Source organism: Hoplias malabaricus, chromosome Y, assembly GCF_029633855.1.
Source record: "Hoplias malabaricus isolate fHopMal1 chromosome Y, fHopMal1.hap1, whole genome shotgun sequence".
NCBI classification, from domain to species: Eukaryota; Metazoa; Chordata; class Actinopteri; order Characiformes; family Erythrinidae; genus Hoplias; species Hoplias malabaricus.
Genome location: NC_089820.1, coordinates 39,931,547 through 40,219,904, shown reverse-complemented (window position 1 = coordinate 40,219,904; position 288,358 = coordinate 39,931,547). Strand labels below are relative to the sequence as shown.

General features: G+C 38.8%; 9 protein-coding genes, 2 long non-coding RNA genes, 1 other non-coding gene and 1 pseudogene across 25 annotated transcripts; 6 read left to right on the top strand and 7 right to left on the bottom strand.

The window, feature by feature from the left end:
* Positions 1-21,013: 21,013 nt before the first annotated feature.
* LOC136678285 (heme oxygenase 2-like) lies at positions 21,014-27,659 on the top strand. 3 transcript variants are annotated; one of them, XM_066656276.1, is made up of 6 exons: positions 21,014-21,125; positions 21,821-21,881; positions 22,913-23,030; positions 24,234-24,725; positions 25,508-25,631; positions 26,245-27,659. In XM_066656276.1, exons 1-6 carry the CDS (start codon positions 21,020-21,022, stop codon positions 26,370-26,372), a joined length of 1,029 nt encoding a protein of 342 aa, XP_066512373.1. In that variant the 5' UTR covers positions 21,014-21,019; the 3' UTR covers positions 26,373-27,659. The 3 variants fall into 3 exon arrangements, with proteins under 3 accessions (XP_066512373.1, XP_066512375.1, XP_066512374.1); XM_066656278.1 differs by having other exon boundaries at positions 21,070-21,125; positions 21,793-21,881; XM_066656277.1 differs by lacking the exon at positions 21,014-21,125 and adding an exon at positions 21,330-21,415.
* A 2,449-nt stretch (positions 27,660-30,108) lies between these two features.
* Positions 30,109-34,418, bottom strand: LOC136679492 (transmembrane protein 186-like). Of its 3 annotated transcripts, none has more exons than XM_066658035.1 (2): positions 34,287-34,418; positions 30,109-31,295 (listed from the first exon to the last, which is right to left on the bottom strand). In XM_066658035.1, exons 1-2 carry the CDS (start codon positions 34,293-34,295, stop codon positions 30,585-30,587), a joined length of 720 nt encoding a protein of 239 aa, XP_066514132.1. In that variant the 5' UTR covers positions 34,296-34,418; the 3' UTR covers positions 30,109-30,584. The 3 variants fall into 3 exon arrangements, with proteins under 3 accessions (XP_066514132.1, XP_066514133.1, XP_066514134.1); XM_066658036.1 differs by lacking the exon at positions 34,287-34,418 and adding an exon at positions 32,861-32,924 and having other exon boundaries at positions 30,109-31,298; XM_066658037.1 differs by lacking the exon at positions 34,287-34,418 and adding an exon at positions 32,861-32,922.
* A 1,609-nt stretch (positions 34,419-36,027) lies between these two features.
* LOC136679768 (uncharacterized) lies at positions 36,028-38,824 on the bottom strand. Its single transcript, XR_010796580.1, has 4 exons — positions 37,670-38,824; positions 36,907-37,017; positions 36,750-36,826; positions 36,028-36,307 (listed from the first exon to the last, which is right to left on the bottom strand). It is a non-coding gene; the product is annotated as an uncharacterized lncRNA (long non-coding RNA).
* Positions 38,825-40,007: 1,183 nt separating this feature from the next.
* LOC136678838 (glycerophosphodiester phosphodiesterase 1-like) lies at positions 40,008-47,082 on the top strand. 2 transcript variants are annotated; one of them, XM_066656995.1, is made up of 7 exons: positions 40,027-40,078; positions 40,204-40,332; positions 42,573-42,748; positions 43,272-43,377; positions 43,565-43,657; positions 43,987-44,198; positions 44,795-47,082. In XM_066656995.1, the coding sequence occupies exons 3-7, from the start codon at positions 42,642-42,644 to the stop codon at positions 44,940-44,942; spliced, it is 666 nt and encodes a 221-aa protein (XP_066513092.1). In that variant the 5' UTR covers positions 40,027-40,078; positions 40,204-40,332; positions 42,573-42,641; the 3' UTR covers positions 44,943-47,082. The 2 variants fall into 2 exon arrangements, with proteins under 2 accessions (XP_066513091.1, XP_066513092.1); XM_066656994.1 differs by having other exon boundaries at positions 40,008-40,332.
* Positions 47,083-48,133: 1,051 nt separating this feature from the next.
* Positions 48,134-54,309, top strand: LOC136678663 (MAPK regulated corepressor interacting protein 2-like). 2 transcript variants are annotated; one of them, XM_066656750.1, is made up of 5 exons: positions 48,134-48,660; positions 48,829-48,898; positions 50,445-50,578; positions 52,081-52,182; positions 53,905-54,309. In XM_066656750.1, exons 1-5 carry the CDS (start codon positions 48,606-48,608, stop codon positions 53,910-53,912), a joined length of 369 nt encoding a protein of 122 aa, XP_066512847.1. In that variant the 5' UTR covers positions 48,134-48,605; the 3' UTR covers positions 53,913-54,309. The 2 variants fall into 2 exon arrangements, with proteins under 2 accessions (XP_066512847.1, XP_066512846.1); XM_066656749.1 differs by having other exon boundaries at positions 48,138-48,660; positions 53,831-54,309.
* Positions 54,310-54,439: 130 nt separating this feature from the next.
* LOC136679519 (structure-specific endonuclease subunit SLX4-like) lies at positions 54,440-74,578 on the bottom strand. The gene is made up of 15 exons (XM_066658102.1): positions 74,517-74,578; positions 73,263-73,693; positions 72,669-72,843; positions 71,148-71,378; positions 69,709-69,947; positions 68,741-69,036; positions 63,607-63,850; positions 63,120-63,202; positions 62,580-62,726; positions 61,999-62,168; positions 59,504-61,374; positions 58,196-58,753; positions 56,918-57,020; positions 56,396-56,686; positions 54,440-55,709 (listed from the first exon to the last, which is right to left on the bottom strand). Exons 2-15 carry the CDS (start codon positions 73,573-73,575, stop codon positions 55,328-55,330), a joined length of 5,103 nt encoding a protein of 1,700 aa, XP_066514199.1. The 5' UTR covers positions 73,576-73,693; positions 74,517-74,578; the 3' UTR covers positions 54,440-55,327.
* A 13,821-nt stretch (positions 74,579-88,399) lies between these two features.
* On the bottom strand, positions 88,400-149,541 carry LOC136677635 (CREB-binding protein-like). Its single transcript, XM_066655212.1, has 31 exons — positions 148,463-149,541; positions 125,295-125,962; positions 114,323-114,493; positions 113,354-113,594; positions 112,546-112,659; positions 109,016-109,279; positions 107,959-108,064; positions 107,441-107,578; positions 107,229-107,346; positions 106,823-106,994; positions 106,024-106,086; positions 105,552-105,673; positions 105,217-105,384; positions 104,532-104,783; positions 103,853-104,017; positions 103,430-103,610; positions 101,840-101,958; positions 100,291-100,530; positions 99,413-99,501; positions 98,560-98,640; positions 98,224-98,280; positions 97,761-97,838; positions 97,603-97,670; positions 97,287-97,437; positions 95,099-95,245; positions 94,899-95,012; positions 94,230-94,395; positions 93,934-94,101; positions 93,559-93,720; positions 92,162-92,443; positions 88,400-91,722 (listed from the first exon to the last, which is right to left on the bottom strand). The coding sequence occupies exons 1-31, from the start codon at positions 148,551-148,553 to the stop codon at positions 89,539-89,541; spliced, it is 7,140 nt and encodes a 2,379-aa protein (XP_066511309.1). The 5' UTR covers positions 148,554-149,541; the 3' UTR covers positions 88,400-89,538.
* A 2,825-nt stretch (positions 149,542-152,366) lies between these two features.
* Positions 152,367-206,011, bottom strand: LOC136678869 (adenylate cyclase type 9-like). 2 transcript variants are annotated; one of them, XM_066657037.1, is made up of 11 exons: positions 205,750-206,011; positions 202,314-204,579; positions 169,981-170,135; positions 168,971-169,069; positions 167,853-168,103; positions 161,255-161,357; positions 160,865-161,070; positions 160,173-160,332; positions 158,192-158,343; positions 157,329-157,355; positions 152,367-156,441 (listed from the first exon to the last, which is right to left on the bottom strand). In XM_066657037.1, exons 2-11 carry the CDS (start codon positions 204,076-204,078, stop codon positions 155,166-155,168), a joined length of 4,194 nt encoding a protein of 1,397 aa, XP_066513134.1. In that variant the 5' UTR covers positions 204,079-204,579; positions 205,750-206,011; the 3' UTR covers positions 152,367-155,165. The 2 variants fall into 2 exon arrangements, with proteins under 2 accessions (XP_066513134.1, XP_066513133.1); XM_066657036.1 differs by lacking the exon at positions 205,750-206,011 and having other exon boundaries at positions 202,314-204,883.
* On the top strand, positions 205,326-213,055 carry LOC136678873 (uncharacterized). The gene is made up of 3 exons (XR_010796502.1): positions 205,326-205,463; positions 205,547-205,740; positions 212,922-213,055. It is a non-coding gene; the product is annotated as an uncharacterized lncRNA (long non-coding RNA).
* Positions 209,743-247,385, bottom strand: LOC136678870 (sarcalumenin-like). 4 transcript variants are annotated; one of them, XM_066657038.1, is made up of 10 exons: positions 229,442-229,673; positions 228,693-228,773; positions 226,480-226,572; positions 218,372-219,139; positions 215,608-215,706; positions 214,573-214,668; positions 213,839-213,955; positions 212,886-213,119; positions 211,655-212,486; positions 209,743-210,291 (listed from the first exon to the last, which is right to left on the bottom strand). In XM_066657038.1, exons 1-9 carry the CDS (start codon positions 229,479-229,481, stop codon positions 211,663-211,665), a joined length of 2,352 nt encoding a protein of 783 aa, XP_066513135.1. In that variant the 5' UTR covers positions 229,482-229,673; the 3' UTR covers positions 209,743-210,291; positions 211,655-211,662. The 4 variants fall into 4 exon arrangements, with proteins under 4 accessions (XP_066513135.1, XP_066513136.1, XP_066513138.1 ...); XM_066657039.1 differs by having other exon boundaries at positions 209,743-212,486; positions 226,480-226,583; positions 229,442-229,488; XM_066657041.1 differs by lacking the exons at positions 228,693-228,773; positions 229,442-229,673 and adding an exon at positions 246,940-247,385 and having other exon boundaries at positions 209,743-212,486; positions 226,480-226,583.
* On the top strand, positions 228,812-259,462 carry LOC136678871 (zinc finger protein GLIS2-like). 4 transcript variants are annotated; one of them, XR_010796501.1, is made up of 9 exons: positions 228,812-229,325; positions 239,968-240,034; positions 243,391-243,547; positions 244,421-244,551; positions 249,420-249,599; positions 250,303-250,436; positions 252,865-252,983; positions 254,379-256,258; positions 257,608-259,462. XR_010796501.1 is itself a non-coding variant. In XM_066657042.1 (8 exons), the coding sequence occupies exons 3-8, from the start codon at positions 243,415-243,417 to the stop codon at positions 254,981-254,983; spliced, it is 1,302 nt and encodes a 433-aa protein (XP_066513139.1). In that variant the 5' UTR covers positions 228,812-229,325; positions 239,968-240,034; positions 243,391-243,414; the 3' UTR covers positions 254,984-259,462. The 4 variants fall into 4 exon arrangements, 3 of the variants coding, with proteins under 3 accessions (XP_066513139.1, XP_066513140.1, XP_066513141.1); XM_066657042.1 differs by having other exon boundaries at positions 254,379-259,462; XM_066657043.1 differs by lacking the exon at positions 239,968-240,034 and having other exon boundaries at positions 254,379-259,462.
* Positions 259,463-264,701: 5,239 nt separating this feature from the next.
* Positions 264,702-264,884, bottom strand: LOC136679845 (U2 spliceosomal RNA). Its single transcript, XR_010796626.1, has one exon. It is a non-coding gene; the product is annotated as a U2 spliceosomal RNA (small nuclear RNA).
* Positions 264,885-276,364: 11,480 nt separating this feature from the next.
* On the top strand, positions 276,365-277,482 carry LOC136679764 (beta-1,3-galactosyltransferase 2-like; annotated as a pseudogene).
* Positions 277,483-288,358: the final 10,876 nt, after the last annotated feature.

Sequence of the window (288,358 nt, the reverse complement as noted above, 5' to 3'; positions counted from 1 at the left end):
TGACAACCTGGGAAAGCAGCTGGGTACCTCTCTGGTTAGGTAGGCTGGCCTCTTCTCCCATCGCTGAATGTCATGCTACTGGGTTTTGTTTTGTTTTGTTTGCTAATAAATAATATATGGACAACACCCTTCCAAGCTTGCTGAGGTCCAGTGACATTGTGCTAGTGACACTTCAGAAAGGTATTTTTTCCAATATGTTGAACTCCAAAGCCATAAAAAAGCCATAAAGCAGTGTGTTCCAAGCAGTGAATGTGTTAAAAATATTTTTGACCCATGGTGTACAAACATTTACACATGACTGTATATATTCACAAGAAGACATGTAGCAGGACACAGCGCCGTTAAATAAGGCATTCATCATAATTACACCCAAATGGGACACCCACAGAGGCCTCTCATCGGGCCATATATATTCCAGGTGTGGAAAATGGACAGATCTAGTTTGCGTAAGTCTGATTTTGATACTTAACAGTGTTTGCAAGAGTGGACAAAAGTCAGGGAACTAAGACAGATATTTTTGAATATGTTTTTTCAAGTACAGCAAGAAAGCGAGGAAAATACAAGAACATGGAACAAAATTGTAAACACTCTGTTGCTGACAATATAGTCAAAAATTCAGCAGTCTGTGTGAATTTGCCAAAACTAATACAAGATCACCCTATACAGTCTGAAATTTTGGGAGTCCACAAGGGAGTGCTCATTGAACCACTAAAAAGCTACATAAAGTCCTATGCAGTACCAAAAATGGCTTTTTGATTCATAACAATATGGTTCTTTTTCATTGCATGGTACCAGCTCAGCTTGGCTTTTTTGCTTTCCATTAGTCAAATCTGGTACCTGGTGTGTGGAAACAGTAATTTTTTAATTATAAGCATTGTTACTATTCTATGGTGCAGAAATAGAGCAATATCCTCATCTCGGTTTGTGCTTTTCAATGTTTGGAGTTCTTGTTGTCTAAAAAAACTCCAGATGATAGCTGACAGAGAGAGAAAAAGCCTAAAATTCCGGACCAAGAAACTATGTTTTTGCCCATTTACTGACACAGGTGCTCTGTAAAACATTTTGTTTCAAACATGCAAACAGACTGGAGAGCTAGCAAATGGTGAGAAAACTATTTTATAGAAAGTAATGTTTTTTCTTTTTTAAATCGTGAACATCACCTTTAAAGACTAACATCATCGGCTACGTTTCGAGGGAAGCTGTGCTAATTGAAAAGCCAGCAGGGATCAGGAACTGAAAATCACGTTGAACAGTGCAGAGTTGAGTAGGTTCCATACTATGGAAAAGCACCATTAGCGGCACTATTTTTGGTGGTATTTACAAACATTCTAAGTTCTTTAAAGACACTTGTACAACCGTTGGCCCTGATATTGCCTTGATCCAGCCCCTGCCCATATGCATCCTGTTTGATAACTTGGCCTAGTCTATCCTACAGCATCTTGTATGAGACGGGGACGGCTTTAGCCCAGATGGACCAGTTTTTACTCTGTCACAGAATAACTAACTGCCTCCTGCTCCCACTTACAGCTCCATAGCTTATGGTTAACCTTCACATTACTTCAAATTACACATTAATTATCTGTCACTTTATTTTCACTGCTGTTTCATTATTTGTTTTGCCCAGTGCCAACCAGGCATTATGAATCATAGTTCCTGTGCGCTGAGGGAGTTTGTCCTTGCCATTGTTGCCCTTGGTTTGCTCATAAATGGCTTGGACCCAGATCTCTGTAAAGTTGCTTTGTGACGATTTTTTATTTATTTTTTTTGTGAAAAATGCTATAAATAAAGTTTTGTTGATTGATTGATTTACTGTGATTGGGTGATTGCAAGTTTGCGTTCTGATGATGCCAGGGACATTACAGTACAGTTCTTCACTCAATAGTTCTGTTCTCCTGCTTCCCCATCACACAGTATGATGCTAGCAAATTTGGGCATGTTAGCTGACATATTATTCTCCTCCAAGCGTGTTGGTCTCAAATGATGTTGTGTTAGCTGCAGTTGAAATATACACGGTGGAGCTTCACGTGTGCTTTCTTCCACATAGCACTGTACAATTAAAGGAACTACTAAATAGTGAAAATCACATGCGAAATAATGAGCAAATAATGCATATAAAACCCACTGAATACCAGGGTTTAATCAATGGATTCTTAATTAAATAATGACTTGATTCTTTCTGTTTTCTACTCTGTTAATTTTGTGTTTGTGATAATGTGGGTATGTGCTGTTTACCTATGTGGCTGTTTATCAAGGAAAGGCACTGCTCCTCTGAGACTCTGCCATCATTCCAGCTTTGTTTTGGGAAATGGGACTTGCACAATGAAATACACTGTGTGTGTGTGTGTGTGTGTGTGTGTGTGTATGCTGTACTGAGGGTATCATATTGTGTATGTGTGTGTTTGTACCCCAAAGCCAGAGCAGACTGGAACACAATCATGTCACTACAGAAACAACAGCAACAGTATATTGGTGACAGCAGGAGACCGGAACACACACACAAACACAGAAGTTTCAATATGTCCTTCTACAAATTCAAAGAAAAGCAGAAACATACATAAGCTCTTTTTTATAAACACTCTCTGTCCCTCAGTCAGACATTTATACATATAGAGACTGGTTACAAATTAAAGGATAAACCATGTGTCCCAGAAGCCACAGAAAAGTTTCATTGTGTGCCTTGGCAATAATTTCCCACTTGTGAAGAAGGTATATTACGCGTACACCATGAAAGTGAAGAACATATTATAGTGATTTTACCAGATCACTTGTATCCATATCACCATATAGGTTACTGACTTTGATTTTTTACATATATTTGTCTTTGTAATAAAGAGCTTATGCAGTCAAACTAAACATAATTTTTTTTTCATACCAGTAACCCTTCCTTGACCTTTGTGTGCTTTTTACAATATAGTTTTCAAGACTACAGAATGATATTAGACAGAATTTTAACAAATTAGTATACACATCTGTCTCAATCACTTGTGTGTGAGAAAATGTGTGAAAGAACAAAAAATGTGATGTCATTGGGGTGTAGACCCAATTTTTTCACACTAACCTCCCTCCACCCCACCAATACGTACATTCCTAGGCTATATGCGTATAGTATTTCCAAACACTCAATATTATTGGAAGCTCTTCAGATCTCAGGCCTTTTTTACAGCAGTAGACTGGGTCGCTAACACAATAGGCCTAGTAACGTATACATATCAGCTGTATGCAGCAAACATGTGCAGTGTAAACAAAAATTACTGCTGGGTATTGTATTGTGCACTATAGGACCTCAGAGGTGGGTTTATGAATACATAAATACACAATAATACTCTAGTCCAGAGGTTTTCTGGCTTTACCTCAGGTAGCATTACATTTGACTTCTATTATTAAGTTATGGTTTAGGTGGCAAAAATAAAATATGACACTTGCTACTAAAAATATGCAACATATTTAGTTTTTCTGAGGTATGATTAGTTGGTTCTCATTAAAATCTGAGCCCCACAGCAATAATAAATTTAGATACCACCACAATAGTGTTGCTTGCAGTAAAATGGATTGCAGTAAAATGGAACTAACTAAATAGAATTGTTTCAAAATTGTGCTTTTTTGTGAGCTGACATATTTTCCATCACTGCATAAAATATGCATTGTGACTTTAAGATTGCTGTGTTTAATAAAATATCTTTTTAAAAGACTATGAAATATACTATATATTTCGTTTCAAGATCTAAATGATCACTTAAGACAATCTAAATAAAAAAAACCCTTTACATATCAAATGCATGCTATAACTGTTCGCATTATTAGCACAAAAAGACACGTTTTGCATTAAGTTAATGATTACAATTTTTATGCCAGTGTGTCAATTACCCAATATAATTGTTGCTGTTAAATATAGAATAGAGCTTTCTATATTGTTGGATGAACTGACATCTATTTGATTAATTGTGATTATTGCATTTAGACTGTGTGATTTATTATGAAAATGTTTCAATCTAAATTTATTGCCATTTCCTATCAATTTCTTCATATAGCTGGTTAAGATTAATTTCAGTTTAATTCCATTTATTTCCAAAGCTAGGTCTTTAGATTTAAATTTCACAATTGTTGATGTAGATGTCACACCAGATGGAAAACTGTTCCACGGTCAAAGGGCAGGTACAGAAAATGCATGTGTATGGACTGATCAAATCACTGATACACTGTTGTGCCAGACAAACTACACATAGCTAATGAGGTTTCTCATTTTTGTGTATCAGTAAGAAGTCTGGCTGTGGCGTTTTGCACAAATTCAAGAAGGGTATTTCATGAATGGTTATCCTCTGGTGTCAAAGGTAAATACAGCTGGGTATCATCTGTGTAACCATGATGGGATATTTTATTCTATATAATTTTTTTTTCTCAGTGGGAGCAGATATTTAGAAAAATAGAGGTCTCAAAAGAGAACCTTGGGATAAACTATAAGAAAAGCTGAAGATAAAGTTCATTCAGCCATCTGAACTACAAACATACATTGATTTATTTTTATTTTTATTTTTATTTATTTATTTTTTCTGTCTTGTTTTTTTAGGCAGGATGTGAACTAATGTACCTGCCACAAAATAAATGCACTTTCAAAAAATATGGTGATCAATTGTATTGAACACAGTTGAGAATAAATACAATCCATTTGTTTGTGTTAAAGGTTAAAAACAGAACATTTGGACTCCTGCACTGATGTAAAGTGTTGTGTTGAGAGAATGATGGGTTTTTTTTTTAAGTGGAATTCAGTATCTGAGTATAGGCTCAATTGTGTGTGTGTGTGTGTGTGTGTGTGTGGGGTGTGAGATTGTATTGTTGATTGTACATTATCAGCAGGGGGCTGGGACACTGGGAAAACCCCATTAACTTCACCCAGCGACCTGCAGTCTGCTCCAAACACTAAACAAAGCATCACAAATCACACAAATCACCTGCCAGCCGCCTCACTGCTGCCTACTACCAGCCAGCGGCAGGGCAAGGAAGCCAGTGAGAAAGACACACACACAGCAAGAGAGAGAGAGAGAGAGGGAGAGAGAGAGAGAGAGAGAGAGATGACTAAAGGGGAAATAAGGAAATTATGGGAAAGGTTTAATGGCAGGAACAGATTTGGCAGTTGTTTACCATTATGTATGTGATGTGTGTGTGTTTGTTTGCTCTTAGCGCCAAGTTGGGTGGACTGAGTTTGAACCCCCACTGTGACAGAAGAAGGGCCAAAGCCTTCCTCAGACAGAACACATTCTTTCATTCTTTCAGTGCTGTGGCCTAAATACAGCACTGTAAATAAGTATTTGCCTCCTCCTGATTCTTTTTATTTCTGCATATTTATACTGTATTGCCAGACTTGGTTGAGCCAACTTTGGAACAAATTAAATCTTTTTAAAAGGTCATGTTTTTTATTAAAGAAAATGTAACAATTGATCAAATTTAATAAGAAAATAAAAAGACCACTGTGATGTTGTGGAAAGGTCATAAATTCTGCTCTGTATCCAAAGGTCCTGTGAATTATCCTTTCTTAATATGGAATTCAAGTGCATTTATGCAGCAAGCAAATTACCTAAAGCAGAAGACTGAAAACAAGGGCTTTGGAGTGTCTGGAGTGTTTGGAGTGTTAAAGTTCTGCCCTTGAAACCCACTGAGAAGCTATGGCAGGAGTTTCAGTAAAAAAGGTTTAAGACATGAATAATATAGCCTTTATCAATCAATCAGTACAATTTTCAAAACTTGTTTTCATTTTTTCCTCGCATTGTATGAGAAACTGAATCAGTTTAGCTTGACAAATGTGCAAAAACAAAGGAAAATAAGTTACTTTTTAAATAAAAAAAAATTCTCAGTGCTGTTGTACACATAGTCCTATTTATCTATACAACCATCTCCAACACAACAAGAAAAATCATGAGACTGCTATGAGAGGTGAATAGGAACATAGATCATATTGATGTCTGTGGTTATAAAAATGTGCATAAATCAAAAAAAAAAAAGAACCACAGCTTCTCAAGCTTCCAAATAAAGCCATCTACAGTTTCCCAGTGACTACTTATGTAGGACTTAAGCTGGTATTTATGACCTTGCTTTAGGGTCTTACTGACAATCCCTTCAGATATATGTAGGGTAGTTAATTGGCCATATAAGGATGGATTAAAAATGGAATTATATATAAACTGCTCCCAGTTTTGAGTTCTCAAGAGATAAATATTCCACAAAGGGAATTTTAAGATTTGGGGGGTGGGGGAGTGTGTGTGTTTACAGGTTCAAACCATTTGTAATAATTTTGATTCTTTACAGTTGGAATTTTCTATAACAAATGTCTAGAAATTTTTGGGTGAAGCCCAAAGAGGACACTATTTGGATTCCACAAAATGATATGATTAAACTTTTGACGTGCAAGACAATAGATCTGATGTTCAGGTGAATGCAGTCCATTGTCTGAAGCTTCAGAGCCTCACCCTCTTGAATAAAGACTCAAAGATGAGAGTACTATTGCTGGAAAAAACACAAAATTGTGAAGTGGACAAGCAGGTGCTTTTAGTCTCAAACAAATCTTCCCCGCTTCTGAGATTCTGATACTTGCTGTCAGTTTTCAGAACTCAGATTAGGGCAAAAAAGATATTTAAAATCATCAAAGCTTTTTTAAAATGTATCAGATTCTAGATATATCAGAGTCTCTACGCCAATGAGTAAGACCCACTTGATGGAGCATAATATTGTAATATTCAGGGACTACGATATCCCTAAGGTAATTTATAAAGGTAATTTTCTTCCAAAAAGGTGATTTTTTTAAAATCCTTTTCTGCAAGATCAACGTCTTATATAATATAAACATCTATATGAAAAAAACAAAATTAGGCAAGTTTAACTGGATTTAGTACAGTGTACTATAAGCTGACTTAATACTATAGTGTAACTGTACTTACACTATAGTGTGGTGTACTATAGTGTCCCATGGGCAGCGCCCAGTGACCACTGATGAAGGACTAGAGGATGACCAACACAAACTGCAGCAACAATTGAGCTACTGTCTCTCACTATACAGGTGGACCAACAAGGTAGGGCTTCTGGAGTTTATAACCTCTCAGTGTCATTGCTGGACTGAGAATATTCCACCAACCAAAACTATCCAACGAACAGTGTCTTGTGTGTGTAGTTTCCATAAGATGGACTAACAAAGCAGGTGTGTCTAACAGAGTGGACAGTGAGTGGACACAGTGGATAAAAACTCCAGTAGCACTGCTGTGTCTGATCCACTCATAACAGCACAACACACATTAACACACCACCACCACATCAGTGTCAGTGCAGAAGAATGAGCATGAATAATGGGGTGAAAGGGGGCAAGCAAATTATGCAGGGCAACCAATGGGCATCAGTTTGTAATTGCAGAAGAACAAAGTCCTGTGTGGTCAATGGAGCTGAGAGAATGCACAGTGAGGGTAGAAATAAAGAGCTGGTCAAAATATTATGGTTGATTGATTTAGGATTAAGAGACCTTGAGCAAGACTCTTAACACTACACTCACCAATGTCTGCAACGTGGATAAGAACATTTACCAAATTGAATAAATATAAATTATGCAATATAAATAAATATCACATTTCTAGGGAGACACTAGAACCAGCTTATCAAAATGAAAAACTTAGATATGTATCGTGAAATTATATTGTAATATAAAAATTGTGATTTATCGTTCACCTTTTCGTAGGTGTGATATTTCTAATTCTTTCTAATATGGTCCAGGTCATCCTTGATGTGGGTCATTTGAAGTAAAATGTCTTTTCCCTTCCAGACCAGTACAATCTGACTCCCCCCTAGAGAATGATTTGTTGAACCAGTACACTCCACTGTGATGAGGGCTCTATATCTCAGTTTTAATCTCACGATGTATCTTTGATAGCAGTCAGCTGAAGAAATGTGATCAGAACATCAATCACAATAAAAGTCCCAGAACAGAGGCTTTAGTTCCCATGCCATGTTTCCAAATGTTCCACATTTACTACTTTATTCCAGCTCCCCTGAGCCAGGCAATAGAACAGCTGAACAAAGTACAGGATTCAGTTTACAGCATCTGCTACACAGAGAAATCTGTAATCTCTAAAAAGAAGAATAAGGTAATTTTAAAGGTCCCTTGTGATTGAAAGAAGACTGAAAACGTTCATACAGAAGCCAACTAAATCAAATTGTTACAGTTTCACAAATTCAAAAAGAAGAGATTGTTGAAGACAATAGAGTTATTCAATTGAGAGCAGCATTTCAATATATTTTAAATGACAATCACTCAATACAGTTAATTGCTTTGAACTTTAGGGATTAAACGTGTATCTTTAATACTACATTACTATAACTAGATACTCCAATCAACATAATAACAAACTCCTTGTTTCCACATTCACTCTTAATTCTCTCAGTTCCTCTGACCACACAGGAATATGTTGTAATTCAACTATTAAAAACTGTAGTTCATTTGTTGCTCTGCATACCTTGTTTACCCCTTTTCAACCTTTTGACTCTGAAGTGTTGATGGTGGACACAGCAGGGCTGCTGGAGTTTTTTAACCCCTCAGTGTCATTGCTGGACTGAGAATAGTCCACCATCTAAAACTATCCAAGCAACAGTGTCCTGTGTGCGGCCTGTACAAGATGGACCAACAAAGCAGGTGTGTCTAACAGAGTGGACAGTGAGTGGGCACAGTGTTCAAAAACTCCAGCTGGACTGCTGTGCCTGATCCACTCGTAACAGCACAACACACTTTAACACACCATTTCATTGTCACTGCAGCGCTGGGAATGATTGACTTAAATTTTAGAACTACAAAGTGCTCCTGTGTTTGTGGTCAGTGGAGCTGAGAAAATGGACAGTGAGTGTAGAAACAAGGAGGTTGTTTGATCGGTGTAAAATTCATAGCGATTTTGGACCTTCTCTCTTGGTTAATTAATTTAGAAGATTTGATATGACTGATATGATCAATTAAAGCTCCCATCATATGGAAAACTGAAACTTTCATTCATTCATTTTCTGTGCTTCCATCTGTCACTCCAGCTCTGTACTGAATGAAACTAAAGTGTAAATGCATGATCTGTAGGCTTGGGTTCAGTTTATTATATGTAAATTCTTCCATTATTTTCAGACTCATTTTAAAATGAGTTTCATAGCCTCTGCCAAACTTTGTGTAACATGTGTTGTATGTGTAAGGCTGTAGTAGGAGTCAAAAGCAGGACTTCAAGTACTTGATTTGATCAATGTCATCTAAAAGCATAGACATAAAAGCATAGTGCCTGCCTGTTTAAAACAGCCACTCTGCTACTGAGACATAACAGAAAGCATGACAAAGCACATACCTTTTGTGATGTCCCCATTTTGTTGGTTTTACTCTCAGTACACAAGAGCCACTTGGCCAGTCCTGCTTTAGAGTGAGGTTAGGAATGCCCACCCAGTTAACCTAAATATTAAATATAAAAATGCATAAATAACTCAACTTATTTGTTAGGACAGGGCTATTTTGGAAGGTTCTTGTTAGTTGGGCTATTTTAAGTAGGTGAGGTAACGAATTGACTGCTGCAGTTGTAGTCTAGTTTTTTTTTTTTTTTTTAAGTCGCGCCTGACGAGCCATTGTAGGACCAGATCTACTGGGACACGTATCTCCACAGTCCTGCAGGCACCAGTGAGTCTGCTTTTACACTATTGTTTTCTCTCCATTAGCCCTAGTGATGGATGCGGTCACTTTCCCGTGCTCTCTGCCCACCTGTACTTGGTAACGAGGGCCGCCAGAGTTCAATCATCCAGCATAATACCAACACGTTCCTCTCTTTGTTATCACAGCGGCACTCGGAGAACTGCAGCATTTCCTCAGCACCACGCCAGGCATGTTTCACATTATACAGCCAGGGAGTGAGCCCACAGGATTTGCATTTTACAGACCAAATACCAACAACACTTCCCTCCTGGATTCCTTAGAGATCATTAATCCGATGATTAATCAGCGCCTATTGGGAAGCCTAAACTATATTTTGGGCCATTGCTGTGATGATTTGATTGCATTCAAACACAAAAGCACAAGTTACTGATGAGATATGCTTACTTTTGGAACTCTGTCTCTCACAGGAACTCTGTCGACAAAGTTCCACTGCTCCACCTCACAGTGTATGTAGGCCTTCAGAAGTGGCCATTCAGGTCTAGAAATTAAAAAATGAAGTGATTAAATCCAGAAGGGCGTGTCTGAGGTCAGACACTAATGTTGGTTAAGGAGAGACTGGCTTGAAATTTCCACACACTCAGAAAAAATAGACAGTCATTATTGGTCACTAAATGTACAGTGTATGTGTACATGTAAAAGGTAAAACTGTTGGTTTTAATGTCCATTTGTGTCCCCTAAAGTTATATTACGTTCTCTTCTCCAGAGGTAGAAGTGAATATTTGTAGGATTTCATTATAGAACTATGCAAACTAAAATAACAAAATATAAGCCCTGGAGATTAAATGTGACGTATGAAGTCAACAAAATTTTAAAATCTACATTTATGTCCCCTAACTAATGGTACTGAATATGTACCCTTGAGGGTACCACCACAGTGACAGTTTTTCTGACAGTACTATAGTTAATTTGACAGGTGTTCAATGAGACTGAGGCCAGGTTTCTGTGTGGGCTAGTCATGTTCTTCTACACCAAACTCACCCAGACATGCCTTTATGGATCTTGCTTTATGCACTGGGGCATAGTCATGCTGGAAACAAACAGTGTCAACCCCCAACTGTTTTCACAAGGTTGCAAGCATACAATTGTCTAAAATGTTTTGCTATGCTGAAACATTAATATTTCCCTTTACTGGATATAAGGGGCCTAGCCCAACCCCTGAAATTACCCCATAGCATTATCCCTCCTCCATTATGCTCTCCAGTTGGCATAGTGCAGTCTAGCAAGCAATGTTTTCCTGGCATTTGCGAAAAACCCAGATTTGTCCATCAGAATGCCAAGTAGAGAAGTGTGATTAGCCCTTCACTGAAAATGCTTCCACTGCTCCAGAGTTGTGGCAATGTGTTTTACACCTTTCCATCTGATGCTGATACTTGCATGCAGCTGCTCATCTATGGAAACTCAGGCAATGAAGCTCCTGGCATACAGTTTTTGTGCTCATATTAACACCGATAATTTCATTTTATACACCTGTATCAGTAGGACTGAATGAAACACCTGAACCAATGATTAGGAGGTGTGTGTATACTTAAGTACATATAGTGTATTTAGAATGAAATCCTGGAGAGAGGCTTTATGCTGCCTTCAAGTCCTGTCAGATATATAGTAATTACAAGCTGAGTATACATGAACACTATCACAATGTCATATTTAGAAGGAAACATGGATTTTTCAATAAACATTTAGAGTCAATAACAAAACCATACAATGAGAAGAGGAAATCATAATAAACATGGGGTAATAGGTGGGAAACATGTTAATCATTTTTAACTCCAAGCAGTCACATTAAAAATTTCAGTTGTCAACCACATTTTCCATGATATCCATTCTTCCCTGATCAAATCATGTTGTAAATGTAACCTCCAAACTTGTAAATAGGAACCTCTGTGGAGAACTTGAAGGCAGTAATATACCCCTTGGCTTTAGCCTCATTTGCAGCTACTCCACCTTGCCTTATTTCCGTTCATGGTTCTGTTGAGATGGGCATAACTTATAATAGCTGTACTTTTTATTATATTTGTCAAAATTTTGAACATACATTGCAAAATATATTGGAATTTATGGGGGAAACAGCACAATTGTAAAGTGACTGCCTGCAAAAAGTTACAAAATCTGATTTTGTTTTGTCATTGTCTGGATGTAGTCCAGGGATACCAGGGATAGCAAGACAATTACACACACACACACACACACGGTGGATTATTTTAGCCAAATTGTTTGTTCAAGAGAACAAGAGGAAATCCTAAGAGACGGGAAGGTTTTTTCCTCCCTTCTGTAAAACAAGACTCATTAAATTTTTGTGCTAAAAATAATAAGAGCACAAACAATACAGGGATCAAAATACCTGTCCATAAGCGGAAATAAACTCATCTATTTAGGCATGCTTTTCCTACACATGCTTTTCAACAGGACTCACTTCTTGCACTGCGAAAACTAACTAACTGGCTAATCCTAGAACATGATTCAAAATTTAACTTATGGACACCTCTGCTTTCATGACAGGGCTTGTTGGAAAACAAGTAGACAATAAATAATGCCTCTATTGGCACCAGATGTCTCAGTTAAATGCCTTTCTCTCTTTCTTCCTCTGTATTTCTGTGTAAATAAGTCACATCATGTACTTTGCCGTTCATATTTGGGCCCACAGTCACATAGGCATATAACTAATCACTGTGAAAAAATGCAGAAACGCCTAAACACGGGAAACTGCATTCAATATAAACCAGTGCGGCAGGGGAGTCAAGGTCAATGTAATATTGTTGATGAAAGGAAGCTCTTCCTCCATACACAAGTAAAAGTGGCCTCCCTATTGCACAGAGGGGGGGTCAGCAGCACTCACAAACATAAAAAGGTGTAGGCAAGCACCAGAGTGTTGCTATTCAATACTCGGACGTTTTGAAAGAAGTAGAAAAAAAAACTCTGCTTTGTTCCTTTGTGAAAGGTGAAGCCCAGTCTGAAAGTACCTTTAGACATTTTACAGTGGATGCACGTAGGCTATGTTTTCTTGAAAACAATATTAATTTGCGCAATTGTTTTCTTGTTTTGTTTTTGTAAGCAACAAATATTTACACAAAATCAAGAAAGAATACAAATGTTTTTAAAGTATTGTTAATGCTTGGCATATCAAATACATTTTTATACAATTAATTAGCTATTAAGAATCATACATTTCATGCCTGGGAAACAAGGACATTATGTCCAAATGTTTATAGCATTTATTTGCAGTCACCCTTTGTATAACCTTAATAGAAAAACATGAAGTCAAATGGTACAGCCTGGAGCGTCTGAATCAAAGGTCACCATGCCCAATGCCATGTGTCGCCTGGAGGGGTATGTAGCCCTTTATTATTATTACATAATATTATAATATTTTATAATACCCATAGGTATACTCAACCATGGTGTCTTGCTTATTATATTATACACCTATTTCTGCTAATTACAGGATTAATTTGGAAAGAAATCTTATTTATACCATTTATTTACTTAAAGGAACATTAGGTAAGACTCTGTATTTTTGCTCCTGGGTTCCTCCTACAATTCCAGAGTGTCCTCAAAACAAGAGGATGAGGGGAAGGAGGCAGAATGTTCCTTACCTTCATACAAAAGTTACGTAGTGCAGCTTCTGCATTGCTGAGTCTAGAGTAGCAGTGACAGAAGCCCTATTACAGGTCAGTGTAGAATCACAATTATTTTGAAGCTGTAATTTTATGGTAAATTTACCATTTAGTGTCCCTTTAAGCAAAAAGTAGCCCATTAGCCAGTTTTTAGAGTCTTATATTCGGTTCTTTAATTTAGTGGTGGAGCTATTAGAGTTAATGTTGGTAGCAAACACTGCAACACCTAGAAAATTTTATATCAAGTGACCAAAACACAAAAGCCTCAACCTGCTCAAAGCCGTCATTAGTAATGACTTGTCAATGTGGATTAGGATAATGCCAGATTTGAACTGTGAACTATGAAAATGAAAGGATTTCACATGTATCCTAAAAGAAAGAAAGCACACCTGTTATCTAAAATGGCTGACTGCAGCATTCAACTACAGTGTTAATTAGCTTATTTTAAAAGTTCACATTAGATCATACTGCCTTCTAAAGCATATCTACAAGTCTTCACAAACTTTGCTGAGATGTTTATATTTTTTAAAAGGGTGATAGTAGTTCTGGACATGTATTTTAAAGAAAGAATTTGAGTGATTGTTGACTTGTTAGTAACGCTAATGAGTTCCATCAAAGGTGAGAATCCAAAGCATTACAGTAAGCTGAATGGTGCAAGAGTAGGAATTTCAAACAATTTTAATAAATCATCATACCTTTAATGGATAATGTTAATGGACGTCCTGAGACCATTTCATCCACAGTGCACTATGTTCCTACCTCCAAAATCTCGACAAGCTGGTTAAGAGGTCTAGCTCTGCCCTGCGATGGTGGGAGACAGGAGTGTGATGGCCAGGTTTTCATCCCTGATGTAAAACGTGTCACACTCCATGCCGAACACTATGAGTTCACTGGGCAGGATCTTTAGTGATGAGGACATTCATGTGCAGTGGTGTACATTTCATTTTGTAATACTTTTTCTTATTATTATAACTTTTTATTTATATATTTCGCATTTAATTATTACATTGAATGCTTCTGATGCTATTGTACTATCAGCCCAGCTGCTGTGACACTACAAACATCCAGATGTGAGGTTAATAAGCTACAAACAAGTCAGATACTGAGATCTGTAGATGATCACAGTGTTTACTGCCATCCGCTGGTCGAAACCTGAAACTGCACACATTTAGACATTCATTTTGCAGGGTTGTGTAGTTTTGTCACACTTTAAAGGAGCAATATGCTATTTTTACCAACAAACATATAAAAAACTATATTTAAGTATTATTTTTACATTATTTTATCTCATATGGGAATAAAATTGCTTTGCATTGTATGAATGAACCCGTTTATAATCCCTAAAGTGACAAGAACAGAATTTCTGATTCAGTGAGACCACTGGGTGCCAGTACGACTGTGAAGATGACTAACAGCAGTTTTATATTTTTTTCAGATGTTTTTTATATAATTTATAACTTCTTATATTTGTCTCACTTCAAAATGAATTAAGTGCTACTTTATATTAACTCAAGATAACTTCTAAGAATATAAAAAAGGACAAAGTGCAAAACACAAAAGGAGATGACTGAAAAAAAGCATTTATTTTATATTAAAATGCTTATTAAGAAACAAACTAGTGTGGACCTACTTTCGGCTTCATCTGAACTAGCATGGCCTTGGTTCATGAGACTGCAAACTTTGTTCTGAGTATACATCAACATAAGCATAGCAAAGACACAAAAAATAGTGGCATATATCAAGTAATACAGAATATATTTTGTATCATGATTAAACAAAGTGAAATGGCAAGTTTTACAAATTACCATAAAACAAAGATGGGAGCTCAGTTTTCAGTGAATGGGCTGAGAAAATGCACCCAAAACAGCATAGGCATCAAGGAAAGGCGTGAAAAGGGGACAAACAAAACAAACAAACAAAATTCAAATAAAGTCCTATGAGTAAACTTCTGTTTTCCTAGATTGCAAACTGTGAAATTTTTTAGCCAGCATACGTTGCTGATGTTATAGTCTATCGTTCTGTTTTTTTACCCCATGTCACTCTAAAGGCAGCATGTACCTGTACCTCTGTTCATATTTAGAAATCATCTTTGTGGCTTTCGTATTCTGATTAAAAAAATACTGAGGTGAGGGCTGAGGTGACTGAGGCAGAAGGGTATCTGGGACTTTGGCAAGGGTTGTCAGAGACACAGAAGCATTGTGTCATATGGAAGACTTATCTCTGTGAATTTCTTCAGCAGTGTGTTGGACTTGCCACTTTCCAGAGATTGGTAGCATGCCACAGAGTGCCATCACTGAGAAGATAGGTAGCTAAGCCCTGTTTACGAGTAACTTGGAGTGGGAAGACCAATACGGACATTTTGTGACCCCAGTCTAAGGGTGCTGAGGTTGGTACCATGACCCGTTTAGTCTGGTCAAAGTGCTGCTTAATCAACTGCTGCTGGCGGCGTACTGAGGCACTGACCTCAGGAGAAGGCGCTGGAGGCATGATGGAGCAGAGGCTATCAAGGGGTAGGAACTATCCCTGCCAAGAATAACGGAGGCTGGAGATACACCTGTAGTTGAGTGTTGTTTGGCCCTGTAATATAGCAGTGTGACTTGGGGGGAATGTTTAAACAAGCATAGGTGTGTTCTGATTCTTCAGCGACTGGTGAAATCGTTCAATGCTATTTGCCTGTGGATTGTAGAGAGCAGTGTGCACATGGCAGATTCCTTTATTTGCAAGATAGGCAGCAAATTATGCAAACAACATCTGGGGGCTGTTGTCGGTGGTGATTGTCTTTGGGAGACCACGGCATGCAAAGAGAGCGTCCAAAAAGTCCATAATTACACTGGAGTTCACTGAACTTGTTGCAGTGAGCTCAGGCCATTTGAAGTGCATATCGTAAGCGACCGCCAAAAAGAGTTGGTGATGGGGGACTCCATGGATCTCGCCACATATATCCAGCTGCAGATGCTCCCAAGGCTGGGATGGCCAGGTCAGTGGTTGCAAAGGAGGTGGAGCCTGGATAATAATAATAATAATAATACATTTTATTTTTGGCACCTTTCAAGACTCTCAAGGTCACCGTACATAATAAAATCAAAGCAAAACAACAGGTATATAAACAAAGCTAGTTAGCTAAACTGGCTAATTAAAGAGATACATAAAATCAAAAATCAAAGGACTAGGCTAAAGACTGTATGCTGTCCTGAACAGGTCGGTCTTGAGGCGTGATTTAAAAATGTCCAGGCAGTCAATATTACGAATGTCCGGTGGGAGGGAATTCCAAAGACGGGGGGCGGTGCGGCTAAAAGCTCTAGACCCCATGGTGGTCAGACGGGCTGGAGGGACAGTGAGACTGATGGATGAGGAGGATCTAAGAGTCCAGCAGGGTCTGTTTATGTGGAGGAGCTCTGTGAGGTATGGTGGGGCAAGGTGATGGATGGCCTTAAAAGTAAGCAATATGAGTTTAAAGTCAATGCGAGATTTAACAGGGAGCCAGTGGAGCTGTTGAAGAACAGGGGTGATGTGATCAATGGATGGAGTTCTAGAGATAATACGGGCTGCAGCATTCTGAACCAATTGCAACTTATGAAGGGTCTTGAAGGGGAGACCAGATAAAAGAGAATTGCAATAGTCCAGACGGGATGTGACCATGGAGTGGACCAGGATGGCAGTATTATCAGGAGTGAGGGATGGACGGAGGAGGTTGATATGACGAAGATGGAAGTATGCAGAGCGAGTGATGTTATTTATATGGGTTTGGAAAGACAGAGTGCTATCAAGGACGACACCCAGACTCCTTACCTGAGGGGAGGGGGAAATAAAAGTATTGTCAATGGGGATGGAGAAACTGTTTACTTTTGCAAGAGTGGATTTTGAACCGATGAGGAGAACCTCTGTTTTATCACTGTTGAGTTTGAGAAAATTGGAGGAGAACCAAGACTTGACATCCTCTAAGCAATTGCATAGGGAGGTGGGAGGGAGAGAGGAAGTGGGTTTGCTAGAAAGGTAGAGCTGGGTGTCGTCAGCATAGCAATGAAACTGGATGTTGTGTTTACGGAAGATATGACCAAGGGGGAGAAGATAGATTATGAAGAGAATTGGACCAAGGACAGAGCCTTGAGGAACACCGGAAGTGAGAGGAGATGGCTGGGATGTGAATGTCTTTAACTGAATAAACTGAGTGCGGTCAGAAAGATATGAGGTGAACCAGTCCAGTGGTGTGTTGGAAAAACCGATGGCTGATAGTCTATGGAGGAGGATAGAATGGGAGATGGTGTCAAATGCTGCACTCAGGTCAAGAAGAATGAGTATAGATAAAACACCCGAGTCTGCTGCAGTCAGAAGGTCATTTGTTATTTTGAGGAGAGCTGTTTCTGTACTGTGATGGGGACGAAACCCAGATTGAAACTGTTCATAGAGGTGGTTATTAGAGAGATGGGAATGAATCTGAGAGGCAACTGTCTTCTCTAGGATTTTTGAAAGAAAAGGTAGGTTAGAGATGGGACGAAGGTTATTGAAGTTGTTAGGATCTAGACCGGGTTTCTTAAGAATAGGGGTGACTGCAGCAGACTTTAAAGACGAAGGGACAGATCCAGAAGTGAGGGAGGAGTGAATAATGGCAGTTATCAGAGGCAATAGTAAATATATAAATAAATAAAAAATAAATAAATAAAAATAAATATAAATATAATAAATAGATAAACATGTTTTAACCAGGGGTGTTGGGAGAGGGTCAAGTTGAGAAGTGGAAGGTTTAGATTTATGGATGAGATCAGAGATATTGGAGATAGTTGGAAGTTGAAATGTAGTAAATGGGTGAATATAAGGGGCTGGAACTGGAGAAAATAATGTACAGAGAGTGTCAGGAAGCAATTGTTGGTGTATCAGATCTATTTTGGTATTGAAGAATGACATTAGTAAGTTGCAATGGTCGGCAGAGTAGAAATGAGAAGGTAAAGAGTCTGGTGGGCGGAGAGTGGAGGTGACCAAAGAAAACAGGGCCCGTGTGTTTCCATCACCAGCTCTAATTAGTTGGGAGAAGTACTGGGATTTTGCTGTGCGAAGGTTGTCTTTGTATAGAAGGGGATGGTTATGATACAGATCCTTATGGATTGTGAGTCCAGTTTTCTTGAAGAGGCGCTCCAGCTGGCGTCCAGTAGCTTTGAGCTGACGTAGGTAAGTTGTGAACCAAGGAGCGGAATGGGTGAAAAAGACAGGTTTATAAAGGAGCGAGTGAGTCCAGTAGAGAGTGAAGTCCAGTGTTATAGAGATGAACCAAATCATCAGTAGTGGCTGAATTACTCGGATTTGGAAGACTGTCAATACCTGATAAAAGTGAGGTTAGATTAACATTTTTGATATTACGATATGTAATGGTACGTGGTGGTCTATTTTTAGATTGCCCGTCTTGCCACTCACCAGGCAGATTGAACAATCCTTAAAAAGAGTCTCAATGTTTTTTTCTATCCTCGGCCATCAAACCCATTCTCTACAACATTGCTTGAACTTCACAATGCCCAGGTGGCCCTAATGTGCCATTGACCAATCATGTGCACGTAGGGCACCTGGGACCACTGAGCAAATCCCACGTGCCACACAGGTTCCATTCCAGCAGAACAGTTCCTGTCTGACTCGGGAGAATGTCACCAGCTCCTGTGGGACTGTGTGAGGCCATCCTTCTCGGATGAAAGTGAATAGCTGAGCGAGAACTGGATTCTGTTCTGAGGCATCCTTCCGCTCCTGCAGTGAGACAGTGGCTTGGAGGGATGTATGCAACAGTTGTATAAGGTCCTGTTCCCCATTGTCAGCCTCCCCAAAGCCAATGCCTCACTCTCACTCACAGAGTACCGCTGTTCAATCGAGCTGAGGGCTCGGGAGGCAAAGACCACAGGCTTCTCAATGCCATTCTTCGTCTGTGAAAGCACAGCTCCAAGTGACATTGCTGACACATCGCGGGTAACAAGACTGGGGCTGGAAATGTCAAAGTGAGCCAACTCTTAGGTTGCAGAAGTAACACAGCTACCCGCACACCGATTTTCAGCCGTTCTCCAGAAAACAATAAAGAGACCCCACCCTGCTCGGTACTGATTGTTAACACCTGGGAGCAGGATGCCATTTAAGCTTGGACTTTTAAATCATAACATACATAAGGTCTCTTCAAATTCTGTATTTAAAAATAACTTACAGTCTCAGGAAATGAGCCGCACTGGGAAGGTTTTACGCGAAGTCTTTGTGAATTCAAGGCTGGGGCGTTCCTTCTTAAGCCCTGGAGACACTATGAGCCTTTTAAAGTCAGGGCAGATTATAAATTGACGGGGTATTAAAATGTCTGTTTACCAGCATGTCTTATACATTTTCTGTCTCTCTCCTGAAAAGTTTATTTTTAAATATATATTTTGTTATTTATTTTAATTTTAATTTTCATGTATTAATTTTATTATTTATTCGTTTTTTCAATAACTATTTATTTTTTACATTCATTTACTTCCCGAATTTTTTTTTTTCGTTTTTCCTTGCTCTTATATGATAACATGATACAGATCAAAACAAGCTGCAAATGTGCAAAAAGCACTGCCAAAGACATGTTTGATTCCTTTTAAGTTAAAATTAGTCTTTTTTTTCTGAACTCCTGAACTGAAATCACATAATTGATTAAAGTATTTAGCTTTATTCAAACAGTAAACACATTTACGTATGTATGACACAGGACTAAAAGCATCAGGAGTAGCATCGCTCTTAACAAGCGGATACATACATTGCTCTACTTCATGCCAAACTTTCCCCCACATTTGTGCTCTGGGACACGTCTATTAGAATCAATTGCTCTGCTCCGGACTTGATTGCTAAGCCTGAATGTGAAAAAAACGCCCCATTCATTAGCATATATTGAGGAAATACATAAATAAATAAATGAATAAATTTTAAAAAATTATAAATAAATGAATGAGTAAATCGAACAAAAGTTGCCGGGCGGACTGACTGTGCTGCTCCGTGAAGCCGCGCCAAGGGTGTCTCACCCGCGCTGGTCTATCTCTGAGACATTTTAATTTATGTAACGTTTTATTTTTTTATTTTAGCTGGGGTTTTTTAATGTTATTTTATATCAATTATCTTTATTATGGAGTAAATTAATTTTATTGAGTCTTTTTTTATCAGGTTTGGTCCTTCATAATTTCCGACACGTCCCTTATTTTTTACAGCATCTACATGTCAAACCAATGGAACTCTGGGCGATACTCAACCATACTGAATTAGGTAAAAACAAGCGGTAAGGTACGGAAAAACGTGCACTGAATGCAGGCACAGAAAATAATCATTAAAAATTGCTTTCTTTTTTGGTTTGAACTAGATATGATACATTATTCCCTATGGCGGATAAATACAATTTGTTAACTCCGTTCACTGTAGAGGGTACTTACAAATATGATATCTATTTTCACCAGCAGAGGACAGTAGTGTGAATTCCATGATCAGACATGTGATCCTGTTTTTTCCACCTGTTTTCCGGTATGGCCACCCCCACTGTGCTCTGATTGGATAATAGTACATAGCTCTGCTAGTGCTCATCGCAGGGTTTCGCCCACAGCGCTTTTGAAATATTTTTACATTTATTTAATTTAAGTGTTGGAATGCAAACGCAAATGCTTTAATAATAATAATAACAATAATAATAATAATAATAACAACAATCCCATTGTGACTTAGCCAATTATCGCGCATGCGCAGAAAGGCAGTGGGAATACGGGTGGGAAAACGAACTCAAAACATACAGAAAGCGGTAGCACTTAATCGCGAAGACGACTTCAACCCAGCAACAGAACGAGGTAAACATTAAAAGTAATTTTATTGCTCTAAATTAATTTATGTTTTTGAAACTGAGGACTGTTGTCTAGTACAATATCAAGTGACAACTGCTCTTAAAAATCTCTAATATTATTTCTAACCCTAAGAGGTTTTTTTAGATTGTTTTTTGTTTATTACAACTAACATTATATCCTTATCCTTATAGTGCCAAGCATAAGTATGCCTCGGATTGTACAGTAAATTAAATTTCTAAAAACCCCTGCACTGTCCTCGTTTGTGAACGTTTATGAAATTCACTGTATGTCCAAAGGTTTGTGAACTTATTAATTTAGTTGTCCATACTTTGAAGCCGAAATAACAGCTTTTATTACTTTGAGACGACTTCAGACTAGACACTGGAACATTGCTGTGAGGATATGATGGCATTCAGCCACAAGAATATTACTCACGTCAGATATTGGTTTTTGGATGATTAGCTGTGGCACTTAAGGTCAACCTGTAGATGTAGTTATGATTTAGTAAATGGGTCACTTCTATTTTTTTTACCAAGTTGACAGCAGCTGTGAATAAAGACCCCTGGAATGCCATCAGTGAAATGTTATGAAATATCTGTGACCTTGACATTGCAGTATGTTGTTAGATTGCTCTGCTTTTATATCTTCTTTTGTTTGTTATTTTATTCTATGGACTCTTAACATACGGACTGCCACTTTAGACAACAATATGGCTACTGAAGAAATACTGAAATATGAGGACAACGATGATGACATTTTCAGGTGATATTTATAACCCATTTCCAGATTAAAACTGACATTATAGTAGTGCCACAAGGAATCTGTGAAGTGCATAGTATCATAAAATGAGAACAGCAATAATTATTACCAAACAAAAATAGCAAAGAAAAAAAATGTATTTGATTATTAATTTATATTATATTCTATGAAGTGCAACTCACATTACAGGAATGTTTGGCCCAAATGTAGCATATCTGCAGTTCTCTTATGGCACTTTTCCACTGCATGGAACTTACTTAACGCGACTTGGCACTTTTGCTTTTCCATTAGCCAAATCATTTATTGTCTGTAACCTCTTATCCCACTCATGGTTGCGGTGGGTCTAGAGCCTGCCCGGAATCAATGGGCACAAGGCAGGAGCACACCCTGGAGGGGTGCCAGTCCTTCACAGCGTGACACACACTCACAGATTCACTCACAGATTCACTCACACATATGGACAATTTTAAATAACCAATCCAACAACCAATGTGTGTCTTTGGACAGTGGGAGGAAACCCACGTGGACACGGGGAGAAAACACCAAACTCCTTCCAGACAGTCACCTGGAGGGGGACTTGAACCCAAAATCCCAAGATCCTGGAGCTGTGTGACTGCGACACTACCTGCTGTACCACCATACAGCCCGCTTGTAAAATCCGTTCCAAAATATATTACAGCAGCAGTCAGATGGGTGCTAATACGATATCTGGTCGATCACTGGCACGCAACGAGGAAAACATGCCTTAACCCATGTCCAGCTTGGCTTATTATATTGGCCTACGTCACAACACATCACTTACCGGTGCAGTAAATGAGCCGTTCAAAAGTGAGACAGATTTGGCCCAAATGTATCTGCTATCTGGGTTGTAGTGAATCACAGAATAAGTTTTGCATCATAGACCAACCCCCTCTTGTTTAAAATATGTTTCACACAGAACAAGTGCTCCAATAGATATGATTTACTGTTGTATTACACACAAATCCTGCTCAATGGATGTGAAATTTCTAATATCGCTTTTCTTTCTGCCTTAGGCCTGATGACCTGTCTGAGTATTTGACAGCAGGGACAAAGGAGGCTCACGACAGAGCTGAAAACTCTCCTTTTGCCAAAGACTTCCTCAGAGGCAGAATAAAGAGAGAACTCTTTAAGGTTTGTAAAAAATACTGTTACACTTGATGTCAGAGGGATGAGAGTTTGGGATAACCCTTACTGAAATTTCATCAGTATTGAATCACAGCAACTAATCTTTTCATTATTTGATGAACTACAAATTCATCTGAAAAACTTTTATGTTTATGTGAAATTAAATATAAGACATATTCTGAAGAGAACTTCACTAGGGCAATTTTCTAACATTTGTACAATTGACATTTTTCGTGAGTAAGCAGTTACAGACAATGAAAGAATGCAAGAGCGTAGAATTAGCATGGACAGAAGTGACATGTCCCCACCAATATACAGAGATTATTGAAATGTCCCCACCAATCATTTGATCCCCTCCAAAAAAAAAACATTCTGTCAATGTCTCTTTAGAATTGCAGAAAGGGTTAAATCACGTTCTCTACTCGAGTCCTACCTCCACATGCATTTCCCTGCTGTCACGTAGCTACGTGACTCTGTAGCTACGTTTGGTTGTTAGCAGCACCAAAACTGGGGGAAAACTTTCCAGTCATATGTGACACTTACTGTGCAAGACTCAGGCGCAACAGCAAAAATGAGTGGGGATGGCAGCAAAAAAGGTGTACATAAGCAGCTCACTTAAATTCTCTAATGAAATGGGTCCTTCATCATAATGTTAATGGCAATGCTAGGTTTTGCCGCACAGCATATAGCAGGCTAAATTGTCTTTGTTGGTTTTGTGAACATTATGCAGTGCTCCATCTACTTTTATTATTGCTGCTGTATGAGACCTGTTTCATTTGCATTATGGCTGAAGTAAACTGAAGTCTAAACTACTTCTTTAATTTAGTTTAGTTTAGTTCAACATTATATAATATTATATAATTCATTAATCAACTTATGAATTGTTATTCAGAATAGTTTAAAAGCATGTAAAATAACATATGTAGTATATCAGTCCTTTATCAAGCAAAGAGGAAAAAAAAAAGTGGGGGTCCCCACCAATGTCAAGAGTAAATCTACTCCCTTGAAAGAATGAATGAACTTGCTGGATATTTGTCCAACTGTGTTCTTTTTTTGTAAAATTAATTTTAATTTGTACATTAATTTAAAGTTTGTAGTCTATAAAATGTGTGCTTAAATATTTTCACATAGAAAATCAAAATGTCTCTCAAAATTTGCATACCACTGTACATGAAATTCTATAATTTGCTCTCTTTTACTCTCCTGTAGCTGGGCACAGTTGCTTTGTACTATGTCTACTCTGCTCTAGAGGAAGAAATAGAGAGGAACAAAGACCACCCTACGTTCGTAGCAGTTTATTTCCCGTCAGAGCTCCATAGAAGGGAAGCTTTGGTCAGGGATCTGGAATATCTGTACGGTCCTGATTGGAGGAACCATATCCAATGTTCAGCAGCTACAAAGCCCTATGTAGAGCGTCTCCATCACGTGGGTCGCCATGAGCCAGAGTTGTTGGTGGCCCATTCTTGGAACCGTTATATGGGTGACCTATCCGGTGGTCAGATCCTGAAGAAAGTGGCCCAGAGGGCACTGAAACTGCCTCCAACTGGAGAGGGTGTTCAATTTTATCACTTTGAAAGCATCCACAACCCCACAGCCTTTAAGAGGCTCTACCGCAGCCGTATGAACGAGTTGGAGGTGGACGCTGAAACCAAAGACAGGCTGCTGGCTGAAGCCAACCTGGCTTTCAAGTTCAACTTGGAGGTGGGGAGGCTTTTTCGATTTAGGAAATCATCACTCCATAGAACAAGTCCCAAGTTTTAAATAGGTTTACTACAAAATTGCTAAGCCATTATATGTCAGTATAAAGGTTGTTTCTTAATGAGAATAAATATCACTGGAGAAATGCCCGAATGCCGTGCACTTGTTCTGGATATTTTGGTGGTGCTGCCCACACACCAGATACATCAGCTTATTGACCAGCCCTTCCTGAGCTTTAGTGGAGGTGTTCATGCTGGAAAACCCAAGCGTATACAGGACAAGGATTACTCCAGGACCATGGTTGGAAGCCTGTTATTTAAGCAATAGATCAAGACATCAGTTAGCATTTTACAACCATGAAAATCATTTTTATTCACTATAAAAGCATTAGAAGTATCCCTTTATCAACAAAACTTTGCATTGACCATCATCTGTTAACTTCCTCAATCAAGGGAAAGAAAGTCCTCATAACAAACCTGAAATGAGAATGGCAGTGGTGGTAAATCAGTCAAAATTGTAGTGTGCTAGATTTTTAAGCCTGTTTGCACAATTGCTACAGATTCTATCAGGCATGCTAAGCTGAAGGTTTGATGGATATGACAGTAATAATTAAGGGACATGGCAGAATTTTGCAAAAGGTCAGTAAAAATAACTTTCTTAATTTATCCCAAAAACGGCCTGTTCTGTTACTTTCTTTAGTTCTGCACTGTGTCTGCTGTATATACTGGCAACTATGAACTGTCCCTTTTATGTCATTCGTTTAATGTCATTACTGGTGTGTGAAGGTGTTTGAGGAGCTGCAGGAGATTGGGAAAAGCATTAAAGAAGATGTGCAAGACATCAGCTTTCCAGCTCATGGTGGAATGGGCGGAGACATTAGTAAATGTCCATACTATGCTGCTAAGATGGGTAAGAAGAAATAGTTAATTTCTTGATTAATAATACTGACTGTCAGTTAGCATTATACGTCCACTCTAATCAGGTATTATTCACTAAAAAACAGTAGAAGTGTTACTTGTTTCTGCGCTGACTGTTTAAAAAATTATGAAATTGGCTTCTCAGCCAATCACAGTAATGTTTTAAAGAAAGTCTAAAGAAAGAAGTGCTCTACTGAAGTGAGCAGTAAATTAGTCTGAAATTTAGTCTGACTTTTTAGTCTGTTACCACATGTGCTATGGATCCTACCAGGTATCCTTAAAACCTATTCAGACAGGATTTGTTTTACATGAGGAGCTGGGGTAATGACATTTATACAAAGGATGTCAATAATGTTTATCCTAGATTTGCTCTGGATGAGAAATGGGCTTTAGCTGAAGGATTGTTAGACATTTATTTATTTATTTATTTTTAGCAGCTTTTCTCATTTAGGCCAAACCTTGAAAGTATCTGTTGTTCACAGCTTTACTGCCCTTAATCGACTATGGTAATTTATCCTTGCAGATCATGCTAATATCTGGCAGTGATGTATATTAATTGGGCTTTTCATGGCTTTAATAAAACTATAATCTCCCTGTTTGTCCAGCGGTGAGTGGAAACACGATGTTCATCTGTCAGTTCGCCAGGACTCTGCTCAGAGATCATACTGCTCAAGTGCTGCTGGCTGCCTGGCTGGCAGTGATCACTGGATTGGCTGCTTGGTACTTCATATGATTACCAGAGGGTTTCAACTAATAGGATGTGACAATGCCAATGCCCCAAATGTGACCATTCATTTCATTACTGTTTTTAACAAGCCCTCATCCACTTGACCTTCCAATTTAAGAAGAGCCATTCCATTACTGTATTAGCTCAAATTAAATGTATTAGATTAGGGGTAAGGGATCAAATGAATATAAGGTTAAAATTTGTAAAACTGGTCCAGATATTAGTGCATGTGCCAATTCTTTTCCCAATTTACACATGTTAGGGTTGAAGGTATGTAAAATGTAAATGTAAAACCAACAATTGATTTGATTTGGACTGCTAACACAAAGACCCTGAGCAGCTCAAATCTTGGAGAACCAGCTAACAGACACAGCTAACAGACACCCAACAGCTAACAGCCAGCTAACAGACACCCGAGCCATCTAGCACTGTGTTTGTGATGAGGAGAGAGGGAGAATTGCCAAGAGTGCATGAGACCAACTTAGGAATCTGCAAGATAAAGGTTACAAGGCGTACAACAACAAACACAACACAGTTATAAGTCCAAATTTAAAGTCGTTAAGAGAAAAAAAAAAACTAAACACACCTGAAGTTAGAGCTGCACAATTTTAGTCTAAGAGAACTCATAGTCATTATCACAAGTACTGCAGAAGTCTTCAGATTTGATTAACTAAATGTTTATTATATGTAAAACAAGCTAATAATTTCTAAACACATTTCACTTGTCAGCTCTGACTAGGTGATGGTAACTTATTACTGCAGAACAAGGCATCATATGTACATCATATTTATCACGTTAACTTTGCAAAAAAGTTTTGCATTGCAAAATTTGAATGTATTGTTAATTAGTTCACCAAAGTCAACTTAGCTGGACGAACGTGTTCATCACTGTTCCGTACTCCACTTTAATCATGAGCGCTACATTGTGATACACAAAAATAATGTATTGAGATAAGATCATTGATCTGTACTTTTACTGATTCAGTCCTTAACTATTACTTGTGTTGTTTATGATTTCACTCATTTTACATATGTAATGAAATGGTGTAATACACATGAAAGGGAAAGTGCTTTATTCTAATTGCTCAGGAAAATGGAATTCTATATTAGTGTACAATCAGACATTTTTTCCCATGATTTCTCTTTATGCTGTGAAACAGCAGATTAAAGGCAACATCTATGATTGTGGGCAAACACTGTTGTCTCTTGTTTGTCTACGTTCAGCAGCTCAGCATCTTTTAAAGTGGAACGCCATTTGGGGGGTTATGGGGGGACTGTTGTTTGTACAAATCGGATTCCAAAAAAGTTGGGACACTAAACAAATTGTGAATAAAAACTGAATGCAATGATGTGGAGATGGCAAATGTCAATATTTTATTCGTAATAGAACATAGATGACAGATCAAAAGTTTAATCTGAGTAAATGTAAAATCTTAAAGGAAAAATATGTTGATTCAAAATTTAACAGTGTCAACAAATCCCAAAAATGTTGGGACAAGTAGCAATAAGTGGCTGGAAAAAGGAAATTGAGCATATAATGAACAGCTAGAAGACCAATTAACACTAATTAGGTCAACTGACAACATGATTGGGTATAAAAAGAGCTTCTCAGAGTGTCAGTGTCTCTCTGAAGCCAAGATGGTAAGTGGATCACCAATTCCACCATTGTTGCGCAGAAAGATAGTGCAGCAATACCAGAATGGTGTTACCCATCGTAAAATAGCATAGACTTTTAAGTTATCATCATCAACCGTGCATAACATCATCAAAAGATTCAGAGAATCTGGAACAATTGCTGTGCGTAAGGGTCAAGGCCGTAAAACTCTACTGGATGCTCGTGATCTCCAGGTACTTAAACATCACTGCACCTCAAACAGGAATGCCACTGTCAAGGAAATAACAGAATGGGCTCAGGAATACTTCCAGAAATCATTGTCATTGAACACAATCCACCGTGCCATCCGCTGTTGCCAGCTGAAACTCTACAGTGCAAAGATGAAGCCATTTCTAAGCAAGCTCCACAAGCTCAGACGTTTGCACTGGGCCAGGGGTCTTTTAAAATGGAGTGAGGCAAAATGGAAAACTGTTCTGTGGTCAGATGAATCATGATTTGAAGTTCTTTATAGAACACTGGGACGCCATGTCCGGACCAGAGAGGACAAGGATAACCCAAGTTGTTATCAACACTCCGTTCAGAAGCCTGCATCACTGATGGTATGGGGTTGCATGAGTGCTTGTGGCACATGTCTGGAAAGGCATCATTAATGCAGAGAACTATGTTCAGGTTCTAGAACAACATATGCTCCCATCTAGACGTCATCTCTTTCAGGGAAGACCCTGCATTTTTCAACAAAATAATGCCAGACCACATTCTGCAGCAATCACAACATCATGGCTATGTAGGAGAAGGATCCGGGTACTGAAATGGCCAGCCTGCAGTCCAGATCTTTCACCTATAGAGAACATTTGGCGCATCATAAAGAGGAAGGTGCAACAAAGAAGGCCCAAGACTATTGAACAGTTAGAGGCCTGTATTAGACATGAATGGAAGAGCATTCCTATTTCTAAACTTGAGAAGAAGGAGGAGAGTTGTAAGAAAAAGGGGGGATGCCACACAGTGGAAAAAATGGCCTTGTCCCAACTTTTTTGGGATTTGTTGATGCCATGAAATTTTGAAACAACATATTTTTCCCATAAAATGATACATTCTCTCAGTTTAAACTTTTGATCTGTGATTTGTGTTCTATTATGAATATAATATTAGATGTTGGCATCTCCACATCATTGCATTCAGTTTTATTCACAATTTGTTTAGTGTCCCAACTTTTTTGGAATCCGGTTTGTACATGGTTGAAGTTTAACTTGCCTGAAAGTTTTATTCACTGTTTGAATTACCACAGAAACTCATTTATTACTTGAGTTCTTTAGTTTTGTAGCACTTCCGGTCCGTGTTTACTTCATGCAGGTAGTGCTGTCTCACATTTAGGGTCAGTTCCACAACAAAAATCAATGTTATCCACCTATGGGGCAGGAATAGAGCAATATCCTCATCTTGGTTCATGATTTTTAAAGTTTGGAGTTCCCTTCATTGTGTAAAAACTTTCAAAATGCAGTTTTTATATCATGAGGAGAGAGAGTGGCTTAAATGTATCAAAGATCCTGTATAAAACTTGTATATATATTCTATGGAGCTTACGCTGATTCATTGAAGGATGACAAATTAACTCAAACTTTGTCTTATGTGAGTTAGTAAATGTAACTGGTTGCCCCTTGTAGGTTGTGTAAAAATGAAGTCTAGAAATAAAATGAAATGACATTTTTATGCACTTTCCTCTTCAGACAGGTTCTGTAATACTCAGATTTAATGTGCTTACTTTTCAAGTAAGAAATAAAACATGATAAATGGCTCGCTGGAAAGAGGGTGCATCTTTAATCTCTTGAATTCTTGGTTTTATGATGGTGCTGTATTGTTGAAAAGAACAGATATGCTATTGTTGTACTACAACTCTATTTTCTGCCCTTAGTCCCTTATGTGTTGCAAAGTTTTATAATATAAAGTAATGTTTATGTACAGTTGTACATACATTATTTTATGCATATTTGATACGTTCTATAATGTATACTTGGCATATTTTAAAATTACTTTCTTTTTGTAAATGACTTTCTTCATATACCTTTAAAATTTGTGCTAATATTCAGAAAGAAATAATAAATAACATTCAGATTTAAATGTTACTCACAGGATGTTATTTGTTTGTTTATTGCTTATCCTCAGGCAAATAAACTCAGTAAAGTTTAAGCTAATTATAAACCTAATTTTAAAATATGCACCTGTTTAGACTTGTGCAGAAAAACTCTTTTCCAAATGAATTAAACATTTTGTGATCAATTTCATGGCCCACATGGCTAGAGGCATTATGGCGCATTCACACATGAACTCCAGAGAATTTCTAGAGACACTGGAGTGTAAATGCTCCAGGAGGAAAACACTATACAATAAATCTTTTACATCTACTGTATTAAGACTTTTCCATAAGCCTAAAATGGAGATTAATCTAGTCATGGCTAAAGCATTTTCTGAACAAATGAAATACAGCAGAATGGTTTTTGCTATTACATTTAAAGAAACAACTTACTTTAATTCAACACAACTGACAATTAATACATATGACATGGTTTAGATATAATTTAAAGGGTTATGGATTAACACCTTATCATTTATTGAGGCAAAGTCCCAAACACTTTCTCAAAGCTGTGTTTGTCGACCACCAATCCTAATCGTGGGGAGAAATAGAAAGTGTCTGAGCAGCTGTATCTCTTCAGCTGGAGGATTGATTCACCTGGAGAGTCGCCTGTATCTCCCAAGGTCATGACGTCAGACACAGGCAGATAAATGTCCCTCCTGTGTCCCCAGAATGACAGATGAGACACCTTTAATTTGGTGTGGGTGGAGTCCAGGTACATCATCCCCACCACTCTCCTGATGTAGTAGCTAATGACATAAAGCATTACGGCAGCAAATGTAGCTATACCTGTGGTATAGGTCAGGAGAGTGATTGAGGCCTGGCCCTGCAGGTAGAAAAAAAAAACAGTGGGCAGGAGAGCAGCAGTGATGCCTGTCTGCATCAGCTTGAGTCTGGAGAGGGCCCTCAATCCTTTGATGGCTGGGAAGGCATATATTAATGAGTAGTTCTGTGAGGCCAGATCAGAACTGGATGATTGAGCATGATACTGCAGCAAGCCATGGGACCAGTTCTTTGGTGTGCTGGAAGATGTCAGAAATGTGATGTGCTTTAGTTTGATGGAAGACTTGGAAGTTAGACATTTGGTCCCAAAGTACTGGAATCGGTGGACACCCTGACATGGATGGGGACATTGCGGTCCTGAAGCTACTAAGGAATAGGTCAGCTTGAGAAAACGTTGTGACCTCTGCTGTAAAGAGACCACATTTATTAACACAATACAAACACCAGTACCAACAATGATACAGACCTTCAAGTGTTCAAATTCTATAAAATAATATTATTAGCAATAGTAATATAACATGAGATCAGATAATATTTTGTGCCAAATTGATAAATACATTTTTATTATGTGAATATTTTCCTAAGCGTTTGTGGATATTGTAAGTACTTAATGAACATGGACCAGCATCATACATACAAGTAACTATTACTTTTTGTTTTATTTATGCCATCACAAAAACAATGACTTTAAAATGGGCATACATTTTTGGCATAGTATCCATTAATGGAATAGGGAGTGAATTTTATACTTTTAAAGTTTCACAATGTTTTTGTACTTCATCAAAATCTTTGTCTGAAATAAAGTGAGTAAAAGAGCTAATGCTAAACTGGTATAGGCTTTTAAATTTGAATCAAGGGCAGCAAAAATGGTAGTGTTACTGCCACACAGTTCCAGGCTCCTGGGGTTTTGAGTTTGAGCCCCACCTCAGGTCACTCTCTGTGAAGATTTTGTTTACTCCAAAATACATAGTGTTCAAAAATGCCATTAGATATTTGTGTGAAGAAGAATGTGTAAATGTCTAAAGGACTGGTGCCCTGTGCTGTGTGTGTTCCTGCCTTGCACCCTATAATTCTGGGTTGGCTCTGAACCCACAACGAACCTGAACAGAATTAACTGGTTACAGATCATGAATTAATGTATACAGAAACAGCAATTTAACAGAATGAAGTTTTCATATTGCAAGATCTGCTATTTTAATTATAGTATGCACTGGCAATGTCTTATTGACATATTTAATTTGTGTGTAGCAGTATGTTAGACAGCCAAATCCTGTGCTGTGTACATGACAACAACCAGAACTAAATGACAGTATGTCACTCTGCATTCAGTATTCAAAATTAAAGTGAGGTCTGCTTTGTTATGAAATCAGGTTTGGTCCTTAATTGTTGAAAATAACTGCAGTTTAAATCGCAATCGCAATATTGGTCAGTAAAATCACAAATATGTTCACAAAATTATTCTGCTATTAATTGGTAGTAAAAATATCTAGTGCTCATTAAAATGTTCTGGTGCTCTCCAGTTTACTGTTATATTCCATATTTTTTAGGTTTAGGATCTGCAATTGTGGAGAGTAATGCTATATTTATGATATATAAATTGTGATCTCCAGTTCCTATTACAACATATAAAGAAACAGCATTGTATGATGAGGTCAACGAGAAAACTTAAATTTACAGCATAATAGAACATAAGACAGGTATATCCCATTTAATTTGAGGCTATTTCAGATTAACACGTACAATAATACGTTTAAATAATATATATATATTTTTAAAAGTTTAACCATTAAAAACATTTTACGTAATAGATATCTAGACATCTAGAGACATCATAGCTATAGCGCGTTAGATATTAAACCCTGTTTACCCCCACGATTAGATACGTTACTCGTTTGAGTGTTTGATTTAACTCTATTAAAAAAAAATTAACCGTCCTCGATTTTATTTATATTTCTATAAACCACTCACCATTTCAGCTCAGTTCTGCGAGAGCCAGTAGGTGAAACACGATGTGAAATGTTTTTTGTTTTGTTTTTTCAAAATAAGAGTCTTAGAATATTACACAACCAATCCTCTTTCTAACCCTGTCAATTTTTAATTGAAGAATTTATTTAAATTTTATTTTTAAAACATCAGCCCAGAGCCATGTTTCTACACCACTCTGGTAAAAACCTTGCTCTGATGAATTTGGCCCAGGTCCACGGGGTTTTCAGGGAAATAAAGCTCACATTTGAGTAACAAAAAGCAGTTGGCATAAGTTTTGTTATGAAAAAATTGTACCAATATAATAGAATGTCTGAGTATGTTTGTAACTGAAATTTTACAATTTACATGTTAAAGATTTCGGGTGATGGTTCTTATCCTCACTGGTGATTACCTACCCAGTAAACAAGGAACGTCCCTGAACGTTCAAAATAGGTCTAAAAGTAGTCTGTCCGTCAAGGACATATTTTAAACGTCAATGGACGTCCAAAATCCATCTTAATAAGTTAGTTTGGTCAATAAGTGGTGACCAATCGATAACGTCAGTGGACGTCCAAAATGCGTTTTATACAAGTAATTTATTTCGAGACCAATTATTAACGTTAATGGACGTCCAAAATACGTCTAATAGTCGTCTTTTCAATGTCTGTGTTTGGACGTCTTTTCAACTTGCATTTTCAACCTTAAGAGTACGTTGATTAGACGGCAGTCATTACGTTATTTCAACGTTAAATAAACGGCTTAATGTTTATTGGGTAACAGCTTAATTTATTTATTTTGTCGGAATGTGTAATCTACACATCTTCTGCATCGAACATTTACTGAAGAATATGATTTCAGGGTCAGCGAGATAATGAACGTGTTCTGCTTTTCAAGTGGTCTCGAGAAAGACCTTTACTCACATAAGTGGACGGCGTAAATCATGAAACTCTTATTTAATCTTGTAAGTGTGTGCTTTCTTTATTAAAATTAATTTGTTCGGGATAGGAGTAAACAAGGATAGCCTCATATTATACATGAATGCACTCTTGATTCGTGTGGCCTACTTAGTGCACTACTTAGGTAAGTAGGAGTTATTTGAGAGAGACCGCTGTCCGACCTAACGTCACGTGACCTGGTGGGGTCGGGTGTTTGACAGTTTCGGTTGTGAAAAAGGACTTTCACAATTTCATTGCAGTTTGACTCAGAAATTAAATGTCCATTCTTTGCTGAAGTGGCGTTTTTAAAAGAATTTAATACCGCGCAAAACACAAAAACCAAATTTTAGCGTCTGTTCTCGTCTTTCGACACCATAGCAACTGCAACTGAAACCCCACTTTAACCGTCAGTTTTTCAGGATATGAGTAAACAAGGATAGCTTCATATTATACAGGAATGCACTTTTGATTCATTAAAAAAAGTGAAACTTTACCAAAATCATACAGTTGATAGCCAAGCGGCCCTTCTGTTTGATTCGTTACATGAGTGTAGAGCGGCTGTTTTAATAACCCCCACTTTAACTGTCAGTGTTTCACTGGGGTCAAGCTATTCGCGCTTTGGAAATTGACGGTCAAGCCATCCGCGCTTCAAATCCGAATGCACGTATAGGCGCGTCATTACGGTTTTTCATTGCTGAGAACGCCACATCCTCTTCGGGACAGGGAATCAGAAACCCACGTCTAAGCACCGATGTCAGTTACTACATCACTAAATGCATGTAATACTAAAACTAATAAGTCATTATGAATATTTTTCGTTTTAAAACACTTTAAAGAGGCATTGATTATTTAATACATTTACGTACATTGTACTATTATATAAACAATTGGCTTTAAATGGTAAAACCGATGTACATGTAGAAATGCAGATTACATTTTGCTGTACAAAATGTAAATATTGTACCAAATGTAAATAAAATAATACCTACTTTGTTATGTTTGATGCCAAAGCAATTTCTCTGTAATTAAACAACTGTATGATTTTGGCACAATCAAAATTTCACTGTATAATTTTCTCATAAATTCATACTGAATTCTTACTTATATGGATTTCCCATATAAAATTCCCACAGTGCCTAAATCATTCCACTCTCTTTAAACAGAGGAGCCTCTTGGCTACCAACAGTATGATTTTGGTAAAGTTTCGCTTTGTTTCTTCCTATTTACTTTATTCATTAATTGTTCTTCTCAGAATAGGAGCCTGTTGAATTTTAATATCCTCGTATAACATTAATATTTATTTAACATTAATTTTGTCTCAACTATTCATATCAATATATTGATATATGATATATATATATCATATCATATCCTTCACAATATTCTGCAGAAGAGGCTGCCCTTTTCTACAATCAAAGCAAAGAATAAAAACATTTACTATTCCATTTTTCTTTAAAGTACCACATTTAAATCATGCAATATTGCAATATAAATATTGCAGTAAAAAAATAATGAATATGGTTACATATTTAACATAGTTTTCCTAAAATTTCAACAATTTAAGTGTCATCCACAAGTGGCACACTTTGTCAATTACTAGTACAGGTTTGGAGGATTTTACTTTACTTTTACTTGCTGATTCTAAAACATAATAAATATTGTTGTCTACGGTTTATTGCTCATCATGCATCATTGTAGGGGAAATATTATTCACTAAATGTTTCCCTATTCTCATATGAGACTACTGCCAGAATGTTATATACAAAACAGGTATAGAAATCCAAATAAACATTTTTTTACATTTTATTGAGTATTTACTGAGGTTTCATCATAACAGTTCCTAAGATCAAATATTTTTAATATATGAGAAATGCCCTTTACAATTGTGCAATTGTGGGTACCTTTTAAATTGTAGTTTTCTTTGACACAGCAACACCATTTAAAATGAATATAATTTTATTTTATTATATTTATTTACAACATGCACAATTAAGTAGACACCCAGTTGTCACTTACACTTGTGTTTGTTGAAGATGTTCTTATTGTAATGTAAAGTCTACCCCTGTAATTTTCACTATTCAGACAGGAATTTACCTTACATATTTGAACCTTGTTGCAGGTAATGGTGTTAAAATAATTACACTTTATAATGAATGAGCCCATTAAACATTCTTCCAAATAATTATTGTTTATTGTACATAATTAGTTACCAAAAAAGAGAAATATTCAGCTAACATTTTGGATGTTTGGAACTAATTTATAAACAAATATACATGCATAGACATTAACCAAACAAATATGAAAATTTTGCCTTCATCCTGGTGATGAAACAGGTAGTGTCGCAGTCACATAGTTCCAGGGATCATGGTCCAAAAACACACATTGGTAGGTGGATTGGTGACTCAAAAGTGTCCGTAGATGAGCGTGTCTCGCCCTGTAAAGGACTTGTGCCCCCTCCAGGGTGTGTTTTTTTTTTCTTCTGACTAGGCTGGGCTGCTTCCTTTGCAAAAGGTTGCTGTTAAAATCAATAAATTAATGCTACAATTAAATTCAGCTATACAAAAGGAAAGATAAAAGAAAGGAAAAGAGAATGACTTTGTTTTCATAAGGAAATACAGAAAACCTAAAACATTGTTGATTTGTTTCATGTGAGTTTTTTCTAAAATGTAAATTTATAGCTAACTATAACATGTAAACTCAGAATTTAAGGGAAATTAGGTCACGTGTATGTGCATTAGAAAAGAATTCAGATTACAAAAATATAACTTGTAATAATATAGAAATGCATTAATGAATTCATACACCATGTGTTCCCATAGAAATGTCCTCTCTTTGTCTGCATGATTTGGTATGTGGTGAAACAGCAGTCTAGTACAATACATTAATTTGTAAATGATAAAATTTGCAATACTATATATATATATATAATTATTTTTTTAAATTATATGTATAGGTACCTCAGCAGCAGCAGTATCGTTTGGTTTGATGATGTCACCACATCCGAGTCCACAGTTATTGAATGTTTTTGTTTTTTCTTAAAGGAAAAGACAATTAAATATATTGCACTTTTGAATGAAAATCAAAACATAAATGGCAAATAAAACAATTGGTTACCTTTTATGAAGATGGACTCGGAAATTGGAATGGTCTTTTTATAGGTTCCACTTATACTCCCCACCGTGGTTGTTTCTTCTGTTTCCACTTCTCAGTCTCAATTCCATATAACTGTAATCATACATTTGGAAATAAATGTAATATCTTGACACTCTTCAGTCTTTGGATTACTGAGTCAGACAGTAATAAGGAAATTCAAATGCACTATTAGTAGTAGAATACCATTCTGATGTATCTTTTGCAGTCTTCATACTCCCTCAATAGGGCTATGTGAGTGGCTTGATAGGTGTTGACAAAGTCATCAAGCCTAGTCAGCCTATGTCTTTGAAAGCAAAGTTGCTTAAGATCCCTCTGACATTTCTCCTTGATGCCTTGAGTATTTTTTGGTTGTGTAGTTCTAATAAAAACTAAATCCGAGTTATATACTGTCCTTAAAATGTATTACTAAGAGCAATAAAATCTAGGTTAGATAGGGGTAATGAAAAAAATACATCAAAGCTTGATGTCTTTTGACTGTACATTAATGGGCTGCATTAAAGGTGAAAAGTAGAACTGTGACGGGAAAATGATGTAGTACAATCTACAAAGAGTTTCTCTCTTCTTTCTTCTCTTAAGAATATATCAACGTTTACCAATGTCTTATAATTAATATTTTAAGTTAAATTATTTGTTTTGTTTATTTCTTCCATCAAAGTTCCAAGTAGATAACTTAATTATAATTCCCATAAACATTGTAATATCTGTACATTTTGTTTAACTGTACCTGTGTTTTCTTTTTGACGAAATCTATGAAACATCTTGGAAAGTCTTTGATATGCGTTACCTTTACCATGTCTTCCAAGATCCCCTGAGGAAAAATAATGTTTGAAGCAGCTATATAACAGAGTTTCCATAGCCCAGTGTAACCGTAGCCCATCTGTTACTTTGTATACTTTGCTATCCTTCTTTCACCTTGTTTGTCAGTGGTCAGGACCCCCACAGAGCAGGTATGACACTGGTATTTTCACTCCTGCAATGAAACTGAGTTATTTAAAAACATCAACAGCACTGCTGTGTCTGATCCACTTGTACCAGCAAAACACACTAACACACTTAGATGACTTTCCTTTCTTCATTATGCTGCCTGTTGCATCAAGATATACAATGTCTTCTTCACATCTACTGTGGGAGATTTCCAGGCTCCTTTGTGACCATAACATAACACCTCTGGGATAAAGGATGACTTTCTGCAACACTTCCACAAGAGAATCTGTCTTATTCTCAACCATCATGCTAAGGCTGAGGACTTCAATTGAATGGTGGCTCCATGATGTAGTTTTCAGAACAGATGGCCTTGGACACTCATCCCGGTTTACAGACTCAGTGACTTCACTGCTCAGTTTTCCAAGGTTCTCCAAGTAAAGAGCTCCTGGGAGCTTGGTCTCTAGACCTTTGTTCATTTTTTCCCTTTCATCTGCTTTAATGTATCTTTGTCGCAGTTCCTTCCTGCAGTGTCGAGCAACCCCACCATAAAACTGCACTGTAGCCTTCAAATCAGTTTCATTCGGCAGAACCACCTTGCAAGTTATTGTGCAGTTACTGAATGTACAGTAACCTTCACACTTGAGCAATGGTGCTTTCCTTTGTGAATTTTGTCTTTTCACACTCTGACATATGAAACCAAAGCTGCAATGTGAGTAGAATGAACGAATGCCCTTAGTGATCACATTTGTCCACTCCAGGCTTTTGAAGCTACTTCTGTTCAGTTTTTTTTCGTAGACTGTTCCATTTTTCATGTGGGATATAGAAAAAAGCTGAGTCAGGTACATTGTGAACATAGAACTTCCACTATGAATTTGGATCTTTCACTGCTGATTTGAGTGAAAAAAGGTTAAAAAAATAGTTTGGAAATAGTTTGGAAATAACTTCAAGTACTTCTCGCTAGTATAAATGGAGTTAGGACTTGTATTGCTAGTGTCATTTTGGGTTAAAAAAGCTTGCCATATCCGCTTGTTAATTGGGCCCGTCGTTCAAGTGAATTTGTGCTTTCTGAAGATTGTGACTGCTTTCTGGTTCTCTAAACATAAATCATAACAATTTTAATAACAACAAATTGGCAAACATAATTTCAACTAGATGCTTTACTCATATGACACCCGACTATTTAAAGTTATCACAATAACTGGATATATTATTAGTCTTTGTTCCTCCATGGAGCACTGAGTGCTTGTATATCCAGCCTAGAATATATACTTTTTTTCATAAACTTTATGCAGTCTTCTATGGCATAATATGACCACTGACACTTTAAATCATATAAAACACACTTTAAATATACATTTAAATACTGAAGATGTGATTTAAGCATTATGGGAATTTTTTGAGACATCCATATCAGAATGTATTCAGTATAAATTTATGAGAAAATTATACAGTCAAATTTTGCCCAAATCATACAGTTCATGGCCAAGAGGACAGTTGATTTAGGCATTATGGGAATGTTATGAGATATCCATATACATATATATCACAATAGTAGGTATTTAATATGACTTAATCCTACAGTGAAACCTTTCCAAATTCATACAGTTGATAGACAAGAAGTCCCTCTGTTTAATGACAGTGGAATGGTTTAGGCATTATGGGAGTTTTTGAGAAATCCATATGAGTAAGTATTTAGTATGAATTTATGAGAGAATTATACAGTGAAATCTTGCTAAAATCATAGTTGCTTACTAAAGGGTCCCTCTGTTTAATTACAGTGGAATTGCTTTGGCATCAAACTTATCAAAGTAGGTATTAATGTATTTACATTTGGTACAGTAAAATGTAACCTGCATTTCTACATGTACATCAGTTTTACCATTCAAAGCCAATTGTTTACATAATAATGCCATATACGTAAATGTATTAAATAATTAATGCCTCTTTAAAGTGTTTTAAAACGAAAAATATTCATAATGACTTATTAGTTTTAGTATTACATGCATTTAGTGATGTAGTAACTGACATCGCTGCTCAAACGTGGGTTTCTGATTCCCTGTCCCGAAGCGGATGTGGCGTTGTCTGCAATGAAAACCCGTAATGACGCGCCTATACGTGCATTCGGATTCGAAGCGCGGATGGCTTGACCGTCAATTTCCAAAGTGCGGATAGCTTGACCCCTGTTGTATTTCCGCTATGCTGCAGTTAGGTGATGGATTGCCGTGTTTCTCGGCTTTGTTCATGGTGTTTCTGCTCGGTACCCGGAGTCCCTTATGGTCCACGGTTCTCACAGCCTCTATGTATATGTTTTTGGTAATGTTCCGTTTCCCCCAGCTACCGCAGGCTCGGGCGAGGCAGGTTCTGCGGCAAGGCTCCAGGCTCGCCCCCGGCGGGGTGTCGGAGGTGGCTCATCGTGGCGGAGGACACGACGCCCCGGAAAACACAATAGCAGCTATCCGAGCAGTGAGTTTTCGATTTAATACTCTCAACAGTCAAGAAGTCAGACCTACGTGGTGTGTATTCAATGAAATAACGACTTGTGGTTTTCAGGTGAACAACAATATACATTAATGCATTTACGTTATGAAGTTTGACAACTAGGAAGAAGCTGAAAAATTGGCATTAGGATAACATTTCATTTTAAAAATGTCCATACAACCTTCGAGACACACTATAAGAAGGGAATTCCGTAGTATTTAAACCATAACAATCCTACTCTCCAAATAATTGTGTCAGTGTGGCAGGAGTCAAATAGCTATCGCTAGGTGTATTTAAAGTTTTTGTATCAATACTCACAATTTTCTTTTCAGCCGGTGTGTACTTTTTAAAAGGGAAATGCCACCGTTTTTGCATAGTGCATATGTTAATATGTAAAGCAAAAAAATTAAAGAAGCTACCCATGATTTTACAGTGGTGAGCCAAATACAACTTTACGTGTCCTGTTGAAATCCAAATGTCAATTACCTGCATGTAAGTTTCTGACATGCATGTATTTTAAAATTATATGCCAAAACTATGTCTCAAAACTGTCAAAAAACAGTGACCAAATCACGTGATCGGTTCAATAAACGTTGAACCCTGGGGTTCTGTTGAAAGTGCAGGTTTTGAGCTCTGTGTTTGTTTCATATGGATAGCCCAAGTAGAAGCGGAGATATCATTTAGGTTTCGCTTAAAATAGCACGCTTACGCACTAGTAAAAATGTAATTCTTGATATCGGAAATAACATTTTCACTATTAAAAAATTGAAATCTTACTGGTGATAATTCAAGAGTTTCTTCGTTCATTTTACTAGTGAAAATTAAAATTTGATATCAAGAATTAAATTATTACTAGTAAAAATATTTTCCCCATTAAAATGAATGGAGAAACTCTTGAAATATCAGTAGCAAGAATTACCATTTTACTATTAAAAATGTAATTTTTGTTGTCTGAAATTAAATTTTCACAAGTAAAAATTCAAGTTTTGATACCAGAAATTTTATTTTTATTAGGGAAAATTTAATTCCTGATATCAGAAATTTAATTTTCAGTAGTGACAATTGAAATCTTACTAGTAAGATTTAGATTTTTACTAGCAAAAATAGCTTTTTTACTAGTAACAATTGAATTTTCACATGGGTAAATTGAATTCTTGCCATACTAATATTTTTTCTATTAAAAATGTAATTAGAGAGATCTTGAATTAGCATTTTTACTAGTCAGAATTCAATTATGGATATGTGAGCCAGGGCTTTTTACTAGTCAGAATTGCATTGTAGATATCTGAAATTACATCTGTACTAGTGAAAATATAATTGCAGATATATCAAATTGGAGTTACTAGTAAAAATGCAATTATGGATATGAGAGGGTGATATTCAATGTATGTCAATTATGATTAGTCATAATTTCATTAATGATATGTCCTCTGGAATTGTGACTTGTTGGAATTTCATTATGGATATGTAGATCTGTATTCTTACTAGTAAAAATGTCATAGTTGATATATGAAATGGGAGTTGTTACTAGTAAAAACTACTTTAGAGAGATCTTTAGATTGGAGTTCTCGCTAGTATAAATGGAGTTAGGACATATATTGCTAGTGTCATTTTGGGTTAAAACAGCTTGCCATATCCGCTTGTTAATTGGGCCCGTCATTTCCGGGTCCAGTCGCACCTTTGGTCCCTTGTCATACATTCATAAGACTTGTGCTTACTGTCTGATTGAGCTGAATGTCTCAATCAATTGTGTGATCTCAGTTCAGGAGTTCAGAAAAAAGGAATACATTAAACCTAAAAGCAAACATGTGTCTTTTGCAGCAAAATGTGTACATTTGTAGCTCATTCTAATGTGTGTGAGCTGATGTGCAGATTGAGGCTGCTTTGTCTCTGGGAGCAGAAGTGCCAGAGAGAGAGAACTCCTGCAGCTCTGTCTCTGAGAGCAAAGGAACCGCAGAGAGAGAACTCTGTTCTGCAGTTCTGTCTCTGGGAGCCAAGGAACCACGTATATAGGGCGAGCTGTGTCTTCCGCTGCTCCGTCTTTGAGTGCAGAGAAGCCGTATAGGGAGCCGTGTCTCACCCTCACGGTCAGTCCCAGTTTTTCAAGACAAGAAAATCTGACGTCCTCACACCAAATGATCGAGACGATGGGAGCCTGATGCAACTTGATGATTTTGTATCTGAAACTTGTATTTACTTCCAAATGTGCTTTTGTGGCCTCCCAGGCTAGTGTGAATGGGGCAACAGGAGTGGAGTTGGATTTGGAATTCACTGCTGATGGCGTTCCTATTTTGATGCATGATGAAACAGTGGACCGGACCACCAATGGATCAGGACCCCTCAGCAAACTGCATTTCTCAGATATTGGAAAACTGGACGCAGCAGCCAAGCACAGACTAAGGTAACACAGTTGAGGCCTAATGAACAGTGTTCTCTAACAAATGTTTAATTGCTCTGCCTGTACACAACGAGAAAGACAGTAAGCTGCAGCAAACTATTTTTTTTCTGGAAATATGAATGGATACTTATTTTTGATTAACATTTTAGGACAAATGGAAGTAGTAATTTTGAAATGTGAATAGCCTGGTTAAGGTAGTTCAAGATTTAAGAGTTGTTGTCTTTTGAATACCAGAGTGTAAAATATTATGCTAACACACAACAATGATGGGCTTCTCTAAGCAGCTGGATGAAAATCTGAAAATAATGCTGAATAATGACCAAAGGCACAGGCTATGTAAAATTCCATGTTTTTTAGCTCACATTTTTTGCTGTCACATACTTTCACCTGTGACATGTATTTGCATTTATGCTCAAAGTTTCAAAAGCATTGAATACTTAATGTTAGACAACCATTGTCTACCTCCAGTGATGTAATAATGTCTAATGAAGCCAGCAATGAGTGTGATTATGTTGGTGGCCCATAGTGACCGTTTCAAAGGAGAGAAGATCCCGACTCTGCAGGAGGCCGTGGAGGAATGCATCAAACACCAGCTGACCATCTACTTCGATGTCAAAGGTCATGCAGATGAGGTAGGATGTGCAGCGAGGTTTGATTCTGCTGTTACCATTTCTGGGTCTATTTTATACTCTCTCATTAATAGACTATATGCATCTTTTGCAGTATTTTTGCATAAATATTTCATTGGCTTATTCACATGCATGGTCAGAAGCTTTGGAAGCAAACTGTGTTGAAAAATATTGTTATTATTCTGTCTAGGCAGCTGCAGCTCTAAAGAAGCTATATCAGAAGCACTCAGTGCTCTACAATTCCAGTGTGGTCTGCTCCTTCGAACCCAAAGTCATCTACAGAGTAACTATTTTGTGTAGTTACAGATATGTTGCGTAACTACATAAAGATATATGCACATACTGCTTTACATCAACCAACTGTTGTGTTACCCTTCAGCTTGATAAATATATTTTATTATGTATTCTTAAGGAAGGTGGTACAGGATAAATTTGCCACTTCTCTCATCTTGCCATCTTGCTTAAAAAATGATAACTAATTACTAATAAGTTGTAACAGAAATTCATTTATACATTTCTATTGAACATTTCAGTTAAAAAGCATTTGTAACAGCCTATGTGTTAGACCTAAATGCACAATCTCACTGTGTCTTGATGTTTCCCATGCTCCAGATGCGGCAGACAGATCCAGATGTTGTTACAGCATTGACACACCGCCCCTGGAGCCTGAGTCACTATGGTGATGGTTCACCTCGCTTCACATCAGCATGGAAACACCAGTGGATGCAGATGCTGGATGTGCTGCTGGACTGGGCTCATCATCACCTGCTGTGGAACCTGTGTGGTGTGTCTGCTTTCCTACTGCAGAAAAATTACATCTCAACGTAAGTCACAATAACAAATAAAGATAATCACTACAGGCATTAGTTTCAGCAGAAAAAATGATATTTTTTGGTTATTCAGCCCCACTCCGGGTTGCTGTCTGTGAGGAGTTTGGTCTGTTCTCCCTGTGTCCATGTGGGTTTCCTCCCACAGTCCAAAAACACAAACTGGTAGGTGGATTGACGGCTCAAATATTGTCCATATGTGTGAATGAATATGTGAGTGTGTGTTGTCCTGTGAAGGACAGGTGCCCCCTCTAGGGTGTGTTCCCACCATGCGTCCAGTGATTCCAGGTAGGCCCCGGACCCACTGCGACCCTGAACTGGATAAGCAGTTACAGACTATTAATTATTAACATAAATATTGTTAAATAAGTCCAGTGTGTATGAAGAAGCAGTGGTGAAGCTAATGTAGAATGGGCCCAGTATGATTTGTAATGAAGAGTTCACTCAGTACATATGTGTATAATTTTCAAGGTATGAAGAGCTTCATTGTAAGTGGTTTCATAATGAATATGTGTATAAAATATAGAAAACTCAGGTCAGCACTTTCACTGTGGAGTTTAATTATAACCTGAATATTTGTGTGTGTGTGTCAGGGACGTTGTGCGGTACTGGGCTGATAGAGGTGTGGAGGTTGTGGCCTGGACAGTGAACACAGCTGTGGAAAAGCAGTATTACCAGCAGCACTTGAACATCAACTACATCACAGACAGTCTAACAGAAGACTGTGAGCCACACTACTGAACACTGCAGTGCCAAAATGACCTTTTCATTGTAGTTGTACTTACTCAGCTGAGGAAATGATTTTGTTTAAAATTAGTGCAATATACTGATATATAATAAACCGTTTTTGGCAAATTAAAACGGTACTGTAAAAATGTTAAGGGTATTGATTACTGTAAATTATAAGGTACACAGGTGACTGAAAAAAGGAAGATAAACACATGTGTGAATTTACAGTTTATTCACCAAATAAGCCTAATGTCCTATTGAACACAGTTGGCTAATGTGGAAGGATGATTTTTTTTTTTGTCTTACCTCTTTTGCAGTCACAGCAACTGCATGATAAATGTTCTCGTTGAAATTAAGTTTGTTTTTAAAAGTAAAAGACAGGCATCATGTGCATCCTACAATTGCTCTGATTAATGGTGCTGAGGTGTCTAATGTATTTATGTTCATGCAGGTGACCCTAGTTCACTTTGAGTTGATGAAGTATAGGTTATAAAATACATAGGTTAATATATAATTAGTATTTGTACTTAGCATAATTTTTTTCTGTTCAAATGTACTGCAAATACTGACTCAGGTGAGCAGATATATATAGGTTTGGTAAATTATGGCATCTTTCTGACAGTTACATCAAGATAAAACCTTAAGGATTTTCTTAGTATTTCATTTCACATCATGCTTTTTCCAGTAAAAGAAAATCTGTTTACTGATATATTGTGGCCATGTGTAGAACAGATTTCATTTTTGGGTTTAGTACTGATTCCAAGGTGAAGCTTGGTTATCACCATTATTTTGTTAGATGTTAGGCTTTAAAATTTAAGAAATTAATTAGCTCATTACTGCAACTTTCTACCTCTCAGGCAGTTATCTAAATATCACTTTGTCAAAAGAGATCACATTATTGTTTTTCATAATGAACAGGATCTCAGTGAATCTACCTTGAATTCTGTTACTGCTATGGTAATGTACTGTAAAGAAATGCATGGAATCATGATAGCTGTGATTTATTGTGCCTAAAAGAACACTCGCCAGGAGCCCTGCACTTGCTCCTAAAATTCTACCTAGCTCTAATCAAAGCATACCCGGCTACATGTTCAAATGTTTGTAGACACATCAATATAATTATGAATTTAGCCATTTTAAGCTTTACAAATTGTGAACACATGCATTCATACAGTTTTTTTATAATCTCCATTGTCAGATGGAATGCTATGTAGTAGCAGCATGTGAGCTTAAGCTCTTCATGCTTAATAAAGCCTCTAAGCACTGGACTGTGGAGCAGTGTTCACTGTGGAACTGTGTTCTCTGAAGTGATGGAGCACTATTAAGGACCTGTGGGATAAGCTGGAGAGGCTAACATCATTACCTGACCATTAATGCCCTCATGGCTAAATGCTGTAAAATCATCACAGCCATGTGAAACAACATCTAGTTTAGAGCCTTCCAAGAAGCTATTACTGCAGCAAACTGCCTCTTAATACCCTTCAGAAGAATAATGGATTAGCAGGTGTCCACAAACCTTTGGACAAATAGCATACTAACCTTAAACTATAGCCTGACAGCCTTAAGAGCTGCATTTGACTGCAAGGTGGCAGGATTAGGCCTGCTCCACATAAAACAAACAAACAAAACAAAATCAATCAATCCTCATTATCAGACTGAAGTATCAGCAATAACACTAGTATCCTCAGACTATAACCTGAGGTCAGCAGTTAGCCCAGTGGAATCAGCAGCTCATGACTTCAAAGTGAGTGCTATCTCCAGACTTTTAATAAATTACATGACTGCAAAGTCCTTTATGAGTTCAGACACATTAACTTACAATAGGAGAAAACTTTCAGTTTCAGATGATCACATCGGTGCATCTGGAAAGTGTTCTTTTGGTAAAAAGCTCATGAGGGTGAGTGCATTGTCAAATTGTCTGGGGTTGTTTTTCAGACACAGACAGTGTAGATGTAGCTCTAAAAAGGATTTGTAGTAACCCTATTAGTAATGTAGTCTGTTAAAGACCAGACGCAATCTGTGTAGAACATTAGCTTCTACTTTATTGAATTTAGGATTAAAACACATTTAAATAATGAGACATTTTGATGCACATATTTATAAAAAAAATCTGTTTCACTATGTTTGAACTGAAATAATCTGAAAAAAATAAAAGACGTTATATAATATTATATACCTACTGTTTCTGTTTTGTCGTTATTATTATTATTAAAATCAGTTACAGACAAGGACAAATACTGACTACATGTCAGTCTTTCTAAAGACCTGATGGTATATAGCTGTCCTAGTGTTAATACATTACATTTTTTATACATGGTTCATTTTTGATAAATGAATTAAACATTTATTTTGTCTTGTGTAAGTGGTCTTTCCCAAAAAAAGGATTCACCATAAAACTGACAGAAGTGATGCAGCAATTCAAAGCAATAATCACATATTTAACTCAATATTAAACCTTCACAAAACTGTTCATAGTAGTAACATAAAAATACATGATCTAGATTTTCTGGACATTTTGTGCAACAATCTGTAAGCTTAAACAAATTAGTTACATTATAATCTTATCTTTTACATTGTGTATAATTATAAGCAACTGTGTAAGGTTTTGGTATGCTGTGTATGCAATGTAACACCTATAATGCCTTTATTAAACATTATGAATACAGGATTCATAGGCACAGAGTTACAAATGTAACATACAACCCACATGAACCCACCCTATCTCAAAAAGTCCAGTAAGAGTCACATTACTGGACTCTTTCTCTAGTGGAGGGAACTTGAGGCAGTGACGTGATGATGCAACAGTTGCATCATGTTCATTTTCACGGGTCTCCGCTATCGGGGTCCAGCGGGTGTGCGGTTCAGAATAAACCTGTTAATTTTGCCCCACATAGAGCACACCGAGTTCCACACGCGGTTAAATAGCCTCACATTAGCTCCCGATCCGTGTCATGCTCTTGCGGCTGCACGCTTTTTGCGCAGGCTTTGAGTGAGCAGGATGTTTTTCATTCTCCTCAGTACATGTCCTGCTTCACAGATTTACCACAGTAACTAAATACATAATAAAATATACATGTCTAATGCTGATGAGCAGAGATGATTTTGAGGGATGGGGGTAATCAATCACATGCGGAGAGCATAAATATACGCGTTGTGGCGGTGAAATGGTTAATTAATGGCTCAGTCGGAGGGGCGTGTTCGTTGCGTCAGCGTGAAATGGGCGGGGTTTGGCTCTGAGCGGCGTGAGATAAACAGGGGTCACCTGCAACGGAGAGTCCTCCAGCTCTGAGCAGTGTGTCCTTCACAGTAACATTGGACAAGAGATATTTAACAGCTATCTCACCGCCCTTTGTACACCGAGAGACCTTCAGAGATCATCGGAGATCGAGGATATACAGAAAGGGGATTTTAGCTACAGGAGCCGGAGCTGGAGGGCTTGAATAAGGCACAGACGAACAGCGTTAAGTAACTTATCGGAGAAACATACACTGACTCAGGACCAACTAACATAAGCTCTGTGTGCTGTGGTAAAGCCGTTACAGTGCTTCATTTGGAAAAGCAGGGGATAGGTGACTGCGTCTACTGCTTTCTCTGTCTCTCTGACACACACACACCGGAATACTGTGAACGGTGGACTGGGTCTGCAAATTTTTTAAGGACCTCAGCTGCTCTCACATGATGTACACAATCACTAGAGGTCCCAGCAAACTAGTTACACAACGGAGGACAGGTATGTGTCACCTCAATTCATGAGACTTGCTTGTAAACTTAGGACGTGTTATAGTTCGCATTATTGATTTTCAGTTTAGCTTATACCTATGCATTGGATACTGTACATTTGTGGCACATACCTGCTCTGGATCATATTGTGTTATAGTTATGTTTTCCTAATTTCCAGGCCCCACGCAGCAGATTGACAGCAAAGCAAACGACTTGAAGCACAAACAGAGCCACTGGCTGGACTCAAGGTGAGTAAAAATAAAGTGGTGCTTAATGTGACTAAATATACTAAAACATTCTCCACATGTCCCTCACTGGATTACACCACTGTAGCAAAGACAAAGCTGTAAACTAAACATAATATGAACAACTTTTGTTCTCCCAATTCATTAAGAAGGTTCAACGTATAAAACTGTACTAATGTTTCTCTCATGTTAAATATCGCATATGACCAAAGTGAACACGTAACCTCAGCAAGATGGTACACAAGGAACTTAATGAAGAAAACAAGCAGGCTTAATGAAATAAAAGAACTTTAATTACGCAGAACACCGTTAATGGGAGAGAAATATATAGTGGGTCTCACGTTTACATTATGCTCTACAATGTGTATACCCTGTAATGTATAACGTGTTGTAGACTACAGGTGTTTGGAAGTAGTATTCAAGTTGGCTGTGAACAGGGAAAAGTTTGGTCATTGTTTAAGAACATCAAGGTTCTTAACCTCATACCCTCAGTTCCATGTGGACACCATGACGTCCTTTAAACCTTCCAACTCCTGATGTTTAACACCGCAGGCTAACGTCAAAAACAAACCTCAAGTACTGAATAGGTAGCACTGTCGCTTCGTGTAGACGTCTGCATATCTGAGGACGCTTGATTCAATGTGCGGAGAGACTATTTTGTGAAGTTTTGCTTTGTTTGTTGTAGTCTGAGGGAGTTTGACCTTGTCGGTGTTGCGCATGTGCGCGGACGGTTGCGAACACGAGCGTCCAACTCTGAAAAACGGTCGCCTTTGCAGTTCGTTTTAGAAACCTAATGACAATAAATACAAACGAGTTTTGAATAAACAGTGTAACATTAGTGAGCGCAACTACAGCACTTCAAACTCCGGAGCTTTTTGATTTTTGTCAATGTGTGTGTTATAACTTACCTAACCGTTAACGTTTGTGTTTACTAAAGATATAATCGCTAAAATCTAAAATACACAGATGTTTTAAGCATTATAGCGATATATGAACCCTAACGCCCGTAAAACCATTTATATACGCTGTAAACACGCTAACGTATATGTAGACGTTTACGCACTTTATTAAACATATGTATATGTCCTACACACTTTTTTATATAAGTTACCGTTTATAAAATACTATATTACTTTCTGCCCATATAACGAAAGCTGAAAGTATAATTTCATAACACGCTGCTGTGCTAATCTCCACAGAGACGACATTGTGTAAGGAAGTTAACTGAATCACAGCGCATGCGCAGAGCCGAAGACATGGCTTCTCTGTATAAAGGTCTTAAAGGGGAATTTCTCCTTTTCTTTTTTTCTATCCTGAACGACTGTTTGAGCGATAAACACAGTCGTGCAGCGAGAACTGACGTGGAATGATGCTCTGCGCGTAAAAAAAAAAAAAACCGCACAAAAAAAACAACACAGTGGTTTGAAACCAGTGCTGCTGTTTATAAAGCTATAAGGGAAACTCACAGATTTTTCTAACGTTATGCATAAACAAACTGTCAATCATAAGGCTTTTATGTATGTTTTTATTTCAATGTTCTTGTTTTTAGCTCACCGGCACCTAAAATCGTGTTTCAGCGCCTGAATGGGAAGCGCTATCACAGATCAACTTCGCCGAAGGAGGACAGCACAGCAGAGGGCTTCACTCCAGCACACGAAGAGAATGTCAGATTTGTATATGAAGGTGAGGCAGATTTAAGTATCATTATGCTATAGAATTTTTTCAAGTCGGAGATGAAGTCTAAAATAATTTCCCACTCATTAAAACGGTCAAACTTTCTGTTTTTTATAATTATATATTCAGCTACGTAAAAGTCGCTTCTTTTAACATATTTGCAAAGCAAATTAGCATGTGGCTAGCATGGTTTACAGATTAGGCTAAAAAAAAAAAAGCAGTGGATTGCTCAATAATTCAGAGAATTCTAGCATACCCAGTGCCATGTTGGATAGAGTGGTATAAAACCTGGGCTGTGGGGCAGTAGAACCAAGTACTCTCGAGTGATGGAGCTCTGATACCTCCAAGATGAAATGTGACATTTATGATCTGAAACCAATCATCAAAAACTGAGCCAGTTCTGAATCCCATAGTATTATGAAAAGTTCCCAGTTAAAATGTAGTCCATGACTAGGTTTAATTCCAAGCCTGACAACCATTACAAAATGTACCTGGGTTTGTTAAACTGTAACTTAGATTCTCAAACTCCATGCTCCATAGAAAAAGGGCCAAGGCTGGGACAAAACTCAGACCATGACACTTATGATGAAAGGGAAAGATTAATTCTAGTCAAGCTGCCACAGGTTCATGGTCTTCCCAAGTATTCCTTGAGCTTGCTTGGAGTTAAGGTCATTTGTGCACTGTAAAAAAAAAATAAATAAATAAAAAGCCAGTTTTGAAGTAATATTTTACAGGGTTCATTTTGTGCTCATGAGAGTATATATTAAACATTACTGTTAAGCTAAACAAATACATGGAGCACTCCTATCCCATTTTTGTAGTTTGGAAAACATTTTGTTTACTCAAAGAAAGTACAGTAGGGTTCACATTGTTTCAAACACTGCCACTTTCAACCCAAAAATAGAATTGGTGCTACCATGCTCTTTTTTAGGGAGCGGGGGAGGCCCAAAACCCTTATCTTCATATAACTGGCTTGCTTCAGGCCAGCCTCCTCCTAATGGCTGATGCAACTTCACATGTAAAGCATGTGAAGCTAGCAAGGATAGTCAGAACATAATCACATGTTGTGCAATAAATAGACATGATTTGTTTGATTAGAAAAATCATGGAAATGACTAGGTTTCAGGTTTTGTTTAGTTGGCAGCATTTGTTTGGCAGCAGTTGTTTCTCACCCTTGCAAATCTAGACTGTCAAAACTGAATACTGTAAGCACTTTGAGGTCACCTGCTGTCTAGAAGTAATCTCTGGACATGTGCCAAGCTAAGTAGCCTTTCTTACAAACGTTTCTTCTAGTTTATCTGATTAGTACCAACCCATGAGTCTGGAGGGTCTGTGAAGTATTTAAGTCTTAACAGAGGTCTGTGAACCTGGATTCAAAGGTCAATTAGGACAGTTTGTATTTAGACTGTAATCAAATGAGTAAAATACAGACAAGCACTCATTTGGATAACCAGTAATCCAGCTTCAACCCCTAGAGTTCTTTACTAATTTTGCGTTATCTGTGTTTGAAGCTTGGCAGGAGGTTGAACAGAAGCTTGGGGATGGAGCCCAGCCAGAGCATGGGAAAGGCCCAGTGCAGTATGCGGAGAGGAGTCCTAGCCCCAGCATGAAAAGTCAGTGTCTATTTGTATGTGGTTTTACCCATCAACATCAGCCATTATTTCCCATGGATACTTGATACCTGAAGTCCCAAACAATTAGGTTCAGAACACCTTAACCCAACCAAAAATAAGTAGTCCCCACTTTACCTAAAAAAAATCTACTGTCTTGCAGAGGTGAAAGTTTAAAAAAGGATGATAGTCTTATGGACTTTTATTTAAGCCAAAAAGTAATGTACAGATAACTTGTAGTGGTACCCTCAAAAGTACATATTCAGTATTTTAGAGAATTGTACCGTCTTCTATTAGAAATTCTGGAGAAGGTAATGTACCTTTAGGGAACACAATTGGATTTTAAAACAACTGTTGTATCTTTTTAAAGGTACATTTACACTGTTTGACCATGTGCATTCATACATGAAGATTGGTGACCACAAAAGCTAAAGAGAACTTTGTCTACAGGATGTTTATACTTGCTTTTCTATACCACACATGAGTTGGTCTGCCTCTGTAACTCTATTCTTTTGCTGATGGGACTGTTACTGCACAAGGCAGGATTTCTCAGTTAGCCTGAAACATTTCAAAATATTGTGCAATAAAAGCACCTTTTTCTCTATTTGCTTCTTGGACAGGCTTCAGTTTAGGGTTAGGTTATTTGGCAAAACTAATGAGTCTGATTAAAAATAAATGTGAATTCTCTGCTGGATTTGATTGAGCATTTCCTGGTGATTGACATGGCTCTGGCCAATCAGCACTCTGTAGGGTTTACACATCACCATTTAGTACCTACTCGGCACGGTTGGAACCCGAAGTGAGCTGGGAACAAAAACCTACCTGGTTCCAGGGACCTGATTTGGCCAGTAGAACATCAAAAGAGCCGTGCCAAGTCGAGTAGGTTCCATGCAGTGGAAAATCGCCATATTATGAATGCACAATTATGGCTCATGTTTGACAAATCTCAAACAAGATGCTTACATCACAAAGTAATGGGTTAGATTTGTCTGCCTACTGTGAATTTCTGTTACAGCAGCAGTATAAAGGTGATGCCAATAATGCATCTCACATGGGTGAACATTAAATAGCTGAACAACTTAACCCCATCCACCCCACTGCCCCCCCCCCCTCGCCTGGTGTTACTGAAACACTTCCACTTCAGTCTGTGGTACAGTCCAAGTGTAAATCTGCTGCAGCCAAAGCGACAGCTGAGTGCTCTAGCTCCACAAATGAGGTCTTTCTGTAGGCGCAGGCATCTGATCAGGTTTCAAAACATGACTTTTGAAAGCCTTTAGATTGCACTTTAACCCTCTCTAACATGTAGCTTTTGTAATTTTAATAACCAAGGCTGTGTTTGGTGCATACTGCAGCTGGGTTACCTTAACTATTAATGTTTGACTGTTCTTTTCGCAATAAAATGAAGTCAAAAGTGTGCCCAGGCACAAAACGGTACAGATGTCATTGACTGAATGGAATAAAATAAATGTAATGAGTAAAAAGCTAACTTTGATTTCTAAAGCTTATTAGTAACTAAAACATTACAATATTTACAAAAATATCCTACTTATAAATATTTTACTTAATATAACCAGAGGTAATATTAAGTTACACTATCAACTCTATATGGTTTATTCTATGCTGAATTGTTCTTCTATTATCCTTTCTGCAGACTTTGTGCCTATTGACCTGGAGGAGTGGTGGGCCCAGCGATTCCTAGCTAACATTGCTAACTTGTCGTGACAGGTGTATGACTGGTGCAGGAGTAGGGGCATGTGGTCTGGATTGAGGATGGGGCACTGGGGTGTGTGTGGGGTGGTGGAGGATGACTCAGGCTGACCCACCAAGTGAACTTAACAGAGCTCCTCATCGCCTCCACAGGACAGTGTTCAGAATCCAAAGGGCCAAACTGTACTGTATATAGAGAAGCAGGAGTCGTCTTCAGCCTGAACATGTGCTCTTCTTCTTCTGTAATTCTGCCTCTGCCTGATTGGCCAGTCAGTCTTACCCTCTCACAGAAAACACAGAGATAATGGTGAACTGACATTTTTCTTCTGGTTTTGTGTCTTTCTAACAGCGTGCCGAAAATGAGACGTCCGTTTTTCGTGGCTGTTCTTTGCATAAAAACAATGGAACAAAAAAAAAAAAAAAAAAAAATTAAAAACAGTAAATTGTTTTTTCAAGCGGTGGTGTCCTGTGAGTTTTCTTTCATCTAATCAAATAACATTATTAAAAAATGTTAATAATTATGTACTTGGCGCATCATTTTAAAAAGGTTCTCGTTTAATCATATACAACATTGAGTTCAGTTAAATGTAGCGTTACACAAATTTAAAAACAATAACAAGACAGATTTTTTCTTTCCCCTTTGTCCTTGGTCCTTGGGTAGCCCTTTCTCTGATTCATCAGGCAGAATTACAATCGGTACAACTTTACTGACATTTCTGCTGTACCATAACACTGTACATTGTAGTGTTTTCTCTGGTCTCCAGTGCTTCATTTAACTCAGCACATTGATTACCAGTTTTTTTTAAATACTGTAACTGGTTACCACTGCAATGGACAGATTGGGTTCAACATATGAACAAATTACTAAACTATAAGATGTTAAATGAATTTTTGGAGCACAAAGGTGCTAAACTGTGCAGTGCAAATGTGCTTCTGGATCTAGATCAGGAAGCTCTGGTAAGGAGAGTGAAGAACAAAATTTTACAACCTCAAATTCATTATTTAGTCTATTACTGACTCCCTCTCCCCAACTTTACTTACTACAATATATCTCTTACAGTTCCTTTGCAGGGCTCATCCTTGTCTCTCATGCAGCTCAACCAGCAGGCTGGAGTTTTCTCTCATTGAGCTCATCCAGAGAGCTCTTCTATAGTCCCACACAGTCCATACTGAGGATGCTTCAGTAGTTCATCTTGTGTAGCAGAGCTAATCCAGGGTGCTTTTCAATAGCCCCTTTTATGTAGCTCAACCAGGGCCTCTTACACAGCCACTTTTATGCTGCCTATCCAAAGGGCACTTGTATATGGAGACTCTCATACAGCTTACAGAGAGGGCGCTTCAGTGGTCCCCCTCATGCAGCTCATCCAGTGGGCTTTTCTACAGTGCATGCAATCTCATCCAGCTCCCTCAGAAAACAATTCCATAGGTCTTGTAATGCAGCTCAATCAGCAGGTTTAGCCTTACGCTTCCTCCCACGACTCCCTGCACACCCTGTTCCTGCAGCAGGGGCTCTGACCCGTTTTCTCCTGCGTGAGGGCGCTGAATGCCCAGACTTAGCTGTGGTGACGGTAATGCACTGTGAATCAAGGAAATCCAGCAGCTTGGCAGTGCCCAGCCTTACGCCAGCTGCCCGGAGCTTGGCCTTTAGGTCAGAAAGGGAGAGAGGTTGGTATTGCAGCAAACGCCCATACAGCACAGGATCTGAAAGGATGAAGGCGCGAACTGCCAGGAGTTTGTCCTTCTCGCGTACAGCTGCCTGAGATGCTGTGATGCCCTCACTGTCTGAACCATCATCATCAGATTCACACAGTTCAGGGTTTGACCTGTAGATGAGCATTCATACTTAGGCACTGTTTTCATGGTCAAGACAATAAAAAAATAGCAGAATAGGATCACATGCACACAGAGAGAATTTTAATATTATACAGGATAACATGTAAAGTATCCTATGTCAATCCATTAGAGCTTGACATAGGGCCCACCCCACTCTCTCTCTACCTGCTGCCACAACATTTCTGTTATCACCCATTGTTTAAATCCTACACCTACCTAGTAAGTTTACTGTTGCTGTTTATGATCCAATCAGCAACCAGCTACATCTAGTAACGTTTACATGAAATAGTACCCTACACTTACCCACTAAGATTGCTTTGACCATTTATGATCCTATCAGCAGCCAGCTAAACTTAACAACTAAGGTTACACATTGAGCCCAGCAACATGAGTACCCAAACCACCCACTGCATCTCTAGCTCTTCATAGGGTCTTCAGGTAGGCACCAAAATTTAAAACCTTAAAATATCTTTTCAGGTCTACTCTATTTATGTCTAAATCATAAAATTATTATGTGTAAATGTGTTGTGTGTAATATATTATTAAGTGTAAACTAGCATAGTAAAACAAATTTAAATGAATGTGTTTGCTTTTCACAAAAAAAATTGATCTTAATATTAGAAATGTATTTGCGAGCCTGAACATTTGTGCGTTAATAAAGGTGCAGGTATTTTACCTCTCTGACTCTGTGGAGGATGTGTTTGATTCCTGAGAAGCAGGTAGAACGTCATCCTCCTCTTTCCCAAACTGCAGTTTCCTGGGAGACACAGGAGGGGGCGCTGTAGGCTGTTTAAATGAGAGCAGCGCAGGGTGGAGGTTTTGCACTGCCAGGGGAAGCCCTGCTCTCTGTTGGCCCACAGGAGAAGCTTCCTCCTCAGACTCAGAACTTATCAGCTGGTGGGTGTACTGGTGGATCTCCTTCAGCTTCAAAACCATTTGTTTTTTAGGAAGAGGGCGCACCCCATACCTGAAGGAATGTAAATAATAAAAATATATAATAACCATCAGCCACTTTCAAAAATGTACACTGTCCAGACTTATGCATTTTATGTTATTATAAACCTCATTGTTATAAGCACAATTATTGGACTAAAATATATCCTGGTACTAAATCTGAGACTAATTTTCTGTTTATATTCAGTCATTGATATTGCTTATATTCAGCAAGGATTACTGGATCAGTGGGACAAAGCATCACCTGTCCAGCCTTTTCTTGAGCTCAGGTGTGTCCATGTCTGAAAAGCCAGGCATTGGAGTGATGGGCACCATGGGGACTTGATTGTTCTTCTTCATGCGAGCCACTGGAAGGAATTGATAGTATATTTGTTTTCCAAACATACAGACTATTCAGGAACATAGGTTTGTAGACACCCCATGAAATTAGTGATGTTATTTAACATAAGTTGTACTTATAAACTCACCACATGTATAATTGCCATAGAAAACATAAAATTAATAGGATTAACAAATTAATCTTCATTAAAATAAAAATGTCATGATAATTTTTTTCTATATTGGTTGATACTATTTTTTTTAAACTGTAAGAATTTTAAAAGAAAATAATTCTAAAAATCACAATTTCTTCTCCACTAGCTGTAAATAAACAGATATGTTAAAGCTGTATATCCATATTTATGTTGTTGTTGTTAGCTGATACTAACAAGTTAAACTTTACTAGTTTCAAACATTTAAACACTTTACTACATTATTTAGCATGTATGGTACCAGACTGTCATTTTTGTAATACTGCTAACCGCTAAATAAGCTTGCAAGCTAAAAGAGCAGTACTATAATATCCCGCTCAGTAAACTGCATACACGTCATAAACTACAGTTTATATTCCTATAAAAGCTATCCCACGGGTGAGCTCATTGTTCCTTCTATCCAGCACTCTTACTCATTTTACACAGTTCAAAAGACAGCAGAATGCAACAAGTATTTGGCTGTTTACATGTCACTCATAGCACAATCCATTATTAAGCAACTTGATATGGTGTCTCAGTGCCAATGTGGGAGCAAGCATGGGGTGTGTTCATAAAGTCAAACTCTGCATATTCCTTGTGTGTTTTCCTGGTGGTTCACATTAATGCAGATAAGTGAAACTATCCAATGTTTTGCTGAACATTTTAATGTTACTGATGACATGACTATCATGATATATACTGATATCTTTTTATTGCTCCGGCCTACAAGAATCTACTTGAAATTCAACACAGCCAGGCATGTTAACCCCTGTATTGTGCCTGAACCTTTCATCAAACATCTGTCCTGATCTTACTTGTCTTATTGCTGAATATCATCAAACATTTCAGAAGAAATGCCACTAGAGTATGTGTCCAAAAACATATATAGTTCAGCAATTTTGGAAATATTCGTATATTGCAGACTACTGCATTTTCAGTATTGAGTAGGCCCTAATTATGATTGCCTTACAGACAAAATGCTATGAAATTGTACCATAATATTCACTACCAACCTGGGGTCTTAAGCTGAGCCACTCGCTTTGGGGGAGCTGCTGTACCCACACGCTGAGAAAGAGGAAGAGCAAGTTCCTCTCCATCTTCTTCATTTTCCTCCCAGCTGTCCCACGCCACAGGATCTGGCAAGCTCTGGTTAACAGAAGCTGCAGATTTATTTGCTTGGTGCACAGGAGGAGAAACAGAGTTTCGGGCTGACATCTCTCCCTGTACCCTGTGATCTGGAAGACTGCCTTGATCTTCACTGCTCTCCAGCCTCAGACTAAAGCAAGGATTCTGATCCCCCAATGCTTCACTACCAAGACCCCATGAGTCATTGAATGCAATTGGTGGCTCATCATAAGCACAGAAACTGGCTTCCTCAATCATCTCTACTTCATTCATGCTTCTGTTTTTGCCCTCCTCAATTCCATTTTTCTCCTTTTCTCTCGTGCTTCTCTCATCCCCAGTCTCATAATGGTCCACAGAAAGACACACGGATGTCTTTTCAAATGGTTCAAAAGTTGTGTGTGGGGGTCGCAATTTGTCAGACTGGTCATGATGCAAGCACTCAAGTCCTAAAAAAGAAAAATAAATAAAAATCATAAACCTTCTGCTAAATTTACACAACTCTACTGATCATGTTTTTTGTCTAACCCATGTCTAACCCAATACCTTAATTATTATATAACATAGCTCTTGTGGGAAAATACAGTGGAATATGTACAAACATTTACATTTGCATGATGTAACTCTAGCCATACCACATATTTGTTTAATTTTAGCATAATTCCATTGAAAGTTAAATTCTATTTGTTTTAACTAGGGTCTTATAGTATATATCTGCAATATACATAGTTCTTCTTTTCTGACACTAGAAATAGCAGAGCGATTTTTGTCCAGTATGAATCTGCTGCAGATTGTGCAGTTTTTTTTATTCTAACAGTAATAAAATTAAAATGATAATAATCCAGTATCGCCTTCTCAAGGGTGCCCAAGCATAGGCTAAATGGGCTTTATCCTGGCTAGCACTACTGCTCCCCTACTGATGCCACTTTGACAGTGGCATTGCTATGACAAAGTAATTCTCAGATTTGGCAGGTTAGAGCTGGCAGTAAATATCAATTTTTGCATCTTTTAAACTTCTTAAAACTGCATTACTGTATAAATATATATGTTGAATTTAGTATCAGTAATTTCATAGTTAGTGGCATAGCTTTAAGATTTACATACATTTTTATGTATTTAAACATGAGGGAGTGGCTTTTAACTTTGGCCTAGATAAAGATTCCAAAAACACAGTCAAAATAACACTTTTGCTTACTTACCTATGATTGTACGCTGAGATGTGGTCTTTGCAGGGCCAACTTGAAGAGAGAGGGCACAAGCAGCTCGCTCCTCATATTCTTCATCATAATCCTCAAAGACTCCTCTATTCTGCACTCTGAGTTTGCAGTGCTTCAGCAGGGGAGATCCCAAAGGCTCTGGAGGCTGTGGGCAGGGGGCAGAATGCAGGGGAGTGCTGCTGGTGGGCATGGAGCTAAGAAGAAGCCCGTTTTCAGAAGAAGCTGGCTTCTGAAAAACTGGAGAATGTTCAGGAACATCAATAATGGAATGGACTCTAGAGGACATCTGATCTGGACTTAGTCTTGGGGAAGCTGGTTTATCTCTGAGCAAACTAGAAGGGTGCGTTCTTGAATATCGAGATTTTTGAGAGATGTCAGGGACAGAGGAGGAGGATGAAGAGTCAGATTTAGGAAAGAGCTGAGTGCGCCGCATGCTGCTGTGGGTCTGTGTAGAGCTGGAGCATGTGGACACTTCTGGAGTGGCAGGGATAAGCCAGGAAAGCTCTGCAGAGCCATCCAACATGTTTTGACCTTCTGCCCCCCTACACAGACCATGCTCTGACTGATTAAGTTTAGAGCTTTCAATCTCTTCTGTTTCTTTAGGAGAGAGCCTAACTTCAATGCTTTCTTTAGCTCTAAGCGGAATGTACCTCTGACTGAGTTTTGGAGGAGATGAACATGGGGAAGGAGAGGACGCAACCCCTTGAGATGAACTCATGTCAACAAGAGGATCTACATCTATGTCATCGCTGCAGTCAGAGAGGACAATAAGTTCTGGCTGCTTACAAGAAGATCCTAGAGTGGATATGTCAGGCTGAGCTTTATTTGGCACTGGAGGTAGAAGCTTAGGATTCATGCTACTGACTAAAGGGACCAAACCAAATTTTATTTTACTGGACTGTGGAGGTGAGTGTTCTGAAGATGAGAGTTTAATCTGAATGCTTTTTAATTTTGAGGTAAAAGGAGGAGGAACAGGGTCTTGGGCTGGTATACTTGGTTCTCCTTCATCAGGAGACATGCCAGCCACTGGAAAGGATAGCTCACCTGGCTCTCCTGAACCTGGAGGAGGGCTGATGGACAGGTCAATCACCTCACTGACTGAGGATATTTGATGTGGAGCAGGTGTATTCTTCTGGTCAGCTGGAACTTGAGATGGCTCCAGATATTCTCCCCATGACTCGGAAAACAAACGGTTATAGCTCTTGTCCAGACTGGCATTGGGGTTGTTGTTTAGATCCTCTTGTGTGTCAGAAGTGTATAAACAAACATCTGCATGGGAATCCGGGATGTGGTGCATGTTCGTTGCACTAGTTACCATGGCAGCTGCATCCTTATCCTCTCCAAGCCTGTAACTATGGTGACTGGTATTGGCCTCCTTAAAAGAGGCTGCATTTACCTCTTTCTTTTGTCCTGCTTCAGTGTTTTGTTTTTCATGTTCCCCATTTACTGTGCCAGTGCTCTCCTTTTCTTCTTCATCCTCCTCTTCTTCCTCATCGCTTGTGGTAAATGATCTAGTTGCCTCCATCTTCCTCTGTGTGGCAACAAACTCATAAATCTCATCCAGCTCTTCCTCATTGACTCTATCTTCTTTCTTCTCTCCATCAACATTCCCACCTCTTTCCTCCTCCTCATCCATCCCTCTCTCAGCTTCTCCAGGTTCTGTTTCTCCAAATTCATCACTGTCATTCTCTTCGTGTTGCCACAAGGAGCAAAGGAGCTCCAGAAACTGTGTGTCAGCAAGGGTTTGTTGAGGCCCAAGATCAGGCTCCTGAGCTAGGCATTCCTCTTCATTTGAGCCCTCTGGATCTTCATTGTACTGCTCACACTGCTGGCACAGCTCAGGCAGGTCAAACCTAGTGTTAAAACACAACCATATATATATATATATATATATAATTCTAACAACAAATTGAAGAACCTATGTGTAAACTGAACTTATTCCAGTTTTCGTATGTTACTTAATTTCACCTTTTTAAACATTAAGCATTATGTCAAAATAATCTGTTCAAATTATGGTGACGTTTAAGTTTTGTAATGCACCAAAATGTCTCCATTAAAATAAAAACATTAAAGTGAGATTCACAGTCACAGCTCTCAAAGATTCCCAGTTATTTTCCTTACAAACTGAAACTTGCCTGAATATACACACTATTAAAATTAAAATATTCAATAATGTATCCCAGGGTTACTTCCTCCAGCCTCTTGGGAGTTATTCTTTGACAGTGTTGTCTTCAGCTTGCTCGCATGGAGCTTCCTGATCCTTATTTTCTGTTCGGATATACATTTTCTAAAGCTGCTTTGTGACAACATCAGTTATAAAAAGTGCTATATAAATTTTTATTATTTTGATTATTATATACATTTTGACTAATTTGATTGAATACCATTCTAATGGTTATTATTGTTGTCCTTTCCACAGCATTGTGACAGCAGTCAGAAATATGTCAAATGTATCAGTTCTTGGACAGTGTACTAACCTGATGGCAAGTTGATGTATGTGGTGCAGCAGGGTCTTTGTGAGTGGACAAAAGGCAGTGTAGAGATACTGCAACAGCGAGTACACTGCTTCACATGGCACATCACTCAGCAACAGCCTCTGAGCCCTAGGCATGCCATCTTCTTCCACCCCAAAACCTGCATCATGGACCTCAGGGCCCACACAGACACAAAATAAAGAGTCAACCAATATATTTCTTACAGAAATTTAGCAGAATATAACACAATATAACCCTTAGTGTGGAGTTAGTATATGCGATATATATATATATATATATATATATATATATATATATATATATATATATATATATATATATATATATGTTTGTTTGTTTTTCAAAGCAAGAGTGGAACTTTGGATTTTCTCTTAAAGATGGAAGATAACTTTTTGCACTTTGCTTCCTATGACTTTCCCTTGCCCAGCACATCACTGTACAAAAGTAAACATTTTGAACAATAATATGTTAAAAACACAAAGACGAATACATTCTGAATACAATGAGAAAAAATGAACTGGTTACTAGTTACATATGCAGATCAAATTCATGGACGTGTTTACCATGCTGGCCAGCAGGGGGCAGCGTGTGTAGAGCATGAATGAGTGAGCGAAGTAGACGTCTCCACTGTCCACCTGCAGCTGTATATCACTGAGCTGAGGGTTGTTCACCATGCTGGACAGATCTGAACACAGCTTGGATACACTCACCTGCAACACACAAATAAAAACTCCTTAAAATATTCAAATAATTTATACATTACTGTCTGTCTTCAGAGAATTCTTAGGGACTGTCCTGTTTAGGATTTTCTAATATATGTCCCATATTTGTTATGGTGGAAAGGATGGATACATAGCAGTAAAGCAACAGTGACCTAGAATTTAACAAAACAAGCATATTCAATAATCATTATCCAAAGCAGATATTATGAACCAAGCACACCTATTATAAACTTCATAAAATAGCCAAAATTTCTGCAGTATCTTTTAAATGTAAACATTTTGCTCTTACAAGCTAAACAAGTTTGCAAATGACATATAAACAAGAAAAACTGGTTACAGTAAATGAACGAATCAGTGAATAAATGTGAAAATAACTGTTACCGAGCTCACAGGAGGCTTTGTGATTTTAGTTGTTTCAGGGACAAAGCCACTTAGTTGAAGCTCAGACCCAGCTGGCTCTTTATCTGTAGAGCAGAAGCAACGTTAGTTATGTGCCATGTTGTCATTATAGACATGACTGATGCAAGATTGTTTTTTGCTTTTCAATGTGAACATGATTGTATTAATGAAAGGTGCTGAAAGTGTTTTGAGAAAGAACTGCTTTAATATGTTTTTACATCAATAGTTTTCTTGGAAACGTTTAGATAAATAAGACTTCAAAAATCATAAGTTTAAAAAACATGTTTATAATTTTTGTAAATTTATGACCAACTCACACCCGCCTAATAGCTGTCAAAAGTTGATAATTTAAGCCCCTGTAACTTGTAATGATTCACACAATAAAATGGATATAAAGAAAAAATCTACAAAGGCCCATCATATTCAGACACAACATATTCCACGCCTGTGTAAGAGCCTACTGTCAAACCTTTGTGTCCGTACTGGGTGAGAGTCATGCCCTCCTCTGCCAGCTCCACAAGGTCACGAAGGGCCTGTGAACCTGGAGTGCTCATGGCTGGGGTCAGAAAAATTGGAGTGGTAGGATGCTCTGATGGATTCTGATCCAGAGACGGTGAAGCATTGCTGGGCTGTTGTGAATCTGCAGTAGATTTTGAGGTAGCTGAGGAATGTTGCTTCATAGGCGTAACCTCTGAGGAAAGAGGAGGCATTTTCTGCAAAGTGAAGATTGGTGTAAGAAAACGAGTGATTTATAAAGTTAGCTGTGGATATTCTAAAATGTTTCTGAAATTAATCACAATTATTTGCATTGTCCCTTCTTAAGACAAAATATCTATTTAAACAAACTAGTTAATGTAAGATCAACACATTGGAATAATATTTATGAGCGTTGTCTATTGATTAAAAAATTTAATCAAAACATCCATCCATCCATCCATTATCCACTGCTTATCCAGGTCGCGGGGGAAGCAGTCGGAGCAAAGAAACCCAGACCTCCCTCTCCCCAGCCACCGCCTCCAGCTCCTCCGGGGGTATACCGAGGCGTTCCCAGGCCAGTCGAGACATATAGTCTCTCCAGCGTGTTCTTGGTCTGCCCCGGGGCCTCCTCCCCGTTGGACATGCCTGGAACACCTCTCCAGGAAGGCGTCCAGGAGGCATCCGAACCAGATGCCCGAACCACCTCAACTGGCTCCTCTCGACGTGGAGGAGCAGCGGCTCCACTCCGAGTCTCTCCCAGATGTCCGAGCTCCTAACCCTGTCTATAGGGAGAAGCCAAGCAATCCTGCGGAGAAAACTCATTTCATTCTGTCCATAAAAATTGTGAACAGAACCGGTGACAACGGGCAGCCCTGACAGAGTCCAACTCCGACTGGAAACCAGTCGGACTTACTGCCAGCCATACGAATCAGACTCCTGCTTTGTTTGTACAGGGACTGGATAGCTCGTAACAAAGAGCCCAGTACCCCATACTCCCTGAGCACCCCCCACAGAATACCCCGAGGGACACGGTCGAATGCCTCCTCCAGATCCACAAAACACATGTAGACTGGTTGAGCAAACTCCCATGCACCCCCCAGGATCCTAGCGAGGGTAAAGAGCTGTTCCTGTGTTCCACGACCGGGGCGGAATCCGCATTGTTCCTCCTGGATCCGAGGTTCAACTATCAGTCGGACTCTCTTCTCCAGTCCCCCCGCATAGACCTTAGCGGAGAGGCTGAGGAGTGTGACCCCCCTATAGTTGGAACACACCCTCCGATCCCCCTTTTTAAAAAGGGGAACCACCACCCCAGTCTGCCAGTCCAGAGGCACTGCCCCCGATGTCTATGCGATGTTGCAAAGACGTGTCAACCAGGACAGCCCCACAACATCCAGAGCCTTGAGGAACCCGGGGTGAACCTCATCCACCCCCGGGGCCCTACCGCCAAGGAGTTTCCCTACCACCTTGGCCACTTCAGCCCCAGTGATAGACGAGCCATATACAGTGTTGGTGGAAAACTGCTTTGCCCTCCTGAGTCGCCTGACGGTTTGCCAGAAACTTCTCGGAGCCAACCGAAAGTCGTTTTCCATGTTCTCACCAAACTCCTCCCACACCCGAGTTTTAGCCTCAGCGACTGCCGAGGCCGCGAGCCGCTTGGCTCCTCGGTACCTGTCGGCTGCCTCCGGAGTCCCCTGAGCCAACCAGGCTCGATAGGACTCTTTCTTCAGCTTGACAGTCCCCCTCACCCGGGGTGTCCACCACCGAGTGCGGGGATTGCCACCCCGACAGGCACCGACAACCTTGCAGCCACAGCTCCGTTCAGCCGCCTCAACAATGGAGGTCCGGAACATGGACCACTCGGACTCAATGTCACCAGCCTCCCCCGGGATGCAGTTGAAGCTCTGCCGGATGTGGGAGTTGAAGATCTTTCTGACAGGTTCCTCTGCCAAACGTTCCCAGGAAACCCTCAGCACACGTTTGGGCCTGCCAAGTCTGTCTGGCATCCTCCCCTGCCATCTGATCCAACTCACCACAAGGTGGTGATCAGTTGACAGCTCAGCGCCTCTCTTCACCCGAGTGTCCAGAACATATGGCCGCAGGTCAGATGATACGACTATAAAGTCGATCATCAAAATGCGGCCTAGGGTATCCTGATGCCAGGTGTACTTGTGGACACCCTTATGCTGGAACATGGTGTTCGTAATGGACAAACTGTGACGAGCACAGAAATCCAATAACTGAACACCACTCGGGTTCAGATCAGCGGGGCCGTTCCTCCCAATCACACCCCTCCAGGTCTCACTGTCATTACCCACGTGAGCGTTGAAGTCCCCCAGCAGAACAATGGAGTCCCCAGAATGAGTGTTCTCCAGCACTCCCTCTAGGGTCCCCAAGAAGGCATGGTACTCTGAACTGCTGTTTGGTGCATAAGCACAAACAACAGTCAGAGCCCTTTCCCCAACCTGAAGGCGCAGGGAAATTACCCTCTCGTCCACTGGGGTAAACCCCAACGTACAGGCGCTAAGCCGGGGGGCTATGAGTAAGCCCACACCTGCCTTACGCCTCTCACCCTGGGCAACTCCAGAGTGAAAGAGCATCCAGCCCCTCTCAAGGAGATTTCCAGATGTTCCAGAGCCCATACTGTGTGTCGAGGTGAGCCCAACTATATCTAGCCGGTACCTCTCAACCTCGCGCACCAGCTCAGGCTCTTTTCCCACCAGAGAGGTTACGTTCCATGTTCCAAAAGCCAGTTTCAGTAACCGAGGATTAGAACGCCAGGGCCCCCGACCCCCACCCGATCCACAATACACCAGAATCGGATTACTACCTCTCCCACAGGTGGTGGGCCCATGGGAGAGTGGACCCATGTATCTCCTTCGAGCTAAGCCCGGCCGGACCCCATAGGTGAAAGTCCGGCCACCAGGTGCTCGCCAAGGAGCCCCTCCTCCAGGCCTGGCTCCAGGGTGAGGCCCCGGTAACCCTGCTCCGGGCAAGGGAGGCTGTGTCCACGTTATTATCTTTTTCATCCGTGTCTTTATGGATCACTCTTTGTCTGGCCCATCACCTAGGATCAATTTGCCTTGGGAGACCCTACCAGGGGCTATTGCCCCCGACAACGTAGCGCCTAGGCTCACGCAGGCACACAAACCCCTCCACCACGTTAAGGTGGTGATCCAAGGAGGAGTTAATCAAAACAACAATGTTAAAATATTAGTACTTCCTTTTTTTGGGAGGGAGATCAGTGTGTAGTGAGATAAGCATGACAAACAATCTACAAGAATCTGCTCTTTTTACTTTATTATAATACCTCAGTGTAGTATAAATTAGAATCTCAATTTGCTGAGTAAAACTTTCAAAGCTTTAAAGGAATTATTAAATTCTTATTTAATTACAGTGTCATAATAATTGTGATGCTTCACTGACCTGTAAAACTCAGAGCCTCTGTTTTTGCTACTCTGAGCTCAGTACTGCAGAAACTGCATTATGTAACTTTTCAGGGAGGGTGGGAAACTACTCCACCTCCTTCCCCTCCTTATGGGTTTCAGTACAGTGCTTTAAAATTAATTACACTAGGGGAAGCCCCATGAGCAAAAAACCCTAATCTTACCCAGTGTTTGTATATTTATTGAGGAAATTAATGCTACAGGGCAGCTTGTGGCTCAAACACAGATATAAGTGATATTTATTTTCTAGTCCTCGATAACAGATGAGCGAGATGATGCCAAAAAACTTTAATAATCCTTCACACAATTATTATTCCTGATACTATGAACTGTTAAATTGTAAACTGAATAGGATGCATATTTATAACACATACGTAGACTGCTACTGTTCACAAACACTGCCAGAAGTTTCACTTCTCTGAGTGATTCTTTTGGTCGTTTTGTTGATTTAAGTAAGGTTAACACCTGAGCCTAACCTCATTGTTGAACTACATATTACAACACCAAACATACCTTTACCAGGAGATATGACAGAATATTCTCCCACATGTCAACTGGGACAGAATGAATATAACCTGGGGTTATTTTTAACTGCGTTTTAGACCAGTCAGCGTATATCAAACGTCTGATTTTTTTTAAATCTCGTAATATAAACTTACATACATGTCTGAATGTTTCCCATAAACAGACAATGAAAACAGCCATGTACACAACAAGCTGCCACTACAGAACACTCAAACCATAGAAATCTATAATACATTACACAGCGCTAGAAACACATCTAAATAAATGTATGAAAATAAAGCGTATTATCTGTAACAGATACTGCACACTGGACCACATAACAAGCTATTACAACTTTTATTAGAACTATATCATTATTTTTTATTGAACTTTAAAGGGAACATCTTTGATTTTAGGGAACTCCAGTTCTTTCTGGTTTGTTTACATTCCGAAATATGTGCTATTCAACCCACCTCCAACGCCATTGGTGTTATGCATACAAGACCACTTTGACCATCCATAAATTAAAGATTTTTTATTTTTTAACTGATTCTGCAAAAATATCTGTGCAGATATTTCTGCCCAGACGTTTATCGTACGACTGACATTTTTCCAGTATGGAATCGTGCACCCATCCATCCTCTCTATACACTGTTCTGAACAACTGATTTAAATGCTTTTTATTTAATAGTAATGGGCCACTGCTCACCTCACCCAGAGTGTGTAGCAGCTTTTTGCTTGATTCTCTTATTTTGACAGTTTTTCCTTAGATATGTAACTGCTTCACTCTCGTGTCTGTTATATGTGGTTTAACTTTGCCTTTCCACTTTCAAAGAATAGCAGGTACAGTACTGTAAGCAGAGATACTCAAATGTAGGGCAGTACAATTTCAAGGGGAACTGACATCACAAATGGAGCCAAATCTGAACAATTCATTAAATCCCATGTTTTCTCACTTAGGCAGCCCTTATTGTCTTATTTCAATATTTGTAGGTTTGCAGGTAATGCCACATACTAAATCTGTGTGTATAAGCACTGATAAAAGTCAGTTTTTCATGCCCACTTTAATACAGCTATACTGATCCATTCAAATATGACTTGGTTAGATACAATGTTGATCTTTAAGTGCATATAATGTAACTGTGTATGAGTAAGCATATATGTAAAAGCATCCCTCACCTCTGGTCTCACCCATGGCTGTATAAATGCTCCAAGTTCTACAGTGTAAAACTCTGAGATTGAGTGTGGTCCTCCTCCAGGCAGCGCACTCTTGAGCCAGAGGGGGGTACTGTGTGCCCACATGGGAAGTTTGGAGGGGAGGAGTTTGGGAGTGGGGGGTGTTGGCGGTCTTGGGCAGAGCAGCAGGGAGGAAACACGTTCCTGGATTCGATTCTGGGCAGTTTGAGGGTCCTGAATAAGTAGGAGTGAAGGGGAAGCAGCAGATGCACCCTTCCTCCTCCTCCCCCGAATCTTACCTGAAAGACAGTAGCAAGTTATGCACGTTAAAGTTTACATGCCTGGTTTATAATTGATCTATTACTAAAATTAGCCCCAAGGCTCAAATCATCAGTTAAACTGCAAAAGTCACAGAATCCTGCTTCTGAATCTATCTTTAATGGATAAGGTCTCTTATTCACTGGAAAGGCTGTCAATTTCTTGTCCTTTCTTCCTCACCTGATAGCTATAGGGTCCAGAGTTAACTTATGTTTATGAGTTTTTGAATTTATTAATCTATATATGAGTTTATCTTCACCAGAGGTTTTCATTTGTTGTGGGTGGTGGGGACAATCCTGCACATAGACAACTTAAGCAATGAAGCAACTTTTAAATTGTTTTTGATGAGTATAAAATAATGGGCCACATGTGCAAAGCCCTGAGTAAACTATGTTATAATTGTCTTTCCTGTGCTGATCAAGTGGGCCAATTAATATAGAACATGGTGCTATTTTGAACCACATTTGCTATTGTTTGATATTTACACTTTTGGCCTGCTCATAAATAAAAACAAAATTCTGCAAGCAAAGCTGACAGCTATAATGCTGTTTTGGCTTCGCAATAAAGACCTGCATAGCTAGATTTTTTAAATAAATGTAATGTGAACTAGTAAGGAGAAGAGATTTGCAATATTGAGACCTTTACATAATTACCCGCTCTAGGCTTCAACTGTAGCATAGGAGCTGCAGCTGTGGGAGGACTTGACAGCTGTGCCTGTATCTGCCTCTCGTCTTCAATTTTTCTCTCTCGTTCTTTCTCTTGCTCCAGCAGAGAACGAGACAAGGCCAGAGCCACCATCGTATCCTCATCCAAGCGTGGTGCTTTTTTTCTGGCTTTCTTCTTAGCTGGTATGCTGGACTCTGGTGGCCTCCTACTGCCCTCAGTCCGCTGCCTTAGAAGATGTTAAAGTTCAGAGACAATTCATATTTCCACAAATTTCCCTATATGCATATATAAGAGATTATGTAACTATGTGACTTTTTTTTTTATAACAAATGTGTTAAAGTCTAAAAACCCCCTATTTCTTAGCTACTTTAGAAATCCCGACCTGGCAAACTTTTAAAAAACTTTTTAAAGCAGTCGATAATTTTTACCACCAAAAAGTAGCCAACATTTATGTGAGTGATTATTATTTTTGTCTTACCTTTTTTTTCCAAGTAATGGGTAACACACGCAGAGCTGATAGTGGAAAAAAATTCCTAAGCCTGAACATTTTTCCATGCCCAGAAGGTGGTCAGGGGTGGGGGTGCTATGTATACGACACACTTTTAACACATAACTTGTTGGCCCCTGGGCCCAGATGTAAACAGCTTGTGTATAAACTTGACCATAATTATTTTCAAGTGGGGTCCAGGGGTATGCTCCCCTGGGAGAATTTTATTTTTCTTTTAAATAGTGCCTTAAATGGTTCTGGTTAATTTTGTGGAAATATATAGACAACATTCAGACATGAGATAAAAAAAAAACAATATAAGCCTGTACTACCACGTTTATACTTCTGCGTTTGTGTTAAACCGGGACAGCGGGAGTGTGTGGGAGGGAAAATGAGGCTCAGTGGACCAATCACAGCTGCTGTGGTGCGTGTCAGGCTGTGGTGTTTGGTCGGCAGCTATGCGACTTCAATCAATCAACTGGGCTTCAATCTGTTTGGCCAAGACCCAAGGCCCTCCCCGACCCTATTTCAGATTGGCTTATTGGTATTATTAGTAGGCCTATTGTTGGTGTGGTTGACAGTGAAAGAAGTGCCTCTCAGATCCAGAGATCTGTCAGATCACTAGGCGAACCTGACTTTTTTTTTTTTTTTTTGCAGCCACATCAGTACAATGGAGATCCAGCACGTTGCCCAAATGCTATCAACCCTGCACACGAGGTGAAGAGTCAAATAATTAAACCAGTATAAACCAGTACATGGCTCTATAAGGTGCATCCCCATAAAGTGGTTGCCATGCTTAAAATAGGTTTATCGAAAATTCCAGATCCTGTCTGTCGCAGCATAACTTCAACACTCACAGGAGAAAATGTCTGAATGCACCTTTAAATTTCAAGCATTGTCTACATTTTTTAATGGTTATATGTATACTGAGCTGCTTACAGGTGGTCAGATGCGTTGTCTCTCTCACTTTCGTCCGCCTGTCTCTGAAGAGCCTGTAGCAATTCGGCAGGAGATACACCCATGCTCGCAGAGCAGCGCTTCAAATGGGCAGAGCGACTCTTCTCAGACTTAAAGCTACGACCACAGATAGGGCACTCTGGCACTCGAGGTCGAGGAAGAGGACGAGGAAGAAGAGCTTCAGAGGCACTGTCCTCACTCTGATCTAGACACCTGAAACCAAGTAGATGAGAGCATGTATTAACCTAATGTGATACAGTTGTCATTAAAGCTGCATGACTTTTCATGAAAAACTGAGCAATTTGCCCGCAACAATTTAATAGAAATCACAGTCATGTTCATATGATTAGGCTATTCCAGTCCAGTGATTATTTTTCATGTTCATATCAGTCCTGTCCCCTGATAGTACAAGCGCAAGGAGCAATGGCAACACCCACAAAGAGCGTACAGTGTAGTATCCTACATCAACTTATTTCCAAAAGTTGATCCGTGTTTGTTTTTGGAGAAAAATAAATGTCTGTAAGAACAGCACAAATGCTCACAGGTCATCTACATGCTCTGCCAAATGCTCACTTCTGTTTACTCCCACTGTGCAATGCCCTCTGTTGATTCTAACCCTAACCTTCTGATTTTAAATAAAAGGATTCTGATGTGGCATTGTTAAGGTTGTATAACCAAATAGAAGGTATGCATCATATTTTGAGGCATTTATGAAAGTTACAAAAACTTTGGAATCTAGATGTCTGATATTAGATATATAACAATGTTCTGCTGCTCAAGTTAAAAATGTTTTTACTTGGTTGTAGCAAGGTTTCCATCCAATTTACATTTACACTGACTTTGTATAAGTGTACAAATATGTTTTAAAAGCATTTTGAGTATCATATCATTTTAATTAAATATTTAAACATTCTCCTGCCCTTTATTCAAAAGAAAAATAACATATAACATAAAATTATGTATTTTGGCAAATGAGATTAATTTATTCATCAGTGCATTTTTTATGAGCTGCATCAAGGAAAAAGCGCTGCAAAAGCATGTCCGTTCCTTTTTGGGGATAGTATTGTATTCAAAAACGTGTTTTGGTTTAGAATATTAAATTATGATGCTTCTAATGTTAGTGGCAATAACTGTAGCCTATTAATGCTTAATTTTTAGGTTACTTTTTTTTTTTTTTTATAAAATGAAAACTGTCATTTTTAATACTACACAACAACGTAAAATGGCAAAAGACTGGGATAAAGAATGTTTGGAGTTTAAATCATATCTTAGGGAAAAAAACTTAAATTATTTGTCCACCTAATACAAGAGAATACTTGAAACTTGTTCCTTTATAACTGAAGATAATTTTGTTAAAACCAAACAACAAGGACATTAATATTTTGGTTTTTGATGTTTTCATTTTGTTACACAAAATACATAAGTGGAAACCCAGCTACTAGCAGCTAGATACAGATGATGTAGAGGTATTTCAATACTATTAGTTAAAGCTGGGTGTAACACCTGTTGATGTGTTGGGTGCGAAGCTGAGGACTCATGGATGAAAGGTCTTTATGGCAGAGCTGGCAGAAGAACAGGTCTCCATCATCCATAGGCACCACGGTCTCAGCCTCACGGTCCAACTGCTGCTGCAGCCTCAAGGCCAGTACCTCATCACTTTCAGATTCCTCCATGGGCTCTGTTAGAGACAAATAAGTCCAAGGAATTCAAAAAGAAAGAAAAAAAAATACAACATCCATGGAGATTGATGCTTGGTAAAAGCTCTAGAGCATGGTTTCTCAACCATTTTTCAATCACAGCACACTTTAAAAGTATGCAAAATTTAAGTCACCCCAATATAATATGTTATAATATTAATTCTTCAAATTAATAAAAATATTTTTCGGTGTTTTGTCATATCACCAAAAATATAGTTATCGCCAAAATACCCTGAAATATCACCCACCCCTAACACACACACACGAAATGCTAAGCTAGTAACTACTTTTTTTCTGTATGCTTCTAATCAATATAAATTACAGATAAAGACTGCAGTTGTAAAATATACATAAATTGTGACAAAATAATTCCAAACCTATGAACGGAAGAGGTTATCACCTTGTATTTGAGACGATGCTGTGTTACACTGGCCTTTTTCTTTCTCTTCATGGAAGAGTCGAGGAGGACTCTCTCTCTTAAAGCGCTCCATCCTGCGGAGCACATTCTCCTTCAGGCCCAAAGAGGAGGTTCCCTCTGTGTGGCAGTTAGCCTGTGTCTGAACAACCTTCTCACTCTGAGGCTGACTGTTTTTCTGATCCCTCCTTCTCCTAGAAGGAACTGCAGTCCTTTTCTTCTCATCTGATTCTTTCCTTTTTACTCTCTTCAGGAGTCGAGAGCAGAGGTCAGAGAATTCCTCGTCCGAATCATCCATGGCATGGCAACATCTAAAGAAAGGACTTGTTGCAGTCGTGTACTAAATTGACAAGGTTTTGCAGTATTTTGTTGCTGCAGATGTTAACTTGGAGCCCCTTTTCAGTCAGTTTGCATAGCTGCAGAAAATAAAGCATAGATCATGGTAAATAAGACATAATTACATTTATACCTGCTTCCTCCAGCAAGCCAAACAGAGAAATGTGAACATATTATAATATAGAAAATCAAATAACATGTCCTCTGACTAGGGGTGTTATATCTTTTGTATTTAAAATGCACAGAGGTTACATTCTGGTGCCTGAGACCCTGATGTAATTACAACAAGGCTAAAAATAAAATATATGTATATAGCGCTTTTTCTACACTTCTACACTTACATATTTCAAAACACAGGAGACAAAAACAGCTTCATATTCAAAAACATGACAGAACTTGTTACAAGGCTGGTATATGGTTGATGATTATAAACGAGAGAAATTGTTGATTTCAATTTAATATTTATATGTGGTTGTTTGGCATAACGTTAATTGCCACATTGTTTAATGTGGACTGGACAGCCCGAATAAACAGCTGGTGAATACGGAATAACGTAAATCGTTGTAGCTACCATTTAAAGTGTAAGAGGAATTTCGTGTAGGAAACTAGGAACCTCTATGTTGCACGAATGTAACCGCTGAACGTATTTTACGTTGACCCGATAAATCGACTGATTTAGAAAGAGACTGGCGAATATGTAGGCTAGTCTACTTCAGTTTGTTATTGTGTATACAAAAAGAACTCAAATATAGCTATATTTCCAAACACCCAATATATAACAGACCAGTAAACGCCGACACATTTACAATAAATTATGTCATTCGTATCGAATTACCTCCTATAAAACATATTATCATATAAAACAGTACGCTTAGTGGTTAGCTGATGTTTAAAATGCTTCACCTCAACCGCCTCGGCTCCTTGCTGTGACGTATCAGCACCGCGGTGCATTTTGGGAATGGTAGTTCATGGCTTCGCAAAAAGATGAGATGGCAAAGCCTTTTTATCATTTAATTATTTTTTTTTTTTGATGATGATGAGATGCATGGGCACCTCAGGCAGTTAATATTTATTCAGAACTGCTGCTCAAAACACTTTTTAGATTTAAGCAATTTGCTTAAGTATTGAAATATACAGTCTGTGTGGGTTTCCTCCCAAGGACCAAAAACACATATTGGTAGATGGACTGGCTACTCAAAAGTATCTTTAGGAGTTAGTGTGAGAGTGAATGTGAGTGTGTGTCACCCTGTAAAGTACTGGCCCACCCTGTAGGGCGTATTCCTGCCTAGCACCAAGTGATTCTGTGTAGACAGCGGACACACTGCGACTCTTTACTGGATAAGTGGTTACAGGCAATGAATGAATGAATGATTATATAATTTCTGATACTGCAGTGTATGCTAATAAATGACAGTACAGTGCATGCTTAAAACTCATACAAACTAGCAATCCAGTATTATGTGTAGAGCAGATGGCATTCATGCTTTTTCACTATAACAGGGTTGAGACATCTCAATGTGGAGACTCTCAATGAGAGACTTGAGAATTTAAATGGACTCTGGGGTGCTTTCCCCCATGGTATTCTGACCCAGGTATTTTTACAAACATTTAATTAAGGCCCCAAGGAAATGCTATTTTTTTCTAAAGTTTTTTAATACATTAACTTTAAGACTAGATACCTGCTTTCGATGGTATCCATGTTTAGGGTTCAGATCTCTACACTTTTAACTATTGTCGTTTCAGAATACCCTGCATTCCTTTAACCGGAGCACTCATTTGAAAGAGAAAACAAACTTCAAAGAATGTTGTTCAAAAAATGATGGTAAAAAGGCATGAAAATGAACTTTATTGACCTCCAAAACAATATTTGGATATTAGAACCAAGAAGAAAGTTAATGACAAACACTGAGGCTTAAAGCTAAAACACACCATGACAGAATACTAAATAACATGCTCTATGCCCAACAGCGCCACAATTTAAAAAGTTACAAGCAATGCAGAACCATTTGATTTATAGCAAATGTAGCATACAATTTGCAAGTCAGCATCCCAGATAGTAACATTCTTGCTTTGCTAAAGACTGTTAATAAATTCAATTAACTACCAACATTCAAAATCAGTAATGGTCCATCCAAAATCTTTAGCAAAATTGCAGAAAAAGGAAGGCTACATCTTGTCCATAATTGTACAAACTTTATACTTTCATTACAGCATTTACAAGCATGCTCTTCAATTGATCAAGCATTCAAAGGCTGGAAAGAAGGTTTAGGCTACGTTCACACTGCAGAGCAGATTCTGAAAACAATCTTCACAGAAACCACGAGAAATCTAATAATGACAACTTTTGCCATGTATTTAAAAAACAGAAAAGGAAGAAAACAGAAGAGGATTTTTTTAATGGGCAGAAATTACGGGCCTTTCCATTCAAAATACATTTTTTCTCAATCTGTAGAAAAAAATACTCTCCATGATGGCACAAGCAGAGCCAGCAGAATCCATGTCCTTCCATAGTATATATTGCCATTTTTTAGTGTAATCCACTCCACTTGAACACCGTCTTACACATCATATGGAACTGCCTTCATAGGAAGTGGCAATTGATCAGTCAATTTAGATTTAGAATTGGCTAAACCAATTTTGTGAATAACTCTTGGACTTCTCAAATTTCCAAATACAAAACACTATTTTTTATATTTTTAATTTATTGATTGGTGGTTGGGTAGTTGTGGGGTGTAGTTTTGACATTTTAGCTTGATTTAAAGGTCTACTTTTAATCACTGCCTTATCTTCTTGTCTGCTCATTCTATTTCAGTGTCGCAGTGGAAACAGGGTAGGCAAAGAAGTTCATGCATCTCTGTCACCCACAGCATTTTCTAGGATTTTTTTGTGGGGAGATCCAGACAAACCTAGCCCAGCTCAGAGATCACTTCAGCAAGTCCTGGGTCTGTCCTGGGGACTCCTTCTAGTTGGCTATGCCTCTAGCGGGGGGTGTCCAAGGGGCATCCTTATCAGATACCTAAAAAACCATATAGCTTTATATGAAGGTGACTTGTTTTTTAAATAAAATTTAATCTACATTATATGAAGATTCAGTCTGCTTTGTACTCCCTGAACAAGCCAATACATAAAGCCGGTTTCCCACATGGGGGAAGCCATGTTCAAAATAGGACAATTGTGAGGGTGTGAGGTACCCCGCAGGGGTTTACCCATGGCTTCCTGGCCAGGTCTGTGAGGGTGGAAAGATCCAAAAGTAGAGTGCTCAACTGGTGGACTTTTATTTACACAACGGAAAATACACAGCCCATGAGTGAAACAACGAAAAAATAAAAATATTTATAATATTTAAACCCACCTAGACAACAGGCTTGGGTTATTTTACATTTACCCCACCCAGTTACTCTAACACTAAGGGGAGCTAGTGTCCTTCTCTGCAAAAATCTTGGGAACAACAACAAAAAAAAACCTCCATCCCTGGGAATCTTTGGAACATTTAAGCCTAAAGCCCTGCCCTCAGAATTTTCCATCTCATCATTGAGGTTGGGTCAACATGTTCTAAACATAACACATTTTAATACCATATACACAGTCAGCCTAGGACAATTATTCGATTACCAGTAAATATTTTATCATTATGGCCATTTAAATTATAACAACTTGTTTTATCTTTTCAGGTTACTCAAAGAATGGACCCCCCTTCCTTTCCCCAACGGTGGATCCTCCCGACAAGGATAAGTTGAGTAGGGCTCTGTGTTGCCCCCTTTGGCTATTTCTGCTTCACAGGTGAAGCCAGATAAGTACATTCACAACACATATATACACTTCATAGTCCTTGAATCAGTGAATTGGTGATGGGATAGGTCTCGCCACACGACAATAGTATAGCACCTTTTTTACGTCCAAGACACTGGGTGTCTGTGTAATCATTGTTTCATAATATTAAGGTGAACGTTCTGGAAAAAAGAGACTGCATATGCTGATTGTTTATATACTACTAAATGTTAATATATATGACAATAGGATACCAGGGGCAGTGTAGCAAGAAAGACTGCAACCATAACCTTATTGGTATTAAAAGTAGATGGTGTGCTTCTGTGTTCTCCCCGTGTCCACGTGGGTTTCCTCTGGGTGTTCCGGTTTCCTCCCACAGTCCAACACAGGTGGATTGGCAACTCAAAAGTGTCTGTAGGTGTGAGTGTGTACCTGAATGTGTGAGTGTGTGTTGCCCTGTGAAGGACTGGCACCCCCTCCAACTGGGATTCATGGAGGTTGACGAATTCAGGGCCTGTGCCATGGGCTGGCCTGAGACTTAAAGACTCATTGTGGTCTGCAAAGAGAGTACCATGAATCTGAAATGACAAATTTGCTAAAATGAATATTGCACTTCAACTGTGAAATATATTGAACTGTCAAGTTGCATAGAAATAACAGTAATTAATTTTTATTTCGATAACCAGTTTAAAACAAGCAAAGTTTAATAGTGTTTCCCACAAAAAACATCCTTCCACATCACATATGACACCATAACAGTACCATAAAATTCACATTGCATAAAAATCAGTTACTTGTTAAAGCGAACCGATAGGATGCATGTAGATTTTACCAGCTGAGAAAATAATTTTCACTCTCATACTCACATACAAGCATTGTATGGAGTTGTTTCCTTAGTAGCCACCTGGGACACTTATTCTTCATATTTTTTTGCCGGACCATCTGCCAGGCCGGTCTAGAAGAAACATTTACGCTTACTGACTGACACCTAATGTTGAAACACACATGCACAAGTAGGAACTTTTCATTCAACCATATTTCACAGGGAGAATTTTAGATGGCGCCACAATTATATCTGTTGTTAGTTCAGCCATATTTCACATTCCAGTTCGTGAACTAAATTTGGAACTCTACCTAGGCCGAAAAAACGTACTCTTTTCCCCGGACAAGTACTTTTTGGGACCTAAACAAAGTGTCTGGGATTTTGCTGTCTGCAGGCTTTCGTCCCGTTTCTTGCCATAAGCTCTAAATCCTTTATTGAAATGTTAACTTTGATGACATTGTCGAAAGGTGAGCAGAAGGTGAGAGGGCTGAAGTGTTCAAGGGGTCATAGAATTGAGAGCTGAATTGGGACACCCTCGTGCTGCTTCAGCACTGTAGGTCCACCATTCACCACGGTGAGCAGTGGCGTTTTACTGGAGCCTTGAACAGAAATGTGTTGAACGTTGTTGAGGTAATATTTATCTTAGTTTCTTCTTTATGTTTGAAGAATATAAACTTTTTTCTTTTCTTCTGTATATATAACAGACAGAAAGTCATCTTCTCTGTCCCTATAATGATGCAAATACATGGACACATCTCACTGTTACTGACTTTCTGACGAGTAAATTACATCTGCACACTCGTTTCATGCCTTCCGTACGACTTCGGAACGGAGACAGTTTCCACATGTGAGCGGCAGAAATGCAATCCGTGTGAGGACCCACCAACGGACATCATCCTGGAGGCTTCGGTTAGGCAAAGGTGGATTACATTTAATCAAGTTTAGTAACGTTAATATATAATGTAGCTACAGGTTGGGTACTTTATACATTTATACTGGATAATGCCAGTTGGCATTTTTGTATCTTATGAGTTTTGTAAGCAAAGAGGTTAATTAATAGTGCCAGCTAGCTAACATTAGCAACCGAGCTTAAAAAAAATGTGAGCTTAAACAGTGACCTTTAACTCGTTTTCTTTGTTTATACACTGCTACGTAAATTATTTTGTAAAATAAAATGTTAGTTTGTCATATACACAAAAATTTGTATTTGCGGTTCGGCAGCACAGTTTTAACATTTGGGAGCATATGATAAGCATAAACAGGGCATTTTTGATAGCCTAAATAGCACAAAACTCAAGTTAATTCCTAGTGTGAAATTTCCTGTTCCACCTTAAATGGTGCAGTAGTTGCATACTGGTGTCTCTGGGTGATGAGGGACTTTTTTTTTTTTTTTAATGAACCCTTTAAGGTGGAATGGGACAATTTGAAGAAATGCTGCCAGCATTAAAACAGCTTCAAAATCAGCTTCTTATTCTTCAGCTTCTTGTTAAAATTTACCATTCCAAAAATTTACTGGTTACAGAGCTGGCAAATGTCATTATTAGGAAAGTTTGATAGCACAAATGGACTTATCAGGGTGCTAGGGGTACTAAGATTAATTTGGGTCTGTTCTGAATTAAAATTAAAACACAATAAAACATTTAATATGTTAAGTTATACTATACTATATTATACTAATATGCACATGCCTGTAGGATTGCTGTGTAGGTGAAGCACATTGTTAGAACAACCAGACATCAGCTCTCTTTCTCAGATTCAGACAACGTTTCTATTACTTCAACTAATATATGTTTAGCTTCAGACTCACCTAATGTATTTTAGGTTGCATAAAAAAAACATGTTTGTATTTTATAGGTTATAACAAGCTTGTGTGAGTTTAGTTACAAAAATTAAATTGATAAAAAAAAAATAGATTTTACAATAAAATTGATAAAAATGTTAGTTCTGTACATGGCCATTTACTAATCTTATTATCACATGTATGTATTATTCAGCTCGGTTTTAATCTTACTCCCTTTGCTGTCTACAGGTTCACTTGCTGTGTCAGTCCTCCCAAGGTCACTATGGATAGAAGAGAATATGCTCAGCATTGCCACCATACCTACAGGAGTTAAAGTATATACGTTTTTTTTTCTTTATAGAGCATTTGACTTGTTACATAATTAAATTTGGGGTGTGCTCATCTTACCGCGGTCACGCCATCTGCACTTCGCGAAAACGCAGTCACGCCATCTACACTAGGATTTCTAGTGCGCGTCCACATCACGGTTTACGGTAGAACGTGTGCGAGCGAGTGGTGGGACTCGCAGAAAAGAGCAGATATTGAAAATTCGTAAGAAATGCAATTTAAAATATAATTCAATACAGTTAATATTAAAAAACAAGCCTGATTGGCTAAAAGAACGGTTTGCAACCCTTAAAAAGTCCATAAAGATCCATAAAATGGAGGGAATACAGTTTCACAATTATAATCAAATTGTTATATGGACAATTTTGTGTTCTATTAAAGGGTTAAATCAAACTGTTACCAAACCACTCCACTGTAGCCTTAAAGAACATGTTCTAGAGTACCCAGATTATAATGTTCATACATTTGTACTGTAAGAATGTGGAGTAATAGCATTACAAACTTCATTAGAATAACAACACAATTCCACAAATTGCAGAATGCTGAAGGCCATAAAATGGTTAAATCAAACTGTTACCAGACCACACCACTGCAGCCTTGAAGAACATGTTCTAGAGTACCCAGGGTACAATTGTCATACATGTTTACTGTAGGAATTTGGAGTAATAGCATTTCAAAATTCAGTAAAAATTGTTTAATTTGCAAATATTGCAAAATTCTGAGAGCTATTAAAGGGTTAAATCAAACTGTTACCAAACCACTCAACTGCAGCCTTGAAGAACATGTTCTAGAGTACCCAGGGTACAATCGTCATACATTTTTACTGTAGGAATTTGGAGTAATAGCATTGCAAAATTCACTAAATATTATGTTTAATTTGCACATATTGCAAAATTGAGTGCTAATAATGGGTTAAATCAAACTGTTACCAGATAATTTACCAGAAACTGTCCACTGCAGTCTTGAAGTACATATTTTCAGTTTCCCTGGGTATAATTCTCAAAACGTTTTACTCTAGGAATTTGGAGGAATAGTATGGTAAAATTCAGAAAAAATTATAATTTAATTTTATGAATCTCGTAATGTTTAAGACCATAAAACGTTTATAGTACTAGGTACTAATTACCAGGGATATGTACTGCATTTACGAAGAGCATGATCTCAGGTAAAAAGTATATGTTTTTTTTGTGTGTGTGTGTGTGTGTTCGGAATAGTAATATTTCAGATTTCCCTAAAAATTATGGTTAAATACAATTGCAGTGTTACCAGGGAGCCAATTGCAGTCTTTAAAACCTTTTTTCTTAGGTACAATGTGCATAAGATTTAATTATCGTTTATTTTTGATATTGTGGGTAAAAGCAGTTAATGATTATCTCCTGCTAGTAATTCATATTTCCTGAAAATGACAGTTATAATAAAATTTAAAAAATGTTTAAAAATGTTAAATTCAAAAGATGCTAGAGATCATGTCTGTAGTCTTGAAAACAATAAGACAATAACTTTCAAACTTTAAAAACTGTTTTCAAAACTACAGACATGATCTCTGATGATCATGAAATAATGAAATCTTATGCACATTGTACCTAAGAAAAAAAAGGATTTAAATACTGCAATTGGCTCCCTGGTAACACTGCATTTGTATTTAACCATAACTTTTAGGGAAATCTGAAATATTACTATTCCGAATACACACACACACACACACACACACACAAAAAACATAAACTTTTTACCTGAGACCATGTTCTTCGTAAATGCAGTACATATCCCTGGTAATTAGTACCTAGTACTATAAACGTTTTATGGTCTTAAACATTAAATTATAATTTTTTCTGAATTTTACCATACTATTCCACCAAATTCCTAGAGTAAAAAGTTATGAGAATTATACCCAGGGAAACTGAAAATATGTACTTCAAGACTGCAGTGGACAGTTTCTGGTAAATTATCTGGTAACAGTTTGATTTAACCCATTATTAGCACTCAATTTTGCAATATGTGCAAATTAAACATAATATTTTAGTGAATTACTCCAAATTCCTACAGTAAAAATGTATGACGATTGTACCCTGGGTACTCTAGAACATGTTCTTCAAGGCGGTCCGGGGACTAGGTGGTGAGCACGTTCGCCTCCCAGCGCTGGGATCTTGGGTTCAAGTGAGAGTTTCCATGTTCTCCCCGTGTCTGCGTGGGTTTCCTCCGGGGGCTCCGGTTTCCTTCCACAGTCCAAAAAAAACATGGAGGGTAGGTGAATTGGCTTCTCTAATAACTGTCCTGGTGTGTGAGTGAATGTCTGTATGTGTGAGCCCAGATATGGATTGGTGCTCTATCCTGGGTTAAACCCTAGTGCCCGATGCAGTCCTCCAGGTGGTCGTTCCTGGTCGAGAGTACGCTGTGCGCGTTTGGCTGCCGCTTCTCACCAGTGTGTGTGTGTGGATTGAGCGTTCTGAGCAGTGTGGATTGTAAAGCGTCCTTGAGTGTCTAGAAAGGCGCTATATAAGTGCAAAGATACATACATACAAGGCTGCAGTTGAGTGGTTTGGTAACAGTTTGATTTAACCCTTTAATAGCTCTCAGAATTTTGCAATATTTGCAAATTAAACATTTTTACTGAATTTTGAAATGCTATTACTCCAAATTCCTACAGTAAAAATGTATGACAATTGTACCCTGGGTACTCTAGAACATGTTCTTTAAGGCTGCAGTTGAGTGGTTTGGTAACAGTTTGATTTAACCATTTTATGGAATTTAATATCTGAGTTTTTTTCAAGCCTATTACTTCTAATTCTTACAGTAAATAGGCATAAATATTATACCCTGTGTACCTGAGGACATGTTTTTCAATAGAACAGTGAGATTTTCTGGTAACAATTTGATTTTTAATTTTAATTTCAGTGAAACTGTATTCCCTCCATTTTATGGATCTTTATGGACTTTTTAAGGGTTGCAAACCGTTCTTTTAGCCAATCAGGCCTGTTTTTAATATTAACTGTATTGAATTATATTTTAAATTGCATTTCTTATGAATTTTCAATATCTGCGCTTTTCTGCGAGTCCCACCACTCGCTCGCACACGTTCTACCGTAAACCGTGATGTAGACGCGCACTAGAAACCCACTTTGAGAAGCGATGTCTGTTACATCACAAAATGCGTGCAATACTAAAATAGACTAGTCATTATATATTTTTAATTGCAAAGAACTTTAATGAGGCAAAACACGCATTGCTTCTTTTTAAAATTAAAACTTTATTGGCTTTGAATTGTCAAACTGATGTACGTGTAGAAATACAGGTACAATTTTACTTTACTATATATATATATATAAATTAATACCCATTTGATGAGTTTGATGCTAAAAACCATTCCACCCTCATTAAACAGAATGACCCCTTGGCTGTATAATTTTGGCAATATTTCACTAAAGTAATACTGAATATCTACTGATATGGATTTTTTCAAAAAATTCCCATAATGACTACACCATTCCACTGTCGTTAAACAGAGCAACCCCTTGGCTGTCAACTGTATCATTTTGGCAGTTTCACTTTGTTTCCTCCTGTTCACTTTATTCATTATTTTTGGAATAATTACTTCTCAGAATAGATTCATATTGAATTTTAATAGCTTTGTATAACATTAAGATACATTTACATTTGGCTTAATTATTCATATGAATCCCTCACAATATTCTGCAAAAGAGGCTGCCCTTTTCTACAATCAAAGCAAAGAATGGGAACATTCAATTTTTATGTGCTACATTTAAATTATAAAATATTCCTACATAATTATTACAATGGTTACATATTTAACTGGATTTCTATACCTGTTTATAATGTAGAGATATTCTAGAAGTAGTCTCATAGGAGAATGGGAAATCATTTGTATTTAATTCTAACACCCCTACAATGATGCATGATGAGCAATATACCATAAACAGCAGTATTTATTGTGGACTGTTTTAGAATCAGCAAGTAAAAGTAAAGTAAAATCCTCCAAAGCTGTATTAGTAATTGACAAAGTGTATGACATTTAAATTGTTGTAGTATTAGGAAAAATGTTAAATATGCAATCACATTCCATATCCTTGACTTTAATAATTATGTTGCAATATTTTATGATTTAAATATGGCACTTTAAAGAAAAAATGTATGTATTTGTATGCATTCTTTTCATAACATGCATATGTAATTCATTCATTCATTATCTGTAAGCGCTTATCCAGTTCAGGGTCACGGTGGGCCCAGAGCCTACCTGGAATCATTGGGCGCAAGGCGGGAATACACCCTGGAGGGGGCTACATATGTAATTAATTCAAATAATTTAATCTTTAAAAGCTAAATTAACATCCTCTCAGTGAGGTGATTTCATATTTTTTTCCAGGTTGACAGAATCTGTTGTCAGTACACCATTGTTATTAGAGCCAGAGATTACAGCATCATCATCATCATCATCATCATCATCACAGTCTATTTAAATGATATGCAAAAGTTTGTTCATGTTTTTAAAATCTTTTTTAAAGGTTCTGATTTACAATAGGTAGGACCAATATTTTCAGGGAAAAAGATCCTTTATTCTATCTAGGCCTCCTCAAATTTCTAATTGTATTAAAAAGCCTGGCCTATCTATCTATATACTATAAATACATACTATATATACTTTTATATATACATACTGTATATACTTTTTAACTTCAGTATATCGTGTTACACATGCCCAAAATATGCAAGTGTTACTTTACAGCTTCAGAGTATTTACAATCTTATAGGACCACTACATTGTAATATATTGTTTTTATTCAAATTTGACACACAGGAGCAGTGAGTACACACACAACCAGAGCAGTGAGCTGCCAACCACCACTGTGACCAAGAAGCATTTTGGGGGTTGGGTTCCTTGCAAAAGGTCACTTCAGCCATGAATGAGAGGCAGCTCATCCAAAGATGTATGGCCTGGTCTGTCCATGTCTTTGGTCCCTTCAGGCAACTAACTTAAACTTGTATCATTTTAGTTCATATATAAATAACACATTAACTATTCAGCCCTAGATGGAATGATGAAAAGATTAAAACATCTTTCTAGGCTTTAGGAAAGTGTTAATGAGTTGAGTTCAGAGTTTATGCAGAGAATAGAAGAATGATTATGTATTGCAGAGAGATAATCTACTTGGATATCGGTGAAGGTGGTTTTACGTAGATGAGAGAGTTAGAGGATGTAAACTTTCCCAGTATATCGGCTGTTTCTCAAGAGAGATGGATGATTTCAGCGTGAGCCAAAGGCCCTGGAGGGCTTAGCGGAGCGCTGGCGCATCATCTGAGCTTGCTGAAGCCTGTGTTGCAGCTGATGCTGGCGGAGTTTGTGCTTGACGTTGAGGCAGAAGAGCACAGGGCACTTATTCTCCTGGCAGTGCTTGGCATGGTAGCAGCAGAGAGTGATAAGCTGCTTGCAGACAGGGCAGCTGCCGTTGGTCATCTTCTTCATCTTCTGGCAGGATGGCAGCGAGCAGTTGGCGCAGCGACATTGGCATGCACGCACAAAAGACTGAATGCAGCGTTGGATGCTCAGACGACGGCTCTCCTGAGGACTCTTGGATGGTTTATTGCAGTCACTGCACAAACTAGAGCCCTAAAAAGGGAGAATTAAGAGTGAGTAAAGGTGACTGAAGTCAAGTAATTTACTTTATTAGTAGCCTCTGCCATGGACAGTGAGCAACCAACCTTCATGTAAATAACTTTCAGTAAAATGAACCATTAAATACAATTAATTAATTTGTTACCAGGTATTTCTGAGACTGTTTATAAGATAACCAAATTTTAAGAGGGCAGAAAGTCAAACGGAAATAAGTTAGTGAGTTAAAAATATTGTCGCTGTCCAAAGAAAAACGTCTCCATTTTTGTTGATTTTAAGTTGGCTACATTTGAACACTGCAGTAGTCTTTCATTCATTGATTGTCTGTAACCACTTATCCAGTTCAGGGTCCGGAGCCCACCCAGAATCACTGGGAGCAAAGCAGGAACACACACTGGAGGGGGTGCCAGTTCTTCACAGGGCGACAAACACTCACACGTTCACTCACACTTATGGACACATTTAAGTATCCAATCCACCTACCAGCATGTGTTTTTGGACCGTGCGAAGAAACCGAAGCACCCGGAGGAAACCCACAAGGACACGGGGAGAACACAGCAAACATCTCACAGACAGTGACCCAGATCCTTATATATCCTTAACAAAATTAAAGTTTACAACGACTTATTTAACATTTATAAACCTCTAGTCTCTCCATATCGAGTGTATTACATGTATTTATGTAACTATTATATCTGTATTAATAATGTAATATAACACAATTGCCAGATCAAGAGCTCTTAGTATCGTGCGTTATTAACTCTCAGTCATGAGAAAAGAAATGAGACTGTTCTCTGTGTTGATACAAAGGGTTAATCATGCTGTCTTACTGGCTGTGAAGACATTATGGAGTATCTGCGGATGAAATTAACAACAGAACTATCAACTCTGCCCGAGATAGACTTATCACTCAGAGTGAGTAAGAGAGAAAGGGAGCGCGAGAGAGTTGGGGGGAGGGGGGGCTTAATCCTAAGCCCTTAAGATTTATTTTATAAATGTACACCTTCATGACATTGTTAGTCTGTATGAAGTCTTCAAGGCGGCAGAAGCTTAGTAAAATGACTGGGACTCGCTCAGCCCCAGCCTTGGCTAAATGAGGGTGTCTTGACTAACTAGTGCACTGGTCAGTGGCTAGATAGGGAAACAATAACACTCACAGGCACATGGATGAAAATGACTAGTGCAACTTTAAGAAAATACAATTGAGGTAAGATGATTACTGATTTGTGCTGTTCATAACTTCAGCATTTAAGTACACAACATTCAAAAATTCTACTCAATGGTTGGTGCATTTTATGGTGTTCAGAATTGGCATGTGTGGGGCAATAGCACCTGACCCAAAATTCTTTTTTTTCTAAGCTATTTCACTGAAAAGAACAAGGTTCCAGCTGCATTGAAAGCAGAAAGGAATGGTAGCAAAACTCATCAAATCACATCCATTTCGTTTCCTGTTGTGGACATGTTAATGAGCAGTGGCTAGAGAGGTAGGTTCAGTTATGTGCTTTTGGTCTCTCAGCCTCTAATGCCAGGCTTACCCCAAATGATGGAAGTGATCAATAAATGTGACTTTCAGTTACAAAATTGAGGCATTTCCTCACCATTTACTAGCTCTAGTTTGTTTGTGTGCTCAAAACTGGTCTAACATGTTTACAAAACATAGGTGTCTAAATGGTCGGGTATGCTAGGCATTCTCTCTGCTCGATGCAGAGGCATCTGGAGGGTTTTTTTTTTTTGGGACAAGGGAGAGAACTCCAAAGGTTGAAAAGCAGGAATCAAAATTAAGACATTGTTCTATTCCTCCTCCATAAGTGGGTAATTTTACTTACTTATTTTTCTGTTTTGGATCAATTAAGGTAGAAATGTCTCGATTTGTGTGACTGCTAACTGCATTCCCAAAATTGCTACAAAACTAAAAATTGAGTTACAAATGAATGTTGCAATTCAAACAGTAAATAAAAACTGAGACAAGTTAAAATTAAGCCACACACAAGTAGTTTTTTTTTTCTCCTCAAACACATTATCCACATTAAAAAGACAGCTTCTGAATGTAAACAAACCAGAGAACTGCTTTTACCCACAATTCCTTTTAAAAAGAATATATATATTTAAACTAATAGACATTGCATTTAATATTGAAAAAAAAATGATGAGTTGCGCTTTAGTTAAATTATACTATTCTTAACTCATTAGTTTGTTCTAATTTTGCTAGAACAACTGTTTGAAGTGAGCCTTTTTCATATCTTTGGGAGGGAAAAAAAAGTCTATTCGGATTCCAGTGTATGGTTTGTAGAAGACATCAACAAGGATCGAACTCTCATCTCTCGAACCTGTAAAATATTGCATGTAAAAATCTCAGGAATGTTAGCTATTTATTAATGCCAGAACTTTTCAAGTAGAATATGGAACATCATTACAAATAAATAACACATAGGTTTGATCTGTTGCACACAGTTTATTTAACAATATGGTATATAAGTAAGAAATAAGTTTTTTTTAACCAGTTTATACAGTGATTCCATTCTCTCTTCCTTATATTTATAGTATTTTGCTTAATAACTTGCATGATTTACATTAAGAGGAAAAGTGGAGCCCCAGTTCAAGTTTTTGTGTGAGAGGAATGAGGGTCGATGGCAGAACTCTCATGCGTTCCAAAAAGCAGTCAACCAGTGATCGCCCATTCCAAACCCATTCAGCTCAGGGGCACCCTCTTTCTCACTTTATACTTATAGATTCTGTATCACAAAATTAGGACAAAAAGCAACAATTTTCTACATCTGCAAGACAGAAAATCTGGATCCAGGCCATTGAGATGTTGTCCGTTTGCACATCCTCATGTGGTTTGTTGCCATGTTTTGTTTCTGACGTGTGTGTGTGTGTATGCCCAGTTGCTATCAACACAAACAAATAGTTCTCCTCAAAAAGACTTCACAATGAGGAAAGTGGGTTTCCTCCAAAATGCATGTCAGAAAACAAAAAAGAAAACAGTACAACACTAGAATACAATCGCCAGGTAAGATAAGAGCAGAGAGAAACATGCCCAAATCCCCAGACAAATTATTTTACAGTTTTTAAACACAAATGCTTTAAAGTTAGACAGGGTACAAAATAAAAATGTATGAATAATATAATGAAATTTTGTAATTTTTTTTCCTTAAAAAAAGACCAGGCATGTAACCATATCGCACAAAAAAGAAAAAAGAAATAAAGAAAAACAAAACAAAACAAAAAACCCTGAACACATAAAAATTTAAAACAAAACAATGACCACATTTTGGTCTGAACCAAAAATATATTCTTTGTGATTTAAATTTCTTTTTTTTCTTCTTTAAACAGCAATTTTCTAATTCCTCAACTCAAAGGAACAAATATCAGTCTTGCTTTAGGAAAACCAATTTCCTAGCACTGTTGCCTTTTTTTCTGTTCTTTTCGTATTTTTCCTTACGCATTTCTTGGAACTTTTTACATGTCAGTACAAAAAAAAAAATTCTTTATAGAGGGAGAGGGAAGTGGTGGGGGGGTGGGGGGGGGGGGGTCACAAAAAAAAATGTTGTTGGAGGAATAGGAAGTCTTGGAGAAAACGCTACAAGTCCTCCACAAATTTCAGCAGCGTGTCTCCTGTGGTGTCTCCCACCATGCCTAAGTCACTGGGCAACCCTCCGCGGTTGGGTGTATTGAGCTGTGGAAGCATGGCGCTCTGTTCTGGTGTGCCCATGTGTCCCTGCTCCAAGGAGCCAGGCATTGAGGCAGCAAGGCCTGGGTGTGGAGATCCAGAGTGTGGCGGAGGTGGGGCGTGTTGCGGTGAAGGCTGGGGCTGGATCTGTGGACTTGGGCTGGAATGCGGTGGCGGTTGCTGAGATGGTGGTCGTGGGGACTGCACAGGGGCAGGCGAGCGCACTTGGTTTCCAAGTGCACTGGCCATAGGCTGAGCAGCCAAATGAGAACCCTGCGTTTGCGTGGGCAGCAGGTGAGCCTGTGGGCTCATGGGACTGGGCTGGGCGGGAGAACCGATGGGTGGCTTGAGGACGGCCTGCTGCTGCTGCTGCATGCGCTGCAGAAGGCTTTGTGTATTGGTGTCCATGCCAAGCCCTGGCTGCCCCATTTGAGCCATGGGAGGCAGCTGGCCCTGCATGGCCATTTGCTGCTGCTGCTGCTGCATGCGGAGCTGAGAGTAGCTGGCTGCAGCCCCCTGAGCCTGGGGGAACTGACCAAGTGCTTGGGGCATCACGGCTTGCTGTTGCTGCTGCTGCTGCCGCAAAAGCTGCCGCCGATACATTTCCTGCAGCTGAGTGTTGTTTGCGTGGGCCGGGTTCATAATCTGTGTTCCGAGAGCTGCTATGCCCTGTGTGGTCTGCTGTTGGGGCTGCTGAGGGGGCATGCCAGGCCTCTGAACGCCCTGCATGGCTGTCATGGCCTGCATTGCAGGCTGCATGGCTTGCTGCTGTTGCTGCTGCGGCTGGCTGGCGTGATACTTGGCTGTTCTCTGCTTGATGAAGGCTGCCATGAGCTGTGGGTTGGACTTGAGAATGTTGAGGACTTGCTGCTGCTGCTGCGGTGAGCTGGGTGACTTCAGCGTGCGCAGCAGATCCTGCAAGGCATTAGGGGCAATGGTTCCGGTTCTCTGAGGTGTCGGTGGACGCTGGCCCTGTGCGGGCACCATCATGCGTTGCTGTTGTGGCTGCTGAGGCATCATGGGCCTTTGCATGGGTGTTGGCTGCTGGGGAGCCACCTGCTGTTGCTGCGGTGGAGCTGCCTGCATTCCGGGTTGTGGCGGTCCAGGCCACTGCCCTGGAGCCATGGGCTGCATGACCTGTGGTCCTCTTGGCCCCATCTGCATGGGAGGCGGCTGCATGGGGCCTGGCATGCGCTGCTGCGGTTGCTGCTGTGGCTGCTGGTGGTTCATGGGAATGCCATTTATTGCCATGCGGTAGTTCTGGTTCTGTTGAGCCTGAGCCACCATCTCTATCTGACGTGCCACTTTGACAGCTGCCAATGGGGGGTGCTGCTGCTGCTGAGAAGGCTGCTGTTGCTGCAACTGCTGCGGTTGTTGCTGTGGTTGCTGCGGCTGGGGGAGAGGAGATTGCTGCTGGTGCAGAGGTGAGGCCTGGGGGCCAGGTTTGCCTTGTGGTGCCTGTGAGGTGGGCTGGCTATTTCTGGGAGCATTGGGATAAGTTGGGGACATGACCCCAGCGCTGGGTGTGGCAGGCTGGTTGGAGAGGGGCTGTGGAGTCTGAGGAGTGTTGGGCTGCTGGTGGGCAGTGGGCGTGCTCGGGGCTGTAGAAGGTGGTGGTGACGGGAGGCTTTGGGGCATGGCCCTACCCTGCATTGTTGCCATGCGCCGCCGCATCATCTGAGCTTGCTGAAGCCTGTGTTGCAGCTGCTGCTGGCGGAGTTTGTGCTTGATGTTGAGGCAGAAGGGCACAGGGCACTTGTTCTCCTGGCAGTGCTTGGCATGGTAGCAGCAGAGAGCGATAAGCTGCTTGCAGACAGGGCAGCCGCCGTTGGTCTTGCGCTTGCAGCCCTTTGTGTGCTGGACCACACGCTTCATCTTCTGGCAGGATGGCAGCGAGCAGTTGGCGTTGCGACATTGGCATGCATGCACCAGAGACTGAATGCAGCGCTGGATGCTCAGACGACGGCTCTCCTGAGGACTCTTGGAGGCTTCTCCACTCTGACTATTACTGTCATCGTCCAGACCCAGACCCCACTTAACCATCTGGTGCTCATGGCCCTTAGTGTTATAGCAGTTGATGCACAAATCAAAGTCCTAAAAAAAAGGGGAAGCAAAAAGTTATTCAACTTCAAAATAAACAAAGCCAAAATTTAGATGCTACCCCCCTCTTGCAACAGCCTAGAAATATTGTTTACTGGATTTATTATATTCAACGTAACACATGGCCACTGTCAAATAAAAACACTTTGCTTTTGATCTCGTCAAGTGTATAAACACCTGTATATTTTATAGGTGTAATAATGTTTATTTATGCAGTTATATTTATGTATTTACTACTAGGAGGGACAATGCACCTTTTCACTTTTAAACCTGTGCTAATGTGATAAATGGATATTCTGCTTCTAGTTTAAACAAAACTAATATTAGCTAGAACAGGTAATGTTTTGCTTTATTGCACAGCTGCAGTAGCTAACTCTGACCCAGATTATACCACTATGTTCATATCTGCTATAGGGAATGTTTTGATTCTGACCTCGCAAACGGTGCAATGCCAGCGTGTCTCAACGTGGTGTTTGCACTCATTGCAGGTGTAGACGAAGCGGTCCTGGCCTTGGTTATGAAGCTCCACCAGCATGCACATGGTGCTCCACTTGCAGCGGCGAAGAGAGCTGAATTCCCAATGCTTGTCCCGTGCCAACGTAAGGAAAGCATCACGCCCATCCATCAGGTCACAGGTCAGCAGAGGATCAGGGTCCATTATGGGTGGCAATGTGTTGACCATGGGACCAGAATGCAAGTGGATTACAAAAAACACCTGGAGAGAGACAGTATTAAAGCAATCAGTCATTTTCTCCAATTGTTCCTCTTCATGTTAAACGCCTGTCCTACTGACACCCTGTGACTTGTGGCTGTGTCAGAGTTAAAAGGAGAGAAAGAAAGAAAGAAAAAAAAAAAAAAAGGACCTTCCAATGGGTGGGGAGACCCATTCTATCAAAAACAGGTTAATTCAAATATTAATTCAAATATAATATATCAATTGCATGCAATTTGCACTTTTAGGAGAGCATTGTAAAAAGAAACATTGTCACCAAAAATTAGCAAGCAATGATTATGAAATAAGCAACTTAATCCTTGAAGAAACTTCATGACTTTAAAGTAAGGACAGACAATAAACAGACTGGGTATCTCACTACACAACTGTTTGTTTGTACAAAGGCAGGAAAAATAAGACAAAGAAAGAAAAAAAAATGTCTTTGGGTCATGGATGTGAAGACTTGGTCAACGCAGTCTCTACACACTGTAGAGAAAGCTGGATATTAGTATAATAATTGAGGCTATATTCCACATTCAATTGTTCAGAAACTTTAGCGGTAGCAGTAGCGCACACCACAGTGCTGCGTCATTTATGGTGGAATGGAAAATTTTAACAGCAAATTTTGTGGCTCATTGTTCTTTCTCTTACAAGTAATGATCATTATTTAGGGACATGGGGAAATGTATTGTCTTGTAGTTTTTACATTTACCATTTAAGCATTCCTTCACCAGAGAGCTCCACTGCACCCACCTGTGTTTACTTTCTGTGCTCTGTTCTCACTGGGACACATTCAGCCTTGAGTTGAAGAGTTTACACTATGCGACTATGTCCAAATTAAGATCAAAATAAAAATCAAACATGTTTGATATGCTGTGTCTGGTCTGCAACACAATTTGGAAGGAAAAATATTGGAGTCAGGGCCCCTTGCTTACTAAATGACGTTCCCCCCACCTGGCAACTGTACCCGAGTCTGTAGACTAGATCCAACTAACAGAATCTGCCCAACTTACAATCGGGGTTAAAACCTAGCTTAAATCATGTAGTGTAAACTCAACTTAAGAAAACCAAATAGAGTTCATTTAATAGCACTACATAAAACAATGATTATGCTGCACCTCTTTGTGTTTCTCCATTGTGGCGTAGAGTTTCTGGGATAAATCATTAGCTACATTCGGCATCCCGGGTTTCTTCTTATTGGCTCGGCTCACACTGCTCTTATTCTTGTTGGTCTTTTTGTTGTTCTTCTTCTTGGCATTCTTGCTGTCACTGGGTGTGCCCTGAGGGAGACAAGGATCAAGGGTTGTACCACTGGAGACAAATGAAAAACTATTGTAATTAGATATTCCTCCCAAATTGTTCAATCCTTTGTAGGGGTAGATTCCACAGCAACTACACTGGGTCAAAATTTGTCTACCTGTTTTCTAGATAAAGACAATAAAAAGATCACTGTGTGAGATGCTTTAATAACGGTTGTTAAAAGGTAAACTCACCTCTGGGGTTTCACAGGCTGCTGTGTTCTCCTCTTTTTTCCTCTCCTCCTCCTCTTGCTCCAGCTCTTTAATGCTCTCTTCCAGCACATTGGGCCAGAAGTCACCCTCAAAGTATGGCAGCTCATAAGCACTCGTCAAACGATCCTCTGTTGCTTGCTTGAAGATGTCCTTTAAAAACACATGCCATATGCATACTTCCTATTACACAAATGTAAAGTGCACAGCCTGCACTGCTGATTAATAAATAGTGGGTCTTACTCCATAGAGATTCACTATAAATTCACTATGAACATTACCTTGTAATCGTGCAGTATCCTCTCTGCAAAGGCTTTGTCTAACATTTTGCGGTACCATTCCTGCAGGCGCTTGGGTTTGGGGATCTTCTGGTCAGCAGGGTGACAGTGGAATATGTAATCATCACCTTCACTAGGAGGGCAAGCCCAAATATGCCCTGTCACATAGCTGCAGAGCAGGATTAAAGAAGTTGGTTTTAGAAAACAAATTTCATAATGTCCATTTTATCCATATAAATGAATTTTCCTCTTTGGAAAGTCATGAAGAGAAAATAAACACTCTACACGTAAAATTAAAAACATTTTTATATCAGCAAACATAACAGCTTTATTTCTAGTAATTTCTGACCATTTGATTTGGTAAATTTTTCTTGAGATTCACAAACTGTGAAAGACAGCCACATAAGCATTTGTAAGGTCAGTGGCTGAAGGTATTGTAAAAACAGTCAAAAACATGACTTCAGAGACTTTTTCCACAGCTGTGAAGCCAAGATGATCTTAGGCTCATGTTGGGCTACTCCAGAGCATCCCATTTTCAATGAAGATTACACAACTGAACATGTTTGCAAAATGGTGACAGGGTATGCAGCTAACCACTAATTATAGTAGTGTTTAAAGAGAGGGAAGAGAGAGGGGGAAGGGTGTCAGTGACATAATTAATAAAGAACATACCCAAGTTTCTTGACATACTCCAAGTAGCCAATGAGAATTTCATGATAAACAGCTGTCCTTAGCATGCGAGGTCGAAAGAAATGAATACTGTCAAGGTATGATATGTATACCCGCCTGTTAAGAGAAACATCAGCTTCACATCAGCGTCATATGAACATGTACACATAATGTATCTGTAGTATATTTGAATAGATGTTGACCTGGTGTTAGGGAAAGGGCAGTCTGAGCCATATTCCTGCACATGCATTCCAAAGAAACACACGTCCACTCCATCAATCTCCTCAAAGGCAAAAAGTGCTTTGGTTCTGTAGGGGAAGCTCTCTGCCATCTCACCTGTATCAACAAACCTGACAGGAGAGCTAGGGGTTAAACAATCTGTTCTTCAAGCAATCCACCCCCTCCCCCCGTAATAAAAAATACTTCATATCTAGAATTGTCATGTTTTGGAGCTAAATGTTTAGCAAAATATTTCATGTTACAGAACTACAAACCCCATATACAACACAGAAACACAGCAACACAGAAATGCAATTATGTGTAAAACCTTTAAACCCTATACTTGTCCATTGTGAATTTCATGCCAGGGACAGGGGCATATTTATCACTGTGTTGCATTACTTTTACTTTTAACAACACTCTGCAAACATCTGAAAACTGTGGAGCCAGTTGTTGAAGTTTTCAAAGTGTAATGGTTTCCCCAATCTTTCATGTTATAGATTACTTCTGCTTAACAGATCGGGGGCTCCATTACAGTTATGAATTTTTCATTTTATACTGTGCCAATAGTTTTCAATGGATCTGGACTACTTTAGAATGTGGACTGGATTTGTCTTTCTGAAATAAGCAGGTTTTTACCATAAAAGACCTTGCCTGGATGGCAACATGTTGCTGAAAAACCTGTATATATTCTTCAGCATTAACAGTGCCTTCACAGATGTGTAACTCACCCATGTCATGTGCACTAATGCATTTCGGATGCTGGCGTTTGAACTGTGCTTTTATAACAAATCAGATGATCATCCTCATTTTTAACCTGGCAGCATCCATAATCCCCCTCCATTTCAACATTTGAAATATTGTTTTTTGTACTTCAATTAAATAGTGTTCAAAGAAATTGTATATAATTTATTTTCATTTACATTTTGCACAGAGTCCCACATTTCTGGAAATAGGATTTTTACTGACACCCTCTCTCAGATCATGATTTATTATAAAAAATAATTATAATAAAACAAATAAATAATAATAATTCTCTCTAGCTTCCTAATTTACCCTCCAACTCTAAAATGATTAGCTCAAAAGAACAAAAGTAAACTTGCACGGCAAATAAAGATGTTATCAGCAATAAGTCATTATTGCTTGGGGGAGGGGGTGAAGTATAATGAACTGTGTTTCTATCGTTCTGTCTTGAAATAGCACTCTCACTGGGTATGTTGGCCTTATTTGCTTTTTTTTTTAGAGCAGTGTTTAAGTGTTTTCAGCATAATGGTCTAAGTTTAGGTGTTCATCTTAAAGGCTAAGCACCAGCTATATGAAAGTGTCAAACAAATAAATACAGTGGAATTTGAGTTCCTAACTTGTGTTTATTGATATATATTGGTCCACCCCCCAACGGTGTTTGGAAACTCTAATAGGCGTTTTGCATGTGACGTAGATGGTGGACAACTCTAGGAGTTGCACTTAATTTAATGCAAAATGACGAAAAGGTGTGTTGTTTTTGGCTGCAATAATTCAATGTACAGTGGGACATATGTGCACAAATGGCCCAAAGATCCCAAAATATCCAGAAAATGGACTAAATTTGTCAACTTTAAACGGGCACTTTGGAAAGGACCATCCACTCACTCCATTATCTGTAGTGCTCATTTCACTGGCGCTTTTCCAACAATATGGGCATGTAAGGAAACCAACGAGAGGTATTCAAGAGCCTCTGTATACATGGAGGTAAACAGGGTAAGTATACTTACTTCGCCTGTTTTAGTTGGTGTTAGTTAACGTTAGCTTGACTTGCTAAACTTGGTGGCTCATTATACTCAGCTACGTAGTTACATTATGGAGGTTTATAGTGTCGGATGAATTCGAGTTCGATCACATTTACAAGAATAACGGTAGCTCTAAATTTGAGTTTGGCTTATTGCTAGGCTATTGTCATGAATAATGGTTGTTATTTAGCTAGCTAGATACTGTCAGTCAGTCATAACGGGTGTTTTACCATGGCGTTGTTCAGCTGTTGTCCACCAGTGACGTCACAGTTGAGTTCAAGAATTTCCGTAGCGAGCTCAGGTTTTTCAATCAATTGAATCAAATTGTCAGTTTTAAAGCAAATTAAGCATGCTATTTTCATTTTAATTCATACTTATATATGTTAGTAACAGCTCATTTGTTTACCTGGCCTTCATGCCCGGTTTGACCTCCACTGTTTTGTCTGAACTGGCCACCACTCGCACAAACACCTCGCCAGCTTCTGGATGGTTCTGCCTCTTCAAGTATTTGTTCACTCGGTCCTCAATGTATGTGCCCAACCGTGTGGACTGCAACCCTGCAACAAATGCATATAAAACACATCAAAACAGAAAACACAAAATTTTGTAAATTTTCACCCATAAGACTTCACAGAAGTCAACTAACACTGAAGGCAGTTGGTTGTAAGGAACAATACAAAGAGTAACTGAGGCACCTTTGGCATAATATTAATTTAACTTACTTTTTGCAGTAAACTTGTTTTCCTTCCTTGTCTTCCCACTCTTCTTCAAACAGTTATCACAAATAAACCTGTAGAGAAAAAACAATTGCTAGTCCCTAATGCACAAAAGGTAAGTTTACTCAGAGTGGATAGAACCCAGTCTTTATGATAAGACTCACCCAGCAGGCCAGATGACTTCATAATGTAGTACACATATCTGGTGCATCTTGCGCCCACAATCTTTACATTCAACAAACCTAAGAGAAAAAGTGGAAACAAAACAATTAATAAATAATTGGATCAAATATTGCATGACTAATAACAAAAAGATTTATCAAGACATGTCCATATGGTCATTGTTAGGCTTAGTGTTTAATGGGAAATGTTTATAATGTTTTTAGTTCTATGATGACCTACATCTATGGGTGACCTCAAGGAAAATGGCCTTTGAAGTTGCTAGAGAGGGAGTGTCATTAAAATCAGAGTACCACAGCAGGTGGTGCCATTGAGTAGAATTAGTATTATGTGAAAAGGCTTGAAGTGATTTTTTTTTAACAAATCAGGCATACATTTAAAAAGTTCACTAACTTAAAATTGCATAACACAAAAGCAGTATCTGCAGCTGAATGATGATAAACTTACGGCTCAGGGTCTAGTGTATCATTCTTCTTTCTCTCAAACTGGTCCTTAGATATCTTACTGCAGGCAGAGAAATAGACATAATAAAAATAGGCTGCAATTGCATACACAGGAAGAAAATACAGCATCATGTACACACATGCTTTTTATTATTTTTTACATTGCTTTACTATCACTGAAGGTGTAGTATTGTTACACAAAAGAGTTCAACTTAGTGCTTAAATTATCTCTACTAAATATCAGCTATAAATTAAACTTAATGAAATTTGCAATATGTTTACACTTGTTCAAACTGAACAGAATAGCAACTGAACGTATTAACAACAAAAACATGCTCACGTTTGTGGCTGTGCGGGATCATCTCCAAGGGTCACGCTGTCCCCTTGAATCTCATTGAAGCACTTCTCACAGAAATGATACCTGGTATGAAAATAAATAAATAAATAATCAATTCCTCAATCTTCTTATTTCTATAAGATTTTATGTTTTTACAAGAAAAGGTGTCCATTTTAAATTGTGTTCATTAAACCAGTACTCAAATCTAAGACAGATTTACCCTGTGCCAAGGGTAGCTGTTTATATACTGGTGATGTTGAGTGCATGCATGCATACACACTAAATTATTTTCTGCTCTTAACTGGTAGTTTAACTTGTGTTTTCAGTCCATACTGCAGGGGGTGCTATGGAGTACATTATGCATAATCAGGTATTTTCAGGGGAGGGGGAAAAAAGTGTGCTGTCATGGGCCAGCTTGAGTATTGCAACAGTCTATCAATTAAACTGCAAAAAGAGCCAGAGACTGTATCTGTATTTTTACAGAAAAATATTTGTTTATTTCTGTAGAAATTCAGCAGCTCTATATAATAAATGAAAACAAAAATGTAGATCAACAATGAATAGACAGATAGTACCACTCAAATGAAAACTAATGCAAATTTACTTCACAATTTCTTTATAATAAAGAAACAATTATGCCCCTTTAGAATTGCTGAGCCTTTCAGGATTGATGTAAAGACTACATAAATGACTTGAATTCAGACCCGAAGTACAGACAGTCAGAAAGAACATTAAAAAGAACTGAACTTTCCGTGGAGTTTTCTTGCTGACCATGTAAGTAAGTAATGACTCATCTTACTATGGGGTGCTATTTACATGCATCAGTTCAGTTTGTCTTAGTCTGAGAGGCTCTCACCTGTTTTGGTAGCTGTAGTAAGTTCCATCTCTGGGAATGGTGCAGAGCTGCTTTCCATAGCAGCATAGTGTCTGAGGGGAGAACTCGTACTGCAGAGTTGAAGAAGTAAAAAAAAGATTAACTTTACATATATACACAAAAAATGTCAACCATTTAAGCTCAGTAAAGCCTGCGTATTAGAAGGGTTCTCTGTAACAAAAAGTAATAAAACACCAGATCTATATTCTGTAAAACACCTGAATTAGTAGGGCTCCAGAATAAGTTTGTGAACTTTGTGAAGGATTTTTCCAACCTTTCATATGACAGTATTTCAAACAAACAGCTCTGCTGCACAAATTTTCCACATATGGGAGCCTAATAAGTGAAATCAGATGTTTTGGAGGGAGACTGCAGATACATTTAGGATTGTAGTTTTGTATTCCATCACAATGCACATTCTCTTGATGCTTTAACTTTTCAGCCATTGTAAGATGTTTTGATCACTTTTCACTTCAATGACTTATACACAGTCACATTTCTGTGGGCAATTTCAAAGTAAAAACAAAAAGAGCGATTACGTTTTCTCCCCCTGAAGAACAAGTCAACAACAAATTACACAAAGAAATATGTAACTCTGGTTTCTAAAGTAATTTCTGTGAAGGATCAAGAACAGAAAGTCTTTAAAATATAAATTAGTCATATTCTACAAATGATTAATTTGATTTATTACATTATGAAGCAGCCATTAAACGGACACCTAGTTGCCTGGATGTATCAGAGGTTCTTCATTAAACCTATTTTAAAAACATGGCCAACAACAAGGTTCATTCAGGGACTAAAAAGTCCCTTTGACTTTAAAGTGGAGAGAGGCAGTAGTCTACTGCAGACTGAACACCCACCTTCCTTCCGCAGCAGTAGCCCAGTACCTGCATGACCGGGTCAATCTCCTGTTCAAACACTTCTGCCAGTTTGGAACAGTACTTGTACACTCTGGATGTCTTCCTGTTGTACAGCCAGGCATTGTTGAACATGAGCCACACATCATCCACATACTGCCATGGCTCCTGGTATTGTCCTGTGTCCAGCTTACGCTTTATTGTGGACAGGTCTATTGGGTTCTTCACAATGTCAAAATAGTCCTAAAGACAGAAAACAGACTAGTGTATTACTTAACGAAAAGCTACTTGATTATTCCTAAGGTCACCGCTGATTTAAATCAAGCAGAATATCAATCCAGAGTAATGACAATTTAAATATATATATATATATATATATATATATATATATATATATATATATATATATATATATATATTATGAATATTAATTATAATTAACCAAAGATGGAAACAAATTTGGCCAATGAGTTCACTAACCACTTATAGGAAATTTCTGTTTTCTGTCAAATCTCTTGTTTATATATTTTAAATGATAAGAATACTAGAATGTCCAATTTGGGCAAATCAAGCCAAAAAAGACAATTTCATGTGACCTTCTGTGAATATTTGTCATCAAGTCAGCTTTCAGTTTTTGCCTTGATAAAAGATAACTATGCTGAAATGTTGACATTTTGACCTATCAGTTAACATGGCTTAATAAATATGCAGTGCATTAAGATGTATGGTCTGTGCCTTAATTTCAACCTAATGTGAGTGCTCCCCTCTTTCACCAAAACTGAATAGTTAGAATAAGCAGAAATCAGTTCAATCAATAACATACATACAATACTCAACCCTTTAAGACCAAATGTGTTGAAGCAAACGGGCAGTGCATGCAAGAGATGCATTGAATTCTGTTCACACATGCACTGATTCACTTTACATAGAGCTTTTACTAGGGCGCTAGGAGGATAATCCGCATACATTCAGGGACACATACTGCAGGTGTTAACAACTCTTCTGTGTTAACTCCAGAATATTTCTGTGTTACCATGCATTTGTAAAAAAGGGCTATATTAACAAATGCTAAGATTAAACTTATATAATTTTAACATCTTAAAAAAAGGCTCTGAGTTCCAGATATTCCTCTGAAACACACATTGAGACTCACTACTGTACATGTGTTAAAACTTAACAAAATGTAATCTACTCTAAGGCTATATAATAACATATAGATCCTGACATCTAGACATCAAAATGTTCCAGCTAATATGAATGATGATATGCAGCGTACCATTATTACACTCTCATTTGAATTAGTTTAAATATTAGGGGTACATATGGAATCCATGACCAGGAAAGTGATTCTAAGTGATTCCTTGTGATATTTGAGCACTGTCAGAATTTGACAAAGATGTAAGTAAAACCATTTGCGATTTACATACTGGATCAGATGAATATTGCTGATGTGTTAGAGTCTACCTGACTAAAATAACAATAAGGGGCATATCCTTCCATACATCCCAGTGGAGATTGTGTTGACTAGCTGTTTGAGATGTCTGTTACTTACTGGAATGCCCAGCAGTATGGGGTCTACTGGCTGACGGAATGGCAGAGACTCTGGATCCTGTCTGTACAAGGACTCCAGCGTGGGCATCAGAGCCTGACGCAGCTCCTCTGGCTTGAAAACTGGAAAGATGGCAGAGAAAAATATTCAAAGTGGTTATGTTAATAATAGGAATAAATCAAATTTGACTACACTCAGTTTATGAGCAAAAACAAAAATAAAATTACCTAAAAGCGATAAAAAGTGCAAAACACAAAAGTGTTATATATAAAACATATAAACATATAAAATATATACATATAAAATATAATGTATGGTATAAAAACATGTAAAAGCACGTCAACAAATTTCTGTACAATAGCATCAATAAAAATGTACAAATGTATTAAAAACTCAGCAAAAATGTAGAAATAGTAAGAGACTTGTTGGATTTGTGCCGTTATGAGCAATGACGGCATAGTTACCTTGAAAAAGTTATCTGATTACTCCTTTTAAATGTAACTTAGTTTCTTTCAAAATCAAGTAATCAATAAAGTAACTAAGTTAGATTAAAAGTTATTTTATTAGTTACATTCAAGCAGCTGAACGGAAAACACCCCCTGCCGCCTCAACATAAAAATGAAAACCAGATTTGTCAATATTCACATTATTGGAAGTGCATTTTTAACAGTAAGAATGTATCTCCTGACATTTAAATTTGAACTTAAAAGCCATTCCTTGCGATCTTGTTTATTATGGCACGAAACGAGAGTGAGTCAACTGTGTTTAAGGGCAGCATGTCCTTTACTACATACTGCCTGACCAACTTCAACTCTCCCAATTTACTGGTTTTACACCGAAGTCCAGCTTTTGTTATTTGGGTGGTGGGGGACCTCCTGCATTAGTCATAGCTCTTTGCTTCGCACCACCTGGGGGGACTTGTTCTGTAAGTTTGACTGAACTGTGCTGCGATTACAAATTTGACTTAGTGTTTTTAAAGCTAGACAGCACTTTGTCGCCAGCACAGAGTGTACAACAAACCTTGATATTCACATCTTTAGCTGACACAATCTCAAAATATTGCCTGTATTTCACGCTAGAAAATGCGCATCTCTCTAATCCCTCCATTGTTTACGTTTGTGTCACTGTGCCATATTACATGCGAGTTGTCCTCATGCTGAAAACGTAACTTAATTTGAGAAAAACAGTAACGCACATTGACTTGGATAAGTAACTTAACTTTAATCTGATTACTGGATTGGAAAGAGTAAGTTAGAGATGACTCGTTATTGAAAAAAGTGCTTAGAGTAACACGTTACCAAGTAAAACATTACTAACATCACTGGTTATGTGTTACTTACAACTTAGTGTCTAGGTCATTTTACTTGGATTATGTTGAGAGTTTTGAAACCTATTAATGACGTAAGGGGAGTTGTTTCTGTATACGTAAATGCATAAACTGATATATAAAAAGAGAAGGAATACTAGGATTCGGATATAATGAGGCAATTTCTTCTTGCAGGTAAAACATAAAATTAGTTTTGAAAAATAAATTCAGAAATATAATACTGCAACAGTTAATATCTTCCAGCATTCAGCAAATTTAACACTCACTTTTGCGTCGAGACTGGGTGGCAAATGAGGATGTTGTGCCATTTGTCCTCCCTTCTTCCTCTTCTTTTGGCTCTACCTTCACATCGGCCTTCTTTTCTTCAGTTTCCATTGGCTCCTGCTTGGTCTCTGACCCTTCTGGCTCCTCCTTCTTGACCATTAAGGAACTGGAATCATCTTCTGCCTGGAGGAGGTAAAAGTAATAGCTGGGAATCAACATAATAGAAAAGAGATGGTGGGAGCAGTGCTGTAGATCATCTTGTAACACATTTATTTTACAAAGTGTAATCCACTGTGCCCTCTTTCCAGGAATTACTGAGTTTTTTAAATTAGAATTTAAATTTGATTTGACATCAAGCCAAACATAAATTCACACTTGTCAGTGGCAATAAAAATGCTTTGAGGGTGGACAAAACAGATGCTGACCTCCATCTTGGGCTCTGTCTCTGTAGTGCTGGACTCAAAGTCCTGCTCTTCCTGTTTGGGCTCTGGTTTGGGCTCAGCCACAGTGGTCAGCTCAGAAACAGCATGCTGAGCATGCAGATCTGCACTTGCCGTAGATGCTGGAGTGGGCACACAGTTATCACCGCTCTAAACAAGAGAGGGACAGGGAGAGTGATTCAAACCATGTTTTTCCTGTAGCATCACAAAGACCCAAAACATTTCAAAGAGAAATTATGAAGGTTATAAAGAAAATAATAACTGAATAATAATAAAAATTGAAATAATAAAGCAATTTTTCAGAGAATTTGGACATGTCTACAATTTAGTCTTAAATACAGTTAACAAATGATGCCACTGCAGCTCTTCTGTTGAATGTCAACATATGTAAATCTGGACGGTCTTTAAGGTCAGTGTTCTATGGTCTTCCAGGATCTAGTGGAAGCCTTCAGTAACACATGAGGCAGCCAGTCATCTATGCGAATGCATGGCCAATAAGAAAGTGTCTCTGTGTAAGATACAAGCGCAATTATTAATAAGAATATATGATATTCAGATTTATGCTTTGTTTAAAGTGTGTTTATTTTACTTTATCCAGAAAAAGCCTTTAATTATTTGCCAGAAATTCTGACTCATTTTAAAGCATTAGATGCTGTGTTCTCACCGGTGTGTTGGGGAGCTGGGGAGCTGGGGCAGGGACCTCAGTTTGGGGCTGAGTGTGGGGTGGGGTGGCCGGTACTGGAGCAGGAGTGGGGGTGGGAGTGCTAGTCTGGTTGGGCTGCAGAACTGGAAGGTTGGCTGCTGATGCCACACCAACATTGGGAGGAGGAGTGGCACGGAGAGGTGGCTGAGGAGGGGCAGGGCAATTCATTTGGGGGCCTAATGGGCCAAGTGCATTCATAGGGTGGTTCTGTGGCTGTGGGAGAAGGAACAACAGAAATACACATTTAGATACCATATAATACAGCTTTAGACAAAAGTGCAAAACTGTTTGCTGTAAAATAATAATACTTTACTGAAATAATAGTCATCCCTATAGTCAAATGCTATGGTTTAAATTCTCCTGACCTTTTTTTAATAATATTCTCTAAAATAGTTGAAGCATTTGTATTTATATTCTGAATTTAATATATTAGGTGGAAAGCTAAACACAATATGAAAACAGGTGACATTTTTTGATTTATATTTCTCGTTGTGACGAGGCAAATTTTTCAAATTTCAAATTAAATATATCCAACTGTGCCATCTGCAGCTACATGTCCATTCTCTTCAACAAATTAACAAAATATTTGATGTATAGCTAAGATACGCATACAATCATTTTGTGCAGGTGCATAGGTCTCACTTACCTGTGTTACAGTTGCTTGTGTGTTAGGCTGCCCCATGTTGACGTTCATAGTGTTGGTGTTGGTGGGAAATGGCTGCATAAACTGTGTCTGATTTGGAGCCTGAGCCACCATGTTCCCGCTGTGACCTCCCATCATGCCCTGTGCCATCCGCGTGGGGGACACACCCATCTGGAACAAAGTAAAATTATCAATATACACACACATTTCTTTTGTCATTGTTAAAAGCAAATGGTAATGCGTTTCTCTTTGGGGGACTTAGAAACTAACAAGACATTTAATCTGACCAGGGCACACAGTTTTGCACACTAATATATGTAGCCATCACCATCACTGACCTGGGGAACAGAGCTCATGTTCATCTGCTGTGCGTGACTCATTGGGGAAGCAGCTCGAGCTACCATTGGAGCCTGAGACATGGGCACATTCTGCATGGGCATTGGGTTGAACTGGTTCATCCCTAAAACACAGCAGAACATTAAGAGTGTTTTTATATTTGTAGTTTGGTGTCCTTGTACACTTACATTTTATTAACAGCAAGTAGCAAAATGGATTTAAAAAGCAACAGAAGAGGCTCCAATTTGTTCCTCTGCACATTGTTTTGAACAAAGCAGTTTTGCAACGCATCAAGTATTACATTTTGTAACTGTTTGCTTTATATTTTGTTTATGCTTGAAATAAGCAGCATGACAATTAGTTTACAAACCTGCTCAGGTGGTGTTGGTCCACTTATTTGGTGCAGATAAGTATTTGAAAGGAAGCGTGGTTCTAATAAATCACAATAACCAAAAAAATAGTGAAAAGTAGTACCTTGGGCAACCTGCATGCGGTTAATCATTTGGTTTGGCACATTGGGCATAGGCATAGGTCCATCTGAAAAGAGAGAGAGGGAGGAGAGAAAGAGGGAATTAGAGAGGTTGATAGTATGGGTGCATTTTTTTTTTTTAAATTAACATTTCTCAGCACTTTAGTCATTGCCAGTTCCACCTAAAGACCGATTTATACTACTACACTGACAAAATATATTTCTGCGTTGGTCTGGGTTGCTCTGCAATTACACTTCCTCACCACTAAGACTGAATCTCAAACATCTTCATGTACACTATGTAGTGGTGTAGTAGAATTACTTTTATAAATATTTAAAGTGCACTATTCAGGGAATATGTCTTTGTTTGGGACAGAGCAGAGTTTACATGAGGTGCCAGGAAAGTAATACAAAGCCAGGTCTTTTCCCATGGGTTATCACTTCTTGTTTAGTTTTCTACATGGAGGCCTCCGTATTTTTCCTTTGTTCAACATTTTTATTCATCCCTGAAGCCCACACCATTTCTGAGGAAATCTCTCGCTATGAATGTGCTGCTGTCTGCATCTCTGTGTGTGGAGAGGAGTTGAGTTCATGTTCCTGTACTACTTCAGTTCTGCATAAATAAATGTCCATCCGACTTCTGACCAATCACTGTCGTTGCGGTCTGCGTCGAAGCAACGCATAGTTATATTTCTGGAGAGGTGAGCATCAGGCTACGTGTCAACGTGTTACCTACGGCACAGGTTCAATGCAGAAGAAAAAAAATCTCATTGGTTGGTTTAGACATATGCATATAAGACTCACTCTGGGGCCGGGGTCCCAGGGCATTGGGCTGATTCAGAGCTGTTTGCGGTGTCCCAGCTGCAGTCATTGGTGGCTGGTTAATAATCTGCTTCTGCAGCCGAGAACGTCTCTTCTCTTCCAGCTCCTTCTGAATCTTGTATATCTTCTCTGCCAGGAAATGATAGTACTCATCCTATAATCACACACAGAAAATATGCAACAAAACATTGAAAAGTACTGATTTTACGTCCATCACAAAAACGGGCAAGGTGTACCTGTGGTTGTCATGCCACAGAACATGACTCACCTCCAAGCATTACATGAGCAGTGTTTTACTAAGTTAACTATTCCTATATTTCCTATACATAGCTGATAAAAACTATAACTCTTGCAAATTTTCAGCACTATGGAAGTGTGATCATCTTACCCTGCTGTTGGCAGACTCGTACATGTCGCCTTCAACTTTTCGTGCGTATGCAACCAGGTTCTCCATCCGCCGATCTTTCAGAGCTGCAGGATCCGGAGTGGGGAAAATGGCCTGCACTCTGTACAAGACACAACAACGTTTTACACCCAATCAATAATAAAGGCACAGAAAGAGGAGTATAGATTCTTGGAAGAGTAGCTTTGTGTACTAACAGTTTGTGAACAAGGTGGTTGCGGAGGTCCTGAGTGACATGCTCATGCCAAGCTTTCCTCACCCCACCGGTGGACAGAGGGGCTGCCGTGGTCACATTACCCAGAGAGCCAACTGAAGGGCCATCTGAAATCAGCTGACTGTGGGAGACAGACAGAGGAAAAAAAAAAAAAAGTTTTAACATTTAGGATCTATATAGCATGTGGTACATACTGCAAATAGTGAAATATTTAATTGCTTCAAATATCGGTTAATGTGTGCTTGTGTTTGCTGCATATATTTGGCATAAACCATTTAAGTTCTTTCCTGACAAGTTTTGTGACTGAATTTTTATATATATATATACACAAAACTTGTCAGGAAAGAACATAAATGGATGGTCGTGGGATTTGAACCAATGACCTCTCAGTCCTAAGCCCTCTTCTCTAACATAACATTAAGATGAATTCTAAGGGAAGGGGGGCAGGAGAAAAAAAAAGACAGACTGCTGATTTAAGTGAGTGTCATGTGTGCCTCTTACTTATTGGCATTGAGAGTGGATGGTATGTTTGTATCTGGATGCAGTTTGGCCTGCTCTGATGTGGGCACCCCCATTGCTCCCCCACTCATGTTCATTTGGTTAGCACCTGCAAAGAGAGACAGACAGTTAAAAGAATAATGGAGTTACCACAGTAATAAAAAGCAGTTCTCTGACCAGGTAATGGGATTGATACATGGTAAAATGTTTAAATGCAGGATTATTGAATGAACAGGTCATATCTGAGTACACCCCCACAAATGCTACATTCACACAGCAAGTAAAAAGTGGCCCAAATGTCTCTGTGAACAGCACACATCGCATTGAATCGGACTTTTTAAAATCAGATTATGGCCAATTTCATATATGGTATTGAGATCTGATGCATATCCGATCCGTGACAATTCAACGGCCAGATTGGAATTCATGTGATTTTACGTCACTCCAGCCGATGAGAATGATCTCGCTAAAGAATTTGAAACAAACAAGAGCAGCTTTATTAGCAATTCTATACCAGTTTCATGTTGTTCCTGTTGGTATGAACTGCATAAATGTTAAACTTATTATGTCAGCGCTAGTTCTCTTTGGAGACCTTGTGTGCATGAGAGACCCGGGAAATTTGTGCTTAGGGCGAAGGAAACATCCGTTCACATTTTAATATTCTTTACAGCCATTAATTAATACTCTGTTTAAACACAGCTCATTTGGAATAAAAAAAGGAAGTTTTTAATGATACCGTGCTGCAGTAAAACACCAGTAATATCCCGTTCCTTCATTTAAAAAATGCTTTGTATGAAACTGATATTTCCTTCTGGTCAGTGCCGGAAGCACTTTGCTTTTGTGAAAGCGGATCAGATTACGAGAGTGATCTGTTCAGGCTGATGTCAAACATAAGTCACATTATATAGACAGTGTGAACAGCAGAACACAAAACCAACCTGATTTGGGCCAGTTTTACTTGCTGTGTGAAAGTAGCCAAAGTCTCAAAATCACAGAGACTTAAACCTTGTAGGATGTGTATGATTAACTAAGGCTTGGGAAAAACTGTATGCATGTTTACCAAGTGCATTGAGAGGTCTCATTTGCTGCTGGTGCTGGGTCTGTGCAGGCTGAGCTGAAGGTTGTCCAGCTGCGGGCGTCTGTGCAGGTGTTTGTGTCTGCGTGGGGGTCTGGCTGCTGTAGGGCAGGCCGAGAGCTGCATAGGCTCGCTGCATTGAGCTGGGATCAATGGGTGTGGACGTGTTCAAGGCTGGTGCTGTGGGCTGACCTGAGCCTACTGGGCCCATCGTGTTCTGCAGACCTGTGTTTGGAGAACTCAGCATTGCTGAATGATGGGAAGAGAGAGAACAATGTCAAGAGCCTAATTTGCTAAATTTGAAGAGTATAACCAACTCAGCTGTTATAAAATACGGCAGCGGATTGTTGCATATAAAGCTGCAAGTAGTCTATAATGCTATTTGATATTTAGAAAAAAGTAGTCATTCTGACAAAATGCAATTTACTAAAGGAAGTATAGTGGGCAATACAAATACCGTTTCAATGCACTATAAAGAATATCAAAATTTTAAAACAATGGTGACCATGTGATGGAGCCAAGTGTCGATATATGGACTAAATCAGTGGTTCTCAAACTGTGGTACGCATACCACTAGTTGTATGTGAAGCAGCAAGAGGTGCCATGCCAAATGACCTCGAAAAATTTGCTACTTAATAAAGGAATTTATTCAGAACTGAAAATCTAATGTTTGTGTGTGTAAATAACATGTGTTTCACAGTTTTCATAATTATGCCCCAATGAAATTCATTTGTTTTGGAGAAAAATACAACGTGCTACGCATACACCATAGTTGTCTGTAAGGGAACGTTACTCTTTTTCCAGGGAGGGAACATGATCCCCTAGATTTTTTCAGAAATCCATGTAAAGAAAGCCCAGTTTCTGAACTGAAAGCCCAGTACTGGACATAAGCAAAGGCTAGAGACAGAAGTGAGCAATTTGGATTTTATTATAAAAAGGGCAAAATAAAAACGAGAAAAACAAGCAGAGACAAAGCGTGAGAAATACTCCGAAGCCCAGGACTAAATCCAGAGGCAAAAATAGAGAAAAACTGTACAGATAATTCTGTACACGTGAAGACAAAAAAGAAGAACACACTCGGCTGAAGGAAAACGTGGCCGTTCTTTGCATCATTACAGCCCTAAAACAAGGTTCAACACACCGCCGGCTGCCTTCACCTACTGCTACAAGCGCAGAGAGCTGCTGTGATCACCTGCCCCAAGCACCGTGCTGTTTCCACATGTATCCTACTAAAGCACATAACTGATATTAAACTGACCTTGTCCCATTTATTTCTTTAAAAACACTTATTGCCCATACATTTTATAATGTTCTCATAAGTAGATAATTGTGTTTAAAACATAGTTTAGACCTAGTTATTTGTATTCCCTCTATCATTTTTAGTAATTATTTCAGATAATTTTGTGTTAAGCATGCACATTTCAAGTAAATAAAAAGCAGCCTAAACATGCAATTCAGTATTCAAGTATGATTGTGTCTTATGCTCCCGGAAGAGAGGAAGGACCAGGGGTGCACATGCTTCTGTGGTAAAAATCATAGGTGGTACTTGAAGGCTTGATAACCTGTTTGAGAACCACTGGTCTAAATGATTTCCCCAGTAATACTAGACAGGTCAATCAACTACAAGAGAAAACACTTCAGGTGCAACCACAACTAAAAATATGAACAGATTAGTTTTAGGCAAATTGGTTTCATATGAACAGATTTAGTTTCTTGTCCCAGTTAGCTCTAAGAATCCTTACTTCAGAACATTTATACTCCCAGAGAGCCACTATGTGAGTATCTCAAACCGTGGATGCTATTTTGAAATTACGATGTGTATGGTGTGTAAAATTTCTGTTCTGTGTCTGACAAATTTAAGTCGGAGCCAAAGAGTTTATTCATGTGGATTTAAAAGAGCCACAAGGAGGGGGCGCTGTAGGAGCTCACTGACTGGTGATGTCACAGTTGGTGACATCCCAGTAGCCCCACAGCTGAGAGTTTAGAGCAGAGTTTGGCTTTATTCTCTAAATGTGTGTGATTTGAACTCAGTTCACGAGAAAACCATCTGCTGTAGTGTGCTAAACCACAAGTGCCCTTTAGCTGGCCAGTGGTGCTCCTAAATAACGTAGAGCCTGTCTTATTTCCCTTAATTTCAGTCAGAAACAGGATTTTATTGTCAACACGGTTTAATATGGTAATACTGTATGTTAATATTTTGAGATGGTATGAACAATCTGGATACCTATCCCCAGATAGGGCCACTGTTTACTTGAGAATGAGGACTAAAATGGCTGAACCTCCTTCACTTTGGCCATGGTGAAAGGTGATTACCAAGGGAGCATAAGTGTATGATGGCCAAAAACAAAACAAGCAAAAAGACTGGTAAGAGCCAAAACAAAGAAAAAGGGAGAGGTTGTTTAGTAGGGGAGGGAAAACAAATGTATGTATGTGTATGTGTGTGTGTGTGTATATTATATATATATTTATATATATATATGTATATTATATATATATTTATATATATATATATATATATATATATATATAAATTGTGAATCACAGCTGCAGTATTATTTCATCATGTTCCCTTACCAACAAAAACTCATACAATTCAAACAATAACAGTAAAAAGGGAAACCTCCCAAAACCCCACAAAAATATCTTGTTTCTTGTGCTTAGGAGCCAGGAGCAAAATCCTCAGACACAAAAAAGTTAACAATGCATGTATTATCTAGTGAATCTGGTCTATTTTAATTCAGCTGGTGATTCACAAGCGCAAGATATCTGTGTGAACTGAATAATTGCTGAATATCCAGTTTTAAGCTTTCATCATAATTTGGTGCCAACATACTGGTGCACATAAAACGCACATATGCTCACAGTTGTGGGCAAAACAATTTTCAACATCAAGACATTACAAAATATATTTTTAATCAAGACATAATACCAATACATCAAACCAAATTAAATTTCACTCAGATTTGGCAGAAAAATAATGAAAATAACACTGATGATTGGGTGATATGAAAAGAAAATGCTTTCTGAAATATTTGTATACAATTATGCTCCATGTGGAATTTGAGCTCACAATTTAACAGGATACAACCTAACAACATAATCAGAGAGAGAGCTCTATCAAAATCACAATGCAATTTTTCTGCTTTGCTTTCGCAGGTGTCCATCATAGATTAATTCATATTTTGTGCATGTCTTACAGCTTCTGTAAATCCACTAAATTTATTTTATCCTCAATTTGACAAATACAGTTTTCTCGGTATAGCATGGTGTCATCAGAACCTAAAAGAACACTGAAATATTATTATAATAAATTATATTTAGAATTACTACAGGTTAATAGTTCCAATTTTTGGTTATGTTACTGGCATCAAATCCAAAGCGAAAATCTCAATTTCAACATTTGAATGTCCTATTATATATATATATATAAAATAATATTCTACACAAAATATAGCAATAATGTCTGCCCTTTTGTTGTGTTAAGAAAGAGATGTTAAAGAGGGACAGAGACTCACGCTGCTGGTTGCGTTTATCACTAGCATTCTTCAGCGGGAGGCATACGGGACAGTCATGACGCGTGCAGTTCTTCCAGTGAGAGATGATCTGCCGTGATGATGCACAGTGAGCCACTGGGGAGAGAGAGAGAGAGGGTCAGAGGGATATACAGAGACGGTGAGAGACGTTTATATACAGTACATTATACTGTGTTTGTACAGGATTTACACAGCAATGCCAGATATTGAGAGATGTATGACAAGTTGTAGTGTAGTTAATCACAAGCCAAGGACCTGGGACAGAAAAGAAGTCTTGCTCTGACAAGTATATTTCCACACAAACACCTGTATAGATGAATGATTGTGAGCACAAGTGTATGAGACCTGAACATGTATATATTTGCTCTTACTGAGCAAAGTGGCTGAAATATTGAGTCAGCCTAAAAAAAAGAAAGTGAAGCAAGGAAAGAGAAACTAAAAGTAAGCGGGAAGAGAGGAAGAGGAGTTGAGTGAGCGGAATTACACTACGAGTAGATAAAAATAGCAAAGGACTGTGTATGTAAAAATCAGGAGTCCCAACTCATGCAGCTGACACAAAAGGTGGGTATCACCACATCCCTCCACGGGACCGATAAAAGGGTTCTATTATGAGCTTGGACATTCACCACAGAAAGAGTCCTTGGGCAAGACTCCTAACACTGTATTTGCATACATAGCATGATTTAAAATTTTAAGTCACTCAGGATTAAGAGTGCCTGGCAAATACCATAATTTTGACCTACATCAATACACATTAATCTCCACTCAAACACATCAATTTGGGACTCACCCTGGCAGGACTTTCCGGCCTGGCAGTGTGTCATGTGGTTGAGGACGTTCTTCATGGTTCTGCAGTGGGGCAGGGCACAGGCTCGCACCTCCCCATTGGCCTGCTCTCTTCGCTGGCACTTGTGGGCATGAAGCAGCAGAACCAGCTGCTGCTGGATCAGCTTCCTCTTCTCTGGGTCAGCTGTGGGTCCAGCAGATACTCCTTGACCCCCCACCATCCCAACTGATACCTGCTGCTGAGGCTTAAAAAATAAAAAAATAAATAAAAAAATAATAAAACAATAAAATAAAATAAAAATAAGAATGCAGCAGCTTAGAGCAGGGACGGGCAAACTTTTCAACTCAACAGCCACCCTGGGATTTAAAAATGGACATGCAGGCCAAGGGGTTGGTTAATTAATTGATTAAATTATCATGTGAATGGCCATACATGAATGTGATTTTGTAAATTATTATTATTATTATTATTTTTATCTTTTTTTCTGCTTTGTGTATCGCAGTCTAAACAAAACCAATACAGCATTTAAAGCAGCACTTTCAACAAAAGTAAACGGTTTGTGTGTGACACCTTAAACCAGCCAAGTGTTTAGATCACACTGGCATGATCGTTGACTCCAGAGGGGTAGTAGCACTCAACTTAATGGCAAAATGTGACAAATGAATATCTGTAGACCTAATAGACTCTGCTTTAGCCGAGACCAGTAGTATTTGGCATGCACCATCTAGTGGACTCACTTGAATGCAGGATATTGCAGGAAAAAGGTAAAATTAATGTGATTTTAGGACAGTTTTGTAAATACTCAGAGGGCTGGGTAAAACAGCCTAACAGGCCGTAGGTCTTCCACCACTGGTTCAGAGTCTCTTAAAAACTTGTGACCTGTGATACTGGCCATTAGGGTGTAAAGAGGGCAGAGACACAGCATTTGTTCACCAGTGAAGTGAGTCCAGCAATGAGTAGGTTGACCCTCACCATGTTTGGTACACTGCTGACAGTGCCACCCTTCAGGTCTGTGGGGAAAGGTGAGATACTATTCTGAAGAGCAGCTTTATTCTGCAGCTGAGCGTTCACTCCAGCTCCCGAGAGCTGCTGACCTCCTGCCTGGTACTGACCAAATGGACTACTGCTTCCAGCCATGCCCATCTACAGAAGGAGATAGGGAGGGAAAATGGAGGAGGAGGGAAAAAGGGAAATCTACATTGATTAATCCACAGGGTATATGTAACAGTATGAAATAAGCTTTAAAATTTAATCAGACGATAGTTTACGAAAAACAAGTGGCATAAAGCAACTACATTAATGTGTTTTATTTTTGTGCAGATCACTGCAAAACAACAGTAAATCTATTTTTACTTATAATATTAATATTGTTTTTAAAATAAATGCAAATTATACAAAAAAATGATTTGTATAATTTTTTTTGCATAATTTATTTTTATGTCTACTGTGCTTTTATTTTGCAAACAATATTACACACACTCCATATTTTAAAACATTACATTATAACAATCTAAATATAAATAAGAGAATCCACCTAAGCTCAGCGTTTGCAAGCTAAATTGGATCATAGCTTACAAAAAACTGCCAAACTTTAAGCTTTTTATTAATATAAATAATTGAATAATTGTTTGACCATTCTGTCAATGAACGATTGGGGGGAAAAAAAACCCATCCTCAGGTCTCTGATCATCCATTCTAAATAATATTGAAAAATTTGGGTTAAGAATCCCAAGAAATTTAATTTCACATGGGGCAAGTCTAGTAACCCTGTTGAACATGCATGACCTTCAAGCCCTCAGACAGCACTGCATGAGAAATTCATGCTACTTAGAGCCTCATTCACTCAGGAATACTTCAGAAACCCTTTGTCATTTAACAGTACTAATCATGCTGCCATATTTTGTGAGCACAAACTCGTCTCAGATGGTATTCAGAAAAATGGATAGAGGGACTTCCGGTATGACGGGATAGAAGGAAGATGTGGATGTGAGGAGCTCCGGGCACTTATCTTGTTTCAGCTATATTGATAGTAAACTCCATACTTAAAGACTTTCAACAGGATAAAACAAGAATCGTACTTTCAACAGACACCAAATAATATGAGTAATATAAACAATAAACGCAAAATACCCAACCTCCAACGACTCGAGCCTCCACCACCTTAGCGTGTAAATTAGCTGAAATGGTGGCCGCAACCAACGTCATGGAGAAAGAGTAAGTAGGTTAGGAAGTTAGTGAGCAATTGGAGCCTCTCTCAACTAGTTGCCAAGCTTGCAAAACACAGAGCTGACATGATTGAATTCTATACAGTTTTAATCCAAAGAAGGGCTGCAACAACTAATCGATTAAATCGATTAAAATTGATTGTTAAAATAGTTGGCAACTAATTTAATAATCGCTTAGTCGGGTCTAAGTTATTATACACAAAAGTACAGTTGCTACACGTGACGAACTCTGGAAGAAGGGTTTGAAAAATGGCGGAGGCGGTCACAGCAGAGGATAATGTTAGCACAAGCAGAGAGGAAAATGTACGACCCAAGTCATCAAAAGTATGGGAACACTTTACATTAACGCCTTCAAGGAACAGCGTTAGATGCAAAATGTGCACAGCTGATCTCGCAGGGCACAGCAGCACATCACTGCATGAGCACCTGAAAAGGAAGCCTCTTGGAGCTGTGTGTGAAAGAGATTAAGTATAGTAAGTTAATTCTACTTTTTCTCTCACTCAATGTTACTAGAGCCCGCTAAAGTAGTTAAACAACATTTGTTTTTCTTAGTACATTTATATTACACTCGCGTTTAGCGAACAAGCCGAGTTTTCTCTTCCACCTTAAATGTGTCAGCTCGACCAGCAGTTCCAAAACAGGCCATAGTTTTAGTCCAGCTAGCGTTAGCGATGTTAGTTTTTCTCTCACTCAATGTCACTAGAGCCTGCTAGAGTAGTTAAACAAGATGTCTCATTTTTAGTAAATTTATATCACTCTTGTATTTAGCGAGTTTACATTCAGAGTAAAAAAAAAAAAAAAATCCAAACATTTTTTAAAATAATATATTCAAAGCCTTTTCTGACTGGCATTGCGTGTTAGTGTTTGAGTATCACAGCCAAGTGTTTATTACATTATAAGTGTATATTACATTACATACACTGTGTTAAATACTGATAAATATAAAATTAATGTAATAGTTGGGTTAATTCTTCATGTAAACACTAATTTTTAATAATGGTAAGTTGTGTGTTTCTTATATAATTACAACATTAGTTCTCTAAAATCTTAAATATCTTAACCATATCTGATATGTGTTAAATGAATTTCCCTTTTATTCTCAGCACATGGCAGCATCGCCCAATATCCATTTATGTAATTTCAATTTTCCTGCATTGTTGATCAGTAGTTATTAACTTAAAAAAAGATGTATTTTCATATCTACACTTTCTTTCTCACCTCAAAAAACAGCCCAGCATTGCTGACTATGTTTTGAAGAAGATCTGCACACTACAGCAAGCAGCTGTTCTCACTGATGGTATCCTGAATATGCTAGTAACAGACAGAAAACCAAATTTGGCTTGTCTTCCTTTTTTATCCGTTTAATAATCGATTAATCAAAAAAATAATCGACAGATTAATTGATTATCAAATAATCATTAGTTGCAGCCCTAATCCAAAGCTCCATTAAGCCTTTCCAAAATGCTGTGAACTCTGTGCGACCCAGTGAACTCATTTAATGAGCACCTTGTCTCCACAGAAGCTCTTGCAGGGGAAAACTTGTCCAAGCCGAGGTCACCATCGCTCAAATTCAAAAACAAAATGCGACATTAAATCGACCACTTATACAACCTGGAAAATAGTTTGTTTAGAGGAAAATTGTTGTGTCTTTCCATCACTACCAAGAGAAAGAAAAGGTGCTTACATGGGCAAGAGCACATGGAGTAATCTACAACGGTAGTGCTTTAAGACTCTATCCGGAACTTAGTCCTGCTTTATCTAGGAAACTCGCAGCCTACAAGGAGATAAAACGTTCCCTATATTAGAGAAAAATGGATACCAATTTTCTCTTCCAAAGACAAAAGTAACCATCAAAGGCAAAAGCCAACATCTATTAGGATATGCGTATGCTTTACTTTCCCCAGCATGTATGAATTGCATATATGTGAAGGCAGCACTGAAATTGAGAAACAGATTCTGCCATGCCAAGTGTTAATCTGGGAAGTCCGTGGATATTTCAAGACAATGCCAAGCCTCAGTATGCATGTGCTACAAGATCATGGCTTCGTAGGGAGAGTGCATGCACTGGATTGGTCTGTCCGTAGCTCAGATGTCGACAGCATCGTTGCCGTCCAATGAAAATTAAGTTTTTATAAAAATTTAAATTTTGTGACAGAAGGAAAAACCATTCAACGGAAGTCAAAGTAATTCTGGATAATTTCTATTGGTCTGTTTGTCATAAAACAATATTAAGGACAGCTGCTGTGTTCAAATGATGTAGTAAATTAAAAATCTACTAAAATGATGCATGTATGGCACATCATGTAGTGATTCAGGCAACACTTCTCACCGACTGATCTGCAGCTGAAGTAATGTAATGCATCAAGCAAGAAAATTCCACTAGCAAAAAGTTTTGCTAGCAAGTTTTATTCTCAAATTCGTAAGCAATTGGAAATAATAATTAAAATGAAATATGTATTGCTGTGGTAAACATGCCTCTGTCCCTATGTATTTTGGGGGGTTTCCACAACTTTTATATTCAGCTGCTAATGCTAATGTTGCAAAATGATGTAGCCTGAAATTTCAATACATTTTTATTCAATTTCTCTCTTCAGATTTCTGACTGTGCTGCAGGCATCAGCTTGCTAACATACTTGTGAATACCGTGTCCATAGTGACACCATGTATGCATAAGTTAACCAGAGCTTTATAGAGGTAATCTTAATTCAACATTAAAACTGACTAAATTAATGGTACCTTTGCCATGTTGTTGTAGTGTGTTAGGCTGTTCAGGCTTCATTTAAGACCTTGTCTATTGACGAGGCAGAATACGGGTGGAGTACAAGGGGAGCAGAACCTTTTTTTTTTTTTTGGGGGGGAATGGAGCATTGCCTTTATCGCCAGCCACATTGATTCATAAAAACAGAACACTTTGTATCTTCATTTTTGAAAGCTTATAGTTTTGACAACTGCCCTTACATTTCATAATAAACTGACCAGGAGAAATGCTACAGAATTACTTATTAAGAGATTAAATCTCTTACTTAAAAAGTCTGTGGCTTTGGACACCGGTACCATCTTTGCAGAGCTCCTGTAACATGGCTCAGTAGCCAATGAAAGGCTTCTTCTGCATCTGTTGGGAGGGGGGTCTTTAGAATCCCCCTTCTCTGATTTTCCTTCATCTACTCCTCCTCTTCCCCCTCCCTCAGAGCTGATCTCCAGCAGCATGCCGGCCGCTTGCTCTCCTGTGTTGACATCGCTCCAGCAGACCAGATAAAAGAGCCCAGCTGAGCGCCACACACTCCACCACACACACGCACGCACACTAAATGCTAGAGCACACCCCTCCCTTCTCCCCCTCTGTGCTTACTCATTCATATACGGTTTTGCTGCTCGCACTCTCCCTCCCCCTCTCTGGTGGACTGCTGTAAGCTGCTGCTGCTCTAGAGAACAGAGTCGAGAGTCATTCACTTAGGCAGCCCAACACAGCTCTCTCCATCATGGAGATACAAGGTCAAAAACCTTTTTACACTTTTAATAATACATCAATTATTACTACATTAATTTCCAGATTGTTGCTAATCTAAATTTGGAGAACAAAAGGCTCTTAAGTTGAGTAAGGACAGCCTGGAGCAGCAATACCCAAGACTAAGATCACCATGCTCGTTTTAACGTGCAGACTATAGGGGTAGTAAAGCTCACAGAAATGGTCTGTGGCACAATAAAACTCTGGAAGAATGGAGATCCATTAAATACATATAGTATGAACTGGAGTAGTATTTGCAATGCAGAACTAACCGTAAAAGAGCAAAGAGAAACTAAGCAAGCGTAGTGTTGCCAGACCGCCATCATTCACATGCGGTTTTTATTATGTGAGTGAGTTGTACAGAAAGTATAGAAGGCAGGTAATAAATACAGAAATGAAAAAAGGAGAACAAATTGTGTTCATAATATATAACACTGAAATTCTTGTTTTTCTTATTCATTTTTTTAAATAAATACTACATGATATACCACCAAAGAATAAAGACAACCAAGAACATTTTGATTTTAAGAATTACAATGACTTATTTACTGAACGTATCTGGTTAGAGTAAAACACCAAGTTTAAGGTGGCTGTGCGCAGCTATACGAAGTTTTATACACACACTAATACCACCCAACTACAAAGACACACATGCGAAATTAGACAAATTCAGCAGTCCTCCTCTCTCTGAGAGATATAATACGTGTGTGTTAATGTTGCAGAGTTCTGAGCCATCCTGCTGAGCTTGTGAACTAACCCACGACGACCCGAGGCTCTGGCCAACGCAGCCCCAGAAATACACAAACTGAGCGCATTCCTGTCTTATTTCTTATTACTCAGTCACGGTTGGAACTGAAGAACCTACTGTTCTTTGGTTCCAGCTGGGAACAAATTTTTCTGGTTTGTGAACCAGTTTATGTAGATGGAAATGCACCGAATGGTTCCAAATTTAGTTTATGAACTGGAATGTGAAGTATGGCTGAATTTAGGGCTGCAACAACTAATCAATTAAATCGATTGTTAAAATAGTTGGCAACTAATTTAATAATCGATTAGTTGGGTCCAAGTTATTATACACATAGGTACAGTTGCTACACGCGACGAACTCTGGAAAAAGGGTTTGAAAAATGGCGGAGGCGGTCACAGCAGAGGATAATGTTAGCACAAGCAGAGAGAAAAATGTATGACCCAAGTCATCAAAAGTATGGGAGCACTTTACATTAACGCCTTCAAGGAACAGCGTTAGGTGCAAAATGTACACGGCAGCACATCACTGCATGAGCATCTGAAAAGGAAACCTGTTGGAGCTATGTGTGAAAGAGATTAAGTATAGTAAGTTAATTCTACTTTTTCTCTCACTAAAATGTTACTAGAGTCTGCTAGAATAGTTAAACATTTGTTTTTCTTAGTACATTATTACATTCGCGTTTAGTGAACAAGTCTTAGCTTCCCCCGAGTTTTCTCTTCCACCTTAAATGTGTCAGCTCGACCAGCAGTTCCAAAACAGGCCATAGTTTTAGTCAAGCTAGCGTTAGCGATGTTAGTTTTTCTCTCACTCAATGTCACTAGAGCCTGCTAGAGTAGTTAAACAAGATGTCTCATTTTTAGTAAATTTATATCACTCTTGTATTTAGCGAGTTTTCCGTTCCACCTTAAATGTGGCGGCAGTTACATTCAGAGTTAAAAAAAAAAAATCAATCCGAACATTTTTTAAAATAATATATTTAAAGCCTTTTTCAAGGTCTTTTCTGACTGGCATTGCATGTTAGTGTTTGAGTATCACAGCGAAGTGTATATTACATTACTTACACTGTTAAATATTGATAAATATAAAATTAATGTAACGGTTGGGTTAATTCTTCATGTAAATACTAATTTTTAATAATGGTAGGTTATGTGTTACTTGTACAATTACAACATTAGTTCTCTAAAATCTTAAATATCTTAACCATATCTGATCATATGTGTTAGTTGAATTTCCCTTTTATTCTTTTTATTCCCTTTTATTATATAAAAACAGCCCAGCATTGCTGACTATGTTTTGTAGAAGAAGATCTGAACACTACAGCAAGCAGCTATTCTCACTGATGGTATCCTGAATATACTAGTAACAGACAGGAAACCAAATTTGGCTCGTCTTCCTCATTATCCGATTAATAATCGATTAATTGAAAAAAATAATCGACAGATTAATCGATTAATCAAAATAACCATTAGTTGCAGCCCTAGCTGAATTAACAACAGATGGTGTAGTAGCACCACCTTAAGTTCTCTCTTTTGGCTGAACTAACAGTTCCTACTCACTCATGCGCGTTTCACCATTAGGTGTTAGTCAGTCAGTCAGCTAAAATGCCTCTTCTAAGCTGGTGCCGAAGGCAGACCGGCAACAGCACCTATACTCAATTTTTAAGATTTAACAAAATTTCATTTTCACGGCAAAGTTCCAAAATATATCGTAAAGCTTTCCTATAAAAGCTACTGGACTTACCCCTTAAATAAGAAAGTGTCCACAAACTATATGTATATTCTCCATGATAACACTGCCAACTAGGGAACATTATTAAAACAAGATCATTAATGGGGCTGTCCATTTTTAGGGCTTCAGGGCTTTGCCCATACTATAAGGTAAATATTTGGGATGAGCGTGCCGGGTGTGTGGTGTCATTCAGAAAGTCTATATCCAACACCCGCTAACCTGCTCGCTAACTCATGCATACAGAGTACACAAAACTTAAACAGAGCTCCATGGAGGCTCTCCAACTAGAGGTAAAAAATAACAAAACTGTAGCTTTGCCATGAGGTTGCTGTACCGTTTTAGGCTTCATTCAGGACATATGTTGACAAATCTGAAAATGAGTGGAGCAAAGAGATTTATTAAACTGCTGGAGAGTTTGAATAAAGGTGGAGCGGAGTGTTGCCTTTAATAACCAGCCACATTTACACTTCCCCCCAACCCAACCCCCCCCCCCCCCCCCCCCAAAAAAAAAAACCCCAGAATATCTGAATATATTAGTTTATCAAAAAACTGAATACCTCTACATAATGAACAAATAGTGGAATACTCAGCCCTAATCATTACAACTTCCATACAAGTGCTGAACCTGCCATTTATGCAACAGCATCTTGATCTGGTATAAAGAAGGATCAAATTGGTGGCTGTAGTCGGGTGTTTTTGTGAACACTGGTGAACTGGTCTGTTTCTTTGAGGCCATATACAAGAGAAACTCCAGCAATGCTCTGATGTGGTGGGGTAGTAAGAGAAGTGTAAGACACGCACAAAAGGGCTCCCTATCGATTTCCTGTGAAACCACAGTAGTGGCTCCAAAAAGTAAACAGTGTTTTTTCATTCATTCATTGTCTGTAACCGCTTATCCATTTCAGGGTCGACAAGAATAACCTGACAACAGCATAAACAACTTCCAGTAATGTGCAGATGTACAGTCATTCCTCATGATATTGTCACAATGCTTATGCAATGTACAACATTAAAATGTAAATTTACACTATAATCATACACAAAAAAAAAATTAAGGCGGCCATCTATTTAGTGTTTTTGCTGCAAGAAATGTGATACATGTTTGTGCAGCATGTGCAGAAAAAAATTCCTGAACATTAGTGGCTGTGTTCACACATGCTAACTTTATCCTGCTAGCCCCCTAGTAGATGACTTTGTTTGTTAAATATATAGTAGAAAACAAAAGGCTGCCTCACAGAAACATTCTTCAAACATAAAGAGACTATGATAAATATTACCTCAACAATGTTCAACACATTTCTGTTCGAGGCTCCAGTAAGACACTGAGGTGCTCACTGTGGTGAATGGTGGACCTACAGCACTAAAGCAGCATGTGTAAAGCAGCAATTCACTCAACTCTCTGACACCTTGAACACTTCAACCCTTGCGCCTTCTGAACACCTTTCAACAACGTCAACAAGTGTATATTTTAATGAAGGATTTAGGGGTTATGGCAAGAGATGGGACATGGAAAGCCTGCAGGCAGCAAAATCCCATACATTTTTTGGCGATTTAGAAATCCCCCTTTTTTAGGTCCCAAAAAGTGCACCTGTCCAGGGGGAAAAATATTGCGCTTGGTCACCACCAAATGGTTCCAAATTTAGCTCACAAACTGGAATGTGAAATATGGCTTAATTAACAACAGATGATGTAGTGGCACCACCTTATATTTCTCTGTGAAATATGGCTGAACAAACTACTAGTTCCAACTAGTGCATGTGTCAGTCAGTCAGTCAGCGTAAATGCCTCTTCTAGGCCGGTCCGGTAGGCAGACCAGCTATAGAAAAACTTTTTTTTTTTAAATTACATTTTATTATATATTAAATTTGTTTATTCAGCCTGCAAAAATATATTGATTTATCATCATCATTTGTGATGCATGAATAAGAATACATATATATATATTGCTTAGTATGAACCCTCATATAGGTCCTAAATTTCCCAAAGTCTGATATCATTAACTTTAATTTAAGGTCCTCAGATACAAAATTTGTGGCTAATGAGCAAGCCACAAAACACACTCTGATTAGATGGCTTCAGACTGGATTGATAGAAGCGTATTATATGAATAAGTGTCAGGGTGGGTCAACCAGTGTCTGCAGCTACCTTATACACCACCAAGATCATATCACTGTTTTGCATTTGGTTAGTTATATTTGGTTTGTTTAAATGCATCCTAGTTCATGTTAGTTAATGGAAAAAATACATGGAGGCATTAGACATGGTGTGAAGGTCCCGTTATTGTTCCATTAGACAGAAAGAAGAGGAGAGGGAGGGGGGAGAGGAGAAGAGGGGAAAAAAACAAAAAAAAACAACACAACACACAAATGTGAATATGCCTTAAAACATGTTTCCCAAAATAATAATAATTAAAAAAATGCCCACAAATATTTTTTCAACACGAACAAACTCAGGGGGTGGGGGTGGGGGATCACCATACTGATTCTGGAATGCTCAATTCTTTCAAACTGACCTATTCAAGGCATCTGATACAAAAACCATAACTCTGAATTATGTGAGAACTCATAATTCTCACACACACAACGCAGACATGCTGGCAAGTGATTTTTTGCAAGTCCAAGTTAAGTCAAGTTTTTGAGCTCGAGTCCAAGTTCAGTCTCAAGTCAGCCATGGTTGAAAAACATGAATGACATCTGTTCTGGCCCATAGCATTTTATTGCCATCTTATGCGTTTAAAATCATGTACTATACTGTCAAATATTAGCACACACCACTGTATTAACATTGATCAGTTTTATGTTCGATTTTAAAAGTACATTTCAATGCAAAATGAGGAAACCCACAAAAAAGCTTCAAGTTTACAACTGTACTTTTACAATATTTGAGCAATTTTCTTTGTTGTATGCGTTTAGCCTCAGTTATTATTAAGTAATACTGCTGTGTAGCCAGACATCTCACTCATGACATTTCAGTGTTTCAAGGGGGAAGGGGAAGAGAAAGAGGAGAGGGAGAGGAAAAAAATAAAAATAAACAAACAAACCCTATAGGCCTGTTAACACGACTTATTACATTACACAAAGATTATTCACATGTCACCAAACTCCTGTACTTGTGCTCAATGATGTCTGCCTGTAAGATGGCAAAATGGATGCAAGGGGCGATCTAACAGCCAGAATGACGAAGCTGCCCACAGCACTGCCTGTGTGCACTGTGTAAATATCGGACTCTGGCGCTAATATATCGGCCGATGCCGATTATATAAAAAATGCCAAAAATTGGCAGATTAATCGGCCGGCCACTAGTCTAAAGTGGTAGTTTGAGCCATGACCCATATCTGACACAAAAGTTTTTAATGACACAAATATTTAAATAACACACCCAGCACTTTAAAACAGCATTTACCCTTATCCTTGGGAGCAAACAATCCAATAACAATCACACGTTGCAATACATCAAACACCACACTCTAGTTGTTTGAATAAAACTCTTTGAAACAGTGCACTCTATAGTCTAAACATCTACCCATCCAGTAGGTGACTATCATCACTGTGATAATATTTCTGAAATACGTTTAAAAAAAAAACCAAAAAAAAAAAAACCACTAAACTCATGGAGTTTTTTAAAAGCAATTTTTTGCTTCTTAATATCCAGTTGGATACAGATGAATCTGTTTTACCCCTTGGTTATATATATATATATATATATATATAAGAAAATTACCAACTGTGCCTTACTTACCTTGTTCATGTTGCCAGCTTGTTGAGCATTGATTCCCATCTGCTGTGCCCCCTGTGCCGGTGTGAGAGTCTCAGCCAGGACACTGCTACCAGGTGCTGCTCCAGCTGCTGTCACAGGGTTTCCTACAGTGGGAGCCCCCTGCAAGGCAGGGTTCTGGTACTGCATTCCGGCTCCTCTGCCTCTTCCGGCTGGACCTAGAGCTCCATTGATCACCTGACCCTGCTGGGCGGTTGCATTCTGTCCCATCATACTGTGCTGCTGGGCACTATTTAGCATAGTCTGATTAAAGCCTGTGTTCAAGCCCATGCTGGCTGCTCCTGCAGCATTACCCTGGGCTCCTGCAGGACCCCCTGGCTTCTGAGTCTGTGAGGGGTGTGAGGGTGACCCCTGACCCATGGGGCTCTTCCCCAGAGCTCCGAGCTGTGTCCCCATGCCACCGGGAGCAGGACTGCCTGTGTTCAGCCCCGCTGGCAGATTAGAACTGCTCCCAGCTCGGAGGAGCTCAGAGAGCTGCTTATGTTTAGCTGCAGCATCAGGAACCAGACTTCCAGCTGCCCCACCACCATTAGAGGGCATGGTCATCAAGCCCAGGTCCCCATTGGGACCATTAGGAATCAGCTCATCAGGCAGATTACTCTCCAGGTCATCCCACGACAGGGAGTTAAGCTCTGCAGAAGAAACAGAATGGGGAGATGGGAAGAGTATGATTAGATATATTTTTTCTTTTAACATCTAAAAGCTTTAATTGTGCATCATCAGGCTTTAACACTCAAGTCCCAGGACAGTATTATTCAGGATACTTTATGCAGACTTCATGTTTTTTTTCCAATATGCTGCTTTCAAAAGATGTATTAACAGGAGACAAAATGGCTAAAATGAATGTTCAATAGTGCCTTTCTCAAGATGGTTTTTCCTCTTGAAAAACTGGAACCTCAACTGCTCAACAAAACAAAAAACAAAAACACAAAACATTTTGCTAGTTAGTTCTCAATCTTGGTCCTAGTGGGCCATTTCCATGAACAGTTGAAGATTCCCCTGTTCTCAGCAGCTAAATAACAACCGCTTCCAAAATTGAAGTGAGTGTGATGGAGTGAGGAGAAAACTACAACCTGCAAGGCAGTGGCCCACTAGGACCTGGACTGAGAACCTCTGTACTAAGATGCTACTTTATAATTTACAAAAAAGCATGCATGTATGTAAAAAGCATCATGAACTGCTCTAGATCAAGGCACTGAATGATGGATACTCACACTTCAACCATTATGTATTCAAGCTTAAGAGCAACATTCTTGCATTTAAGAAGACCCTAATTCTTACGTATGCCCAGATAAAACTAAACAAACAATGAAAGACAAAGCAAAACACTTAAATCCAAGTAACCATTTACTGACTCCGCATTAATTTAGATAGAAAACACAAATGTGCATAAGAGGTAAATAAATAAATACATAAATAAATAAATAAAAAAACACTAAAATATCCCTCCACATAGAGCCTAATGGACTGTGTGCTGCTTTTCAGAGTACATTGCTCATTGAAATGTGGGCATATGGAGTACCCATATTACCACTGGATACAGAGTAAAGCACAAACACAGCAGGCCAGCAGGTGCTCCACATAAGCATGTGTCTGGAAAGGGGATCATCCCTTTCTCTTTTATCGCTCCAACACACTCGCTTGCTCACTAACCCCCCCAAACACACACCCTTAAATCACTACCCCTCCCCACCTTGTCCCCTACTCATTCACCCTCACACACACCCTTGTCTGTGGATCTCTTTGCTGAATCACACTTCAGCAGGCAATGTGGACTTAACTGCACACATTTAACTCTAACAGTCTCTCTCTAACTGACACTCAGCAGGGGAAACCACTGATGTGATTGTCGTAGGGCTATCCCAAATACCATTATAAGGGCTTCTAAGCTTTGTCATTCTGAAAATCTGCATCCAACACCTGCTTTAACCCCTTTGAGTATGAGGCCTTTCAGTCATGTCTTATGTGATCTGACATGCCTTGATAATAAAACAAATAAAAACCTGTTTGTTCCCAAAAAAGCTACACATGCTAATATTGAGCACAAACCCAGCAACAACAATTGAGAGAGGTATGTATGTCATTCATCTGTTTTTTTTTTTAATTAACTAAAAACTGACTTCCCAAAAACCTAATTTAAAAAGGTGCTGCTATGTAGTGAAAATACACATTGTGAACATTTAAATTTTCTTTAGAGCTCCAAACTGTGTAGACATGGGGTGTTGGCTACACACTGGTGTTTACATCCATCCATCCATCCATTATCTGTAACCACTTATCCAATTTAGGGTCGCGGGGGGTCCAGAGCCTACCTGGAATCATTGGGCGCAAGGCGGGAATACACCCTGGAGGGGACGCCAGTCCTTCACAGGGCAACACAGAAATACACACACTCACACCTACGGACACTTTCGAGTCGCCAATCCACCTGCAACGTGTGTTTTTGGACTGTGGGAGGAAACCGGAGCACCCGGAGGAAACCCACGCGGACACGGGGAGAACACACCAACTCCTCACAGACAGTCACCCGGAGTGGGAATCGAACCCACAACCTCCAGGCCCCTGGAGCTGTGTGACTGCGACACTACCTGCTGCGCCACCGTGCCGCCCCCTGGTGTTTACAGCTTTCTGATATTTTAATTAGATTTTCGTTTCTATTTTCTTTCTTTTCTATTTTGTTATGAATCTGATGTGGAACAATTTTTCTATACCCGTGGCTCACACTATTTATTTATTGACTATTTATGAGATAGATGTGAAAGACAGGTGAGAAATCCCCTCCCCACTATCAACGATAATGGCCCATTAGCCCCCACCACATCAGTGAGGCCCAACTGAATAAGCTGTGGCATTTATTTATTAGGCAAAGAAACAGACTGTTTGGAGCAACAAAATCATACATATGAGCTCCAGACCTTCTGCTTGAAAGCAGCAGAGAGCAGCCCTATTATCATATAGCCCAGCTATTATCATATGAATATCAATGGGTGGGCCATCAAGGATCGTGGTCTGAGTCTCAGAGAGAGACGTGCCTCTTGTTACTTATCGTTATCATAGACAATCACCCAGAGCAAGGCACAGGTCCCAGGACCCTGGAGCTGTGTGACAGCAACACTAGCTGCTGCACCACCATGCTGCCCAGTCTTGACTAATTTGAGGTAGGTGTGTGCGATTTTGTCCACGATACATCATCCCACAGAGATTGTTAGATCATGCTAATTCAGTCCGCTGCAGTTCTTATAAGTTGTTTAAATGCTGTGTACATATCAATCAATTGGGCAGGCTCTCGGAACGCAAATAATGTAAGTCAGTACCGTAAAATGTATGACTACGGAATAAAAAAGGTTGTACACTTCAAAACAAGACCGAATTTGAGTCTGTCAATCCAAGAGTAATCCTCATGTTCGTGTAGAGTACTTGCAAGAGACCAAAAAAATAAAAAAAAGTTTAAAATAAAGCAAAACAAACCAAAAAAAAATTTAAGTATGTTCCCTGTGGGTCTCCGCTATGGCTGGAGACGAATCTGGGTGAAGCTCAACCAAAGAGGCGGGGAGGCAACAATGATTCGATGCCTGACAGACATAGACTAAAAGAGACAATGCAGGCAGATTTACAGGGGTTGGACAATGAAACTGAAGCACCTAGTTTTAGAACACAATAATTTATTAGTATGGTGTAGGGCCTCCTTTTGCGGCCAATACAGCATCAATTCGTCTTGGGAATGACATATACAAGTCCTGCACAGTGGTCAGAGGGATTTTAAGCCATTCTTCTTGCAGGATAGTGGCCAGGTCAATACGTGATGCTGGTGGAGGAAAACATTTCCTGACTCGCTCCTCCAAAACATCCCAAAGTGGCTCAATAATATTTAGATCTGGTGACTGTGCAGGCTGTGGGAGATGTTCAACTTCACTTTCATGTTCATCAAACCAATCTTTCACCAGTCTTGCTGTGTGTATTGGTGCATTGTCATCCTGATACATGGCACCGCCTTCAGGTTTGAACCATTGGATGCACATGGTCCTCCAGAATGTTTCGGTACTCCTTGGCATCTTGCCATCTAGCACAAGTATTGGGCTGAGGGAATACCATGATATGGCAGCCCAAACCATCACTGATCCACCTCCCATGCTTCACTCTGGGCATGCAACAGTCTGGGTGGTATGCTTCGTTGTGGCTTCTCCACACCGTAACTCTCCTGGATGTGGGGAAAACAGTAAAGATGGACTCAGAGAACAATACATGTTTCACATTGTCCACAGCCCAAGATTTCTGCTCCTTGCACCATTGAAACCGACGTTTGGCATTGGCATGAGTGCTATAGCAGCACGGCCGTGTATATTGACCCTGAGGAGCTCCCGATGGACAGTTCTGGTGGAAACAGGAGAGTTGAGGTGCACATTTAATTCTGCCGTGTTTTGGGCAGCTGTAATTTTATGTTTTTTGGATACAGTCCGGGTTAGCACCCAAACATTCCTTTCAGACAGCTTCCTCTTGCGTCCACAGTTAATCCTGTTGGATGTGTTTTGTCCTTATTGGTGGTATGCTGACATTACCCTGGATACTGTGGCTCTTGATACATCACAAAGTCTTGGTCACAGATGCGCACCAACAATTTGTCCTCTTTTGAACTCTGGTATGTCACCCATAATGTTGTGTGCATTGCAATATTTTGAGCAAAAATATTACCCTGCTAATTGAACTTTGATACTCTGCTCTTACTAGTGCAATGTGCAATTAATGAAGATTGGCCACCAGGCTGGTCCAATTTAGCCATGAAACCTCCCACGTTAAAATGACAGGTGTTTCGGTTTCATTGTCCAACCCCTGTATATGGCAATATCAATCAAAATAAACAACAAACAAAACAAGAAATACGTTTTCAAAGCTTAGATTCCTTTCACAATCTGCCTTTTCCCTACTGAATCCATTTGAACACAGGAGGGAAGTGAGGGAGGTGGCCTCACTACAGCTAATCGGGAAAAGCTCCCTCCTTCAAATACGCCTGGCCTTAAAGGGGAAGAGTACTGAGTTAGAAACAAGACTAAATATCAGAAACAAATCTAGGTGAGAGATGTTTTTTCCTCTTTGGTGGGTAAAATGTCATTTGGAGAGGTGCATGAGATTAGTTTGACATGGTAGGTAATATGAAAAAAATGTTGCCATTAAGTGTAGATAATACAATATATATTTTGTCAGCAGTAAAATTAATCATTCATTCAGAGAGAGAGAGAGAGAGAGATGCTTGACTGAGCCACTTTTTTTTCCTTTTAACGTGTTTACTCACACCAGGGTATTACTGAAATGTGGAAGCATGTAGGAACCACAGTAACTCAGAGCACTGAGTCACCCGCTGCATAAAATTCACCAATGCTCTGCTGATTCACAAAACACAGAGCTCCAAACCTCCTCTGGCATTCACATCAGCACAAAAACTATACATTGCGATCTTCATGGCATGAAGCAGTTGTGTACAAGCCTTACATCAAGTAAAACTATCCAAGTGTCAAATAGAGTGGTGAAAATCATTCTGCCACTTGACTCTGGAGCTGTGGAAATATTTTGTGAAGTGACAAATCATGCTTCTCTGTCTGGCATTCTGATGGACGAGTCTGGATTTGGTGAATGCCAGGACGACATTACCTGCCTGACTGCACTGTGCCAACTGCAGGGATTGGTGGAGGAGGGATATTGCTATGGGATTTTTTTTTTTTGGCCAAGGCCTCTTGATTCCAGTTACGTTAATGCTTCAGATGATTGTATGTTTGCAACGTTGTGGAAACAGTTTGGGGAAGGCCCTTCCTGAGCCAGGATGACTGTGCCCAGTGTGCAACGAAAGGTGTTTGGCGTATAAGAACTTGACTTGCCTGCAAATAAATAGGTATAAACAAAGGGAAATATGACAAAAAAAGATAAAGCTTAGACATTTGTTCCATAAGTTGTTCACATGTTTTATAAATACTAACAAAAACCTCACATACTCAAAGACAGAAGTAATAAATAATAATATCATCCTCCTCAACCCAATACTGTTGCACCTTTCCTTCTCACTTCCTCTCTTTCCCAACTGCTTCAACTGCCCAAACAATACTGCCCCCCAACATTCAAATCATTGATTCTCTTTACAATTAACACCTTCTCCATCTTTCCCTCTAGTCTGGACTTCGTTAGCTCCTAGGTTCGGCAGAAAGTTATAAATAGGAGTCTGGGCAGCTGCAGCTGTCACATGTTGGCCCTGGTTTTGATGGTTGTGTCTACATTGAGACAGGTGCAGTATGGCTGGGATTTCACTCTTAACCATAGCCTAAGGACCCAGAGGTGCAGCCTCCCTCTCTCCATCACACTCTGAGCATCTCCAAACTCTCTCTCAGACCATCTCTCTGACAATTCCCATCTTAATCATGCTCTCCTTCAGATCATATTCTCCCTCTTTTTTAGACCAAATTCTCCTCTGCCTCCTTTGGCCCTCTCTAACCACATCCATAGTGTTTTCTCAGACTCCTCACTATTTCAGATCCAAGTCCCCCATCTCACACTATTTCCTTCTTCCTCCCTTTTATTATGTGCTATGGAAATACTTACTGCTTACTAAACAATGACACTGAACTTTTATTTGGAGACGTTTAGATTGATTGCTATACATGCTGCCAATTGTCAACTGCACAAAACAGTAGTCTTGGTTAAAATCAATTCTGCTTCAGACCAACTTCAGTCATCAAGAGCTGTCTTTTCTCAGTTTCTAAATGCTTTTGTAACTTTTGTTCTGTGAGATGGACTGATATTGTGCTGTAAGTTTCTGAAAACCTAAGAGCTTGTGTAAAGTTGTGTAAAATCAAACTTAATCAAAAAGAAGAAAAAGAGGGAGAACTGATCTCCATACAGTTTTATTAACTGTCTAAGTCTGGTCCCTTTGGGGATTCAGTTCACGCAATTTGTTCATTTTTGACCAACAGGCTGTGGGAATTAAATTTACAGTCACAATTTGGAAATCCTTTAGACTGTATTTAGGAGAGGAGACAATGTTCAACTATTCAACGTCATCACACTTTCATGTGGAGTTTGATCAAAGCATGAACAAACAGTTTGCTCTCCCAATTAAACCTACTGTTTGTACCTTTTCCTACATGTATGATTTCATTTGTTTGGTCTTTGGCAGTGTTGGGAAAGCAAGAAAAGTATCTGGTAGTTCTATTTTGTGCATGAAAGAAAGTGATTTTCAGATACTCAGTCAGCAGTACATATAGATGCTGTCTGTCCTAGACAGCTGGCTTTTCCTGTGCTTGTTTCAATGGCCAGGTTTTGGTCACTTATTCATTTTCTTGTTAGGATTTGCCTTTGTTTGTTTCAGTCTGATTAAATAATTTGCCTCAATCAAGTATTTCATAACATATCAATTTGCTCCGGAGTGCTGGTTTTTCCAATACCCAATAAAATGTATAATTTGCCTTTATATTGACATCAATATGTTGACGATTGTGCAGCTTTGTTTCTGAGATTATTGTCCTGGATAGTTGAAAACTTTGATCATAATCTGATTGATTGGCAGCGTTTGCACCAGAATCTTTTCCTCTGCGCTGAGAATGAGGGGGGATTTGTCCAAGTTCTGCTGGCCAGAATATAAACACATTTGTTTCTCTCTAACCATCACCTTCTCTCTCAGACCACACCTAATTCTTTCTAAGTGTGCAAAGGACAAGTGTACAGAATTTGTTCACTTAAAAAACTGCTTCAAGAGAAGGACAAAATGCACATTCTCAATAAAACAAAAGCAAAAATAGCTGAGATTACACTCAACTTGACCGTTTGTATTCTGATAACCTGATGTTATTATTAAAGCAACTTCCATTTCTGGTCACATCTCTTAGGCACATAACTCCTTTACAAAATGAGCAAACTTCAAATGTTTGATTAATACAAACATCTGGGATAACAGGGCAATTGTACAAAAGATTTGTATCCAAAACACTGCATTCAAGTTTACATAATGCAAAAGCATTAAACTAGCCATCAAATTAAATCTCAGCCTATTTAACATGCAGAGATGAAAGATTAAGCACATTTACACTGCATGCACATTTACCCATAAGTCTGATTTCTGAGCTGAGAATGAGCCCAGCAAGCTGACATGTTCCAGATAAACATTCAGAAAACCATATACCCAAGGTTTTTGTTGTTAGCTTCTTCCTGGTTAACACTGTTAGCAATATCAGCAGATAAAGTCTTATGTGATATTGTACAAATCCAAACACCATGGAAACATGTCCACATATAGAAGCTGAATAGTGCTATACACGTAATTGATTTAATTAAACTTGTTTGTATCTCTGAGCACAAGTCGAGTGAATGTAGCCAAACACAAACAATGTTGATGATAAAATCCGTTTCTGAGAGAGCAAATATCACAGAAAAGGAAGAGAAAAGTTAAAAAATAAGCGAAAAGAAACAGGTCTACACTGTAGAATCGTTAGCTGGTGCCAACAGGCAGTTGTTGTTTAGCACACCACAGCAGATTTATCAGTGAATTGATGCTCAAAACACATTTAGAGGATAAATCCATATACCTGTGAGCACAAAGTTGAGTGAAGGATTTCTGCGTATTTTGTCTGTTTATAGCTTTCTTCATCCCTCTTTTAACACAAACTCATTGCTAAACCTACAACTATGGTGAGCTACTGGGCTTGTGCTTTTATCCATCCGCCCCCTCCCTGTGGCTCTCAAATGCACATGAACATTTTAGCCGCCTTTTAAAGACACAGAACAGAAATATGACACACCACACGTCAGAAATACCGCCCTCATTTTGAGATACCGTGCACGGTATTATCATTGTACCACCCAACCCTAAATGACACACAAATTGCTACTACAGCTTTTACACACTGCTAATGTGTGGGCAACCATCTTGGATCCTGAACTGAGAATTGGTGAGGCTCTGCCAAGTTTAAGAGAAGGAAATCAAACTTGTGTGGGCTTTCCGTTAAACACTTTCATAAACTTGCATTCATCAGGATATCAAAGCATAAAAGACATGCACACTCACATTGGGTTAAGCAGCCCTACACTGGTACATATTCTATATTGCATAAAGTATTCACTCATCCATCCAAATAATCAAATCCAGGTGCCCTTTAGCTCAAGTGAAAGAAACTCAGTGCTTCAGCATACCATGAGATTCTGGAAAATTTCATGTTCACTTTGCGGGAACAATTTGGGAATGGCCCCTTCCTGTTCCAACATGACTGCACACCAGTGCACAAAGCAAGATCCATAAAGACATGGACAAGCAAGCTTGGCCTTCTCATCAGGGTCTGACCTCACAAATGAGCTTCTGGAATAATTGGCCAGAAATTCCAATAAACCTTGTGGAAAGCCTTTTCAGAAGAGTTAAAGCTTTTATAGCTGCAAAGGGTGAGCAGACATCATACCCACAAGCAGGGCAGTCGCAATAACCGCAATATGGTAATACCGCGCATTTGACCAGCCAACCGCAAGGAATGGCAAGAACTGTCACCACCACAATGTATGCATATTTTGTTTTACACTTTGGGAGTTGAATTTTAAATAAATTAATTAAAAAAAATAACAAGTTAAGGAGTGTCATCACCCCCCCCCCAAACGGTTGCCATCTGAACTGTGGCTGAACAGCTGAGTGTCAGTCTTTGCTTTATAAAAAAAAAAAAAACACTATGGCAGCAAACCTAGTCACAAAACCAAATGCAACTGACAATTCATATGCAACTTCAACAAATGAAAAGTGAGAGCCAGGCAAATCAGATGAGGCGAATTTGAGATCTCATCTAGCTACCCATAATCCAGCTTTCCAAGCCCAACTGCAGCCACTGGCATGACTAGGGTCATGGAGTAGCCTCAAAAAGAACAATTCAGGCCTGTTCTATGTGACACTGAGGAGTGTGGAGCTAGAATCAGGATGAATTAAGTAATTTGGGATGGTAATATTGCATTTTGCATTGTTGAGCCCCAATAAAACACAGCATAGGAAATACTTTCACCGCGACAGCTCTAACCACAAAATTAAGTAAAAGGGATGTCACTCAAGTTCACAATGGTGCCAAGGCAAACAAGCTAATACTTTAGGCAAAAATGTGCATGACAAATAAGGACCCATGGCATGATGGCTAAAGGCCATTGACATCAACTATCCTAGCTTTAAGGATTATGATGTTTACACCAAAATTTCACCTATAAATGAGTGGAAATGTCACTCTTCAGAAAAACTTTTGACAAAAAAAATAAAGATAAAATAGACCAGGGGAGAATTTGTTTTCTTCATGTGAAATAAATTCACTATTTCTATCATGAACATCACACAACAGATTTATAACATTCTGCTTATAATCACCGTTTGTGTGGTTTACAGCGAGACACCATGCTCAAAAACCTCTCCATTACAGATGTCATGTACATAGGCAAAAAATGTGACAGCACTAGAGATGCACGAAATTTTAACGTTTTGGGCCGATACAATAACTGATACTTAGCCTTACACCTTAGTAGCCGATAATGATATTAATAATCAATAATTTTATCTTTTTGAAATTAAAGCAAATTCACATTGCATTAAAGCAAAAATTATTTTTCTTAAAGGACTAGCCTTTTTTCAGTATTTGTATATTTCTGTACTTTATTTATATTTTTATAAAAGATTTACTGCTGGTCCTGCATGAATGGTTTCTAGAGTGGTGCTAATTTGTGCAGCACTGGGTTTGTTTTGGAGAGCGAGAAAGAGCAGCATAAAGCAGTCCCAAGCGTGTGTGAGAGAGAGAAGCTTTGAGCAGGTGTTTCTAATCACATATCATCGTGTTTCAGTTATAAATTCAGACTGTGAATGACACTATTTTTGTGTGTTTTATATACAGGCACTGATGGTTGAGAACATCTTTCTGTTGTTTAACCTGCTCTGTGCGTGCGGTGTGTTTATACCGCTATCTGTGCGCACACGTACTGAGCGTCTTTGATATTTTATGTTACTTTTTACTACAGAGAAATTTAATCCCAGAAAGTGTTCTCTGCAGAAACTGCGAAAAACGTCCACATGGCAGAGACAGTTGTGTATTTATAGGCGTCTGTGCATATCCACAAGCCCATAAATGTGCTAAGTTATCAGTTGTAACATAGGCTAAAATTCCAATATCGAACTGATTACTTATAAACTGATTTAAAAAAAACAAAACAAAATCCACATATTCCGCCGATATATATAGTGCATAACTAGACTGCACCATTTATGGCAGAATGGAGATCTCAAGAGACTGTTAGGAGCCAGAATATAAAGCTGTAGAAATTAAATTGGACAGGACAACTCCATTTAAAAAAACAAGCAAAAAAAAAAAAAAAAAACAAAAACAAAAAAAAAAAAACCCTTAGATAGTATAACTTTTATAGTCCAATATTTAAAATGAAGCAAGAAGTTCCTTAATAAAGCTTAGATGCCGTAATGTGTTTGTTATATTTTTTTCCCATTTTTGGCCAATTAAAGTCTTGATTTCTGGCAAGTTTCATCTAGGAAATTTCATACAGCTATGTCAGTTTAACACCCTGCTGACTGGCTACAGTACGGCAATGCTTTTGGAAAGCACAGCTCAAACCTGGAGGAAACCAGAGCTGTGCGGTCAGACAACAGCAGACCACCACAGAGCCACCGCTCGCACAAATACTTCCTGTCGGCGGTGCTCATGTGATTTACTAATACAAACTGCTGTTGTACCAATTAAGATGCCTCTATTTAGAAAAGTGAAACCTATACACATTTACTGGAGAAAATGAAAGGGGGATTTAAAAAAAAAAAAAAAAATATATATATATATATATATATTAAATCCCCCTTCCATTTTAGGGGGTTCCATTTTGTTTGTATATATATATATATATATATATATATATATATATATATATATATATTATAAAAGTTATTCTCTATATTTACAGTGACAATGAATTAATGAAATTATCATATTCTGAACTGTACTTAAGTACATTAAATCATTACACCTAAATTGATGAATGTGCATATATACAAATTTTCCACCCTCAAAAAAAAAAACCCATGCATGGACAAATCACTAAATAAATCTTGCTAAAGATATCATGCAAGTGGTAAATCTAGACCACTGACTGAGCAGTCAGATTAAATTTTAAAGAAAATGAACAGTAAAGTATTGTAATTTCTTCATACAATTAACATTTAATTTAACTTTGCACTTTTTTAGTCTCTTTTTTGCCCCTTTTAACAAATAGTCTTAAATTATTCTGGTATTTCAATATTTTAATGTAAAATATGGATTACCAAATACAGAAAAATTCCCATGCTTACTACTCTGGATAAGTGATCATTTAAAAAGCACTGTTTTAAAGTGTTTGAAAACTGAAGCGATAAATCACAGCTCTGGCTTCTATCAACACCAGCCATGGTAATCATCTCAGAGCTGAATGAGTCACTACCCCACTCAGAGCTTGTTTCATTTATGACCACACTCTAATCCAACACTAGGCCTTTGATTGAGGCTGATTGGCTGGATCGCTTTTCTGTTGGCTTGTGCTCTGCCCACGTCAGAGCAGTTCTCAATTACAAACACAAAGGAGAGGTGAGCCAGGCGTCCCGGGCTACTCTAGCGGAACATCCTCCAGCGATGCCTGGCGTCAGGTTACACACCATTTGGAGGAGTGTTGACTTTTCAGGGCTTTCGTATAAGAGACAGATTGCAAACACGTGCCCCATTGGCCTTTTCCCTGCATCTGTCAGTTCCCTGGATCTCAGAGTTACAATTCACCTCTCTACATCACGCACGTGTGCACACATACACACACACACCTTTCCACCAATCCGCAAGCAAACTGACATCCACCATGGCATTAAACATCTAAGTTACAAAATGCTAAATTCTCATAGGGGACAAAAATAAATAAATAATAATAATAAATAAATAAAATAAAAACTTACTTTACATGTTATTCACTCCAGTCAATTCTGGACTATAAACACACATACAAAAAAAGTAAAGACACTGGCATTTTCAAATGATGAGAAAAGTATGATGACAGCCTTGGATAAATTATTCAGTTACAAGGTTATTTGTTAAGGGCTTTAGAATTGGAATTTATTGTAGCAGCAGTGTATAAACTTCAATGTTTGTACATAACTTGTTTAGCTACCACAGTTCCAAGCCTGCAACTTAATTGGCACGGTGAAAACCCTAGATTTTTAGAATACCTGTTGGTGTAAATACTGCATTAAAATAGCAAACTAACCAAAGCTGGTCAAGTGTTACAGGGGAGTGCCTGAATGAAACCATTTTACCCAGTGGAATGTTTGTAAACGAATATTTACTTTCCATTCTTTTAATTTAACTTATTTGTGGCACTATTCCATTCCCTGGTACCTACTGGCACGCCTCAACCAGCTTTTTGTAAGATCAAGCGCTGATTACGTTTTTTTGGGCGGCGTGAACACTGTGCTATGTTCCAATTCTCACAGAGCAGGAGAATTTTTAAATCTTTGTTGAGCATCTGCCTCTGACTGGAGTTTTACCTCAGCTAACAATCAGAGCATTTGAATCCTTCGGAAAGACCACGGCATAATTTTTACGTGCTTCCATTGCGAGTCAAATGAAAACAAATGTGATCACTGCCGTTTGTGCTGGAGGTCTACATTTTGTTATGAATTAAAAGTCTCTTTAGACAAAAAGCACTCTGCAAGGTCTCCACGTCACATTAATGCCCTTTTCACACCTGCACGGTAACACAGAGCCGTATGTGTGAACGCGACCACCCATGACGTTCGTCCTGGACCTTATCCTCCTCAAGCCCTGGTAAATGTTCTGGCTAAAGTCCGAAACGGCACATGTGAGAATGGTGTGGGACATGGTCTGTGCTATGCGCCACAACTAAAGTGCGTGTTTCATCTCCAGCTGCGAGAGCGCATCTGAATCAGAAAATCTCCTGCTGTAAGCTGCATGTATGCATGACCTTTCCAGGACAACTCCGGACCCGATACTCCAGAGTTTCTCTAGAAATGTTTGAAAGGGGCAATAGTCTCTACTCTCTTGCAAACCCATATATAATTTTTTTTTGTACACATAACAGGTATGTGGTATGGTTGAGTTCACCTCCCTGTTTTGTCCTTTATAGGCTTAAGTGCATACTAGCAAATCATCCAGAAAATGTTAATTTTTTCTGAAACTTAATAACAAACAGCATTAAGCATATACACCTTCTAAATAAAAAATTCAAACTAGTTTTTATAAATGTAATTTATTATTTCGGATCCATACGTATTAGGCAGGTTGGCATGCTTGGAATTGTTTGATCTCAACTTTAAGTAGACCTCAGGTCTTGAACATTTCTTAGGATAATGCATGATTGTTACAATGTTAATTATGCTCCAGTAATATGGGTGTGCACACAACAGAGCTAAACAAAATGTCAAACTTACCATTACTGGACTGCACTGATTTTACATCAAGTAATATATTTAAAATAATTTAAATTTAAAATATATTTTTAAAAGATTTATATAAATACACAAGTGATGAAATGTGAATTTAGTCTAAATTTTTACCCTGTCAAGACTTCCCTCATCACTTAAGACGTAAAAGATGACATGTAAAAAAAAATTAAAAAAAATAAACAGATATTTCCATGTCATTTGGTCTGCATGTTGGTAACCAGTCTAATCTGATTACAAAGCCCCTGTGTCAGTCATAAGCATTAAGATTCAAGTTATTTGTATTATGTATTTTAGACAAAGAATAGACCTCTAAACGCAGAAAAGCATGAGCCAAAATGAAGATATTGCTCTATTCCTGTTCCATAGGCGGGTAATGAGTTACTTTTTCACATTACTTAAGGTTGAAATGTCTCAAATTGGAGAGATGGCTAACTGCATTACCGAAAGTGTTAAACAACTCGAATTACAAATGAGTTTGAATTACCACAAACAAATAAAAACTTCAGTCAGTAGTATTTATACAAACATACCATTCCACCTTAAAAGACATAGCTTCCAAATGTAAACAAACCACAATCATAGACATTTTATTTAAAAAAAAAAAAAAAAATGTTTGACAGCCAGACTTTTTAAGCCAGACTAATTTAACACTGGATCCCATTTTTCTGGCTTCAAGCTTAAATTCAGTGCATTTTGTGACAGACTGCCAGTTAGTTTACAGGCACGTCACAAGTTGGTGAAGTCACATGACTGCTATTGATATTGCAAATTTTAAGTAGCATTAAAACCGAGGTCACTTACAGTGCTTTGAAAACTTCACATTATCCAAAAATCTCACAGACAAAGCTGTATTGGGGTTACACGTAAGGTGGGTTTGTTTTGTGACACAGGAGATCCTGAAGACTCAGGAAGTTAAAAGTGAGCTATGGGCATGCTGGTGATCTTGTAAACACACGTTTTTCTTATTTCCTTTAATTTTTAAATGACAAATAAGACACCCCATGCCAAAAATTATTTAAATAACACATTCTAGCCAGAATTACAAACTCTTCAATGTGTTCCAACCGAACTGGTGCAGTAGCTTACATTTTCAGGCAAAGAAGCACATTAACAACAACTTGTGCCTAATCCAACAATCAGTCATGAAAAAATATTGAAGCTTACTTAGGCCCTGTTAACACTGATCTGTTTTTATTTACCAAAAAAAAAACAACAACACGGATTTCCCTCTCTCCATTTTTGAAAATAGCCCCATCCAGACTAATACAAAAATGGCTGCATTCTCATGCAAGGCCACTATGGTGCCATAGTACCTCTTTTAAAGGGAGTCCTCAAAACACCACTACGTACGAGTGAAACACTGGTTTATTTCAAATCAGTCCATACTCCCTATGTAGTGCACTACAAAAGTCATGAATTTAGTTCAGTGAGGAGCTGTTTGCGTTTCAGCCAGAGACAGGCACATTGTGATAAAATATTAGTTTACCTTCATCCACACCAGGACAGTTTTCAGTGAAACCTCCGTTTGTGACCTAAATTGCAGTTTGTGTGGGGGGGAGGCCAAAACGCAGAAAAAAAACTTCCTTTTATAAAGATAAACGAATCCAGGTGGAGAGTGCCTTAGCCGTCAAGTTACTTACAGATCAACGAGGGGAAAAAAGCGCCAGAGTCATGTCGGAGGCCTTATACAGTTCATGACATGCTTTAACACCTCATGTGTTTGGTCTAAACTAAAATAGCATGTGTGAAAGTTGCCTCGGACCTCAGTCACACCAAAATTTGTGCCAACCCAAAAGGGTGGGATCAAGCTGAACCAAGGTTTTTTTTATATATATATATATATATAAAAAGGTACAAAACATGTAAAACCTATGCACAGATTAAATATTGGAAAATTATTCTGGATCGGGTATTGGATAATTATGCTGATCCATGAAACAGATCCACATACAAAACAGAGTTTTTAAATCTAAAACAATGGATATAGAAAACAGAAATGTGATTATGCCATTCTACAGTGACCACTTAATCACTGCACTAGAAAAGAGCCGCAGTCACAGGACCAACTCTAAGTGCTTATTTTAACATATTTTACCACTTATTTATATTTTGAATATGAATGCTGAGCTAAGGCACAACTGATTTCGTGACAAATTCAGTAGATCTGTGTGTTTAAATTTGTTATATTTTGATTTACAAAGTCAGCAAAGTAGTTTTTAAGTCAGTCTTGATGCCTCAAGTCTCTCCCACAGGGTGAGGTAAGCAGTTTATTAATTAAACTAATGGCTTTTATTTATCTGCATACATTTATGTATCTGCATTTTATATTGAAAATCGGCTGTGCGCATCCCTAGTAAAAACCTTTTATTTTACTGTATAACCATGCCGCTCTGCCTTAAATGAAAACTGCGCCATCAGTGAACATCATTTGATCATTTTCAGTGGCTATGCGCGTTTTAACATTGTACATGAGAGAGAATGCCATAACGCCTCCCTACAGCCTAATACATTGATTGTCTTGGTTTTTGTGTTACTGTACTAAGCATACAAGCTAAGATTTGAGGTTTCTACTGTACTACTACTTCCCACAATACATTGGAAATAAAAATAAATAAAAAAAAATCTGCAGCATTATCAGAATGGTACTCTGTAGTATAGAAGTTAAAATGCTGGCAGGTGTGATCTGGCATACCCCAGCATGAGTTTAGTCTTTTAAAAAGATGGAACCAATACAATGACTTCAGTCATTTAAGATGACAAATGATCTTGGTAAATAAATGCTCAATATAGTTTGCTTACCACCTGCACTGGGATACAGTTCAATTTGAGCTAAATATATACAATGTAACAATTGGCCTTTTTTCCCTTTTTGTTCAGGACTTTCAGTTTTAAAAACTCTTGTATTCTCCATCTCAGAAAATCCAGTCCAGTTTTGAATCCTGTCTTTCGGGGTTGCTTTTGTGTCGTTCTCTGTCAAGAGGTGTAGCTTAAGAACCTTTTTTTGCATGCATACACAATGCTGCTTCTTGTCTCTTGGGATGGGCAACAGAAAAAGTGGGAAAGACCAAAGTTTCTACAGGGACTAATGTGCACATATAGTCATATTTGTGAAAACAAGAGGCGCAGAGGGTTGGGTGGTATAATGTTAAAACTGTATACCGCGGTATATAAAAATGTGGACAGTATCTCAAAATGATGGTGGTACTTATGACATGAGGGTGCTGTATCAAATTTCTGTTCTGTGTCTTTAAGAACATGGCCAAACACTATAGTGTTTAAGGGCTCCCTGATTGAAAATGGGGTTCGTGAGTTAGCACTGAGATAGGATGTAAACAGACAAAATACTCAGAAGACCCTTCACTCGACTGTGCTCACAGGTACGAGGGTTTATCTTCTAATTGTGTGTTTTGAGCCTCAGTTTGCTGGAAAATGCTATGCTGTGGTGTGTTAGGGCAGCACGGTAGGGCAGCAGGTAGTGTCGCAGTCACACAGCTCCAGAGACCTGGAGGTTGTGGGTTCGATTCCCGCTCCGGGTGACTGTCTGTGAGGAGTTTGTGTGTTCTCCTCATGTCCGTGTGGGTTTCCTCCGGGTGCTCCGGTTTCCTCCCACAGTCCAAAAACACACGTTGGTAGGTGGATTGGCGACTCAAACGTGTCCGTAGGTGTGAGTGAATCCAATGATTCCAGGTAGGCTCTGGACCCACCACTGAACTGGATAAGCGGTTACAGTTCATAATGAATGAATGATGTGTTAAACCAAGTGCCTGTTAGCTGGTCAGCTCTGCTTCTAAAAACAGTGTAGAAATGTCTTAGTTCACTTATTTTCAATTTTTTCTCACTAAAATTGAAATTTTAGGTTATTTTTATTGTCAACATGTGTTGGTGTGCACTGTCAGGCTGTGCTGAGCTAAACTGCACAGCACAAACTTTCAGTAAACCTTTCACAGATAGCTATAAAGGACAGTGCACCACCCCCCAACAGTAACACGGTATACTGTGATAAAATTGTATGTCGGTATGAAAAATGTGGATAGGGTGACAGACTTCATTCTCTGTTCAAGACACCTTTACTCATATTCAAATTGAAATTGGTTGTTTGCTGCTATATTGATGTTTAATATGTCAGATACTGCACTACTGGAGTACATAGTTTTAAACGTGAAAACATCCATATGGACATAAATGGAGGAAACAAGGATGTTACTCTAGGAGGGCAAGAAATAAGGTTGATAATTAAAATTACTTTTTCATGGGTGGGGCCAAGGGGGACAGCTATAGAGCACTTAAAACCTTCAATGTTATATAGCATTTAAAGCCTTCAACGTTAATCAATGAAAAGATGGAAGTGCAATCAAACAAAAATATCACTATTTTCCCCTTTAATAAACTTTAACCATTGCATTATCTTATTTTTCATATAGTTTCAATGCACTGTGCCCCTTTACTTATAACAAGCATAAAACATCACTAATACTTTGCTGATATCTTAGAATTTCCAGTTCCACCTTAAATTGTTACGCAATAACTTTCTGGCGCCCGAGGCTACTGCAAAATTTGATGTGGAACAGGATATGTCAAAAAAGACATGGTATAACAGCTGAATTTTGCTTCATATCATTAAGTTAGAAGTGGGTGACAATATATGACTTTTAAAGGAATGGTGCTCTAAATTAAACTAAGTTAAAATCCAGAATCTCAGTTATTGGTTCAGACTCTGAGCAGAGAAACACTGCTTTATGTTTTGATGACGTATCAAACTCTGGAAGAGTTGTCCTGTTTGTAGGGGAGGGTTTTTAACCACTACACCTTGTCACTCTGTTCCAATGGGCAAGATAACACTCGAAAACAAGAGGTTCGAGTAAAGTAAAAAAAAATAGAATTCAGTCTTAGTGTTGGAATATTTAATTTGCTTGTTATTTAGATACAAAAGATTGTGTCTGATTTCCCCCTTTTTGAAGCCATTGGCTACATCACAGTAGGTAGTATTTTTACCTTAAATTACAGATTCAAATTTATTGTGATGTTTTATTGACCTGTAATAGGGAGAATAGATTTGGTGACTACATATACTCTGAACTCAGCACTGCAAAAACTAAACTATGTAACTTTTAGGGGAAAATAGGAAACGACTCGCCATTCTCCCAGTTAATTTAACAACAGTGCTGTAAAAACAATTTACCCTGCAACTGTAGGAGGAGACCAAGAGCAAAGGTATTAAATCTTATCTGGGGTGCCTTTTAGGCATTTTTTGTCTATTATTTTGTGTATGTCAACTTTTTGAATTTAACACATTTTAACAATACTGCTGTTATACGGATAATCATGATATTTTGGCCACAAGTTTTAACACTTAAGATTTTAAATTTTCTTACAATTTAATGTCTATACTTTAACATAACCTTGTTTAAAACAAAACAACCAGCATTTTGTATTTTACGTTGCATTTTTTATTTTTTAAAAAATGCATTGTTCAATGGATTTTATTTAATTCATGCAATATGACCTTAGATGTTTAGTGTATTTATATATTTTGCTCAAATAAACAAAGTAATCGATTGATTACAAATACATAATGAAACATTTAAAGTTGCAGTCCTAATGCACGTTTTTCCAAATTACAGTAGTTAACTTGACATTAGACAAATGTAGGTAAAATTTGTTAATGCTGAGATTATGGCTATGAATGTGCATCCATGATGACCATTTTTTTACAAGAACCTTCTACACTGAACGTCTCTGGTTTGTTAACATTTAGAAGCTCTGGGTCTTTTAGGGTGGAGCAGTATGTTTGAGGAAAATTAATTACTATTTGTATGCGAATGAAGTTTAACTTGTAAGCTTTTATTCACTGCGTGAACCACCACAGAAACTGATTTGTTACCCGATTTGCTTTGTTTTTATAACAATTTCAGCCTGTTTACTTTCATGCAGCTAGCCTTCCCAAATTTGTACACATTTCCAACTGAAGCAATTCAAAACAGTAAAAAGAAGCCAATATTACCCACTTATGGAGCAGGAATATAGCAATATCCTCATCTCCTTTCATGCAGTTCTCTCAGTTATCTACAAACTCCAGATACCTTTTGACTGCTGCGAGCTGAGAGAGCGAGAAAGCCTAGCATAGCAGACAGACAATATTTTTTTAGCCATGTACTGACACAAGGGTTTTGTAAACACATGAGACTAGTTTCAAGCAAACAGACAGGAGAGAAGAATTTTCAATAAAAATTTTGAACACCGTTATTAAATGATGCAACAGTTCACACGTGGAACAGGAAAGTAGTGATAGAAATAAATTTCTAATTAACTTTGTCACAGCAGTGGTATACACACTAGATTAGAGGTTCTTAGACAGGAATCCTAGGAGTCCTCTTACCAAGTTTCAACACACCTGGGAGTGTAGAATCAAACATGAAAGGCACATGAAAGTAAAATTTTCAGTCAATTCCTTCTTGAAGAACACTTTTCAGTATTGACATGTCAGTTTACGCACATGAAATTAACCTACAGTTGTCCATACCCTAGACTGTTTTCAGCAAGCATGAGTCATTAACTGCCGGCTGATTGATGGCACTGTAGCCATTGAAATTGTTTCATAAGCTCTATGAATAAATTGCAAAAAAGAAAGCTGCACAAAACTACAAGGAGACCTATCCCCCTCATGATGTTATATTTGTTTGGAATTAACTACATTTAGGCCTTGACCCAGACTGTAGCATTCCTACCGAGTATTACCACGAGAGTGAGACACGGTTTAGCCATGAAAAAGCAACAAATCTCAATAAAAAAAAACAGTGGACCCGGATAAATATGATTATGGAATGAATAATTTGTTACAAACTGAAGCTGACACACTACAGAAACTATTTATGCTAGTTTCTGATCCTCACTATAAAAGGTTTGGATGATGCTATTTTGCTGTCATAACAGGTTAGTGTTAAAAATCTTGCCCCCCCCCCATATCATGTTGGTTTGATCGGGTGAAATTAGAAAAAAACTAAAACAGCTAAAATAAAGGCATTTTTGCTTTAAGTCAGCAAAATTTGGCTAACGACTTTTGTCTAATTTACTTTTAATCACAGAGAAAAATCTTGACTTCAGAAAAGAAAAGTGGTCTGTAATCTCGACATAAATTGTATTATTACATTGTCACACCACCAGTGAGTGGAAAGTAAAAGAGGGAGGCAGTTTTACTGGACAAAATGCTACTATATACTGTTTTTTTACTGTGTTATTTGACTACAACTGACCAGTTTTGCCTTCAGAAGGGCTGATGAAGACTGCCATAGCCTGACAAGACACTGTCCTGCATCTGTAAGGTGTGTGTACTGCAGCGCCTACTGCAGCACAGAGAAATATTTCATTGAATGTTGTTGTTGGGGAGAGAAAATACAGCTGAAAAACAAACATGTCTGTGTTTTATACACAAACTCTCCTAGTTAGAATGTGGCATTTAGCAGAATGGAGTTCTTGGAGAATGGAGAATGAGCACTTACAAAAAGGGTGATACACTTGAGCTAATTTCTGGTTGACTATTTGAATGAAGTGTAGGACATAGGCCCTATGAGGCAACATTACCTGCCAAGTCTCAACTGCTCACACTAACACATGATTACTATCAGTATGTAAATTTAACAAATATCTTAAATAAAGCCCCAACACACAACTGAAGTGTGTTTGGGGGGGGGGGGGGGGGGGGGTGTAAGCCCATTAAATTGACAATCTACCTTCCCCATCTTACCTGCTGCAATTCTGATGCTCAATTTCAATTTAATGCTCATTGCTCATTTTCGCATTTCAAAATAACGTGTATTTCGAGAAATTAGCAAAAATACAAGAGAATTAAGTGAACCGTTTACCTTTATTAAAGAGGTCTTCACACCTTAATACACAACTGCTACTTTCTTGTTTAACAAATTATCATTTATAATTTGAAGCTCCATTGTAGTATATATTTTTTAATTTGTCAACGCCAGCATTCACAATTTTAAAAAGTAGGCATATTGGACCTTTAAGTTAACATTACATATACCTGCTCACTTTTTAGGCACAATTAGTGTAGTCTCTCAGAGCCTTCAGATCTGCAAAAGTAGGATAAAACCTTTAACTGAACCTAACTGCCTGCAAATTGAGGTTGTGTACAGAATATGTGCCCTTTAATGTTCGCAGGTTAACCTTACCTAAAACGAAAGCAAATCAGTGTTTGTGGAATTCATCATAAACTGAAGCAGTTTAAAAATAACTTCATAAGCCCCATGAGGGAAAAGTAATAATTATGTTTTTTCTTTAAGTTTAACATGATGTGTTCTCTCTTTAAAGCACACTTGCTGTTTGCAACAAACGTGTTCATAACCTCACACACTAACGCACGTCACAAGAAGAACCGAGGAAAACACAAGTTCCAGAACATGGACCCTTTAAAATGTTACCTGTTCACACTGTAAAAGCACAATTACTATTTAAATAGCATTTACCGTTTTTTACAGCACAACTAATGCTTATTTGATTAATTAGTTAAATTATAAGGCACATATGGCGTTATAAACCCACACCCATCACAGAGATTAGAAGAATAAGTGAAGCTACAAGAAAACAATAGGGCCATGTCGTCCCTTTAACAGAACAGTTTTCAGTGTGTAATTTAAGAGTAACGCTAGGTGTGTTTTACCTGCGGAGTCCGTGGACGGGGGCAGGGCAGGAGCAGAGAGTTTCTGTCTCTTGGCGGTCGGCGGCCCGACCTCAAGCAAATTCTCCGCCATCGCCTCTTAGCGGCGCGGGGGACCGAAAACGAGCACGAAAAACAAAAATAAAACGCGGGAGGAGGGGGGGGAACGAGTCGTCCCAGAAACTTATCGTTATCACGGACGTTACTTTCAGCGCGTTAGCGGAGGGGAGGGGGCAGTCGGAGGAGCAGAAGAAGAGGTTTTTCAGAAAAGCGACAACAGCGCCGCGCTCCGCCGCTGCCGCCATTCAGCCGCCGATAATCCGCCGCCCAATGGCCACATTCTCGCCCTCGATCCGCCGCGAGACCCGGACACTACCGCGCCGCTCCCTCTCTTTCACAGCGACACACGGCGCCTCCACACAGGCAAGGCCTCATGGACGTGAGGCCGGGCTCCGCGGAGGCGCTATAGGACGAATGTCCGAGCCTCCGTTGAGGGCCGCCGTTAAATGTGCATCACACCGAACGTGCAAATAAATAAATAAATAAATAAAACGGAGAAGGAAAAACTGACGCTTAGGGCGCGTTTAAAACTGCGTATCGCCGCAGAAACGCTACATTGCTGCAGCGCGGCTCACCCCGCGCTGTCCGCCCGCTCGATCTCACACGGTAAACAATACGGAGACACACGGAACCGCGTACACCTCACAGCGGTGCGCGCCTCTCCACCGACGGAAAACACAGGCGAGAGGAGAAAAATCCGCCCGATTTATGGCGATCTTTTCGACCAAAAACCTTCCGTTGCCGTCCCAAGCGCTTAGCTCCGGGCCCCGCCGAGCCGTTACTGTAGTCCGCGCCACGCTCCTATTCCGAACACGAGCTTGCGCCGAGTCCGAGTCTCTGAGTCCCCGAACCCGAGCCGCGACAAGATGGCGGCTGTTGATTCCTTCGATACAAAAAGTTTTTTTCTCTCTCTCTTTTCCCCACCGCGCGGCGGGGGCGGGGCTTATGCGTGGACTGCGTCACACACTCCCAGTGCCTGCGTCACAGCGACAGAGCAGAGCTGCGGCTCGCCGCCAGAGGTGCTGTAGCCCCACAAAATAAGAGCACAGGCAGCTAACATATTCAGGATGTAAAACAAACAAATACTATTTAAAACTCTTATGGTTAAAACAACCCCAAGAATATGCCTACCAAATGATAGCAATTATACGTTTTACTTTATGTTTAAAAATAACTTTTTAATCTAATAAAAAACATCAGTTAATTTGCCCTCCATAATTGTAATAGAAGGTAATACATTATGGTACTGAAAAGCAAATGGTAGCAATTTAAAGAGCAAGTGTAATATTTAGATTTAATATTTTAATGTTTTTTATATATATATTTATATATCTATAATAATCTGACCACCCAGTAATTTATTGTATGAACGAAAATGTTTTATAAAATTTCTACATCAACTTAAAAAAATAATAATAATAAAAATAAGTAAATTCTGGCCCAAATCATGAAGCTTTTATAGCTCATACACATCTAATTATTATGCAGTACATTTCTATCTAGAGTTTCTGGGCAAAGGGCCACTACAGAATTACATTGAGTGGATTGGACTAATATTGTTATTCATTTGTGAATAGTCCCTGAATAAAAGACATGCATTATTTGATACCAGCTTTATCGTGGTTATTTTGCATCAGATTTGGATGCATTCAATATACTTCAAAATATTATTTAGCACCTCAGACTTTTTCAATTCACTTTTATCTTTTTTTTTTTTTTTTTTAAACAATCACAACTCCAGTTTTAACTCCCTCTTTATGCTGTTCATATTTTTCTTTTAGACACTATCACAACAGCAAAGAAAAAACACACATATACACACAAAGCAACACACCGGATACAATACCTTATTCATTGTTTTTCTGCTCCCAAAATCTGGCACATGCACAAGTATTTTCAATTGATGAAAATTCAAATAAAACAATACATATGGATATGTACATACAAAGTGAATTGTGCAAATGTATACAGATTATGCTCATGGATTAAATGTATAGTGTGCACACACAAAGATAAAAAAAAAAAAAAAAAACATACTCAAATATGTGACAAATACTACATGAAAATACACAATGGCAAATATAGACTTGATGATAAAATAAAATCATGTCCATGTAGCTCAAACAAGAAATTTCTGTCCAACCTCTTTGGTATGCATAAACATCCTCCCATATGGCACAAGCAAATATAATACTCATTAAAAAGGTAGATCTGATGGCACAATTTTTTAACCCCTTTGGTACCACACCAAGCTCAATTGATTTTGACTCACATTTATCTTAGATACATAAAGGCACAAACTTTCTACATCTTTTTAGCTCAGCCAATACATAGATTTGTCATTCATAGATTATACCGACGCTGAAATGTTGTAGTCAATGTCATGTGGCTTGAAATTTGTGTGTATAGTATAAGCAGCATCAGCACTGTGATTTATGTTTTAAAAGAGGAATTCCAGATTTCAGATTTCTCAAAAAACTTTCTGCGTAATTGAATCTACAACATAAGCGAAGTCACTGAGTGGTCTGAGTGGTGACAAACCCTAACCCAGATGTTCGCCTCAAAGTTTTTGACAAAGTTGTTACATAAAATTTGAGTACACTGCCTGATAAATGAAACACTGTTTTGCAAAATTTTGAGACAAGATATTGGCCAAAAAAATAGTTTTCTTCCAATTTTCCAGTGAAGTCTCTCCCATTCACATGATATTATGAAGCTGGAAGAGTAAAGGCAACAAGGGCTTCCTCTGAGAAACAGTAACACAAATCTCAAAGACATATCAGTTCACAAGTGGGTGTGGCTATATTTTTGTTGCAGTGATCACAGCCCAACTCTAATGAAATCTATATTAGCAAGTTTCTCACAAACCACTCTGAAAGGCTTTGTCTCCTAGTGACTGAATTATGTAGAAAATTTGAAAAATCGAATTCCCCTTTCAAGTCTCTTGAGTGTTTGAAAAACGAACTGAAGGCTCTCGCAGGACAATCCTAACAGTGAATTTCTTCCAGACTTCAGGATCCCACAAGCATTGCAATAATTACTAATGGTTTCAAAATAACTTTTGCTTTTTTTTATTTTCAAACATTTCTGAAACATTTTCTTTCTTTTTCTGTGGTGTTTCTCTCTCTCTTTTTTTTTTTTTTTTTTTTTTAAATAAAAGCAGCTGAGATGGGGGCACATTTTGACTTCGGTCTTCACAGGCTATAAGCACCACAGCAGTAGGTGCGTAATAGATTCAGGTGTGTTGGAGTGAAGGTGGTGCATCTATACGCAGTGAAAAGAGCCCTTACATGTGCTGGGTCTTTTTTTTTTTTAATGACTATGTCATATTCAATACCAGGCTCCATGACTGCGTCATAATAACTCCGTACACATAATACAAATTCATAAATACAAACCAATCTGATACTTCAGGAAAATAATTCAAAGACAACTATTCATGAGTAATTATGTTTAAATACTGTCAATTTTCATTGTTTTTTTTTCTTTTTTAGCCAAAGGCATAATAATAATTATTATTATAATAACAATAATGTCTATACTCAAGACTTAAGTGTGGCGTAGTTGAAAAAGCAGTGCACCATAAAATAAATCAATAGCAAAATAATCCCTTATCCATCCCAACATTAAGATACACAGTGTTGAATATCTTAAAAAAAAAAAAAAAAAAAAAATTATATATATATATATATATATATATATTAAGGTATTTTTTAAATACCTGTGCTTTTGTTCATTTAAATCTAGACACCGTTAATAAATATTATATATATATATATATATATATATATATATATATATATATATATATTTTTTTTTTTATTATTATTTTTTTTTTAACAGTGTCTAGATTTAAATGAACAAAAGCACAGGTATTTAAAAAATACCGTAATATTTCTGACATTAACATAGGCTACAGGCGACTTTCTGTTAGTCTTAGATGAGGAACGAGTGGCAAAAGAAGGCACTACAATTTTTCAGAGTGCTAATTCTGTCACCAAAAAGAAAAATTGAAGGGTCTCAAGAAGTCTCAGCTTCATTTAACTGGAACTAAAGATTTGAAAATGTCTGTTGTCAGAAGCCAGCACTGCCTCAACTGTTTACAACATATAAGGAAATTTAAACCTGAAGTGAGCACTAACTGAGGACTCCCCCTGTGGTAAATCTGAAAGTTAATGCACTCCATTACACATACAACAGATTATTCCATAGTGTTCCTATTGATAAACTAGAAAGAGCAAGTATGGGGGGAGTGGAGGCAGAGACACATGTAGGGGTCAGCACTGGATACTCCCCTCCATTCTTTCCACAGTGAGAGACAGTTCTATAAGAGATTCAGATTTTCACAAAAGGCTCATACAATAAAAATAAAACAACCACTAAAATATGAAATAAAAGGCACTAGAGAACAAAATTTCTACTGAAAGTCTACACATACAAAACCTGAAACATATTGAAAATATATTCCAACATATTCTCTTCATTATCTGGAATATACTACCAACACAATATATTTCGGTTTCATAAAGGTTGACTGCACCAAAGATACCAACCCATTTTAAAGTGGCACCATTCAAAAATTCACTAATACAGCAGAACATTCCCAACCAAGGCCACAATTATGTGAGGAGAAATCACGAAAGTTGGAAATAGTAGACCAATGAATGTTACCGGCACAATCCGAGAAAACAATCAAGTGTGGCTAATGCAAGAGAATCAGAACAACCGAAGAATTTACTAGACAAGATGTTTCAAAGACCACCTTACTTAAAAAAAATAATCTGTAGAAAGAAATATCTTATTTCGAACAAATACACAAGGTGTTCACAGTAAGAACTGGGATTGTTGGAAACTGGGATAATTGTAAATGTATTTCTGTCGGGAAAAAAAGTATGATCCCTTACGATTCCTTTACTATATTCTCTTAAACGAAACATTGTGCTTTTGGAGCTGCAGGCTGGCAACAGAAATGTTTATTAATCAGGGGTCCCACTGTATTGCTGTATGTCATTATGAGATGTAAGGCTGGCAACTTCAATGAGGAACTCTAACAAAGAGCCTAATATTTCTAATCTCATGTAAACTACATTTCCAAAAAAGCTTATATGATCTCCACTGAAATCTTCAGTAGCATGAGACTAATCAAGTGAAGCCTTCCTATACACCTGGAACTCCATATTAATAACTTATTCACAAGAAAGAATATGCCAACAAATGGATGTTTAAGTGACATGTGTAAAGAAACTCATAAATTGAAGCTTCTAATTAAAAATTAGGTGTTTTTTTAATGTTTTAATATAAATTTAAAATGATTTCATTTGCTGGAGTTCCCATCTGCAGGTGTTAGGAGGAGGAATTACATTGTTTGCTTTGCTAACTGTCCATTGTGCAGATTTACCTCCCTTTTTTTGTCACAAAGCGAAAAAATTTGCTTCTGCAGACAACTCATATAGCTTAATGGGCCTTCCACAAAACAGTAGTTAAAGTCCACTCCCTCCATCCCTCTCTCTTTCTGTAGCTACGGTTTTAATAGCAACAATACTTTGTATCAAACTGCAGGCAGATTCCTGTGCTTAGTGCTTCGCTGAGAAAATCTGATTATGTCATTCAAGAAAAATAGAGCAAAATAAAATCTGATTTGATTCATTATATTTTCTGATGTAAAAAGGAGTGATCACCCAAGGACTGTGATCCAATAGTAAATGTAATATTTCCCTAGTCAATGATCTATACTTCTGTTTGTGACTGGCCCATTTCATCCACAAGGTTGCATCCCAAATTGGACAATAATAATTTTCAATATTAAGAAATAAGTACAGCAAAACAATAGTATTATATTAACAAAAAAGTCCATTAGAAAAAAAGAGAACCACAGAGCTTTCTACTGTCAAAATTTGTAATAAAAAAAACCCAGCATGCTAATGTTGTTCCAATATCTCCTGTTTGTTCATTTTTTCATGGATTAAATTTGTTCACTCTTTTATCCTGAAGGCACTTATTAAACTCTTAGGACATTTTAGGGACAAAGTAAAAAAAAAAAAAAAAGTTAGATTTGCAGAATAAAAGTATAATATTTTGAGAATTTAGTCATAATTTTCAGATAATTACATTTTAATACATGATAAATGTCTATATTTCAAGTGTGTTTATGAGTATCTTTATTTAAATCCTGTCACTTTTTTTGTAACTCAAATTCATACTTTATACAAACTTAATTCTCAAAATATTACTACTTTATTGTTGAAATACTGACTTCATTTTTAAAACCTAATATTTTTTTTTAATTCTAACAGTGTCCCTAAAGTGTTAAAAGGAAAAAAAACACAAATTAACAAAACACACACACACAGAAGAAAATGAACATAAAACAACAAGACAATCCAAAAATGAATAACTTCCCACTTCCTTTTCCTGCATTTGTGCCAGACGGTGATCCACACAGCATTCCACTAAACAACCTTAATACATTTCTTTTTTCACTGTCATCGTTCTTTAATCAGGAGGCTCCTACAACTAATATGTCATTTATAAGGCAGGAGGTGAACCTCAAGAAATGTATACCCTCTTGCACCAGAAAGAGGGAGAAAGAAAGAACAAAAAAGAGAAAGGCAGACAGACAGTAAAGATCAGCAGCTGCAGAAGAGGTTCAAAGCCTCTCTCCCACTCGGAGTCTTGAATACTCATTTGACTCTTCCTCCTCTTCTTCCTCCCCTCGTAAAGGTGTCTCTGGTCTGGCCAGTGGAGCGCTTAACTGTGCTATTAATGGTGGCTGTGTGCCGGTGAAAGTAGATGCTTGAGGAGCAAGAGAACTCTCCTCTGGTTTGCCTGTCAGTGCAGGGTCTCTAAAAGGGTCTTCAGACAACTTTGAAAGGCCCGTGCTGGGTCCCTGTGGCACCTCACAGTTGCTTCGACAAGCACTAGTGGAAGAAGAGGACTGAAGGTATTCAGCTACAGATTTAGTGTTAGGGGTCATGTTGAGTGCTACACTGGGTTTGTTGATTCTCCCCTCAGGCTCGAGTGGCTGGTGCTTGCTCTCATTAAGCTTGGGGTACAAGTAGGTCCTCATCTGGCCTTTTCCCTTAACATTAACGGTGCCACGGTAATCAAAGGTGTAGTTCATCGCTCTAAGGGCACAGTGGCTCTCCTCGCTGACCTGGACACGACACTCTACTCCAGTGCTGTCCATGCGACTAGCGATATTCACCGTATCACCCCAAATGTCATATAGCAGCTTGGTGGTGCCAATGACCCCGGCAGTCAGTGGGCCATGGTTGAAGCCGATCCTCAGCTTAAACTGGAAGCCAAGCATGTTCTTGTTGAAGTCTTCCACGACACGCATCATCTCTAGGGCAAACTCAAAGAGGGCACACAAATGGGCGTGGGGGTGTGTTTGCTCACGGCACTGCCGCCCATTCAGACCAGATGCTGCCATGTAGGTAGCTCCGATGGTCTTTATCTTCTCCACATTGGAGAAGGCAGGCTTGCGCAGCAGCTCATCAAAGTCTCCAATCAGCTCATTCAACACACGGTAGCACTCCTTCCCACCTTCATAGCTCTCTTCGTAGAACTCGCTGAAGTTCACAATGCTTGCGAAGATCACACCCACATTGTCGTGGTTCTTGGAGTAGCTCTGTGTGACTTTTAGCTGCTCAGCCACATGGATTGGGATGATATTTCCCAACAGCCAGTCTGCCTGGTCTCTCATGTTCTGGATCTTGATGCGATGCTTGTCAGCCTCCACGTTGCCGTGGTAATGCAGACGGTAGCTCACCTCAAACTCCCGGTTCAGGAACCACACCAGTAGGAGGAGCAAGAAGAAGGAAAGTGGTGTCTCCCTAATTAGTAGATCCAGTGCTGTATAAGTTGTGCTGGAATCCATTTTGCCTGCCCATTCCTCATCAGCAGTTATATTGTTCAGGTTCCTGAAACGATGGAGGAAAGAAAAAAAAAAAATGCACACAGAGAACAAACAGAATCACAGAACGCAACTACACTTTAAGGAGAGCTTATCATTGCAAAAAATATTCTAGTAAATATGTTATATTACAGTGACTTACAATAAAAATAAGAGCTAATGTCCACTTGTTGACCCTTACATTTGAAGACATTTGTTAATAATTTTCATTTGAGAAATGGATTAAGAGTTTATCTGTCCCCCATTTACTGCAGTAACAGCTTGTACCTTTCTGGGAAAGATTTAAACTAGACATTGGAGGATCCAAAGGCATTCAGTCCCAAAATAATTTGTGAGGCACTTGATTGTTAGTGTTGGATCACAAATTCTACATCAATTTATCACAATGCTACAAAATAGCATATCCATGCCTGGTGGTTTTATAACATCTTGGCCATCTATTGGTGTTAAGCATATAATGATATTAAGTTTATCACCCAATTCTACTTTCTCTTAACAGTAAGTCATCTGCTTTGGTCATGATTTTGAAACGCACAGCTAAAATTACATTCGTTAATAATAATCAAAATATTAAAGCAGGATAGCACTGTGACGTTTGCACAATGACATCTGGGGGCTATTAGCATCCATTCATTTTCAACAGCATTTGCATTTTCTCTTGGACTGCTCTTTTAGGAGCACATGATTCAGACAGAGGGCTCCAGGATGAAAAGAGCTTCATCTGTGAGTCATGGCCATCCACTGCATTTTGCACCATTATGATGAGTGAGGCAGATCAGCCTCTATAACGCACACATAATGGAGGCCATGCCTCAGCCAGCCTTCAAATGGCAGCTTCAAAATCAGTGTGTGCTAGTGACTGTCTCCTAGGCAGCCATAAAAACTCACACTTACCCTGACACTGGAAAGCTGTCATTGGTGCTGGAAAACAAAAAGTAGCTGTCAGTAACAACACTCAGGAAGATCATGTTTCTCTGACTGTTTACATGAAGCAAAGAAAAGGATAGCTAAATCTATTCGCAATCAACATTAAACTCAGGCCTAAAGCCGGTCAAAAATAGTACAATTTTAATGGTCACATTCTCTATAGAAAAATCACCCTCATATTTTAATACACAATTATTCCTTGTTTGTGGAATTTAACATGCTGTAAAAATACAAACAAACATAAAACCTAAAATGTTGCATTGTTAGATATTTTGTTTGTATTTCCCCATTTTGCGAAACTCTAGTACTATTTGCATACGCTTGTCTCAGTAACTCAGTGTCTGTAAACTTTCTGTGCTTCAGGCATAATATTCAAAATGTGTTTTTATTTAAAAAAAAACCATACAATCGAGTTGTTTAGTGAATATTCTGGCAATGCTTTATTTGTAATCTGCCAGTTAAATACATTTTCAAAAGAGTTTTACAAAGAAATCCCAACTTCTTCATAAAGAGGGTTTTAACTAGGAATCTGTAAGACAAAAACATTTTTGATTCAGGCAGCCTACAAAAACCAGCACTGAATACGTGATTTTTTCTTTCTTTAATTTCACTTAGAAAATGAAACAAATACTAAAAACGAACTATTAGGGAGTTCAAAATTTTCCATGGTACTATATATAAAAATCAGTTGTGTCTCACATTCAAAAACACATGTTTCACAATCAAGCAAAATTCTTTATTTTCAGGTGAGGAAGGATTATTTTTACATAGTGCATAAATAAATGAATTGGAATCTGTAAAGTATGTGATAAAAGGTGGTGTTGTCTGACCTCTTTCTCATGGGGATGCTGAAGAACAGCACAGTGATCAGAGACACTCCAGTGACAGTGGCCAGAACAGAGCGCATCCAGAAACTCAGCTGGCAGAAATTGCAGTACTGAATGATGGCAATGATGATGGCACTGCAAAGGAACATTGTCACCTATAGAAACAGAGAGGAAAACCAATTTACTCAGAATAAACAAAATCACAGAAATATTTACACTTTATTAAAATGCAAATCTAGCTGCATATATGCCAAACTCATCCAGTAGTTCTTCTGAAATGAAGGGAGCTTGTCTCCCCATTTGTTGCTATAGGTTTCTTCTTTTCTAGAAAAGCTTTAGACTTGATGGAATTCTGTCTCACCAGCATTAGTGAGGACAAATAGTTCTAGTATTCCAACTCATAAATGTATTAAATAAAAAAAATAAAAGCTGCACCAAAACCCAATACAGAAGTGCTGTGTGTGTGCCGCTAAACCAATGTGTCCATCATAGAGGCATCTTAAAAGTATCTGTATTCATTGGTTAGACAGCATCACTGCATTCCTTGGGACATATCCATGTCTATAAGGCCTGAATAAATATAATTAAAAACTCTTCAGTTCATCTCAATATATTTTGATATTGTCATTCAGTGCAGGTTTAAATAACATCTAAGCCTTAAATGCTTAAATGACTCCAATCATGCAGTAAAGGAAGCCACACTTTGAGCTGGCTTACATTAAATGTTGATAGTTTAAAACTGACATTTGAAAAAATATTAAGATGTTACTTCTACCAGAACTGTCAAAGTATAAGGTATAAGAAAATAATTTTGTTACATTTATATATATTTGAGGTGTTTAGAAACACTTTCTGGAAAAGTTTTTTAACTTGAAAAAATTTTATTTTAAAATGCAGTTAAAACAAGTATCTGTAATTTTATTAATGCTCTTGAACCTTTATTGAAATGACAGAAATAGAAATAAAATATTTCTAATATTTTCAGTAAAAAACTTGCCTGCTGAACACTCGAAAAAGCTGGAATACTGGCATGTTTTAATTAGATTTATGATGTGGGACAGGACACACATGAGATCTGCAAGCAGGACAGTCAAGCACTTGCACTCTGCCTACAAAGCCAGGCTGTTGTAGCAGGTAAAGAATGAGACCTGACATATTCTTGCTAAAATAACCATGGACAGGAAAAGATGTTATCTTGATGACAGCATATGCCTCTACATCACAGGTACCATCTCACACATGCAAGCCAGCCTTAATACCGTGACAGATGTTGACTTTTGCACCTAACGCTGATAAAAGCATGGAAGGCTCCTTTTGTCTTAGGCACAGACTTAAAGTGTGTTTTTTTGCATACAAATTGAACAGTGGCTTCTGATCTTGTCATTGCTACTCTGGGCTCCGCACTGCAGAAAATGCACTAAGTACATTTTTGAGGAGGGTAGGAATCCACCCCCTTTCCCCAAAGATTTCAGTACAGTGCTGTAAAAATGTAATATATTAGGGGAGACCTAGGATCACAAATCTTACCTAGTGTTTCTTTAACTTTTTTAACTGTGCCAAAAATTTCTTAAGAAATAATTGTGCTGAACATATTAAAGCTGAATGTTTACCCATTCATTTGTTTGTTCATTCATTCAATCATTCATTCTCTGCAATGGTTTTATTATTATCAGAGTCACAGGGTCAGGGTGCACAATTTTGAATTACACTTCACTAACCATCAGTACCAGACCTGACTATTGTTAATGGGTTGGAACGTCATGATATCCATCAACAGCATCTAAACATTTAGCAGGTGAACTTGTTACAGCAGCAAACAGGGACAAAAGGTTCGATAAATACCCGTGATTTAAGAAGGACTTTCGGCACACTTGTTTTACCATATAGTGCAGACAGTGTTTATCTGGCTGTATCATTAGACCTTTTCCTGTTGCTCTCCTTTCAGTTTTCTCTGTATTTAGCTCTGTTTCTCTCTCTCTCAAACCTGAATGGGCTGTTGGAGGCTGTAGGCCAGATGGGAAAAGACGGCGATGGCAGGAAGTGAAACGAGCACAGCGCCAATCACATGACGAGGAACCCAGCCGGACACCATCTTCAGCAGAGACTTTGTGCAGCCCATCACTTTATCCAGATAGAAAGTCATACTGTGGGATCAGAACTCTTATTACAACTTCTAATATATAAAGCCTTAATCAGGTTTAATCAACAAGCAGCACAAACTAAGACTCAATTATGACAGTTAGGGCGGTAATAATTTTATGTTGGTAGCCCAGACAATAAAGAACTAAATACATTAAATATAGTAACAGAGTTTCAGGTTATCAAAGCAACCATTTCAAAAAAAAGAAAACCTATTATACATTTTGCTACTCATTCACTTAAGATATTTGAACAATTTATTTACTATTAGAATATTGAATGTTTTTATTAATGAATTTAACATACATAAAAATAGAAATGGGGTTAATTAAGGGAGAGAAAAAAAACATCTTCATTCAAGATGAAAACTATATTCACTGTTTTCACTATGCTCATGTCTCCACATGAGGAAAACAAAATACACTCAGATTAATTTTTTAACTCCTGTTAATGCTATAACAATTGAACTGTTTTAAAATGAAAACACATCTTTCAGGGCTAGTTTGAGGAAATGAGATGAAAGAGTTGTTCACTCACCGGATGGACAAAACAAGTGAGACAATCTCCAGCAGAGCAGCAGTGGTGGCGAGGCCAAAGGTGATCGCTGGGGGTGTATTCATGGTAAACAGGTATAGGAAGCAGGCAAAGGTGAGGGCAAGGAACACGGCACACGACAGCAGGACGTCCAGCAGAGAACTCAAGACTGGACTTGCAAATGTCTGCACAGGGGCATGGTTCACAACCTGAGAGAGAGAATATGAGAGATGTGGGAAGGAAATAAAAGAGTTGATCTTGTCTTACAATAACTGCAATACCAGCAATAACCAGTAGAGGTCTGTGCATGATTGTCTGTAAAGAACTGTAATACCTTCTTTTCTTAACTATGGTGAGTGAGAGAGAATTAAAGTAATGAATTTGAGTGTATACCTCTTGCTGGTAGCTGCTGCGGTAGGCAGACTCCAGAGATTGCTCCAGGAAGTTCAGACTTAGCTTGTTGATTGGTGGTTTGAAGAAATAATCCTTCATCAAGCTATGACAGGAGAAAGACAGAAAAAGAAAGCAGAATGTTTACATATTGTTGCCGTCCAATCAAAAACATGCATCTCCCTAAATAGTAACTTCACAGAAGTTTAAGAATAAACCTTCTTAACGTTCAATGGAAGGAAAGGTAAAAAAAAAAATGTGCAGGAATGGGAGAGGGAGGGAGGGATGATGGATTGATGAGAGCATAACAGACTGTGTGCTTTGAATGCTCTGGTGAGATTTAACCCACATATATCTGAGTGTGAACTCATCCCTCAATAATAACCCAATATGGGTATATTTGGTGTAGTTGTTGTAGTGTTTTAAAAGTGGTTCTTGTTGTTCTGGTGTCTCTGTGGAGATGTGAGTGTGAGAGGGAGAGGTAGTTAATAAGTGGGGGAATTACTGGTTTGCAGAAAGGTGCAGGTGGGTGTTGGGTTACAGATACAGCATAGAGCACAGGACTCAGTCTGGTGTTTCACCCTAGTTTAATCACCCAAATATTCAGGACCTCCACAGAGCAGATATGATTTGGGTGAGGGATCATTCTCAGCACTGTAGTGACACTGACAGTGGGGATATATCAGTGTGTGTTGAGCTCTTCTGAGTGAATCAGACACAGTAGTGCTGCTGGAGACATTTTAAACCTTTGTCCACATTGTCAGACACACCCACCATGTTGATCTACCTTATAGAAATAGTCAGAGACAGTAGCTCATCTGTTGCATCACAATTTGTGTTGATCGTCCTCTAGTTCTTCATCCATGGTCACAGGTTGGATGTGTTTGGAGGGTATTCTCAATCCAGCAGTAATGCTGAGGGGGTTAAAACTACAACACCTAAATCAAACCTGCTGTGTGAGGTCCTGACCATTAAAGAACTAAGTGAAAGGGCGCAATTAAAGTATGCAGAGCAAAGAGGTGGTCTCCTGTCTGTAAATGAAGAATAAATGTTTGCTCACATTTTCAAGTATGAGGCCTTACATGCTATTGCAATGCTGTTGGGTAGTGTGTGTATAATACAATTACACACTCCAGAGTTTGTAACTGTAAAACTACAAAGCACTGCTGTGGACAGTGGAGCTGAGAGACTGGACAGAGTGTAGAATCAAGGATGTGGTCATAATGCTGTTGACTGGTGTATATGCAGCATGTCTGAGTGTTTTCTCTGGGCCATATCATCACTCATTGTCAAGGAGGAAGAGAGGAGGACGGGTGTCTGTGGGCCTCTCAGACAGTGTGTTCATTTAAAAAAAAAAAAAAAAAGGAGAGGGAGGGATCATGGGAGATTATGCCTCAAAAGTGTTTAATGCAATGGTGAGATTAAAGGAGCAATCTGTAATACTGACACCAAGCATTTAAAATCTGAACTATAATACAGTTTCAAAACAGTGGAGAGGGCCGTCTGCCTCCTGCCCAGATGTCAAGATCATCCAGGTTGCCAGTTTGAGGAAAATTTAACGAACAAACAAGAGTGTAAGAACTTTCGACCATAATAGCTATGAAGAATGTGCCATAATCAACATATTTACACAGAAATGTGTTCATCATTTCACTAAAACACCCACCTATGCAAGAACAAGTCAAAAAAGTGAATGGGTAGCTGCCATTTCCCTGCATTTACAAGCCTTTACTGTCCAAATCCACCTTAAATATTTTGACTAGACAAGGCTTGTGTTGCTTATCGATTTTCCCTTCCACCATGAATGTCATTTAGAAGGAAGAACTTTGCTTCTTATTCACAATCGTCATAGTCAAACATTTCATTCCATCTTACATGTTTGTTTACAAGTCTTATTGGCCTTATTCGCCAGCTCCTTAAATTCTCTGTTCCACCTTAAGAGCAGAAGCTAGTGCTGTAGTTTAAAATTTTGAAGCAACTGTTATTCCAGTATATACGTTTAAATCACACAAACCAATAATGTGTGATGTCACTAAATATTTACTTACTTAAGTGAAAGGCAAAAATAGAAAGAGCCGCCACCATTTTGCCTGCATTTACTGTCTAAACCACATTGAAAAATTGAGACTAGACAATGCTGGTGTTATTTTTTTACCTCCAACCATAAATGTTATATTAGGAGGCAGATCCTTGCTTCTTATTCTTAACTTTAGTATTTAAGCGTTAGGTTCCACCTTAAATGGGTCTGTTTAAGAGTCTTATTTGCATTATCCGCCAGCTTCTTATTGAATACTCATTTCCACCGTACACAGCTATGCGAAGCTAAAGCTAGCGCTAAGATATATAAACAAATCTTGTTTTGTAAAACTTCTTATTTCCCATTTCATCTATTTAAAACAACATGACAAAGTGTACATCATGTCACTAAAACATCTACCTATACTTGATTTCTCCATTCCACCTTACATAGGTGAAAATGCTTGGCTTTTTTTAAAACACCATTCTTACACCGTAATTTGTTTAAAACACACACACCACGGAGAAACACACATGAATCTGCCTCAATTTCTTTAAAACAAACAAATAAATGTTACAACAATGTATAACAATGTTGTTATTCACCTTCTTCGTATAAAACACACAAAACACAGTGCAAACTCATTTCTGGATAATAACAGATTGCCTTCCAAACACCAGACAAACAGAACTGTAACTCAAGAATGCTTTTGTCATATGTTATTAAAATGTACAAGCTCCTTTACCACGTGTTTCTGAAAATATATTTCTGATTTGGTGTTACTCCATCCATACGTGGCTCAATAATCAATAAAAAAAACAAACAAACAAACAAAAAAACTACGCAACCAGTCACTGTCCAATTTTCATGCCCCCTATACATGCAATTTGATCATATTTGGCACAATACAGACTAATAATCTACATATTTGCACCAATAGCTTTACCAAAGTTTGAGTTGTTCATAGTTTAAAGAGTGCATAGAGCTCCGCCCACTCGTATTTGCTGAAGTATTGCAGCAAGAGTGTGTGCAAAGTTCAAAGTTTTTTTTTTGTTTTTTTTAATTATTTACTTACAAATAATACAGATTTCCAAAAGTCCCATATGTTTGTTGATAGGATGGGGGCCTAGACAGATTAGCTCCAAATTCACCTACCTTGCAATGACGAAAAAATAATTTTGTCTCTACATCACACTGGGCAGGAGATATAGACTGCTACAAACTGAACAAGTGCAGAGTTCAGTTAAATAGTGTGTGCTAGTTAAATATATTAAAATACAACAAAAACAAGAACTGCGCGATAATAGCTAAAAACGTAAGGTTATGCATATAACCACTGTTCCCTGAAGAAGAGGAACGAGGTACAACACAAGATGCATGGGATATTACGCCCCTTTCATATCTGGCTGAAGACACCTGTAAGGCAGATGACGCATAGTGACGAGGGAAGGTGGGCCTGCCCCACACCTATATCCTCAGGACACTAGTGTCTCTCCTCAGCTCAAGATGCTGATCTTCACCGAGCTAATAATGAAGTGGGGCAGCCCGTGTTGTACCTCGTTACTCTTCTTCAGGGAACAGTAGTTATATGCATAACCTTATCAGTCGATTCACTCGGTACAACACAAGCTGTTTGGGACCTAAATTCACACCCCGAGAAACAGACACACCTACAGATATCCTGAGTGCAATTAATGTATGTACGCAGTGCCCACACGGGGCAGAGCATGTGTAGTCTTTCCTGCTGCTGTACCATTGTCAGGTCCCAGGGAAGAACAGCAGGCCTAGATACAGGCTTTGGGCACCTCACCCCTTCATGAAACATATGGTTAAGGGGTGCGCTCCTGGCGACAACCCACCAAAGCCCTCATGACAGGCTGATATAGCTGCCAGATAGACTTTTTTTTTGTTGTTAAAAAGGAAGCCCTCGTTCAAATAACTCCTGAAGGAAAGTTAAAATGTTAACAATGGAACATTGGAAAGGAACCAATTCCCTCTCCTGACACCAAAGCTCAAATGCGTGCCATTTATATGGCTCTGAATAGGGGCAACTACATTGAGTGGTAAGCTACGAACTGTTACCATTGTCCTTTCAACAGGTAAGTGTCTGCGCCTGCCTGAGACAGAAGGTTTTTGTGAAGAGGGAGAGGCCAAGGGTCTCCTGCAAGGAGACTATCTCTGCATAGCATTGTTTCAATGGCCATCAGGGGGCTACCAGAATTAGGGACAGGTTCCCCTGGCACACCCTCTCCAGTATGGGCAAGATAAGAACTACTGGAGGAAACGCTTAGAGAAGAGTGTTGGGCCATGGGTGTGCCAGCGCATCCACTCCCAGGGTGCGTTGTGGTCCGTTAGAGAGAAAAACAGAGAACAATGTGAGTTTTCTCTGGATGCGAAGAGATCTACATTGGCCAAACTGATCCCAAATCTGTATCACCACCAGTGGGCTGACTCTCCATTTGAAACTGATAGAAGCTGGAGACATGCTCGGCTGGAGAGCGAGCAAAATTCCAAACCCAGAAAATAACTTTTCTGACTGGGGGTTAGACAACTCTTCTTTAAATTGACAGAGAAGCCCAGCTGCTTCAAATGAGAAAGCACAGCTTTTGCATCTGCCCGAGCTTTCACTCTCGACCATGCTATCAACCTGAGGTCGTCGTGCTCGAGTCCAGCTGCAGGACCGGGGAGCTGGGGCTTCATTAGGAGAGCCGATGATGGCGAACACATTTCACACACTTCCCCTATGTGCTCAGCCCAACTAATGCACGGCTCACCCACTGATTCAGCCTCTTCAGCATCCAAGCGAGAAGGCTCAATTTGCTTGGAAAACAGGATCCTTACGATCCAAGGCTGCTTGTCAGAGAATTTTCTCAATGGACGACACTTCGTTCCATCTGAGCCAGTGATAGAAATCACACACCTCAGGCTGCACTAAGGCCCTCCTAGCATGAACGATCCCCAAACAAACTGGGCACGCATCATGCAGGTCTTTCTCGTGAATAGCAATATGAAAGGGGCGTAATATCCCATACAGTTTGTGTTGTACCGAGTGAATCGACTGATAGTGAACCAGAGCTTCTGCTCTTTGTTTATCACTTGGAATGGATAAATCATAGTTAACTCACATGGGCCTGGCTCTACACAACTTGACTCAGCACGCTTAAAGCTTGTCGCTTTTCCACAGGCACAGTTCCCCCACAAAATGGAGCCAGTGACGTCGTAAACCCGTCTTCTAACAGGAACTGCTAGCTTTGAAAACCACAACGGCAGCGGTATAGTTAGGCGCTTTTTACTCATGGTGTATTTGTGTGTTGTTTTTTGGACTGAACACGGCTCCAGGCCCCAGTTATCACAGCTCAATTTTAATTGTTTCACGAACATCTTTCACTAGAAATTTTCATCATCAACCCAAGGTGCACCTTGAAGGAAAGCCACAAGGTGCCGTTGTGAGCCTGATAAAAAAAAAAATGTTAAAGGTGCTGTAACTTTTTTTTTTTTTTTTTACAAGCTGCGAGTTTGTGCTGAATTTAAACGAGCTTGTGGTGATAGACATGTCTCTCTGGCCAATCAGCACTCTGTAGGGTTTACATGTCACCATTTAGTACCTACTCGGCACTATTGGAACCTGGAGCGAGCTGGGACTGAAAACTTTGGGTAGGGAGGAGACTAGATGAGAATGATCGAGCCAACTGAGAATGGGAATGATTAAGATGCCAGGAATTACCACAGCGACAGATTTAGCCAGGTCATCAGTGTAACACCTCTACCCATTTTTGAGGAAATGCCCATGGATATTTTATGACCTCAGAGTCAGGACATTGGTTTTGCATTTTATCTTAATGTAAGCTGTGACTCATATTCATATTTTAAAAAATTGGCACTGAAACCTGTCATACCAAATAGGGGTGTTTAAACTAGGGTAGAATCTGCACTGTGTTGTGTGACCAATGCATATCACAGACATTTCATTAAGAACCCAGGTAACAGGGTTCATTTGTAGAAAAGGGGTATAATATGTTCCAATTAAGTGAAAACTTCACATATTCAATTTAAGCAGCAGTACATTGAGTAATGTTAAAATTATTAATGGAAACATGTCAAACAAAACTTGCATTGATTAATCAAAACTTTGTGCAGAAAAAAAAATCTATAAATTCACAAATTATAATAAATTCATGAATATTCAGAAATTATAAATGAGTTTTTTAAAAAAAAAAAAAAAGAAGAAGAAGGAGGCATTTAAATGTTTAATGTCCTCCACGGTGGCAGATGTAGTTATGTAGTTCTGGAAGTCTCAGAAAATTTGGGTCCAAAACCTTGCAGTGTGACAATGTTATGATAATTATCTACAATCCACCTATTGACAGCAGCTGGGAACAACATGAGCTCAACGTCATCGTTTTCTCACATTGTGGGTTTCTCTCCAGAAAGTCTTCACTGTGAAGTCAGATGTCAACTCACTTGGGATCACAGTCTTTGATAACATTTTCACTTTCAGCCTCGCATAGTGTGTGTATGATAACACAGCATAAGGGTTTTAGTGATTTGAGACATTTTATATCATCACAAACATTATCCTCTCACCTGTCCTCTTTGATCACATCCACAAAGTGTGCATCACTCTTCTCCCGGAACCCTTTGGTCCGGAGAGGAATAAGGGCTGACCGGTCCATCCCAGAGCCTCCTCCCACTGTTACTGGGGCATTACTGCCTCCTCCCAGGCTCCTGTCCTTCTGCAGAATCTCACAAAGAGAAGTCTGGCTGGCTCGAACACCCTCCTCACATAGGGGGCTCAGCAGACCATTCACAGCTTTGGGGCTCTGTCCAGTTGGCACCTGGCATGGAGAAGGATAAGTGAGCGGATAAATTAAGACATATTTCAATAAGAAGGCCACCAATAAGTAAGAAGATAAATTTGCATTAGTTTGTGAAGATTAATGTGGCTAAGTAGTAGATGGAGGTTTGAACTACCAATAATCTGACACTAAACAGATTTTTGTTGCATTTATTTTTTTGAAGGCTTGGTAAAACACAATAATCCCACTGCATAGACATATAGACTTACTTCCGATTTAGTAAGCTGCCACTGCTTAGCCTCATGACACTAGCATACAGTTACAAAATATAAGCAAATAGTTACAAAATATTTCAGACTGAAAAAAACACTAGAAGCAAGAGGGTAAATTATACATTTAGATTGTTGCATAAGACAAACCTGAAATCTGAATAGTTTGTCCATCCAAGCAACTACACTTTACTAATAACAGTCTACTGCTCCTGGGTCATATCCATGGGATAGGTCTAACACTACTGTGTTGTAGTGTTAAATTGCTTTGTCTATTGCGCTGTAGTGCTGGGCAGTGAAGCAGTGGATCTGTGTTCTCTATAGTGATGTAGCTTCAATTAATTCCCTTGGGATGAGCTGGAGAGGTATTTGTTATCCAGAGCAAATTGCCCAACATCAGTACCTGACCTCAAATTTTATGTGACTGTATACAATCAAATCCTCAAACATTCCAACACCAAATGTATAGATTTCCCAGAAGAGTAGAAGCTGTTACTGAAACAAAAGTCAGACAGGCAATCTGCAAATATCCTTCCAGACAATTACAAACTATTATTAAAAAATATAAATAATATATATATATATATATATATATATATATATATATATAGCTGATGTAGCTGGCTGTGGTTAATACTTTGCTGCTGTTGGCCCTGTGTTCATCTTGGCAACTGTTCAGAGTTGCCTCATCATCCATCTGAGTCCCACCAGGATCCACCACAATGTTACACGAAGCCTAAAAAAATGACACAAAGGGACAGACAGACTACACTGCATAAACTGCATTAAATAATTAATAGAGAAAGTCATGAGAGCATGTATTTAATAAAACACTTCATAAAACCGCTTATCCAGTTCAATGTTGTGGTGGGTCCGGAGCCTACCCAGAATCACTGGGTGCAAGGCGAAAACACACCTTGGAGGGGTGCCAGTCCTTCGCAGGATGACACAGACTCACACACTCACTCACACCTACAGACACTTTTGAATCACCAATCCACCTACCAACGTGTGTTTTTGGACCATAGGAGGAAACCGGAGCACCCAAAGGAAACCCATGCAGACACACCTGACTCCTCACAGACAGTCACCAGGAGTGTGACTTGAACCCACAATCTTCAGGTCCCTGGAGCTGTGTGACTGTGACCTGCTGCACCACCATACTGCCCCCTTAATAAAATCACCTATCTCTAAAAATGTTACTTTGTGGGAGAAGGAAAATTTCAATATACAGTTTTATCATCACTCATTGCTGAAACAAGTGTTTAGTTGAGAGCTTGTATGACCTCTAGATCATCTCTAGAGCTTGTATGATCTCTAGATTTTACATTGCTGTTTGAATGGGAGCAGCTACACATAAATCAAAAGTCATCATGTTCACTGCCAAGTGTAAGCTAAAGGGATATAAAGCCCCACCACCAGCCCTAACCCAAAGAATTAAACAGAATACAGAACTCCAATAGAGAATGTCCAATATCTTTGGGATGAATGCAATCAAATCCTCACAACTTTCATTTGACATCTATTTTAAAGCCTTCCAAGAAGAGCAGACGTTGTTGCTACTAAAAATTCTATTAAAGTCTAGAAAAAAATGTAGTAGCAGATATTTTCCATCTTTTGAAAATATTGTGTATGAATGAATCATACCCTGACATGCTCTGCCATGCTGGAGTGTGCAAGTTCTGAAGCATGTGCATGTGGAGATGGATTCAATGTTTCTCCAAATTCTCGACCCAGACTGTTTTGAGAATAGCCACACTGCAAGCCTACTTTCCTTCCAGATATCAGATATGTCTTTAACCCTGCAAAAACACACACACACACACACAAAACATACACATATTAATACAACAATAAATGCAAAAGTAAAACTCTGACACAACTTACTCATACATAAATGAGTCATTCAATGGGTACAACAAATATAATCAGGGACTGAAAATATTTCACTACTAAGTTTAAGCATTATTTTAACTACAAAATAGCAGTATTAAAAAAAGCCTTATCTGTTCTCTCAGAGAAATTCAGTTTAGACACAGGACTGTTTACATAAGGTTGACTACAGTGGTCTGTAAGTTTACTCTCATATTATCAAATCAACCATGAAAATATGAAGACGTGAATAATACAAATGATTTCTGGTCAGGATAGCGAAAGTATGGCAACACACCATGTTTCATTTGTAGTGTTTGTATTGTACACAGCTTTAAAGTACATAGGATTAACAACACAGATTATATCTACTTATTCAAACAGCAGCTAAGAGGATGAAACTTACTGCAATTACACTACTAAATAGGCCAACTGTGATATGCCTTTCAGTAAATTATTTGTCCATTTACATATGCCCCTCATAATTAATCAATTCAGCTTTTTATATTTCAGCCCCATGCACACAGTACTTCAGAAAAAGAAAAAGATTAAATGAAGGAGCAAATGTCACTAAGCACAATTCCAAGTGGGGGCCAGAAATGTATAAAGTTATGATTAGGCTAAAATTGGACTGTGAAGCAGGTGGAACTCTCTGGAGGATACAACTAACATCATAATCTAACATCAGTACCAGACCTAATTGTTGCTCTTAGTGCTAAATGTCAACAAATTCTCACAGATCTTGCCCTTATTTTATTTTATAATTTAACTTATTTATTTTACATTTGTAGGAGGAAAAATGACTAAGCAGATTTTTGTCATTTAATTTATAAGCTATTTTAAATAACTGAAGGACATGACAGTTTGCATGATGCTATTTGGTGGAGTTAAGGCATCCATTGCTTGTCAGTTACATGCCTTGTAGCTTTAGTGAAAAGCTGAATATGTAAACGTCACTCATCCAAATTGTCTTGGCTGATTGAGCACACAAGGTACAGCCAGGAATTACTTTTTTTTTCTCCAAACCCTTATTTTAAGCATGTCATCCGTCTTACAAAACCAAAGTTTGGAAATCTCTGGATTATTAGCATTACTTCATGCCTGTTTCACCAATTGAGCCGTGGGGGATGTTGACTGAAATTTCTCCGTACTGATTTTGTAATGTACGAAAAAAAAAAAGCAATTGATTTTGGTTAGACATTCTTTGGGGACCAAATGATTTTTCTTAGAAACACCATGACCATTGTTCTTGGTGTTATGAAGTGTTTGAGAAAACATCTCCGGTCATATTGCTGATGAGAAAGATAGAGAAGAGGTAAACATTATGGAGTGTGTTTTCTCTGGATTAGTTTTGCTCTCTGTGGGCCTAATCTAATTAGCTCATTGGCAGACACAGAATTTGCACAATCAGTTATATGACCACTGGTGAGTCAAAACCACATCACTGGATTGTGTTGGTGATAACCATTTTCTTGTGTTGACTACTTGTGTATGTGTACATTTGTATGTGTGTGCTTGTGTCTTTGACTCTATACCCTCATAATTTAACAACAGTATAATCGACTTTAGCTAAATGAATCATAATCACTTTTCTGAAGTCAATATATTACTAATATCATCATCACTTTACAAAATTACCATCAGCACATCAACAATTAATATGACCATGAAAAGAACAGAAATCCATACTATCTGCATCATCACATTGATATTACCATTATCATATCATTATTATAATCCTCACTACCATAGCACACTATCATAACACTAACATGGCTATCATCACATTACCATTACCAACCCTACTTTAATCTGCATCACACTGCCATGACCATCATCCGCATTACCACTATGATGAGTCATTACCATTAAAATTATGACCACCATAAAACCACATCACCATTTTCAACATTTCAAGTCATTTGAAAGACTTCCAAACACACAGGCACACACACACACACACACCCCTTGCAGTGAGAGAAGAGGTGCATTAATAAACACCTCTTAAGAGCAATGCCATCAAGCACCACATCTCACACACACACTTCAAGCAAAGCTGTTCACACATTTTCCAAAGCACATACACATCTAGATACACAGTGACGAAACACAATGTACTCCAAAGTGCGGACCAGATCAAAAGAGCTATTCATGCCCTCCATTCTCCTGTTGGCCCGGAGTGTGTGCAAGACTGGTCCAACACACACACACCATCCAGTCACCTAACAGGAGAGGTATCGAGGAAATCACCTCCCTGCACCAACCCTTGAAAGTGTCACCAAAGAAAGTGTCTTTACTCAGAACTCCACTATCCTCACAGATGCCTAAGATTTCCCCAGAACCTCAAAGAAGCAAACAAAATCCAACACTATGTACACCAAGAGCACAGAGCACCAAGTTTTGGTGTCTCAGAAATGTTAATTTTCTATTAACTCTTAGACATCCCATTTGAATTTTACTGATAATTCCACATATATTGTGGATGAAGATTAAGCATGACCTACTACACAGAGGGTCTGCCCCAAAACAGACTCTGTCTACATAGAAAACATTTGAAGTCAGTGTGTGTGCCTCCAATATGTAGGCTGTCCCAATTTATCGATACCTCATCTAAAACCTCATGCAAGCACAACTATTTTGCTCTTCTCCCAGATCAAAAAGTAATTAAACTGCGATAAATACAGAAAAAGTAGAACCCATTGCACTGAAATGCTTATGGGATTCTGGCAATTGAGGGAAGTTGCATGCAGTGGACAGGAACATGTCATGACATAATCCCTCTCTAACTAGAGCATCTCAGTGATGTGCCTCATGAGGACAGACAACTGTTCTAATACTGCCTACTTAAACACCTGTCTACAATTGTTTCAAATAATTTCTTGCAGCCAATTGTTTAGAATGCCGCGTCAAAGTGTCATAACTAATTTGCATAAAGTTGAGAAAATCTCTACTTGATTTGTCACTCGCTTTGCCATGACACTTGCCGCTAAAACGCAGTTACAAATTGCCTTCTTCCATAGGAAATAACTGGAGTCTTTTTGCTTTGTCGCCTGCTAGTGTGAACGCAGAGTTAGGCAGCTCACTAGATTGTAGGACAGACCAAAATCAGTAATGCAAAGCACTATTGTTGTGAATGATCAAAGTATCCCAACCCCTTGTGAAGTACTTTCTTCCTAATATTGGCTAATTTTTATTTTCATCAGTAGGATCGTTCTAGCCATAACCTGTAATAGGAATGGATACAGTGGAAAAAGAGATAAGGAAATATGTATTGCAAACTAAACAGAGAAATGTGGGTGTACGCCAACACAGAACAGCAGTCTGCATATATCTGTTTTAGTGGGTTTTATTGACTGTTATTAACAGTGTGAATTGTGAATGCCTCAGCAGAGAGTTCAGCTCAGGTCAAACCACACACACAAAATGTATATAATACTTAAAAAAGGTATGGCTTCAGGTATTTCTCTATTCCACTCAATATGACAACATAACGTTTGTGAACATGCACTGACAAACACGTCTGTGTGCGCACAGTGACACACACTAACTAAATAAAATGTGAAGGCCAAACTAATTCATTAATACACAATTATAAATGTGCAATGTGGTATTCTGTCCATATTGTGTAGCACTAAAACATACATGCAGATTTAATACCCTCTTTCATAACACCTGACTGCAACATTCCTCATGCACACCCAAAGCCGCACTCCGGAATAAATCCCTCTCCTCACCACCCTCCATCTCTTCATTCACTGATCCGCAACTAGACAACACCCTTGCTTTTATGCCTGCTACACCACTCTTCAAGTTGTGCATGGGCACACTGTGTTATCTCTAATTGTGCTGTGTCTTTTCAGCTTGAAAGCAAGACAAAGGACAGAACACACAGCAGAACACACAAAAAAATATATATATATATACACACACACACACACCAGTCTGTGTGTGTTATTGTATGACTTCCTGAGAGAGAAATAAGAACCAGAGCTAGAGTCTTGAGCTATGTTTAGATCATCAAACGGGCACAGTCAGAGTCAACCTCTCATGTTTAAAGGAATACTTCTGCCAAATTTAGCTGACGAATATTTATATCACAGCAGTACTGAGAATGAACCACCATGAAAATTTGCTCTGTGGCGGTCCTCTGGGGACCCTGACAATATATATATAATTTATTTATTTACTGTTACAAGCCCAAGATAGTGGCTTTTATTTTGACCTTCAAAATAAATAAATACACAAAAAATACCTTGCATAGCCCAGTGTAGTTTAGGTATGTATTTTTATGGCTTATATGGAGTTATCAAGTGCTTTATAGATTTATTGATTATGTGGTGAAGGTATTTTCCTTTAATCCTATTGCACATAAGATATTTTTCAGAGGCAAATATTTGCAAATTTAACTGAATATCTCAGGAAATATGACCAGCAAACCATGCCCCTCAGCAGAAGACCCTGCATGTGTGTCTATGAGTTGACTAGAGTTATTCCTTTTGCTGCTATTTGTGTTTACATTAAGTAACAGAGCATTGACATTATGTTCAGTTCTGTAAGTTAACAGAGCTAAAAGCTTACATAATGCTAATTTCTGCACTATACGCTTTCAATACATAAGCGTCACCGGAGCTACACACCTCCGAGTGCACACCTAAGCAAGTTTCAGTTGCCAAAACAATTCTTATAATTACAAGGAAGCAAACTGCCTTGAACAATTGAAACAATATATACATATATATATATATATATATATATATATATATATATATATACATACACACACACATACATACATATGTATATACACACACACACACACACACACACACACACACACACACACTAAAAGAATCAAGTCTGACCTGACTGATGTTTCAAATTCATGGAGAAAATCAGATCACAGACTATATTATATAAAATAAGATAATATAACATAATTTAAATAATAGATTTGTCGATGGAAAAACAAAAAAACAAAAAACAAAATACAAAATAAAAACAGCATCCCCAACACCACTCAGCATGCACCACTTCCTGTCCCATGACCCCTGACCTGGACAGCTTCTCACATGCAATCAGAGATTTTGCACAGATTTAGCATCTTTTCAAGGAATTGCTTTTTTGAAAATCTTTTTAAAAAATGCTGTGTAAATTACACATGTTTTCTGTGCAAGTGTTTATGTGCTGACACAAACTGTCCTGATCTCTCTGCTCGCTCTCTCTTCTTTTCTCCCAGCTAACCACAGTGTTTCCATTCATCCTGCCAACTCACTGTGGAAGAAGGGGGAGAGAGATAGGAAAGAGAGAGAAGGCAATACTGAAATATAGAAACAGAGTGCGAGAGGACATAAGAATTATTGAGAGAAACAGAAAGCCAGCAGGTCAAAAAGGAAAACACTATTATACATAAAAGTAAAAGAAAACACATACTAGACCACTCAGTTGTAACAATATGTTACACAGTGTCAGAGGGAGCAAAATTATTCTAAATGATTTACAGTGATGAATCTGATATGATTTTGTGATAATTTAGACACAACCCAGTTTGTACAATGTTAAATTTCCATTACATGGTTGCTACATCATTTTAGCTGCATTGCTACACTTATTTTTAGGTTGTTTTTCATGTTCCTCTGTTTCCTTCACCTTCCTTTTCTCAGCTCTAACTTTCTCCATTGCCCAGTCTAAGTCTTTGTGCTCATACCCTTCTTTCTCATCGTGTGGTTGCTGATGCCTCCATATTAGGGCACAGTGAAGAGCCGGAGGATGAGCCGAGGGTTTTTTCTTCCTCCTCCCCTTTACCCTCCTCCACTCTTCCTTCCTTCATCCCTCTCTTCTCCACCCATTCTCTTTGCATGCTACTTTATAAGCCAAAGAACAGAAGCAGATCCTCCCCTCTCCCTTCCTAACATCCTTCCGTGCAACTGACATGGCGTTCTTACAATCTGCTGGTGCTCAATATGATGTTAACACCCTAATACCACAACAGTCCACACTAGAATGTACAATTTTGCATCATCATAATTTTTTCATTAGTTTGTGAGACTCCACTGTAATAAGTATTAAGGTTAAGTATTAAAAAAAAAGTAAAAATGTCCATTGTATAAAAATTATCCCAATACCAACATATAAATATGCACAACATTTTATTATTTAATCTTTGGAGGTTTTGGTTTTTGTATTGATCAGCACCAATGACAATTTACATAAAATAGCAGCAAACTCATTTTCAGTTTAAATATAAATCTTATAGCAAGATGGTACAAACATCAATTTAAATATAAATGACCAAAACTATTCATGGTTAAAATGTTATGTTTGGTTCTAATGCTTCAAACTATTTTATTTATTTTTGGCTCTGAAAATAGCTTTAAAAAAATCATGCTACTCTATCAGGCTGTTTATTTTAGAGATCTTTTGACCTCATGCTTCGGAGCTGAAGTGGGATTAAGCAGTGCACAAAATGTTGCAGCAAAACGTTCATGATATAACATTTCTAACATTAAAATTTACTCAGTCAGATCACCATGTGATGTCCATAGTTCAGTTCAATGCTCTATCATAACAACATGTATATCAAAATGAAAATATTTGCATCATTCATGGCAAGTGAGTTTCATTACACCGAAGAAGAGTGTAAAAGAAGGTGGCAGCGAGGTGACTGTGGGACCCCCAAAAGCATCTGCCTGCATGTGAGTACCTGCAATAATATAAAGTGTTAAATCCATTATAATTATATCACTTTTAATGATATTCTCAGTATGTGAATATACAAACCGAATTCCAAAAAAGTTGGGACACTAAACAAATTTTGAATAAAAACTGAATGCAATGATGTGGAGATGGCAAATGTCAATATTTTATTCGTAATAGAACATAGATGACAGATCAAAAGTTTAATCTGAATAAATGTAACATTTTAAAGGAAAAATATGTTGATTCAAAATTTCACAGCGTCAACAAATCCCCAAAAAGTTGGGACAAGTAGCAATAAATGGCTGGAAAAAAGAAATTGAGCATGTAACAAACAGCTGGAAGACCAATTAACACTAATTAGGTCAATTGACAACATGATTGGGTATAAAAAGAGCTTCTCAGAGTGTCAGTGTCTCTCTGAAGCCAAGATGGTAAGAGGATCACCAATTCCACCATTGTTGCGCAGAAAGATAGTGCAGCAATACCAGAATGGTGTTACCCAGCGTAAAATAGCAAAGACTATCATCATCATTCGTGCATAACATCATCAAAAGATTCAGAGAATCTGGAACAATTGCTGTGCGTAAGGGTCAAGGCCGTAAAACTCTACTGGATACTCGTGATCTCTGGGCCCTTAAACATCACTGCATCTGTCAAGGAAATAAGAGAATGGGCTCAGGAATACTTCCAGAAAGCATTGACAACGAACACAATCCATCGTGCCATCCACCGTTGCCAGCTGAAACTCTACAGTGCAAAGAGGAAGCCATTTCTAAGCAAGCTCCACAAGCTCAGACGTTTGCACTGGGCCAGGGGTCTTTTAAAATGGAGTGTGGCAAAATGAAAGACTGTTCTGTGGTCAGATGAGTCACGATTTGAAGTTCTTTATGGAACACTGGTACGCCATGGTCATCCGGACCAGAGAGGACAAGGATAACCCAAGTTGTTATCAACGCTCCGTTCAGAAGCCTGCATCACTGATGGTATGGGGTTGCATGAGTGCTTTTGGCATGGGCAGCTTGCATGTCTGGAAAGGCAACATTAATGCAGAGAACTATGTTCAGGTTCTAGAACAACATATGCTCCCATCTAGACGTCATCTCTTTCAGGGAAGACCCTGCATTTTTCAACAAGATAATGCCAGACCACATTCTGCAGCAATCACAACATCATGGCTACTTAGGAGAAGGATCTGGGTACTGAAATGGCCAGCCTGCAGTCCAGATCTTTCACCTATAGAGAACATTTGGCGCATCATAAAGAGGAAGGTGCGACAAAGAAGGCCCAAGACGATTGAACAGTTAGAGGCCTGTATTAGACATGAATGGGAGAGCATTCCTATTTCTAAACTCGAGAAACTGGTCTCCCATGTCCCCAGACGTCTGATGAGTGCTGTAAGAAGAAGGGGGGGATGCCACACAGTGGTAAAAATTGGCCTTGTCCCAACTTTTTTGGGATTTGTTGACGCCATGAAATTTTGAAACAACATATTTTTCCCTTAAAATGATACATTCTCACAGTTTAAACTTTTGATCTGTGATTTGTGTTCTATTCTGAATATAATATTAGATGTTGGCACCTCCACATCATTGCATTCAGTTTTTGTTCACAATTTGTTTATTGTCCCAACCTTTTTGGAATCCGGTTTGTATAAAATATCAGTAAGGCAATTAGGGTTGTCCTGAATACCATTTTATGGATGTGCTCTAATCTGAGGTTTAAAGCTAACAAAATTAACTGTATTTTTGCTATGCTTCATTATAAAGTAGGCTGTTGTAGCATGTTAGGCTCATTTAGGCTTAATTCAGGGATTATGCTGAGGAGGCAGAATACAGGTGGAGTACTGGTGAAACACAGCGTTTGTTTTTTTTTTGCCGCGGTACAGCCTGAATAAGGGTGGAAAATATAAAAGTGGAACATTGCCTTTATCTGTATCCTATATTTATCAATAAATAAATAAATAAATAAAGAATAACCAAATCTCTAAATTAAAAACTGCACACCTATCTAACAAACGAATATCTGAATATAGCATATTAGACAGGGCGTGTGTATAAGTGAGGAACAGTTACGGCATTTAGTTTGAAATAGGCAAACCTTTGTCCCATTACCTAAAATATGATTGGCCTACTGATTAAACTTGCTTTCTTTGAAGAGTTATGTTAGGGGTGTTAAAAAAAAATTCAATACAGTTTTTTAGTGTTACACTAAGGTTTTTTTTTTTTCAGCAATGGTGGCAGAACCACACTCCACCCCCTCCAAGTTTAGTCTTTCCTTTGTCTTTGGTCTTTTTAATGCTACGTTTACACAGAAAGAGAAAAATAGGACAGCAGATTCAACATGCATTTAAAATGCAATAAAAGCAGCAAATGTTTTCAGTGAATCGTTGCTGTCACTTCAAAAGGCTAAACTATTATTGTCATAGCCATCATTAAATACCAAAGCTGGAATCTGCTTTCCTTCAGGTGTCCCACAAACAAAGTGGAACAAACCTTCACTGGTCTCCAAGCACATGTTTTACTGCTTATTTGCATACACTTCTATGGAACATAACTCCTAGGAATTTTGGTGGTCTATTTGGTTATAGGGCAGCAGACCATTGATAACTTTAATGTAACCACATTTGTGGGATACAGAATATTACTAATACATTAAACATCAACATCTTCATCTGAGAATTTATAATTACATTAAATCACATTATTTTATGTGTGTTTGTTTATATATATATATATATATATATATATATATATATATATATATATATATATATATAAGGGCTGCAACAACTAATCGATTAAATCAATTAAAATCGAGTGTTAAAATAGTTGGCAACTAATTTAATAATCAATTAGTTTGGTCTAAGTTATTATACACATAGGTACAGTTGCTACACGTGACGAACTCTGGAAGAAGGGTTTGAAAAATGGCGGAGGCGGTCACAGCTGTGGATGTGTGACCCAAGTCATCAAAAGTATGGGAACACGTTACATTAACGCTTTCAAGGAACAGCGTTAGGTGCAAAATGTGCACAGCTGATTTCGCATGGCACAGCAGCACAACATCACTGCATGAGCACCTGAAAAGGAAGCCTGTTGGAGCTATGTGTGAAAGAGATTAAGTATAGTAAGTTCATTCTACTTTTTCTCTCACTCAATGTTACTAGAGCCTGCTAGAGTAGTTAAACAACATTTGTTTTCTTAGTACAATGATATTACACTCGCGTTTATCGAACAAGCCTTAGCATCCCCCCCGAGTTTTCTCTTCCACCTTAAATGTGTCAGCTCGACCAGCAGTTCCAAAACAAGCCGTAGTTTTAGTCAAGCTAACGTTAGCGACAAGTTGTATTTTTTTCTCTCACTCAATGTCACTAGAGCCTGCTAGAGTAGTTAAACAAGATGTCTCATTTTTAGTAAATTTATATCACTCTTGTATTTAGCGGGTTTTTCGTTCCACCTTAAATGTGGCGGCAGTTACAAAAAATCCAAACATTTTTTAAAATAATATATTTAAAGCCCTTTTCAAGGTCTTTTCTTACTGGCATTGCGTGTTAGTGTTTGAGTATCACAGCCAAGTGTATATTAAATTACACACAGTGTTAAATATTGATAAATATAAAATTAATGTAACAGTTGGGTTAATTCTTCATGTAAACGCAAAATTTTAATAATGGTAGGGTGTGTGTTCCTTATACAATTACAACCTTAGTTCTCTAAAATCTTAAATATCTTAACCATATATGATCATATGTGTTAGTTGAATTTCCCTTTTATTCTCAGCACATGGCAGCATCACCCAATATCCATTTATGTAATTTCAATTTGCCTGCATTGTTGTCTGCATTTTAGATCAGTAGTTATTAACTTAAAAAAGGTGTATGTTCATATCTACACTTTCTTTCTCACCTCAGATAAAAACAGCCCAGCATTGCTGACTATGTTTTGAAGAAGATCTGCACGCCACAGCAAGCAGCTGTTTTCACTGATGGTGTCCTAAACATGCTAGTAACAGACAGGAAATCAAACTTGGCTTGTCTTCCTTATTATCCGATTAACACACACACACACACACACATTACAGGGGTTGGACAATGAAACTGGTGGCCAATCTTCATTAATTGCACTTTAATTGCAATGCACACAACATTATGGGTGACATACCACAGTTCAAAAGAGGACAAATTGTTGGTGCACGTCTTGCTGGCGCATCTGTGACCAAGACAGCAAGTCTTTGTGATGTATCAAGAGGCACGGTATCCAGGGTAAATGTCAGCATACCACCAAGAAGGACGAAACACATCCAACAGGATTAACTGTGGACATAAGAGGAAGCTGTCTGAAAGGGATGTTCGGGTGCTAACCCAGATTGTATCCAAAAAACATAAAACTACGGTTGCCCAAATCACGGCAGAATTAAATGTGCACCTCAACTGTCCTGTTTCCACCAGAACTGTCCGTCAGGAGCTCCACAGGGTCAATTTACACGGCCGGGGTGCTATAGCCAAACCTTTGGTCACTCATGCCAATGCCAAACATCGGTTTCAATGGTGCGAGGAGCGCAAATCTTGGGCTGTGGACAATGTGAAACATGTATTGTTCTCTGATGAGTCCACCTTTACTGTTTTCCCCATATCCGGGAGAGTTACGGTGTGGAGAAGCCCCAAAGAAGCGTACCACCCAGACTGTTGCATTCCCAGAGTGAAGCATGGGGGTGGATCAGTGATGGTTTGGGCTGCCATATCATGGCATTCCCTTGGCCCAATACTTGTGCTAGACGGCAAGATGCCAAGGAGTACCGAACCATTCTGGAGGACCATGTGCATCCAATGGTTCAATCCTGAAGGCGGTGCCATGTATCAGGATGACAATGCACCACACACAGCAAGACTGGTGAAAGATTGGTTTGATGAACATCTCCCATGGCCTGCACCATCACCAGATCTAAATATTATTGAGCCACTTTGGGGTGTTTTGGAGGAGCGAGTCAGGAAACGTTTCTTCCACCAGCATCACGTAGTGACCTGGCCACTATCCTGCAAGAAGAATGGCTTAAAATCCCTCTGACCACTGTGCAGGACTTGTATATGTCATTCCCAAGACGAATTGATGCTGTATTGGCCGCAAAAGGAGGCCCTACACCATACTAATAAACTATTGTGGTCTAAAACCAGATGTTTCAGTTTCATTGTCCAACCCCTGTATATACAGTGCCTTGCGAAAGTATTCGGCCCCCTTGAACTTTTCAACCTTTTGTCACATTTCAGGCTTCGAACATAAAGATATAAAATTGTAATTTTTTGCAAAGAATCAACAACAAGTGGGACACAATCGTGAAGTGGAATGAAATTTATTTGATGTGTTAAACTTTTTCTCAAATAAAAAACTGAAAAGTGGGGCGTGCAATATTATTCGGCCCCTTTACTTTCAGTGCTGCAAACTCACTCCAGAAGCTCATTGAGGATCTCTGAATGATCCGGTGTTGTCGCAAATGACTGATGATGATAAATAGAATCCACCTGTGTGTAATCAAGTCTCTGTATAAATGCACCTGCTCTGTGGTAGTCTCAGGGTTCTGTTCAAAGCGCAAAGAGCATCATGAAGACAAAGGAACACACCAGGCAGGTCCGAGATACTGTTGTGGATAAGTTTAAAGTCGGATTTGGATACAAAAAATTTCCCAAGCTTTAAACATCCCAAGGAGCACTGTGCAAGCAATACTATTGAAATGAAAGGAGTATCAGACCACTGCAAATCTACCAAGACCCAGCCGTCCCTCTCGAACAAGGAGAAGACTGATCAGAGATGCAGCCAAGAGGCCCAAGATCACTCTGGATGAACTGCAGTTATCTACAGCTGAGGTGGGAGAGTCTGTCCATAGGACAACAACTTGTTGTTGATTCTTCACAAAAAAATAATTTTATATCTTTATGTTTGAAGCCTGAAATGTGGCAAAAGGTTGAAAAGTTCAAGGGGGCCGAATACTTTAGAAAGGCACTGTATATATGCTAAGTGCATCTAACAGAGTGGACAGTGCATGGACCAAGTTTTTAAAAACTCCAGCACTCGTCCAGCACAACACACCAGCACTGCAGAGCCGAGAATGATCCACACTTAAATCATACCCGCTCTGGGGTGGTCCACACACACACAAACACCTGTGCACGACAGTTGAAATAATATTTACAGCATGGCTAATGCACTCATTCTTTTGTGTAGTAGTAGCAGAAAGCTCAATGCCATTTTGTTATACAATGTGTTGTGCATGTTTGCAATAAAACGATTCAAGCTGTCCAAGCTACAGAGAATAAAAAAAAGCAAAGATCCAAACCAAACTAAGGACAAACAAAAGCACAAAATTTGTACCAAGCGCACAAAATATCTAGATGATAAACACAAAGACACGGCCTCTCTCTGGTGAGTTGGTAGGTAATACTGAAACAAAATGTCAACAAAGCTTTAAGCAGGTGTTTTTTTATTTTTTAAGGATGCCAATGAATGACTTGTGCTCCTCTATGACATAGCAAATAATGTGTGTTTTTTGGGGGGTATTGTATTACTATGTTTGAGTCATGAACAACTGCCCGTTTATTATAATTGTGTAAATTGTTCTATACTGTACAATGTACATTGTAGGGGTGGTCAATATAACAAAAGCAACATTATATTTTAAGACATTTTCACATTAACCAATAGGTATCAGTGTATGTAGATTGCCTGAGCTTTGAGATACTAAAGAGACAAAACCATCCAGAACACCAAAACAACAAAAAAATGTATTCACTTATTGTCTGTAACCGCTTAACCAGTTCAGGGTCCTGGTAGGTCCAGAGCCTAGCAGGAATCACTGGGCATAAGGTGGGAACACATGCTGCTGGGGGAGCCAGTCCTTCGCAGGGCAACACACACACTAACTTTTGAGTAGCCTATCAACTTGTGTTTTTGGACCATAGGAGAAAACTCACACAGACAGAGGGAGGGCGAGAGAGAGATGTGCATTTATCACCATGCATCATTCTTCTAATGTGTGTGTGTGTTGAAGAAAAGTGGTTGATGCCTACTCTGTGTCCAAGCATGACAAAGTGGACCTAACACACCAAAAGCTCTTAATACTACACGAACATCCAAAAACCAATAAGAATAACAACATTATCAATCTCACACACACACAAACATGCTCTCAAACAGAGACCATTTACATCCTACTCCCATAGAGAGAGGAAAATCTTTGCAGTGTGCCCTCCTGCTTATTCCAGAAAGCCTCATACAGCTCATCATTTATAATTCAAGAGTCGTTTAGCACAAGTATGCACACTCACACACAAAATACATACACTGCGCGCTTTTGGTTTAAGGTTATATATGCACACTACTGTTCAAAGGTTTGGAATCACTTGTATAGTGATTCACATGTATATTCCTGTTGCTAATTACTGAGAAAGCAAAATACAACAAAAACAGAACATATGCTAATCAAATAGATTATGTTGATAAGCCACCCAAGGGCTCAGGATCCAATATCATTCAATTTGTTTAGGAATCTGAGAATCAGAAAATGCACCCAGCTTAAAACTTTCTTCTTGTGTATGAAAAACAATCTGATGAAAACTAAATGAAATTTTTTTTCCTCCCCCTCACACTGTAAATGCCTACAACGATTGGATGATGTACAGTGTGTTATCAGACAATTTCATGACTCTTTGCTTAACTCCCCCTCGGAGCAAGCAGCAAGGCCGACAGACAAGAGCCAACATGTGGAGACAACCAGCTGCGTCCACACACACACACCCCCACACTATGCACGCCATTACACACGCCAATTAACCACATGCCAGCAGTGGGGGAATAGAGAATGGATGCTGAGTGACTTACTGACTTACTGACTGACTGACTTACTGAGTGACTGACTTACTGAGTGACTGACTTACTGAGTGACTGACTTACCGAACAAACCTGGTAATGTTTCTCAACAAATAAAAACAAATTAATAACAAAGTTATATATATAATGTAATTATTTTTAACTGGTGGTGACATCATTAGACAAGCTGCTTCTTTTGCTCTTGCTCAACGGCTTCTGTTCTGTCTACTTAGGAACACACAACAGGCACTTTCCCAAATATGTGTGGTCTTTTTAAAAGAAAAAACAAAAAACAGCAAAGTGAATTTCTCCATTTCACAATGATATTACAATCATTGTAAATGGAACTAGACTAGCTCTGGAAAACCAAGCTACATGCACACACAAAGTGCATCTATCCAGCTTTATACTGGTTGTTTTTCCACTAACACAGCTCATCCTTAAAATGGAGCCGGTGGCATCACAAAACCCAGTCTCTAATGGGAATCGCAGGCTTTCAAAATCATGACAACAGCGGTGGTAAATTAAAGCTCTGTTTACTCATCGTGTATTCGCTTGTTATTTTTGTCTTTTGGACTGAACATGGCTCTGCACCTCAGTTCAGTTTTACTTGTTGCATGTAAAGCATCAATTAAACCTTTTGACTCTAAAGAGACCTGTTAGTGGGTTGAAACTCCAATTCATCTTTATGTACAAAATACTGCCAAATGTTTGGAGGATTTGATACCTTTCCACCACAAAAATTAGTGAGATCAGGGACTCAGATGGTCAGCGTAACTGAATGGAAGGCCATCACTTTCAGAGAACACATTTTCATAGATCACTGCTGTGGGGTTTAAATTGTCTTTGACCACTTTGCATTGAACAAGGTGACTTTAAACTCATGTGAAGCTGTTCTGAAGCTTGAAATGTCATTTCATGCTTTACTACATACTGGTGGTGACTAGATTGGGATTTTCTTTCTTTATAAGATTATGAAAGGCAACATGCAGAAATATATTGTTTTAATTTATTTTATGCATTGGGTTATAGGACAAAACTTTTATTTTCACAAAACTCCAAATAAAATAAAGTGCAATTTTTAATATTCAAATTAAATAAATAAAATGTGCACCAGGTACTCCATAGCTTACTTTCACTTTGCATGTATTCATCACATTGAAATAAGAGGCTGTGAATAATGTTAATATTAGCCTTTTAACCTGAACATTTTAAGGTGGCAATAACACTTTGAATACAAAATTTGAGAATAAGAAGCATATATCTGCCATCTAAGATGGCATTTGAAGTGGAAATCAATAAACAAGATAACATCAGCCTTAACAAGTAACAAATTTAACACTAGAAGCGCTGAGAGCCAGGTGTTTATTTAAACGGGACTGAAAAACGTTCCTGCTGTGACTGGCTCAAAGTGCCAAGCTGATTCCTGATATCAAAAATCAATCCCAGTGCTGAGAGTAAGCCACAGCGATCAAATGATTGGCTCTCATTCACGTTTTGCCTAACAGTTCCTCCCTCTCCTTCTGTGTTTCTCTAAATCCAAAGAAGAACAAATCATGCAACTGCAGCGTTCTGTGACTGTGAATTTATGTTCTTTCTGCTGTCCTACTTGTGCAGTGGACAACTGTAAATGTGACCAGCACAGAATAAGTTAAATTAGACTGATCTGGTCACACCCAATCAGTCCATGCATCTTCACTACATACTACATAAACTGTGCATGCAGAATTAAATATTTCCACATTGGGTGATGCTTAAATTTACTAAATTCCCCAATTATAAGGACATTTGTTGTTTTGAAAATCTACGATAATCTAAAAATTATCCCAGGTACAGGCAAAATGAGTTCTGATTTCTAGGGTAAAGTGTATGATTTCTACTATAAATATGTATGAAAGATATGTTAGATTTTTCCCAGCTCTCTGAATATAGCTTCACATAAGTATTTACTGTCAGTGTGTGTTCAGAAAATTACAAGATACGTTTACTAGAGGTGTTCTACTGCACCCCTAAAAAAATGTGTACACACAGAAGAACAAAGCCCTGCCATAATCCGACATGTGTGCTCAAACAGCACGTGCACAACAGATTACACTCACAATTCCTGTTGTTTCTGTTTAAAGCAAGTGTTAGACTTCTATCACATCAAACACCAGAACAGTGCCTAAGCATTAGTTTTACTGCATTTAATAATGAATACATGTTGTTTTAATGGTTGGTGCAGAACACAGGATTGTTTTTTATCAATAATATCTCAAAAACAAAGTATTTCGGAATACTTTGGGAAGAGGTGTTTACAATTTTGGCAAAACAGTATTGCTAAATTTATACTCCCCCTATAAAATCCTCCCTGGAGAACCTACAATGCAATGGAAGATAACATCTACACACCAAGACATGTCACCAAAATAAATTTGATGTGAATCATGTTTTACAATCCAGAGTTTTGTCATGTGTCATTATAGCATTGCCAAAATTTTACCTCTGAAATTATGCTTCACTCTGATAAACATAATTTATTTTTGTGATATGTCTTGGTGTGTAGATGGTTCTCCAGGGAAGGTTTTATAGAGGCAGTACAAATTTGGGAAAGATATTTTGACAGGTAACCACATATCCAGGTAACCATACCATATAAAATTCAAATTATTATTATTATTATTTTTGTTTTGCAGATATTTTTAATTAAAAAAAAAAAAAAAACTGCCCAGGTGTCTTTGTTTTGAGTGACCTTTTTCTGTGCTTGTGCAGCTTGTTTTAATTTGCAGTGCATTTGGGCTTTTTAGCCACTGTACACATGCCTGGAGCTCTGAAAGTACAGTACATGTTCCACACTCACTGACTTTAGTATTTACATAACACATTACACACACCTTTACAGTTCTTAAATTAGACCTCCCCAAACTCCATTAGTTATTAGTTGTGACAAGAGAGATAAAAATAGCACGTTGTATGAGCATGCAGGCGCACATAAATTTTTTTTGTTTAAGCTTTGTACTGGCTAAACCAGTCTGGTATACAGCACCCGGCATGTCTGTGTGTGCCTGTGCATGTGGGTGCGTACGCATGCATTTTGTCCTCAGGTGAATAGGAGTTATTTCATTTGCAAAAACTGTCAAAATCCACTGACCCAATACTGGCTTTACTTTTGATCTCTTAATGAGACCAAATATAGGGTTAGGGTTTGTTTACAAAGTCAAACCTGTATCAGTATGAAAACAGCAATTCAGCCCCAGAAATAGCCTCAAATAAAAGGAAGATAAAGTGACAAATGTTACTTTTGCAAAACACATTTCTGAGTCTATCTTAGACACTACATGGATCTATAGATCTAAAAATAAATAAATAAAATTCTATCGACAATAAGTACAGCCTCTACTAACACTAAAGTCCACAACACAGTTGACGATTAAAAAAATAAATGTTAAAAATGTATACATATATATACATTCATTCTACTCTCATGTCTGTGCGTCCACATTTACTAAGGTTGTGTACAAAATACTTTTATGGGTACCAATCAAATAACCTAATGCCTATTTTTATGTCTGAAGTTAAGTTTCTGCAGGAAAGAAAGAAAATTGACAAAATACATGAATACTACTGAGTAACAATTTGCATCAAATCAATCATTACAAAATTTCAGCTTAAGCATAACACCCAGTGCAAGTTGAAACTGGTGTGCGGAAAGTGCGCACTATATGTCAACATTATTTACAGTGAAGCAGGACACGGACCAAAATGGATGCAGGCCAGATATTACCATAATCATACAGTCATTTTAGTCTACTCTATTGTGAGACACCTTCAGTAGAGTACAGTACTGTAATATTATATATGTCAGTTAGTGCTGTATAGTGTGATTTTTGCCAATGCTACCTACTGGCTGCCTGGCCGTGTTGGAGCTGTTAATGGCTCCACGTCCAGCATTAAATATACAGATTTTATTTCAAATTGAAGGAGTTCTAAAGAACGGCGCTAAGGAGAAATGAGAATTTATTCCTGAGAAATTCCTGAAGGGAAACATTATTTAATCAAAGCAGTAGCCCCTATACCACTATGCATTTAAAGACCACACATGTTAACATTGACCAGTAAAACATTAAACAGCACATGATTGTATTGTAGCCCGTATTAAAGAAAAAAATATATAAAAATATAATTTTAACTCACTACATAAGACATTATGAAAATGACTTCTATATAATGACTAGAGCTAGGAATTGAGCAATATGTATATCAACACTGACATCAATAGCCCCATTAATATCTGATTCCAGAACAACACTTTCTTTCATATAAACAAAATGGAACATGGGTGTGGCTTGAGCGAGAAGTGAGTGTGCTGAGTTGCTGGAAGTTGTAATTGACTTCTAACTAATCAAGAAGCATTGACTTTAATAGCATGCAGAACAAATGCAATTTGGACAGCCAAACAACAACCTAGATTTTGGAACAAGAATGTATTATCAGTGAGGTAACAAGGCCCAGCTGAATAGCTCACTGATTAGCTCTTTCAAAGAAAACTGAGAAAGCAAATGAAGCTATCAGAACGTTGATGTGTGCTTGTGTGTGTTTGTGTGTATGTGCATGTGAGTGACTTCAGAGTGGCTCCTTATCTGCAGGAACACTCTTGGTTGATTAGTCACACTGTAAGTACAGTGGCCAAGCAGAAAAAGTGCAAGAGAGAGAGAGGGCAGACAGATGGGCAGGGAGGGAGGGGAGTGTTGTCATCAGAAAGCAAAACAGACTTAGACATTTCATTTACGAATAACCACAAACTTTCACGCCTTCTCTTTTTCATTCACTTGCTCATTCCCTTAATTCTCTCATTACTATTGCCCTGTATGTTATGGTTTTCTGTGATCCAAACAAACATATGAAGTTTTTAAAGAGTAGATTAGATGGTCAGATACATTAGAGCTCCAAAAAAGCATCAAAATATGCAGGACAGGGGTACATCAAGAAGAGCATAGCGGGAATTAAAAATAAACGAGAACAGAAAGTAGCAACCATATTAATACAATGACTGGCATATAATGATATATAATATTGTACGATGGTAATAATACCAGAATTTTTGCAATCTTCCAAGGCAAGCTCTTGAACAACTGTGATCAATAAGATACTCTTAGTCTTTAACTGTACCACAGCAACACAGACGAACTTACTTAAATACCTTCTTTTTTCAAATCATTAAAATCTGACATTTAACTGTCAATTTTTAAGACACTGTTCAACTTCAACTATTCATTCATTCATTGTCTATAATCAATGCCCAGTTCAGAGGGTCTGGAGCATACCTGGAGTCACTGGGCACAAAGCAAGAAAATTATTGGAGGTATGAAATGTAATTAAAACTGCTATTGATAAATAAAAATAATTATTCAAGCATGTCATAAATCACATCAGCAATGTGAGATTTGAGCTATGCTACTCATCTATGCTAAAAGAATTAACTACAGATTTGTTTCTATAGGACACTTTTTTGAACATCTGAATAAAGCAGTAACCTTAAAAAAACAGAGGACTGAAACCTACTTTTAATTCAGCACTTACATAATTTAATCCAGCGATTCTCAACTGCTGGGCCACGATTTGTGATGATGTTCAGAGGCAACATGGACACAAAACCACAGTGTGTTATTTGTAATTAAGTGCTTGCACATGAGAGACGTTTACAAACTAATCTTTTATGTATGCAGCTGGCATGGTCCTCCTCAGTTTCTTACTAATGTACTCTGAAAGCAGAGATAGGCAGGGAAGTGAAATATCAAATTTTGTGGCCTTATTTATTTTGAGCAGTTTTGATATTTAAAATTATTGTAGTACCTTTTACACATGCAGTTGACATGTTCCTCCTCAATTTCTTAACAAAAATTGCTCTTAAAATCACTTTGCATGCATATGTATGTTTAAATGTGTTTTTGAAGGCTATTTTATAAAAATATATTTTCTTGGCTTGTAATTCTATAAAAGTGAGTTGCAGCTTAATGACCATGAGAAAATCCATTATACTAGATGCATCTAGCTTAAATGGGACATATGTAAAAATCCCTTGTTGATTGCATTAGCACTTCACTTTGGGGTTCTGGAGACTTGGCCACCCCACAAACTGTATTAAATAAATAAATAAATAAATAAATAAATAAAAACCCAGCCACTTTGTGGTCTGTCTAAAGCCCAATTTATACTCCTGCGTTGACCCTGGCCTGACGCCCACCTCTCCAAAAATATAACTATGCTTCGCATTGAGGAAGCAATGAATGTGATCGGAATGTGGTCAGAAGTCGGACGGACATTGCGTATGCAGAACCAAAGTAGTACAGGAACATGAACTCAACTCTTCTCCACAGAGACGCAGACATCTCATAGAGAGATTTCCTCAGACATGGTTTGGGCTTCTGGGATGAATAAAAATGTTTAACAAAGAAAAAAAAATGGCGGTCTCAGCGAAAAAGGCAACTCAATCGGAAATGATACAATGCGGGAGAAATGTTTCTGAGTTGTTCCAATTCCTCATCTGAGATTCCCAAAACCAGTGCTGGACCCACGTATTTGTGAGAGCACAAAGATGGGGTTAAATGAAGCTAACCAGTGCAGAGAAATGTGTATAAAGATTAAATATGGTGAAAATGAGACTGGGGGAAAGACAAAGCTCCTCGCCTCTCTGTTAAACCTTCCACTTTTGGTGTAAATAGAGGGTCATTTACAACTGCCACTGGAACTGGACATTCTAAACAGATGTTTCATTAACTTTTGGAAAAGAGTACAAATATGTCCCCTTTAAAGACTCAAGTTTTTTTTTTTTTTACCTCAAAAACATGTCCTTGTGTTGTTTATATTCTAGATGATTTATTATATAGCGCTTTTCCATTGCAGGGAACCTACACGACACTACGAGACACTTTTCCACTGGCCAAATCTGGTCCCTGGAATGGGATAGGATTTCAGTCCCAACTCACTCTGGGTTCCAACCGTCCCAAGAAGGTACTAAATGGTGATGTGCCCTACAGAGGGCTGATTGGCCAGAGCCATGTGCTTGCAAAATTCTGGGAATTTTCAAAGTTGGGAAATTTACCATGGGAATTAATTGGAAATTATGGGAATAAATTGGGAATATTTGAAGCTAAAGGTGAGAAACTTGTATATAGTTGGTAAAAAATATACTGAAGCATAATCTTGGCTAAAATAATTAGATATGATACCAAAACAGTTGAAGAGCAAAGCTGCTCAATACCAGGCACATTACACACTGAAGGGCTATTGAGACCACACCCCCTGCCCTGTTCATTCCTCCATCATATGTACAGCATATGTCCAGATGATTTCTAGAAACCTCACCACTATTAAAAGCACGTATTTGGAATAAGGGACTACCTAAAGTCAATTAATTTTTGACAAGGTTCTTATTTGTATTGACAGTAATAGCACTGAAAGCAACTATTATATTAAGGTGTAATCTCACAATTGCTTGCTAACTGGTAAATCAGAAAAGCTTAATGAGCAATTTCATTTAAGAGACTAGTTTACCCAGGCTACCTACCTATATTTTTTACCTCAATGGGTTTTTGTAACCAAGAATTAATACTTATTATTTATTTAACATTTTGAAGACTGCTAAAGACAGCTTTATTGTTTTTACACTTTGTCATTTTATTCAACAGAAGAATGCCACGTGCATCAACTTTGACATCACATGTCATAGTTATTATTTTTATGGTTATGCCTACATGTCTGCTGTTGAAAAGAAAAGATTACATTGATGAAAGCGTATGATATATTTCCTCTCAATTATCCAATATTTCCTATTAATTCCAATAAATTCCCAAAGTTCCCATGGAAAGTTACCAGTAATTTACTGGAAATTTAGCAGAACCTTTCCACCCCCTTGCCATGTCAATCACCACAAAATTCAGAGCTCATTCAAATCCAGCACAAACTTGTAAAGTTTCCAAGCTTGTAAAATTTCCAGTGAAAGCCGAACATGCAGCAAGTATAATTGATCTGTGAGAGCTTGGCATGTAGCCAAGTCCAAGAAAACCTAAAACAACACCTCAATTCATGGTGAATAAACAGCACCTAACTTTACCGCTGCCGTTGTTGTTGTTTTCAAATCCAGCAATTCCTGTCAGAGACAGGTTTTTGCAACGTTGCCAGCTCCATTTCTCAGCGGGAGCCCTGCCAGTGGAAAAGCGACAAGCTTTAAGCATGCCGAGCCGAGTCGTTTACAGCCGGATCATGTGGTGGAAAAGCAACAATAGTGAATCAAAATGCCAAGAACATGGCTGTGCATTTCTAATTTGAAACTGCAGTGTTCCATAGATAGCCTCAAATAGGAAAGTTAAATGGAATAAATTCCATTTAATTTGCATAAATCTGCTGTGAAGATTGTCAGATGTGATTTGTAGATATGTATTGAATTTTGCAAGTTTAATTTCACCATTTTTTAAATTTTGTATTCTGGTTTTTGGTGGAAATGTTGCTAAATGAGGAGTGCTGAGTCAGACTCCCAGCCATTAGCTTTGAGTGTTCACTATTGAAATTTTTCATTTTTGTATGGATACACCCTGTGCAGAGAAGGGCTACTTACCTAAAAGTACACAGCAACAGGAGAGAACTACTGGGACTGGACATGCATATGTCAGTTCATACTGACTCAACACAAAAGGCGTATTTACATCTAAAAGAATAAAAAATAATAATAATAATAATAATAATTATATATATATATATATATATAAATTTTTTTTTTTAAACTAGAAATATAACTTCTAAAATATGCATTTTGGATTAACTGTGATGAGCAGACAGAGCATTAACACAGCAGCAGGGCCAAAGGCTGCCAGGGCATCAAATGAACAGGCAGGAAGGAAACCAATGCTGATGCAATTAGTTTCTAAATGAAGATATTTCTTTGGGTCTTGGGGGCAAATTACTAAGTTTAATGTGGAGATGCAGATGATCTTTTCCTAAACACACACAACAAACCTCAAAGAACAAAAAACACATTACTTTTACACGTCTTTCTTAGTTCTATGCACACACAGCTGTAAATATCTGACTATTATGGTGCAATTTTGATGTTTTGATGTTCTACCCCTTTCACAAAATGAATTCAAGCTGGGGGAAAACGGATCCAAGATTTAAAAAAAAAAAATTTTTCCTCAAACTTTTCAAATTGCTACAAACACAGCATCACTGAACAGCTCTTCAAACTTGAAAGAATACGCAATCACCAATTTTGTTGCATATGTTGAAAGAGAGCTATAATTACATAAATAGAGAAAGGTCAATTACGCCATGAATGACTGTGGCATCCCCAAGTCTACAAATGTTTTGCTTGCATGCCTTTGTCAATTTAAGAACATTGTTTTAAACAAAAATTGTTGTGATGCACCTATCCAAATATCTTCAGTTCCAATCCGAATACACAACTCCTGATACAGAATCTGATACAAGAGCTTTTTTAACTTTAATATTATAATTATTGTTGTTGGTTGGGCGTTTAAGGTTACATCATGAGGCTGAAATAGATCACACATCACTTATTATTAGAAGAGCAAAACATACGCACCACATATTGTATGTAAATACATTCCAAAGCAAATTTCTGTTACACTCCTACTTCTGTCGCATTCTCCTACACAATTAGTAGACATACTATCAGCAAGATTTTAATCGTTATAAAAGTAATATTAGTAACAATGTAACCACAGTTATCCTCTTGTTGTGTCAGTGCTCTATATTTTCTGGATGTCAGATTATACCTGGTCATAATCTAATCAAACCAACAGCTAATGTGTGATGAGGGCCCGTTTTAAAAACATCACTGACATGATGCAGACAACAAGTGCAGACAACATTTTATCTACGTTAAAAAAATAAATCTTCGTCAACACCAGAGTTTTCAAAAATGTCCACCTTTACTCAAGAATGCAACAACTCCAAAACTTTTGTTTCAAATTTTCAAATTTATTTCTGTATCGCCCTTTCTATTTTCCGCTGTATTCTTCTCCCTGTCTTTGTGTCCAAATAGTCAACATCCTTCTTTAAATCTCCCCCAAGCAAGCTCCTCTCTCACATACATGCATGGCCCTGATATAGAATAGTACAAGATTCTGAGCATGTTCTGCTAATGTGACTAGAGCAGTGTGGCTCAGTTTTTTTTTTTCCAGATGTTCCGTTTGGCGTTAAACATAACTACACTGACAACAGTGTTTTCAAAAATCTCCACTTTGTAGAATGCTTTCAAAAACATCAGTTTTCAGTGACCCACAATGCAGTTTTAATGTGAACAGAAAGCCAAAACGCAAACAACGGGGCAGAAACGCAGACAGGGCCTCAATTACAGACTGAACTTGGCACAAGTTCATGGTAAGATGTGACGTGATCAGTGATATGTCTTTGAGTTATGTTTTTAAAAAAGGTTCATGGTACAGTGCAATCTGGAAACCGGAAAAAGAATCGGTATGTGGATCTGCCGTCAAATAACCGATATGTGAATATCGGACATAATGCCAATACAGGATCAGATCTGGCCCATCTTTAAAAAACTGTCACACAATTTATCAAACAATATTTTGGTAAAAAATCTTTTTTTAGAATATAGATTTTTTTTTAATACAATTTCAATTACAAAAGGTGCCAGCTAACAAATCAATACACATGTCCCTTTGTCTACAATTAATCTGTTTTATCTATTTACTCTCTCTCTCTTACACACACACCCACACAGCTGTCTCCTGCACTCAAAAAACACACTTGTGTAGATATGAAAAGAGAGACAGACAGTGATATAATCCTTCTCACAACAGCGATGCAAATAGTCAGTGTCTGTGTTTGTATGTAACAGTGTGTGGATGCATGTGTGTGTGTGTGTTTTTAGACTCCATTCACACCCCCCACACTCCGCAGAGTCAGACAGCCATGTGAGGTGAGCAGGCTGGCAGTGTGTGGAGGCCATTTGTTAGACAGTGTAGACCTTCCCAACACTACTGTCTCTAATGCAGAGAACAAGCACATATTCATTCCTGTCTTACCCACCTGTCTCTGTAGAGGGACAAACATTTGGGCTGCGCAATGTGAAGTGAATGCTAGTTACACATGTACATAGCGTGATAAGAAATGAATCAGGGCTCTCTAGAGCAGTTGCAAAATGCAAATAATCAGATAGCACCATGTTCTCTGAAAATTTTTAGCAACTGTGGGATGAGTTATAATGTTTTTAATGATCTAGAACTAATAATTCAATATCACTACCTGACCTCACTTAGTCCTTAAACTTGTGAATGCCATCAAAAGCTTACAAAAAGCTTTCATCATATAGAGTGAGACATTTTACACAAGAGTAGAGGCAGTTGTTGGAACAAACTTCAGGAGTAATGTTCAGGAGTAATAATAATAATAATAATAAGCAGGTCTTCACAAATTTTGGCCATAAAGGCAATTGATAATTCAATCATGTAACATTAATAGATATTGGCCGGCACTTTTCTTACCAAAACCTTGTTACATTGTGTAAACGTTTTGACAAATATGATTGTTAAGCAAACAAAGGTGGAAAATTCTTGCCAAGCAATTATGCAACAATTGTGGCATGCCTAATTAGCAGAACTCACATGGAAATTACCCATCTGGAACTGTGACTAGTCAGGATGCTCACAGCACACACATCTGAGAAATTTGGTACTGAAGAAAATCACCATCACATATCTGACAAATGTTCTGGTGCCCTTCGAAACACTCAGTCATCCTCAACATTAGGGATCGAATATCTGTCCTGATATTAACAAAATAAGTTGAACAGTGTATCGGATAAATAGGCGGACCAATCCATTCACTTGATTCAAGTTATTTAAGCTAATTATTTTTTCCTCGTTTTCAACTGATACATTATATTTTGAATTATACTAAATGTTTTCATGTTTACAATGTTTGATTACTGATTGTATTTGACCAAGTTATTTGTTTATTCTCAGGTTCAGCTCCTAGATTTCATTTTGGATTTCTGTTTACAATAAACATTTAAGAATAAGATTGATTACTGTTTGTGTGCTTGAAGATTTTTGGCTGACACCTTTTATTTATTTTAATATATTTTAAGAAATTTGATATATTTTAAACATTTTCTTTTGAATTTGAATGCTGTGTCAAGGTCCTTCACAATTGTTAATTTTAGTGACAAATAAATAGCATTTCAGTTAATTTATATCTGTGTTAATTTGTTATATTTTGTTAATATTTTTGTTAGTAATGTTTAAGTCAATCCGTATGCCTTAAGTTTCTCCCAAAAGGTGAGGTATGTGGCATATTAATTCAACAAATGTATCAGATCAATATAGTGTTTCGACCAATATGTAAATTTATATATCGTATGTCTGTAAAGAATTCTCCAAGATTCTCGAAGACACCCAGTAAAACTACCGCCGGCATTGGCAGAGAGGATCTGGCAAATTTTACTTGGGCACAACCCACATACACAGCTCTGCTGCACATTACACAAATGCGTCACACATTAAAAAGGAAATTAACAGGCTTTCCATTGGTATAAAATTCATTATCAAAAACATTGTTACACAAAGAAATAATCTACCAAACACAAATTTTCTTACAATGTGCTAAATTTATATTAAATTTTATACACAAGTGTGCACATTGCTCAAATTCACAAGGAAGAATTTCACTGAAACAATAACACAAAAATAAAAAATAAAATATTAACCACAAAAAACTGATGATTTGTCTTTTCAGGAAAACATTCTTAGGGCATTTCCACCTCAAGCGTTTAAAGAAGCAGAAAGAGTAAATGTCTAAAGTGCAAGGCGGAAAATGTTCCACCCTTGAGTACGTTCATTTAAGAGAAGCAGCCTGATCTATGGTGTCGGATCCTATTAAAAATGTGAAAGTTACTTTGTGTGAGGAAAACCACATTAGCCAATAAACAGAGCTCTCACAAATGGGAAAACATTTCCCAGGAGGAAAATACATTTTGAGTGAAGAAAAACTCACCAGTTTCTACTATGCGCAAGGGAAAGGCTTATGGCACTTCAGGGAAGTTTCACTGAATTGGCTGAATTGGACAAACTGTAGTTGATAAATAATTTGAAAGTACTCAGTATAATATCATTAATATTTTCCATAAGTGGAGTAAACGTGACTATTTACTACCCACTGGTTTCCACATGCTTTGAGGTTTAATGAGAAACAGGCTCTTGATCAAAGGAACAATGCCCCATTACATCGCGATGGAAAGCCCATCCTAACTTAGACAGAGAGCGCATCGCTTTGAACAACTTCCAGATGCTGCCTAGGCCCCTGCTGCAGTCCCAGCAAAAGCTGGGGTATGGCTTATGCAGAAAAAGTGGTGAGTCATCGTTACAGAAGAACAGAATGGAGGGGAAACAGCAGGGCAAAGTGCTGATGGACTGATAGCACACAGATTCACACACCTTGCAGCTGAACACCTGAGATGGCTGAGTCTGCATTTTCATTCAACTAATACTGAAGGTTCAGAGTACAAACTCTATCTTTCTCTATATCAATATTTTCTCTTTCCTGGAACTCCATTTCCCACAGTATGGGTGGTCAATATTGCATATATAAAATACAAGACTGTAAAAAGACATGTACTAGCAGTAGCTGCAAGTTAAAGCAGTTGACTTTCCAAATTATATACGGTGCCTACAAATATTGCTAATATTCTGTACATGTTTTCCAAGAGAAACTGTGAGGAGATCATACACAGTCATGATTTTGGGTCAAAACGTTCTGAGTACAGAATCTGCTTCATCTTTGTGCCATACGTTCTGGTGTCTTTATGTTCTTTACATATTTATTTATTTAACATGCTGTAATTTGCAATGTAGCATGGCAAACTACTAAGTCTGAAATTAGGGCAGGAATGTAAGCCCAGACACATCCCATGACAGCAACTGTCACAAAACAATTACAAGACACACTTCCTGGTCCTGATTAAGCTTCACACTAAATTGTGGAAATATAAAAATTCTACTAATTCAAATTCTAATCTGTTTCTCTGTCTGCTTTGTATGCCTTTATCGCATTAAAAAACATTAACATTCGGATGATATAAAGCTTTGTGTCAACAGTGATAACTTACACATGCAGTTGAATAGGTGGAAAAAAATATATTGCAGCTTTCTTTAAACATTTGCATGCAAACTATTTTTCTCTTAAATGGGCCCGTTACACATCCTGTGACACACTCAAGTTGTTAAACAGATTTAGTTTACCCAACCTAATGCAGCTAACTACTTAAGTATGTACACTTCTCCTAACATATTTTTAACACTGCAAGGTCAAGAGCGTCCTGTGACCAACTGAGACAGGATGGTATGGCAGCTCCACTGTGGTTGACAGGAAGGCCCAGCTCAGCGCATTATTAGCGTACAACTCCCTGCCATCTGAGACATTCAACACCAGCACTGCCTGCACAGAGCATGCAGCATCTTGAGGGACCTCTCCTACTCTAGCCACACACTGTACAACATCCTACCATCAGAAAGGAGGTACAGGGGCATCCCTGCCAGAACTAGTTGGCTCAAGTCCAGCCTCTTTCCACTCTACATCACCCTGATGAACTCCACAGCAAACTGGTAATCATTACTGTCCACGCACACACATAGACGTGACACATTATGTGAAAGGACTGATCATATGACACTGAAAGGTTTTTTTTTATTTATTTTTTTTTTTTTTAAATGGTGACATCCATTCCACTCTTAACACTCACTCTTTCATGTACATGTCTGTTCCAAAGCTATAACTGCAATGAAGCAGGCAGGTGGCTTTGAAGATTATTCAATCTCTGGGACCCTGGCATAATCTGAACACGTCCTGAATGAGAGAACAAACATGCCTGAAAACATGGCTGAAAATCCAACTGTGAACACTCTCCCACTGCCATAAATTCTTATTGCTAAATCCAGCAGTCTGTCCCAATTGACAGATACAGAAGACACAGGATTGAGAGGACAGAGTGATCTATACATTTATTAAAAAAAAAACAAAAACACTTGAAGTAGTGCTGGGTGATAAAATTATATCGATTTGTTTCATGATTAATTTTTGCTCAATAATGATAAGCTTTGGGTAATAGATCTTAATAATCCTTCATTTATATTCCCTAATCATGCTTTTACAGTAAATGAACATAGGAGACAGCATGAACATGAAAACGTAAACAAGACTATAATGGATTTAATTCAAGTGCTCGTGTGTATGTATCAAATATTAAATAGGTGTATTTTTTTTTAACGATTTTTACTCTTTCAGCTTCTTTAAATGCCTGAGGTGGTAATGGCCCAAGAATGTTTTCATGACACATGGCATAGATATCATTCATGTCTGTGGTAAGAAAATGTAATTGTTCCAGTGAAATCATTTCTGGTGGATTTTTTATATATATATATATATATATATATATATATACACACACACACACACACACACATATATATACATACACACACACCCCTTCTTAGTAAGTGTGATGCTTGTATAAATGTTTATATAATCACAGTAAATAATAAAACAAATAAATAAGATTTTTTTCTATAAACGTAGGAGGTGTGAGTGAGTTTAAAGAACCATGTATTGTTCAGATTGCATGAATTTTTTAAATCAACAGCACACATTATTTAAAATCATTATTAACCGGTAAAACTAAATAGCTTTTTAATCTCAATCTCTGGTGCCTAAAACTTTTGCACAGTACTACATATAAATATATATACAAATTTTAATAATGTATTGTAAAGTTCACATTTTTAGAAGGATGTCCTTTGTCACAGTGTGACATAATATTCATATTGTGATAAATATCGAGATTGATCAATATAGAAAAATCTACTGCAATAAAAGTTTTGGCCAAATCACCCAGCTCTACAGTGAAATGTGTTTAGTGTGAGCAGGCATGATGAGAGTGAGAATTGATGTTGAAAAAGAAAAAGGCAGAAAAGCAAATGGAGCATTGGAGCCCATGAGGGAAGTTGACAGAAATAGAGGAAGACAAAGAAAGACAGGCTTCATCTCATGTCTGTCAATAGGCCTTTAAATCAAAACAAAGGCTCTGCTGGTCTTTATATAGCTACTGATGGTACTAAAAAAGCTTAAGGTGAGCACATGTCGACTCTCTATGTGTCTGGACGATGCTATCAGGGCTAACAATAGAGCTGCTAGCCTGTTAGCAGTAATCGATATCTCTCAGAGGAATACATGCTCTCACAGGTCGAAGATACCATGCCAAGTTAAAAGTGACCTTAATTGCTGTGCTTTTGTAAAGGTTGATGTCTATAGGTATGCACAAATATGGGATTAGTTCAGAATCTAACAGCCAATATTTTTCCCATGTACATATCTTCTGATACATATTCATTAAAAAACATACAAAATAAGACTATATTAAATATAAACCAAATATACTATATCCGATCTCTACACACAGCCACTATATATAAGGACAGACTCTATAGGATAATACAGAGAATAAATTAAATACAAATATTTGCTCAGTGTCGCCTAAACTTCATTCTCTTCCATATTACATTAAATACACTGATGAATTTTGACATTTGTTTCATTTTTGTATCTACAAATAAGTTAAATGTCAGACATCTCAAAATACACCAAACATGCAGACAAAAAAAATGAAAAGCACTGCATAAACCAGGAGTCCAGACTGCTTCCTGGCGCTTACAACTCTACAGATTTGACACTTGCACAATGCCTTTATATTTTGTCCCTTATTTTAGTTGGTTTACACTGAAATTTTATTTGGCAGGATCTGTCCCCTTTTCCCTTTTAAGGATTGTCCCTGGACTAGGCTCTGTTTCAGCACACTACACTCCCAGACGACAGCGAGGCTTGTTTTGTGTTCTTATCAGTCTTTATCACGTCCATACAAATATGCACAGCTAAATCGTCAAGCACCATGCAAACACAGAGGGCACAGATACATGACGATCCACTTATACTGTCTAAGTATGCTGATGAGCAGGCCAAGAGCAGTGCGAGCCCTAACAAATAAGAAAACTGCATGTTATAACAACGCTTATTTCAGCTCTTAGCACTGCAACTGGTTCAGTGCAGAAAAATGACATCTTGACCTTCGTGGCTGGGATCACTTTCATCGATTTAAGGTCAATATTTGACACTTTTGAGTCTGTTCCTGTTTTGTACTCTAATACCATGCTAAATAAAGCAAACTGCTCAACCATTACTATGGAGGCATAAAATAAATAAATGCATGCAAATATTAATATATTAAATTGATTGCTTGTAAATACTATTACAATTATATGGCTGTTTTTCTTAGTAATATATATGGGGTAACTCAGCGCATATTTTAAGGTAATTCATTAAGTAGCAAACAGATTATGTAACAATTATATAGCTACATGTACCTTTAAAAAATTTTTTAAAAAGCGTCTTACCAAAACAAACAAAAACAAAAAGCGTGAACATAAAAGATAAAAGTTGCAATAAGAGAAGAAAACTAACAACAAAATATGTGGAAAAGAATAGGAACATTACCTTTTAGCTGTTCTGTGACGCTCTGTCCTGCACGTTCCAAAACCCTTCCGTCCTCTTTCACATAGCGGTCATCCAGAAACCTGGCTGTGACCTCAGACAGGTGCACCTTCCCAGCCACACCTAGCTGCTCCATAAGGTTGGCCAGATTTACATCGTTAGACCACACATCGAACTTGAAGCGTTTCATGCCCAGGATGCCACAGAGTACTGTTCCCGTGTGCACACCCACACGCATGTCCACTGTCTCACGTGTCTCCTGGCAAAACTGCTCAATGGCCTGGATCATACCCAAGCCCATATCCACACAGCAGTAGGCATGGTCTTCCCGTGGCTCAGGACAACCAGCCACACAATAGTAGCAGTCTCCAAGTGTGCTGATCTTTTCACATCTTGTCAACTCACATAGACGATCAAAACGTCCAAAAAGATCATTAAGGAGCCCCACTAGTGCATGAGCCGATTTGTTGGCACTCATTTTGGTGAAGCCCACAATGTCGGCAAACAGAATGCTAACAGGCTCCATACGTTTCATGTTAAAGGGCCGGAAGATGATTTGCCCTCGTGGGATAGACGTTTTCTTACGCTTGTTACTCTTGGGGCTTGAAGACGAAGCTGGACCCGTGGAGGATGAGGCCTGGCATGTGCCTGTGGTGCTGTAGCGCTTGCCAGAATTCTCATTCTCATCATCACCCTGCTTCATCAGCTCATCGGCCACTACTTGTGGCATCACAGAATGAATCATGCGCTCCTTCAGTGCCTTTTCCACCTCCAGTTCCTTCCCATGCATGATGGCCTGGCCCACCTTCAGGAAGGTGCTGCGTGAGCGCACCTCTGACATGATAAACAAATGTATGCCAATAACATGCGCACACAGATGGAGGAGGAATTTGCCCAGCGCAAACCACAGCAAAGATCTGTTAGCTTTGTCCACGTTGTCAATTTGGGCCAGATGTAGCCAGCCAAGGGTCTCAAACAAAACAGAGTAAAGAAGTCCCAGCAAAACTAAGGTATATAATCGCAAGTGGAGCATGCTATAAAGCAGGAGTAGCACCTCCATACACAGGGAAAAAGTTCCCACAGGAGAGATACATGGAGCTGGATCAGAAGGCCACAGAGTCATGTTGTTATCCCTCTGCCACTCATCATGAAAAAAGCGAGCCGTCTGCATCTGTGGTGCCAGAGTGACACAGAATGTAATAATGACTAGAACCAGGGAAGCCTGGTTGTGGAGCCGAACGTAAGGCCGTGAGAATGTGAACAATAAAAGTAGGAGACACACAACAAGAAAGCTGGCTGTCGGGAGCAAAAAGGTTGAGAGATCACACTGGGAGCCTCTGACCACAAAGTAGACGCTCCAGAGAATGGCAGCTGTGAACAGGTAGAAGAGCACATAGCGAAAGTGCCTCTGCGTCTGTGGGAAGCATCTTTCTCTGCATGCCTCCTCTAAGATGGAGGAGTCAAACTTGGGGTCCCAGCACTGCGCAGCTGAACGCTCAAAAAGCTGCGGCACAGACCTATGACTGCGAAGACTGGTCATAACAGTCCTACGGACGCCAGACTCCCCTGAGCTGCTGCAGCTGGATGAGATGCTGTATTTGCTGGGCTTGGTGGCTCCCATCAGCCCCTGCTGACCTGCACTCTTGCCTCCATTCTTTGGCTGTGAGTGAGTGTTCATAACACGTACGGTTAAACCTCCTCCTTGGCTGTCACAGCTGACCTCTGTGCTCCGTGTTGGTCGTTCCCACTGTGGTTGTGAAGATGCCATGACAACTGAGCTTTGCGTCCGATTAGGCTAACCACAGCCACATATCAATCAGTGTTGCTTTGCACAGAGTAGCTGAAGGAGGGTACAAACAAACCAGTTTCTGAACTGAACCAGAATTCAACATAAGAGCAGAACTGCAGACGTGTTTCTGTGCTCCTCCGAGCCCTTGGGTCTTGTGATGGACCGTCTCAGGCTCTTGAGCAGTTCATTATCCAGGCTCGGGTTGCGTCAGCACTCAGATCCCATTATGCTCCCAGGCTCTGAGGCACTTGTGTGTACTTTTGCTCTTGCCAAGGCTGAAAGCACTGCTCATCCACTCTGACCTTCTCAGCAAAACACATCGTTTCAATTCACCTCAAGGCAGACTCAGAACCTACACAACCTGGAGCAGGGCATGGAGGTCTACAAAAAAGTTTTTGAACCCAAACCTGGCCTGTTTTCTTTTTAAATCCTCTTTAGTGCTTTGATGTTAGGAATTCCCCTTTCCTTTCCAAGCAAAGTCTGTGAAAACAAATACAATCTTCATATTTTATATTTACAGATATTACTTTGTTCCTTTTATATCGATATTTGTTGCATACTTAGACTATGTCTTGTTAAAAATCAGCCACATATTTATGTGAAACAAAATATAGAACAAGTTTTACACAACTGTCCCCCACGTCCTGTTTCAAAACGCAAATTCCCTTAAATCCATTTCTTTACGTATGTTTGAACAATAGCTTTATTTTCTAGAGCATTATAAGACATCGTGATGTTTTTCTCCGTTTTATTCATGCCCCCATTAAGTCCATTAGTCCAAAACGTCTCATGCATGTGTCGAGTTTGCTGTGAAGAGGGGGCATATTGGGCCTATTCCCAAGGAGGAGCCCCGTCCTTTCCTGGACTCCCAATCCGGAGCTCAACTCTAGGCGTCCCCACACATCAGCCTGAAGACGTCGACGTAAAATGGCATTAAAATAGTCCAAACCGAGGCCGTTAGAAAGTACTAAAGTTACTTACAGCGACATTTTCCTTAGCGTGTAGCTAACTTACAACACGGCGTTACACATCTGGCTCTCACACGCATACATTCTCCCATAAACACTCAAACACAAATACCTAAACAATACCAAAATAACTGACAACCGAGTTCCAAACACACTGGAATCCGGAGAAAGTGAGGAATACTTTATTTATCTTCATTTGATTCCTTTATCCACGCCACGCGTATTCCGCTTCGTTTTTCACGCCTGGCAAACGCAAACATATTTGGCCTCCTTAAAACTCCGTAAAACACGCGAAAAGCAATCGAAAAATGTGAGGAGTTAAAGCGTAAAATTCCGTTTTTCGTAGCGTTAGCTGAAGCGGATTAGCCCCAGACATCCTGTGAAGATCCAGAGCAAGTAAGAAAAAAAACTTATTTTATCTTTTTGGGCTCTTTAACCCCGCAACACGTATTCATGTTATCGCAATCATACATTTGGAGTCCTATACAGCTAAACCGGCCAGAGTGTAAGAAGGTAAAGCCCGTGTTTTCCTGGCGTCAGCGTTAGTGTTTTCCACAGTGGCTGTTGGTCTCCAGAACGGCGGCGGGAGAGAGGAGCGCCACGCGCAGAAGCAGTTTAAACCGGCGGAGCTCCTCCATGACGCTCATCGGTTCGGCCGTTATACCAGAAAAAGGTGAGATACCTTGGTGTTAAAAATCGTTTGTCCTTCTGGTGCTATTCTGCCGTTCTTGCTCTTCGTTTCTTTTCGTCCCTCACTCCTTCGGCATGCCAGCGGCAAGGCGATACTGAACCGGGTTTGTCGCCCGTTACCTTGCTGTTTCCCCCCCTGTAAAACAGCGTTCAACCTATCCGAACCAACAAGGCTTCAGCTTCTCTGCTTTCAGCCGGGTGAATAGGACAAGTACAGAGAGAGGTCCTCCACCATCTTCCCTTCTCCAACAAAAATCTGGGGTGTGTGTGAGAGAGGGAGTGTGTGAGAGACTGTACGTGTTTGTTTTCCTACACACACAGGACAAACATTCCGAGTGAGAAAAATTAAACAACATAAGATTAAAAAAAACAAACAAAAACAAAAAGCGTGAACATAAAAGATAAAAGTTGCAATAAGAGAAGAAAACTAACAACAAAATATGTGGAAAAGAATAGGAACATTTTAACACCACTATAAATATGGCAAACCGTAAATACGCCTAATTTATCTTTCGCTTAGAGATTAATTTTCTACCACACACACACACACATATATATATATATGTATGTATATATGTATATGTGTGTGTGTGTGTGTGTGTGTGTGAGACACTGTGCCCTGACTGGCTTTGCATAAAAACAATCCTGTGTGTGTGTGTGTAAATTGGCCTCGACATTTAGAACAGAGGGGCGGGGGCGGGGGCGTGGTGTGGGGAGGGGGGGGCGCACACGAGGAAAGACTTCAAATGGCGGCGAGCACGCATAGAGAGAGAGAGAATATAAAAATAATAATGAATTAATATAGGATAAAGAAAGAAACAATATAATGTGAGAAACAAAAATATGTAGGGAGAAAGATGAATGACTGGGAAACAGAAGACAGGACAACAAACATGGAGGAAGGGGAAAAATAATAAAGCAGAGAAAAAATGATAGAATGAAAAGGAAAGAAAAAACATGGAAAACATGAAAGTAAACAATAAACTGAGAAAACATACACAGAGATTGTAGACAAAGAGAGAAGGGTGACTTACAGCAAAAGATTTGTGAAAATACATAATAGGAAAAAAATAATAAAATCAGTGAAATCCACATAATTGTATAATGAATATAAAGTCAAACAGCACGTTTGACTTTAGAGCATGTTATTTATAGAGCATGTGGCAACAACCCATCCTTTCAGACCAATATATTTCTCATTGGAATGGTTAACAGAACTGTAAATTTCAACAATTCTGAAGCACAATTGGCGCTAGAATTATCAGATTCTCACAAATGATAGAACTGCTGTTTTTCTTGGGGAGACATTATAAGGTCTAGCATCAGTTTTAGGAGTCCTAATTTTGGAATAATATTTTTAGCTCCATATTTTTTTGTACCTTATTTTTACTGGTACATTACAGGCACAGATTATGATTATTCCAAGAGAGTGGAGGGGGGTGGTTGGGGTATCACATCACATCGAGATTCAGAGTTTTGAGCTTGTATTGTATCTTTCATTTAATTGTCAAGATAATTGTCCCATTTGCACCAGAGTTTATGAGCTCTTTCTTTCTGTAGCCTTAAAGACAGGGTTGTGTGTTCCATATGCTAAATTTCCTTGACTACTTCCATCCACAGGTCGACCGATGGGGATGACGCTTATATCCATTTCGTTGTAATAGCTTTTTTGCTGGCTGCTGTAAGGATGTAGAATATGTATTTGTCTTTCTCACTCTATTCTCCAGGGATAAGTCTAGAATTATGGATAATGTATCTCTAACACCTTTCCAATATGAAATTAATACAGAACAAGACCAGAAAATGTGTGTATGATCTTTACCTTTTTTTGCCTCATTTTCTCCAACACTACTGTCTTCCAGCAGAATTCCCTCCAAGATCTAGCAAGTGTAGTTATGGGTTGGGAGCTGTCCCATTCCTCATTTGTAATAATAACTTCAAGTTCTTTTCCTATCTATTTTTAATATAGCTGGTTGAGGCCTTCATGGAAAATAAAATAGATCCATATAATTTAAAGAATTTTCTTTAAACTTCTCCTTTTTATAGATATCTACGAAGATCTCTACTACTGGTGATATGTCAGGTATTAGAACATTTGTTCTAAAATAATTTCTAATCTGAAGTTATCTGTAGAAATCATGTTTCTCCAGGTTAAATTCCAATTTTAGGTCTTCAAAACATTTTAAATTGTTATTCTGCACCATAACATAAAATGAAGAGATATCTAGTTCCAGTTTTTGTGCTTTTTTTTGTTTGTTTCTAAGTTACAAGAGATACAGCTTAAACATTGATAAACAAACATTTCCCACTACTGCACTTTAAGACGTTATAACATGTCAGACATAGCAATTTTTGTTTTCATATAACCCATGACTTTTTAGTGAATTTGCTTTGGCCTTACTGATAATGTTCCCAATTCATATTTGGATAGTTGCAACATAAACCACTGTGGAAAATAATTGCAACCGGGATTATGTAATAACTGTGACAGGCCTACACAGGTTCACACTTGTATACACATACCTTATAATCTCATTAAGAACTTTCTCATGTTATACAATATGTAAACACTTGTGGGACTCAGTCACAAATTTGTAAACTCTGTTTTTTTTGTATTTTTTTTGTATTTTTTTTTATATCGTTAATTCATTATTTTTACAGTATTTTAAAGTTGCCGTTACCCTGATTTTATATTTTTTACTATCTAATCTATGCGACCAAAAGTTTGTAGACTCCTGCTTGCGTGTAATCTGTATTTTTAGTAATAACTTCTACTCTTCTGGGAAGGCTTCCTTTCAACTCACCAGTTAGTTTTTCATCTTGATTTTTGAAATAATTACCACAGAAGATCTCAAGTGGTCACAGACAGATCAATCAATCATTACATCTCTTACTCATCCCAAATTAATTTTATAGAATTCCTTCATTCCAGAGAATGCACTTTCACTGCGTCACAGGGGTTTATAACTCTATAGCTGATGCCTGGCATTGTGCTAGGAGAAACTAGGATCATGCATGGATGCATCAGAGCATCCCTTTCTATTAGTCTGTACTTTAACTTTTTTTTGTGTACACAGCTGAAGACCTATATCAGAAATGGATGCACCTTAAAGAATGAATTCAGTAATTTGAAGGGCTGTCTTGACTATTTTGGACAGTTAGGCCTAGTTTCCTGGATATGGATAAAGCTTAGGCCTAGTTTCCTAGACATGGATTACACCTATTCATGTAGTCACATGAAGTGACAATGGTGGATTGCTATTGGAAATTTGTATGTCTGGCATTGGGCTTAATCTAATCTGGGAAACTGACACACAATATATTTATAGAAAAGCCACTCTGTATTTGTTCAGCTCTGGTTTCCTCCCACAGTCTAAGACTACACGTTAGTAGTAGGACTAGTCACTCAGAATGTGTGTGTGAATGTGTGTGTGTCTGTTGCTCTGTGATCGACTGATACCCCTAATAATCAGGTCATCAAGGTCGCCAGAGTCAGGGGAAAAATAACTTACATGGCCAACAAATCAAATTTTAGTTCAAGGGTACTACTTTAAGGACGAAAATGCTGTCAAAATGCATTTTATTTCTTTTGTTGTAATTCAGAAGTCCAGTGCATGTAAGATTGAATGTCAAATGGCTTCGTGCTCCCTGCATAGTTAACTTCGATTTCTTCACCTAAACTGTACACAGTGCACAGTATTGTCGGCAATTTTGGTCATTTGGCTCAATCGAAATTACTCTTTCTTAGATATGTTTGTGTGTAAAAAAACTGTTGTAAAAATGTGACTTTCAATGACCAAAAGTGACTTCTTCGTATGATGCGGAGAGGTTCCGAATTTCCTTATTACAGTAATGTTCCCGCACAACTTCAATGGCACGTGACGCCTCCTGGTGGACAACTAATAACATCTTCTCATTTGAAGGTGGCTTATATCAGATGTGGTTCAAAGTACTGAAAATCTCAAATTATTCATTTGATCCTGGTTTATTTCCAACACAATAGATGTGAAATATCAAGGCAATGTATATTGTAATACCTGTGTCATGCAAAATTGTATACATGTCAATCCTTTCATCCATTTGTACATCAATCTATCCATCCAATTTTTTTCAACTGGAGAATAAAGACCCTGTCTAAAACATAAACAAGAAATTTAATGTGATTCTATATTCCCCATGCAGCACTAAAATATTCAGCACCAGTCATTAAAATTAAACACTCGAAATGACAAACCATATGCAAGTGTTGTCAGTTACAATGATACAACAAAGGGGCCTGGAGGTTGTGGGTTCGATTCCCGCTCCGGGTGACTGTCTGTGAGGAGTTGGTGTGTTCTCCCTGTGTCCGCGTGGGTTTCCTCCCACAGTCCAAAACACACATTGGTAGGTGGATTGGCGACTCCAAAGTGTCCGTAGGTGTGAGTGAATGTGTGTGTCTGTGTTGCCCTGTGAAGGACTGGCGCCCCCTCCAGGGTGTATTCCCGCCTTGCGCCCAATGATTCCAGGTAGGCTCTGGACCCACCGCGACCCTGAACTGGATAAGCGGTTACAGATAATGAATGAATGGTGCGTTGCTTGGAAAGAAACACATAAATAATCACTTGCAAACTGGTGTGATATACATTAAAAAAATCACCAGATTAGGAACACCTAATGTAGCTATGTTCATTGTCTATTTTCATGTCCATATAGGATCACTTTGTAGTTCTACATTATAATACCTTTTTATCTTGCCCCATTTCACTCTGCTCTTCAATGGTCAGGACTTCCACAGAGCAGGTATGATTTAGGTGTGAATGATTCTCAGTGCTGCAGTGACACTGACTTAGTGGTGGTGTGTTAGTGTGTGATGCTCTGGTATGAGTGGATCAGACACAGCAGTGCTGCTAGAGTTTTTAAACATTGTCCACTCTCTGCCCACTCTGTTAGACACACCTACCTTATTGGTCCACCTCGTAGATGAAAAGTCAGAGAGTTTGTGTTGCTTGTCCTCTAGTATTTCATCAGTGGACACGGTGCTGTTAGCTAGATATTTTTGCCTGGTGGACTATTCTCAGTCCAGCAGTGACACTGAGGGCTTTTAAAATTCAAGCAGCCCTGCTGTTTCTGATACACCTGTACCAGCACAACAGACACTAACACACCACCACCACGTCAACGGCACTGAGAATGATCACTACCAAGGTAGCTGTTCCTAATCCAGTGATTGTTCAGTGTAGAGAAAAAAATGGTTACATTCATAACATCACATTAACTGTGTTAATCTAGAAACAGTTCCTACCATAAATACCCAAAGGAATATAATTATATGCAATATATTTATACATATACCTGAATAATATCTGTAATGTTACATGAAGAACTCTGAGTTAAATCTCCGAGTTTATATTTTTTGCCATTCCTTAATGGCTCTGTTTTTTGGATGATTTTTCTTATCCTCATGCCCTGTTTACTGTCATCCTTTCTTCCTGTTAACTTCTCTTCTGTTCATTTAATTCAATAATAAATTTATCCTTCAATCCATTCATCAATCCCTTTACTGTTATCCCATTTTTATGATCCCCTTGTCTATTAATTGGTACATGCATTCATTCCTACATCATTTACACATTTGTTCATTCAACATCTATCTAAATTTCTTACATACATTCATTAAATGTATCTGAATTCATACAATCCTTTCACTCATGCATCAACTTCATTATTTTATATGTATCCATCTATCATTTATTCATGCAACCATCCATCATACACCCATTGATTTATCTACCCGCCCACCCCTTCATTCACATATCCAGTTATTCACTGGATTGATGTCCAGTATGGGCAGAGGTATTGTGCATCCCATTTTAGGAACATTACTCTCCCCTACTATATCTCCCTCTTCCCTGACTCACTCTTTCCCTCACTGCCTCCGCCAGCGGTTCTTGGGCTTCTCCTCATCTTGTGGTTTCTCCTGAGCCTTTGTCTTTTCTGGTTTGGCAGTCTCTTTCCCCTCTGCCAGACTGCTGAGCAGAGCAGGCAACACTTCCCCAATAGCTTTCTCTATCCTGTTCAGCAAGCAACCACCTGTCCAGCCACAGTGCGATTCCAGACGCTTGAATCCGCTCACTGGGTTCACCCCAAAGAAGTCCTGGTATACTTCAGGCGCTGGCAGGTCAAACTTGCTGACATTGGCCTTGGCCAGGACAGATTTGAAGATGTAGAAGTGGTCAGGGTTGGCTGCGATGTCACAGAAAACTTCATCAGGATCAGCAAACCAGCCCAGCTTCTCATAGTATGTTTGAAGATAGCGGTCGACCAGCAGGGCATGAACACGCACCCTGATGGCATGCTGCCGGACAAAGGCAATCTTATTCTCTAGCTGGTTCTCGATGACCTGGTTCAGGTCCTCCAGGAGAGAGATCTCCTCCTTCATAAAGAGCTCATGGCTGGTGTCTGATGCATACTCACGAGGCCAGAACGAGCTGACGTAGACCCGCGGTGGCTCTGTCACATTGATTAGTGGTGCCATGCTCCAGAAGAGAGCGCCATACACCCGCATCAGATCCTGAGTAGCTAGATTATCTGCTTTGTTAAGGATGATGCGGATCTGTGATTCACGACCCTTCATTTGTTTGAAAAGCATCTCCAGCTCCAGGCCTACATCCAGTTTGGTTGGGTCAAACACCAAGAAAATTAGGTCAGCTCGGTCAATGAACCACTGGCACACTTCATTATAGGGGTAACCTGCAAATCAGCAAATAAGGAGTAAATAATAGTGTCTACGTCTCTGGGACAGCAACAATTCAGTTAGATTAGATGCTTTAAATACACATTATAAAATTCTAAACATCATTATGAGTTTTCTAATTTAAAGTTATTTTTAATTTGCAGTATTCAATGATGGACCTGAAAGTTGAAGCAGGTTTTTTCAGTGTCCTAGATTCTGATGTTTAATTTTTTGTTTTTTTACACAAATGTTACATACTTGCTTAATTAATGATCATTTTTTAAATCTTCTGTTAAGTAAACATTTAATAAAGATTACAATGTTAGTTCAGAAGATTTTTAAAAATGCATCTGCATCTTGTTATAGATCCATGTATAAATAACTTTGTATGTCTTTGTCTCTGGTGTGTTTGCCACCTCTCTCCTGCTGCTTGCGGTTCTCTATGATTCCAGGCGTGTCCACCAAAGTGACCCGTTCCAGTAGCTTGTGAGGCATCTCGACACCTATCAACTTCTCCAGAAAACCCTGACCAAATTTCTCCAGTGGTGAGAATGAGCGGGAACTGTCTGCTGCCATGACAATGCCTTCAATGGTGCGCACCTTCTCACCATGCATTATTACTGTGTACTCAGAGGTGGTGGGCTCAGCACCTGAAGGGATGGGTGAAAAAGGAAGAGTGAAGCATAGAAACATACTGAATGACAGAGCAACAGACAAAGAGAAACACAGGACAGCTTTGAAATAAAAGATGCAGACACAGATGGAGAGGAAATCCATATATATGGATGGGTTTCTAAAGTAATAATTCAGCGAATGATTTTTGTTACCACAAACATTACCCATGGCATGATTTAAATCAGATAAAATTGTTAAAAAAAAAAACCCCTGAATTGTGAATGTACTCCTGTCCATTTTTATAGATAACAGTATGCCATACAGTGTAAGCAAACTCATAAAGAAGTTTATTTGAGATTACATATGAATGTATCTGTGTTTAAGTGTTTAATGATTTAGGATGATCACAAATTTGATACATAAAAATAAAACGATGGAAGAAAAATTCTATTCCATGACATAACTGTGTCTTATCTAACTCCAATGTACATATTTAACTGGGATCAAATTTTGCCTCTTTATTTAAGAAGTGATGCTCCATGGCTGTATATTTTCTAAAAGTCATAATATTTTCAAAAATACAGTATGTGCCACTTTAATTAAGACCTGAATGTAGTCTGTGAGAGCAGTTTTGTTCATATATTTTTACAGTAAGAGTTTGTGCTATATAAACAACTATTGAGTTCTAGTGATCGTTGGCCTTTTTACTTTCAGTTCTATGTAGCATTCATTCATTCATTCATGCCACTTTTACCTGTGTAGAGTTCTTGTGGGGTGTGGTGGAGACCCAGTAAGTAGTTAATCATGGTGGACTTGCCTACACTCCAGGGTCCCAGGAACAGAACCATAGGTTTGGAGGAAATTTCAGCATCTGAAAATCAAATAGAAGCATGAGCACAGCATATAAATTCACTACTACTTTTTACCACATTGGGCGACACCAATTTACTTGATTTTGAGTATTTACCTGTTCTTTGTTTGTTTTTGTTGTTGTTGTTTTTTTTAAATTATTTACAGAAAGTAGTTGTTGTTTGCTAGGCCACATTCAAAATAAGACAATATGATCTGAAAACAATGCAATGAATTATGCTGTTTTTTTTTTATCAGTTCCATACCATGAGGAAATGACTGAGCGTTATTACAAGTTTCTCAGTAGTATTACAAAACGCATTAACAAAAAGAATCACTTTAAATAACTGCAGTTTATCCGAATGATCCACATGTAATTGCTTCAGCTTGACCTTTAAGTGTAAACAAAATGTACTTTCTCTAAGCCTGTACTCCAATCACATAATAAGCCACTAAGACATTTATTTTTGGGTTACAGAAGCAATAGCTGCACCCCAGAGAAAATCATTACATTGCATTATAGGATTTCCTAACAACAGACTCTGAATTCTATCAGGGCTTGTTAGAGTGCCAAGTACAATTGTATTGCTGCTGTAGTAGATAAGACCAAGAGCAGGTAAGAAATCAGGAGAGATTCACCTGAGACCTCATGCTGTCGAAGCTCCTTGTATTTATATGCCTGTTCCATAGGCTTAATGGCAGTGTGATAAATATTCTGCAGCTTCTTTAGGGTGGCTAGGGAGAGAGTGTGATAGAGAGGAGAAGTGGGAGAGCAAAAGAAATAAGAGTGTAAAGGAGAGTGGCGAGAAGGAGCCATACAGAGAAGTGTAATTTAGTGATTGTTAATCTGTCTCTGTGGTTGTGTGTGTGTTGTATATTGAAAATAGATATAAAGGAGTAGGATAAGGAAAGTAAAAAAAAAAACAAACAAAAAACAAAAAAAACTAGAGATTACAAAGGCATGAAGACAAGCACTGAAAAGAGGTTGTGTAAGATTAGCCATAGGTGTGGGTGGTCATTCTGAGCAAATGAACCCCGCAGGACAATAATAATGTCTTAATAGAGCCGTACAGCTTTCTGAGTCTGATTAATTACACACACACTTTTCACTGGCTCCGCCGCTTTTATTATTAAGAGGTGTGATTATTAGCACACTGTTATTGAGATGGTTTACTCCCTGGAGAGATTTCCATGATGAATGCACACAGATATGGTCCAGTCAGTGAACACACTCATATTAATCAAAGTTCAGCCTGCTGTGCTCTGCCAAATTCAACCAGTTTTTTAAACAAATATGGGAATAACGAAAGGACAAAACAATGAACAGTGCTGGGAATATTTTTTAACTCTCTGAATGGCTAAGTGTTTTGTGTGGTATACTCATTGGAGATTATTCATTATCATTTATCAAAATACTTCTGACTGTAAAATATGGATACACAGATTTTACTGGTGGTTTGATTATTCAGAGCAAATTTATTATCCAATATGAATAGTAGTTTTATGTTCTGCACTGTCTACATTTAAAATGTTGTTTGTTTTTTATTGTAAAATTTGTACAGTGGTGCCTATGTCAACTGTAGTTAAGTAGGAATGGTTACCCTTGGTGAATTACCCAAATATATAGACATTATATATTGAATTATGAGAGTGAGTGTTTGTGATTTGTCCAACCTGTAAACTTCTCAGATGGCTCAGTTACGGTGAGACGCAGTGTGTCATCAATGTGAGACCGGTCCCTCTCCTTAGGGCCCTCTGATGATGTCTTCTTTGCTGCCAAAGAAATAGAGTTTCCTGAATATTCAGAGTCAATGTCAGTCCATGCTCTGTTCACAAAAACACCATATGACGACAAGTATGAGGACACATAAAGGGTATCAATAGGAGGACGGATCACATTTGCTGAATAACAGCTTCCCTTCTGAGAAGTTTCTGAGATTTCTATGAATATTGTATGACTTTCAGATGGCTTGCTAGTTGAAGGTACATTTTCAGTATTAAATCTTTGCTACTAATAAGGCATTAAATAAATATGTTCATAGAAAGTACTTCTAAATAATCGATAATCGATATAATCGAATAATCAATAACTCAAGTGAAACTTCTGTTAAGCATTTTCAACCAACATAAAAAATTACTCACTACTGGAGAGCATGACTAGATTAATTTATACACATTATATACACAACATTCTTTTAATGAAATTGTAATTCATCACTTATTTTGTTCGTGATCATGAGGGTCTGAACAGTTGCGAGAAATAACCAGTCAAACTAGATATTCACACTCATGCGCTAGATCTGAAATTTTGGTTCGCATTTCAAAAAGATCATGTAGCAGCAGGCCTGGGAACATGTCATTATCAGTGGCCATGGGTGCCCTGGGTCTTAGGGGCTATTTCTGGTGGGGTTATTTCTACAGTATGGTTATTTGTGGGGCACCTTTGCCTGGGGTGTCAGGTTCTAGAGGACGGACAGCAGCAACAACACTCTCCTACAGCCCCCCCCCCCCCCCCCATACACACACAAGTTCTATGCGTGCTAAGCAGTTGTAGTACTTAGATATGTGAAATTCAAGCTTTAAGCCGTTCTACAGACATTGCAGTTTAAATGATGTATGTTCAACAAAGGAGGGGACAAAAACTCAATAAATGGTCTTTATTCTGGAAAAAATATAAGATCTCCACAAACCAAATGAAAGACTTATATCTGAATATTGTTCTCTTACACTAAATGATAAAGGTGGTATCTAAAAGAATGTACTCTTAGCTTTGAAATTTTTTGTAGTTTAGAGCCCACTTAAAAAATGATGATTCAGCAAGGGTTCTTCAGTAAAGAAAAATTTTCTGTATAGAACCCAGAACACTTGAAGAACCTTTTGCATGATCAACTACAATTGTGTTCTTTGCATCATGAAGCTTGACAATGTAACAATGCGCTATAGAACCCCTCTCTAAAAGATGCTATAGAACCACCTATAAAATATTCTTCATCAATATGAAGAGCCCCTTCATGATGAAAAGTTCCCCTTAAGTAAATGTTCTAAAGGTTCCGTGTGTTCAGGGTTCTATATAGAAATATCATTTTTAGGAGAGAACAGTTAGTCACTTGGGGCATATTTTTGCATCCCGCCTTGCGCCCAATGATTCCAGGGAGGCTCTGGACCCACCGCGACCCTGAAATGGATAAGCGGTTACAGATAATGAATGAATGAACTATATGCTTCCCAGACATGGGAAGTACATTCAGGCTCCTGCAGACGGCATTGCATCAGCATGATCAGGCTATACACCTGCAGGGTGTGTGACAGATTCATAGATTGAGAAGAGTTGGTACAGTGCTGTGAATGTCTTGTTAATAGCTGGCAAAAAGGCATTTGAATATGCCAAAGGCCAAAGTGTGAACAAAGTAGCGGATTTTGCAAGTGTCTTGAAGCGTACAGTCATATGGGTCAATAAGCAGTGGCAAATCCCAGTCCACCGTCATCAGAATGGTGTCCAAAATACGAAACTGACAGACAAGGACCAGCAGCATGTAAACAAAATTGCTTCACTTCCATTCAAGACTTGCTTCTGGAAGTCAATGAATGTACTTCACAGCCAATGTCTGAAAGAATACTCCATGAACAAAAGGAGCAAAGTGGTACACAAGAGGCCTTTGCTCACGTGTTCACAAATTTGTCCACTTACTGTGGGTGAAGAGACACATAAATTGGACTGTCCTTGACTGGATAGATGTTATCTGGTCAGATGAATCTCATTTCTGACTGTATGTAAATGATGGTAGGAGTAGGAGTTAGTTCACTGTAGACCTCAGGAAGCCTCGAAAGACAACTGTGTGCAAGGTGTGGCTCAAGCTGGAGGAGGCTCTGTGAAGTTCTGGGTTGCTTTAACAACAGGGAAATGGTTGAAGTGGCTGTCAGTTTGAACCAAATTTGCCATTTGCTTATCATCTCACCCAGGAATGTAAAATTCATATCCTTATTTTATTCTTAGCCCTATTACTTGTGTTCACAGGGCTGCAAAAATGACTGACTGGCATGATGAGCCCGATTTGAATCCTGTTGAAAATCTGTGAGTCTACCTGAAATAACAAGTAAAACTCCAGAGAAGGCATCCACGAAATCTGGCTAAACTGCACAATTCTATGATGAAAATGTGGCCAAACTAACAGAAACTTATCTAGTTCATGCTGAACCTAATCACATCTGATATTATTGTTCAGGGAGGAATTACACTTGATTAGGCATGTTTCACTCACAGGTGTCTAATATTTTTTGTCTGGTGAGCTAATTTACAGCTTCTATTGATGGGTTTGCAGTTGTGAATCTTTTATTTATTTAAATGTTTAAAGCCAACAAAATCGCTGTAAAAATATGGAAGTTCATGAGAGATTTGTGATTTCTCTCACTATAATCATATTGTGGTTGTGTGCGTTACCTTTTGCTGAGCTTTTTGGTGTTGGCTTATTTGTAGATTTGTCCTTTGACTTGGCTTTTTGATCCTCACCCGCAAGAGGGTTGGACTCATCTACAGGGGCAGCTTCTGCCATCACATTTCCAATGTTACTGCTGCTCTCTGCAGTCTCTGCGGCTACTCCTTCAATCCCAAAAACTTGATGCTCCTCTTCTGGTACTTGTTCTTCCAAATCTTCTATCTCTGTTTCTCCTGTCTTCTCTACAACTTCCTCTGTGACTTCAGATTCCTCTCTAACTTCAGGTTCTTCTCCAGGGGTCGGTACTTCTGCTTCCTCTTTTACCACTTCTTGAACACTTTCCTCTTCCACATCTTGACCTTTTACAAATGCTTCCACTACTGCATTCACATCAACCATTACCTCTTCAAATGTTGCATCCAGTTTCTCGTTACCCTGTTGCTCGTCCTGCTCTTCTGTGTCTAATACCTGCTCATGGTTTTCTTCCACCTGGCCTAACTGCTCTTCACTTAGCACTTGAGCAGCTTCATCTGAAGTGATCTCCTCTTCATCCTCCTCCTCCTCACTAGTTATAGATTCCCCTGTGGAGGGTGAGTCCAAGTGTTGGCTGGAAGTGCAAGGCTGACAGACAGTTCGCTCAGGTGCAGGCGTGTCATTGGAGGAACTCTGGGTAATCTCTTTTGTGCCATCACAGCACAGGTGATTGCCTTCCTTCTGCACTTGCAGCTTTGTACGAAGTAGGGGTTCATTTTCAGGCACCTCGCTCACCAAATCTGGAAACATAGTAGGTAAAGGTAATGAATGTTGTTAAATAAAAAAAATTACACTTATATAGCACCTTTCTAGAAACCTAAGAACACTTTACAATCAACATCGCACAGAACACCATTCCATTCAAAATTCAATACACCCATACACACACACACACACACACTGGCGATACGTGGCAGCCAAATGCGCACAGCATACTCTCAACCAGGAAAGACTTGAAGGACTGCATCCGGCACTAGGGTTTCGCCTAGGATAGAGAGCCATTCCATGTCTGAGCACACACACATTCATTCATACACATACAGACCTTCATTCACTCACACACCAGGACAGTTATTAGAGAAGCCAATTCACCTAACCTCCATGTTTTTGGACTGTGGGAGGAAACCGGAGACCCTGGATGAAACCCAAGCAGACACAGGAAGTACATTCACCCAGATATATGGTTTCATGTTAAATCATAAACCACAAACCACAAAGCACAAATTATGAATAATTAATTAATGTTATTGTGTTTAGCTTTGATAAACACTGGAATACACTTGTTCTACCATTTTGCATTTATAATGATAGAACAAGTGTTATCCAGTTACCCTACTCTTGCAACCCCAGTCTAATCTCTTATATTGTATTTTTTAATCTACTTTACTTAATATAACTGGGTCATAGTCTGAATTGTAGCCCACCGCATCCTGGTGTCTAAGCAAGTTAAGTGCAGGAAGGAGATGAGGGTAATGGAAAAGAGACAATGTCAAATCTTTCACTCTATTACCATCACCAGACCACTGGCATTGTGTCAGTGATGTCTCAGTATCTGTTTCAAATCAAAATAGACAGCCAGTACCCAGGCCAGAACAAGTTTGTCTCATGACATAACATGGAGTGAACCAAATGAATACAAAACGCTGGAAGTATATGCTCGAAGTTGTCAATATTGTGCTGAACAGAGTTCACATTTGATTTAACAATGGATGTTGTAACAAAGTATGAACCAATAAATAAATAGAAAAAAATATGGCAGGTATGCAAAATGCAAAACAAATTAATAGTTCCGGTAGAGATCAACATTCAGAATGTAAACTGAACATAAATGCAATTCATTATGTCAGATTTGTTATTAAACATATAATAATGTTTAACATAATGTAATAAGTTAAATAGTTCAAACACTGCACGGCTAATTTCTGTAAGACCTAAAGCTTTTTAATGTGACAAACATGATACTGTGCACTGTCTAAATGCCATGACATATAGCAGAACTCCAGGGACCTGTGCAATGACCCTCTGTAGTGGACAGTGGAGAATAAGGCAGTGTGCGAGCACTCAATGTATGTCTGGATGACAGAGCTTGTTCTCCACTCTGTGACCAGCTCTTGTTTCATTTCATGGCTATAAAGGGATGCTTCTGCATAGTGACAGTCTACTTCTTGACTTCACCACATAGGCCATGAAGCTTTTTAGCTGACTCTGGGTGTGCTGTCTCCACAGGAGAACACACAGGCAGTTCTCGAGGTTCCCTACATCTGTCATATCACCTTTACAAAATAAAACCTATAGAGGTTTGCTATATAACCTAAATGTAATTGTCTACATAATCAACTATACTGCTTAAATTCTGAATTTAATCTGCAATTCTGACTTTGTAAAGGCTATTTTTCACCCCAAACAAGTATGTGTGCACAACAATGAACAACTTTCACCAAATTCAAATAAGAATAAATTGCCTCTCATACAATTGTGGTATGGATTGTCTGTTTCAATAAACAGAAATTGTCAATGAGTGAGAAATGATTCCAATAAAAATACAAATTGCTTCTGTTATCACATAATAACAGTGAATTAAATCATGTGATACTATCAATCTACAGAATGAAAAAGCTTTTCTTTAATTGGTAAATAAAAGTGCATTTACCTTTTTTATTTCATAATTTACACAACAGTGAACGAGGCATCAAATTTTCTCACAAGGTGTGTTCATTAATATCATTTAGCCTTGAAGTAAAATAAATATACAAATAAAGATTTCAATATAATCTAGGGCAACCTTGCATTCAGAAAGGTAAAATCTCCCATTTCTGGTACAGATGAAACTTGCATAAGGTCTACAAGATCAAAGCTTTTGACTGAAGGCGGACTTTTAATTGGTTTAATTGTACTTCCAATCATAGCTGCAGCTTATATGAAAAACAATGCAGTTTTTATTAGCAGAGGTGCTTTGATGTCGAACATGTATGCATGAGGTGACGGCCTGCATCAGTGATTCAGCTCCGATGATGAGCTTTGTCATGGGCCAAATGCCCTTGGTATGAATCAGATCCTGAAATAGCAGAAAGAGCTGGCTGCAAGTGAGAACAGCAAGTACTGCTCTTTTGTGTGTGTGTGTGTGTGTGTGTGTGTGTGTGTGTGTGTGCAAGGCATGAACTGGGCAGTAACCAATGCATGGTCTATTTCTTTTCACAGATTATCCACATTTAGGAATTTATACTAGTTTCAACTGTAGTTATGCTTTATAAAACGTTAACACAGCACTGAATGCATCATATTTTAGGATAAGATATTCAACAAAAAAAAAAGTAAAATGGTAAGTTGATCAAAACTACACCGGGAGCCTGAAATATTTGCACAATAAATGATCATATCCATAGGCAAACCATATATATATAGTGCTAATCAAGTGTAGAAGCCTATGCACGTAGCCATTAAAGATTTAGTCATACTCTCTTCCAGTCATGGAAAGTGTGCTGCAGTACCTTGAGGATCATTTTTTTTACAGTCCCAGCAAAACATCAGGTAATAATCAGATATAAGCTTAAAAACCACATCATTTTGGCTCACAACCTAGTTTTAAATGTAAACTTTATGTGCTAATGGCACTACAGAGGACCGCAGCAGAGGGCAGCACTGTGTCCTGAAGGTGAGAGAACTCCATCTCACCTCTGACATTTACACCATTTTACACCGTTTGTAAGATCCCTGACCTTGCTCTTTACTGGGGTTTGCTGCTTGAATTAAGTGTTCCTTCAACGTCTCTAATTGAATGGACAAGGCCTCACAGACATTTGGCCTAAGACAAGCATTTCTCTGACTTTCACACAAAAACTCTCACTCTCTTTCACCCCATCTCTTCCACTCTCTGTTGTCTGCACTCTTTATGCACATTTGTTGATACTAGTCTGTCACTGTTGGAGCCTCGATAACAATGAAAATACTACAATATGCACTGTTAAAATAATACTGGAGTAGCACAATTTTCATATTGGTCTATACATGCAGAGGTGTCAACTTCAGGTCCAGAACATAAAAACACTGCACAGAATTTTTAATTCAAAATCCCTTGACACATCTGAGGGTGGTTAGTATTTATTAGAGAATGGAGTCTATTGAAATGAAATCCTGGATTGGATTCTTTTTACCTTTTAATTTTACCAGTTCTGTACAGAAGGAAGTACTAATGAGCTAGCGCCTAATGTTCTGGGGAATATTCTCTTAGACATATGGGAATGAACTACATTACAGCAGGTTAAACCCAACAGAGTTGTGTGGCACTATGGAGTATGCTTCTTTTATATTAAATTACAGTTAATATGCTTTGGGAATGAGGGAGTCCTTCTTGAGACCTTTATGGAGGACCCTCTCTGACTGAAAGGTATGGTTTTACTTCAGAGACTGGGAGGGTTCCTTCACAGTGCAATAACTGTGTTTAAGTAAGACCAAGGGTGTGAGTGTGTTATGCAATTCCTTAAACTGCCTCATACACTATGTAGCGTTGTAAGTTATCCATTATAATATGGAAGTATACTCAGATTAGTTTTTTATTTCTGAGGATGCTCAGTGTCTGTAATTGTGGACTGAAATAAACAGAAAAGGCTCTGATTGATCTGGTCACCAGGATTTTTCAGCAGCTGTTTGCTGGAGGGTGTGTGTGGGGAAAGCCCCCCAATGCTAAAACAGGCCGTACTACAGCACAGTGGCTCCGTCTCCCTCTGTTCAAATCAAGGATATCCCTATATGGTCAACAGGACAAAAATAAGTGCTGATTAAGGCTGTGCCAAAGAGACAACAACTACAAGCACTGTGTGTATGTGTGTGTATGTGTGTTTGTCTGTTACTGTGAGCGTAAGAGGAAATTAATTATAGACATGAGAGGTTGCAGGTTAGAATGTATGCTGAATGATCTTGCAAACAGATTAATGTGGTTCTCAGGGGAATATGCTGTGAAAATGGTGGTCATACAGTTGGCAGTTGCAATACACTGTGTGGTCACATGATGAACAAGCCCAAACATCTCATATTCTAACTATAAAAACATACTAGAATGTACGGTTGGTACTTGGATAACATTTTGGATTCTCTGTGTCTGATAAATATAAAATATCTATAAAAATGATTCAAGTTCAAATAAAATAAATAAACAAATGAAATGAAATTAAAAGAATAAACCTTGTTCCAAGGTTTTTAACTAGAACAATGTGGCTCTGACAGCAAACCTGAGATGAATTTACTTTTCCGTGTAATATTAATGTAAAACTATTATTCAATATTCAATGTAGTATTAAAAATTATATTAATCATCAGCCCTGTATAGAATTGCATAATAGAGCAAATTAAATTTGTGAAAATAGCTAGAATACAATTTAACTTGCCTAACAAACTCAAAATGTACACTTTTGGAGGGAGAGAGAGAGAGAACAAGGTCAGACAAGGATAGCCTTCATAACCTGGTTGAAACACTTAGTACAGTGGCTTGTCCAACAGCTTCAAGGGGTTACACTGATCAAATTTGTTACTGTCAAAGAGGAATGGACGCTAAGCTATTAGGAAAATGCTACAGAGTAAATGTGCCCTCAAATGTACAATAATGCATTCAAGCTGAATTTTGTACCTTAAAAGTAGAATGCATTATTTTCCAATGTAAATATATGTCCCTTTTTAATAAGAATTTACCAAAAAAAAGTCTAGATTTGAGACAGGATAAATTGAAGCAATACAACTTAAAAACGTTAAATGGTATAACTATGCGACTCGAAAGTGTCCGTAGGTGTGAGTGTGTGAGTGAATGTGTGTGTGTCTGTGCTGCCCTGTGAAGGATTGGGGTCCCCTCCAGGGTGTATTCCCGCCTTGTGCCCGATGATTCCAGGTAGGCTCTGGACCCCCCGTGACCCTAAATTGGATAAGCAGTTACAGATAATGGATGGTATAACTATGCCCCTAACTAAAGGTCCTAAAGAACACAAATGATAGATAGTCATTTAATTCTGAGAGTGCAGATCAAAACAATTAAGGCACAGATCTATAAAAGCACTACCTTAAACTAAAATGCTCAGCACTACCAGGATGATGGCCCCTTCATATAAATACCTGCAAACCACTCTTTACAAGTGTTATATGTATTTAAAGTGTGAACTAGGGCTGACAATCTATTGTGTGTGTGTGTGTGGTGGTGGGGGGTGGGCATTTGAATAGATCTAGGTGGGTTCTGATTTCCCTAAAATGCTTAATTAAATAGATGTGACATAAGTAATTAGCCATGCATCAGAAACTTTTATCTCGAATGCACTTTTCTAGAAAAGTTTACAGAATCTAAATTATTTACAGCGTCCAAATCATTAAATTACAAAGCACCCTCGGAAGGAGATACTGAATGAAATTTTAAAATAAAATCACAAACAAATGACATTTTTGACAATAATAAAAAAAATGTTTTGTTAAATAGATTAATATCTGAAAATAGATTCAGATTCACTGTAAGGCATTCTTTCATTCATTCATTATCTGTAACCGCTTATCCAGTTCAGGGTTGCGGTGGGTCCAGAGCCTACCCGGAATCATTGGGCGCAAGGCGGAAATACACCCTGGAGGGGGTGCCAGTCCTTCACAGAGCAACACTCACACTTTTGAGTCGCCAATCCACCTAACAATGTGTGTTTTTGGATTGTGGGAGGAAACCAGAGCACCCGGAGAAAACCCACAGGGACACGGGGAGAAAACAAAAAGCTCCTCACAGACAGTCACACGGAGTGGGACTCAAACCCACAACCTCCAGGTTCCTGGAGCTGTGTGACTACGACACTACCTGCTGCACCACCATGCCACCCACACTGTAAGGCATATTAGTCCTCAAAATAAAAGTTTTTCACAATTTTACCATGATCAATGATCGCTTTTAGTGGATAAATAAAATTACTGGATAGGTTTCTCAAAAATGAACCATTTACCATTAGTCCACTCTGAATGACTGTTCAATCTTAAGTTAAACATAAACTGAAGGTTATTTGTTTTTGAATCACTTCTTATTGATGTCATCATACATACATGGTTAAACCTACATATGCTTTACAACAATTATAAGAAACAGCTACAAGGAGTCACATCATATTGCTGTGCAATTTAGCAATTTATTTTTAAAAGTGTTAAGACCTCCCCAGTCTCTATGTCTAATACATTTTCAGTACAATATTAGACATTAGGGGTGGGTGATATGGCCCTAAAATAATATCATGATATTTCATGGTATTTTGGTACCAATAACAATTTTCTTGGTGATATGAGCAAAATAAATGTTATATTACTATTAATTATATTAAATGAAATATATTAATGATATTAAAGAATTCTTGCATTTCTAACATAATACAATGTTTTTTGAACATCTGATATTCTGTAACCAAACCACCCCTACTGGATTGAAGTCTCTGCCTCAAAGCCACTTTCTACTGTACTTCACTGTGGCTAAATGACTCATGTAAAGAACATATGCCTTATTATGGGTAACTGCATGACTTCGTTATGTAAACAAGTCAGAATAGCTCTATTATCACAATATTGATTTTTTTTAATCATTTAAAAATTTCTGATGATATTATTGCGAATGATACGATATGGCACAACTTTGCATTTTATATAATAATAATAATAATAATAATAATAATAATAATAATAATACATTTTATTTATAATGCACTTTACATTTTAAGGAAGTCTCAAAGTGCTATATAAATGATATGCCTGAAATCCTCCTGCACTGGACTATGAAGCAGTTCAGCTAGAGTAATGGACTACCATTCAATACCTGATCCTAAACTAATCAACCATCAAAAGCAGCAGACCTTAAAAAGGCTCTCATAGATGAATGTTATCAGACCCACACAGCAATGTGTAATATGTCTAGAATAAAGCCTTCTCAAAAGAATGTATGCTGAAAATGCAGAAAACAAGAAAACCTTTCTACAGATATCCTTCAGCTTTCTATAAGCATTCTTCTGTTCCATCAAAAACAACTGATGCATATTAGTAACTGACAGCAGGAATCGATTGCTTGTTAAATTCATACACAAACTTGTACCTGTGGAGGCGAAGGCCAGCAGGCTGAGCAGACAGGAGAGCGGTAGCAGGAGCTGCATTTTGACTGCCAGGAGTGCCAAGCTTCTCTTGCAAGCTATATATACCCTACAGGAGGGGCATAGGGCAGTTATAATGAGGGGTAGGTTAGGACATAAGCAAGTCATTAGAAGTGCTGTTTGGACCAATCACTGAGCCTAAGAAAAGGCAAATAAAGAGCAATATTTATTTATTTTTTTTTACCTTTTTTAAGGGAAAAAGGTCACATCATTTTTTCCGTTATTGTTTATTTCACAACAGTGCTAATATTTAGCTAACCAGTTTTCCTAAATCGTCACTATGAATACAATTCTTGTATTACTTCTGGCAGTGGCAGATATCAGGTCTAGCAGATGACTTCCAAAAGAAGAGTAAAGACAACTGTTATTTGAGCTACCACAGGCAGAATTGACTGGGACTGACCTGTGTCAGGGATGTTGATGGGCTTTCAGTGAAGTACTTTCTGAATGCTCACAATAATACAGGGATCATAATTCAGAACATGCTGGCCATAGCTAAACATCATCCTTCACTGAACTGAAAAATTTGGAATCAAATGGAGACTTCCGCTAGTGAAAGAGGTTCATTCTACTCTGTGCGACCACCAGGTGGTGATATGTTGCACATATAAATGCGTATGCAAAAGATTAAGACATCAAAATATTGCTGATTTTCTATGTAAATACATGTAAAGAGGCCCATTACAGAAAACACTTATACATAGGCATTGTTACGATTTACTTCCTAAATACTACTATAATTAATAATAATAAAAATAAGTTGGATAGCAATATAGTTCTACATTGCATTAATGCAATGCACAACCACAATAATAATAATAATAATAATAATAATAATAATAATAATAATAATAATAATGATAGCCCTGTGAAGGACTGGTGCACCCTCCAAGTGTGTTGTTGGTCTGCACCCAGTGATTCAGGCTCCGGACCCAACGCGATCTTCAACACACACACACACACACATATATCCTACATTTATCAAAAAAAAAATGCCATATTGAATGGTTTCTCTGTTTTTCCACTTTAAAAGATTCAGATATCTTTTGTCATGAACGTATCACTTTCACCTAAATATAGTTTAGGCTTCCTTATCTAAAACAGAGGCCTTGGATTTGTTAAAATTGAATGAGCATGTATGTTTAGAATCTGTGGATATATGGTGGTTTTGTGTAATCCACCAACACCATCAGCAACCATCAAACTATCAGCAGCACTGCAGCTCCAGAGGGTGGCCTAAGGCTGAAACAACATCTGATAAACTAATGAAACCTAATAAATTAAAGGATTCTTTTAAATGATGCAAGGAATTTATATTTTAAAACATGCAATATATATCCATCCATTATCTGTAACCGCTTATCCAATTAAGGGTCGCGGTGGGTCCAGAGCCTACCTGGAATCATTGGGCGCAAGGCAGGAATACACCCTGGAGGGGGCGCCAGTCCTTCACAGGGCAACACAGACACACACACACTCACTCACACCCTCGGACACTTGAGTCGCCAATCAACCTGCATCGTGTGTTTTTGGACTGTGGGAGGAAACTGGAGCACCCGGAGGAAACCCACGCGGACACGGGGGAGAACACACCAACTCCTCACAGACAGTCACCCGGAGCGAGAATCGAACCCACAACCTCCAGGCCACATACATAATACATATAAAGAACTAAAATACTGAATACATAATGTAAAGAGTTGATGTAACCATATACAACCCTCAACTATTTTAAAATGCAGTGATATAAAATTGTGTATAACATTTGTTAATATACACTGTATGTTCACGTCTTGGTATCTCTTATAACTAGTGGTTCTTTTATCTAGTGGTATCTCTTATAACAGGTCACCTTAAGTTCACCATGCTCAATGTCAAATGACTAGTGAATCTTTTATGGGATGATTTGGAGCATTGTTTTTGATCCACAAAAGATCATGCAATATCAATACCTGAACTCACGAATGCTATTTTGGCTGAATGGCATCAAATCTACATAAACCATTTCCAAAATCTAATCTAAAAGTTCCCAGAAAAGCAAAGAATGTTACTGCAGCAGAGGAATACATTAACTAATTTCATATGAAAATGTTAGATGGGATGCTGACTTTTTTCTGAGACGTAATGTATTTAATGACCGAAGTCACAGTTGTCTTACCCGCGTATAGGGAACTTAAACAGTAGCTGAGGTCTGGCTGACGCCCTCCTGCCGTTAACGTGTGCAACAGCATCGCCACATCTCACAGTCACGTGTTAGAGAGAAAGAGACAGAGAGAGAAAGAGCGCACATCTGGAGTCAAAAAACATTCCTCTCTCTCTCCCTCCCTCTCTCTCCTCCTCTTCCTCTCTTGCTTTCCATTAGAAGAAAGACGACTCCTCGGCAGGAGGACTGTTATAACGTTAAATCGTTAACGTTACAGTTGTATGACAGGCGTCGTGTCCACACGATGCTGCTGTATTTTTAACGTTTAACGATTAAATTTAAAGGTTTCACTGACTAAAAACTTTTAAAACCTTTTCACTTGAACCGTGGTCAAAGCGAAAAACTCGACAAGTTCAACCGAAGGCTACAACCGTAACTAACAGAAACGTGTGAAGAAACAGAAGAAAGAAGACAAGAAGAAGGTGAAGGAGAACAGCCTTTCCCCTTCTTTTTTGTAGTCTTTCATCGACACTGGAGTAGGTTTTTTCTGTGTAACGTAAAATACGGAGGAAAAGCCACTGACAGCACATTGTGGTCCAGGACACGGAGAAGCCCAGCGGTCACGTAGCCTGACGACCATCTTCTGTGGTAAATTACATTTAAATTTGACTTCGGACACATTGGAAACGCGCTCACAACGACATTTATCGCTTTGTGTATGTAATAAAACGTAATTTAGTATTACAGACATTTATTCAACGTACCAAAACCCGTTCTTCTGGATTTACATTGGAACCAGAACATGAGAGGCGACCGTTAAAATTACCCCAGGGAGAAAAAATACCGTATATATCTAGCATTATAAACGTTATTTTATTTTTCAAAGAACGACACTAAACTGAAAAATGACAATCCGTCGTCTTAAATGCGTAACATCACGTTATATATTAATGATAGTGGTTATATGTTTGGTTTATCGCTTAAAACCGTGTGGCGTAGACTCTGACGGAAAAAAGCTACAGGTGTAACGGTCAGTTAGAGCAAACGATTCATAAAAGAATCGATTCTTTGAGATAGGTTGTATGATAGAAATAAACAAATTGTTTCGTTCGACTTAATAATACGTGGGAACAACTTAATAATTTGTGGGACCGATATAATAATGTGTGGAAACTACCTAATAATCCATGAACTACTAAAGGCTAAACTACTAAAAAACTACAAAATGGAACTTAATAATTAAATATCTTTTTACCATGCTTTTCCCTTGTATTAATCGTTCCCACATCTTAAGTTGTTCTCACACCTTCATTTTAATAGGAAGGGATGTCATCTGGGCACTGTAATTGTACATTCATACCGATAAATTGATGGGGAATATTTGACAGGCTACAAACGTACAGTCTTTTGCATATATTTGTCTTTGTTCCAGTAACATGTATTACTGATTGTCTATGAGAAAAAGGATATAACATTTACAGGGAAAAACCTAAGCAATCAATAATTCTGCAAACTATATTGCAAAATGTCCATTAATTCACAGCATTTAACGCATTGTTAAAATACATTATAAAAATGTATAAAATACTAAAAAAAAAAAAAAAATATTTCCTTAAGATGTTTTTGTGAATCAGGCTTCAGGTTGGTAAGTGGAATAGAACAAATCCTTTGCTAATATGCTCAAATGTGGCATAATGATATTTATTGTCATAGCCTTAGGCCTGATGTTTTTAAAAATGTCAGGTTCCTAAGCTATTTAAAGCAGAATATGCTTTGGACCTTTTGCTGAGAGGTTGCTGATTTGATCCCTAGTGATACCTCTGCAATACAGGGCTGGGAGTCCTAAGAGAGCATAGTTGGCCTCATAGCCAGACTCTCTAAGAACAACCTACTACTGCAGGAAACGAAAGTTGACACACAAAAGGACCAATCACAAATTGGCATGACGTGTAGAAAGAGGTAATTCACGTTGAACCAGTACGAGCCATTACAAAACCATAAATGTGGAAGTGTGTATACATGGATATACAGAGAGTCAATCAGAATGCAACTAGCAGAATCCTGAACTTCAGGACATGTTTGTGCTCTGAACGTATCAGACTCTAAGTCAGCTTGTGGGTGGAGAGTCTGTGGCTGTGACCAGGTGGGGACAGGAAGCCAACACAGGCATCACACACACACACACACACATAATATTACCAAAACTATTTGCTCACCTACTTTCACATGCATATGAACTTGGTGGTATCCCATTCTTAATCCATGGGCCATAACATAGCTGCACCCTTTGCAGCTATAACAGCTTCAACTGTTCTGGGAAGGCTTTCCACAAAGTTTAGGTGAGGTCAGACATTGATGTTGGATGAGAAGGCCTGGCCCGTAGCCTCTGCTTTAGTTTAACCTAAAGGTATTCTGTCAGATTGAGGTTAGGACTCTTTGCAGGCCAGTCAAGTTGTTCTACACCAAACTCACTTATCCATGTCATTATGGACCTTGCTTTGTGCACTGGTGCACAGTCATGTTGGAACATGAAAGGGACCTCCCCATCTGTTCCCACAAAGTTAGAGCACGGAACTTGTCTGAAATCTCTTGGTATGCTGAAAAGTTAATTTCAATCGAAATAAGGGGGCGAGCCCAACACCTGAAAAATAACATCACACCACAATCCCCTTCCAGCAAACTTTTAATTTGGCACAGTGCAGTCAGACAAGTAAGGTTCTTCTGGTAGCCACCAAATCCAGACTCACACAACGGTTTTCGAGGTGGAAAAGCATGATTCGTCACTTTTCAGTTGGTGATGTAAGGCTAGGATGCAGTTGCTCGGCCATGGAAATCCATTCCATGAAGCTCTCTATGCACGGTTCTTGAGGTAATCTGGAGGCCATATGAAGAGGTCTGTAACAATTGACACTGCAGAAAGCTGGTGAAGTCTGGGCACTGTGCGCCACAGCATCCACTGACCCTACTCTGTCATTTTATGTCTTACCACTTTGTAGCTGAGTTGCCGATATTCCCAATCACGTTCACTTTGTTATAATACCACTGACAGTTGACTGTGGAATCTTAGCGAGGAAATTTCACAGCTGGACTTTCACAGGTGGCATCCTATCAGGGTACCACGCTGGAATTCACTGAGATCCTGAGAGTGACCCATTCTTTCATAAATGTTTTTAGAGGCAGTGTGCATGCCTAAGTGCTAGGTTTTATACACCTGTGGCCATGGAAGTGATTTGAACATATGCATTCCATGATTTGAATGGGTGAGTGAATACTTTTGGCAATATGGAGTGCTATATATTATACAACTACACAATACAACTACATACATATATAATTGTACAGATACAGTGTCGTCCATCTTTGGCTCTGCATACATTGATACCTCCACTTTACCTTGTTTTTCAATGGTTAGGACTCTCCCCCACAGAGCAAGTATTATTGGGGTGCTGGAACCTCCTCAACACAGCAGCGAATTATATCGGTAATAGCTTGATAGTGCGTGTTTAGCTGGTACGAATCGATCAGACACAGCAGTGCTACTAGAGCTTTTAATCGCTGCCCACTCTACTGGACACACCCACATTTTTAGTCATCCTTGTACAGCCAAAGTCAGAGACAATAACTCATGTAATTCTTTATGAGTGGTCATTGAATGCGGCCCACAGGCTTTTGGCTTGGATTGGTTGGTGAACTATTCTCAGTCCAGCAGTGACAGGCTTGACATGTTTAAAGCCTACAGCAACTCTGTTGTGTTTGATCCATTTATGCCAGCGCAACAGACTAACACACTACTACCACATCAGTATCACTGCAGTGTTATGTTCAACTACACAAATATTACAAGCTCTGTGAACACAATTTAACGTGTTGACCAAAGAACTTCTCATGATATTTTTACATCCTGTTGTCAACCTAAGTTGGATGCATCTCCAGATACTTGGAATTATTGGTTTGTACAGAGTAGTTCACCTGACGTAGGCATATAGCCATTTCACATGAATGAAAAGATTCATCTCTACTAGGGCTGCAACTAATGATTATTTTGATAATCGATTAATCTGTCGATTATTTTTTTGATTAATCGATTATTAATCGGATTTAAAAAAAAGAAGACAAGCCAAAATTGGTTTCCTGTCTGTTACTAGCATATTCAGGATACCATCAGTGAGAACAGCTGCTTGCTGTGGCGTGCAGATCTTCTTCAAAACATAGTCAGCAATGCTGGGCTGTTTTTATCTGAGGTGAGAGAGAAAGTGTAGATATGAACATACACCTTTTTAAAGTTAATAACTACTGATCTAAAATGCAGACAACAATGCAGGCAAATTGAAATTACATAAATGGATATTGGGTGATGCTGCCATGTGCTGAGAATAAAAGGGAAATTCATCTAACACATATGATCATATATGGTTAAGATATTTAAGATTTTAGAGAACTAAGGTTGTAATTGTATAAGGAACACACACCCTACCATTATTAAAAATTAGTGTTTACATGAAGAATTAACCCAACCGTTACATTAATTTTACTTTATCAATATTTAACACAGTGTATGTAATGTAATATACACTTATAATGTAATATACACTTGGCTGTGATATTCAAACACTAACACGCAATGCCAGTCAGAAATGACCTTGAAAAAGGCTTTAAATATATTATTTTAAAAAATGTTTGGATTTTTTTTTTCAACTCTGAATGTAACTGCCGCCACATTTAAGGTGGAACGGAAAAACTCGCTAAATACAAGAGTGATAAAAATTTACTAAAAATGAGACATCTTGTTTAACTACTCTAGCAGGCTCTAGTGACATTGAGTGAGAGAAAAAATAGAACTTGTCGCTAACGTTAGCTTGACTAAAACTACGGCTTGTTTTGGAACTGCTGGTCGAGCTGACACATTTAAGGTGGAAGAGAAAACTCGGGGGCATGCTAAGGCCTTTTTGTTAAACGCGAGTGTAATATCAATGTACTAAGAAAAAATGTGGTTTAACTACTCTAGCAGGCTCTAGTAACATTGAGTGAGATAAAAACTAGAATTAACTTACTATACTTAATCTCTTTCACACATAGCTCCAACAGTTGTTGTGCCCTGCGAGATCAGCTGTGCACATTTTGCATCTAACGCTGTTCCTTGAAGGCGTTAATGTAAAGTGTTCCCATATTTTTGATGACTTGGGTCGTACATTTTTCTCTCTGCTTGTGCTATCCTCTGCTGTGACCGCCTCTGCCATTTTCAAACACTTCTTCCAGAGTTCGTCACGTGTAGCAACTGTACCTATGTGTATAATAACTTAGACCCAACTAATCGATTATTAAATTAGTTGCAAACTATTTTAACAATCGATTTTAATCGATTAGTTGTTGCAGCCCTAATCTCTACAATTTACTATTGACTACTACAATTTCGAGGCTCAGATCAAGCGTATACAGGAGGTCCTTGGGTTAAGTCAGTCCCGAGTTACCATGTTTCGTGGTTACGACATACATCTCCCATTTACCGTATAAAGCCTTGTTTCGACTTAAATGGTTTTGCATCGTAAATGTCGTAACGCGAACTTCGTGTTTGGTGTGCACGGCGGAAGAATACACGGTTACGCGGCTTGGGACCGAGGTGTTTTTTGATAATTACTGTGTTTAGGATAGGTGTTAGGATAGGATAAGTGCTTACAGTATGTTATTTATGTACAGCATGTACATATGCTCCGACCTACACCGAAAATCACGGATCAATGTCGTAAGACCCCCTGTATCTTACTTTGGACACGAACACATACATTAATTAAATAGGCAATGCTTAGCCTATTTATTTACCAGCTCCTCTTTGGCATTTTTAGTTCCATATTAAATGGTTGAACACCTTGCACTGGCTGATTAAAGCGGTGTCCCGAATCATGCCAAGCATCACTTTATATTCTGTACTATAGAGGAGTTTTTGATAATGGTGCATTTTTATACACTATGTAGTGTGTGGTTTGGGATGAAACAGTTGTTTCAGTTTTAGTTTTTCTCCAAGTTTATTGCTTTAACACAAAAATCAAGACAATTGATGTGTGAGACTGGAGTGTTGTGTCATATTTTATTCTCCCTCATTTGTACAACTCTAAATATTAAAATACACATACAGCAACCTTTACATCAAAAAATTATATTCAATCATGATGGACAATTTTTATTTCAGGTAGCAAGGTATGGTTATTGTGATGAATTTACAGTTAAATTAAAGGTTTTTACAAGTTTTCTACCCCTTTTTTGGGGGGTGAGGGGTGAGGGGTGGGGTGGTGGTGAAAGCAGTAAGTAAATTGCCTGGCCACACCCATCTCTGTCTTTTATACTCCTTCAACCTTCTGTAATTGGTCCAAAAGTCCAAACCATGCAAAACAAAAGTGTTTACACACGGCACGCAAACTAAGCTATGGTTGAGTTTGGTCTGGACTGAGACCACCACTTTGGGTTAGGACCAAAATTTGGTGCTCTGGAGGCACCTTTCACAGCTGTTATTGTTTCATACCAAGCTGGAAACTCCAAAATTCTGGTATGTGTGAAAGCAACCTTAAAATACATGCACCCATATGGTAAGTGGAACTTATAAAAGCAACAAAGAAGAAAAAATAGCTCATTTTAATGTTATGGCTGATAGGTTTACCTCATATCTTACTTATTTAGTTTCAACAATTTACATACATTTGGCCATCATTTTAACTGTCATATATTTTGTTCTTTTTGAACCATGGTAAACATTTAAAATAAGTAAACCCACTGCTGTTTTTTTAATTTTCTGGGTGGTCTGATATGAAAAATGTGCAGCAGGGTTTGGTTCCATGATGCAGTGAGTCAAACTGAACAGGGATCATGATGCAACTAACTGTAAGAGCACAGGGAGTGTGAAAAAACAACAGAGCAAGAGAAGGAGGAGAAATAGAAAGGTTTAATGGGAGTGTATGACTGGCGTGTGTGTGTGTGTGTGTATGACACACCGATGTAAGTCAGTGTTGTGTCAGTGATGCTGGGAAGGTCATCAGGTTTAGTGGTTTTGGTAAAAAATTCACAGAGAGACGGAGGGGAGAAGGAGAGATGAAACCAGACATTCTTTTCTCCTGAAACGGCGACCGCCGATGGCTGCTTTTCGGCTCCAATGTCTGTCTCTCTCTCTCTCTCTCTCTCTCTCTCTCTCTCTCTCTCATTTTTATCCCCCACTGTCTTCTCATTTCGCAATTTTTCTCTCCCTTAGTTTTTGCTTTCTTTTGCCATGGCAGTTTCATTTCCAGTCGGTTTATTTCTTTCTCAGCCTCTTTTCCTCATTCTTTTTTTTCTCTATCTCTGTTCCTCACTTTCTAGATCTAGTTCACTCTCTGTCACTTTGTTCTTTTGCGGTCTTACACCATCTCAATGTCATTTATTCACTCTGCTTGTCCGTTTTTTTGCTTTTCTGATAATTTCTTTGTTCTCTTCTTCTCTGTACGTCTGGTTCTCCTTCATATTCTCTTTTCCTCTCTGTCTTTTCTCTTTTAGTCTCTACTCTTCTACTCTCTCTCTCTCTCTCTCTCTCTCTCTCTGCGGTCCCCACAGTGCAGTGCATTTCCAAAACAAACATGCAGAGAATTCCTCTCCTGAACACTTCACTCCCTCTCCGTGCGAGGGGAAAGAGAGTGGATGGAAAATATAATCTGAGAGAGAGAGGTGGGGAAGACTTTTAAAAGTAGAAGAATATGTCTGGTAAAAGGAGACAGAGAGAGAGAGGTAAAAGGAGACAGAGAGAGAGAGAGAGAGCAAAAGGGGTTGTTGGTTAGAAAATTACATTTGCCAACATTATGCACTGATCAGCCATAAGTTTAAAGCCAGCTCCTTGCTTCTACGTTCATTGTCCATTTTAACAGCTCCTCTTACCATATTAGTGCACTTTGTAGTTTTACAATTGCAGACTGTAGTCTGTCTGTTGTTCTGCACACTTGGTTAGCTCCCTTCCAATAGAATGGACAGAGAGTGGGCCATTTTTGCCGGGCCACCTACCGGGCTGACCTAGAAGAAGCATTTTCACTGACTGACTGACTGACTGACTCCTAATGTCGAAGCGCACAATCGCGAGTAGGAACATTATTTCTCAATCTGCTGTTAGTTCAACCATATTTCACAGAGAGAACTTATTTCACAGAAGGTGGCGCTACTACACCATCTGTTGTTAGTTCTGCCAAATTTCTCATAGCGCTTTTCCACCAATGAGGGAACTATTCCAGTTCATGAACTAAATTTAGAACCATTCGGCATGTTTCCACCGACAAACTGGTTTGTGAACCAGCAAAACTAATTCCCAGCTGGAACCAAAGAAAAAGTAGGTTCTTCAGCGCAAACCATGTATTCGTCTGTGCACGTGAATTACTCTAACCTGTTACATTGAATAAATAAGTCATTGTAATTCTTAAAATCAACAAAATGTTATTTGATTTTATTTGGTGGTAGATCATCTAGTATTTATTTTTAAATAAAATGAACAAGAAAAACACTGATACCGGTGTTATATATTATAAACAAAACTTTGTGCTCCTTTTTTCATTTCTGCATTTATTAGTCCTGCCCTCTATATGAAGCAACAAAGCTTCTCCAGACCTTCCAGTGACAAGGGAATGTATTTTGGGCTTTTCTGTTTTTGAAATGTCAGAAACACCTCTGTGACAATGGCTAATGGCAGTCTGGCTAAACTTGGCTTGACTAGATTTCTTTTTTCTTGTTCAAAGTCTCGAGTAGCAGGGCTGTGTCTTATCCATCCTTACATTTGCAACATATATTAACATGACACTATCATATCAGGGTTAGTGCAATGCTGAGAATAATCCACTCCACACATAATCACCACTCGGTGGTGGTCCTGATCATTGAAGATTAGGGTGAAAGTTGGCTAACAAAGTATGCAGACTAATTAACCATAAGTTCACATACTGTATATAGTAAGTGGATGTGATTAAAGGGACGTTGGTGGAAACAAGAATTGGTTTTAATACTGTGGTGGATCTGTGTCTTAACTCTCTGTCCCCCTACTCTCTCTACTACTCCCTTTTTCCATCATCTGTCTCTTTGTCTAAATCCATGACTATTCCCGTCATGGCTTTTCTAGTATTCTCCTTCACTGTGCATCTTTCCTCTATTACCCTTATGTTTCTTTCATTTTCTTTTATTCCACTACACTCACTCCTCTTTTCTTTTCTTAATGTATTACTCGCAATGTCTTTCTTAGTAACACTATCACTCCTTTCCTTTCTGTCTCCTTATTCCTCTCTCTCTCTCTCTCTCTCTCTCTCTCTCTCTCTCTCTCTCTCTCAGCACTTCAGGCCTGCAGCTGGTTTTGGTTATTGTTTATGAGCTTGGCGTATTTCCCTGCATTTCTTGCGTACACACAAATGCAGGCCGAAAACAAATTGAGTGAATCTGCTGCACACTCAGGAATGTGTGTGTGTGTGTGTGTGTGTGTGTGTGTGTGTGTGTGTATGGATTTGGAGTCAGTGAATCGTGAGTGACGTGTGTAGGACTTGGAGAACAACTGAAATAGTTAGATAGAGGAAAAAGAAAGAGAAAGATATGTAGTTATAGTTAAAGAGTTGAAATACAATCATAGTTCTGTCCTCTGTGGACAGTAATAGTGAAGAACTCAGCTAAATTGTAATTCTACAGTTACACACTCTAGACATCTGTTGCTGTTCATGCTTGGTTATCCTGTCTTCACCCTGTTCTTCATTGGTCAGGACCACCACAGAGCAGGTATTATGTGTGTGGTATATTGCTGACATTGTGGTGTTAGTGTGTGTTGCAGTGCGAGTGGACCAGTCACCTCAAATCTGCTGGAGTTTTTAAACACTGTGTCCACTCACTGACAACTCTCTTGGACACACCTACCTTGTTGGTCCTTGTAGATGTGAAATCAGAGAGAAAGAGTAGACTAACTGGTCATAGACTAGTTTTTGATATAACTAACATAGATTCAGTGGCCAAGTTGCCTGAATATTTTTGGTTGGTGGACCTTTCTCAATCCAGCAGTTTGAACTCCAGCAGCACTTCTGTGCTTGATCCACCCATACCAGCGTAACAGACTACTACCAGGTCAGTGTGATTAGTGTTGATACTACCTGCTTTGTGATGGTTCTGACCATTGAAGGACAGGGTGAAAGGGAACTAGTAAAGTGTGCAGAGCAACAGATTGACTACAAAGTACACCTATATGGTAAGAGGGGCTGATAAAACAGCCAATGATGGTAAAAAAAGAGATAGCTTTAATGTTGTGACTAATCTATTTATATATTAGTAACATTTTTGTTGATGTGTGTACATAACATCTGACCCATAGATATTACAAAAAAACAGGCAACATAAAATATAGTAACTGCTTTTCAGCCCATCACTGTTTATCACTAAAAGCCTCAGGTTCATTTCTACTTTTGTTAGTCTTTTATTCTATAATTGCCTTTGCATTATTGCATTAAAACTTACAATAAAATTACAATGATAAAAAGAGTGAAAAAGATGGTCAATAATAACAATAACACAGTTCTGTAGCATGAAAAAAGGTAACATACACTGTACACTATACGGCCAAAAGACTGAGGACATCAGCTCATATGACAGTTCAGTCTGAAAACATTAGTGAGATCAAATGCTGATGTTGGATGATTAGTTATGGATTACCAGTCCGACTCATCCCAAATGTGTTAGACTGAACTTACCCATACTAAAGAGCACAGCTGCATAGCTTAGTGCTGGGAGGAGTTAAACCCCTCTATCCAATCCTTGGTATTGGGCATGATGAATTTGGGCTCATATTTGGTTATTTTTAGGAGTGTCTACAAACTATATATCTTTGATTTTAACAATGTTAATGATTATGAACCGCACCCCTGAAATGGATTAAGCAGAAAAGAAGAATATGATGATAATGATTATTTCTTCAGATTTAACAACATCAGCTAATTAGATACAACACTTTGTAATCAGTACTATACACTTGCAAATCTTTCAATCAAATGTCGGGTCACTTTTAAGTTGTGAAATCACAGAGGCATCATTTAATGACACTTATTGTTCTTGAACATCATATGTTTGGTTAATGTAGAAAAACAAAAAAGATCAAAGAAAGCACAGATAGGGAACGAGGGCTATAGATTTGCCTTTTCTTTAGGAAGTTGTTGTTTCTTCCTCATCAGTGGCTCATTAGTCAACTCTGTTTTGTGCACAGCCCTCATCCTGTTTTCCATGTGTGTGTGTTTTTATAATAAATGATACTTGAACTCCATGTGGCTTACAGGCGCATCAAGTGCTTTGGAAGAAAGGAGTCACTGCCGGTAAAAGAAAGAAAGAAGGAGGGTGGTAAAGTGAGTACATTACTGCTTTTAAATATGATCTATCAAAATAGAAGCCAAGGCTGAAGGGTTCCCAAAATAGGCTCAGCTGAAGAGTGAGAGGGAGAGAGAGAAGATAAGAGATTTAAATGAACAAGTTCCACAATAAAATGTAAGAAAAAAAATTCATGAGGGAAAATGGAGAAAAGAACAATGTACAAGAAATACAGAGAGACAGCAGAGGAGTGATAGAGGGATGTGAGGTAGACAAGAGATGGATGGAAGGTAAAGGAATAGAGGGATGTGGTATATGCGGTAGAGGAGAGACAGGAATGTAGTAGAGAAGAGGAAAAGTGGAGTAAGGGGTAATGGAGAGGTAAGTTAGGTATATGAGTTATAAGGAAAGGGGTAGAGGAGACGAAATGGGTGGCAGTGGAGAGGTAAAATGGAGAGAGCTATGAAGTAGTGAAGACAGGGATGGGTAGAGATGGAGAAAGGCATTAAATGAATAGTGCAGTAGAGGGAGATTTTCTAACTATTTGTGATTGCTTACAGTTGAAAGCAACTGTGTGATGATATAACAAGCTGGATTATTATAGAGCTGGATAATTAATCAAATTTGACCTTCAGAGTTTCTAATTAACATGCTTCTATATCAATTAAATCTATTTCTCCTCTTCATTTTTTTCGTTTTTCCTTTTAGTATGTCCCTCACATTGTGTTCATGTACTGTCCCCTTAAAGAATCTGCCCCATCCAATCTTCCACATGTTGCTTCCATAGACACTAGATCCAGCGTGTACTAAAGAAAAATGCTGTGTCTGGGATTAGACATGTTTTGACTTTAGTGAATATGACATTGATCATAAAAAAGTGAAATGTAAACTTTCGCAGTCACACAGCTCCAGAGACTTGGAGGTTATGGGTTTGAGTCCTGCTCTGTGTGACTGTGAAGAGTTTGGTGTGTTCTCCCCGTGTCCGTGTGGGTTTCCTCCAGGTGCTCCAGTTTCCTCCAACAGTCCAAAAACACGTTAGCGGGTGGATTGGCGACTCAAAAGTGTCAGAATGTGTGAGCGTGTTGCCCTGTGAAGGACTGGCGCCCCCTTCAGGGTGTATTCCCGCCTTGCACCCAATGATTCCAGGTAGGCTCTGGACCCACCGTGACCCTGAACTAGATAAGCGCCTACAGATAATGAATGAATGTTTCGGAACTTGAAGCACAGTCACATCACCAATTCCATGACTCCCAAAAAAAAGGGGGCTGACAGCATTGGAAAATTATATACCAACTTTAATACTTAAGAATATTTACAGTACAAGCCTTGTCAGTGAACTATTAGAGCAACATAAACAAAATAATAATAAATTAAATACAATCGTGGTAACTTTTTTAATTAATCGTGATGTTGATTGGCACTCATGTGGTCCAGTACTAGTACATAAGCTTTCATTGTTAGCAATATTTGTTAACTAAAGACAATTCAAGTCTTGATTGATGAGCTATATTTGGGATGAGGAAAGAAATTGTGTACATTTAATTTTTCACTTAACTATCCTTAACAGCCTCTGGGCCCTTGGGTCAATGTCATTTTATATGGAGTGATGTTAGACATCTTGTATTGTCCAGTGCCTCTGGCAACAATGCTTCATATTTCAGTCATTTTAAAATGTATGACACAGAACTAATCATTCAACCCAGATTTAGTTGGATTTCCTTTAATGATAATCATTGTGATAGACTGCACGTGATGTCATGACAGTGGTGGTTTCCCATGCTGAACCACTGATGTTATCCCACTGGCTGAAATTTGTCAATATACCATGAAATAAATGTAAAACAGCTGGCGTTAAAATGCAGTTGCTCTAGCTAAAGAGTATCCAATAACAGCGTATAGTGTATGACACCAGGTCAGACCAAGGGGACTACCAGAGTCACTGGCAATGTAAATGTTAATGCATATTATTTAATACAAAAATTTAATTTGGTTGTTTTGATGCTTGTACATTGTATATATACTATATAATTAACTTGTGTATTTAAATAATAATAATAATAATAAAAAGTTGCATGAGCTTAGTGACCAGATTTAGTGACCCCCTTAGTGACCCCCTTTAATTTTACACCCCCTGCTGCTGCTATATTACTTTAACTACGCTAAGAGTTGTGTTAGATTTAGAGGGCAAGCACCAAAGCTTTTATATTCTTCAAGCAACAATAAAAAGCTGTTGGAAAGTTTTCTTCTGGAGCGGTAAAGGATCGGTCACTTTAGGGTGTGTGTGCGTGTGGGAGAGTTGATGCATAGGAGCAGAGGGAGGCAAGAAAGAAGGGGAAAATAACTGGCAAAAACACAGAGGAATGAGAAGGGAGGGGAAGAAAGAGTGCAGGGAGGAGAGGAGGAGTGTGCGTGAGTGTGTTGTGTGCGTTTTTGGCCAGCTGCCCATGTTTGGGGGTGGTGGGTGGGCAGAAAACGAAAGAGGTGAGGAGAGAGGGAGAGAGAAGGGAAAGAGAGAGAGAGAGTTACCAGGGAGGAGCGAGAATAAGCTGAATGTCTGCGTTCCTGAACTGAGGGGAGTTTCCTCTGAGTGTGTGTGCTGAAGTGTTTCTTAATGATTGTGTCATATGATACGGATGGGAAAGAAACTGTACCAATGCAAGACCAGAGCAAAATGAACAAAACGATAACAACAAAGACATTCATTTAGACATTCTATTAAGAAGCTTAGGCGCCAGAATGTAACTGCTGCACCATTTAAAGTGGACTGGTGCCAGAATGCAACTGTTGCACTATTTAAGGTGGAACAGGAAATTCAAATAGAAGCTTGAATGCCAGAATGTGAACTGTTGCACCTTTAAGGGGCGCTGCCAGTTCTATTAAGAAGCTAAGCAGCCTGTGTCTATTTATTGTTTTTGGGGTTTTTTACGTCTCTGTTTGTACGTCTTGGTTTTCAACCAAATTTCATCCTGAATTTCTGACTTATTTTTCCAAGAATATACTTTTCATTGCATTACTACAATAAAATGTAAAGAAGGACTAATGCACTCTATGACCTGCAGATATACGGACACTCTGTGGACATAGGCCAGACGCCCACACAACTGTACCTCGTCAGCAGTGTGTGCATGCATGATGGAATATGTAACTATGCATGTGTGTGTGAGAGAGAGTGTCTGTGCGTGTGTATGGAAGGGGGCTTTTGACTCGTCTAGCAGAAAGAAATGTAAATGACTTACAGTTGCTGAATTAAATTTAGAACCCCCTTTCCAGCTGTTTGCGTGAGGCAGAATGAAGGAGAGGCTATTTGCAAATATGTGTATGTGTGCAGGACCAAGAGAAGGAATTTCCTATTACCACTAATCTGTATTATTTCTTTACTTTTCATTGGTTGTAGCTGTGTTGGCCTTGAGACGCAGCCATGCTGTCCCTGGATGAGCCACTGGACTTGAAGATTTCTCCGAACCGTGACAGAGGGCTCAGAACATCCATCTGTGCCCCGCTACGATTTGCCCGAACACATGTACTACGGTCAACACACAGCTACGACTCAGGTCAGCACAAACAAAAAAAGGACTGTCAAAATATCAGAAATATCAACCTTTTCTGATCATGGACCTTTTTTTTTTGCAAGTTATATCTTTTCAGTGAGAGAAAATCACCAGAAAAATTATTTAACAGAAAAAATATACAGAAGCCTCAACATATATGTATTTTATGTGTCTAGCCTTCATCAGTTTACACTCTTTTCAAGAGGCTTTTAAGTTCATTCTCAGATGTTGAAGTCAGGTTGTGGAATGTTCTGAAAATACCAGTAGCTTCTTTGTTTCTTCTGAAATGTTCTTCATTTTTTGTCTATTCAGATTGTCAGTGCCAAGGCAGAGTGAAGTTTTTTTTTCTGTCAGAAAATGAGCTTTAAGTATGGTTTATTTGACAGGGAGAGTTATCCTGGTTGACCTGGTCTTGCACATTTTCTAGAATATCTCTTTCACATACTTTTTTCTTTAGATTTTCCTCTTGCAAGTGGATTGATATTTAGCCATTTTAGATACATATGAGGAAATGTAAATGCTGCTTGTGTGAATATGAAGTCTCTTTGCGGAGAATAAAATAACGGGTTTTAACTCAATGGACTAATTTCAGATAGATGGAAGAATTAATGTAATTATAGGGTGCACAAAATAAAGAGCGGAAAAATTCAATATTTTTGCATGTGCTATTATTCATTGTGTTCATCCGACACTGAAAATATCCAATAAAGCACATAAAATAAATTTTGGGCCAGATTTACAACATATTAAGTACTGAATTAAGTTAATATTGACTTAAATTTAAAAAATAAAATGGAATTAAATAGAACGCTTAATAGTTTCAAGTGGTAAAATTAAAGAAATTATAATTCAGGGTTGTTTCTTGTGTGTTTTTAGATAAAGATGTTCTGGATTCACGCCCTGCCTCAAAACTGGACCTCAGTCTGTCCCCCTCGTCACCTCCCTCTCCCCCCTCCCCTCCACACTCCAGCTCTAGCTGCAGCCCACCGACGCCTCCTTTGGGCAGAGTAAGCTACAGCATGCACCTATCTCACTGGCCAAGAACACACAGAATACAATGCATAACTCTTAGTTTTGCACAGAACTGTATGAAGAAATAAATCCTTATTTGGAATCTGATTTTTTTTTCTCATTAAATTTCAGAACACATTTTATGATGAAATGACACTTTTTGTGCAGTGTATTTCAGTTCTGTAAACCTGAATGTGGCATAGCTTACTATATGATGTTGATTGAACAATAGTGAGCACACACAATGGGAAGCTCTGGAGCAACAGCACATGTATCCTTGTATCCAAGAATCTGCTTGAATATACTTGCTTCATGTGTCATAGTGTATAACAGCCACCATTTGAGGTCATATTACCCATAAACATGCAAATCAAACAAAAACTGGGAAGTTACATTAATTAGTTTCTTTCTTTTGACTTATTGAGTCTTTCAATATTTTCATCACTTTTTGGAAATTTTATGTTCTCACTAAAGTTAGAGAAATATATATGAGAAACACTTACACATTTATCCACATCACATGTGTAAGCAGAGCCCTGTTTTTCCCAACTGTGTCATTCAGTAAAGATTAGTTTGGGCTCTCTACCAAATAGCACAGTATTCTGTACATACAGTGGTGTGAAAAAGTGTTTGCCCCCTTCATGATTTCTTTTTTTTTTTGCATGTTTGTCACTCTTAAATGTTCCAGATCAAACAAATTAAAATTAGTCAAAGTCAACACAAAATGCAGTTTTTAAATGAAGGTTTTTATTAAGGGCAAAAAATCCAAACCTACATGGCTCTGTGTGAAAAAGTGTTTGCCCCCTAGACCTAATAACTGGATGAACCACCCTTAGCAGCAGCAACTGCAGTAACTTGCAATGAGTCTTTCACAGCACTGTGGAGGAATTTTGGCCCACTCATCTTTGCAGAATTGTTGTAATTTAGCCACATCGGAGGGATTTCGAGCATGAGGTCATGCCACAGCATCTCAATAGGATTCAGGTCAAGACTTTGACTAGGCCACTCCTTTACTTTGTTTTTCTTCAGCCATTGAGGAGGTGGACTTGCTGTGTTTTGGATCATTGTCCTGCTGCAGAACCAAGTTCATTTCAGCTTGAGGTCACGAATAGATTGCTGGATATTCTCTTTCAGGATTTTTTGGTAGACAGCAGAAATCATGGTTCCATTTATCACAACAAGTCTTCCAGGTCCTGAAGCAGCAAAACAGCCCCAGATCATCAAACACCACCACCATAATTTTACTGTAGGTATGACGTTCTTTTTCTGAAAAGCAGTGTTACTTTTACGCCAGATGTAATAGGACACATCTTCCAAAAAGTTAGATTTTTGCCTCATCAGCCCACAGAGTATGTTCTCAAAAGTCTTGAGGATCATCAAGAAGTTTTCTGGCAAAATTGAGACAAGCCTTAATGTTCTTTTTGCTCAGCAGTTGTTTTTGTCTTGGCACTCTGCCATGGAGAACATATTTGCCCACTCTCTTTCTTATGGTGGAGTCATGAACGCTAGTGAGGCAAGTGAGGCCAAGTGAGGCCTGCAGGTCTTTGGATGTTATTGTGGGGTCTTTTGTGATCTCTTGGATCGCTGCGCTCTTGGGGTAATTTGCTCTCACTGTGGTTCGCTTAAGTCCAAAAATTTTGGACATTATAACAAAAATGGCTTTATAACTAGACTGATGGATCTCAATTTCTTTCTTTCTTTCTTTCTTTCTTTCTTTCTTTCTTTCTTTCTTTCTCATTTGTTCCTGAATTTCTTTGGATCTTGCACAATGTCTAGCTTTTGGTCTACTTTGCTTTGTCAGGCAGGTCCTATTTAAGTGATTTCTTGATTGAGAACAGGTGTGGTAGTAATCAGGCCTGGGTGTGGCTAGAGAAATTGAACTCAGGTGTGACAAACACTTTCACACAGGACCATGTAGGTTTGAATTTTTTTTTCCCTTAATAATAAAAACCTTCATTTAAAAACTGCATTTTGTGTTTATTTGTGTTTTCTTTGACTAATATTTAAATTTGTTTGATGATCTGAAACATTTTAAAGTGACAATCTTTTTCACCCCACTGTAGCTAACTTAACAGATAATACTAAAACCTAAAAACTAATACTAAAAACTAAGAATACTATACCTTGACAGAACTTTGTGAATACAGAAAACATTAATTCATTGTCTTGATTTTGGCATGTAAATGTCACTAATCATCTCATATTTTCAAACAAACTTGCTTCAATTTGAAGCCAAAGCCAAGCGAATTTAAACATACTGTTTAAACATACAGCCATAAAATCTTATCTTCCAAGAAACAATTACAGAGTGCAGGATCAGTGTGAACAATTTTTTTGTCCTGCAAACATGGTTAGAAAATGAGACAAAAGAACACGTGGCTTACCTGCTGAAACATGCTTATGTATGAATAACTTGCAGATTCAGTCACAAGAGGAGAGAAATGCATTGGAGGCTAGATTGCTAACAGTTTTCTATTAAATTATATTACGAATATGGTAATATGGCTAATATAAAATAATGGCATTGTCCTCTGCATTACAAAACACAATGGAATCCCTGTTCACCTGACACAAATAGATGATGGGCTTCTGTGTTTTTAAATGCTGGGAGGACTGCACCAGTGCTGAGAGAGGAGATGTGTATGAGAAAAATTGATAATTTTTCAGATCTATTTATTTTAATGCTGTGCTGCAAAGAAGAACCCCAAAAAAGGTGACCACATCAAGAAAATCTTGTGACTGAAATGCAAGAATGAAGCTTCCTGAACTCTGAATGAACTCTGGAGCAATGGAACTTTGTTCTTTGGAATGACAGCTCATCCGATACTTTTGGGATGATTTAAAATGAATGACCAGTCCCAGCAACTTAACTCAACAATGCATTTATAAATACAGGGGTAAGACAATGAAACTGAAACACCTGTCATTTTAGTGTGGGAGGTTTCATGGCTAAATTGGACCAGCCTGGTGGCCAATTTTCATTAATTGCACATTGCAGCAGTAAGACCATGTGCATCCAATAGTTCAAACATTCTGAAGGTGGTGCCGTGTATCAGGATGACAATGCACCAACACACACAGCAGGACTGGTGAAAGATTGGTTTGATGAACATGAAAGTGAAGTTGAACATCTCCCATGGCCTGCACAGTCACCAGATCTAAATATTATTGAGCCACTTTGGGGTGTTTTGGAGGAGCGAGTCAGGAAACGTTTTCCTCCACCAGCATCACATAGTGACCTGGCCACTATCCTGCAAGAATGGCTTAAAATCCCTCTGACCACTGTGCAGGACTTGTATATGTCATTACCAAGACGAATTGACGCTGTTTGGCTGCAAAAGGAGGTCCTTCACCATACTAATAAATAATTGTGGTCTAAAACCAGGTGTTTCAGTTTCATTGTCCAACCCCTGTAGAATGCCATCATATCCTCATGGCAATGCACTGCAAAAAATGAAATCTAAAAGTTCAGTGTGAATATGCATCCATTTAAGAATATATTTGGGAGCAGGTGTCTACAGATGTTTTGTATAGCATTTAAAACTTTTATTTTTATGGGCTATATATACCCAGATATTTCATACTGATAAACAGCTACTACATTTGCCCTTCTTGCCTCAGCCAGCCAAGCATTGTGCAATGAAATTACAGAGTTGATCTCTATCAGAGTTTGTCTATCAAGAACAGAGTTTGTAAAAGAGAATATGCTGCAGCTGTATTGTACACTTTCAGAAAAAGGAATGGTAGTGGTACATTATTGGTCACTTTAGGTACAAGCAGCGTAAATGTACAACAGTGGTTTTAGAGTCCAGTTGTGTTTCTTCTTCAGGAAGAGAGGGGAATATTTATAATCTTTCATTACAGATCTGTGTAAAATAGAAGAGCATAGGTCTTAGAGACAAAGTGGGGTGTATGAAACCAATATAACTTAAAAATGTACAAATATTGTGGCACGGTGGCTTGGTGGTTAGCACGTTCGCCTCCCAGCGCTGGGATCTTGGGTTCAAGTCCCATCTGGGTGGAGTTTCCATGTTCTCCCCGTGTCTGCGTGGGTTTCCTCCGGGGGCTCCGGTTTCCTCCCACAGTCCAAAAACATGGAGGGTAGGTGAATTGGCTTCTCTAATAACTGTCCTGGTGTGTGAATGAATGTCTGTATGTGTGAGCCCAGATATGGATTGGCGCTCTGTCCTTGGTTAAACCCTAGTGCCCGATGCAGTCCTCCAGGTGGATGGTCGTTTCTGGTTGAGAGTACGCTGTGCGCGTTTGGCTGCCGCTTCTCGCCAGTGTGTGTGAATTGAGCGTTCTGAGCAGTGTAGATTGTAAAGCGTCCTTGGGTGTCTAGAAAGGCGCTATATAAGTGTAACGATAATAATAATAATAATAATATTGTAGAATATAGTACATTTATGTTCCCTAATCAAAGGTACTGAAAATGTACATTTATGTTCCCTAATTAAAGTTTTAATGAATACATCAGACATATTTAACTTGCATATTTATCATAATAATGAAATTCAACTGTGTATCAAAATTATGGCCCCTGGAACATAATTTAACCCTACGTTTTCTTGGTTTATATGCTGTAAAAATGCTTTTCTTACATTGTGATGTAACAGTAGTGTTAAAAAAATTATTTCATGTCACACTGTACAAGATGCTGCAGCTGAAAACGTAGTGTCCCATGTGCTGAAGTCTGGTGATAAATGCACATTCTTGTGCAAATTTCTGATGCTAATTTCGTTGCCTATGACATTGAACTCATAACACATATCTCACAGTGTAACCCATCAAAGAAAATATTTTATGCAAAATTACATTGCAGAAACAAATCTAAAATCAGTCTAACCTTTCCTCTCACAAACAGGACACAGAGACCGCAAGTTATCAAGAAGGTGGAGCTTCTCCTCCAAGTTTTCAGTTCTTTCTCCCAGTTAGTTCAGGGGCAGGGCTCCGTCTGCCTGGTTCCATGATGACTGGTCAGTGTCGTGACAGACGGGATTCTCCTGAACTGGGGGATGAACAGCTCGCTTGCCGCTGGCAAAAGGTGAGGGTTATTTTGGTCTTGAGAATTATTTAGATCAGTCTTTGAGGATACTCACCTCACAATTGTGTTCCTGCCAGTCTGAGATTTATAATATAATGGCATACAGTCAGCGGCAATTTTCATACTTTACATGCACGGTTTGACCCAAACCTTATATGATAAATTCTAAATTTACAGACAAATAAAATAACATATTCCATATTAATATAGTTCTAAATAAGTTTGGATCATTTGTATTGACCCATTCATGATGAAACATTGAAAAAGGAATGTCAGGGTGCCATTTTCAAATTATGTAGTAATAATAATAGTAATGCTAAATGGACATACAAGTTTTTGTTCTGACAGCTGAACTATTGTAAACTACATGCTACATCCTACATTACATTGCAATATAAAGGATGTAACAATTACCAGCATGTACCATGTCACATAACCTAGAATGTTATGTCCTTCAAAAATTAAAGCATTACATTTCAAATCCTATTTCCAGAAAACATATTATTATATAATATTCAGAAAATATTTTGGATATTTACTTGTGAAATGTATGCAAGTTTTAGTTGCTTCTCTTCTGCAAAAAAAGGAGTCTGAAAGAAGAACTTGGGTAAATGAATAGCAAACTTTTATTGCAGTGTTTTCTAATTGGAGTTAGAAACCATTTTATCCCATTCCCTATGCCTCTGCATTTTCTGTTGTGCAGTGCCACCTGCTGTTCGAGTGTTTGCAGGACCTGGTAGATCATGTGACTGAGTCCCATGTAAAGCCTGAGAGGAGCTCTGGTTACTGCTGCCATTGGGAGGGGTGCGCGCGCAAAGGACGTGGTTTCAATGCCAGGTGAACCTCTGCTGCTCTGAAATTGTGTTATTCCAAAGAGGTTTTCTTTATATATATATATATAATAGTTTTTTTTTCCTTTGTGTATGTTTCAGGTTTCTTTAGGTTTATTTTCAATTTCATTCCTATTCATAATTTAAACATTTGTATTGTATTGTAGGAATTTTTATTTGTGCATCACAAGAATAAATATTTTTTCTAAAATACTTCTCACCACAACCCTAAACAGGATAAGAGGTTACAGACAATGAACAAATTAATTAATTAAATACTTCTCTTGTATAACAATGTTTTCCACAGATGACAGATGATACTGAGTGTGAAAGAAAGGAGGTGCTAGTTTTCTGTTATTTGAACTGTGCATTATTAGGAAATGCCTTTAATTTGCTTTGCCTACATTTTGGACAAAGCGTATGTATAGACTCAAAAATGCTAAGCCGCTTAATACATGGATGCTTCAATTCAGTTTGGAAAAATCCAAAATAATACTGAGGTATTTACGTCAGCCCCATGAAGTAACATCATAGTATTGAATTTCTTTCTCCCAGCCTTGTGTAAGGTTTTCTATTCAACTAAACATTTCATCCTTATCTAACCAAGTTCACATATTTTGTGCTATTGTCATAATTTTTTATGGCATACTCTTATGCAGGGTCACAGTGGGTCAGGGGCCTAACTAGAGGCAGAAACACACCCTGGAGAGGGCGCCAATTCATCACAGGGCACCACTCACACATTTTGAACAGCCAGTCCACCTACCAACACGTGTTTATGGATTATGGGAAGAAACCAGAGCAACCAAAGAAAACGTAGAAATGTGGGGAGAACACACCAAACTGCTCATGCACACACACTAACGCAGGGCAGAGTTTCAACCCACAACCCCAGTACATTGGCGCTGTGTGACAGCAACACATGCCTTTATGTCAGATTTCATGGGTTTCTAACATTTAACTGAAAAATCAAATGACAGGAGAAGCCAGAGAAGCAGGACACATCATTCTCCATATTATGTTCAAATGATTCACCTGTTGTTACTGTTGTACTGTCTTAAACTGAAGCAGAACTGAACGGTTACAGAATTTTACCGTTTCCAGATTTTTGCACATCTCGGTTATTTTCTTGTTCAAACACCTGATTCAACCCTGCTCTTAATGTGTCATTCTCCTTGAGGTTTATTTGTTATGTTTGAGCTGAGAAATGATCAGCTACTAGACTTTGGACCTCCATTCCCTACACCTGGTCTAAAGCTTAAGTCTGAATTTGTACTTACTCTATTGCAGTTGTGGCACAGTGTCATGTGGTATGTATTGTGTGACAGCTCCAGGGACCTGGAGGTTGTGGGTTCAAGTCCCGCTCCGGGTGACTGTGAGGAGGTTGGTGTGTTCTCCCTGTGGGTTTCCTCCGGGTGCTTCAGTTTCCTCCCACTGTCCAAAAAAACAAAAACAAACACAAACAAACATGTTGCTATGTGGATTGGTGACTCTAAAGTGTCCCTAGGTGTGAGTCAGTGTGTGTCGTCCTGTGTAGGACTGGCGCTTCCTCCAGGGTGTGATCCTGCCTTGCACCCAGTGATTCTGGGTATGCTCCAGACGCACTTCAACCCTGATAAGCACTTACAGACAATTAATAAATTAATGTTTTGTAATTAGACTCTCATGTGCAGTCCATAGGAGAATGAATTCTCTTTGAGAGTCTTTGAATTTTTTCATGACCTAATTATGCTGGCTATGCATTTCTCTACAATAAAAAAGAAAAATAAGGCACATATGGTGTTAAAAATAATGGCTAAATGGTGAAAAGATTAATTATGAGAATAAATTTTTATTTTGGGATATTTTAATTTTGTTTATTATTATTTTTTAGAATTTTGATTAGATTCATGTCTTGTTTCACTGAACTGAACATTTTTATCTTTCACCAGTTTTCTACACATCACTCTAAAATATAACTGGTTAGGTTGAAACCAGACAAAAGTTTGCAGCATTCATTTCATAATGTGTGTGTATAGCGTTAGCTAGCTAATATTAGAAAATGTTAGACTGAAATTTATTTCAGAGGAGTTTTGCAGAGAGAAATTCATAAAACGTGACTTAAAAATGAAACTGCTGTTTAGAGTTTTTGCATTTGCAATGTTTTAAAAAAATAACACATTCTGTAAATTTACTCTGTAAAAGGCCACTAGGCAAAATATGTTCTACCCATGTTTGCATCAGTCTGTCATAACAAGCAGTGGATGTGGTAAAGACAACTATGAAGACATCTCTGTAAGGCATTGTTAATATTGTAAATCTCCTATCAGATGTATATACTCTTCAAAGAATGTCAGGAACTTCACTTATTCGTCCTTGATTTAGATGCGAGTGTGGGTGTGTGTGGGGTGGGTGTATTTGTGTATAAGATTATACTGTATACCTCTTTTGAGCAGGTACAAGATGTTGATCCACATCCGCACACACACTAACGAGAAACCACACCAGTGTGGCATCTGCAGCAAAAGCTTCTCTCGGCTTGAGAACCTCAAAATACACACCCGCTCTCACACAGGTGAGACACAGTTTACATCCACAGACACAAATGCGTCTAAACGGGCTAGGGATATTTGGGCTAACCACATTTTAACTCCAGGCTACTCCCCTTCTGTTCCCACATTCCTCCATCGTGTTTCTTATGTTGTCACCTCAAAGTTGTTTTTATACATAATCTGACAATTTGAATGTTTTTTGCATTTTTTAAGTGAAAATAAGTTCACAGGATTTCTAAGGGGAACATGCTCAAATATGACAATACAAAAGTTACAACAGCAACAAAAATAAATTGTGCCATAACTCTGGAAGAGACCATGATTTATATTTTATAATTTTCCAGCAAATAAACAGGCATCCACCTGACAACAAAGTGCACCATTTGTCACATGGATATTAAAGCAGTCCAAAGATGCTCAAAGAAGCATGTATAAGAGCACAGATATCCATCAATTGTGTTATGAAATTTGTACACTGAATATACACTCTTGCTGGCAATATAGCTTTGATAAAATAAGAGCTTGTTTTTGAAATAAGTATTGAAAATGTCAACAATTTTATAAGCAAATATATTTCTAAAGGTGCTATTGACATGAAAATTTCACCCGACTCAGGGAACAACCCATCCAACCCACACATGCAAAGAAATCTAACCATAGATGTCCATAAATTAAGTTATGTGTAATAATGAGAAATGACAGTTAAAAAATATTGAACAGGCTCCGGTTTCTTCCCACAATCCAAAGACACACGTTGGTAGGTGGATTGGCGACTCAAAAGTGTCCATAGGTGTGAGTAAATGTGTAAGTTGCCCTGTGAAGGACTGGCGGCCCCTCCAGAGTGTGTTCCCACCTTACGCCCAGTGATTCCGGGTAGGCAAACCGCAACCCCGAACTGGATAAGCGCTTACAGACAATAAATAAATGAATGATAAAACTTGGTACAAAAGCCTTTGTTGGTGATTACAGCTTCAAGACGCCTCCTGTATGGAGAAACTAGTCGCATGCATCTCTTAGACAACTCCTCTGATGATTCTTTTCATTCCTCTATCTGAAATCTTGTGGGGAGCACCCGGTCGCGGCCAGTTTATGGTGAAATGATGTTCTTTCCACTTCCGGATTAAGGCCGCAGCAATGCTCACTGGAACCTTCAGTACTTTAGAAACTCTTCTGTAACCAATGCCATCAGTATGTTTTGCAACAATAAGGTTGTGAAGATCTTGAGGGAGAGTTTTACCCACCATGAGATTTTTCTTGTGTGGCACCTTGGTAATGAGACACATTTTTATAGGTCATCAGTTGAACATTCTAAATATGTTAAGCTTTTATTTAAATTGCAAATTAATTTTAGTCAAATTTTGCAGATGATTTTATTTATTCATGTCTTGAAATCATTGCTTTCAAAATTGTTTCCTCAGGTGAGAAGCCCTATGTGTGTCCATATGAAGGCTGTGGCAAGCGCTATTCTAACTCCAGTGACCGCTTCAAACACACACGGACACACTACGAGGACAAGCCCTACTGCTGCAAGATGGTGGGCTGCCACAAGCGCTACACAGACCCTAGCTCACTCCGCAAGCACATTAAAGCTCATGGCCATTCTGTTGTTCAGGATACCAGGAGGGCAGATATAGGACCAGGACAAGGGGTCATGGAGGCAGATCTTTCAAGCCCAAATTTGGTTGTCCAGGGAAGAGCTCCTTTGGTTCTCTCGGAGGCTGCACTGTCCTTGTTGGGGGCCCAGGCCTTGCATACGTTTACTGGGCCACTGATGGCTCTCGACCTGTCTATGTCTTCCAGGCTTCAAGGGTCTGGAGCATTGCTCTGCCATAGGGGGCCTCTCCTGGACCCTTTACTGCTGCCCTCCCACAGGCTGAGGGCCCAACACAGGGCCGGAGACATGAAGGAAGATGATGATGATGAGGACGATGAAGAAAGCGAGTTAAAATCAGGACGGGAAAGTCTCTCCTGGGTGTTCGTCCCACCGGGCATGGTGATGCTCAAGCAAGCAGTGGTCAGCTGAATGGCCAGTGTAGGATCATGTGGCCAAAGGTTCTAAACAAGCTTGAAAAGGAGACTCCAGTGTGTTTCAACCAAAACTCTGTGTTGCAGTTTACAGTTGATTACCACAGATAATCATTCCAACTCGTTTACATATACTCAAGAGTAAAACCTGTTTACATGAAACATACCTACAATACAAGTCATTGTGCATTGTTCATACCCAAAAATCTGAACACATTTGCATATTTGTGCAATTCCATACATGCCATGTTGTTTCTGTTTTAAATGAATTTCGAATGAATTCCAATTTCAATGTTAACTTAACTAGTAAAGATTGATATTGATATTTCGTCAAATTCCGCAAGCATCTTAAAGTATCACACTGAACACTCACTCTCCCTGTTAAGATGATCTTAACACAAAGATGTTTGTAGGAAACCGGCACATATCTCACTGAAATGATGCTCAACTAAAATTCATTAAGGTCCAGTTAGAGAAACATTTTTTCAAGCCAAGGTCCAGAACATAATGTATAACTTGCATTATGATCAGTGCTTTATCCTTCATATTTAAGTAGTCTTGTCATTATAGCAACATTTTATGTAGTTAACAACAGAATGTCACATCAAATTACATTTTCGATTACATTTCAACATATTTCTACAAGACTGAAATCTTGCAGTTGACTTTACTGCTTTTACATAACCAGTAATCTGATTGGCTCTTATTGCTGGAGGGCAGGACTTTATCCATTAACAGCATGCTGATTGGCTCTTTATGCTGAAGTATGGAACTTTATTTCTCTTATTGTAAATAGAATCCAAGTTCAAAGTTATGAGAATATTTCAACCAGTAACTCAATTCTTCCCTTATTAAAGTTTCAGCTTTTACCTCACACAACTTTTTATCATGTCTCTTGGGCTATTTTTATTGGCCCCAGTACAGCAGTTTCTGGAGTGCTGCCCTGTGTGTGTATCATTCGTTTGAGTCACAGCGCTCATCATAATGCATAGATACGATTGGCTCACATGTGAAATGCAAAAACACATGCGATTAGTCTGGTAGCCCCCTAAACCTAAACCATTTTGACTAGAAGAGTCACACCACTTAAACACTCTGTTCAAAATCAAACAACTCTTTATAGTTTATCAGTTACAGGTCCAGATCTGGACAGGACAGCGTTTGGATCTGGACCCGGACCACGTTCAGACACTGTACGTGTCAGAGTGTCTAATACAGCAGACAGAACTGGAAGCACCAGTAATTTACAGCCATCGTGTCAAACAAGAAACAGGTAATCAGGTAGATTCACATGTACACCACCAATAACACCTGTAGATAGAGGAAAGGAAGGTGAAGGACAGAGATAAGTGGTGTTTATCTGTGGTAATTGATGGGACAATAATCATGCTGCAGACAGAGCTAGAGACAATGCTGGAACATTCGTTTAATGGCGACGTCAAATGCAGGGTTGCTTTTAAGTGATTCTGCTTCTCTTAGCACTTTTAAGATATTTTGAAGGTATGATTACTATTTTTTGTGTATTCTATTATAACAAAGGTCTAAGGTTTGACAGCACCCATGGGAACATGCGTGTGTGCTTCTGTGAAATACATATACATCAGACGTGTCTAATCATTATGTGATAGTAGTAAAGATATTATAAGATATTATAAGCTCTCTGTTTACATCTATTAATAGTCACCAAATTTGTGTTGCTCTGATCAAGGCTGGATTTTTTTTTCAGTTAGGGTTAGGATTAGTGCTCTTTAGTTCTCTGCTAGGTTATAAAGCTCCACTCATGTCACTGAGTACGGCATATTTGCCTTTATAGTTCAGTTGGCAGGCCACCTTTAAAGGGTTGGGGCTACTGAGCAGGACACACTTAAGTAATAATACATCTGCCAAACCCATATGCTTTGTAACATGTTAGGAAGAGACTTCACTAACACACTGTTTGACACATCCTGTTAGGCGGGCCATGACATCAAACAGAATTGTGAAGCAATTGTATACCTAGGCAAAAGAAGGGCCCTTTGCTGGTCTGATGTCACATTTACTGTACAGGCATGCAACAGTCACATGTGGAAGAAACACTATATTTGACTCACCATGCACAAACTGTTAAACAAACTTGCATGACATTATTTAATTGATAAAGCCTGACTGATGCAATGTACAATCAGGCATGTAGACTGCAGTTTGCATACAGCCTAGGTCCAACACTAATTACCTATTAATGTCCATTAATGTGCCCTTGAAGCAACACTTCTGAAGTTGGACTTGACAGGATTTCCAGTATCTATTCATTTTAAATTATGTTTGTTTTACATGCATACCACTGTTGTCAGATACAGTCCTCTAAACTGGTAAATTTACAACAGAAGGGAAAAATATCCCTGACTTATACTCTATGTTAATGTACAAATGTATTGTTCCTGTTATTATGAACCAATACCACACAACGTAAAGGGCAGCTGTTGTTTTAAAAGGTTTGTGACCATGTGCAAGGTTATACTGCTGAGCTCTGTAGTAATTGGCTTTAGCATTATGGTCCAGCATTTTACTGTAGTGACTTCAGGTCTGTAGGACTTCAGAGTCTTAACAGTTTCTCATTATATTGGAATTTTTGCCTGTGTTCAGGTTCCAGATCTCAACCCAATACCAGAACATAGAATTCAACAGTTATAGGACATGGATGAAAACATTTGTAACCAGGAACTGAGGCTTTAGAAAAGTGCTGAAAATATTCTGCTCATGTTCTCTGCATGTGTGACCCAACATCCCCCAACCAGTGCCAACAGTTCTCCACCTGAATCCTGCTGACAGCTGTTTGATAGGCATGCATATAATGGACCTGATCAAGCCTGTATGTTGGTCATCAGGGTGGAAATACATGTTTCACACAAAGACAGAGGGCTAGGCTACACATTAGTGAACTTAGTCATGCCAACATTATTTAACTCAACAAGACCTTGATCAAGACTGTATGGTGAGGAAATATACTTCCACCATTTCTGTTCTGTACTCTTAATTTGTTCTGCTCTTTTATTATATTTTTTATCAATTTTGAGACGAGACATCTTATTAAATGTCGACTTGCAGGATTAATACATTGGTCATATGGTTGATTAGATTTTTATTAGCTGCTGGTAACATATTAAGTGGCACCTTCTACGTGGAAACGGAATGCTTAATTTCAAAGTTCATCACACTGTACGTTACAGTGCGAGAGCAGGGTGAAAAGCACTGGTAGCAGACTATGGCTCATTATAGCCAGCATCTGAATCTTTTATTTAAACCTTTTTGCACAGTGGGATGTCTGTCATTATCTGTATTTGTAAACAGTTCCAAGTGCCTTGTATCATGAGTTAATTGATGATCAATGTCTTAATATTATATGTATCCAAAAAAAATTTTATAAGAGAATGACAATCTCTATTAACTGTAATGTTCTGAGATGAGAAATAGTTTTGGGTCATTTTACATTTTTGGAAACATTTCACACTGTGTAAAGAACTGCTGGTGTTTTCAAATGGATTAGAAAAAAAGGGTGTAAAAAAATGCTTTTGATATCATAAAAATATTGTATACACACTCGAGTGTACAATATATTAAGGATAACCAGTTATAACAAAACAAACCTATTATGGGCTTGTTCAGGCCATTAATATTTTTCCATTTAATTCATACCTGTATGTTTTATGTGATTTTGTGTTCTACTGACACATGCTACAGCATGTCGGTTAAACTCATATATGAATCTATAATGCCACAGCTGGTAAAGTAAAATTTTAGCTCCTGAGAAATGTACACTTGGTGGGATATGCCAAGCCTTTATATGCCATGAGTTGCCGGTTTATTTGGTACAATAGAACATGATTCATATCAGCACAACATTTGCTAAAATGCAGTGACCACATGATGATTGTCTTTGAGGTCAAAAAGAGACCAAATACCTATTAATACTGTTGAAGAATTTTTTGGATGAGTTGGTGCCCATGAATATTTTGGCCATGTACTATATGAGCACAATATAATTGAACATGTGTGTCCAAAGATGGACCTGATTTCATCTTCTATAGAAGATGTCTATAATAAAATTTTGGACATTGTCAATATAATTACTTTACCTGATGTTTGGGTAGTAGGAACACCTGATAAATTGGCAACACACTGTATATAGGAACAGAATTAATGTAATACTGAGCATGCAGCAAATTTCTATGTAAGTTTTGACATGGCATCAGTCAAAGACAATGCCGTACAGGATAATGATGTTGAAGAAATTACTCTGACGATGACTATCAATGTCTAATAAAAGACGCAAATGTAAAATTTGTCTTGGTTGCACTGACTTTAGTCTTTCTTGGAAAGCGAGTGGTGCTTAAAGATACTATTGCACTCTATTGCTTACATACTTACTTGTTAACTTGAAGTCATTTCTGTGAAGCCCTCTTTAGTCCAACATGGCTAAGTGTCAAGCTTAAGGGTCCTTACATCTGTTAAGAGAGAGGTGCCTCTTGGGCATATGTTTTGAATCATAAATGTCAGTTGTGATGTAAATGTATAATATTCAAACAACTGAAGTGTCAATAAACCCTGGATTAAATTATTTAGCTATCATTCAATTTGCACAGTTCTGTTTAACACAAAGAATGATCATTAGGAACACATAATCTCCCATTGTTTATTTTAGCAGCTCCACTGATTAAACATGGAGCTGATAAAATGGACAATGAGTGTAGATACAAGGTAAGTGTTTCTAATCCAGTAATGATTCAGTGTATGAGTTCTCTAATTTCCATGTTTCTACAAGTTATAGAATCACTACATTTATAGGTTATTCACTTTGATTTTAACTTCAGAACAAATCAAGTACATGGAATAAAACAAATTCAAAAACATGGAATAAAATAAAGCTGAAGAAAAAAAAGTGGAATCATCCACACACACACACACACACACACAAAACCTTTATAAAAAAAAAAGTTATAGCCGCAAACGGCAACCTGAGAGTTCAAGCACATGTCAGCACAATTACACCTTTAGCAGTTTGGCCAACTAGGCCTTAAACTACTCCATAAGGAAAATGATCAGTTTTACTGCAGGAAAAAGGTGTATAAGTAATCCAGTCAAAATGTACTACTTTTTTTCTATGTCAATTTGTAATAATAATAATAATAAATAAATAAAAAGAATTCAACTGAGGATATTTCTAATGGGTCACTTCACCAATTTAATCAGCAGGTGTATTTGAACCTAGGCCGTTAAGTTACAAAGTCAATGACTAACAGGTTCCTCTATTTGTGGCACAAGGCTTTTTGTATTTTCTTTACACCCTTTGAATTAGGATCAATATGCAATCAAACATGAAACACACCAAATGAAAAAGCCAAAGAATTTAAACCCAGGCCTTCTGGTTCCAGGGGCAAGCGCTAAAAGCATACACCACACCATCCCTTGAGCTTTTCTCTTGTGATTTATTGATCCATATTTTGCAATATTACTATGAACATTAAAATATTTATTTTTTAGTTTAACACACTTTTGTAACACCTCTGTGTACAAGGTTCCCAAGATATTCAAGATCAACTTTTTTTTCATCACAGGGTTTGAACCCTGAACTTATGGGAGAAGAAGGCAGTAGCTTTCAAGTTATGTCATAAGTGACTTGTGGATCCCTGTCACATCTTGAGGCTCTTGAAATGTTGAATTAATATGGAATCAAGTCCCAGGCTTGCAAGAATAAAAAAAAATAGAATTCAGTTCAGAACATTCAGTTTTAGGTTGACATTAGGGTAAAATAATTTAAATTGGATCACAATTGGAAAATCCATTATAAAGTTATAGAATCAATTATATACAACAGTACTGCACTGATTGATTGAGGTACTCCGGCCAAAAAATATATGCAAATACTTTTTTTGAATGCAAACTGCTCTGGATTTTTATGTAACATGGAAATATGACAGATTCAGAAGAACCTGAACTTTAATATTTATCAAAAAAGGTTGACTTTCATCACTCTGTGGCTTCCAGCCCCCTCCTAGTAACTGGTGGAGTATGCATTAAATAATGCACAAAAATAAATCTGTAGAATGTGAAGTCTGTAGGCCTTAAGCTTTGGGCTGTGCAATTCATTTTCAGGCATAAAAAAGAATTTTTAAAAAATTCTAACAATTATAATAGGGTTTTGCCCACAGAAGAAGAAGAAACATCAGAACAAAAGCAATTAGTAGACTTCACTATTCTACACCACACTACATCATGCTGGTTCCAACTTCCTCAAACAGTATTTGACAGATATGAATTCTTGTCATAGATCAAAATTTACTGTATCATATAAATCAACTATATAACTATAAATCATACTGAGATCCAGACACCCACAATGTCTCAAAGGAACAGCTTTAACATTATTTGCTCTGTGGCAAAAGGCCTTATCATCCCGCAAAATGACCAAAACCTATTTTATTGATAGAATGAGAAAAGTGTAATATTTCCTTGAACTGCTTTTTGAGGTACTGGCTCCTGCTCCTACACCTGATGTATATCATGTGATATATGATTGTTTTCTTCTGTCAGCCTTTTAAAACTTTTAGCAGATTCATTAATAATACTTTCATTCAAAGTGCCACACTCTATGACCACTGTAAAATTGTTTTCTTTTGTTAGGTGTTAGGTTATAAAGCCAAACTGAAAACAGCACTATTTCATTTGAGATATATTTATACTGTACAATAGCTTCTTCTGAATTTAATAAAAACACAGTATTGGAGTTTTTTATTGATTTAGCAACAACCACCAACATGCATCAAATGCTGATTGTGAGCCTGTTAACAGAGTCTAATTTTCAAGAAGATGGACTTTGCCCGAATGAAAAAAGCAGGTAATTAAACTCATAAATGAGAAAGCACACAACAGCACCCCCTCCTCAGGAATCCTGGGACAAGTCTTTGAAGATTGTCCTCTCTTTTCCCCTAAAGGTAAGGTGGAGCAGAGATTCTGTTCACAGTTCATTCAGTTTATTTAAAATAAACAAATAATGTAAGAAAATAAAATGAGTAATAATAATAAACCTGATTTTTACCAATGTAAATGTGATCATTCCTCCTCAGTACACAGTGAAACACCAATGATACACTCACTAAAGTAGAAGGTCACAGAAACACATAGAAGCTGAAATTTGTGTTATTTGCCAACTTATTAAAATTTGCTATTCCATTGTTTTGTTTACGAAGCCTTGGCATCAGTAAGGGCAGCAGGCAATGTCACACAGCTTCAGGGATCTGGGGTTGGGGGTTGGAGTCCCACTCCAGGTGATTTGTCTGTGAGGAGTTTGGTGTGTTCTCCCCGTGTCCGGGTTTCTTTCGGGTGCGCCAGATAAGGATAACTTGTACCATGTACAGCGTATCTGTAACATGTACAGTTTTTCATCTCCAAAATACCTTTCCACTTTAAAAGACCCAGAAGTTCTGAAAGTAAACAAACCAGAAAGATCTGCAGTTACCCACAATTGTTACAATACTGATAGATTAGTAGGTTAATAATCAAGCGTGTCACACTTTTACATCTGGTTGTGTGACAGCTTGAGCAAATACATTATACATTACAGTCTATTTATGTCTGAAAAGAGCAGTTGTCACTTCAGTTTGCTTAAATGTGAAACAGTATACTTACCACAGCTGTAGCAAAATTTAACCTGGCCCCGCCTCCACATCCCTCCCTCTCCTTCACAAACCTCACTGAACATCTGAAAGCAGGTAAGAAGGAGGAGAAGCTGTAATTGTGCAACTCAGTAACTGGCTCTCAATTCATGTCAGAGAGACAACAGAACACACTCTTTCTCACTTCTCGCTAGACTTTCCCACACACTTGCTGCAGAGGTGCCAAAATGAGGTGAGTTTGTAAATGATATAATTATTAGTTTACAATCCAATGTACCCAACATTTAAGGGCAAACTGGTATTTTATTAAAAAAAAATCAGAGGACTTGTAGTTTATTAGAATCTTTGTCTAAATGACTTCATGTAATTTGAACAGTTTGCTTTGTGCAGTACAGCATTTCTATTTATCAAGTTCAATTATAACCCTGACCTATAAGACATGGTCAATGTCCATATTTCAATGGGCATCTATTATAAAAGTATGCCTAATTCATTTCCTGAATAACAAACAAATGAAAAACGTTGTGCTTTTCAAAAATACATTTTAATGGAACACCTTTTCTATATGTTTTATAATTCAATCTGACGTTATAGAAGCAACTTTTTTTTTTTTAAATCTTACTAAGCTTCTGCCAGTAGAAATGTGGTAGACATGAAAGGAGTGGGCCAGTGTGGGAAAAGAGATCACAGTTTAGGTTTCCTTAGTTTTTAGATATGGAAAAGCCTGTAATGGGTGATTTTTGTGATCTGATCTGAATTATCACCTAACAGTTGGCTTCTTTGGACTGCATTTCAACTTATGGTGTTTAAATGGTTAAAATAAATTCAGTACTTCTATCACACCAAAAATATTATTAATAAGTTTAATAACTGAAAAAAATACTAGATGATCTACCACCATAGAACAAAGAAGACCAAGAACATTTAGTTGAATTTAAGAATTATAATTACTAATTTATTCAATGTAACAGGTTAGAATAAAGCATGTGAAATTTAAGGAGGCTGTGTGCAGCTATATGGAATTTTATAAACACTAACGCCACAAAATGTCTCCCCACAACTGCCCTTTACAATATTTCAGGTAAATACACACACTCATGTGAAATAAGTTCAGCAGTCTTCTTCTCTCTGTAAGATATAATACTGTGTAAATGTTGCCAAGTTCCAAGCCGTCCTGCTGAGGTTGTGAACAGCGAATAAACGTATCCAATGCAGAAAACAAACACAACCCCAGAAACACACACAACTGAGCATATTACTGTCTTATTTCCTATTATTGAGCCACATTTACTGAAGAACGTACTGTCCTTTGGTTTTAGCTGGGAACTAATTTTTCTGGTTCGTAAACCAGTTTATGTCAGTGGAAACACTCTAAATGGTTCCAAATTTTGTTCATGAACTGGAATGTGAAATATGGTTGAACTAACAACAGACACTGAAGTAGCGCCACCTTAGGTTCTCTCTGTGAAATCCAGCTTTTCTGTTCCATGGGTGGGTAATACTGAATTGTTGTTGCTGTTTCGCATTATTTAAGGTGGAAATGTCTCCAAACTCAGAAATATTTTATGGTAACTAATTTCACAGAGTACACATGAATCTATTGTCTGCTTATTTGCCCTGCTGCTGAATAATGAGCACACATAGCCCCCTCTACGGTGTGTTCCTGCCTTGGGCCCGTTAATTCCAGGCCAGCTCTGGACCCACCACGACCCTGAACTGGATAAGCGCTTACAGACATTTAATTAATGAATGAATAGTTTTTGATACTTTTAGATACACTTTATTGATCCTGAAGGAAATTTGTACTGTACACGGTGCACAATAGAAGACATACAGAAAGAAATAACAATAAATAGTCCAGGTATATAGAAGTGGGTTACAGGGCTAAAAAAAAAAAAAATAGGTGAGGTACAACAGTGCGATGAACCTTAATATATTACAACCGAGGAGGCTGTATATAAATATGAGTTCTGTATATGATACACCCCAATATGGCAGGGTCATCTGAGAATATCTCCAGCTGGCATGTGCTAGAGTTATAGCTGAAGTCGGAGGTGTAGATGTTGAAGGAGTTGCACGGTTCCCTGAAGTATTGCAACACCGGATCGATGCGTGGAGCAGATGGAGCAAGCCCCTCTTCCATCTCCCTGCTCTAAAAATCAATTTAATATGTAGTCCTCATATAGAGGATATACCAGATATTAAACTGGTAATAACAGATAATTCTTAGCCAAAAGGCAGAGAAGAGATTTGGTAGTGTCCAATAATAATAATATGATCTTTGTCCTCTAGAAATGTAATTGTGGATGAAAATCTAAGATTATCATGAACATATTGATATATACAAAGCAGGTTACATGGGGAAAATGTAACAAGGAATCTTCACTAGTACCGGATACATAATACCAGATGAAAAACAATGTGTATATAGTTACAATATGTGTATAGTTTCAAATATAAATATGTCAATATTTGTGGACATAACACATCATACCCAAGATCCTAAACTATTTCATACCAAATAAAATGAAGAATGAGTAAAGTGTGTATTGGTTTTATGTATCATAAAAACTGTTTGGTCATCAAAGTAGTAACTTAAGACTGGTGCAATGAATGTGTTGCAAAGATGCAGATACCTTCCTTAGAACATAAGAAATGTATTGTGTTTTACATTATATGGCCAATTTGTGAAAAACTATTCATCCAACCTTATGTCTAAAACAAAGAATATTAATCGCTTGTACCCTGCATGCTGCAGCAACGGCTTCTACCACACTGAGTAGACTTTATACCAGATGCTGGAGCTTCTTTGGAGATCATCACCACAAACATCAGTGAGGTCTGGGACTGATGTTGGATCATTAGTTCTGGCAAACCAACACATCCCTGAAATACTGGATGGAGGCTTTAAATACGATTCGTGATGTCAGCTTTGGTCCCTGTTAATCTAAGGGAGAATAGGACGAGGTCACGTATATGTGAGAGTGTGCCTTTATTTTAATAAAGCCCTACATTTAAGAAATAAAGAAAAACAAATGATAAAGACATGAATGAATAAAGAGAATAAGGGATTTAAGCTAGCTAATACTAGGATGTGTTCACCAAAATTGTGATGAACGGTTGAATCTGCCAGGACAATACTATAAAATCACATTCTTGCCAAAAAGAATTGCACAGAAAACATATCTCAAACATAAAACCTATAACTTGCATACAAAATATCCAGCTTTGATGATTGTGCTCAATGATTTTTGCGCATGATCTCTAAGTTTTGTACGAGTTCTCTGATTTCTGCCGGTGCTCTCTGACTTCTGTGCGCCCGATCCCTGACTTTTGCAAGCAGTTTTAGCACAAACTTCTCGTGTGTGTGTGTGTGTGTGGGGGGGGGGGGGGGTTCTCAGGGGTGCCTTTCCATGAGTTTTTGAGTGACAACTCAATGCCCAATGCATTTTGGACTGTGCATGTGTAGTGTATGTTGTATATACACCGTGATATATATATATATATATATATATATATATATATATATATATATATATATATATAAATATATATATTATATATATTTATATATTGTGTTTGTAGCGTTGACCTTATTCAAACTCTTATGATTTCTGATATTTGACTAATAATAATAATTAAAATTTGATAATTGGCTTAAGTAATTAAAACGTTATTAATTAGTTTGAGAATGAATAATGGCCAAGCTAAGTGAGTTCTTCAGGATCTTCAGACTTTTAATGAACAGACTCCACACACTGTGATTTCAAATAATGGAAATATTTATTAAAAAGAAAAATAATATTTACTTAACATAGCATAATCTTAAAACCTCACGGCATCAACGCAGGTGAAGCCGATTCGAATTGGTAGATAAGCTAGGCGATATGGCTTGTGACTAATGTGTTGCTAACTGAGATTTAATTAACGTATAAATTTATCAAGAGACTTAATTCAATTTTCAGCTCTGGAAGTGCGTAGGTTTAGCTTACTTTTTCGTCGATTCTCAACTACTCGTCGGGTACAGAGGCTCTTTGAGGTCCTGGACGTGATGGAGTCCTGCTTAGTTCCCGCAGTTCTTCGTAGAAGTTTCAGGCTGGGTCAGCGTGGAGTCCGTTCCTCCGCTGGTCGAGTCGCCTCGGGCGTACTCAGAGCATGGTGACGTAGACGACAGGATTCCCTCTGGCTCAATGTCCTGAGTAGGAGGGTCCACTATGTGGACGTAGGGACGGAAAGCTTTACTGGTTCCTGCAGATCCAGAACTGAAAATTGATTCAATAGGCTTATACTTATTATACGACTTTCTTCTATCTCGGTGGTGTTTCTTACTCTGGCCACGAATAAGTTCACCTGCTTTGATCAGTCGTGAAATTAAACTTAGATTGTGCGATAAAACATAAACACAATAAAAAGAAAAGGTATTCAATTCGCTCGACGTTATTGGTAAATTTCCTTTTACACTCTAGCTAGCGCAAGACGTCTCCTGGGGAGCTGAGTGAGGTCCTTTTAAAGTCTTTGTTCGTCGGCGTAAAGAAGAGAAAAACGTCTCATGTGGAGAGGTTGAAAATTAGAGAGACAGTGTAAAACAAAGAGAACGCGTAAGAGCGCGTAAGAGCGCGTAAAAGTAGAGTTCGGAGAACGAGTAAGAGCGTTCAGAAGTAAGAGAGTGAAAAATGAGTCGAAAGGAAGAGAGCGAAAATGAGTCGAAAGGAAGAGTAAAACAAAAAGAGAGCGGCGTGGTCCGGGCGCACTCTTTTCAGAGGTGGCGCGGTTACGCCCAACTGAGAGGTATCCTTCCTTTGATTGGATCCTGGGTCTGAGGCTCACGTGACTTGTTTCACGTTTCAGAGAGAGAGAGAAAGGGTGCACGTATACACAAAATTGAATAACATAGAAATTACTTATACATACTTGTGGTATAGCATAATATGTTTCCTGGATTATTAATATCAAACATCTACGTGTATATATCTTGGGTACTTTTTATGATTACATACCACTACAATATTATGTTAGAAGATATTAATTCGTTTTCTTAATTAGAAACTTTCTTTCATGATTGGAACAGTATTACACATCACTTCATTGGTTGGTAGACGTTCATCTGAGGACACCAAAGAGTGACATTCATACATATCGCATACACATAATTATTAGAATTTGATTGTTTCCGTTATGTATCTAGGCGACCTCAGGCGAGACATGATTTCGCAAACGTCCACTTTTGGTCCATGCTGTTCGTCCTTTGCGGATGAGTTTCCAGGAGTTCAGTGCAAGGTCAATTCTGGGGCCATGTGTTTAGTTGGTCAGGAGATAACGTTCCGCCATTGAGGTGCCACTCGTCATAAAACGGGATTGTTACTCATAGTTATTCCTCACTTTGTTTGAAGTTCCTTTTTGCCTAAAAGCATAATCAACTGGGTTTGTTATCTTTCATTCATGGCGGAGATGAGGGGTTTGCTGGAAAGTGTCCTGCTCAGTCTTTGATGTGAGTTTGTGTGTGTGTGTTAAAACGGGTCTGCGCACACACATACACAAAATAATGTGGGATTCTGTTACAAATTAGAGTGGAGAGTTCCTCACTCAGAATTCTTCATTTCTCGATCTGATCCATACTCCACTACACATGCGTACTCCACATTGCAGCTCAGCAGTGGAGACACATGAGAAATTTTACATAAACGAATACTCTCTGTACTGTTTACTGTTTTAAAAACGCTGAAATACCTGAAAGTCCAACAATATCAATGTAGATATTGAGGAAAACCTGTTTGTCTCTCATAGATTCTGATCTGAGGTAAATGCACAGCGATGTCTGTGTTTACTCAGGATGAAACCGAATAAATGAGCATCTATTTCTGTTTATTTTAAAAATATTTTTATATGAGTGTGTAGTGGAGTATGGACCAAATACCAGACAACCGGATCGAAATGAAGAAATGAAAAGTTTTGAATTAAAACTTTTTCATTCTGAAGAAGACCTTTCGTCTGCGACCAAGTCACATTCCACAGGATTGTTTGTGCCCGCGGGGGGGGCAAAGGCCTTGCAGCCCCCATACACACGCACCCACCTAAGAACACTTTAAAGTAACACATGGCCCCAACGACCCCCCCTCTCTTCAGGAGATAACCTATTTTATAATGCTTTTAAGAGACAGGAACCTCAAACAAAAGGAAGGGTTATAATCCCGTTTATGACAAAGTGGCACCTCAATGTCTCTCGTTATCTCCCACGGGAATCAGCAGATGTTTAGAAGGGGTGACCTCGAGTTGAACCCCATTGACTCATCTACACGACAACCTACACATGGACCAACAGTGACCCCAAATGGACACTGGCGAAACTACGCCTCGCTCGGGGTCGCCTAAAACAATAGCGGAAAATAGTCAAACTCTGATTAAATGTGTATAAACAAATGTATTAATGTCACTTTCTGTACCCTCAGATGAATGCCTACCTCCTAATGAAATGTTGTATATTGTTGATTGTTTCTATCATGAAAAGAAGTTCTGCCTCTGAATAAGAGAAAACGGATTAATATTCTTTTCCAGCGTATCATCATGAATTGGACGTAAAACAACGTACTCAAGATGGGATCTTATGTGGATGTTGGATACTAACAGTCCAGTGTACTCATTGTTATATATTGATAACAGGTATAAGAATTTCGATACACGAAATTTATATTATTCCTGTGCGAATCACTGATTCAAACCCCCTTCTACTCTCTCTCCCTCGCGAGAGTCACGTGAGGCTGAACTTGTGCCCAATCAGGAAAGGACACCTCCCGTTAGGGCGTGACTGCGCTAGCTTTGAAAACACAGAGCAGCTCGGCAGCTGAGAGCAGAAGAAGAAGAATCAACGAGAGCTCGACAGAACAGAAGTAACAGTTCACGGAGAAGAGAAGACGACAACAACAGCGAGAAAATTCGAGAAACTTTGAAACAACAAAGAGACGCTTTCTTCTCCACGCCGACAACGAAACAAAGAAAAACCTCAGAGACTTCATTAAAAGCTTACAAGAGACGTCTTGAAATTAGCTAAGAGTATGAAGTTTTACTAATACGTCGAGTAAATTGAATATCTTCTTTTCTTTTAATCGTGTTTATGTCTTATAGCCCAATCTAAGTTTAATCTCACGACTGATCGAAGCAGGTGAACTTATTCGTGGCCAGAGTAAGGAAACACTGCCGAGATACCAGAAAGTCTTAGAATAAGTAAGTTTATTGAATCGATTTTCAGTTCTGGAGCTGCAGTAACTAGCGAACCTTTCGTCCAAGACGTCCATACTTTGGACCCTCCCACTCCGGACAGAAAGCCGAAGAGAGGATCCTGCCGCCTGCGTCATCACACTCCGGGTACGCCCGAGACAACTTAACCAACTAAGAAGGATTTCCACGCTGACTCAGCCTGGACGCTTCTGAGACTAAGTGAGACGCCTTCACTCCCAGGACCTCAGAGAGCCTCTGCATCCAAGCGAGTGGTGAAAACCGACGAAAAAGTAAGCTAAACTTATGCATTTCCAGAGCTGAAAATCGAATTAAGTTCTTGATAAATTTTGTATTAATTAAACCTTAGTTAGCAACACATTAGTCACAAGCCAGCAGTGCCTAGCCCGCCTTAAGGTCAAAACCGGTTTCTCCTGCGGTGATACCGTGAGATTATAAGACTATGCTATGTTTGCAATTTGTTCATTATTTTCCTGAAAATCCTGAAGTACTCACTTAGCGTGATTATTATTCATTCTCAAACTAATTATTAATGTTTTAATTGCCTAAGCATATTGCCAAGCCTAATTATAAACTTTAATTAATATCATTAAGTCAAATATCAGAGATCAGAGGAGTTTGAATAAGGTCAACGCTATAAACACAAATTATAAATATATATATATTACACTACAAGTGCTTAAGCTCCTGTTCAGAAACCTGTGTACTAATGAAGTGATCCTATTCCACAAAGGCTGTTATGATTTAAATGCTCAAATTTTATTTGGATGATCAAAGTTACTCTGTTTTTAACAAATTTCATATGTGCATTTTGTGTTACATGAGGTCGGAGAAATACATGGGTTCACTCTCCCATGGGAGAGGTAGTAATCCGGGTCTGGGGCATTGTGGATTGGGTGGCAGTCGGGGTCAGGGGCCCTGGCGTTCTGATCCTCGGTTACTGAAACTGGCTTTTGGAACATCCTCTCTGGTGGGAAAAGAGCCTGAGCCGGTGCGTGAGGTTAAGAGGTACCGGCTAGATATAGTTGGGATACCTCGACACACAGTATGGGCTCTGGAACCAATCTCCTTGAGAGGGGCTGAAAGCTCTTTTACTCTGGAGTTGCCCAGGGTGAGAGGCGTAAGGCAGGAGTAGGCTTACTCATAGCTACTCATAAACGTTGGGGTTTACCCCAATGGACGAGAGGGTAATTTCCCTGCGCCTTTGGGTTGGGGAAAGGGCTCTGACGACTATTGTTTGTGCTTATGCACCGAACAGCAGTTCAGAGTACCATGCCTTCTTGGAGACCCTAGAGGGGGTGCTGGAGAACACTCATTCTGGGGACTGTTCTGCTGGGGGACTTCAATGCACATGTGGGCAATGCACAGTGAGACCTAGAGGGGCGTGATTGGGAGGAACGGCCCCGCTGATCTGAACCCGAGTGGTGTTCAGTTATTGGATTTCTGTGCCTATCGCAGTTTGTCCATTACGAACACCATGTTCGAGCATAAGGGTGTCCACAAGTACACCTGGCATCAGGACACCCTAGGCCGCATTTCGATGATCGACTTTATAGTTCGGTGAGAATATGGAAAATGACTTTCGGTCGGCTCTGAGAAGTTTCTGGCAAACCATCAGGCGACTCAGGAGGGGAAAGCGGTTTTCCACCAACACTATATGGTGGGGGTGGGGAACTGTTGACCTCGACTGGGGACGTCATTAGACGGTGGAAGGAATACTTCGAGGATCTTCTCCATCCCACCAGCATGTCTTCCACAGAGGAAGCAGAGTTTGGGCACCCCCGGGGGGGGCTCGTCTATCACTGGGGTTGAGGTGGCCGAGGTGGTAGGGAAACTCCTTAGCGGTAGGGCCCCGGGGGTGAATGAAGTTCGCCCCAGGTTCCTCAAGGCTCTGGATGTTGTGGGGCTGTCCTGGCTGACAAGTCTTTGCAACATCACGTGGACATCGGGGGGAGTGCCTCTGGACTGGCAGACTGGGGTGGAGGTTCCCCTTTTTTAAAAAAAAAGGAACAAAAAAGGATCCAGGAGGAACAATGCGGTTTCCGCCCCGGTCATGGAACACAGGACCAGCTCTTTACCCTCACTAGGATCCTGGAGGGTGCATGGGAGTTTGCTCAACCAGTCTACATGTGTTTTGTGGATCTGGAGAAGGCATTCGACCGTGTCCCTCGGGGTATTCTGTGGGGGTGCTCGGGGAGTATGGGGTACTGGGCTCTTTGCTACGAGCCATCCAGTCCCTGTATAAACAGAGCAGGAGTCTGGTTCGTATGGCTGGCAGTAAGTCCGACTGGTTTCCAATCGGAGTTGGACTCTGTCAGGGCTGCCCGTTGTCACCGGTTCTGTTCATAATTTTTATGGACAGAATTTCTTGGCGTAGCCAAGTGGCGGAGGGTGTCTGGTTTGGTGGTCTCAGGATTCCATGTCTGCTTTTTGCGGATGATGTGGTCTTGTTGGCTTCATCGAGCCGGGACCTCCTTCTTGCTGGACCAGTTTGCAGCCGAGTGTGAAGCGGTAGGGATGAGGATCAGCACCTCTAAGTCCGAGTCCATGGTACTCAGTCGGAAAAGGTTGGAGTGCTCTCTCCAGGTTGGAAGTGAGATCCTGCCTCAAGTGGAGGAGTTTAAATACCTCGGGGTCTTGTACACGAGTGAGGGAAAGATGGAGCGTGAGGCTGGAGCTGTGTGACTGCAACACTACCTGCTGTGCCAACGTGCTGCCCGCTGTTCCTTTAATGAATACAAATTTAATAAAGTTGTATTAAACTTCTGCAAACTTTTGCATTTTGTGAGGAAATGTGAATGATTGATTAAAAAAATATATTAATCATGTTTAACCATCTGTAATAATTATTTTTAACATTAATAAACAAGAACACTAAGTGACAAAAATGTCAAAATGTTCTAATAGTATGCAGTTTAAGCAAAAAAAAGGACTATATGTTTAAATGTTAGTAAAGAGGAAATTAATTAAATATCAGATCTACTAAGTAACGTTCATATGCGTGATATTCGGCACATGCGGAGTCCCAAAGCCGAATAACACACGCTTGCTTCACTTGAGTCGTGAACAACGTCCATCAAGCAGAATGCCAAGTCTCAATACAAATTTTATTTCAGTTAATTAAAAAAATACACTAAGGAAAAAAACACTTAATACTGAAGATACTCTTAAAAAGCTGTATGGGGTTTAAGCTGATATATATAGACAACAAGTAACATATCACAGACCAACAGAATATGTGGCCAAGGAAGTGCCCAACCCACAGAGCCCTTTGATTTGCACACTAGTCATGCAGTCAATAACACTACCACGCAAAACTAATATCAAACCACGGTCATCAAAAGCAAGATGACAGCACCACAGTAAACATCCTCCAAAGAGAGCACAACCAGAGCACCCAGGGTGACCCACCCCTTGACCACAAAACAAAAAGAAAGCTAAAAACAACAAGAAGCACCTTCCTGGGTGCAACTACATAAAAACGGCCTATGATATGTTATCACAAAACGTTATAGCTAGCGGCATTAAGACCTAAACCCCAAAATAGTATTAATAAAACCTTTAAATTGTAAAATGGTAACAAGTGGCTCAGCTAATACAATGTCCACGTATGTACAAAACACAGTACACAAGGGAGAGAAAAACAGTGGCCCGCAGCACTTCTGGCTGCAGCCCCACTCTATAAAAGGAATAACCATAATCACAAAATATAATTCAGTATACTAAAACACACAATCACAAACATAGCCAACAGTGTCAGTAAGTCACCTTAAGCATATGGCCCACACCCATACATACAGTGCTTGTGACTTGTGCCCATTTCAATTTTATAAATACATACACTAATAATAATAATAATACACCATATCAATAAATCCACACGTTCATCGGAATACGCTGTGTGTGTGATGAATTTATTTAGTGGTTTATTTTGAGTACGGAGGAAATTTTTGCTTTCCAAAATATTCAAACGTGTGGAGGAGGCCTGAGGGAAGTGTCTATGGCCTGGTAATTAATGTTTATCTAGCATTCTTGACATCTCGTCTTTTCGACTGTTCTCACACAGTTCATAGTTTAAAGTGCTATGGCGTTCTCACCGACACAAGACACTGTTTCCACAAAGGATTGTGTTTTGTTATTTAGCTGTTGTTGGCCACACCGAAGACTCTAGTTTTCACTGCAATAGCGTCTCTTTTTCTCTCTCTCTCATGCCAAATGGTGACTCACACAAGACGTATCACCTACCTCCTTTCTTGACAAAAAGTGAACCACTCATCATTCAAAAAGTGAACCACATCATTTCAATGAAATGAAACAACACAACTCGAAACTCACATGGCCAGATGATATAGGAACTCTCTCTCGCCCAATTTCTTGCTCACTGAACACTTGAAACCCGCGCCCCCTTTTGGTTAACCTTGTGTAAGGTAACCAAAACTAAGGTAAGGTAACGTGTAAACTTCTAGGTCTTAGGTTTCAAGTGTTCAGTATGTTGAGAGCAGAATTGGGACAGACTTCGCCCCAAATCTATCACAATACATGGAAAGTGAGCGACTGCACAAGCGCCTGCATGACGTGAATTTGAGGCGTGCCACTCAAACAACTGTTTTATGTAGGAGTTGCACCGATAAATTTCCACAACAACAACAAATAAGCAAGTAAGCATAGTCTAAAGTCAGTGAGAGCCTGCTGCACTCCGTTTGGTATTAACACGATAAGAATATTTCTCTTAGTCTATATGCATTTTTAAATATAATTTATTTGTAACAATGTAAGATATGACTCCTACGTCTCATATAATTCTGGCTTATTCCCACAATTTCGTTTTCATTGTTCTATATCTGTGAAACATCCCTCAATCCAATTAATTTAAATGACCAGATTTATTTGCCTATTGTTTACAGGTCAAGTAGAGGGGGAAAAAATAATCACCTCATGGAATGGCCTTTAATTTATATTTATGACACTTGCATAGACAGCACGGAATTGCAACAGGTAGAGTTGCCATCACCCAGTTCCAGGGTCCTGGGGTTATGGGTTCAAGCCCCCACTCTGGTTAAGGAGTTTGTTGTGTTCTCCCTGTGTCTGCGTGGGTTGCCTCCAGTTTACTCTCACTGTCCAAAAACACACATTGGTAGGTGGATTGGCTAATCAAAAGTGTTCATAAGTGTGAATGAATGTGTAAGTGGGTGTTGCCCTGTGATGGACTTGTACCCCCACCAGAGTGTGTTCCCACCTTGTGCCCAGTGACACACCGTGACTTTGAACTCGATAAGCAGTTATAGACAATTAATGAATGAACGAAACTGGCATTTCAAGACTGACACTATTCTAAGAATGTCAAATGTTGACATTCTCCAAAGTTGGTTCATTACATTGTTAGACAAGCAGGCTTGAGACTGGAAGGTTGCTGGTTTGAAGCCCACAGCAGAAAAATTGGGGGCAGGGGGAGTTAAGTAATAGTGCTGTCTTCCTCTTTCAATCCATGGCTGAACTGCTCCTTGGAAGCTGGGGATTGCTCCCTCCACTCTACATTTATGTTTAAACTGTTGAAAATTTAAAAAAGGAAATGGGCAGACAAAATTTATTTGCAAAATAAGCAAGGAGTACATCCTTTAAGGTTTCATTCATTATCTGTAACCGCTTATCCAGTTCAGGGTTGTGGTGGGTCTACCTCCAGCCTACCTGGAATCATTGGGCGCAAGGCAGGAATACACCCTGGAGGGGGTGCCAGTCCTTCACAGGGCAACACAGACACACACATTCACTCACACACACACACACACACACTTCTGAGTCACCAATCCACCTACCAACATGTGTTTTTGGACTGTGGGAGGAAACCGGAGCACCCAGAGGAAACCCACGTGGACATGGGGAGAACACACCAACTCCTCACAGACAGTCACCCGGAGTGGGAATCAAACCCACAACCTCCAGGTCCCTGGAGCTGTGTGACTGCAACACTACCTGCTGCGCCACTGTGCTGCCCTCCTTTAAGGTTTGTGATTGCATAATTTTTGTCAGGGGTAGTATATTCCGTTTGCTTCTTATTTCTACTTGACTGAATTTTGTGGCATTAATATTATGCACCTTCTGTGTATATAAATGTTAGCACTTAGAATTTTTTGCCTTATGCATTGTCTTTTGTTCATTAATTTTACACTTTGGTCCAATTCTAAAGTATCTCCTAGAAGAGAGGTCATCAGATCTGGCCAGGATTTTAAAATGACCAGCTGGTATGGCTATATCTGCAACTGTTAATACACCTGAAGTTTAGTTACACACTGGCTGGCCATTGTAAACTCCAGGCCTGGAACCTGGATTTCATCTCTTCTGTCATTAAATATATATGAATAAATACCCTACATGGGCATTTAATTATCTTAGTATTCAAAAACCAGTCCATATTTTTTTCAGACATCTTATTTTAGGCTTTTACTCCATGTTGATGCATCATTATGACCCTTTTTCTTCTTTCATCATTTAGTTCCACTCAGAAGATGGCCATATTCAGTCTCAGCCACTTCTCGTTTAAGAGCCACTTCATATTCTTGCTGTCCATTACCTTCACAGTGACAGTTACACTCTACATATCTGACATCCCCTTTGAAATGTCTAAAGATTGGCTGAGCAATGTCACTGGACAGCTGCACTCTTATTACAAGTCAGTGGAGTTCTTAGCAGTAAAAAAAGTGTCTGCACCTCCAATAAACAATCAAGAATTCAAACAATGGACACCCAAACCCATAAGTACAGGTATAACTATGACAGACATGCCCAAAAATGAGTCGACAACAGTTTCAGGGAAAGTGGTGAAACACATACAATACCACGAAGCATACCCACGCAACTACCGGTTCATTATAGATGAGCCCAATAAATGCGAAGAAGAGAACCCCTTTGTGATTTTTATGGTGCCAGTGGCACCACACGAACTGGCTGCTCGCAATGCCATCAGGAGTACATGGGGAAATGAGAGCATCGTTCAAGGCAAAACCATCTCAGTGGTGTTTATGCTAGGTTTGCCTGGGATCAAGGCTGAGAAACAACAAGAGGAACTGAGGCAGGAAAGCCAGCAATGGCATGACCTTATCCAGAGTGACTTCCTGGACACATATTTCAACTTGACAATAAAGACCATGGTGATCATGGAGTGGGTGGCCACACATTGCCCTCAGGCATCCTATGTCATGAAGGTGGACTCTGACATTTTCTTGAACCTGGAGAACCTTATGGGCTTACTACTATGGTCATGTGGAACCGTCCAGTCGTTCGGAACAAGAACTCCAAGTGGTATGTGCCTAATGAATCATATGCTGAGGACTACTACCCAACATATCTTCTCGGGATGGGCTATGTCTTCTCCAATGATCTTGCAGAAAAGATTGTTGAGGTCTCAAAAGATGTAAAGGCATTTAACATAGAAGATGCTTACATAGGAACCTGTCTAAAGAAACTAGGTGTTGCACCTTCAAACCCTCCCAAACCGTCCCAGTTCAAGGCATATTTCAGTGGCAATTATAAACGAGAAGATTTTGCCAGTGTGATCACCACCATCCTCAGTTCACCAAAGCAGCTGATCCAATTTTGGCAGGACCTGAAAATTCCTACGTAAAAGATGCTGAGAAAAGCACAAAACTGACCACCGACAACATATATTTTCATATTATAGGTTTGGATTCACATTATTTGCAGCTGGACATTCAACGACACATTTGAGTATGTATTTATATAAGATGAACAGTTTGATAGGTCACATAAGGGAATGAAGTGAAACTTTTGTGTGTTTAAAATATGGAAATTAGGATCCAATATTGGTGCTCCAGAAACAAGAATTCTGTTACCTTTCTTTCATGTATGTATGGCTTTTGCCAAGTAAATATTTCTACTATAATGTTTAAAGAGAAAATGTTTATAGCAAGAAGTTTAATTTATTGTTATTATTATTTGATATGATGATCAATGGTCAGGACCACCACCAGACAGGGGTGCTTCCAAAAACTTTTTTGCTATCCCTCCTTCCCTACCCTTCCTACTGCTCCTTTCCTGCCCTGGAAGATGATGATATGGATGGTGGATCGTTCTCAGTGCTGCAGTGACACTGTTGTGGTGGTGATGTGTTAGTGTGTGCTGTCCAGCATCCAGCCAACAACCTCCTGTGTCCACTGATGAATGACTAGAGATTGACCAACACAAACTGTGTAGCAACAGATGAGCTACTGTATCTGACAGTTCTGGCATCACAAAATATGTTTGATAAGAGATCTGTGAGTTTTAGGAATTGTTGCTTCAATTTAAAAGAAATAATTAATATTTGGGCAGCACTATGCAGGGCTGTGCAGTGTCTGAAAATTCTGGCCAACCTAAGCAAATATGACTGCTGGTACATTGCATTTTTGGAGGACCTGCCTCACAAAGTCTCAGTTATTAGAAACTGCCAGTTATAAACATTACACAGACCTTATATATCAGAGCAGTGACTTAAATCAAATTCCTTTTTTCATAATTTCCAGACATGTTTGTTCTACAATCCCCTCAGGGATAAATTAATTAAAAACATGTATCTCCATTTTGTGGATTTTTAGTTTACTAGTTAAATACAATACTTTTCTCAATTAATTCCTGACTGTACCTGCATTTTATAGTATTAACCAGAAACATGAGTAGGCAAAGAGTAAGAGAATAAACAAAGTAAGTCTAAGGATTTTCTAGGACAAAGTTGTCTGAAACCTGAGGGCTGAAATAATCAAAAATGACTTTTCTACAGGATCCAGTATCCGTTATTGTTTCTAGACAATGATAAATATCTGGCAGAAGAGTTGTGGTGAAACCAACAAAATTTGTTGATGCAATCTTTTTATGGTCTGTTTGAACAATCTTTTTCTATTTGTGAATATTTGTTCAGTTAGTCTCTGCTTAATCTGCTCTTAACTTTATGTAATCTCAGGGAAAAAATCTAACAAAATGCTATATAATAGAGGACAGTGAAACAGCCATTGCAGTACCAGTGAAAGCATCACATTTGCTGTCAAACTTTGTGACTTTTTTCTTTCTTTTGTTTATGTAACACTCCTATTGTCTAACCTGGTAATCTGTGTACTATACAGCATCAATTAAGCTCAGTAGACACAGGAAATATAGGAGTTTGCTACTCTAAGGACCAGTATGTCTAGGCTTGTTAAGGAGGTGGGGGTGTGTGTCAGCATGAACCACAAACAAGAAAAAGTAAAAGTAAATGATTGGCTTTACTTAAAAATATACATATACTATTAAACATACAAAACACAAGTAATGGCTTGTGAGATATTATTGTTGCTATTTATGTAGCTTGTTCAAAATTTAAAGTTTACACCTTTAAATTTCAATAACCCAACAAATAATATCTAATCAAGGAATATAAAAAATAATAAAATACAAAAAAAAAAATTGTTAAACCATTAGGTGCAATGAGGAAAGAAAAATAAATGTGTCTCAGTCTCTCAATTGTAGCCCTACCACGTAACCAGGTAGTTCAGCTCACGAGTGGTCAGATCTGTCAGTTCTTTTGGGTGGCTCACCATCAATTTCACAGAAGGGTTCCAAGATGAAAGTGGAAATCCACTCTCCAGGACTTCCAATGCCCTCTAAAAACCTGACCTGCTTAAGCAAAACAGGTACAGTAAACGTATCTAAATCACACTGACCTTCACTCTTAGTTATATTCAATCTCTTGTTATTACATCACGTAATAATAACATTACAATACACAAAGTTTCTTACTAACTAAAACAACTTTTCATTTACAGGTCTTCAGAACCATAACATACAAGGTAAGTATTTCACATTTTGCATGTACTTTCCCCATACAATAAAGTTAACATATTTTCTCTTTTCTTTGCAGATATAAAACCCAAAAAGATACTTCATTCACAACATATATTACATTCAATAAAACTTTCTATATCCAACCAATACAGTGATTTCTCTTTAATTATACACAAACCCATTTTAAGAACTAAATGGAATATACCCCTGGGATGAATGTACAGCTGTTAGTTTTCTTCAAAAGCTCTAGAACCAGCAACTGCTATGAGTAGAAAACCTTCATTTATTTGACATTAATTTAATTTTGCTTTAAACTGAGTTAAAACCAACAGTTTTACTATATTTTCCATCCATCCATTCCATCCATTATCCACCGCTTATCCGGGTCCGGGTCGTGGGGGAAGCAGTCGGAGCAAAGAAACCCAGACCTCCCTCTCCCCAGCCACCGCCTCCAGCTCCTCCGGGGGTATACCGAGGCGTTCCCACGCCAGTCGAGACATATAGTCTCTCCAGCGTGTTCTTGGTCTGCCCCGGGGCCTCCTCCCCGTTGGACATGCCCGGAACACCTCTCCAGGAAGGCGTCCAGGAGGCATCCGAACCAGATGCCCGAACCACCTCAACTGGCTCCTCTCGACGTGGAGGAGCAGCGGCTCCACTCCGAGTCTCTCCCGGATGTCCGAGCTCCTAACCCTGTCTCTAAGGGAGAGTCCAGACATCCTGCGGAGAAAACTCATTTCAGCCGCTTGTACCCGCGATCTCGTTCTTTCGGTCACTACCCAAAGCTCATGACCATAGGTGAGGGTTGGGACGTAGATTGAACGGTAAATCGAGAGCTTTGCTTTTCAGCTCAGCTCTCTCTTCACTACAACGGACCGATACAGAGCCCGCATTACTGCTGACGCTGCACCGATCCGCCTGTCAATCTCCCGCTCCATCTTTCCCTCACTCATGAACAAGACCCCGAGGTATTTAAACTCCTCCACTTGAGGCAGGATCTCACTTCCAACCTGGAGAGAGCACTCCACCCTTTTCCGACTGAGTACCATTTGTCTCGGACTTGGAGGTGCTGATCCTCTTCCCTACCGCTTCACACTCGGCTGCAAACTGGTCCAGCAAGTTTGGTCTGGAGTCAAGTCTGGAGGTCCCGGCTCGATGAAGCCAACAAGACCACATCATCTGCAAAAAGCAGACATGGAATCCTGAGACCACCAAACCAGACACCCTCCGCCACTTGGCTACGCCGAGAAATTCTGTCCATAAAAATTGTGAACAGAACCGGTGACAACGGGCACTTACGGGACTTACTGCCAGCCATACGAACCAGACTCCTGCTCTGTTTGTACAGGGACTGGATAGCTCGTAACAAAGAGCCCAGTACCCCATACTCCCTGAGCACCCCCCACAGGATACCCCGAGGGACACGGTCGAATGCCTTCTCCAGATCCACAAAACACATGTAGACTGGTTGAGCAAACTCCCATGGACCCTCCAGGATCCTAGCGAGGGTAAAGAGCTGGTCCTGTGTTCCACGACCGGGGCGGAATCCGCATTGTTCCTCCTGGATCCGAGGTTCAACTATCAGTCGGACTTTCTTCTCCAGTACCCCCGCATAGACCTTACCGGGGAGGCTGAGTAGTGTGATCCCCCTATAGTTGGAACACCGACAACCTTGCAGCCACAGCTCCGTTCAGCCGCCTCAACAATGGAGGTTCGGAACATGGCCCACTCGGACTCAATGTCACCAGCCTCCCCCGGGATGCAGTCGAAGCAGTTGAAGATCTTTCTGACAGGTTCCTCTGCCAAACGTTCCCAGCAAACCCTCAGCACACGTTTGGGCCTGCCAGGTCTGTCCGGCATCCTCCCCCGCCATCTGATACAACTCACCACAAGGTTGTGATCAGTTGACAGCTCAACGCCTCTCTTCACCCGAGTGTCCAGAACATATGGCCGCAGGTCAGATGATACGACTATAAAGTCGATCATCGGAATGCGGCCTAGGGTGTCCTGATGCCAGGTGTACTTGTGGACAACCTTATGCTCGAACATGGTGTTCGTAATGGACAAACTGTGACGAGCACAGAAATCCAATAACTGAACACCACTCGGGTTCAGATCAGCGGGGCCGTTCCTCCCAATCACACCCCTCCAGGTCTCACTGTCATTACCCACGTGAGCGTTGAAGTCCCCCAGCAGAACAATGGAGTGCCCAGAATTCTCCAGCACTCCCTCTAGGGTCCCCAAGAAGGCATGGTACTCTGAACTGCTGTTCGGTGCATAAGCACAAACAACAGTCAGAGCCCTTTCCCCAACCCGAAGGCGCAGGGAAATTACCCTCTTGTCCACTGGGGTAAACCCCAACGTACAGGCGCTAAGCCGGGGGGCTATGAGTAAGCCCACACCTGCCTTACGCCTCTCACCCTGGGCAACTCCAGAGTGAAAGAGCATCCAGCCCCTCTCAAGGAGATTGGTTCCAGAGCCCATACTGTGTGTCGAGGTGAGCCTAACTATATCTAGCCGGTACCTCTCAACCTCGTGCACCAACTCAGGCTCTTTTCCCACCAGAGAGGTTACGTTTCATGTTCCAAAAGCCAGTTTCAGTAACCGATCAGAACGCCAGGGCCCCCGACCCCGACCGCCACCCGATCCACAATGCACCAGACCCGGATTACTACCTCTCTCACAGGTGGTGAGCCCATGGGAGAGTGGACCCATGTATCTCCTTCGGGCTAAGCCCGGCCGGACCCCATAGGTGAAAGTCCGGCCACCAGGCGCTCGCCAAGGAGCCCCTCCCCCAGGCCTGGCTCCAGGGTGAGGCCCCGGTAACCCTGCTCGGGGCAAGGGAGGCTGTGTCCATGTTATCTTTTTCATCCGTGTCTTTATGGATCACTCTTTGTCTGGCCCATCACCTAGGACCAATTTGCCTTGGGAGACCCTACCAGGGGCTATTGCCCCCGACAACATAGCTCTTAGGCTCACGCAGGCACGCAAACCCCTCCACCACGTTAAGGTGGTGATCCAAGGAGGAGTACTATATTTTAGCTTTATTTAAACTTATATCCAGTTTTTATTAAGTAATCTTGTCCATGTATATTACTGAACTGAGTATTATATTAGACTATGCGGTCTTGTAGCATAGCTAGCGAGAATGCCGTTAAACTCATCAAAAACTGTTTATAAGTTATAAACCACAGAGAGTCTTCTCGACACTGTGTAAACTATTGGTAGCTGTATCTTCAAACAGGTACTTTTTTTTAACAACAAAGAACTGTGATTTTAATTGTTATTTAGGCTAACTGGGAGCTACACTTCCTTCCTCCAGGGCATGAAGAGAGAAAAGAACAACAACAAAAAAAATCACTATCACCAATAAGCAGCAGCTGAGGCGGGACAAACTAAATTGTCCAAATATGATTGGCTACATCTTAGTGCATCAGACTCAGCTAAATCAAATTAACCCCTAAACTGCTGAGGAGCTTTAAACTGTGAGTGTCACGCCCTTGTCTTGTCACCTCTGTTTTCCCCGGTCATGTGCTCTGTTAGCACATGGCTATGTTTTGTTTATGTTCTTGTCTCCGCCCTTGTCCCGCCTTTGTTCCGCCTCCTAGTTTGTGTCATATGTTAACCAGTCCTCCTCGTTATCTGTCCAGGTGCGTCTTGTCTGTGTTCAGTATCCCTTCCTGTTATCGGTCATTTGTTGTTTTGCTCTGTTCAAGTCAAGTCAAGTCAAGTCGTGTCGTGTTGTTTTGTTCTGTGTCCCAGTCGTGTTGTTTCCTTCCTTCTTCGTGTCAAGTCGTTTTGTTTGTATCCCTACTCTTGTTATTTCCGCATTTCGTGTTTGACCTTCTGTCCGTTTGTGCTTGTTATGTTTCTTTGTTTTGATATTTGTGAATATAAAAGTAATCTGTGTTTGAGCAAGTGCGTCCGCACTTTTTTTCCATCTCAAGGCCTTAGGACAGAACAGTTAGACCAAGATCCAAATTCAAATGTAGACAATGTTGTTCTGAAAGAAAACTGAAAGGGGCCAGACAGACCATTATTATAAGTTATTTAAGCAATTATCATACTTGAATATCATTGCTTTCTAATTAAAAACATGTATCTCCACTTTTTTTGAATTTTTAGTTTACTAGTTAAATTTGAACCCAGCAGCTGTCCTTCACATTGTGTAAAAATGTCAAATACGGACTGCCACAAGGAGAGATTTGGATAAAGTTAAACCAACACATTCACACACAGAATATTACACTTACTGAAATAATGTTATTTGGTTTTATTCTAATGTTGGGCATTATTTGCTATTTGTTGTTTTAGCAATTAAACGCTTACTGCTCAGATAAATAGGTTTGTAAGATTTCATTATAAATCTGTGTAAAATATAAGAACATTATATAAGTCATTATATAAGGAGATGAAGTAGAGGGTATAAACCCAATACAACTTAAGAATCTATAAATATTATAAAATATATTTTCCCTAACTAAAGGTACAGGACCCTGGAGAGTAGCACCACAGTGACAATTTTTTTTCTGAGAGTGTAGATTGTCTGAATGTTAAAGAAAAGTGTTCATGTATTGGGGGGTGTACACTCTACTTTAACACATCTTAATCATAATTCACACCTACTAAGTACAAATAAACAGTAAACAAGGAAGCCATCAAACTAACTCAGCATTCAGTATATCTGGACAAAATATTAGTTATAATTTATGATAACAATAGTTAGGATGTATCTCAAAAATTGAGAAATGGAAAAACTTTATTACAGCAAGCAGTAGCAAGACTAATAAAAAAGCAGCATATATAGATTGAAAATACTGCCTTCCACTTAAAGATGTGATGTCAGTTATGTCTGAATATATATGCAAATATCACTCTAGCTCTGACTGTCAACTTCATGCTTGTACTAGATCCCTTTGTCTGTGATGGTTGTTTACCCTCCTCTGGCCACACAGTGATTTGGCCCTTCCTGATTTGCCTGTTCATATGTGGAATACGGCAAATCATCTCCCTCAGGAGAGACATCCTGATTTGGACCATTTGTCATTGTAACCCAGTCACATTTGGGTCCATGCTGTAATTTTTTACAGCTACCTGTACCTCTGTTTGAGCATTGATAAATGCACAAAGTGCAAGGGGATGTTGCATGGAGTGATGTACATGGATGCAGGGCTTTCACACATTGTGTTTTGTATTTCCATAATGACAGAAACACTACTCACCATTAGCCACATGGACTTGGATTTGTGAGACTCAGACTGATGCTACCATCAATATTATATTAACATTATTACTGTTGCTTCAGATTGACACCACTATCACTATTAATATTATTATTATTATTGCCTTAATTCCCATTAATTCCATTACTCTTCTATCAATAATTGACCAGAGGAGGATGGGTCACCTTGACCAGAGGAGGATGGGTCACCCCTTGTGAGCCTTGGTTCCTCCCAAGGTTTCTTCCTCAGCTGGGGGAGTTTTTCCTTGCCACTGTCGCCCCTGGCTTGCTCACTTGAGGGTTTTACATTTGAGGGTTTTACATTTGTCTTTACATTTCATGTCAAATCTTGTCTTACTGGAATTCTGTGAAGCTGCTTTGTGACAACATCAGTTGTGAAAAGCGCTATATAAATAAATTTGATTTGATTTGATTTGATTTGAATACTCTAAATGGGAGCATAATGACTTAACTGGTGATACTGTTAATTTCTAATAGTTGTTTGATCAGATGAGGATGGGTCCCATTGTTAGCCTTGGTTCCACCCAAGGTTTTTTCTCCAGTCTCCAGGAAGTTTCTCTTGCCACTGTTTGCTTTCAGCTTGCTCACCTTTCTGATTCACACTGTTATCTGTTCTGATATTAATTTTGCAAAGTTGTTTTGCGACAACATCAGTTGTAAAAATACTATATAAATAAATACAAAAATACATTTTGAGTGCTGTGAGGAGTTTGTTGTGTTCTCCCCGTGTCCAGGTGGTATTCCTCATGGTGCTCTGGTTTTGAGTGTGTGAGTGTGTTTCATGCTTTGAAGGATTGGCGCCCCCTCCAGGGTGTGTTCTCGCCTTGCACCCAGTGATTCCAGGTAGGCTCTGGACCCACCGAGACCCTGAACTGGATAAGCGTTTTCAGATAATGAATAAATGAATGAATGAACATTTTGAATTATCATCAACTAAGTAAAGCTAATTTCCAAAAAGATTTAGCGCTAAAAAGACTGTCAGGATCACGGGCGGACTGACGGAAGCGGACGCACTTGCTAAAACACAGGAAAACAGGGAGCTAAGCAGGCTAAATTAAACAAGGGGAACTAGATAGTGTAAACGGGACAGACAGACAAAAAGCGAAACAACGACAAAGGAAAAGAAACGGGGAAACTGTGGAGACAGATGGACAGACTATATAACACGACCGACTAGACATACGAGAAAGGAAAAATGTGAAATGTTCGACCAACAGGAGAGACACAAGGGAACTTAAATACAAGACATAAATGAGACACACCTGGACAGATAACGAGGAGGACGGGTTAACAAATGACAGACGAGGAGGCGCAACAAAGGCGGAGACTAGAACATAAACAAAACATAGCCATGTGCTGAAAGAGTACATGACCGGGGAAAACAGACATGACGAGACGAGGGCGTGACACAGACATCTCAAAGTGGTGTTAGCAATCAATGGAAATCTGACAACAGACTGCACATCAATCTGTAATTTATGAATTTAAAACGTGATCTTATTTGTTTTATCCCTATAACACAAATTTATATATGATGATGTTGCCAAACTATATATGTGATATATATATATATATATATATATATATATATATATATATATATATATATATATTACATTTACATTTACATTTATGCATTTGGCAGACACTTTTACCCAAACTACAGCACAAATTATACAAAATACCTTACATTAAGTGCAATATGCCTGGAAGTAATAAGTGCATTAAAGAAAGACTTTCAGTGCAAAAGATACTCTCGGAAGAGTTGGGTTTTCAAGGATTTCTTGAATGCGGAGAGGGTTTCTGTTGCTCTGATAGTGCTTGAAAGCTCGTTCCACCAACGTGGTACCAGAGATGAGAATAGCCTCGACTGACCTGTACAGGGGGTTGGTCGTGTTAGTTGGTGCTCCTTTGAGGAACGGAGAGGGCGGGCGCTAACGTATGGTTTTAGGAGTCTATTGAGGTAGATGGGAGCAGAACCAGTGAATACTCTGAAGGCCATCATTAGTGATTTAAATTTGATGTGAGCAGCTAAGGGTAGCCAATGCAGCTCAACTAATAGGGGCGTGACATGTGCTCTTTTAGGCTGGTTGAAAACCAGGCGTGCTGCAGCATTCTGGATCATCTGTAGTGGTCTCATAGCACAGGCCGGAAGACCTGTCAGGAGGGCGTTGCAATAGTCTACACGGGAGATTACTAATGTCTGAACAAGGAGCTGTGTTGCATGTTAAGTTAGGTATGGCCTAATCTTCCTTATGTTGAAAAGGAAGAAGTGGCACGATCGAGCTACAGCGGTAACGTGATCTGCGAAGGTCAGCTGGTCATCAACCATGACACCCAGGTTTCTTACAACCTTGGTGGGAGCCACTAATAGGGACTCTAGCTTGATGCTGATGCTGAAATAGCTTGCTTGGCTGGGAGGACCAGTAGTTCAGTTTTGGATAAATTCAATTGGAGGTGATGTTCCTTCATCCATGTAGATATGTCAGAGAGACAGTCAGAGATTCGAGTTGCCACTGAAGTGTCACCTGGAGGAAAGGATAAATAGAGCTGTGTGTCATCTGCATAGCAGTGATAGGAGAAGCCATGCGAATGTATGATTGGGCCTAGAGAGGTGGTGTACAAGGCAAAGAGGAGGGGACCCAGTACTGAGCCTTGGGGCACACCTGTGGTGAGGTGGTGTCGCGCTGATTTTGTCCAAGCCATGACACATTGAAGGATCGTCCAGTGAGATAAAACTCAAACCAAGAGAGTGCATTGTCCTTGAAGCCCATGTCAGTAAGTTTGTTTAGTAAGATGTGGTGGTTGACCGTATCAAATGCTGCTGATAGGTCAAGCAGAAAGAGAACTGAGGACTGACCTGTCGCTTTGGCATCTTTAAGAGCTTCCATTACTGACAGAAGTGCAGTTTCCGTCGAGTGGCCACTCTTGAAGCCGAATTGGTTCGAGTCAAGAAGGTTATGTTGGGAGAGGAATTTTGTTGCCTGCTTAAAGACAGCTCTTTTAAACAGGAAGGGAAGGAGAGAGACTGGTTGGTAGTTCCCTACTATAGAAGGAGCAAGAGAAGGTTTTTTGAGTAGAGGTCTTACTTGAGCTTGCTTGAAGGTGTTTGGAAATGTTCCAGAGGTTAATGAAGAATTGATTACATGACTGGCTGTGGACACAATGGATGGAGCTATGGTTTGCAGTAGGGTGGTAGGAATGGGATCCAGTGGACAGGATGTAGGATGGCCGCCTCTAAGAAGATTTGATACCTCGTCTTCTGTGAGAGGAGTGAAAGAAGGGAAGGAAGCAGTAGGTTTAGGAGGATTCCAAGGGAGAGCTGTGTAGAAGGGTTGGAAAACCAGCTGCTGATTGCAGCAACTTTGCTGGTGAAGAAGTCAGCAAATGCGTCAGCAGTGAGGTTGTTTGCAGGGGGTGGAGGTGGAGGGTTCATTTGAGACTTGAA

Coding starts and splice junctions, on each gene's coding strand:
- LOC136678838 (XM_066656994.1), top strand. CDS start 40,066: ATGCTGCAGTTAGGTGATGGATTGCCGTGTTTCTCGGCTTTGTTCATG. Junction 40,333..42,572: donor CAATAGCAGCTATCCGAGCA/GTGAGTTTTCGA, acceptor GTGGCCTCCCAG/GCTAGTGTGAATGGGGCAAC. Junction 43,658..43,986: donor AACCCAAAGTCATCTACAGA/GTAACTATTTTG, acceptor CCCATGCTCCAG/ATGCGGCAGACAGATCCAGA.
- LOC136678285 (XM_066656276.1), top strand. CDS start 21,020: ATGCGCAGAAAGGCAGTGGGAATACGGGTGGGAAAACGAACTCAAAAC. Junction 21,126..21,820: donor CAACCCAGCAACAGAACGAG/GTAAACATTAAA, acceptor CTGCCACTTTAG/ACAACAATATGGCTACTGAA. Junction 24,726..25,507: donor CTTTCAAGTTCAACTTGGAG/GTGGGGAGGCTT, acceptor TGGTGTGTGAAG/GTGTTTGAGGAGCTGCAGGA.
- LOC136678871 (XM_066657043.1), top strand. CDS start 243,415: ATGCTGTCCCTGGATGAGCCACTGGACTTGAAGATTTCTCCGAACCGT. Junction 243,548..244,420: donor AACACACAGCTACGACTCAG/GTCAGCACAAAC, acceptor GTGTGTTTTTAG/ATAAAGATGTTCTGGATTCA. Junction 244,552..249,419: donor CGACGCCTCCTTTGGGCAGA/GTAAGCTACAGC, acceptor TCTCACAAACAG/GACACAGAGACCGCAAGTTA.
- LOC136677635 (XM_066655212.1), bottom strand. CDS start 148,553: ATGGCGGAGAATTTGCTTGAGGTCGGGCCGCCGACCGCCAAGAGACAG. Junction 107,347..107,440: donor AACCACCTTGTTCACAAACT/GTTAGTACACAA, acceptor TGTCTTGTACAG/AGTGCAGGCCATTTTCCCCA. Junction 98,641..99,412: donor TACTACAGCTACCAAAACAG/GTGAGAGCCTCT, acceptor TTTTCATACCAG/GTATCATTTCTGTGAGAAGT.
- LOC136678870 (XM_066657038.1), bottom strand. CDS start 229,481: ATGTTCTGGTTCCAATGTAAATCCAGAAGAACGGGTTTTG. Junction 219,140..226,479: donor GCTGGCCTTCGCCTCCACAG/GTACAAGTTTGT, acceptor CTATGTTTCCAG/ATTTGGTGAGCGAGGTGCCT. Junction 213,120..213,838: donor CCCACAAGAACTCTACACAG/GTAAAAGTGGCA, acceptor CCATCCCTTCAG/GTGCTGAGCCCACCACCTCT.
- LOC136679519 (XM_066658102.1), bottom strand. CDS start 73,575: ATGGATGATTCGGACGAGGAATTCTCTGACCTCTGCTCTCGACTCCTG. Junction 69,037..69,708: donor ACAGTTGAAGCCTAGAGCGG/GTAATTATGTAA, acceptor ACTGTCTTTCAG/GTAAGATTCGGGGGAGGAGG. Junction 63,851..68,740: donor AGCCATGGGTGAGACCAGAG/GTGAGGGATGCT, acceptor TTCACTTTGCAG/AAAATGCCTCCTCTTTCCTC.
- LOC136678869 (XM_066657037.1), bottom strand. CDS start 204,078: ATGGCATCTTCACAACCACAGTGGGAACGACCAACACGGAGCACAGAG. Junction 170,136..202,313: donor CGTCACAGAACAGCTAAAAG/GTAATGTTCCTA, acceptor GTGTTTTTGCAG/GGTTAAAGACATATCTGATA. Junction 157,356..158,191: donor AGCATCCCCATGAGAAAGAG/GTCAGACAACAC, acceptor TTTGTTTTCCAG/CACCAATGACAGCTTTCCAG.
- LOC136678663 (XM_066656749.1), top strand. CDS start 48,606: ATGATGTACACAATCACTAGAGGTCCCAGCAAACTAGTTACACAACGG. Junction 48,661..48,828: donor AGTTACACAACGGAGGACAG/GTATGTGTCACC, acceptor CCTAATTTCCAG/GCCCCACGCAGCAGATTGAC. Junction 52,183..53,830: donor TCCTAGCCCCAGCATGAAAA/GTCAGTGTCTAT, acceptor TCCTTTCTGCAG/ACTTTGTGCCTATTGACCTG.